The 256,779-nt window shown below is 39.3% G+C and overlaps 2 protein-coding genes across 2 annotated transcripts; one reads left to right on the top strand and one right to left on the bottom strand.

Moving 5' to 3' along the window:
* Positions 1-29,416: 29,416 nt before the first annotated feature.
* LOC124607343 (tektin-3-like) lies at positions 29,417-132,442 on the bottom strand. The gene is made up of 9 exons (XM_047139649.1): positions 132,355-132,442; positions 131,673-131,818; positions 99,064-99,315; positions 87,992-88,224; positions 78,819-78,928; positions 64,394-64,542; positions 41,263-41,485; positions 29,787-29,941; positions 29,417-29,627 (listed from the first exon to the last, which is right to left on the bottom strand). Exons 2-9 carry the CDS (start codon positions 131,786-131,788, stop codon positions 29,417-29,419), a joined length of 1,449 nt encoding a protein of 482 aa, XP_046995605.1. The 5' UTR covers positions 131,789-131,818; positions 132,355-132,442.
* A 41,123-nt stretch (positions 132,443-173,565) lies between these two features.
* LOC124607021 (cytosolic Fe-S cluster assembly factor nubp1) lies at positions 173,566-214,745 on the top strand. Its single transcript, XM_047139181.1, has 9 exons — positions 173,566-173,718; positions 186,235-186,339; positions 186,440-186,576; positions 193,958-194,026; positions 196,112-196,144; positions 196,383-196,473; positions 198,832-199,097; positions 204,246-204,432; positions 214,481-214,745. Exons 1-9 carry the CDS (start codon positions 173,688-173,690, stop codon positions 214,528-214,530), a joined length of 969 nt encoding a protein of 322 aa, XP_046995137.1. The 5' UTR covers positions 173,566-173,687; the 3' UTR covers positions 214,531-214,745.
* Positions 214,746-256,779: the final 42,034 nt, after the last annotated feature.

The following is a 256,779-nucleotide window of genomic DNA, read 5'->3' as shown; positions in this document are numbered from 1 at the left end:
AAGATATAAATAACATAATTATTCCATTAATGATATGGTTATAATAGAGGGAAACATTCCACGTAGGAAATATATATCTAAAAACAAAGATGATGTGACTTACCAAATGAAAGTGCTGGTAGGTCGACAGACACACAAACAAACACAAACATACACACAAAATTCAAGCTTTCGCAACAAACTGTTGCCTCATCAGGAAAGAGGGAAGGAGAGGGAAAGACAAAAGGATGTGGGTTTTAAGGGAGAGGGTAAGGAGTCATTCCAGTCCCGGGAGCGGAAAGACTTACCTTAGGGGGAAAAAAGGACGGGTATACACTCGCACACACACACACATATCCATCCAGACATATACAGACACAAGCAGACATATTTAAAGACAAAGAGTTTGGGCAGAGATGTCAGTCGAGGCAGAAGTGCAGAGGCAAAGATGTTGTTGAATGACAGGTGAGGTATGAGTGGCGGCAACTTGAAATGAGCGGAGATTGAGGCCTGGTGGATAACGGGAAGAGAGGATATATTGAAGAGCATGTTCCCATCTCCGGAGTTCGGATAGGTTGGTGTTAGTGGGAAGTATCCAGATAACTGTGCCAAGATGTGCTGGCCGTGCATCAAGGCATGTTTAGCCACAGGGTGATCCTCATTACCAACAAACACTGTCTGCCTGTGTCCATTCATGCGAATGGACAGTTTGTTGCTGGTCATTCCCACATAGAATGCGTCACAGTGTAGGCAGGTCAGTTGGTAGATCACGTGGGTGCATTCACACGTGGCTCTGCCTTTGATCGTGTACACCTTCCGGGTTACAGGACTGGAGAAGGTGGTGGTGGGAGGGTGCATGGGACAGGTTTCACACCGGGGGCGGTTACAAGGGTAGGAGCCAGAGGGTAGGGAAGGTGGTTTGGGGATTTCATAGGGATGAACTAAGAGGTTACGAAGGTTAGGTGGACGGAGGAAAGACACTCTTGGTGGAGTGGGGAGGATTTCATGAAGGATGGATCTCATTTCAGGGCAGGATTTGAGGAAGTCGTATCCCTGCTGGAGAGCCACATTCAGAATCTGATCCAGTCCCGGAAAGTATCCTGTCACAAGTGGGGCACTTTTGTGGTTCTTCTGTGGGAGGTTCTGGGTTTGAGAGGACGAGGAAGTGGCTCTGGTTATTTGTTTCTGTACCAGGTCGGGAGGGTAGTTGCGGGATGCGAAAGCTGTTGTCAGGTTGTTGGTGTAATGCTTCAGGGATTCCGGACTGGAGCAGATTCGTTTGGCACGAAGACCTAGGCTGTAGGGAAGGGACCGTTTGATGTGGAATGGGTGGCAGCTGTCGTAATGGAGGTACTGTTGCTTGTTGGTGGGTTTGATGTGGACGGACGTGTGAAGCTGGCCATTGGACAGGTGGAGGTCAACATCAAGGAAAGTGGCATGGGATTTGGAGTAGGACGAGGTGAATCTGATGGAACCAAAGGAGTTGAGGTTGGAGAGGAAATTCTGGAGTTCTTCTTCACTGTGAGTCCAGATCATGAAGACGTCATCAATAAATCTGTACCAAACTTTGGGTTGGCAGGCCTGGGTAACCAAGAAGGCTTCCTTTAAGCGACCCATGAATAGGTTGGCGTACGAAGGGGCCATCCTGGTACCCATGGCTGTTCCCGTTAATTGTTGGTATGTCTGGCCTTCAAAAGTGAAGAAGTTGTGGGTCAGGATGAAGCTGGCTAAGGTAATGAGGAAAGAGGTTTTAGATAGGGTGGCAGGTGATCGGCGTGAAAGGAAGTGCTCCATCGCAGCGAGGCCCTGGACGTGCGGGATATTTGTGTATAAGGAAGTGGCATCAATGGTTACAAGGATGGTTTCTGGGGGTAACGGATTGGGTAAGGATTCCAGGCATTCGAGAAAGTGGTTGGTGTCTTTGATGAAGGATGGGAGACTGCACGTAATGGGTTGAAGGTGTTGATCTACGTAGGCAGAGATACGTTCTGTGGGGGCTTGGTAACCAGCTACAATGAGGCGGCCGGGATGATTGGGTTTGTGAATTTTAGGAAGAAGGTAGAAGGTAGGGGTGCGGGGTGTCGGTGGGGTCAGGAGGTTGATGGAGTCGGGTGAAAGGTTTTGTAGGGGGCCTAAGGTTCTGAGGATTCCTTGAAGCTCCGCCTGGACATCAGGAATGGGATTACCTTGGCAAACTTTGTATGTGGTGTTGTCTGAAAGCTGACGCAGTCCCTCAGCCACATACTCCCGACGATCAAGTACCACGGTCGTGGAACCCTTGTCCACCGGAAGATTCACCTCAAAAAACTATCCAATCTCCTGGTTTCCCACCTCCGGAAAGGCAACTCACTCGCCCTTCACAACCTTTCCAGAAAACCACAACCACCTCTCATTGCACACAAACCCAGTCTCTCCCATCTACTCAGTCTCCCACTTGCAGCTCCACTCCCTCCAAAACCTCAAAATTCCAAGCAACACAATCTGGCACCACAACACCCTAATTCAGTAGTTAACCTTTCCTCCAAACCTCTGTCCTATCCAAAGGCCTCACCTTCAGCCCCACTCCCAGATTCAACCAAACAGCCCTCGTCAAAGATTTACTGTCCTACACTCGTACTCTCTGCTGGAAGTATCACTTTGCCACGAAGAAAAATGATCCTAATCCTACCCCAAATGATCCAACTCCCCAAGACACTATCCAAATTGAACCCTGCCTGGAACAGTTCCGTCCTCCGTCACAGCGGGACCCACCTCCTCTTCCTCAAAATCACCCTCTCCAAACCTTCCAGGAATTTCTGACTTCCAGCCTTGCCTCTCAATCCTTCTTAAAAAACCTTAATCCTACTCCCAACATCACCACTGCTGAAGCCCAGGCTATCCGTGATCTGAAGGCTGACCCGTGCATCATCATTCTTCCGGCGGACAAGGGTTCCACGACCGTGGTACTTGATCGTCGGGAGTATGTGGCTGAGGGACTGCGTCAGCTTTCAGACAACACCACATACAAAGTTTGCCAAGGTAATCCCATTCCTGATGTTCAGGCGGAGCTTCAAGGAATCCTCGGAGCCTTAGGCCCCCTACAAAACCTTTCACCTGACTCCATCAACCTCCTGACCCCACCGACACCCCGCACCCCTACCTTCTACCTTCTTCCTAAAATTCACAAACCCAATCATCCCGGCCGCCCCATTGTAGCTGGTTACCAAGCCCCACAGAACGTACCTCTGCCTACGTAGATCAACACCTTTAACCCATTACGTGCAGTCTCCCATCCTTCATCAAAGACACCAACCACTTTCTCGAACGCCTGGAATCCTTACCCAATCCGTTACCCCCAGAAACCATCCTTGTAACCATTGATGCCACTTCCTTATACACAAATATCCCGCACGTCCAGGGCCTCGCTGCGATGGAGCACTTCCTTTCACGCCGATCACCTCCCACCCTATCTAAAACCTCTTTCCTCATTACCTTAGCCAGCTTCATCCTGACCCACAACTTCTTCACTTTTGAAGGCCAGACATACCAACAATTAAAGGGAACAGCCATGGGTACCAGGATGGCCCCTTCGTACGTCAACCTATTCATGGGTCGCTTAGAGGAAGCCTTCTTGGTTACCCAGGCCTGCCAACCCAAAGTTTGGTGCAGATTTATTGATGACATCTTCATGATCTGGACTCACAGTGAAGAACAACTCCAGAATTTCCTCTCCAACCTCAACTCCTTTGGTTCCATCAGATTCACCTCGTCCTACTCCAAATCCCATGCCACTTTCCTTGATGTTGACCTCCACCTGTCCAATGGCCAGCTTCACACGTCCGTCCACACCAAACCCACCAACAAGCAACAGTACCTCCATTACGACAGCTGCCACCCATTCCACATCAAACGGTCCCTTCCCTACAGCCTAGGTCTTCGTGGCAAACGAATCTGCTCCAGTCCGGAATCCCTGAAGCATTACACCAACAACCTGACAACAGCTTTCGCATCCCGCAACTACCCTCCCGACCTGGTACAGAAACAAATAACCAGAGCCACTTCCTCGTCCTCTCAAACCCAGAACCTCCCACAGAAGAACCACAAAAGTGCCCCACTTGTGACATGATACTTTCCGGGACTGGATCAGATTCTGAATGTGGCTCTCCAGCAGGGATACGACTTCCTCAAATCCTGCCCTGAAATGAGATCCATCCTTCATGAAATCCTCTCCACTCCACCAAGAGTGTCTTTCCTCCGTCCACCTAACCTTCGTAATCTCTTAGTTCATCCCTATGAAATCCCCAAACCACCTTCCCTACCCTCTGGCTCCTACCCTTGTAACCGTCCCCGGTGTAAAACCTGTCCCATGCACCCTCCCACCACCACTTTCTCCAGTCCTGTAACCCGGAAGGTGTACACGATCAAAGGCAGAGCCACGTGTGAAAGCACCCACGTGATCTACCAACTGACCTGCCTACACTGTGACGCATTCTATGTGGGAATGACCAGCAACAAACTGTCCATTCGCATGAATGGACACCGGCAGACAGTGTTTGTTGGTAATGAGGATCACCCTGTGGCTAAACATGCCTTGGTGCACGGCCAGCACATCTTGGCACAGTGTTGCACCATCCGGGGTATCTGGATACTTCCCACTAACACCAACCTATCCGAACTCCGGAGATGGGAACTTGCTCTTCAATATATCCTCTCTTCCCGTTATCCACCAGGCCTCAATCTCCGCTCATTTCAAGTTGCCGCCACTCATACCTCACCTGTCATTCAACAACATCTTTGCCTCTGCACTTCTGCCTCGACTGACATCTCTGCCCAAACTCTTTGTCTTTAAATATGTCTGCTTGTGTCTGTATATGTGTGAATGGATATGTGTGTGTGTGCGAGTGTATACCCATCCTTTTTTCCCCCTAAGGTAAGTCTTTCCGCTCCCGGGATTGGAATGACTCCTTACCCTCTCCCTTAAAACCCACATCCTTTCGTCTTTCCCTCTCCTTCCCTCTTTCCTGATGAGGGGCAACAGTTTGTTGCGAAAGCTTGAATTTTGTGTGTATGTTTGTGTTTGTTTGTGTGTCTGTCGACCTGCCAGCACTTTCATTTGGTAAGTCACATCATCTTTGTTTTTAGATATATAATTATTCCATTGTTAGACCTATCTATAAGAAAGGTGATTCCACTGATGTCAGCAACTGCTGCATTTTGTACATCATTTCCTAAAATTTTTGAGAGGGTTATGTATTATAGAGTTGTTATCCATTGGTGCTGCAGTGAAATACCTTGTTAATCCCAGTTTCAAAGGAACAGCTCTGTTGGCACGACTATTTATATTTTCACTGAATACAAAAAAAAACTTTTAAATGATAAAGTGGTACTAGTTTGTATCTACTATGACTTATCAAAGGAATCAAATTGGATGAATCACAGTATTCTACAAGAAATTTTAAGTTTTTCTGGGATTCATGGATCTGAGCATGCCTAGTTTAATTCCTATTTAGCCCTTTACACCAGTGATCACCGTGCAGCATGGCATCATGTGTTATGGAATAGTCTTGATGAGCTTTGCTTGAGAAAGAAGTATTGTGTAGGCAATCACACACGACAGGAGACTGGACACAACTGTTGTAGGAATGCTGAGTCTCGCAGTGGTAACATTCAATAAAATGTTCTCGGCTTTCCAACCATGTCAAATGGTTGAAATTTTAACCATTCGATGCGGCTGGAAAACAGAAATTTTTATTTACATGTCTGTTGGTTGTTTTGTAACTATCAGTTATTGTGTATTATTATGTTTCACATTAAAAACAGAATTAATTTTATGTAACATAAGTGACAAAGTGTTAGTACATCTCTGTTCTGAAAAGGAAGAAATAAAGGAATGAAGGAATTGAAACTTTAATTGGGTGGGTTACATTATATCTGTATTGATAATACTGTATAGCTATTTGTGTGTGTGTGTGTGTGTGTGTGTGTGTGTGTGTGTGTGTGTGCGCGTGCGTGCGCGTGCGTGCGCCCATTGTAAAGCAGTGAGCAGTGCCCAAAGTATCCCACATCATTTATTTTGCATGCGAAAATAGTACCTTTCCAATTTTTTTTTGTTTCATACATATGAGTAAGTGTCGACAATATAAGGAAAAAGATAGATTCCTACTCACTGTAAAAATGACACATTGAGTTGCAGACAGGCACAACTAAAAGACACTTACACACTAGCTTTTGGCCAAAGCCTTCTTCCGAAAAGGAAACATACGTGCATTGATTCACATAAGCAAGCACACCTCAGGCACGCATGACTGCCATGTCCAGCAGCTTGGACTGGACAGAGCTGCTGGAGATGGTGGTCATGTGTGCATGAGGTGTACTTGCTTGTGTGAATGAATGTATGTGTGTGTTTTAACAATGTAGGAAAAGACAGAGTGCTACTTACTGTAAGGACACATTAACCGCAGCCTTCATCAGTAAAAGAGACACACACACTCATACACACAAGCAAGTAAGGGAGAGAGAGAGAGAGGGAGAGAGAGAGAGAGAGAGAGAGAGAGAGAGAGAGAGAGATGAACACCGTCTGGTGGAATGTGCATGGCCTAAGAATGCCTGCAGGCACAGCGTCAGGAGGTTGTGGGGCAGGATGGTGGGGAAAAAGGAGGGAAGATGGGCAAACGTGTTGGCAGAGTGCGGCAAATAAACAGGGTGGTATACAAGAAGGAGGAGGAGATGATAGGGCAGAGGGGGTGGAAACTGTTGGCTGGAGGGTTTGGGGACAGTAGTTGCTGTAGGTTGAAGCCGGGAACAGAGAACGTGTTGTAAGGATAACTCCCGTCGGTGCAGTTCAGAAAAGCTGGTGGTGGAGGGGAGGATCCAGATGGCTCAGGTATGAAGCAGCCATTAAAATCAAAGATGGCTCAGGTAGTGATGGAGTCATTGAAATCAAATGTATGATGTTCAGCTGCATGTTGTGCCACAGTTTGGTCTACTTTGATCTTGGCAGCAATTTAGCTGTGGCCATTCATCCTGGTGGACAGCTGCTTGGTAGTGATACCAATATATAAAGCTGTGCAATGATTGCAGCAGAGCTGTTAAATGACAGGACTGCTTTCACAATTGGCCCAGTCCCTGATGGAGTAGGATAAACCTGTGACAGGACTGGAATAGGAAGTGCTGGGTGGGTGGATTGGGCTGGTTTTGCACCTGCATCTTCCACAGGGATGTGATCCTTGTGGCAAGGGGTTGGGATTGGGATTGGGAGTGGCATAAGGATGGATTAGGATGATGTGGAGGTTGGGTGGGCGATGGGGACCACTTTAGGAGGGGTGGGAAGTATCTCAGGTAGGACGGCCATCATTTCAGAGCATGATGATAGGTAATCAAAGCTCTGGTGAAGGATATGGAACAGTTGTTCCAGTCTGGGGTGATAAACGGGACACTCCTTTGTGGCTGTCCTTGGGGGTCGTGGAAGGATTGGTGGTGTGAGGGGAAATGTCGTGGGAGATATGTTTGCTGACTAGGTCTGGAGGATAGTGCCTGTCTATGAAGGCCTTCATGAGATCCTCAGCATACAGAGCAAGAGAGTTTTTTGTCACTGCAGATATGCCATCCTAGGTGCCCTGGCTGCATGGGAGGGATTTTTTGGTGTGAAAGAGATGACAACTGTCAAAATGCAGGTACTGTCAGTGGCTGGTGGGTTTAATATGGACAGAGGTGTGGATGAAGCCATCAGAGAGGAGCAGGTCAACATCTAGGAAGAAAGCACACAGAGTTGAGGAGGACATCGTGAAGCAAATGGGAGATAAAGTATTGAGGTTGTGAAGGAACGAAGATGGGGTGTCTTGGCCCTGAGTCCAGATCATGAAGATATCCTGAATGAACCTGAGCCAGACTAGGGGTTTGGTGTTTTGGGAGGCTAGGAAGGTCTCCTCTGGATAGACAATGAAAAGGTTAGCAGAGGAAGGTGATTTTCAATGGCTACTTCTCCTTTGAAGGAAAACAAATCTGTAGCACAGCATAGTTGTACTTGCCCGCAACTCAGTGTGCCATCTTTAAATTAATTAGCAGTCTATCCTTTCCCTTATACTGTTGATATTCCAATCTGGAGTTTCCATTGTCTGACATGATTTAGTATTATAGACTGAACTTGGAAAGTGGTGTTGCGTTAACCAAAGGGGTGATGCATCTAATGACAGGTTTCTATGACACTTTTCCTTTTTTCTGTGTTAATACACCACCAAAATTTGGCTTACAAAACAGGTAGAACTATGTGCACTGAACCATTTGTTCTGGTCTTAAGTTTGTGTATTATGTGCATGTTTAAGACTGATATGTCTAAAAGACAAAAAAATGTTTTGAGCAGATTTGATCAAACTTACGATCATATTCAGTCTCTTTCCTCTAGCCCCATTGGCTCATGGTAGGCAAGAGCACATTTCGATTTCTGGGCCTTCCTATGGTTTTGTGGTCAGAGTTTTTGTTACTCAGAAAGTCGTGTCCTGCAAGTTGTGAGGATCCAAACTTCTGTCTTATCACACCATGTGATGGCAAGTAAAATATCAGACAATCTGAACTGATCTTCCTTCAGCTGTTCTTTCATTCTCGGCACATCACACCTGTTTTTGCGAACAGTGTTACACACATAATACCGTCATGCAACTAAATAATAATGCTGGAATGGAATATGAATCATTCACACAAACAGTATGTCCTTTATGAAGATCATATTCTTGGATGTCACTGGCAGCTTCTGTATAAACAATGAAATCCAGTACACAACCAATTCCAGAATCACATAACATGACCAGCATTATTCTAAATCTGCTTTTCTTATGAGGAGTGTTGTGCCTGAAGACTAATCTTCTATTGAACAAAAGCAAATTTTCTTAGAATGTGACTATTTTTGGTTGTCACTGATACTGAATGAAACAACTTTACTGTTACCAGTTTATTTCCACAACACATTTTAAAAAACTTCCATCATCAGGTGGATCTTTGCAGTTTGACATAATTTGGAATGACATTATTTTTAGGCAATTTCTGTTGAAGTGAGTGTGTTGTGTTGTCATTCCAAGTTTTTCTGGTATATTTTTGTATCTGAATCATGATGATGGAATTTAAAGAAAATATTCATCAATACATAATTTATTAAATGGGTATAACACGTTTTAGGTCTGAAATATTTCATCAATAAATTACTTTGAAAAGTCGGTCTCCACCAGTAGACAAGGTACTGTCAGCAAAATGCAGTAAATCAAGAATCAAATGAAATCAGTCTTTCAACACCACATCTCCATAAATTGACATCATTAGAGGAGAAACTCCTGGCCAACACTCATGTAGTGACAGCTTCTTTATGCAAGGCAAAAGGAGGGTATGGTGTGAGGAAAAGATGGAATTCTTCACAAGTTATGTCTTTCCAAATAGTCATGTGAGAAAGAAGTGGTCACTTTTCTTTAGAGTCATATAAAAGCTTCTTTCTTTTGCAACAGACTTCATAAACCACAGCGATACAAATAACTGGAAACATTGCAAGATTGAACATCCGGCAGCTAGATCACAAGGAACTTCTGCATTCTCTCATTTAAAGGTGTGTGCTACTGTATGAAATTCATTTTATGTGGACACTTCTGTGTTTTCTTAGAAAAACCAATACAGTGTCACTTTCATCTCAGTCTGAAGAAGATTCTGAAATAAAATATCTTCATGTGTGATAGTTGGGAAGGCTGAGATGATGTGATTCATAAAAAGCAGTATTTTTCAGATCAGTCAGGGTTAGTCTGTTTTCCAATTTTTGTCTGTAAGGTCAAGTTTTATACTATGGCTTTTTTAAACAAAGATTTATGATATGAAAAAAGGTTTGTGACCAATAAAATATTTTTTTATGAGGGAGATGGATTGAAAAATTAGATTGTGAGTAATCTTGTGCACCAGAGAGTGATTCTTGATCTCTGTATTGGGACTGTTATCCAAGTAATATAAACTCATTGAAAATGTGAACGCATTTGACAAATCCCAACAGAAGCAAAAAAATGTAAAAGATCACATATTTATACCACGGAGGTCAAAATTTGAAAATAACAAATTTATACGAAAAATTAAATAATTTGTCACAAGAAGTGTGTTATGAAATTTTCCGAAGATGATTAAATACACTGTAATTACGTTCCAACAAAGTAAAAGATGTACCAATTGTTGGAAGATATCTACTATTGCCTTCAGTATTGTTGACAACATGATGGGAGATGCTTGCAACCTGTGTCGTTAGAGATCATTTTATTCCTTTCCTTTTTTTATCATTATGTGGATAGCTACCTGGCAGATTTTATAGAGGACACAATTATTTTTTGTATCCTCTTTTATGACAGCTTGAAGATGAGAACTGGCTGACTTTGATGAAATTGCTTCAGACATGATCACGTTTCTCTATAACTTTTTTCTTTTGCCAAGCATCTTAAAGGTAAAATTTTGAAGAAAATACAGTCAGATATGAAACTTCCAGGACATTGGTTTAGGAAACTTGTTTCCTATAGATGTCAGATGTTAGAACCAGTTGGGCTGAGACTTTTAAGAACAATGGTCAGCTCTTGAAAAGTACTTTCTTCAGTTTATACACCAAGAAAAAGAAAGCTGAGAGGTTCTTTGAAATCCAAGAACATCATTAAACTCTTAAAAGACAAAACTACTAAAAAGAAATTGTTTGCTTGTACAAGTTTTCATACATCTTCAAGATTCATTGGCTTCTATCAGCAGGGAGACTCTTTAACGCAAGGGTGGCCAAGAATTTGCCTTACAAACCAAAGTGTGCAGCCAGGCTGCACACTTTGGTTTGTAAGGCAAATTCTTGGCCACCCTTGCGTTAAAGAGTCTCACACCATGTGTAGCTGGCAGTACAGTCGTATAGCGTACAACATGATTTCATTTTTCTCACCAACATGGATCACAAACGAAACAAGTATTCAGTATTATTTAATTTTTTTTATTTTTATCAGCTACAAACATTAGCATGTCTGGGACAAAAACAAAATAGTGTTTGCTAAAGGCAGACCCCACTCAAAAACATACATTATTAGCATTCAGACTGATGCAGAAAATTTCACAGATTTTTGCACTTAGATTGCCACGTAACCATGACTTATTTAGTTTCACAATCAAAAAAGTTCTTTCACACTTATTGATGTAGCACTTTTGCAACCTCATTATAGACATGGCAACTCTATCTGAGGCAAATGATGTTGACAACATCCTCGACAGTTTTAACATAAAAGGATTTGTGTTTAAAACAGGAATTATAGTGCATCAATTAGTTACATTCACACATGCATTGGGGCACTTTCAACTGAAATGGCAAATGATCATGAAAACAGATGTAAGATTGGCAGAGTCCTCAAAATGTTTAAAAACTATCCTTGTAATGCTTCCAAGGCCATAATAAATTCTTCAGATCTCATGTTTCCTTTAACACCAGCGGGCTTAGAGAACTGGTCTTTATTCATAAGAGTTTACCCCTTCTACAATGTGATTTTCTTTTTTCAATTGCATCTCCATCGAATCAGAAATAACTTGTTTCTCACCTTGAAATTCCTTACTGTGTTCAATGTGCATAAAGTCCACATAAAATTTGAGGTCTGCAATCCATTCCAGGTGTTCTAATTTGCATTTCTGCATTCCTTTTTCCTTCATAAATTCATCAAGTGTTTTAAATTGGACAGTAGTTCCAGGCATGCCCCTTGACTTAACCAGTGTACTCTGCAGTAGTATACAAAGTCTCCATACTCTTCATTCAATTCCATCACAAACTGTTGCAGCTGACAGTGGAATACTGTGTGCAACTTCAGAAATTTCACTATTCATGTGCTCCATGCCTGCAAATTTAGCACAAAGTGTTTCTTGATGTACAGAACTACAAGTACCGTTGTTGAGCATTGTAATTTTTTACCCGCTCACTGTCAATTAAATCTTCAAACTCTTTCTTCATGTTACTGTAATGTCATTTCATGGCACATTTGCAGTACCCGTTGATTATGTGACTGTATAATTGATATTGAGAATTCTCACACTTCTCTTCTTTCATTCCCATTGATTTTTAAAGGCATCTGATGATTCATTGATGGATTGCCCCTTTCTGTGTAAACGGCCACTGGACATGTGAACGTCTTTCATACCAAGAACAAATAGCAAATGGTAAACAACACTTATACCATGGTTCTGTTGAACTGAAAAGAGTTGTGCCAACTGAAAAATGCCACACCACAATATTCAATTAAATGTTGCACTGTACCACATACTTCCAAGAAAGACCAGGCAAATCTAAGACAGGCCGGCTGCAGCGCACACATCCAGCTTGTGTGTGGTTTGGCACGCCATAGCTGGCATTGCTTTCATGTATCTAATCTATAAAGAGCTCACAAGCCCTGTCCAAATGCTCACGAACTAGTTTCTGTTAGTGATGTTCAACTGGGTCTGGAAGCATTTTGTGATAAGTATTACTTGGAAAACATTGTTTGATACTAGAGAAAGTGAATACTGTACCTCAAGAAGCTACGCACACATGAAAGATCCAAAATTTCTATGCAAGCTAGAAATCACTGTGTTTGCTTGTATATATATTTTAGAAAAGACTTTTTTGTGGGTATTACTGTGTTTGGTGTCTCTGATGTTTGCATCCTGCAAAGATAGTGAAAGAAATATCACACAAAAACATAACGGAACTAGCTGCAGTTCTTCCGGTTGAGTACAGTAAACAAGCACTGATTGATGACCAGAAGCTATTGACTGTAGAAGAAGAAAAACCATGCAGTGACAAGAAACCAGTCAACTTTTACTGGAGTCAATTTTTTGAGAAGACATACCTCTGGAGGAAAGAAATACCCTACTGTTATGAAAATTGTGATGGCTGAACTTGCACTTTTGTATGGCAACATGGATGCAGAAAGGGGAGTCTCACTGCTGAGAACATCTTGAATGAAGATACTGCAGATATGTGTGAAAGAACATTGGATCCTCATTTGACTGTAAGAGATGGTGTGGTGACTGAGGGGAAGGCTCATTTTGTAATTACCACTTGGGAACCAGTTTGATCAGCACATACAGTTCATGTCAGATACAAGCAATACTATGAAGATGAGAAGAGAGTGGCTGAGAAAAAAAAAAGTTGCAAGCAAGTATGAAAGGTAAGTGTGCAAAAGAAAAGGTATATATTGAACACAATGTACATGTACTGAAGAAAATGAAAAAGTAGGAAAATATTGTCTATTCCAGATTACTGGATGGCCCAAACAAGTACTTAAAAGAAGCAATAAATAAAAAGAACTTGGTGGGAATTAGTGTGACCTAAGCAATGTTTGAGAGTTCTATGAAAGTATGGGAACAGGAAGTGAAGAAAATTAAAGACAAAGAAAAGGTACAGATACCAGCTGACAATCAGAATAGCAGTGTTATACCATTTTTTCAAATAAGCTAAAATGAAGTGAGAGTTAATGACATGATTTTGTAAAGAAAACTAGATGATTTTGTATATTATATTTATAAAGTAAAAGTTGTACACATTTTGTTCGTATTATTCCGAAAATCGAACTGTACAGCTCCACTTTAAAGCTTTTTCTAGTTTTAGATATATTTGTCGTGAATAGGGGCATTTTAATATTATTATAATAAAGTGCAATGATTTACCTTATTGTTTACTATTATTATTATATGTAGTTTTGTAATAGTTTTGTTTGTTGATTACAATTAAAACAAATAGTTGCAAGTTAGCACCCAATGGGGACAGATTTAAAAAAATGTTTTACACCCTTCCACCCTAATGAGAAATCTGAATCAGTATTTAGATTTTTTATGTCAAAACCATGAACCATGGACCTTGCCGTTGGTGGGGAGGCTTGCGTGCCTCAGCGATACAGATAGCCGTACCGTAGGTGCAACCACAACGGAGGGGTATCTGTTGAAAGGCCAGACAAACGTGTGGTTCCTGAAGAGAGGCAGCAGCCTTTCCAGTAGTTGCAAGGGCAACAGTCTGGATGATTGACTGATCTGGCCTTGTAACAATAACCAAAATGGCCTTGCTGTGCTGGTACTGCGAACGGCTGAAAGCAAGGGGAAACTACAGCCGTAATTTTTCCCGAGGGCATGCAGCTTTACTGTATGATTACATGATGATGGTGTCCTCTTGGGTAAAATATTCCAGAGGTAAAATAGTCCCCCATTCGGATCTCCGGGCGGGGACTACTCAAGAGGATGTCGTTATCAGGAGAAAGAAAACTGGCGTTCTACGGATCGGAGCGTGGAATGTCAGATCCCTTAATCGGGCAGGTAGGTTAGAAAATTTAAAAAGGGAAATGGATAGGTTGAAGTTAGATATAGTGGGAATTAGTGAAGTTCGGTGGCAGGAGGAACAAGACTTCTGGTCAGGTGACTACAGGGTTATAAACACAAAATCAAATAGGGGTAATGCAGGAGTAGGTTTAATAATGAATAGGAAAATAGGAATGCGGGTAAGCTACTACAAACAGCATAGTGAACGCATTATTGTGGCCAAGATAGATACGAAGCCCACACCTACTACAGTAGTACAAGTTTATATGCCAACTAGCTCTGCAGATGATGAAGAAATTGAAGAAATGTATGATGAAATAAAAGAAATTATTCAGATTGTGAAGGGAGATGAAAATTTAATAGTCATGGGTGACTGGAATTCGAGTGTAGGAAAAGGAAGAGAAGGAAACATAGTAGGTGAATATGGATTGGGGGACAGAAATGAAAGAGGAAGCCGCCTGGTAGAATTTTGCACAGAGCACAACATAATCATAACTAACACTTGGTTTAAGAATCATGAAAGAAGGTTGTATACATGGAAGAACCCTGGAGATACTAAAAGGTATCAGATAGATTATATAATGGTAAGACAGAGATTTAGGAACCAGGTTTTAAATTGTAAGACATTTCCAGGGGCAGATGTGGACTCTGACCACAATCTATTGGTTATGACCTGTAGATTAAAACTGAAGAAACTGCAAAAAGGTGGGAATTTAAGGAGATGGGACCTGGATAAACTAAAAGAACCAGAGGTTGTACACAGATTCAGGGAGAGCATAAGGGAGCAATTGACTGGAATGGGGGAAATAAATACAGTAGAAGAAGAATGGGTAGCTTTGAGGGATGAAGTAGTGAAGGCAGCAGAGGATCAAGTAGGTAAAAAGACGAGGGCTAGTAGAAATCCTTGGGTAACAGAAGAAATATTGAATTTAATTGATGAAAGGAGAAAATATAAAAATGCAGTAAGTGAAACAGGCAAAAAGGAATAGAAACGTCTCAAAAATGAGATCGACAGGAAGTGCAAAATGGCTAAGCAGGGATGGCTAGAGGACAAATGTAAGGATGTAGAGGCCTATCTCACTAGGGGTAAGATAGATACCGCCTACAGGAAAATTAAAGAGACTTTTGGAGATAAGAGAACGACTTGTATGAATATCAAGAGCTCAGATGGAAACCCAGTTCTAAGCAAAGAAAGGAAAGCAGAAAGGTGGAAGGAGTATATAGAGGGTCTATACAAGGGCGATGTACTTGAGGACAATATTATGGAAATGGAAGAGGATGTAGATGAAGATGAAATGGGAGATACGATACTGCGTGAAGAGTTTGACAGAGCACTGAAAGACCTGAGTCGAAACAAGGCCCCCGGAGTAGACAATATTCCATTGGAACTACTGACGGCCGTGGGAGAGCCAGTCCTGACAAAACTCTACCATCTGGTGAGCAAGATGTATGAAACAGGCAAAATACCCTGAGACTTCAAGAAGAATATAATAATTCCAATCCCAAAGAAAGCAGGTGTTGACAGATGTGAAAATTACCGAATTCTTTACAGACAAATGGAAAAACTAGTAGAAGCCAACCTCGGGGAAGATCAGTTTGGATTCCGTAGAAACACTGGAACACGTGAGGCAATACTGACCTTACGACTTATCTTAGAAGAAAGATTAAGAAAAGGCAAACCTACGTTTCTAGCATTTGTAGACTTAGAGAAAGCTTTTGACAACGTTGACTGGAATACTCTCTTTCAAATTCTAAAGGTGGCAGGGGTAAAATACAGGGAGCGAAAGGCTATTTACAATCTGTACAGAAACCAGATAGCAGTTATAAGAGTCGAGGGACATGAAAGGGAAGCAGTGGTTGGGAAGGGAGTAAGACAGGGTTGTAGCCTCTCCCCGATGTTGTTCAATCTGTATATTGAGCAAGCAGTAAAGGAAACAAAAGAAAAATTCGGAGTAGGTATTAAAATTCATGGAGAAGAAATAAAAACTTTGAGGTTCGCCGATGACATTGTAATTCTGTCAGAGACAGCAAAGGACTTGGAAGAGCAGTTGAATGGAATGGACAGTGTCTTGAAAGGAGGATATAAGATGAACATCAACAAAAGCAAAACAAGGATAATGGAATGTAGTCTAATTAAGTCGGGTGATGCTGAGGGAATTAGATTAGGAAATGAGGCACTTAAAGTAGTAAAGGAGTTTTGCTATTTGGGGAGCAAAATAACTGATGATGGTCGAAGTAGAGAGGATATAAAATGTAGGTTGGCAATGGCAAGGAAAGCGTTTCTGAAGAAGAGAAATTTGTTAACATCCAGTATTGATTTAAGTGTCCGGAAGTCATTTCTGAAAGTATTCGTATGGAGTGTAGCCATGTATGGAAGTGAAACATGGACAATAAATAGTTTGGACAAGAAGAGAATAGAAGCTTTCGGAATGTGGTGCTACAGAAGAATGCAGAAGATTAGATGGGTAGATCACATAACTAATGAGGAAGTATTGAATAGGATTGGGGAGAAGAGAAGTTTGTGGCACAACTTGACCAGAAGAAGGGATCGGTTGGTAGGACATGTTCTGAGGCATCAAGGGAACACCAATTTAGTATTGGAGGGCAGCGTGGAGGGTAAAAATCGTAGAGGGAGACCAAGAGATGAATACACTAAGCAGATTCAGAAGGATGTAGGTTGCAGTAGGTACTGGGAGATGAAAAAGCTTGCACAGGATAGAGTAGCATGGAGAGCTGCATCAAACCAGTCTCAGGACTGAAGACCACAACAACAACAACAATGTCAAAACTAGTAATTCAGTTTTTGTACTCAAAATATTTTGATAAGTGAGCAATTTTGTGAATGTAATCCAAAAAACAATGAACTAAGTGCTTCTGCAAGACTGACTATTCCAAACATCAGATTAATTACTGAATCTATGCAAGCTAGTTGTTTGGGTGAAAAATAAAGCAGTTGTCCTAGTGGACTGCATAAAAATCAGCTCATCACAAGTTATGCTTAACCAAACAGGCAGACATATGAGAGCAAGCTGACATTATTGCACATACAATACCTTACTTACCCACCATCATGCATCATAACAAAACCACTGATATATCAGCACAACTGTGGGTAACAGCTAGTATTTCATAATTTCTTTATTTTTCTTAATATGGATACAGAAGTGTGCATCTTGTTGACAACATAAAATGTTTTTAACTAGCAGCAGTCTGATGTCCACAAACATAACAATATATACATATAGCAAAATATTTATTGCAAATGCATTAACAGCTTCTTAAACAAGAACAGTGGAACAGAAATCTCCATAACCCTTAACAATTTTTATATCTCCTCAGTCATCAGTTGTTTAGGGTTCAATTATTACTGATATATCACTATTTTAATAATTTTGACGAAAATATCTCAAACACGCAGGTATCTGGACCTTTACATGTGGTCTTCAAAGACTGTGTCTATGTCATGAAAGGAAAATTAATATTTTCAAAGAGGCAGAGACAAAAATATATATGAATAGAATTCATTATACTGTGAATAAAAACTGTAAGCTTGATAAAACTATACCATTCAGGAAAAATAAACTGGCATATCCTGGAATAGAAATCGGATTATATTTTGAATAAATCGACAGAAGCTCCTCCACAATGCTTTTGAACAAAAAAGATCTGCTTTTTAAAGCTTATGTAAAACAGTAATATGGCCAGTTTTATTTCTGCCCTCCTTTTCCTTGTCATTACCTTACACCAAAAGGAAGCTCCTGAGAAATATCTGTCTTTCTAACATCATGAGAAAACTGACCAATGAAATTAATTTCATTATTCTCATTTTACATAACAGTAGCACTTTGATGAAGGAGATAGTCTTAACAGTTTGCTGAACAATAATTGAGATTTTTTTCTTTTATGCCACAGAAAGCTTTGCTGTTAATTTATGGCACATTTATTTCCATTTCAACACTCTCATGCTATGAACTTAAAACAAGTATTAATTACATGATGTTCAAATATAAACCATTAAAATTTCCAACAGTGTATTTTTTAGTGAGCTAATTGTTATATGCTTTTAGAAACAAACTCTTGTGCAGCAAACTGCTCACCCTTTAGTTATAAATTTATTTAATTCCCTAAAAAATATATGCAATGATATAGTGAACCATTGTAATATACCTAATGTTGCAATAAGTTATTTTATCTTATGATCCCTGTTCTCTATGAATCAAATTGACATTTTAACAATTTCTTTTTCCAACAGAGCTTCCTTGTTGGTATGACACTCACCCAGAATAAACCAAAGTTTGGTTTCTGCATTTATATGAGGGTTCTTTGTTCCATAGTTCATGTCTTGAACATGCTGAGTTTAATGAGTAGCAAGAAGATATGTGCCACTGAACAACAGATAAACCTAGCTCATTGGCTGAACTTTTTGTTTGAGAAGTCTTTGTGATTAATACTTTCCACTGATCAATGGAAGTTTTTCCTGAAAACAAACTAAAGGGTCTAAAATTAATAACTGAGATATTACTGTTCATATAGCCTTCAATAGAATGTAGACACGTAATGTCTGATGGTCTCCATTGCCCATTGGTATCTGCAAGGACACTGGAGTACAGGGTTTTTATTTATATATTGCATGGGATATAATTTGTTTTTTGTGTCACCTATAAAATTTATTTATTGTGGCATGACAAGTCTCGAAACTAAAAAGAACTCATTTACGTAAAAAATGTCAATTTTAGAGTTTTACTCTCTCCTGCTCACCTGTCTACCAGAAAAATTTCTGTAGATGCCCATGCCATTGCCTTTTCTGTTTTCTCTTTGAAACTGAAAAAGTCATATAATACTTGACACTAGTAAAAAATATGATAACATAAAACTATTGAATTTTAAATGCACTTTGGTCTGTAATGTTTTGCCTCTCTCAACAATGAGTTTCTTTAGTCAAAGGAATTTACAGCAATGACACTAAGAACATTCTATTACAAAAATTCTTATAATTATAAGTATGTTGCATCCCTTCCAACCATTTCAATAATGTTTCAAAATATACTGTTCACCTCCATTGCACACTCTGTATTGACAATCTGAGACTATTGTCATCATTTCTGTCCCTTGCTGGGCTGTGATGCAGCACATCATCAAAATCACAATGTTTGTTGCTCACTCTGTCTACACTATTATAGGAGAATGTGCAGTCCAGGCTGTTTTCAAAATTCCAAGCAGTGTAGCAGAGAGCACTGGGCTGTTCAGTCATGGCACCTTGAGGGTCATCACACTGTTTATGCACTGCAATTCCATATGAATTTGTTTGCATTAGTGATTGAAGAAAACTGTAACAGATCACAAAAATAGGCCCACCACACATGCCTTTATCAATTTCTGGACAACTGCATAAGTTTAATAAATCATATACAGCCTGCTACAGACATATGCCTTGATCAATCTAATGCATTAGATATGACCAAATTTGAGGTTTTACCTGAAACTGGATCTCTAGTTACCTGAATGGAAGAAGAAATTTTACTGAAGTCAGAAACTGCAGAAATTATACGAATTCTTAACATGGAAGGTCAGTCACACAAAGTACAATAAACGGTGTCCCATAGGACCCTGTTTTTTGGCTCTGTACACTGATGACCTTCCACAGCATATAACAAAGGATAGTTCCCTTTTATATGCACATGTCACAAATTACTCATAATCTGCAGAGGGAAAACAGATAATAAGAGGTTGTCAATGAAGATACCTCTTTTGTAAAATCATGGTTTCAGGCAAACAGGTAAGTAATAAACATTCTGAAAACTCGAAACACGAACTTTGACACAATGCAAAATGTTATCCTTATGCAGATATACTTGTTGGCAGGAATATATTTGTCAATTTACAGAACATCAAATTTCTTTGATTGTCTATCAGAAACACACTAAACTGAAGCTACATCCAAACAAAATCTATTTCTTGTTGAGGTCAAAAAGAGGTACTGCCAACACAGATGCCTTTGAAGTTTGGATACCATTCACTACTTGAGTCTGTCATAGGCTATGGTCAGACCTTCTGGCAAAATAGTCCTGAGCTCACAGCATGTTTATATTACAGACACAAGGGATCAAATAAAGGCATGTAAAATGAAAGCTGATCTCGTTAAACTGCTGTCCCAACAGTTCAAAATCCTGCCACTGCTATGCATTTTTATACTGGAGTAAACATGTTTTACAGTACAGCACTTATAATTATTTCACAAAACTCTAGATTGCCACCCCACAACACTCCAATGAAAGGCAATCACGAATTATAGTGCGTGAACCCAAACTGTATACAGATGGTACTAAATCTGTGGGAAGAAGAATAGACAATCACCTTGCAGCAGACAGCAAGTCGATCAGTCTCCAAGAAAAATAAGATACAAACTGTGAAAATTTTTACTAAGCTACTGGTTCTAATCTGTTGCTGAATGTCTGGAAACAGAAGTGTAATTTTCCTAAAATCTGAGACTTTTCTTGAGACATAGAGTAAGTCCACCCCTAATCACACAGCTGTGATCTTTTTATATATATGGTAAGCTTCTCAGAAAAGCTGACTTGTATGTAATATTTTTGTGTATAGTTCCATCTCAGTCAGAAATACTGTTTGTTACACATGTTGTATTATACTGATACAAGATAGTGATATGTGAGCATTGTACTGACTCATCTAATATCAGTTGCACAAGAGATTGTACTGATTCCACCCATGGAGAAAATGAAAATGGAATAATGTCTACCTTACAATGATCATCTGCAGATATTACTTCATGGTAAAAGGTACCCTCTGCCATGCACTGTATTGAGGCTTGCAGAGTATGTATGTAGAGATAGAAGTTTGTGAGCACTAACTTCACAGTCTGGCTGGTAGAATCTCTCGGGATAATGAAACAGAGCTATACATTGACTTCCTGAGAATAAGTGGATGGGATGTGTTGTGGAAATAAACTGAAACTGGCTCCATGCAGGCAACATGAAATGCATGTGTGTCTAGCAGACATCACAGTCGTGACACTGTGTCACCAGTTACCGATTGATGAGGGAGCAACTGCAATCTCCTTGAAGCAATCATGTTGGCTTCTCTTCAGGAATAAATGCTTTATGTAAGAGTACATACATGTTTTCAAAAAGGAAGGTAGTGTGGAACATCATTTTCATGTGCGTACTTAAATTCCTGCAAACAAATTTTGTTTTGCTGCAAAACTCCTCCATCTGTTGATTGCAAGTAGGAAAACAGATTTTATTCCCTATGAAGTCAGATGCCTGAAGCTATTCTTAATCCACAATTGGCAAAGCATACAAAATAGAGACACTCGAAATGCCCTTCATCCCAAGAGACCAAACTGCAAGGAAATTTGCAACTGACTTGTTTACATATTGTACATTTCAAAAACTGGAGGTTTCTTCCTCATTGTATTCGGTATGAAATGAAAAGGAGAAAAGAAATAGTGTCACCTAAATTACCTTCTGTTCCTCAGAATCCAAAAGATAGATGTGTCACATTTTGTTTAGCACATTTAGCCCTATTCTGATTTAACAATATTTGTGTCACATACCTTTCTTTATTTTAAAGTTTTCACTTTTTAAAACGTTGATTTCAGTAATTTTTATGTATATTTAGGTATATTTTGCAGAAAAATGTAAAGGTTCAATTGAAAAAGCATTGGTCAAGGAACAATAGCGCAAATGTATAAATTTTGTACAAGAGCTTGTGAAAACATTTGCCAGTTCAGCTGTCTTTCCTGAAATGATTGCATACATGTGAGAAATGCTTTTAAGATGCATAAATAGATAAACTGTTACTGGTTATGGATACTTCTTCCAAATATAAACTTAACTGTCATCATAAAACTCTGTTCATATAAAGACAACATATTTTTGTTTATGAAACCAATATTCCACATATTCAATATGTACACATGAGTAACAGGACTGATAAACTCCTCTAAGAAAGCAACACAAGTTTAACACGCATATTTAAAATACAATAAAACAATTTCTGAATAGTCTTGCTACTTTCATATGTTGCATACATTATCTTTCAACTTCGAAAACTCATTTAGTGAATACTTGCTTCAAAATTGCACTTTATAGAAATGGTATGTACTCATAAAAATTAATACGACAGCTCATAAACAATTAACTTTAGCAGCAGAAGCTTCACACATATTGGAAGTGCGTTCTTGAATAATGCTGATGAAAACAAAAAAGCATTTAATACTAAGCTTTATTTGTATGGTTGTATGTGCTGTTCAGGCCACAATAGATTCATTTTTGAGAAGCTTTATGCACCGGACTGAAGAAAGAGCTATGCAAATGGCATTCTCACATTAAACATATAATAACTAGAGGCAGCATGAAGTAACAGCTAATGTGTGAAGATCTGAACTGCTGCTGACATTCATTAGGCTATTTAGCTATGGAACTTCCATACACTAACAGAGATTATGTCAGTGTCCACTACTAAAGAACACTGGTTGCAATGCTGCTTTCAGAAGATGATGGAAAGGGCAATCAAGTATGTACATTGATAACTTAGTTTTTGCAGCAAAAATTCTTGTATAAATGCTTCATGGCATTCTTGCCACATCAGATTTTTATTCAGTCTTGAACTTTCGATGACTTGCTCCGTTGTCATCATCAGGAGATTCCAGTAAGCCGTTAGGTACTTTATTTAGTTGGCTAAATTATGTCAAGGGACATTACAAAATCATGGAACTTCCATATTCTAGCGAAATTATGTTAATATCTATGACTAAAGAACACTGGTAGCAATGCGGCTTTCAGTAGATGATGGATTCCTCAGTTGATTTCTCTGTTGCCTTTCAGCATCAAGCACCAATTTCCATGCACCACTAAGGTGTAGCCTCTTTCATGGTTAAACTTGTTACACATTCTGATCTCAACAGTGTCTTTGATGACAGAATCCCATTAGGTAAATGCATGGGATTATATTTATGTTTCTTCAAACATAATCATTTTTGTTAATTCATGAGGCTGCATTCAGCAACTACAGATTCGTCGAATATGTGGTATTTAATGTGCTGTTGGTGCTTTGGCTGTGTTCTAAAATAGTTCTTATCAACTGACCAATTTAATTGCTACCATGTGCACACAGTAGCAGTGACATTGGTCATGAAATACAATTTCATAATGCTGCATAGAGCGTCGATGCAACATTAAAATATCACAAATTCAACAAATCTGCAGTTGCTAAACACAGCCTCATGAAGTAAAATATGACTACGTTCGACAAAATGGAAACGCTATCCCATGCATCTACCTACTGAGATTCAACCATCAAAGAAGCTCTTGAGATCAGAATGTGTAACAACAAAATTTAAACGGGATAGTGGCTACACCCATAATAGTGCCTGGAAAGCGGTGCTTAAAGCTGAAAGGCAACAGAGAAATCTGCCGAGTCAGCCACCATCCATTGTAATCACAATTAATATCTAACTACTTCCATCACAGACATAATCTCTGGTAGCATATGGAAGTTCCCTGACTTTGCGACATCTCCGTAATACAATTTGGCCAATTTTATAAACTACCTAAATACCAACTGAAATCTCCAGAAGAGGAAGTTGTGAAAATCTCAAGACTGAATATGAATCAAACATGGCAAGAACTTCATGAAGTATTGATTCAAGTAATGTACATTAAAAGTTTATCACCATGTTAGTTCCTCAAGACCGGCATAACTGCTTTAAACAGAAATTTACATTTACATTAATATTTCAATTGAGGAGCAGGTCTATAAGCCTGATCCTGAATACATAATTTGCATTACCACTACATCTGTAACATGTTTGGTGTTACACAGAACTACAATAGTAGTTACAGTGTGGCCACTGAAAGAACAACCATTAATGATTAGTTTTGGCACTGTAGGAATAACAGAGCAATTACATGACATAATGAACCTGTCAGCCACACATTCTGTTACTGTTTCCATGATACAACTGTTGTACAGTATAGTGTGATATATCAACAGGCACAGCAAATACAAGTTGCTATAAATGTCAGACCAGCCACACAAAGGAAGAGAATAATTTTTTACAAAAATTTCTCCACATAAATGTCAAGGTAAGTTAAAAAGTAATTCCCTTGAATCTTGATGAAGGAGAATTTCATTTCAGATTTACAAAACATACAGGTTTTTTGCTCATTCCAGGGGTATCATTTAATACAGTGTCACCTGAGGCCATAGCCCACTGTTCTGTAAAATTATATTAAAATATAACTTCCTAATATATGGCATCCCTTATGTTATGGTTGTCTGTTCATTTTCAGACGCAGTGTTCCATATACTTTGTTTACTTTCGGGTTGCATTGCTCCTCCTTTTAATTCTGTGTGGTACATTACAAGTAGTTTTCTTGAACTGGACTTTTGTATTCATAGCATCCCTTTTAAGGCTGTCTTTAAATGAGTGTCCTTTTCTTTTCACTGCATACTACACATGCTTCTGACTTTAGGAACAGGATAGCATAATACATGCTGTATATTTACTTCGTCACCATAAAGAAAGTAAAAAAATGTTTCTGCTGTTTATATATATATCTGTGCTACACACATAATTTTTGCTACAAAATACTGCTGTTGCCCATTTCAGATTTTTCATGGTGACTGTTAACTGATGCACGTTCTGTATCCCTAGTATGAGAGACAAGATTTTATTCTCTTCTTCTAGATGAAAATTATACTCTTGGATCTACAAATAAAACTTATGTGCAGAAACCACAATATCCAGAAACAGAGTTGTGTGTTTTTATAGCTATATGGCAATGCCATGCACATTCAGAATGAGGAGCAGTCCATAAATACTCCAATACAGACAATGATACAAATGCTAAATATAATCGTTACAAAGCTTTGGAAAGAAAACCTTATACTCATTTTTTCCATTTTATACTTCACATTATACAACATGTATGCCAAATGTAGAGTGAGTTTATTTTGAATAATCTGTGTACTCGGCATTGTTGCACAGGCGCTACCACACAAAGATATGCATGCTGTTCCTAAATGTGTTTAAACTTTTGGCTAATGTGACTGTACACAGTACACGATACGGAATGTACTTGGCAGGCCCAAATTAATACACTGAGTTGAACGACATCAACTTTTAGTACAATTTTACAGAAAAGCAAAATTTTTGGCAGTGACACAACTTTTTCATATTTAACCATTTTGAGATGCAACTTGTACTTGTACTTGAAACTCTTAACAACAGCTATTCTGTTTAATTTAATGTTGCTACAGGTATCAACTAACAATTTACTGCATAAACCCACACCATGCTATAATAGCAACTAACATATCTCTAATAGTAAGTGTCATTCTTGACATTTCTTCAAGTATTTTGTGAAATTCACCTATGTTGTCAGTAGTTAAGATCCAATGTATGTTGAGACTACTTTTTGTGTGTTTCTAGTCTTTTTTAATTCTTAAAGAATCTTTTAATGCACTACATTTTACCCCTCCTCAATGATCCCACACAATCTAAAGGTTACTGTTTGTGTTATTTGTAGTTAAGTCTCACTTTCCTTACAGAATGGCATTTATGAGTCCCTGAGAAATTATTAACAATACTATATTCCCGTCCATATTGACATCCAATAGCATCACCTGTTCCCAGGCCATGATTATGAACTTAGTTTATTGGACAGAATAGTTTGTAGTATATCAGTTGATTTTACGGTACGTGGACCTTTGTACTATTTTCAGGAAATATTGTACATCATTACGAAATAAATAAATATCATGTGGCACTCTGCTGGGGAAAATCTTTGTAAGAAAAAGCATGTTTTTAAGTATAATTCTTTATGGCTGCTGCAGTGCTGCGATCAGCAATTGCTCAATGAATACCTATAGCTATTGGATATCCATAAACACCAAAACAGAAGCATTCATCCATGTTTATTTTCCTCTTCAATTATTTAAAATGCCCAGCTGATCAAAACTCCTGTCAAGCGTAAAATACACATAATTATTTGTTTTCTGTGTGTAAAAAATGATAAAATGGTAACAATTATTGGTAGGATAGTGATGTTTATGAGGAAAATTTGATGAGTAGTGGAATGTTAAGGACATTGGTTGAAACATATAAAGAAACGCTCACTAATGTTAATGATGAAGTGTGAAGTGGGCAGCTGTCTGTCGCCATTTAAAAACTTCGTGCAGTAAGTAGATGTAAAAGAAGAACATGTGCCTTATGAGTCTGCCCGTTCCAAAACATGTTATTTATGTCATTGTTCTGCAGAATGCTGAAACTACATTGTGCTTATTCCAAGTACCTAAAATACTGACTGAAGTGCAAAAAGCCAACCGAATAGCCAGTGTTTTGAATTTCTTTCTATGGTAGAAAAGGTGAAGCCAAATTGTCACTGGAGATGAAACATGAGTGGCTCACGTTACATCGGCAATGAAATATCAATCCTTGAAATGGAAGCATTCAACATTACTACAGAAAATGGTGTTCAAGTAATCAATTTCAGCCTGAAAAACCATGTGAACTGTGTTTTGGTATAGGTAGGGGAAATTGCTTCAGGATTTTTTGCCTCACAGTAACTCAGTCAATTCCGAGGTCATAATTAAAGTGAGTCAAACAATTGAAAACAAAACATGACAAGCTAAGTAAAGGAATTTCTTTGTCTCATGAAAATGTCCATCCTTGTATGACTCAACAAATGCAAGATCTCACCACATTATACAGCTGCAAACAATTTGATCGTATGTGCAGCCCAACGTACAAAACATTTAGACAGTCAGTGTCACAACAGTGACAATGCTGTCAAAACTGCCATTCAGCAATGATTGCCAAATTAGGAGGCAGATTTTTATGGGAATGAAATTCAAAAGTTGGTTGTTCATCATGATAAGGGCAATACCATGAGAAATCAAATGGTTTGTCAAATTCAGGAGTGACTGGTCAGAACTACGGATCAAGGTGGAAGGACAGGAAAATTGCAGAAGCGAGTACACACTAACGTACATGCTAGAGATCAATGACAGTGAAAGATACAGGAAAGAGGATGCTGGAAAAATGATACTGGAAAAAGAGCAGAGGAGAAAGAATGAAGATATTCTGGGAGGTGAAGAAGAAATGTAATTGACAAAGGGGCAACCCATGGTACTAAAGATGCTGCACCGAAGAGGAAGAAGGTGGTGAGGACCTTAATATTTGTGGATATTATGTTGAAAATTAGATTAAGGTTAGACTTTCATGTGATAATGAAATTGTTTAAAAATGCACTTGTGTTTGTTTAATACAAAAATGGCACTCTCTGAGATTAAGTTCGGATAACACACAAATTGTACAATCTTTTGAAGTCTGGTCTTTTATGATGAGATTATTTTAAAGTTTAAAGTGATAAGATAATGGAAAAGATAATGGAAATAAGCTTAGGTGGAAAGGGTGTTCAGACATGACAGTGAAGGCAGATGCAGAGGCTCTGTTGTCATTTTTCGGGGTGCACTCAACCTCGTGATGCCAACTGAGGAGCTACTCGACTGAATAATAGCGGCTACAGTCAAAGAAAACCATCATAACAACCAGGAGAGCGGTGTGCTGACCACATGCCCCTCCTATCTGCATTCCACATCCTCATCTGAGGATGACACGATGGTCGGATGGTCCCCATGGGCCACTTGTGGCCTGACGACAGAGTGCTTTAAGGTAGTTAATTATTACCGAGTGGTACATTCAAATAGCAAACTACTGTTCTATGAGAAAATGAGAAAATCAAGTACTGCAGGCTGGGCTGACAAATGTGGAAAATTTTGGAGGAACAGAAGCTAGCAAAAATGAAATCATCGTTGATATGTGGGGAGGATAACGCAAACTGACTCCCTGCAAATGGTGCAAATCTGTGGATGACTGCTTCTGTTTTAACAGGATTTTGGGAAGGGTTCAGATGATTTTATCTGACTGCCACACACAGGTAGCATGGTCTATGATTGGGTAGAGAATCTGTTAATTACTGTTTATGTGTATGAAGGAACTGTGGCAATACTGTCACATTGTGTAGATACTTTCAAAATGGCCTAATATTTTACAACATACTCAGAACTATTTATTTAGTAGTAGAATGAAGTAGGCAATGGAAAAGGAGGCTGTTTTCTGTTTTTGAATGTTTATTGATACCAGAAACATTAAAACTAATGTAAATCCTCAAATCAGTAGCTTAATGCACATAATAGATTTTTCAAAACCAAGACTACATCTCCGCTAAAACTCAGGCATTGGGTATCCACTACTCAAATAGAAGCCAAAGAAGCATATTTTTTATGCACTCTGTTATTTCACTACCTAAAGAAGGAACCATAGAAGGAAGCAATCATATACTTTCCTCATCTGGAATACACACTCAGCTGTTAAAAATGAGGGGTAAGCCACAGTTTCCAACTAACGTGTTTTTTCGGAAAGCTGAGAGAGATGGTCACAGAACAATGTACATATCATTTCAGTTGCTAGGAACATACATTATTTAGAGTGCCAGCTTCTCTACTATCACAAACAGCAGTTATCTTTTTAAAAATGTGCCATGCTGCACAATTTTACAGTTACACAACCACAAGGATATATTCATTCCTTTTTTTACATGTCTCTCTCTCTTGTCTACAGTATGTTTGTATTCATTAAGCCCTCATCCATTCTTTGTTCCTCCATCATTATTGTGTCAGAATTTATCACTGCATATAAGCATTATTTAAAAAATTACAGTTTATGACAATGTAAAGCTTTATTTTTCTGCCTTACATGCCTGTAATTTTCCCTCCTTTTCTCTGTTCTCATCCTGTATTTTATGCCATTTAACTGTCCCAGTCTTTGCCATTCCTTTTAATCTTTTTAGAGTCAAAGTCATAAAAGTCAATTGCTGTCCTTTCTCCAGAATATTTTTAAGGGAGCTGATGTACTGTAAATTTAACAACTTGTCCCATCTATTGAATGTAGTATCTGTTTCTTACTGTAGTAAACAACTGTAGCAGCAGTACCATTAAAAAAGATTTTTGTTGGAACAGCGAAATACTATGTACCACACACTTACATTTAGTGATACTTATTCTGAAAGAATATTAAGGAAAATGAAAGTGTTATGTATAATAAACATGCAAAAGACAACCTTCAATATTTAATTGTAGCTGTGATGGGAAAACTTCGTCGCATTCCTAAACACTTATCTTGGTCGATGAACAATGAATTTACTTTGATCTGCAGGTCTGACTCAAGACCAGCTCGGGTTCGGAGCAACTGCTGATGCTGAGCTTCAGCTTCTTGTAATTTGCGGTGGAGTTGGTCTAAGCTTTCACCTAGTTCACCCACTTCTTGCACAAGCCTGAAATGGCCACATACTTAAATAAGAATTTCATTACAGTTAGTACATAAATTGTAGCAGAAATGGATATCAGTGTAATAATGACTTCAGCTTCCTTATGATTTTGAGTGCCAGGTACTCAGCAACTGAATTCAAAAAAGTTGTTTAAGAAAGAATTACCTCTGTTGGGCAGGGTCACGACAAAGTTCTCCATCTCTTCTGTGAGTGCGAGCTTCTAAGCGAGTATGAGCAACTTTCATGGGATTGCTCTTGTCCATTATAGCCTTACGCAACATATCCATGTGCTTTTCAACATCAAATATTTCTTGCTGTACCTGTAAATGTTATTAATAACAAACTGACAGTTATATTTATCATGATTTGTGTAGGTTTTAGGGCTACTGTGGAGATAATTAGCCTGAAAGGATGTGTCTCCTCTCTGGCTACCACAGAGAACAGACCTCAAAACAAAAGCATAATATAACAGGTGGTCTGGATATTGATCTGCTGGTCTTTTTACTACCCTTAAGCCTGAATGATTAACAACTTAGAAAAAAGTTAGTCTATCATACTGAAGAAGATGTGGCCCCAAGAAAATATTTGCTAAAGCCAAGATGAACGTAATACAAATGTTCTTGACAAATATTGACATTTAACCAGCATTTTGTTATCATCACTGTGTACAGACTTCCACGTATTTTAATTTTTCTCACACAGATGTCACATTTTTTACTGTATTTGTGGCTCATTCATAACTTGAGTTTCTTACAGGTTTTACTGTTTGAAACATCTCAGTCTCCACATGGGACTGACAGCCTTTTACCTAATTCACAGATGCTACACAACAGCTGAGGGTATGCTATGACACACACTTACGAGTAATCTTTTTCAGCACTTTGTATACTGCTATAATAACCCTGCATAGAGCTTACAAATGTGACACTTAAACTGAGTCACTCTCACCACCAAAGAGAAAATATCTCTCATATGATGCAGGAGAATAATGTAGACGTAGTAATAGCTATGCAGGGACCTACACTACAGACGATGCATATCTTTACAGCAGGGGAAAAATACGTGACTATGCTATTGTTGGGAGAGATAATAACAAGCAGTATGGAAGTGCTATATTTATCAAGCCACAACATACAGATTCCAAATTAATTCATGAACACAGATCAGCAGATATATTTGTCCTAGTGGTTGAGCTTGCTCATGTTGCTATGATCAATATCTACAATCCCATGTATCAATCTGTAGGTTTTCAGTCAGCCTGTAGTGTATGTTAACAGAACTGGATCTGCACTCAGGAGCTGAATGGAAGTGAACAGTTTCCACTTCATCTAAAATGCTAAGCATCTAGGCACATTAAGTTTTTCTAACCTGTGTGCAGTTTCCTCATCAACATCCAGCAATGAAAGTACGACACAAAAGGAAGTTCTCAAGTCATTCTCAGACATCAACACAGACCAGTGACTATTCAGTATGGTATAAAAATTCCATTTGTTACCTCAGTCCTGCAGCCTTGATGATAACTTTCCACAAGCAGACTGAGACCAGTTTAAGAAGGGAGATTATGATACTGGTCCAATGAATCTCTCCAATCCCAGTCAATGATCATAGGTTTGTGGATGCTCTAAAATCTAATGCCACATGGATTTTGATATCTGCATGTAGCTGGACAGACATAATGATGAGATATTTTATACACACAGTATCAGAAACCACACAGTGACAATAGGTGAAGCTACACTATGTGATCAAAAGTATCCGGACATCTAGCTGAAAATGACTTACAAGTTCATGGCACCCTCCACCGGTATTGCTGATAGTCAATATGCTGTTGGCCCACCCCTAGCCTTGATGACAGCTTCCACTCAGGCATATGTTCAAAGAGGTGCTGAAAGGTTTCTTGGGTATGGCAGCCCATTCTTGAAGGAGTGCTGCATTGAGGAGAGGCATTGATGTCGGTCAGTGAGGCCTGGCATGAAGTTGTCAATCCAAAACATCCCAAAGGTGTTCCATAGGATTCAGGTCAGGACTCTGTGCAGCCCACTCCATTACAGGGACGTTATTGTCATGTAACCACTTTGCCACAGGTCGTGCATTATTAACAGGTGCTCGATCGTGTTGAAAGATGCAATTGCCATCCCAGAATTGCTCTTCAACAGTGGAAATCAAGGGAGTGCTTAAAACATCAATGTATCCATGTGCTGTGATAATGTCATGCAAAACAACAAGGGGTGTAAGCCCCTCTATGAAAGACATGACCACACCATAACAACACCACGAATTTTAGGTGTTGGCACTACACATAGTGGCAGATGATGTTCACTGGGCATTCGCCATACCCACACCCTGCCATCAGATCACCACATTGTGTACCGTGATTTGTCACTCCACGCAACATTTTTCCACTGTTCAATCGTCCAATGTTTACGCTCCTTATACCAAGCGAGGTGTCGTTTGGTATTTAACAGTGTGATGTGTGGCTTATGAGCAGCCGCTCAACCATGAAATCCAAGTTTTCTCACCTCCCGCCTGTTGTAGTACCTTCAGTTGATCCTGATGCAGTTTGGAATTCCTTTGTGATGGTTTGGATGGATGTCTCCCTATTACACATTATGACCCTCTTCAACTGTCGGCAGTCACTTTCAGTCAACGGATGAGGTTGGCCTGTACGCTTCTGTGCTGTATGTGTCCCTTCACATTTCCACTTCACTATCACATTGGAAACAGCAGATCTAGGGATGTTTAGGAGTGTAGAAGTCTTGTGTACAGATGTATGACACAAGTGACACCCAATCACCTGACCAAGTTCGAAGTCCGTGAGTTCCACGGAGTGCCCCATTCTGCTCTCTCATGATGTCTAATACGTACTGAGATCACTGATATGGAATACCTGGCAGCAGGTGGCAGCACAATGCACCTAATATGAAAAATGTATGTTTTTGGAGGTGTCCAGATACTTTTGATCACATAGTGTATATTAAGGCCCTGAATCGAAACAGAAGACATAATGAATACAAGTCCACAGTCAGGCTGAATTAAATGCATTACAACTATACAACCTGGAATTTTAAAAGGGAACTTAATACATTTCCACGTACACCAAGAAGCAGCACACACATAAATGTAATGCGGTTACTGCCAGATAAATAAAAGTTTCAAAAGTGAAACTGGACAAGGCACATTAATGAACTGTAAAGAAATAAAATACATTCAAAGAGATTTTGTTTGAAATCTGTTGGATATTGACTACAATCAATCCTTTTAAAACATTATTAAGTACACATAGAATGAATGGAATTTGCATACATCATGTTGCCAGGTACATATATTATCAAAACTATTTATTTCATGATAATTATAAGACAGATCAAAAATAAAAAACAGCACACTACTACTGTAAAAGGTACCTACAAAGAAAAAAACATAATTGTTCCCAACATACCAGCATCTTCTTGAAATGTTAATTTGTAAACTCCAAAAGTTGCACTGCTCAGCAGCACCAGCGATGCTTAACCTTTGGCAGTGCCTTCGTAACAAAATACCTTGCTGCTTGGCATTACTGTTTGACTTGACACTGAACTTTTTTTGCATTCATGAACTCAAGGATACAGTGCTGCCTCACATCGATGTGTTATTTTTGTGCATGATGCACCATTGTGACTCAATACAATGGAACCTCCAATAGAACAGAGTGCAATTACTGATTTTTGACTGTGTTTAAAACACACTTCACACAGCAATCCTTGAAGGTATATTGCTTCTTACACTGCTGTTGATAGGGCTATGTATTCTGCTTGTGCAGCTGACAAACTATTTCTTGCCATTTTGAATGCCATGAAATTTCTGTCCTGACTAACATAAAAATATACTAGCCATTGATTGAGATGTGATGCATAATTGGCACCGCAGAAGCCTTCAGTTTTGGTTGTTCCACTTTTTCAAAATGTTAGTCCTGTATTCGCTGTGCCTTTGATGCATCTTATAATTAGTTTGACTGTTTCTCAGTGGATTTTTTCATGATTTGAGTTGAGTCTACTTTCATCCCCAAAACACAAAGTCCCGTCTTATGCCATGAGCATGACGGGTGACGCAAAGGTTGGCTGATAAGGAATGCACAAGTTATTTTTTATCTGTCAATTTTTCTTCACATTTTTGTTATCTTCAAAACAGGTTTGAGTGGATGTGCAATGGGATTCCAGTCTTCCACACCAAATTTCCTGAACATGTTTGCCAATGCTATTCATCTCTTGTTTCTATCTCATTTTAGTCTCATGTCAAGACACCAACTGAATTTGTTGAGATCTCTCCTATTAAATTGATTCATCAATTCTTTCTTCAATTTTTTCATCCACTTACTACTTCTATTCAGAAGATGATCAAGTCATCTACATAAATGGCCAGAATGCACATATTTTGCTTCTTATTTCTGTAGTAAAGTCATTGATCATATTCTGACTTCTTTAGGTGCAGTTTACATAACATTACACCCAATTTGTGATATCAAACATGTAAAACCTATTTTAAACAATAAATTTAGTCTCCTTTCTCTTCTTCATGTAGCGTTCAGGTTGATGAATGAAAACCTTTTCATCAAGATCACCATATAGGAATGTTGTTCAAACGTTCATGTGTACCATGTCAAGATCAAATTCTGCTGCTAAATCTAACAGTGTGCAAAGTCAACACTGACAAATTACAGGTGAGAATATTTCATCAGAGTCCACTCCTTGTCTCTGGAAATAACCTTTTGTGACAAAACATTTAATTCCACCATCTGATATTTGCTTGACTTTGAATACTCATTTTGATTTTATTGCCCTTCTACTTGTTGGTAAATTGGTCAATGTCCATGTCTCATTTTCAAGCAATGACTTACATCTGTAGTTTAAGGTTTCCTTCCATTTTTCATAATCACCATGATTCATTGGTTCTCTATGTGAATTTGGCTCAGGAATATTAGTACAGCAAGCAAAATTGTCATAAAAATATTTGGGATTCAGTATTTTTTGACATGATGATTTTCTACTTTCTGACTGCACAGGTTTTGTATCTGATTGTTCAGTGTCCCTGTCAACATTGCCATTCACGGTCTGCTCCATGTCACTTTGTACTAATTCAAGATAAACCGCATTTCTATCAACATCAGCAGGTTGTGTTGGTTCCACTGCCTTTCCAACAATGTTATGTACTGCCGACAGTTGCGTGTTGCTCCATACCATAATTGCCAATCAGAATACAGTTCTTGATGCTGTTCCCACAGTTTAATTTTCAATTTTCTATGAGCTACACTTCATAGCACTTCACAACTGTCTTTAGTGAATCTGGATCAACTCCACAATATTCTTTAGAATCTTCACAATGTCCAACACTGGTAAGTTATTTGTATTTGTCTTCTAACTTTGTTCATTTGTCTTTCTGTACATGCACAAATGCTTGACACCCAAAGATTAGTAAGTGGCTCAGATTTATTCAAGGACTGCTCCATAGTTCTTCACGAGTAACATTTTAACAATTGCTGTTGGAGATCGATTCTAGAGATAAATTGCTGTGTTAATGGCTTCAGCACAAAACTGTTTTCATAGTCCTGGAACTGTCAACGTTGATCCTGCCTTTTCAGTGATGGTCCGATACAAGATTCACAACTCCATTTTGTTCTGGTGTGTAAAGAATTGTCATTTCATGTCAAATTTCATTTACCATTAGGAATGACTTCATATGCTGCCTGACAAATTCTTTTCCACTATCTTAATTTTAGACCATTTTCATTTTCTACTCATGCTTTCAACTGAAGAAAGTATCACAGATTTTTTGTTGATTCTAGCATGTGACTGAATGACTTTCTTGACATATCATCAGCAACAGTGAGAAGAAACTGTGCTCCTTCCCACAAAGACATGCTCATTAGTCCACAAACACTGGAATGTACTGTGTCGAGAGATATTCTTCTCTTATATTTGATGTTTTAGGAAAAGATTGACAAGATTGTCTTTCTTTTATACAAGAAATACATGGATCTAAACTGATGTTCAGAGATGATAATATCACTTTTGTCATATATACCACAGTGTACATCATTGAACAATATGCACAATCCATATCTTGTCATTTAATTAATTGACAGCAAGTTGTTCCCAGACCTAGAACATATGCAACATCATTAATAGTTGTCTGGTTATTCCTGTTATCGGCAGTAACTTCTAGATGAACGTATAGAATTTGAACATTTATTCAGTTCCTTCTTAGATCTACACTCATTCACCTTACAACCAATTTTCTGACATTTACAACATTTAAACAAATATGAATAGCAACTGAAGTTTGACTTCTGGTGTTTATGTTTTGCTTACTTGCTGCTAACACTGAATCTGTAGCTTCATTTGCCGAAGCAATATGACATTTCTTTGATTTTTAGAATAACTACTGACTTATTAAATCACTAGTAATATTAACACCTGACTCCTCACTCACCATAATCACAGGAAGTGCACTTCATATGATTTCGGCTACCAAATCATCATTCATTTTCTCAACAATGCTCCAAATTTGTTGAGCAAGTGGCATCATTTATGACAAACATGCTTCCATATTTTTCTCAGAAGCCAATCATACATTTATAAAGCACTGTAGCAGCCCAATAAGACTAGATGAACTCTTATTTTTGAATGTATATTGTAAATTTTGCTGTGCTCCTTAATGTTTTGAATATCCAGATGAATTTAAACTTAAATTTATTTTTGATAATACTTTCTGTACCTACTTTGGGTCTTCACCAGTGCCAGCAATTTTTTCTCACAGTCCCTCACGTTTTAGGTACAATTTCTATCATAAATTTCCATTTGTATAGTTAGACATTACAGCCATTTACAAATGTAAACAGTGGTTCTCCACCCAAAGCCATCTTAGTTACATTCAGTTAGCTCAGCAAATAAATCTTCAATTTTCTTAACAGAAGTATGATAGCACTTTGTTGAATGCACATGATATACAGTAACCTTGATTTATGCCATATGGATACTAACAATATTGATTTATTGGTTTCTGAACATATGATACTTTATGGATGTGGAAACTTCATTAATCTCTTCCTGCACCCATAAACTATTTGATATTGACTCCAATTAGTCCTTCAAAAGATTATAAAGTTGATTTAGTAATGAATCAAACTGACATACACCATATTGCCTGTAACACATATTATCAAAAATATTTCTTCCATGATAATTACTCGACAGATAAAAAATGAGAAATAATAATCTACTACTATACAAGGTGTCTACAAAGAAAAAAGTTCATACCACTTGGATTTCAATGTCTATATGTACCTGGACACACAATAATGTCACAAATTGCACACACAATATCAGCAGTAATATATAATAAATGATGATCTATTGAAGGCTCTCAATTAAAACAGAAGACATGATTAACATAAATCCATAGCTGGACTGAATTAGATGCATTCCAGCTGTAAAGCCAGGAACTTTAAAAGGAAACTTGGTACAGTTCCACATATACTAAGAAGCAAGACAAATGTAAATGCTAATGCAGTTAATGCCAGATAAATAAAAGTTTCACAAGTACATGTTCACAGCATGTTAATAAAATCTGAAGAAATCACTACATGCAAAGAGATTTTGTTTGAATTGCACCCTCACTATGCATTTGATTTCAACATACACAAACTCAAATTCCCTCTGAGCACTATGAAGTTTAATAAAGGAGAGTATTTGAGTTTCCTTAAAGCACAGGCACCTGGATGAAATAACACAGACTTCTTCAATGAAATACTGAGAATTGGAAAACTACCTAAGATGTATGATAAAGCTTCAGTAATTGGAGTTTTGAAATCAGGCAAAGGAGGAAATGAGGTGGATAAGTACTTATCTATCTCTCTACTCAACATGACATCTTAATTACTGGAAAGGCCAATTTTCAATTGTATATAAGAGGCCACTGATAAAATAATACCAGACTACTTGTACATCTACAACTATACTATTCAAGCCACCATAAGGTGCATGGCAGAGGACACTGTGCACCACTATCAGTCATTTTTTGTTTCACTCGTAAATGGAGTGAGAGAAAAACAACTGTCTATATACCTCCGTTCAAGCCCTAATTTCTCTTCTCTTGTCTTGTCTTCATAATCCTTATGCAAAATGTACGTTGGTGCAGTAGAACCAGCCTGCAGTCAGTTGCAAATACCAGTTCTCTAAATTTTCTCAATAGCATATCATGAAATGAATACTGTCTTCCCTTCGTGTATTCACATTTGAGTTCACAAAACATTTGAGTTCTGTAATACTCACGTATAGATCAAAACTACCATTAACAAATTTAGCAGCACTGCTCCAAATGGTTTCAATGTCTTCCTTTAATCTAAGCTGGTGGGGATTCCAAACACTCAAGCAGTACTCAAAAATGGTTTGTGCTGGTGCTTTGTTTACAAATGAGGTACATTTCCCTAAAATTCTCTCCAGCTGACTTTCACCTTCCCTAATACTGACCTTACATGCTTGTTCCATTTCACATAGCTTGACGACTAGATTTTTAATCAATGTGACTGAGTCAAGCAGCACACCACTAATACTGTACTTAAACAATACATGATTGTTTTTCCTAAGCATCTGCATTAACTTACTTATTCTACATTTAAAGCAGGCTACAATTCATCACAATAAAGAGAAATTCTGTCTAAGTCATCCTGTATTCCCTACAATCACTCAATGAAGATACCTTCCTGTACACAACTGTGCCATAAGCAAATAGCTGCACATTGCTGTTCACTTTCTCTGTCAGATCATTTATGTATGTAGACAACAAGATGGTCCTATAACACTTTCCTGTGACAATCCTGATGATACCTTTGTCTCTAATGAACACTTACTATCCAGGACAACATATTGAGTTCTATCACTTATTATGTCTTTGAGTCATTCACATCTCAGGGAACATATTCCATATGTTCGTAACTTCATTAACAGTCTGTGGTGGGGTACCGTGTCAAATGCTTTCTGGTAATCTAATAATGTGGAAACCGCTTGTTGTCCTTTACCAGTGGTTTGCGGGATATCATATGATAAAAGGGCAAGATGAGTTTGGCTGGTTTGTTGATTTGGGGGATGGGACCAAACAGCAAGGTCATTGGTCCTATCAGATGAGGGAAGGATGGGGAAGGAAATCTGTCATGCCCTTTGAAAGAAACCATCCCAGCATTGCCTGATCACAGAAAACCTAAATCAGGATGACTGGATATGGATTTGAACCATCGTCCTCCCAAATGCAGGTCCAGTGTGGTAACCATTGTGCCACCTTGCTCAGTTGGAGGTGACTTTCACACAATGGATGCTTTTTAAATCTGTGATGATTTGTGGACAGAAGCTTTTCAGTCTCAATGAAATTTATTATATCTGAACTTAGAATGTGCTCGCAAATTCAGCAACAAACCATTGTTGAGGATGTTGGTCTGTAATTTTGCGGGTCCATTCTTTCACCCTTCTTATATGCAGGAGTCACCTGCACTTTTGTCCAATCATTTGGAAGTTAGCATTGGTTGAGAGATTCGTGATAAATGCAAGCTAAGTAAGGGGCCAATGCCGAGAGTACACTCTGTTAACAATGAACCGAGATTCCATCTTGATTTATTTGTGTTCATCTCTTTTGGTTGCTTTTCAATACCAGGGATGCCTATTTCTATGTCCTCCATAAGGGGACCTGTGTAGCGGTCAAGCAATAGTATGTCTGCATGATACTCCTGAGTGAATGACTTTTTACAAGTGAAATTTAAAACTTTAGCTTTCCTTTTGCTTTCTTCTGTTGGTACACCAGGATGTTTGATGAGTGAGTGGATAGAAGCCTTCAACCTGTTCAGTTACTTTACATAGGATCAGAAGTTTCTTGGATTATCAGCGAGATTTTTTGCTGAGGTATAACATGGGAAGTTATATGCTTCTCACATCATTCTACCTACTCACGCCTATTGATATTTTTGGTTCTTTTTTGAACAGACTCAACACTCTCTACTTCCACAGCATTTTCCAAATTTTGTTATAAAACCTTGGTGGGTCTTTTCAGTTCTTCATCCACTTATTTGGCTCCCTGGAGGACCATTTACATTCATTTTGAACTCTGCACGCAATTTCTGTACCTCCATTCATTGTACAAATAGGACGCTAACAACTGTTTATCTGATCTTTCCAGGATAACAATTCTCCTAACCTTCTGGATGGATTTATTATCTCAAGTATCCATTGTCACCATGATGATCTCATGATCATTAATCCCTGTCTCTATACTGACACTGTCAGTATAAAGACCTATCAGGGCTGGTTGTTGTTACCAGGTCTAAAATGTTTCCATTGTGTATGGACTGTCTAAGTAGCTGGTCAAGACAGTTTTCGGACACATGTTCAGAACTGCTTTACAAGACTGTCTGTTCATTACCATCTTCAAAGAATCATAGACACCTAGACTATATTCGGTAGGTTAAAGTCACCTCTAACTGATATGGAATGACCAGAGTCCTTCCAGGCTACTTAGTGTAGACTTTTTTGAATGATATCACAAACTGCTATAGTGGAAATGGCTGGCTGGTAAAATTATGTAATGATTAACCAACATCACCTAAGCCAGTTACTCACGTGCAGATAACTCTGCAGTCACTTTCAATTTTGATCTCAATAGACACAATATTTTTGTCATCTGCATTGGAGAGTCCCCTTCCAATTGAGTCCTACCTGTCTTTTTCAAATATATTTCATGCATTGTTAAATATTTTGGGGTTTTGAGTTCGGTTTCATCCAGCTCTTGGTTCCCAGTACAATCTGAGCATGACAACTTTCCTGCAGGGTGATAAATTGAGGAACTTTGTTCCCAATGCTTAAGAAATTTACTGTTACAATTTTGACATTTGTAGTGCCTTTACTTTATACATGATAAACAGCTAATAAGATGGTACCTAACAACATGGATATTTTTCTGTAAAGAGGGCACAGGCTCACAAGTTACTTTCATTTGCTAGACAACAGCAGAAAATCACATCCACAATATTACCTATGGAGTAGTAGTGGAAATGAAAAAAGACAGAGTGCTGAACAATTTGTACATGCAAGCAGCATAATAATACAGTAGTAAGGGCAAAACTGAAGCCATTTCTATAGGTAGATAAGACACCACGATACGCTCAAGATTGCAAGTAATTTACTGTAAAACAACACTCACTAACATGACTGAAACAACAATGCTAGACAACTGAAACAACACAACTGACTATTGTCTACCTAATGTTCAGACTAATGTGTACCTAGAGTAACTGAACTCCTTTGGTCCGGTTGACAGAGTACCAATACAATGAATGTGCTCGTGTAAGAAATGAAATGTTTTTCAACTTCCCATATGGATAAGATTTCGAATCTCAGAAAGTTATGTGTTTCTGGACCTACGATTATAGGAAATTTTTTAGTACTACCTCTTCTCAAAATACACAATGTTTTCTTTACAAAACATGTGCACAAGTCAAACTACTAACATACTTTGACATAAATGCATACTTGTACTATGATTTGGTCATTGATTTATTTTGACTATTTTTGAGACAAATTAGTAAATCATGATGATGATTTAAGGTTGTTCAACAGGAAATTACCTTGTGTAAATGCATTTGTAATTTATTCTTTGCTTCCAGTATTTCTGATGACCTGTTTGCCAATGAATTATTTGTAGCATTCCATGAATTCCAGATTTCATTTGCACAGGCATTTATAAGATTATCACTGTCAGAACGAGACTGTGAAGACTTAAAACGCTCATTTTGTGATCGTTGGATTATGCGATTACTATTCTCAGCCCATGTTTCTGGAACAGTCACCCTGAAATATAAATAACTCATGCATCACAGAAAAATAAATACAAATATGTTTAACACACATAAATAAGTTGGCTTACCCAGAATTACATATAAGGGCAGTGGCCTCTAACACAGTTGACAGGAACACACAAATTAGGACCTATACAATAGATGGAAACAAGAGAGATGAAGACAAAGGGAAAGGTGTCAGCAGTGTTGTGGGATAATGAATTATAGACTATTAAACAAAAGACCTTTTTTTTTTTTTTTAAAAAAGGATGATAGAACATGGGATTAAATGACACAACAAAATAGACAAAAGTAAATCTGGATGGTCAGACAGTGTTTGAATCCCACTCTTCTTACATATGAGCCCAGTGCAGTAAATAATGCACTACCTTACTACTTTCTTAAGTTAGAGATGGCAAAAAAGGCAAACACAAAAAGGGAAAAAAGTTGGAAAACTGAGTCACAAAAATGGGTGGAATAAGAAAGGCATGAAGGTACGCTGGAGGATAAGGACTGACAAACTGGACAGAAAATGACAGAGTATGAAAGGAAAGCTAAAGCAGGGTGAGATACAGCATGGTATCAGCATGAATGGTTGTGATCAAAGGCAGGTTCCCATCCCCACAACAAAAAGGAAAGTGGTCCTAAGTAGAAGGATATAAAATGATGTGTATTTGGCTACAAGCATTCAAGTCTTCCGAACTGCCAGAACCCTCATGAATGGGTAGCGGTCACAGCAGATGTGGCTTGTAGTTAAAGGCTCTGAGACAAAGACACCTCAAAATATATTTCTCTGTAATGTATTACAGAATTTAAATTATGAGGACATATTCCAAATATTTCCCACATGAATAACAGCAATCAAAATTTCTGGAATTGATATTGAGCAATGTTTTTCAAACAGGAGCAGCTAGTCTTAAGGCTGCACCTTGATATGATGGTTAGATATATGTAGTAGGGTCTTGGGGGCATTTCTTCCACAGAGTACACCTCTTATGAAGCTCCTGAAGGCTCAACTAGCAGAGCCTAAGAGTGTCCCACTAATTTTCACATTATTTTCAAGTTCTTTTGTTTACATAAAAAGGGAATGAACAGAGCAGCTGAAACTTCACCACCAGAGCCATGTCTCTGTATATCTTTATGTTTTCATGTGTTATTAACTGTTGTTAAGTATCAATGTTTCTATAGCGTTTTAGATAGATTTTTTTCTGGAACTGGCAATTCTATTCACTGTGGGAATAATTTTGTAGCTATCTCACCAGAGTACACCAGAATATTGTAACATAAGTATCACCACCTAGTGAGAGTTTCACAAATGAAGAGAGGAAATACCTGCATGAAAAATGTCCCGTTACCATTATTAGCAAGTTCCTTTTTGTGAGGGCATTGTGCCCGAGTTCTAGTGAGATTTACTTTCTTGCAAATAACTGCAGCTTACTGTGAATCTGAAAACAGCACAATATGAGTTCAGTGTGCAATTTATTAAGCAAAAAATTGGAACATGAGCTTGAAAACAAACTATTTAACTGTCCAAAATTTAATGAAATGCAGTGCAGAATGGCAGACAAGATTATTTCATCTATAAACAAAGGAATGAAGGTAAGTAAAACAATCATTGTTAGGTGATAAGAAGCAGTTCATTTGTTGTAGCTAACTATTTAGGCTACTAAATGAAGGACTTAAAATGAGTGGAAATGTGTTTTTTTCCAAATGAAGCCACATTTACCAACGTTTTAGCACAACGAAACAACTAAAAATGACTCAGTCTGGAGAGACATTTAATGTGGTGTATCACTTAAAACTTCAGGGTGTTCATAATTAAGGTTCCTGTTTCAAAATGCTCAAGAAAGAGAACCACTTCCCAGAATAACCAAATCAATGTCATTGCAGCAGCCACTTCACTTGCTGTGCAATGTGCAGAGGAGCATCATCTTGATAACAATGATCCTATCCACACATCCACACTGTTGTAGGGTTGGAATGGCATTGGATGTTGGTGCACAAAGACTCTCATAGTCAAATCTGAACAGCATACTACTGATGTAGGGGGCAACGTCATGGAATAAAAAAAATTAACAAAAAATTTGCCACTAAATTACACTGTACGCTTTTTAAAATAAAGGGGTTCAGTACAAACAGCAAATGAACTGGAATACAATGGCTATGGTTTTGCTGTAAATTACACCATCTGAGCATCACTGCACAAATTCAACAATCAACAGTTGTGACACTGTTAGTTACGTAAGCCCATCCACCCTGGCTAGGTACTACCAGACTGGATGTCAAAAACTGGTTTTTAATTGTCTGGAGACCAAAAACCACATACAAAACAAAATGACATCAGTTTTCAATTTTCCACAGCCAAAAACTACATCAAAAGCACAATGACATCACTTTCTAATTCTCATGAGACTGGTGAAAGACATGCTCAATATGCTGTCCACCATTTTCAGCTGCAACTTGAGATCGACAAACAGCACATTCCACAACACATCAGACTGTCTTGTGGACCACAATCAGAATGAAGTGCACAATGCGTGCCTTCAATTCAGTTATGTATGTATTCAGAGCACATCAACTTTTAGATAACCACACAGCCAGTTTTCACACGGATAAAGATCAGATGATCTGGATGGCCAAGCTGTAGGGAAATGATGGCTGATAATTCTAGCATTTCTGAAAAGCCTCTGCAGTAGCCACTTCACTTGCTTGCAATGTGCAGAGGAGTGCCATCTGGAATAAAAATGATCCTACCCACACATCCACTGTTGTAGACTTGGGATGACACTGGATGTTGGTGCATAAAGACTCTCATAGTGTTTGCCAGTGATGGTACAGGTAACAGGACCCGCAGGACTCATCTCCTCAAAAAAAAAAAAAAAAAAAAAAAAAAAAAAAAAAAAAAAAAAAAAAAAAAAAACCACAGCCTACAATAAATGATGCCGTTAACCCACACAACACAGTCATTTTTGCAAAATGGAATGGTACTGGTTGACGTGTGTGCAAATTTTCTGTTGTCCATTTTCTGCAATTCTGTGTATTGACATATTCTTGGAGATGGAAATGGGCTTCGTCTTCCCAGAAAATGTCTTATGTCCACATGCATGCCAGCTAGAAATTCCAGACCGAATGTTTGTCTTGCTGGTAGTTCAGCAGGAAGCAATCCTGAACACGGGTGATTTTGTATGGACAGCAATACAGGATGTTTCATTGGATTTTACGGACCATGCTCACAGGCATGTCCAGTGTTCAGGTAATTCCCCATGCACTGCATGTTTGCGCACCACCACTAGACTCCTCCTGCAATGCTGTGGCCTAATCTTTGACAGACTGTTGTGACTCGCCGATCATTCAAAGCGCCGCCGTGCAATTACGCACGTCCTCTACGTGCGGCACTGTCTGCCAGCCATGCAGCAGCTGCGCCACCTAAGCGGCCAGCTGAGCAGCGGCCGCTAGACTGGGACTCAGTGCTCATTCGAATGCTAACGTGTACACATGTTTTGCTCGTCAACTTACTCTGTGACTTATATGTGTTGTGTTTTTCTGAAATATATGTGTTAAACTTGATGTTATAACAATTGGCGACGAGGATAGGATTTTTCCTTTTCACCGTTGACCCACAGGTTTCCATGGCTACTGTCGAGCAATTATTGCAAAATCTCCTTGAATAGCAAATGCTTATAACAGCGGCGATTCGCGATTTCATCGCGGTGTCAAATGCGGGGCGTTTCTCGTCGTTGGCTATACCTCCTTTTCCTCCTTACGACGAGATGGCAGAAGACTGGTCTGATTATGAAAAATGTCTTCGACAGCACTTCTTGGCATTTCATGTCACGGACGAACAACCATGTAAGTCTCTCTTCCTTTCCTGGATTTCACCTCAAATGTATCGGTTGTTGTCGCAATTGGCTCCTTTGAAGGATCCTGCGTCTTTGTCCTTTGCTGAAATGTGCTCACTTCTGTCTGTCTATTTTCGAAAGCAAACGCATGTGGTAGCCTCTCGTGTTGCCTTTTATTGTTGTCACAAACAACTGAATCAATCCTATCGCGCTTGGGCTGCTGAACTTCACGGCCTCAGTTGAAAGTGTCAATTTGTTACTGACGTTCACAAAGAATCCTATGCCGATTCCATGGTACGGGATGCTATTATCCGGTCGGCGCCCGACAGAGAAATTCGGCAACGTGCCCTTCAGTTGGCAAATCCGACTCTAGATTAAGTTATCTCCATTGCGCAGTCTTTTGAAATTTCTCGCACCGCTGGGGCGCAAATAGAGGCGTGGGGTGATGTTGGGGAAATACAACCTCTGTGCGCTGCTGACGACGCGTGCGGTGCATCCCTGCCGGCTGACGTGGCCGCAGTGCAGCCTTGGCCTAACTGTAAACAACCCACTAAGAAACTGCAGCAAAACCCCCGGCAACTTCCTTCATGTCCGCGGTGTTTTACAAAACATTCACGCGAGGACTGTCCCCAACGTTGGGCTGTGTGTCACAAGTGCAAAAAGAAAGGTCATGTGTCTTCCGTTTGCAAATCCGACCGCATACATGATGTTCATGAATGTGACGCTGATTCTGATTCTGTCAATTGCACTTCTTCCCTTTCAGGGAAGATATTCCTCACTGTCCAAATCCTTGGTCGAGATGTTCGCATGCAGGTGGATACCGGTTCTGCTGCCACTATAATTAATTCTCAGATGTATCTTCAGTTGGGTTCTCCACTCCTGTCACCTGTCACTTGGCAATTACGGACATACAATAAACAGAAGATTTCTCTCTTGGGACAGTTTCATGCTAAGGTATCTTACAAATCCATCGTTTGCACTGTTCCCATATTTGTGGTCGACCAGAGCAATGCAGTAAATCTTTTTGGTTTCGATGCCTTTCGCGTTTTTGGGTTCTCCATAGATGACTGTCAATATTGTATCTGATGCTATTCCTTATGCTCAACTGGATTCCTTGTCGATGACATTTTTGTCCCTTTTTTCTCCTGGGTTAGGCCGTGCAAACGACTTTGAAGCTCATATCACGCTCAAACCCACTGCTCGGCCTAAGTTTTTTCGGGCTCGGCCCATTCCTGTGGCCCTTCGCGATCGGGTAAAACGGGAGTTGGACCGTCTCACTACTTCAGGGGTCTTGCTTCCTGCCGTTGTCGTTGCTAAGCCAAATGGTGATATTCGTCTCTGTGGCGATTTCTAGCCACTGTAAATGCTCAATGCCTCATCGACACTTACCCTGTGCCCCGTCCTGAAGAACTGTTCACTAAACTTGCTGGAGGCCAGTATTTTTCTAAAATTGACCTGTCAGAAGCTTATCATCAACTTCCTCTCGACGCTGCTTCCTGGCAGTTTCTGGTCCTTAACACGCCTTTTGGCCCCTATCAATACCAACGCTTGCCACTCGGGGTTGCTAGCGCCCCTGCTCTCTTTCAGCGATTCTTGGAACAATTATTGCTCCCTGTCCCTGGGTGTATCAATTACATGGACGACATTGTTGTCACTGGCTCCACCACCGAAGAACATCTTCAAAATCTCTGCACACTTTTTCATGTCTTACAGACTGCGGTCTTAAGTGTAATCTTCAGAAATCACAATTTTTTTAGGCATCTACCACGTACTTGGGGTTTCAACTCTCTCGGGATGGTATCCGTCCGCTTCAGCAAACTGTCACTGCAATCGATGCCCTTCCTCACCCTACATCTGCTAAGGAACTGCAGGCCTTCTTGGGGAAAATAGCATACTATCACAAGTTTTTACCATCTGCGGCTTCGGTGGCTCAGCCGTTGCATTGCCTGTTGCATAAACACGTGCCTTTTCACTGGTCCGCGTCATGCGATGCAGCTTTCCAGAAATTGAAGACTATGCTGAAACAGGCCCCGTGCCTGGCTACTTATCAACCTGGCCGTCATCTTGTTCTTGCCACAGACGCCTCTCAATACGGGGTCGGTGCAGTCCTTGCGCACTGTTTTTCTGACGGTTCGGAGCAACCCATTGCTTATGCCTCCAAAACGCTCTCGAATGCTCAACAAAAGTATTCTCAAATTGAAAAAGAAGCTTTGCCCATTATTTATGCTTTTCATAAGTTTGGTGTTTTTTCTCTATGGCTCCAAATTTCATCTTGTTACGGATCACAAACCACTTGTTTCCTTGTTTCATCCATCAACGTCACTTCCCGACAAGGCTGCACACCGCCTCCAGCGTTGGGCTCTTTATTTGTCTCGTTTCAATTATGAGATTCATTTCCGGCCAACGGCTCAACATGCAAATGCTGATGCTCTGTCTCGCCTTCCCATGGGTCCTGATCAGGCATTTGATAGGGACGAACTTTTGTTTCCACCTGGATGTTGCCGATCAGCGGGTTGTGGACGGGTTCCCCATCACTGGGGACAGGCTGGCGGCTGCTACGGGTTCTGACCCTACCCTCTCCCGGGTTTTACGCTGTATTCAGAAGGGTTGGCCAGATCGCCCGTCCGCTAAGACTTCTGATTCGTTGCGGAACTACTACGCTTTGCGCTACCACCTCACGGCTAGGGATGGTGTTATCCTCCTTTCCACTGACAATGCTTCGCCACGTGTTGTGGTACCTGCGTGCTTCGGTCTTGCGCCTCCTTCACCAAGGGCACTGGGGTGTGTCTCGCACAAAATCTCTGGTGCGCCGTCATGTGTACTGGCCTGGCATCGACTCTGAACTAGCACATGTGGTCGCTGCCTGCGGCCCTTGTGCGTCGCAGGCCACTGCCCCGAAGTCATCTTTGCCACTGTGGCCTTCGCCTGAGAAGCCCTGGGAGCACATTCATGCTGACTTTGCGGGACCCTTTTTAGGTACTTATTGGCTCCTCGTAATTGACGCCTACTCTAACTTTCCTTTCATTGTCCGTTGCACGTCGCCTACCACCGCGGCAACCACCAGTGCTCTCACCCGCATTTTTTCTTTGGAAGACCTCCCCTCTGCTCTTGTTACTGATAATGGTCCACAATTTGCCTCATCCGAATTTGCGGATTTTTGTGCTCGTCATGGCGTTATGCATGTCACGGCCCCGCCGTTCCATCCACAATCCAGGTGAGACTGAACGACTGGTCCGCACATTTAAGGCTCAGATGCGAAAACTTCTGACTTTTTCTGCTGCTGATGATGTGCTTCTCCAGTTTCTGGCATTTTACTGTTTCACCCCCATGGACGACCACAGCCCGGCTGAGCTCTTACATGGCCAACAGCCCCGCACGCTACTTCATCTTCTGCGGCATTCCACCTCATGGCCGCGGGTGCCTTCACTTGGCCGGTTCACCGCCGACGACCTCATCTGGGTACGGGGATATGGCAGGCAGCCAAAATGGAGCCCAGGCCGCATCTTACGACACCGTGGCAGATGCCTGTATGAAATCCAGACGGACACGGATGTTGCAGTGCGTCATTTGGACCAGCTTCGGCCTCGTGTGCCAGCAACGCCTGCTCTGAATGCCGCTACACCACCTTCGGCTCTACCTGACGCTCGGGATCTTGGCATCTCTCAATACTCACAACGCAGCCCTCTCACCGTCATCGCGATGCCAGCACAAGAACGGACGCCATCAGGAGACGTGCCCATGCAGGAACTGGATGACCATCCTCTGTCAGAGCAAATCTACTCACCTCCTCTTCCAACAGACGCCAACACATTGCCCATGTCTCTTGTCATATCAACTGGACTAGCCGCAATGGGCAGATTGGTGCATGGCGCCCCAGCAGATTCGACCCCTATGTCTCCTGTCATCTCGACCCGTTATCATTGGGGACACTTCCGTCCATACGGGAAGCCTCCTCTTCGAGACTTTACGGTGAGTCAAACAACGCCTATGGACATTAGCCATCTCCAGGACACCTCCATCAAGACTAGTGCACCAGTTTCAAAGGGGGAAAAAGTGTTGTGACTCGACGATCATTCAAAGCGCCACCGCGCAATTACGCACGTCCTCTACATGCGGCGCTGTCTGCCAGCCATGCAGCAGCTGCGCCACCTAAGTGGCCAGCCGAGCAGCGGCTGCTAGACTGGGACTCAGTGCTCATTCGAATGCTAACATGTACACATGTCTTGCTCGTCAACTTACTCTGTGACTTATATGTGTTGTGTCGTTCTGAAATATATGTGTTAAACTTGACGTTATAACACAGACGTTGACTTTCTTCACTCTGCCACATTTCACTTCAAAAGCCCGTCTTTTTGAATTTTGTAATCATTTTCTCTAGACCCTTAGCAGACATTGGACAATGCCTTTTTTCATCCCTTTGAGTTTCTGGAACTTCTGATGGGCTTCTGGTGCACAGTCACCATTCCCATTAAAGAACTTTACCAGAAGTGTTCAATCCTTCATGGAGATAGTCATGTTGGGTGTCTCAGACGCAAACTGAGGAACAGCCATCTACCACACATCTGTTGGTGTGCATATTCTGATGCTTACATAGCCATCAATCGGTCAAACTTTCGTTAATTTTTTTGGTTTTGTGACATTTCCCCTGCGCCAATAATACGCAATTCAAATTTGGTGTCATTCTGAGTAGTAGTTCCCTTTCTACAGTGTTTTGAAACTGGGGCTTTAGCTATGGACATCCTCTACATATTTTCATAATACACAAGTACAGAGTTTTCCATTTATCTGATAACCGCATGTGAGGGGTTGTGTTTGCCCACCACCAGAGCCATACAGGCTGATCGAATGGGTCCCATGTCTCCCTGTTAATGCTGCACTGTAATCCTTTTTGGCCAGTGTCATTAAAACAGTAAAACAAACATCACAAGTGTAACAGTGAATTCTGAAATTGTAACAATGGCAAAGCCAAATTATTCCATTCCACAATCAGTGTTTATTGAAGATTTGTATGTGTGTGCAGAGTCCGCTCGTATTGTCCAGAAGTTGTTTGAAAAAAATTTCGAATTGTTTGAATTCTGTGTCATCATGCAATTCATAAATTACTGAATAAATTTCTTGAAATGAGAAGTGTTCATGACAAGAAGTGTAAACAACAATGTACGCAGCTTACAGGAACTCATGTTGATGACACAGCATATCTCCTAGAAAATTCCCTAAAAAGTCTCTTAGGCATCTTTCATAGCAAACACTAATTTTTTTGCACCTCTGCACAAAGAGCTGGTATGTTGCTTGGGCAAGGCCTTATAAAGTAACAGTAGTGCAAGAACTTAAACCTGGTGATCCTGCACACAGTGATAAGTTTTGCGAATGAGTTTTGAAACAAGTGCATGATGGTGAGATAGATCCCTACCTCATTCTGTTTTCAGAAGAGGCTTGGTTCCATTTACATGGGTTTGCTAATTCCCAAAACTGTCAAAAACTGAGCACCGATAGACCTATTCTGCTTCATGAGGAACCCCTTCACAATCACAAAATAGGGTGTGGTGTACAGTTAGTGGTGACAGAATAATAGCACCAATTTTTTTAAAGCTACAGGTAACAGTGAAAGATACGTGCAAAGAATTTCACAACTAATTTTTAATGAACTGAGAGCATCAGAATGAAGCTTTGTGTTTTTTCAATGATTCGGTAAGGCCTCATACAGCCAATGTTTCTTTGCACACAATCCGTTATGAGTTCCCTGACAGAGTCATTAGCAACAATATCTGACCCATTAGAAGTAGCAATTTAACCCTGGGTGATTTCTGTTTGTGGGGAGCACTAAAGGATAAAGAGTACATAACAAATCTGCACACTTTACAGAACTCCACAAGTCAATTAAGTCACTTTCTCAAAGAGACTGTCAAGAATAATATGCCTAGTTGGGCAATTAAACACACAAATAACCTTTCCAAAATAAAGTGTGGTATCACAGATGACTCTACAGCAATAGTCTGTTGCAAGAAAAGTGAAATTTTAATTAGTCATCTTCAGCAGTCTCTGGCTGAAATTGAGGCCTGGATGAGAAGTAATGGTCTGAAATTAAATCTAACAAAGACACAAATCATTTACTTTACCACAAAACAAGCTGTACAGAATATACTAGAAATACCATATGAGGACAATCACCTTGCCACCATGAACTGTACCAAATTTCAAGGTGTAATGCTGAACAAGAATTTATCATGGACAGACCATGTAGATGCCATGTGTCATCATCTAAATAGTCTAATATTTGCAAAGAATGTTATAAGCAGTATAACAGAAACACCAGTCAAAAAAGTTGTTTATCATGCATGCTTTGTATCTATGATTAGATAGGGTATAATTTTTTTGGGATCAGAGAAAACAAACTTACACAGAGTCTTTAGGCTACAGAAAAAAAATCATTAGAGCCATAGCAGAAAAAAAGACAATCGTGCAGACCTCTGTTCAAGGCCTCTATATCTATGAAACAATTAAGTTTTCTAAACAAAACCTACAACTTTTTGAGGATAACCTGTTTACGCATGATTATGAAACAAGAAACAAATATCAGTATAAGTTACCATGTCATATGCTAAAAGTGCTGGAAAAGACACCTTACTATATGGGTATGAGGCTAGGAAATAAAGTCTGTGAAAAATTTAAAAATTATGAACCAAAATAATTTGGACATCATTTAAAAAATACCTAGCAAGTAAATATTATTACAGTGTAGAAGAATTTATGGCTGACTGTCACAAATAACTGCCTGATGTTACATTTTATTCTGTCATGCTAAAAAAGTACTTTAAGTAAATACTTATTCTTAATTTTACTTTATTTTCAACAAGATTACTTTAAATCATTTTGTGGTACTTAAAATTACAAAATACCTGTAATTATTCTGTATACTTACAATTAGAATTAGCTTTAAACTGACAAGTCACCTATGTCCCAATCATCTGATTGTATATGACATGTTATGTGACAGTAAAGTTTCTATTCTATTCTATCACGAAGAACTGTATGACAATGTATTCCAACAAGACATGCTTATGTTGAGGTGTGGCCCCAAAGTACGCAAGATTAAAAGTGTTGAACAACACCCAGCAGTGATGAGGATCATGCAACACTACAAACTGTCCTGGCCTTTGAATATTATGTAATATGAAAATGCCTAAGGCAATTTTCATCTGATGAAAAGTGCGGCAGAGACAAGTGAAGCTCCAAGTTCCCAAAGTGAATTACATCGTGTGATCACTAAATTCTTGAATTGATGTCAGAAATATGAGGAAAACAATGTCATGCAGTTCCAGCATTTCCTTGCATGAAATGGAAGAGTACAAAATTTATTTGCAGATTTTTTACTTTCATTACTGTGGTAGTTGATGGGCGACACAGCATGTGATTCACCAGGCAGTGGAGTGCTTGTTGCTCGCTATCTACTGTGCTCTATGTGGTCATCAGATAAATAAAACACCCTGTATAAATACAAAAACCAACAAATACAGTATGCTAGTTCCACAAACACTTTAATCAACATTTCAGCTTGTAGGATTGCTTCTGCCAGGCAATCACAGCATGTGATGTCACAGAAACAATCACTATTTCATCTTGCCAACACATAAACACAACAGGCTGAACACAAACAAAACAGAAAATGTCTCAAGTTCAGACTTGGGGAAAAAAACTATTAAGCACGCAGCAAAAGTAATATGAAATGCATTAAAGTTCTCTCAAAATGTGATTTTTAGTATGATTTGTTGTGATAATGTGTTGGGAATAAATATGTTAAATACAGATCTCATCTTGGAGTTAGCTTTTGGTGTTATATAGTAGTTGATTATGGAACAGAAAGGAGATACAAAATGTAAACTTTTGGGTACAGTGCGATATTACCCTCCACCCCCACAGCCCCTGAAATCTTGGTTGTGGTGATATACTGTCTGTAGTGTAGCACAAGGTCTAGATTAGTTCTGAGCAATAAATTTTGCAGCCTTCCCCAGTGTAAAAATGCAAGCCACATCTGGGTCATTGCACATATTAACAAAGAGAAGCAACTCTCAGAAACAGCATTAAAAATTATCATTCAAATTCTCCACAATTCTACTCTGTTTTGCATTTCTACCATTTGTGCACATATAGGCTACAATTAATATGGTAAAAATTATAGGAAAGCTGCTAGATGTGAATAAAATTTGATACTACTGAGTTACGCAAAATAGCTACTGTTAGTCTACTATTGCTAGGTTAATACCTAAATAATGACTTGACATTTATCACTGAATAACATGTAAGACTTATGGAGATGCTGTGAACCAGAAGATGAAAAGTTACACTGAAGCATAACAAATTCTTCAATTTCTCTTACTCAAACATAAGAAAATACAGAACCCACAACACTGTCTCATATGGCGATGAGTGTGGACAGTGTGAGTGAAGAGATAATGCGGAAGTACAAAGGCCAGATTGCCTACTGGATGGTCAAAATATTTGTTGGAGAAAGTAAACAATGCAAACAATAAAAGCATGCTTTGTAAACTGTAAATATGTGATGAAGAAAATAAATATCTAAATTAGACACCTGAACAACTGAATGTAGTTAGTTAAAATTGTGACCAACCTCAAACTTAAAAATAAATTCAGAAGTAGTTGCAGAAATGAGAGGTAGTAAGCCAAACAATGAGAAAACTTTCCCCTGTCAGTGGACAAAGCCAGCAATGGATACACTACACAGAACAGACCGTGTTGGAACTTGGACAGGTGCGGCTATACGGGACATGTTCGCTGAGACAAAGAGTGCATTCACTGTGTCACATATTATTCACCCAGGGTAACACTGTGAAGATGAGACTGTGGCACATCATGTACCATAAACAGGTAAAAGGTGAGTGGAAAATTAAAATGCAGTGTGCAGTTAACTTTTTGAGAAAAATTTCAGCCTAAATTTTGGAAGTGTTTGGTAGTGAGGCTATATGGGTTAGTCACGGAAAGTTTCATAGTTCTAGGCTGTCAAGTTTTAAGCCTATGTATAACGAAGGATAAATTAGAGAAATTAAATCTCATTGTGAAATTGTTTAATGGAACCATTTCAGTTCCCTACTTCTTCGAACTTGCAAATGACAATCTCACATCATGTCACAACTGATTGTCCCTGTTCAGTTCAAGTAATAGACAGTAAAAAAAAACTGTCTGTAAAGTTTTTGTTCACTGATAAATAATCAGTTTGGTTATAATGTATGCTATTGTGGTTAAAAGAAAGACTAAAAAGTATAATTGTATATCTTTCCAAATATGCCAATATTACTAACTGAATTCCTGTGCTCTAGTACTAATTAACTATCATAACAGAAATTCCCTTTGCGTGGCTCTACGTTGAACTGGTACTGGACATTGGACAATGATAACAACAGGTGAATAAAACCAGTAGCATAAGGGGTCCTCACTAAATAATTGTAACTTCTATAACAGTAACCCTTAAATGAAGGCGCCCAGTTAACATAAAAGATTTGTTTCACAGGTCACAGCCGTTCAATGGAAATACCTTCAAGAATGTTTGTTAAATAAAGCTCTTTGCATAAAGTCATTTTACCGTAAATGAAAAGTAAATTTGTACAGTAAACTCAATCTTCTGAGCAACCATTATAACACATTCTGCAGATGAGTCTAATGTCTTCTATGATGCTAGGTCGGGCTTCACCATTGTTTTCACATTTCCAAAAGTGAAAGCGCTCATGCAGGAGAAATGGGTTGAAATTTAAACTCTCAGAGCTAAAGGTTTAAACTTTATTGCAACATAAATAGAGGGGGAGGGCCCAACTGGCTATGTGCAAAACTATAGTTCTGAAAAGGAAAGTCACTCTCCTTGGGGATAGAACCAGAATGCTGTATTCTAGTCTGTACAAAACCAGTAAATCAGAACTGTATAAAGACCTGTATGCTAAAGCTAAATGCAAGTATAGGAAGGCAATAAATGAAGCAAAGAAACTGCATAACACAGTAAACATTGAAAAATCTAACAATAAATGCAAGAAGGCCTGGAGTGTAATAAACTCCATTGCACACACTAAACACAAAGAGGAAATTGCCATTACCCCAGAAGAATTTAATAAATATTGTATTCAGTCCATTGAAGAAATTAGTAGTTCAATAATCAAACCACCTGAAAATGCACTTGGTATTATGGACAGCTGCTTTGAAAAGCTTCCCCCAAGCACCTTCACTTTCACAGAAGTGAGCCCAAATAATATCCTAAAAATAGTGAAAAATTTCAAACCTTCAGTTAATGTTGATTACTATGATATGTCATGTAATTTGTTGAAAGATGTTATTGATTGTGTGATTTGTCTTTTAACCTTTTGTGTTAACAAATGCCTAGTTGAACGTAAGTTCCCCGACATACTAAAAATTTCTAGAGTTGTGCCCATATACAAAAAAGGGGAAAAGAATTGTCCCGCTAGTTACAGACCTATATCCATAACCCCAGTTTTTTCAAAAATTTTAGAAACGATTATGTATGAGCAGGTTAGTGCCTACTTGGGTAAACTAAATATAATTAGTAATAAACAGTTTGGATTTAGGAAAGGTAAATCTGCAACGGATGCAATGGACTCCCTCGTAAAATTAGTCCTAGATGTGTTTGAGGCTAGGGACTATGCCCAGGCTACATTTTGTGACCTGAGCAGAGCCTTTGACTGTGTAGAGCATAACACTGTGCTGAATAAGTTAGTTTACTATGGTTTTGATGACAACAGTATAAATATGTTCAGGTCTTTTCTAGAGAACCGTCAACAAGCTGTGTGCATTGGTAGGGAGAAATCAAATTTGGTTATGTTAGGTACGGAGTGCCTCAAGGGTCAGTGCTGGGACCTTTACTGTTTATACTAATGATTAATGACCTGCCCTTATTCATAAATTCTCATACAATATTGTATGCTGATGACACAACTTTTCTACATAAAAGCTCTGATCTAGGTACACTGAAAACACTGACTGAAAATACCCTTGTTCAGTCCTCATTATGGTTCAAAGCTAATGGCTTCTTGCTAAATGAAAACAAAACCCAGACACTTTACTTTAGCCTCAAAGAGATTCCTAACTACCAGGAATTAGAAACTGTTAAATTTTTAGGTGTTATTATTGACAATAAATTGACGTGGGAACCACACATTAAAAATATATTGGCTAGGCTTTCAAGAGTTATTTATCGAATTAGAAATTTAAAAAGACATGTTCCCAATGACTATGTGAGATCAGCATATTTTGCCTTCTTCCAAAGCATCATCTCTTATGGAATTCTACTGTGGGGTAGTAGCTGTCATGTAAATGACATTTTACTTTTACAGAAGAAAGTAATAAGAATAATAACGGATTCTGATAAAACAGAACATTGTAAACCTCTGTTTATTAAATTGCAGTGTCTTACAGTAGTAAACTTATTCATCTACAATGTTTTAATGTACATTAGAAACAATGTGTCTAATTTTGTGTTGAGAAGTGATAGTCATAGCCATAATACTAGAAACAGAACATCTGTAGATGTACCATATCATAGATTATCAAAATCACATAACTCTTACCTAGTTCTTGGACTAAGGATGTTTAATAGACTAAGTGCTGACTTTAAAGAACTGCCTGTAAATATCTTTAAAGTTAAATTATACAAGCTACTAGTGAACAATCCGTTTTACACCATTTATGAATTCTTTGAAGATGAAAATACTGTATTCTAACGTGTACCTATTTTATGTAAACCAATTTACATCGATATAGTAGTTTATGTAGAAATATATGCGCTTGACTTTGTCTATTGCTGTAATCAGCTGAACGACAATAAAATTATTATTATTATTATTATTATTATAGCATGGCCCGGCACCTCGACGGTGGGTGGTAGATGACGATAAACATACAGTGAGAACTGGACTGGTGAGCGCTCACCAACTGTTTACTCATAAGCTTTCCTGAGAGTACTAATCTGACATGGTCACAGCTAATAAGCAATACACTACAGTTTTTGCAGTAGCAGCATGAGAGACTAGCTGGCCAAGCCTGCCATTAATTAATACAGCAGTATAGTATAATCACAACATGAGATAGGTCTGAAACAGTCTCATCTTCATATAAGAAAGTCATAAAAGATTGAGGCCCATTTAAAGAACACTGTTATTTGTCATGCAACTAACAGATATCTTCAACCCTTAACTGTAGATAATCAGATAATTTATAGAAGAAATGATTAATAAAGTACAGTTTTAATATTCTTTTAATTTTTTGCAGATTCCTATTGTTAATTGCTTACTTTGTTGGGAGGGGGGGACCTTATTGAATACCATTTCACTCATCATCATCATCAGGTTCAGGTTGCAGTTCAGTTTTATGGCTGCTGGTGACAACTTGATCTACATTTTTACAGCTCTTTCTCAGGGATTCTATCCCAAAGGAGACAACTTTTGGCAACATCCTTCTTAACTATGTTGATCCATCTTCTTCTTGGCCATCCAATGTATCTTTGCCCATTTATAGTCATTTCAAAGAATTTCTTGGCTATTCTGGTTTCTTCCCTCCATTTCACATGACCATACATCTTTAGCTGGACTGGTGGAGTTTTTCCAGTGCATTGAGTTTTACACCTGCATCCACTCTATTCCTTTCATTTCTAATCTTGTCCTTTTTTGTTCGCATCAGCACAGATATAAGAAACTTCATTTCAGCAACTTGGACTTAGTTAGCCTCTCTCTCTCTCCGTCAGAGCACAGGCCTACAATGAGTACATCAAAATGGGAGTATAATAGGTGTTGAAGATGGTTGGTTTTGTCTTGTGTGGTATCTGGTTGTTCCAAAGGAAGTACCTTACTTGATTGTAAAACTGGCCAGCTTCACGCATACACTTTAGAACTTCACTTCGAGTTAAGTTTTTGCAATTCATCACAGTGTCCAAATTTGGAAAACGATGCACATTAATCAGGGTTATTCCAGCAGACCACTGCACTAAAATACAAAATTTCACATTTCATCTTAGACCAGAAGGTAATCTAAATGAAAATTATGTTTGTTTCTTGTATTGCTGTTGTTGTTTCAATTACAGTTTACCTGAAAGTGATTTTTATTGTTAGCTACACGTATCATTCAAGACTGAAGTTATTATAAAATTTGTTTAAGCATTCCAAGATCTTTGTAGAGACCTCTGCAAACATGAGGTTATCTACTTAAAGTTGCTCTAGATTTCTCTAGATAACTCCTGATTTCACCTTTATTTCTGATAAATATTTACCATAAAGGGTAATGTGCTGTGCTCCATCTCTAACAAGTCTTCAAGTTACTCATACATCTGAGGGTCTACCCCATATGCTTGGATTTTTGCTCAAAGTATGAAGTGTGATATGGTGCTGACACTTTCTGGAAAGTTAGATGTATAGAATCTCTCTGCTGACCTGGATCTCTGGATACACGGATATTGTGTGTGAATATCACAAGCTGTGTTTCACTCAAGCAATGTTTTCTATATCTATGCCAATCTAGAACAGAAGCTTTTCAGCCTCTACGAAACTCATTCTTTATGATCTTAGAATATGATCAAGTATCCTGACGCATACTGATATTTTGGGTAATGATATATAATCTTGAGTATCCATTCTTTCATGCTCTTTCTATATACGAGAGGAACCTGCATTTTTTCCAGTTGCTTAGGACTGTTTGCTGTGCTAGAGATTCACGATAAATGCAAGCTAAGAAAGGGGACAATGACAGAGAGAACTCTGTAAACTTTAACTAGAAATCTTTGAGCCTGAGGCCTTACAGGTTTCCAATTGTTTTATTATTTCCAATTGTTTTATTATAAAAATAAAAACTTGGCAACTTGGGTGTGCTAGTAACATTTTTCGAGATATCATCTGGCTGCTTGCTGCTACTGCTTATACAGCTACAAGCCACACTTCTGTAGCCAGAAGTGGGAGATTGTACTACTCATATGCAACTCAACTGTGCATGTGCACAAGCCCGCTCACAACTTCTCAAGCAAATCTAATGTAAACAGTTGTGGCATCACGCTCATTGGAGGCAATTTGTTGTTACGAAGCATTAAATAGTTTTTCTAAAGTCTTTGACACATTTTCCTGTTGGCAGACCCTTGTATGAGCACTGTGTTTTGTTGTTGTATATTGCGCATTTCCTTTGCAACTATATATATATATATATATATTAATTTTAGCTCTCTTACGAGTATACAGGACAAAAGGTGAAGGGGACATATATGATGATTTGCCGAAGTCTTTATTAGCATTTTCGGTAACATGATATGTTTTGTAGGCTATGATGTCTCTGTCGATGAAGCTTTCCAATCCAGGCACGTTTGGGACACCACTACCACCACGTACAACTGCTACTGTTAACCAACCATTACCAAGCGAAAATGTGTCATTTAAAGACCAAATATGTCTGGTTGTGTCTGTATATGTGTGGATGGATATGTGTGTGTGTGCGAGTGTATACCCGTCCTTTTTTCCCCCTAAGGTAAGTCTTTCCGCTCCCGGGATTGGAATGTCTCCTTACCCTCTCCCTTAAAACCCACTTCCTTTCGTCTTTCCCTCTCCTTCCCTCTTTCCTGATGAGGCAACAGTTTGTTGCGAAAGCTTGAATTTTGTGTGTATGTATGTGTCTGTTTGTGTTTCTATCGACCTGCCAGCGCTTTCGTATGGTAAGTCACATCATCTTTGTTTTTAAATATATTTTTCCCGCGTGGAATGTTTATATATATATATATATATATATATATATATATATATATATATATATATATATATATATATATTTTCTCTCTCATTCATGTTTTATTGCTGCAGTATTATTCTGCAGTAACGGGATACAGTAATACTCTATTTTAGAGTATTGGTTCTTACCAGTCAAAATTACAAAAATTTAACTGATAACTAAAACAAGGAAAAATTTCTGGAATTCAAAAAAGTTCCCAGTTTTTTCCTACATTTCCCGGATGTCCCGGGTTGTATAAACCCTCTGTAAGCACTCACATAGGATATGCGAAGCTACCAGGAAATGGTTGTGATGTGGACACACTGATCTGCTTTCACCATTGCATCCATGCAGGAAATGTCATCATTCAGTGACGAATGTGGCCTCCACAGCCGCTCATTTTCATGGAAGACTTCATGGCCTTTGTTGAACTACAACACCGCCACCTCACAGTTCTCAAAGTGACACAGTTTTTCCCATATGTGGGCTGCATTTCCATGTAGACCTCGACAGGTGTTCGTCCCTTGGTCCATAGGTAACAAATCACATTTCGTTGCTCTGTCACCATGAACATGTGAAGCACAACTGCCATCTTTAAAAACTGACAGCACTGCCATGCGATGAAGCTACCAGCAGATAAGGCAGATATGTTGATTTCGCATTTACAGCTGCAATTTGGCCAACAATTAGGGGCAGAGACTTCGTGATTTGCCCTTGTACTATCACCTCTGGTCTGAATAGCTGATATTTGGACAGCAGCGATTATATTTCTGATGTGTGAAGCCAGTAGCAATATGCTATCTTTGACTCTTCAACTTGGCCTTCAACAAGATAACAAAAGACTACAGATTGCTCATGCTATCCTGACCTGCTTCTATAGAGAGTGTATTTGACAGCATTTTCTCCAGATTTCTCACCATCGGTTGCCAACAGACTGGCATGGCACCACTCACCTGCTAACCATTATGATTGATGAACCTTGGCATACAGCAGAAGCAGCATGGAGTGATGTACCTGTATTTGCCATCCAAACTCAGTTCAATTTGATGCCTAGCTGGTTAGAACAACTGTTTCTCTGTGTACTAAATTTCACACCCTGTACACTCCCAGATTACCTACAAAATTTAATAAAGCATTCTTCTTACTATATGACATACACATTATAGGTCAGATTTCATTATTTGCTATCCTGGTGTAGTAGTTTTAATGGCCAGCAGTGGGAATGTGCTATCCAAAATGTCATTGTCATTGCCCTACTGGTCTGGATAGTTAAAAACTCCTGATTTATAATGAGCTATGCCATTATGTAAAATATACCATATTAATTTTTTATTTTTTATATTGTGTATGAAAATATTCTGTAGTTTTATTTGCAATATACCAGATGTTGTTGTTCCAGTTATTAATCATCAAAGGTCTGCCGTCAAAATAAGCTAGCCCTAGTCAGTAGAACACGTATAAACTCAGTAGTACATTAAGCAGTGAATATGACACCAAATGTAATTTGTAATTTCATTTTTTTCATACACGGACTTCCACAATGTTCTAATGTCTTCATTGTTAAGTCTCATAATGCACCTAATTTCGAAAACGTGAATAAAAGTTGTAATTTGATTTCAGCTATAATTTCTAGTGTTAAAAACTCCTATGTCAGCAACTTAGAGAATTACGTGCTCCAATTGTATACAAAGTTAACATTATGTACAGAAATATATGTAAGGTGATGTGTAAAGTGATGTGTGTCTGTGTATGTGCAGTTGGATATGGGTGTGTGTGTGAGTGTATACCTGTCCTTTTTCCCCCCTAAGGTAAGTCTTTCCACTCCCGGGATTGGAATGACTCCTTACCCTCTCCCTTAAAACCCACATCCTTTCATCTTTCCCTCTCCTTCCCTCTTTCCTGACAAAGCAACCGTGGGTTGCGAAAGCTTGAATTTTGTGTGTATGTTTGTGTTTGTTTGTGTGTCTATCGACCTGCCAGCACTTTCGTTTGGTAAGTCACATCATCTTTGTTTTTAGAATATATGTAAGAGTGCATATAGTAGGTTTATAATAGCAGAACAAGGAGCTACTGAATGTCGAATGAAAGTAGGCTTTGGTGATGCATAACTTGTTATAAGATGTAATTTGAAAGCATAGTGACTAAAGAAATTGTTATTTGGCACACAACAGCTGTAATATTTGAAACACCATCAACATACTGACAGTGAGTACTAGATGGTATTAAGCTACTTGAAGATGGAAAAAAAGCACAAAATGCCTTTACTCAACAAGAAAGTTACAAAAATAATTTGCTGTTGTATCTTGCAAATAATGTAGCTTTATTATTAGAAATTTCACAAACATCAGTTAACAGAGCAAAAAACATTTTAGAAAAACATGAAATCGGTCTTCTAAAACTGATTGCAAAGACAGAAAAAATAAGATTCGGAACTTCAAAGTAATCACGCACTTAAAATATTTGTACTAAGAAATAATGAACAGACAAGCTTTAGTGGGGAAATAAATACTGCTCTTGTGTGCTCAAGAATAGCCTAAATGATTTTTGTAAGATGGGCTTGAAAGCTAGGCATCTCTGACAAAAAGCCACAATTACGATTTTAATAGCAAAAAACTGTTCAACTGATGACTGTGAACTGATACTTGATTATTCAAAGTTAAATACTTCATAAGATACAAAATGTATTATTTCATGCTATCATTTCTGTGTGCATAAAAAGTGGAAAAATTTATTAATATTTTTCAATGTAACTCACACGTAACTCAATAAATTATAAAAATGAACTTTTCCAATAATTTAGATGTGTTCATATGTGTGTCGCAAATACCATCTTACACATCCCCTCATCAGTCAACCTGTTAGTTTCCCACATTTAAACTAACGGAAAAATTTATAATGATATGTAGCGTACATTAACAAACATCATCATATTCTTAGGAACATGTACCTTTTCAAGCACGATTGCTCAGCTCCATGATTTCATGGAGCCCTTGGCCAACTGCATTTTTCAGATTATCAAAATCAAATTGCTAAGAATGTATTGTTAAGGGTGTTTAGTAGCTTGTCTGTGGTGATCTTTTCCTAAACACAGTGTTATTTAAAACTGCAATAAAGTTTCCTCGCTAACTATATCTACATCTGCATCTACACCCCACAAACCACCGTGAAGTGCATGGCAGAGGGACGTCACATTTTACCAGTTATTAGAGTTTCTTCATGTACGGAGCACAGGAAGAATGATTGTTTGAATGCCTCTGTGTGTGCTGTAATTAAGCTAATCTTGTCCTCATAATCCCTATTTGAACTATATGTTCTAGTATATTTGTAGAGTCATCACTCAATGCCGGTTCTTGAAACTTTGTTAGTAGACCTTCTTAGGTTAATTTATGCCTATCTTGAAGAGTCTGCCAGTTCAGTTTCTTCAGCATCTTGGTAACTCTCTCCCACAGGTCAAATAAACCTGTGACCATTTGTGCTGCCTTCCCTGTAAACATTCAATATCCCCTGTTAGTCATATATGGTATGGATCCCAAACACTTGAAAAATATTCCAGAATGGGTCACACAACTGATTTGTAGACCAATTGCTCTTCCTCAGTATACCACCAATAAACTGAAGTCTACCACCTTCTTTACCCACGACAGAGCCTATGTGATCATTCAATCTCATATTCCTACAGAGTGTTACACCCAGGTATTTGTATGAGTTTGTTGATTCCAACTGTGAGTCATTGATACTATAATCATAGGATACTACATTTTCTCATTTTGTGATGTGCACAATTTTACATTTCCGAACATTTAACACAAGTTGTCAGTCTTTGCACCACTGTGAAATCTTATCGCGATCTCACAGAGTATTTATGCAGCTTCTCTCGGATAGTACTTCATTACAATTAACTGCATCATCTGCAAAAAGTCTGATGTAACTATATACATTGTCCACTGGGCCATTAATATACAACATGGACAGCAAGGGTCCTAACACACTTTCCTGGGACACACCCAAAGTTACTTCTACACCTGATGCTTTCTCTCCATCCAAGATAAAATGCTGCATCCTCCCTACCAAAAAGCCCTCAATCCAGTCACAAATTTCATTCTGACTAGCCATGTTGTGGTCACACATTAGTTCGCGCTATGTACCACTGGAAAGATTCATATTATACTGTCACCTACATAGTGTACATTCACCCACAACAAATGCAAGTATCAGTTTAGTATCTTAATCATAAATCATAGTGCTCTAAAAATACACACAGATCTTAACTTACACTAGAAGGTAATTATGTATTTAAAAACAACAATGAGAATTTAATAAAACATACTTACGTTGGATCAAACTTTTCTATGCCCCCAAAATAATTGATGCCTCTTGAGAAGTTGTTCAACTGATGGCACATTGTATCAATATCAAGTGTGGATTCTTTTAGGTTTAAATCAGTTTCCAACTCGTGCTGGGCAGCTCGATTGTTACGGAGCTTTATGAAATAAAAGAGAACAAATACTGTTTACTAAACAAAATCTGCTGACAGTGATGACCAATCATGCAAGATTACTGTTGTAGGTGTGACAACAATAAAAGAATAGTGATTTTATAAAATGTGTTCTTATTTATCATGAAACTTGATTATAACAACACACCATGACCTCTGTAACTTAAATACAGGGAATTGGAGTAGGGTTATTTTAAAAATAATTTTATTATATGAGATGTTTAGCCATAGCATGCTTAAAGAACTCTAGGTTGACTTACAGCTGGAGGATGAGTCACAAAAAATTGTGTCAACTCATACGTTATACCTGGGAGAGGGAATTACATATGCTTTGTGAGTGTAACACTACAAAAGGCCCCTATTCTGTACCCTAACATTGCATCAGTATGGGAGATGGCCAGTGTGGATATGCTGAATGTTCTTGGTTTTCATGGTGGGGCATCAGGGCAGTGTGATGTGCCTTAAGAGCACTCATTGGGTTCTTCGTAACAATTTGGAGCCAAATGATGCATTAAATATCTTCTACATCTACACATATGCTCGATGAGCCACTGTACAGTCATCACGGGATGTACTTCATATTATTATTAGTGAGTTTCTATCCTATTCCATTTTTATATTGAGCAGGGAGGAATAAATGTCTACACTAACATCTTGCATGCAATTTTCTGTAAAGATCCACTGCATTTTCTCAGAATCCTTCCAACAAATGCAAGCCTTCCACAACACTGATTTTACATGATTTTTCTACACTGAAGAGCCAAAAAAACTGGTGCACCTGCCTAATATTGTATAGGACCCCTGCGAGATTGCAGAAGTGGTGCAACATGACATGGCATGAAGTTGATTAATGTCTGAAGTAGGGCTGTCCATAAATCCGTAAGAGTATTGAGGGGGGGGGGGGGGGGGGCAGATTTCTTCTGAACAGCACAATGCAAGGCATCCCAAATGTGCTCAATAATGTTCATATCTGGGGAGTTTGGTGGTCAGCAGAAGTGTTTAATATCAGAAGACTGTTCCTGGAGCCACTCTGCAGCAATTCTGGCATAGGGTGTCGCATTGTCCTGCTGGAATTGCCCAAGTCTGTCGGAACTCACAACAGACATGAATGGATGTAGGTGATCAGACAGGATGCTAATGTATGTGTCAACTGTCAAAATCATATCTATATTAACAATATTGGAATGTAACAATATCTAGATATGTCGATCCAGATGTATCATGTATCCCATATCACTCCAACTGCACATGCCCCACACCATTACAGAGCCTACATCAGCTTGAACAGTCCCCTGCTGAAATGCAGGATCCATGGATACATCACATTGTCTCCATAACTGTACACGTCCATCCACTTGTACAATTTGAAATGAGACTTGTCCAACCAGGCAACATGTTTCCAGTCATCAACAGTCCAGTGTTGGTGTTTACAGGCCCAGGTGAGGCATAATGCTTTGTGTCTTGCAATCATCAAGGGTACATGTGTGGGCTTTCAGTACTGAAAGCCCATATGAATGATGTTTCGTTGAATGGTTTGCACGCTGGCACTTGTTGATGACCCAGCACTGAAATCTGCAGCAATTTGCGGAAGGGTTTCACTTCTGTCATGCTAAACGATTCTCTTCAGTCATCATTGGTCCCATTCTTGCAGGATCTTTTTCTAGCCACTGCGATGTTGGAGATTTGATGTTTTACTGGATTCCTGATATTCACAATACACTTGTGAAATGTTCGTATGGGAAGATCTTCACTTCATCTCTACTTCGGAGATGCTGTGTCCCTTCGCTTACGCGCCAACTACAACACCACATTCAGACTCACTTAAATCTTGATAATGTACCACTGTAGCAGCAGTAACCAATCTAACAACTGCGCCAGACACTTGTCATCTTATATTGGTGTTGCCGACTGCAGTGCTGTATTCTGCCTGTTTACATAACTCTGTATCTGAATACGCATGTCTATACCAGTTTCTTTGACGCTTCAGTTTTTTTCCACTTATTAATATTATTCTTAAATACTTATCTAATGTGATGTGTTCATGATGCTGAAAACTAATACTGTGATTGGATACTATTCAATTCTTTCTCTTTTTTATAGGCATTATTTTGCATTTATCTATATTTAAAGTGAGCTGCTGTCCATTACACCCACTGGAAGTGTTGTCCAACTCTTGCAGCAATATCAATGACAATATTTTCCTGTGGACAACAGCACTAGCAACAACAAATTTATGGTGCTGCTGATCCTATCAGATAAATTGTTTATGTGTATGGAGAATATTAGAGCTCCTACTGCAGTTCATTGGGGTGCAGCCAATATTGCTCTCATTTCTGCTGAACATTAGCACCCCAGTAAAATGTACAGTTAGTCAAAAATTCATAAAACTTATCACTTATCTTCAAAGACACTTTTCATGTAACTGTATCTCATTTGGCAGTTGATGACACGGTACATTGTCAATTGCCTCTTGAAAATCTAGGAAGGTAGAATCTGCGTGTCCACTTGCATCTACTGTTCACAAGATATCATGTATGAATGAAGCAATAAATGAAGCAACAGCCAGTTATACTGTTCTCTACTGCACTGGCCCCTGGAGCTGTGAGCTGAAATGACAGATTGGATCTGCACCTGTACAACTATTTATCCACTGAAATTCACTGATGAACCAAAACATTATGATCCACTGATTTGTGTACTGGTCAATATTTGGAACACAATCAGAAGAAATTCTGTTTGGGATGGACTTGACAAGTCCTTGGCAGGCTTTTGAAGCTATGTGGCACCTGATGTCTACATACAGGTCACACAATTTCTGGGCTGTTGATTTGTGGATGCTGAGCTGGCACCCAAGAGCATTCCAGGCTTGTTCCACATGATTCAAATGAGGCAAATCTGATGGCCAGGACATCAATGCGGTTAGCATGTTCCTCAAGCCACTATACAATGATTTTGGCTTCATGAAATGGTTTACATACAGTAAGGTTTTAAGCAGCACAACAGATGCCTCAACTTCCAGCATTCTGCTTTGCTTGAATTAGATTCTTTGTGGGGCAGGGGGAAAAGTCTGTCACAAATGGTCCGCGACAAAGAATTGTGGCAGTGACTCTGTTCAAAGGAGTGCTGTCATGGACTACACGTCTAGCTCAGGTGTGTTATTTTTCTTTTTCTTTTATTTTCTTTGTGACCTTTGGACATGACCCACTCAGTCTCTGATACATAATAAGCTACATTTTTTTTTAAAAAAGAAAAAAAAAACATATCCAATCTCACATACATATTTACACCCATGATTTGTATAGAATACTGATACTGGTTGTAAATGGATTAATTAAATCGTGATATGTTCTCATCACTGAGATGCTGAGATGAGAAGTCACACCCTACACTCCTAAATATGGAACAGGTAACATTCATGCCTCTTAAGAACTTTTATGGCCCATGCTGCTTACATTGCTTAAGTTGTATGAACATGATGATATTCAGTTACCTAATGTTGTTCTCTGAATTTTATTTAAAACTCTATGCAGTGGCCCATGAACAAAATTATCACTAGGCCAGATAAGTCGTATGACCATAGATATTTGGTGCTGCCCATGTGATGCCAGGGCAGATCGCTAGTAAAAAACAAATAAGAAACTCAAAACTGTCTTTGGGTACCAGGAAATCCAATTGTACAATAAAGTGCTGAACAAGAATACAAATATAATTACTGCTAACTTATCTAAAATAGACAGCACGAGCATGTCTCTGATATTATCATAGTATATGGTAATGGCTTATTCAGAGAACACAAAATATGGATTGATAAATATATCACATACATGAACTATAAAATACCTCTGTGATTCTGCATTATGCTTCCACATCAATGCATGCCACTGGGAGGATCAGTCATAAAACACTAACCTCCTTCCACCTTTTGAAGCTCAACATATCCTTCATTAAGGAGGGATGCAGTATCAAGTTATTCTGCCAAACTTGAAAGCATAAGGCTGCAGTTATAGTGCAACAGTGCAGAGTGACCAGTGTGTGTGTGATCAGAGCAGTACACCATTGATGAAATAAATCAGCATTGAAGGGATCAAACATGTCTGCCTGACGAGCTGTGACCATTGTGTCTGAGTAACTCTGGAAGAGCTTGGGAACCACAGCAGCATCAGACTACTGCTACAGGTAGCAGCATCAGATAGGTTTTGCATTGTTGTTGTGCTTGTTTTTCACTTGCAGTTTTGTTAAAAATTGCATCAGTGGACATGCTGGTATCAAATATGTTTACTTGGTGCCCTTGTCCACTGTAAAAATCATCATAAAAGACTCATTTTGAACAAGTTATGGGATGAGGTAGTCAGATAGTTACACATTATGTTACAGTGATAAACTTTTACATTTACTTTACATTTTTATTTCTTTTATTGGCTCAAAATGACAGCCAATAATAAAGTGCAAAGTAACACAACTAACAACCAAATGAAAACCATACTTCATTGTGTTACAGAAAGTTTGCATGGATCTCTTTTTTGGATAGCCTTATTCAAAGCTCTGTTTAAGTATCACCCCGTCGGATGCTAAATTGCATGCAATTCTTGATTTCCACTGCACATTGAGGGATTCTTCTAGGCCGATAACAGTGTTTTGCAGAGTGCACACACATTTCACAAAATGTTCAGCACATTGTGGCAAAGTTTCTATTGCATATTGAAGTGTTCTCCACTTACAATTTATTTATTTATTTACGTATTGGTCCTGCGAATCTAGGACTGTTCAGTGTACAAAATGTAATGGACTGTTCATTAATTACAATACACATTCCTTGACTTGTTTTCTTTTTTCATACATCATTTTAGCAAAAGATAAAATCATACAATACTGTCTTACTCCACACATTTTACAAAAACATTCATAATCGGTGAGGAAGTTTTGTTTTTCCAGGTATTCCCTTACTGTATAGAAGCAGTTCTCAACCAAGTAATCCTCCACAGTTGATTTGGACTTGTTTAAGTCCATGTTATTTTTATGGATTTGGGTAGTGCATTGCACAATTTGATCCCAGGGTGGAGTATGCCTTTCTGTAATAGCACTGTGTTTGTCTGCTGTACGTGTATATCATTTATTTGTCTTGTGTGGTAGCTATGTACAAATTCATTACGGGTGATGCTTGGACTGCCACTGTTTAGTTTTTTTTGTAATAATTACATTTGCAAGCATATAAATACACGTAATAGCATTCATTATTCCAAAAGCATATTCAATTTTTTGTCATTCAGTAAAAGAACATTTATTTGAACAACTGCCTTAACTGCAGATATGCCTCATCTCTAGTGAATATGTAAAGCAGTAAAACTGGCATTTGTGGTAACAGAGAGACTAGCACTATATCAGCTTTCCTTCTTGCATCAAGTGAAATACACTTCAAAATTACAAACAACCACTATCACACTGTTCTAGATGTCTTCTTACACTGCTTACAGTGAACTTGCCACAAGCATTTGCAATTGCTTGGAGTATTACCAAATAACAATGCATTTTAAATGAATTGGGTATTTGCTAAATGTTCTTCAGGGCTAATTAAATTAAGTATGTATGTATTAAACCTGGGAGATAGAAATGATGGAGAGACTTCATCCCACCATAGGCCTCAGTGGCTCACAACCCTACAACAGGCCACAGCAGTCCACCCCCACCCCCTCCCCCTCCCGGGGAACATCTCATACAAGACGAGGTAAGTGCCTCATACTGTGAGATGCAGTCAAACATGGTCAATGACATCTTGAAGCATTGTCAAAACTCAACTGGGCAAATGATGAAAGGCTCAATTTTTCTACTAGTTAATTCTGTTTTGCTGGACATATCATTCTCTCAATCTTCTCTTTGATATGCATTGATGAAAATGATAAACTCTAACAGCACTGTTCTATGGATAATGATTTATTATCTTTTGCTAGTATTATTTTTCAGCACTCAAAGTAGCTGCAGAGAATAACTCTTCCTACTCGTAATTCCTCTCACAATTTCAGTGGTTTACCACATGTGTGACATGTTGTTCCCTTGCCCACTATATCTACTTGCAAAGCAGCACTATGGTGGCTGTCCAATACTCTGCACTGCTCTGTTCTGCAACACCACCCCACTACAACATGGGCTGATGGGATGTAATGGAAAGGCAGGGACACTGTCATAGTCTTCATATTGTCTGCAAGTAGGAATACTTAAAAGAGCATTGCACATGCTGTACGAATCTTCGTGTAACTAGATGTGTGAGGAATTATTTGCCTGGACATACAAATCTGTTGAACTTTAACTGTGTTTTATTCTTTTCTTTTAATTATATTTCATTGTTGAATTAAGATGCAACATTTAATATCACTGTAAAATTATCTGTGGATCAGAAACTAATTAACTTGAAATATATTTATATTCCTTCTTGTACATTTCAGCTGGTTCATTACTCAGGTCCTCTGGTTCCAGAACATTCTGATGGATGACCCTGGCTCCAAAACATTTTGGTGTGTGGCAGTGCCTGGTAGCTGAATGTAACAACAATATGCTTATTCATGGAGATGTATTCCATCTTTGAAACTAAATGAAAGATAATTTGTTTCGTGCCTTACATGTTTTGCTTCTTTTATTTGCAAAGCATCCTCAGTGGCCTGTAATATATGTTAGTACATTACATTTTTTTTCTTGCTATTATCTTGTTTTCTGAGGTGAGAAACAACTTTTTCAGCACAACTTTCATGATGCTAAATCAGCATTTGGTGTTATTTACCATTTCTGATGTTATTAATCCATGTGTGTTGTCCTGGACTCATATTTAGTTGGTATACATACTCTAGACGACAGATTTTTGAAGTTTTTTTCTAGCACATTTACCTGAACTCTCCACTTCCACTTTTTGTTGTTGGTTGTTGACTGTGAGTTTACAGTGTGTAGTGTTACAACTGTCACCGAGTATTTATCATTTGTCTTTTGTTTGTGTGGTGGTGTCTATACATAATTTGATGTTTGTTTGCTTTGTGTGTGTGTGTGTGTGTGTGTGTGTGTGTGTGTGAGAGAGAGAGAGAGAGAGAGAGAGAGAGAGAGAGAGAGAGATGGATTAATTTATTATTTAGTCCAATAATATTTTATATCTGTGTTTGTTGTAGCTTACATTCATTTTAATTATGTATTACTCTTTAGTTCATTGAAAGAGTTCCTTGTATGTGAAAGTTTTCTGGAATGTTAGGAGTTTTCTGTTGTAACTGTTCACTCTAATAATTTTCACATCCTATTTCATGTTATATGGTTCTTGTCCAGATTTTGTAAGATGTTCAATAAAGGTTCAATGGCTACTTTCATACTTCTAGCTTCATATGTGTTCTTTATACCTAGTTTTGAAATTTCTGCCTGTTATTCCCAGATATGCTGATTTGAATTCTTGACATTGTAACCTGCTCCTTGGTATCTGTGTTGTTTACCTATTGGTGTTTGCAAAGAAGAACTACATCTACATGATTACAGAAGCAACTAAGAAACCATAGAAAATGTATAAAATGATTATAATATGATTATCTTCACAACTAATACAAATACTTAATAATTCAGTACCATTACCATCATCATGATCATCAACCATTTGACCTTAATTACTAGACAAAAGGTTGCCTCCTCTCCTCTAAACACTTCCATGCATTTTGATCTTCAACTATACACATCAATGTTGCTCATGTTTTGTTTTCTGATGTCAGCTACCTGTCCTCCATTACATAATATAAGTCCATTCTTATCTCTTGCAATCCAGTAAACAACTTGCTTGTCTGGCTAAATAATCCATCCGTCTTTATTTCATTTTCATGACAGGCATAATTATGTCTTTTAATCTAGCCTATTCCCTGAGCCATTTGTTTGCATTTCTCTCTCTCCTACCAATTCTCAATATGCATCTCCCCACTGCATACTCAAAAGCCCTTAGTTTATGAATGTTATATTACCATATCATCTGTAAAAATCATCTTTTTGTCTTTTTCTTTTACTATATCTTTAACTGCCCTATTCATTCCCTCCATCACAACATTAAAAAGTGCAGGTGATAGAATACTTCCTTGCTTAAGTCCTTGTCTTATCTTGAAGTATTCAGAGTTCCCCAATGGTGTTCTAGTTCTATAATTGAGTCCTCTGTACATTGTCTTTATTACATTAATGTGTCCATCTTCTATATCTATCTTCTTCATTTCTTCCCAGTCTTTCCCTGTTAACTGAGTCATATGCCTTTTCTATGTCTATAAAAACCATTATCACCCTTTTGTTATACTCCCAACTTTTTTCCATTAGTTGATGGATAGAAAATATCAGGTCAATCATGCTTCTTCCTTTAACCCATGCTGTTCTTCACTCAGCTCCTTTTCTATCTTTTCACTTATTCAGTTTAGTAAAATTCTTTCAAAAATCTTGGCTGAATTTTTCAATCTTCTTTTAGTCTAGTGGTAGCTGTAGCATGTAAGAATACATGGCCCAGTTACATCAATGTGACCACCACCTATGTTCAATGCTAATGTGCAAGATCCACTCACAGATTGCAGGTGGGTGCGGTTAAAGGCGCTGCAGTCTGGAACCGCAAGACCGCTACGGTCGCAGGTTCGAATCCTGCCTCGGGCATGGATGTTTGTGATGTCCTTAGGTTAGTTAGGTTTAACTAGTTCTAAGTTCTAGGGGACTAATGACCTCAGCAGTTGAGTCCCATAGTGCTCAGAGCCATTTGAACCCATTTGATTGCAGGTGGCAGCACTAGCAATGGAGGATACATAAACTGTGCTGGAGAGACACAGTCACTGTTGTAAGGCAGAAACAGAATGATTTATCTGATATCCAAGAGGGCATGATCATTGGCTTTCAGGCCAAGAGCGGAAGCATTTCAGAAATGGCTAAGTTTGTAAACTGTTCACATGCCACCTTGGGTAAAGTAAGCCATGCATAGCAAAATGGTGCTATCCAACACCAGTGTTAATGCTACTGCGGTGTATCACGGGCCATAGATGACATGGGTGAACAATGGCTGTGGAGACGTGTATGGCCAAATAGACATGCAGTTGCTGTGTATCTGATTGCCCAGATGAACCAAGGAGCTACCAACAGTGTCTCCTCAAGATCTTTCAGTAAATGCAGCTGCATATGGGCTTCCACAACAAGTGCCTGGTTCATGTACTAACACTGACTGCTGTCCATTGGCAACAAAGGCTACAATCTGACACTGACTGTTGTTCATCGACAACAAAGGCTACAATTGGCACACCAATACTACAATTGGACATCTGACGAATGGCAATAGAAGGCCTTTTCAAATGAATCACATTTTATGCTATGAAGGACAGATAGCCGTTGGCGTGTATGGAATGAAACATCTGAAGCAAAAACCCTGGAAGCATTGTGGTCTGTGGAACATTTTCATGGCAGTCCCTGGGTGATCTCGTCATTCTAGAATGCACAATGGATCAACACAAGTATGCATCTATCCTTAGGGACCATGACCATCCCTACATGCAGTCTGGCATCCTTGGCACGATGGCTTCCACCAGCAGGACAATGCAATGTGTCACACAGCTCACAGTATTCACACGTTTTGAAGAGCACCTGTATGAGCTTACTGCACTCTCCTTGCCACCAAACTCCCCAGGTTTTAACTTAATCAAGAATCTGTGGGAACACTTACATTGAACTGTTCACACTGTGGATCCTCAGCCAAGAAACCTAGCACAGCTGGCCACTGCACTTGAGTCAGCATGGCTCCACATCCCTGTTGGTACCTTCCAGAACCTTAGTGACACTCTTCCTACACATCTCACAGAAGTCTGCAACAATAGGTGGTTATTTGGGCTTCTCACAGGTGATCACATTAATGGCTGGACAGTGTATATCCTTTAGAATTTCAGTATACTAATATATGTTGAAGCAACAGTTTTTTATGTCTAGTACATCTCCTTTTTCACGAGATAGAATAATGCTCCAGTTGTAAGTAATTGTCTTCCATCACAGACATACTTTAAATAATTTCACAAGTTCCTTCTCTATTACTTTCCTCAGGCTTTAACCATTCCTAATGAGACACCACAACCTCCATGCACCTTTCCTTTCATCACATCTCAAATGGCTTTACACATTTCCTCTGGAATTGTTTCCAGAACACCAGTAATTTTGTTATTGACTGCCTATGTTTCTGATTCATTTCTTCAACTACAAAAAAGAATTTATGAAATCTTTAAATGCTCAGAGAACTTCCATTCTGTTTTGGTTACTGTGCCACAATCTTTTTTAATTTGTATCCTTTATACTTTTTTTTGTTCTCAACTGTTGCTTACAAAATTTTTTATTGTATTTTATCACATCCACTGACATTTCCCAACAGTTTTGTTTACTTCAAAATATTCTGCTACAGTACATTTCTATTACTGTTTTGTTGCAACTCTAGCTTTCTTTCTAATAACCACCTTATACCATTTAATAGTTTCTTTCTTCACACCTGCAGCATCTTTTGCTGTTTGTCTTTTTGTTAATTGATTGCCTCTTTCATCTATGATTTACTAATAGTTCAGAATTTGCTTAGGACTAATATATTCAGTACAACTTCAAATATCATAAATTTATTTATGTCTCACACTACACCTCTTGCATGAATTATTGTGTGTGTGCGCCACTAATTAAAAGACATTAAAAACTAGAGTTTTTATTATATGATGAAAGTTAAATTTGACATGCAAGCCACTGAAACAATATAAACTAGAAGCGATTGTACAAACAGCTGAATCACATAAAAAAATAAGGGGCAAAATACAGCTAAACTGTGAGTTCTGAATTTGCTGACTTTGACCAAGATGATTGTTGTTGTTGTTGTTGTTGTGGTTTTCAGTCCTGAGACTGGTTTGATGCAGCTCTCCATGCTACTCTATCCTGTGCAAGCTTTTTCATCTCCCAGTACCTACTGCAACCTACATCCTTCTGAATCTGCTTAGTGTATTCATCTCTTGGTCTCCCTCTACGATTTTTACCCTCCACGCTGCCCTCCAATACTAAATTGGTGATCCCTTGATGCCTCAGAACATGTCCTACCAACCGATCCCTTCTTCTGGTCAAGTTGTGTCACAAACTTCTTTTCTCCCCAATCCTATTCAATACTTCCTCATTAGTTATGTGATCTACCCATCTAATCTTCAGCATTCTTCTGTAGTACCACATTTCGAAAGCTTCTATTCTCTTCTTGTCCAAACTATTTATCGTCCATGTTTCACTTCCATACATGGCTACACTCCATACAAATACTTTCAGAAATGACTTCCTGACACTTAAATCAATACTGGATGTTAACAAATTTCTCTTCTTCAGAAACGCTTTCCTTGCCATTGCCAGCCTACACTTTATATCCTCTCTACTTCGACCACCATCAGTTATTTTGCTCCCCAAATAGCAAAACTCCTTTACTACTTTAAGTGCCTCATTTCCTAATCTAATTCCCTCAGCATCACCCGACTTAATTAGACTACATTCCATTATCCTTGTTTTGCTTTTGTTGATGTTCATCTTATATCCTCCTTTCAAGACACTGTCCATTCCATTCAATTGCTCTTCCAAGTCCTTTGCTGTCTCTGACAGAATTACAATGTCATCGGCGAACCTCAAAGTTTTTATTTCTTCTCCATGAATTTTAATACCTACTTCAAATTTTTCTTTTGTTTCCTTTACTGCTTGGTCAATATACAGATTGAACAACATCGGGGAGAGGCTACAACCCTGTCTTACTCCCTTCCCAACCACTGCTTCCCTTTCATGTCCCTCGACTCTTATAACTGCCATCTGGTTTCTGTACAAATTGTAAATAGCCTTTCGCTCCCTGTATTTTACCCCTGCCACCTTTAGAATTTGAAAGAGAGTATTCCAGTCAACATTGTCAAAAGCTTTCTCTAAGTCTACAAATGCTAGAAACGTAGGTTTGCCTTTCCTTAATCTTTCTTCTAAGATAAGTCGTAAGGTCAGTATTGCCTCACGTGTTCCAGTGTTTCTACGGAATCCAAACTGATCTTCCCCGAGGTTGGCTTCTACTAGTTTTTCCATTCGTCTGTAAAGAATTCGTGTTAGTATTTTGCAGCTGTGACTTATTAAGCTGATAGTTCGGTAATTTTCACATCTGTCAACACCTGCTTTCTTTGGGATTGGAATTATTATATTCTTCTTGAAGTCTGAGGGTATTTCGCCTGTTTCATACATCTTGCTCACCAGATGGTAGAGTTTTGTCAGGACTGGCTCTCCCACGGCCGTCAGTAGTTCCAATGGAATATTGTCTACTCCGGGGGCCTTGTTTTGACTCAGGTCTTTCAGTGCTCTGTCAAACTCTTCACGCAGTATCGTATCTCCCATTTCATCTTCATCTACATCCTCTTCCATTTCCATAATATTGTCCTCAAGCACATCGCCCTTGTATAGACCCTCTATATACTCCTTCCGCCTTTCTGCTTTCCCTTGTTTGCTTAGAAGTGGGTTTCCATCTGAGCTCTTGATATTCATACAAGTCGTTCTCTTATCTCCAAAGGTCTCTTTAATTTTCCTGTAGGCAGTATCTATCTTACCCCTAGTGAGATAGGTCTCTACATCCTTACATTTGTCCTCTAGCCATCCCTGCTTAGCCATTTTGCACTTCCTGTCGATCTCATTTTTGAGATGTTTGTATTCCTTTTTGCCTGTTTCACTTACTGCATTTTTATATTTTCTCCTTTCATCAATTAAATTCAATATTTCTTCTGTTACCCAAGGATTTCTACTAGCCCTCGTCTTTTTACCTACTTGATCCTCTGCTGCCTTCACTACTTCATCCCTCAAAGCTACCCATTCTTCTTCTACTGTATTTATTTCCCCCATTCCTGTCAATTGCTCCCTTATGCTCTCCCTGAATCTGTGTACAACCTCCGGTTCTTTTAGTTTATCCAGGTCTCATCTCCTTAAATTCCCACCTTTTTGCAGTTTCTTCAGTTTTAATCTACAGGTCATAACCAATAGAGTGTGCTCAGAGTCCACATCTGCCCCTGGAAATGTCTTACAATTTAAAACCTGGTTCCTAAATCTCTGTCTTACCATTATATAATCTATCTGATACCTTTTAGTATCTCCAGGGTTCTTCCATGTATACAACCTTCTTTCATGATTCTTAAACCAAGTGTTCGTTATGATTATGTTGTGCTCTGTGCAAAATTCTACCAGGCGGCTTCCTCTTTCAGTTCTGTCCCCCAATCCATATTCACCTACTATGTTTCCTTCTCTCCCTTTTCCTACTGACGAATTCCAGTCACCCATGACTATTAAATTTTCGTCTCCCTTCACAATCTGAATAATTTCTTTTATTTCATCATACATTTCTTCAATTTCTTCGTCATCTGCAGAGCTAGTTGGCATATAAACTTGTACTACTGTAGTAGGTGTGGGCTTCGTATCTATCTTGGCCACAATAATGCGTTCACTATGCTGTTTGTAGTAGCTTACCCGCATTCCTATTTTCCTGTTCATTATTAAACCTACTCCTGCATTACCCCTATTTGATTTTGTGTTTATAACCCTGTAGTCACCTGACCAGAAGTCTTGTTCCTCCTGCCACCGAACTTCACTAATTCCCACTATATCTAACTTCAACCTATCCATTTCCCATTTTAAATTTTCTAACCTACCTGCCCGATTAAGGGATCTGACATTCCACGCTCCGATCCGTAGAACGCCAGTTTTTTTTCTCCTGATAACTACATCCTCTTGAGTAGTCCCCGCCCGGAGAACCGAATGGGGGACTATTTTACCTCCGGAATATTTTACCCAAGAGGACGCCATCATCATGTAATCATACAGTAAAGCTGCATGCCCTCGGGAAAAATTACGGCTGTAGTTTCCCCTTGCTTTCAGCCGTTCGCAGTACCAGCACAGCAAGGCCGTTTTGGTTATTGTTACAAGGCCAGATCAGTCAATCATCCAGACTGTTGCCCTTGCAACTACTGAAAAGGCTACTGCCCCTCTTCAGGAACCACGCGTTTGTCTGGCCTCTCAACAGATACCCCTCCGTTGTGGTTGTACCTACGGTACAGCCATGTGTATCGCTGAGGCACGCAAGCCTCCCCACCAACGGCAAGGTCCATGGTTCATGGGGGGGGGGGGGGGGGGGGGGGGGGTGTGACCAAGATTACTCTCTTAATTATGATAAAACACACATTTTTTAAAATTGTTATTAACATTCATGTTTGAAACTGCTTACTAGCACTTACCTGTTGGCATACTTTATCATGAATACTCTTAAGGTGATCTCGGCAATTTCTTTGAATTTCAACTTCTTTTAAGAGTGATTTTTCAACCTGATCATGAACAAGATCAATCCCTGTGTGAGACACAAAAATAAAATAACTATATATGAGAAGCCATCGATGAGGAGAAAAATTAGGTATGAAAGAACATTTGTCAAGCAATATTTATTATTTACCAGTTGGTGAACTATTGCTAGGAGACATTAAATTTAAAAATGCATCTGAATCTTGAGCTTTCAGAATTTTCCAAATACTCTTCACTATGACAAAGACAAAAGAAAATGGTATATTATGGTGAAAGGAAGGAAATGTCAATTCACAGATAGGAAAAATGAGAGATGCAGGGTACAGGTATTGAATATAAAATAAAAATCGATCAGCAGCAGAAACTGAAGTCTACCAAGAGAGTTAAATTTGAATAAAATAAATGGAAAGTAAATGATCAAAGATGAAAGATGCCACAATATTTTCAGTATTACTACTATACTTACTGAAAGAGCCTACATAACAGCGGAAGTTTAACTCTGAAAAAATGACCCATGTCAAAAAATAGAGATATTGCTGCTTGGTCGGTTTCGTCTTCACAGGAATGTGAAGCTATCAAATAGGTGAAGATCAACACCAGAAAAGGAGCACTGAGGTTTGGAAAAGCAAGAATTGAGTTTAGCAATATTTTTTACAAAATTTTGTAATTCATGCTCACCACGACTTTGTTCTCACCACAATTTCATAGAATGAAATGTCATCTTCAGCCTTCGCCAGATCTGTGGCTGCCAATTTTACTGCTCCAAGGAAGGCTACTGTAGGCAGTCAATAGTTCACAGATGAAGAAACTATTTTGTTTCCAATGCTGACTCACTGAATATGTTTGTAAATTTTCTCTCAAAGAAACAATTGTTTGCCACCAAAAATGAAGCTGATGAGGATTTACATTGAGGGCATGTGATGTGAATCTGTCATACTGATATGGTAATAATGTGGCACCAGTAAAAACACAGTGCTAAATTGGAGAAGGGAAAGTGTAAGTGATTAAACTATTTTTCCAGGCTGGGACAGATAAATTACAATCTGTCATAGATTGCATAGATTGGAACAGATTTTCAAATGTCAGTTTGTATTCATTACATTTTGGGTGCAGCATATCTGAAGAGTTTGCATAGTTGCATGTCACTGTACCTTTTCTGATTTCTCCTTCACTGAGTTTGTCTGCACTGCTCCACTAATTTCAGTGGAGTTAATAACATTACAAGTGCTCACAAAAATGATAAGTGTCCAGGATAAAGAATGCCAGTTTGCAAAAAAGTATGTGTTTGTGAAACGTGTGTATTAGGAAATTGGAAAGGGCTGAGAGCACACAGTTTAAATATAGTGAGAAGTTTTATCAAGGCAGTAATTAACACTTGCGACACATCCACCTGGCTAAAAAAATTGTCAAGTTCACCGAGAATATCTGTTACAGGGTCACTATGGCAGATTTTTGGTAGTGTTGACAGATAGTTGATCAAGGCTGTTGGCCACATACTTGCCTCAGTATCTTGATTGTATCATCACTTTTGAATAAGAAGGTAATGTAAGATATGGCTGAATATAAAATGCTAGGATTTTGAATGGATCTGAAAAGCAATGGAGGAGCAAAACCAGAACTCCTGATACACTGTTAACAGGATGATTCTGATGAAATGTAGGGGTTGCACAGATTAATCAGCTGGGCTAGTATGCAGGAAGTGTAACTTGTTGAGGGTCAGGTATAGTGCTGACAAGAAATTAGAGAAAAATGTCATGATACAGATAATAAATAACACAATTAGACACCTTCTTTAAAAGAATGTATGTAGATGGAAGAGCCAGTAAAATACCATTTGTTTATTAATCATGGTGGAGCAGAGAGTAGCAGGAATTTGTGAAGAGAGATGTGTCAACTTAAAAAAATGACACATGGTATGTGTCTAATAAAAATTAATTAGGTGAGATTGAGTGACTCTGTGAATCTGAATTGCAAATCAAGTTAATGCTGGGCATGGATGCAAATAAAGAAGACTGTTCTGGTACAAAGACCTTTACCAATGCTTAACAAAGGAAATGCACAGGCAGAGAAATAATACGGGGGAGTTTATTGATGGATGTCAGAAACACTAATGGACTAGGGAAAATGAAACAGAAATGAGAGATGTTGCAAGGTGGGAAATGATGATCAGTAAGTAATAAGACAAGAAGAAGAGACACCAATAAGGATTCATTCATTCATCCATCCATGCATCCAACCATTGTGCACTGTACATCCCACCAAGAAGGAGAACCTTCAGGGATGTGGAGTTAGACATATATTAACAAAAGGTACACCAATTAACTGAGTATACTGTATAAACAACATATAATCACCATACCACTTAAAGTTATTCATATTTACTATCCCTGCTGGCTAAATTTAATCAAGTCACAAATAAAGCTGCTATTTTGAAAAACACTGCTGTTTTCTCTGTTATACTAAATAGCTGCTGTTTATCTCCTGTTGATAGCTTCACATTAACTTGATTACTTTTGTAGTTTTCAAAGATACTGTTACTTACATCTTTTAATACAGAGCTCTCATTACAATATGTTACTACTTTTCATGCAGCTTTATAACAAATACTGCCATTTAGCTAACAGAACTTTCCTGACTACAATAATTTGCAGAGAAAGCCAAACTAAGAAGAAGTTAACAAGTTCTCATCAGATAAGTGAGTTAATATTTCACTACAGGTCACTTTTTCAAACACTTTTGAAAAGAGTGGATGGAGTAAAATAAATATGTAATTAGGCTAGCTTTGCTTATGATGAAAGTTGCAACGTAATTAAGTCTGTCATGAAACATGCCCTGAGTTATTGACTGATTACAAAGATATGGGTGAACTTATCACATGAGCAAAAGATTTTTAATTCTTCAAAATATACTACCATAGTCACAACAACTGCTACTTTTTAGGGACCTGGTAAACTTTTTAATCTGCTTAAGGGTTGTATTTTTTAAATAAATCTCTGTTGGTGGAGCAGGCAGTGTCTGCACAAGTAAATCTAATGTATCTCTGGTTGTTTACTTGAGGGGGCAATATTTGCAGCCTCTATGACGAATTAATCATTGAATTTGGTTGGCCATCGTGCCATATATTCTTTGTGAGGGACAAATTTCATTTGGATGTGTTTTTGTTTATTATTTAATAATGCTAAAACACTGAAGAATGTTGGGTTTACATACATATTGACAATGGGTTTTTCACTCTGTCTTTCAACAATTATAGAGAATTTTAATGTTGAAAATTATCCACAGTTGGATGTCAACAACTCTAGGTGCCATCAATAAATACAGTAAGACAACAAATCAGTGTTAAGGCCTTGAAAGAAAAAAAAAAGATTTTCTAGTTAAGTCTGCATCTTATTTTTCCTGTCCTTATCCCATACTTTCCGAGAGTCGACATGTTAATCTGGATTTGGCTGTGTTAGTGCTAAAGGATGACCAGATGCCCTTCCTGCCACCCCACCCTACCCAGATGAAATTTATGTACCCCATCTGTCTGTGTCTAGTGTCATCCAAAGTGAAAGTGTGAAAATGTTTTTGACTGTTTTCAAATTGTGTAACTGACTCAGGACATGGGTACCAACCCAGTATTCACCTAATTGGATGTGGGAAACCACCTAAAAACCACATCCAGGCTGGCCAGCACACTGGCCCTTGGTGTTAATCCACTGGGCCGATTTGATCCAGGGCAGGCAAGTCTCCCCGAGTCCCATAAGTGATGTGCGCTAATGTGTTTGCCTACCCAGATGGTTGTCAGTACAACTATTGTGGCACAACATTCAAAGAGTTGCTCAACACAATATTCAACAACCTGAATGGCCTGAGAGTTAATTCCACTTTTTTTTGCATATATAGTTAACCCTAGTTACCTCCTCTTTTTTTATTAGAGCTATAATAGCAAGTAGTAGTATGATATTAGCTTCTATCGGTATCTACCAAGGTGAATCTGTTTAATTTCAGTGATTTACATGTCATAATACGCACAAAATGTCTGCTGATGTGGTATTTATCCTTTTATTTTGCTGCATGAATTGAGAAGTTCATCAATCTAATTAATGAGGCTGTTGATGTTCTTACAGAAGACACTAAAAGTATTTCCTTTAATATCCATGGATTTCTGCGAGTTGCAGTACTTCATTTTGTAATGGCTGTTTCATCTGTAATTGTATTTATTCTGCATCTCTGTCTTTAGAATGGTGCTCGTACAGGCCTAGGGAACACACTGGAAATCCTTGAGCCAGGATAGATGCTGTTTGATCAGAATAGATACTCCTAGCAGTTAGCTGTGCAAGTAATGAGAGAGGTTAGGAGGACCTCCTACACTCCCTGACACCTCCCCCTTCACCTTTGTCTACACTCTTCCTCATTACAGGTGGGTCACTATAATCTTGGGGTCTGAGTGACCTGCCCTTCCTTTTTAACTTTCCTCAAACTATCCCTTCTACCTCCTAAGGAAAGAATTAACAGTTCTGAAAGCTGGGATAGGGATATCACTTTTACTTTTATATGTGTCAATGAGCAGTACTAAAAATTTCAACTTCTGAAGAATAGTGATGGGCAGCAGTTGTACCTTATAATTTATTAATATAATCACTCTAATTCAAACCTCTGCACATTGTACTTCTCAAGTACTTTTAAGACACAACTGATTCTAGTGTCCTCACATTAATCATTTACTATATTTTGTGAAAAGCACAATGTACATTTCTCTACATTAAGGTGCCAGCTGCTATAATTTGTACCACACTGATATTGTACATCAAGATTTAACTGGATGTTACACCAACTTTTTTCAGATAAAACAGTCTCATATACAGGGTTATTACAAATGACTGAAGCGATTTCACAGCTCTACAATAACTTTATTATTTGAGATATTTTCACAATGCTTTGCACACACATACAAAAACTCGAAAAGTTTTTTAGGCATTCACAAATGTTCGATATGTACCCCTTTAGTGGTTCGGCAGACATCAAGCCGATAATCAAATTCCTCCCACACTCGGCGCAGCATGTCCCCATCAATGAGTTCGAAAGCATTGTTGATGCGAGCTCGCAGTTCTGGCACGTTTCTTGGTAGAGGAGGTTTAAACACTGAATCTTTCACATAACCCCACAGAAAGAAATCGCATGGGGTTAAGTCGGGAGAGCGTGGAGGCCATGACATGAATTGCTGATCATGATCTCCACCACGACCGATCCATCGGTTTTCCAATCTCCTGTTTAAGAAATGCCGAACATCATGATGGAAGTGCGGTGGAGCACCATCCTGTTGAAAGATGAAGTCGGCGCTGTCGGTCTCCAGTTGTGACATGAGCCAATTTTTCAGCATGTCAAGATACACGTGTCCTGTAACGTTTTTTTCGCAGAAGAAAAAGGGGCCGTAAACTTTAAACCATGAGATTGCACAAAACACGTTAACTTTTGGTGAATTGCGAATTTGCTGCACGAATGCGTGGTTTAGTGACTGTGATGATTGTTAAGGACAATGAAGAAATGAGATTAGACTTTTAAGTAACTCATGTGTTGGACTTGCTAGAAGCAAGACATGTTCATAAATTATGTGGTTGTTGAACCAATGCTATTGTAAATGTATTTAATCAAGTCTAATGCGAGATAAATCAGTTGACTTGCAAACTTTCGAATATTTATGTGAGAAATGGTGAATTTGTGCTTTGTGGAAGTTGAAATATACCAAGACTAAACTAAAAGTATTCTGCGAGTATCCACTTATTTCACGAGTAGAGAGAGAGAGAGAGAGTCTGATAAATTCCATTAACCAGCAGTATTCTTCTAAGAAGACGTTTTTGGAGATCGACGTAGCTGGCAATTCAGAAAAGAAGAACGGCTGTGCTTACCTAGTAAGTCAACTGAGGTGAGAGAGGTGTGAATTTTGCAATCCAACTTCACATCGATTCTTGTCGTCTAAAGTGTTAGAAGTAGTGATGGAAAATTTAACTTTTTCTTAAACATATTCATGCAGCATCCTGAGTATTATTTTTCCCTAAAGCAAATAAGGGCAAAATTCAGCAGAAGCAAGGATAAGGGGTAAGTAACTCCCAAAATTAAATTACCTTGTGCTAGAAACAGAGAGCTGTATGCAATTCAGAAAAAGAGCAGTAGTCAAGATCTGAAACTTAATTATCACAGTATTGTCAAATCCTACACTGTTATTACACAAAGTAAAACTCATGCACTATGCTCAAAAATTAAAACACTCAGAGAGTACAGAAAAAATTGTTTGGAACATTACTGAACAAGAAGGAAACCAAATTAAAAATCCAAATGAAACTGAGCCCCCAGGTCCTGCCAAACATTAAGGCACTTCCAAATTGCTTGCTACAAAATTCATTGATTGGTTCCTCAAAGTGGCTGCAAACACAGCACCCAGTAATAAACAATCAAATATACATGTATTAGATTTATTTGCGCTACATTGCATGTACTACCAACAATCATTAGTTTCAAAAATACAACCCCTAGGGCGACTATAGAATTAATTAGATCACTAAAGTGTAGTAACTCTGGTGGCTATGGTGCTGTTTCTAGCAGAATATTAATATCTTGTGCTGACTGACCCTTAAGCTATCCTTGTAATCAGTTGATATTTACTGACAGACTTAAATATGAAGCAGAAATACCTTCCTACAAAACAGGAGATAAGCAAACTACCTCTAATTATAGACCTACTGGCATACCACTTTTTCCATTCTTTTCAAAAGTGTTTCAGAGAGTGGCCTATGAGAGAATACCGATTCATTTAACAGATCAGAACTTACTAACTGCCTCTCAGTTTGGCTTTTGTTAAGGATTCTCTACACAGAAAGCAATACTAGGCCTGACAAATAAAGTGCTAGCAGAGTTAAGCTGTTGATATTTTCTCCTCACCAAACCCTTTGATTGTGTGGATCATAAAATTCTACTTAGCTAACTGAAGTGTTAAGGCATTAAAATCAGCCCTCCTGTAGGGTCGGAATAATGTCTCCATAACTGATAGCAGGGATTCTCATGAACAGATTGTATCTCAGTCATGAAAATAACCTCAGAATGAGAGTACAGGGCTCGATCTTGTTTCTAACCTACAAACTTAACAACGCAGTTCAAAAATTGTAATATTTGCTGATAACACATGAATTTTAATCACGTGTCCAAACTAAGTTCTAGCAGACACACCTCAGGTGACAGCGGAACAGGCCTACATGCAGTTTGCAGCTAACAGTTTTCAGCCTTAGACTCACAAAGACTCTATTATGCCACTTCAAATTAGCAATGATCACCATCTAGTACCAGAAGCAGACATTAATGTTCATACGTTGATTGAAGCACAGTGTGTGAAATTCCTTAAGGAGTCAGCTGGTTAACAACTTAAAATGGGGCAACACATGGATAAACTAATAAAAAAGCTCAGTTCAGACTGTTATGCACTTGGAAGCATCTCTTACTGTGTTGACGTAAAGACAAGAGCATTGTCTTATTTTCCATATTTTCATTCCTTGTTGTCTCATGAAATTATCTTCTGGGACAGTACACACAATGTAAATAAATTGTTTGTTTAGAAGAAGCAAACAATAAGAACAGTGTGTAAAGCAGATAACCATACATCTTGCAGAAGTCCCTTTAAGGATCTTTAAAGTCTCTCACATCACCCAGATGTTTTTTGTTGCTGATAATAAAAATCTGTTTCAAATGAACTGTGATACATACAATCACAGTACAAGACAACAAAATAATTTTCATGCAGATTTTGGCTCCATCCCCAGTGTTCAGAATGGAGCAGAAAGATATTCAGTGAGTGCCCACTGAGCATAAAGCAAGAAATTGGAAATCTGCACCAGTTCAAAAGGAAATTAAAATTATATCCTGCAGATAAAACAAGATCTTAAACTGACATCATATTCAGAACTGAAGACATTTTCAGAGGACATGGGGAAATGAAGTATCAGAATCGCTGCCAACCAATTTACAGATTGAGAGAAAAAAAAAAGATCTGATTAGCTACTCTTTCTACACATTATCTGAATATCTACATCAGCAGAATGAAAAGTTCTGTTAGCTATATTGCAAGTAGCAGTGTATGTCATAAAGCAGAATGGTAAGTAATAATGTACAATAAACAGAACTAAGTACAAATATAACTAGGAAAGTTGCTACTCACCATATAGCAGAGATGCTGAGTCACAGATAAGCACAACAAAAAGACTCTCAAAATTATAGCTTTCAAACATTAAGGTCTTCATCAACAATAGACACACATACGCACACGCACACACTCAGGCAAATGCAACTCACAGACACGACTCACACATGTATGTGAGTTGCGTTTGCGTGAGTGTGTGTGCGCATGTGTGTCCATTGTTAATGAAGGCCTTAATGGTTGAAAGTTATAATTTTGATAGTCTTTTTGTTGTGCTTATCTGCAACTATGCATCTCTGCTATATCTCATAATATTGTTACATTCCATCTTGGATTTTCCATTGTTTGATTTAAATACAAACAAGTATTTATAGATGTAAAAAAGGTTTCCTTGTAAAATCCCATAGTAATCTCATAAATATTAGTCTATTAATAGCAGATGAACACAGCTAAAGTAAAACTGAGGTGACAGCAGTTCCTTTCACGGGAGGCTGGTTTTACTAGTTTACTTGGTTAAACTTAAGATTGCATAAGCATGACTTGCATTAACTAGTATAGTGACAGTTTATTGATAGTTCAGTATATGGATTAAGTTTCCATGATGTTTTTGTGTTGTATTAATGTACACCTAGACTTGTTCCACACCCCTAAAGGTTCTCCTTCTCAATGAGATATACAAAACATGAATGAATGTATGATGTATACATCATTCTTGTACTTACTCACATTTATTGTTGTGTTTAAGATTATATTTAATTCCAGTATCATATTACTTGTCATTTACATCTGTATACTGTACAGTAATATGCTTCTATATCCATCAGTTCAATCAGTTAAAATTCAGTTTAATGAATTGGTTCAGTTTTATAAACTGTATCATATTAATCTGCACCCCTAGAAAACTCATATTAAGCATTACATAAATTACATTTCATTTTTGTCACCAACCAATTCTGTTTTCCCTCTGGTACAGGCATTCCTGTGCAATGTGGTGAGGGCCCTCAATGTCCTGTATAGACTTTTCCAGATCTTTCCGTTTGTCTTGAAGAAGGTTGCTTTCAGCAAGAAGGCGTTCCAGCTCAGTTGAAAGTGCATTTCTCCAAAATGTGGTATCTGTGATCCGTTCTCCAAGCCGTCTACCGGAATCGCGTTGTGCAGCTGCTGTTCGTTCTTCAGTATCTCTACAAAACAATATTAATTTTTTATGGCTAGACAATATTGCATCTGTGATATATTTGTCTCTGAGTAATTTCCAGTTCAAATATCTCATATTGGGTACTATAGGTTACAATATGCTGCCTAAAAAATGAGCAAAATTACAATTTGTGAACATGAGGAAAGTGGTGTCACAATGCTCCTTTCCTTCCTGAATCAGTTTGAAATGCTTATAATATGGGTTCACAGCCAGAAAATTACATACTTGTTAATATCCTGCACTTTAAGCTAGGAGGTTATAAAGCACCTTGTATGTAATGTATATAATGTAAGCACATAAAGTCTCTATTAGTTGTTGAAGATATCAATGGTGCATATAGCAGTGATTGCACATTTTCTTACATTTAAACATGTATGTTATAACCTATTTTATGGGTTGGCCAGAGGGTACATCACATACCAGTATTGTCCTCTCCCCTCCCCTCCTGTTCAACCCATAAATGTTGCACGGGGGAGGGGGAAAAAACTGCTGGAAAATCTCTGTATTGTAAGTTCAAATTTCCTAGATTTTTTTATCATCAGGATCTTTCTCTGACATACATATCCGACAAGAAGTAATACAGGTCTGTTAAGTTGTAGTTCCGGTTGTATGAAGGTGGGACACACCGTGAAAGAAGGTAGTACACACAGCAAAAGTAAGTGAAAATGGTCCCAAAGTGTCAGATTACTTTTTGAGAGTTTTGAGAATAAGATTCTCTGTTGTGAACACTGGTATACTTGAGTTCTATTAATGAGAATTCTTCAGTCTAGTCACAAATCTAGTTCATTATTCAGTAAGCTCATAAGTTATTTGCTGTGTGATAGTGTCTTCCAGAAATCAGGAAACATGGCATCAATGTGGTCATCAGTGAGTACCGCTTCTGAATGTAATGGACAAACAGAGCAAGTTAAATTTTACATGAATGCTGCTTGCAGAATCCATGTAGAGTACTGTACATGAAAGTTTCAGTTTAACAAATTTTTGGAGTTGTTGTGGTCTCCACTGCAAAAAGTTTTTGATGCAGCTATCCACGCTACTCTCTCTGGCAAAAATCTCTTCATCTCTGTACAACTGTTGCAATCTAGATTCTGCCTGAAACTGTTTACTGTAAACACACTTCTTCCCATTACAAAATAGATACTTCCTTGACATCTCAAATGTGTCACATCATTATGTCACTTCTTATAGTTCATGTTGTGTAAATGTTGGATCTATCAACACAAAAGTCTGCTGCATGACCATCACTAGTCATTCTAGTCAGTTACTATATCAGGGCCAATCAGCTGTTCCTTTAAGTGACACAGCTAAAGGATCAGGCAAGATACATCAACAGATCCAGATTGCATACTGCCTGACTTGCCGGGTTTATTAATTTCCTGTTTTCTCTTTGCTCTTTTTTCAATTGATCTATTCAGCTCTGGTCATTTCTCACTCGTATCTGCCACCAGTGCATTGCTCTATGTGACGTGTTTACCAGCTAGGACCAAGGGACCATCACAGTAACTGGCTCACATACTGTTTGTCCTTATTACCATATGAATAATTTGTTTTGTGCACAATTACTTGTATCAGACACAACACTCAGAGACATATTCTACAGTAACAAAAAATGTGCACATGGTTAGACATAAATGTAGCATGCAATCTGTAGATTGAGTATTTGAAGAAATTAATGAGAGTTTGAAGATTACTTTGGTTGCTCAGAAACACACTATTTAGGGTGCACCTGAACCTGATCTTAGCTCGGCAAATCTAACTGTACTACCATGTGTAGCTTCAAGTAGAAGGCAAATATAATTCACTTAATTTACATGAAGAAAAATCTAAGTTACAAACTCATTAGAGTTTTGTGTTATTAATATACTACAAAGGAATAATGATTAAACTATACAGGGTGGTCCATTGATAGTGACTAGGCCAAATATCTCACGAAAAAACTACAAAGAACGAAACTCATCTAGCTTGAAAGGGGAAACCAGATGGCGCTATGGTTGGCCCGCTAGATGGCACTGCCATAGGTCAAATGGATATCAACTGCGTTTTTTAAAATACGAACCCCCATTTTTTATTACATATGCTGTAGTACGTAAAGAAATATGAATGTTTTAGTTGGATCACTTTTTTCACATTGTGATAGATGGCGCTGTAATAGTCAAAAATGTATAAGTACGTGGTATCACATAACATTATGCCAGTGCGGACGGTATTTGCTTCGTGATACATTACCCCTGATAAAATGGACCGTTTACCAATTGCACAAAAGGTCGATATCGTGTTGATGTATGGCTATTGTGATCAAAATTCCCAACGGGCGTGTGCTATGTATGCTGCTCGGTATCCCGGACGACATCAGCCAAGTGTCCAGACTGTTTGCCAGATAGTTATGTTATTTAAGGAAACATCAAGTGTTCAGCCACAGTGAAATGTCAACCACGACCTGTAACAAATGATGATGCCCAAGTAGATGTTTTAGCTGCTGTTGCGGCTAATCCGCACATCAGTAGCAGACAAATTGCACGAGAATCAGGAATCTCAAAAATGTCAGTGTTGAGAATGCTACATTAACATCAACTGCACCCGTACCATATTTCTATGCACCAGGAATTGCATGGTGACGACTTTGAATGTCATGTACAGTTCTGCCACTGGGCACAAGAGAAATTATGGGATGATGACAGATTTTTTTCACGCATTCTATTTCGTGACAAAGTGTCATTCACCAACAGCGGTAATGTAAACCGGCATAATATGCACTATTGGGCAACGGAATATCCACGATGGCTGCGACAAGTGGAACATCAGTGACCTTGGCGGGTTAATGTATGGTGCGGCATTATGGGAGGAAGGATAATTGGCCTCCATTTTATCGATGGCAATCTAAATGGTGCAATGTATGCTGATTTCCTGTGTAATGTTCTACCAATGTTACTACAAGATGTTTCACTGCATAACAGAATGGCGATGTACTTCCAGCATGATGTATGTCTGGCACGTAGCTCGCGTACGGTTGAAGCAGTATTGAATAGCATATTTCACGACGGGTGGATAGGTCATTGAAGCACCATACCATAGCCTGCACATTCACCGGATCTGACGTCCCCGGATTTCTTTCTGTGGGGAAAGTTGAAGGATATTTGCTATCGTGATGCTCCGACAACGCCTGACAACATGTTACAGCACATTGTCAATGCATGTGTGAAGATTACGGACGGTGGACTACTCGCTGTTGAGAGGAATGCTGTGACACGTATTGCCAAATGCATTGAGGTTGATGGACATCATTTTGAGCATTTATTGCATTAATGTGGTATTTACAGGTAATCACGCTGTAACAGCATGCGTTCTCAGAAATGATAAGTTCCAGTTCACAAAGGTGCATGCATCACACTGGAACAACCAAAATAAAATGTTCTAACGTACCTACATTCTGTATTTTTAATTAAAAAACCTACCTGTTACCAACTGTTTGTCTAAAATTGTGAGCCATATGTTTGTGACTATTATAGTGCCATCTGTCACAAAGCGAAAAAAGTGGTCCAACTAAAACATTCATATTTCCGTACATACTCCACGAATATGTAATAAAAAATGGGGGTTCCTATTTTTAAAAAAACGCAGTTGATATCCGTTTGACCTATGGCAGCACCATCTAGTGGGCCAAGCATAGCGCCATCTAGTTTCCCCCTTCAAGCTAGACAAGTTCCGTTCTTTGTAGTTTCTTTGTTTGACACTTATTTCGTGAGATATTTGGCCCGATCACGATCAATGGAGTACCCTGTATATAGAGGGAAACATTCCACATGGGAAAAATATACCTAAAAATAAAGATGATGTGACTTACCAAACGAAAGTGCTGGCAGGTCGATAGACACACAAACAAACACAAACATACACACAAAATTCAAGCTTTCGCAACCCATGGTTGCTTCGTCAGGAAAGAGTGAAGGAGAGGGAAAGATGAGAGGATGTGGGTTTTAAGGGAGAGAGTAAGGAGTCATGCCAATTCCGGGAGCGGAAAGACTTACCTTAGGGGGAAAAAAGGACAGGTATACACTCACACACACACCCATATCCAACCACACATACACCATACACAGTTTGGTGTACGTGCGGTTGGATATGGGAGTGTGTGCGAGTGTATACCTCTCCTTTCTTCCCCCTAGGGTAAGTCTTTCCATTCCCGGGATTGGAATGACTCATTACCCCCTCCCTTAAAACCCACATCCTTTCATCTTTCCCTCTCCTTCCCTCTTTCCTGATGAAGCAACCGTGGGTTGCAAAAGCTTGAATTTTGTGTGTATGTTTGTGTGTCTATCGACCTGCCAGTGCTTTCGTTTGGTAAGTCACATCATCTTTGTGTGTGTGTGTGTGTGTGTGTGTGTGTGTGTGTGTGTGTTCTACATCTCCTCCAAAACCACTGGACTGATTCCAACGAAGGTGGATACTCATATCCCTTACTTTCAGGCAACAATCACTTGGAGGTAAGAACCAACTGCCTATCATAGATCAGGAGATGATATCACAACACTGAGATGCATGAAAAAATGCTACATCATGCATGAAGTTTTAATACATTTATACTTTACTAAGACACTCCTACAGTCAAGTCAGCTTAAAGAAATCCCTTACACCTAGCAGCAGTTTTCACAGCTTTTAACTGCAAAGGACAAAAGGCTGTAGGTGAAACAATAAATCTTTATAGAGCTATGAAGAGACATTCCCACAGAGACATTTAGAAAATCACATTGTAGACATGCGAAATAGCTGCGCCCAATGTGCAGAAATCATCCGGTATCTTTATACAAGTGTTTCATAATTTCACAGATATTTTCATGAATACAAGGAAATGAAATTTTTTTCAATATACACTACAAACACAGTTCAGTTTTTGTTTCATTTCTAATATAAAACTGGCAAAATGAATACCCGGGCAATGCTGGGTTTGTCAGTTAGTATTTATAATACACTACCCTCCATAAGTTTGGAAACACCATGACGCATATTATGGCAGAGCAAGATTGGAGTGATCTATGTGCTTTACTGGTTAGAATACAGAATGTATACTCAAATAATCATTAATAATGACACTTAAAGTATTGTACATTTAATTACTGAGCATATACATATATACTGGTACATATTGGTATTGCTCAGTTTTATATAAACTGATTTTACCTGTACATGCATTCCACTAAACACACCAGGTGGCACCAGTAGATGGCACATTGTTTACAGTTCTGTTCAGTTATAGTTCTATTTATATGAAAGTAGGAGACACCATAAAAGAAGGTAGTACACACAGCAAAAGTAGTTGAAAAGGACCGCAAAGTGACAGATCCCTTGTGATTTACAGGTTAAGATAGTCGCTTTGCACCAAGAAAGCAATAATATCAATAAATATCATCGAAATTGGAGAGTTCCATCAGTGGGGTTGTCTCGATCATTCACTGACATCGAGAGACAGGTTCCTATGGTGGTCATCCTCACTCAGGAGCATGCAGAAAAATATCAGAATGCCAGGAAAAGTCTTTGTAGTAACTATAATACATTCAAAACTGTCAGTGAACTGACTGCTAAACTAAACACAATTGGGTGTATGCCAGTGAGCGAGTTAACAGTGCCTACAACACACCAGCATTAAACAGAAAGGGTTTGGGAAAGAGTATTATTCACTGATGAATCCAAGTTTGAAATACTTGGAAGTAAATGCTGTCAATCTGTATGTGTTTACTCCATGAATGCTTTCATCCTCAGTATGTAATTCCAACTGTGAAGCATGGAGTGGATTCTGTTAAGATATGAGGATCTTTTGGAGGAAATGAAGTTGGAGATTTGATGAAAGTAGATGGCAAAATGAACCGAAAATATTATCACGCCATTCTCCAACAACATGCCAAGATATCTTGTGTGTGTCTGTTTGGAAAAGGGTTTGTCTTGCAGCAAGGCAACGACCTAAAACATATGTCTTGCTTAGGTCACAACTACATGAATTCTGTCAAGGTTCAAAAATTTTGGAAAACATGAAAAGGCTTCTCCAGTCCCTGATTGACTATTGAGCTACTATGGGATGAGTTGGACAGGAGTATTCGAAAATGGGGAATCATGAGTGGGACACACTTGTTGGAGGTTCTGCAGCAAGAATCAAGACATTCCAAAGGAAACCCTGGCAAAATAGACCCACTCTTTTCCAGGACTCCCCCCCATGAACCATGGACCTTGCCGTTGGTGGGGAGGCTTGCGTGCCTCAGCGATACACATGGCTGTACCGTAGGTACAACCACAACGGAGGGGTATCTGTTGAGAGGCCAGACAAACGCGTGGTTCCTGAAGAGGGGCAGTAGCCTTTTCAGTAGTTGCAAGGGCAACAGTCTGGATGATTGACTGATCTGGCCTTGTAACAATAACCAAAACGGCCTTGCTGTGCTGGTACTGCGAACGGCTGAAAGCAAGGGGAAACTACAGCCGTAATTTTTCCCGAGGGCATGCAGCTTTACTGTATGGTTAAATGATGATGGCGTCCTCTTGGGTAAAATATTCCGGAGGTAAAATAGTCCCCCATTCGGATCTCCGGGCGGGGACTACTCAAGAGGACGTTGTTATCAGAAGAAATAAAACTGCCGTTCTACAGAACGGAGTGTGGAATGTCAGATACCTTAATCGAGCAGGTAGGTTAGAAAATTTAAAAAGGGAAATGGCTAGGTTAAAGTTAGATATAGTGGGAATTAGTGAAGTTTGGTGGCAGGAGGAACAAGACTTTTGGTCAGGTGAATACAGGGTTATAAATACAAAATCAAATAGAGGTAATGCAGGAGTAGGTTTAATAATGAATAAAAAAATTGGCGTGCGGGTAAGCTACTACAAACAGCTTAGTGAACGCATTATTGTGGCCAAGATAGACATGAAGCCCACGCTTACTACAGTAGTACAAGTTTATATACCAACTAGCTCTGCACATGATGAAGAAATTGATGAAATGTATGATGAGATAAAAGAAATTATTCAGATAGTGAAGGGAGACGAAAATTTAATACTCATGGGTGACTGGAATTCGAGTGCAGGAAAAGGGAGAGAAGCAAACATAGTAGGTGAATATGGATTGGGGGGAAGAAATGAAAGAGGAAGCCGTCTGGTAGAATTTTGCACAGAGCATAACTTAATAATAGCTAACACTCGGTTCAAGAATCATAAAAGAAGGTTGTATACATGGAAGAATCACGGAGATACTAAAAGGTATCAGATAGATTATATAATGGTAAGACAGAGATTTAGGAACCAGGTTTTAAATTGTAAGACATTTCCAGGGGCAGACGTGGACTCTGACCACAATCTATTGGTTATGAACCGCAGATTAAAATTGAAGAAACTGCAAAAAGGTGGGAATTTAAGGAGATGGGACCTAGATAAACTGACTAAACCAGAGGTTGTACAGAGTTTCAGGGAGAGCATAAGGGAACAATTGACAGCAGTAGGGGAAAGAAGTACAATAGAAGAAGAATGGGTAGCTCTGAGGGATGAAATAGTGAAGGCAGCAGAGGATCAAGTAGGTAAAAAGACGAGGGCTAGTAGAAATCCTTGGATAACAGAAGAAATATTGAATTTAATTGATGAAAGGAGAAAATATAAAAATGCAGTAAATGAAGCAGGCAAAAAGGAATACAAACGTCTCAAAAATGAGATTGACCGGAAGTGCAAAATGGCTAAGCAGGGATGGCTAGAGGACAAATGTAAGGATGTAGAGGCTTATCTCACTAGGGGTAAGATAGATACTGCCTACAGGAATATTAAAGAGACCTTTGGAGAAAAGAGAACCACTTGTATGAATATCAAGAGCCCAGATGGAAAGCCAGTTCTAACCAAAGAAGGGAAAGCATAAAGATGGAAGGAGTATATAGAGGGTCTATACAAGGGTGATGTACTTGAGGACAATATTATAGAAATGGAAGAGAATGTAGATGAAGATGAAATGGGAGATACGATACTGCGTGAAGAGTTTGACAGAGCACTGAAAGACCTGAGCCAAAACAACATCCTGAGAGTAAACAACATTCCATTAGAACTACTGACGGCCTTGGGAGAGCCAGTCCTGACAAAACTCTACCATCTGGTGAGGAAGATGTATGAGACAGGCAAAGTACTCTAAGACTTCAAGAAGAATATAATAATTCCAATCCCAAAGAAAGCAGGTGTTGACAGATGTGAAAATTACCGAACTATCAGTTTAATAAGTCACAGCTGCAAAATACTAACCCGAATTCTTTACAGACGAATGGAAAAACTGGTAGAAGCCGACATCGGGGAAGATCAGTTTGGATTCCGTAGAAATCTTGGAACACGTGAGGCAATACTGACCCTACGACTTATCTTAGAAGAAAGATTAAGGAAAGGCAAACCTACGTTTCTAGCATTTGTAGACTTAGAGAAAGCTTTTGACAATGTTGACTGGAATACTCTCTTCCAAATTCTAAAGGTGGCAGGGGTAAAATACAGGGAGCGAAAGGCTATTTACAATTTGTACAGAAACCAGATGGCACTTATAAGAGTCGAGAGGTATGAAAGGGAAGCAGTGGTTGGGAAGGGAGTGAGACAGGGTTGTAGCCTCTTCCCAATGTTATTCAATCTGTATATTGAGCAAGCAGTAAAGGAAACAAAAGAAAAATTCGGAGTAAGTATTAAAATCCATGGAGAAGAAATAAAAACTTGGAGGTTCGCCGATGACATTGTAATTCTGTCAGAGACAGCAAAGGACTTGGAAGGGCAGTTGAATGGAATGGACAGTGTCTTGAAAGGAGGATATAAGATGAACATCAACAAAAGCAAAACGAGGATAATGGAATGTAGTCGAATTAAATCAGGTGATGCTGAGGGAATTAGATTAGGAAATGAGACACTTAAAGTAGTAAAGGAGTTTTGCTATTTGGGGAGCAAAATAACTGATGATGGTCGAAGTAGAGAAGATATAAAATGTAGACTGGCAATGGCAAGGAAAGCGTTTCTGAAGAAGAGAAATTTGTTAACATCGAGTATAGATTTAAGTGTCAGGAAGTCGTTTCTGAAAGTATTTGTATGGAGTGTAGCCATGTATGAAAGTGAAACATGGACGATAAATAGTCTGGACAAGAAGAGAATAGAAGCTTTCGAAATGTGGTGCTACAGAAGAATGCTGAAGATTAGATGGGTAGATCACATAACTAAAATGAGGAGGTATTGAATAGAATTGGGGAGAGGAGGAATTTGTGCCACAACTTGACGAGAAGAAGGGACCGGTTGGTAGGACATGTTCTGAGGCATCAAGGGATCACAAATTTAGCATTGGAGGGCAGCATGGAGGGTAAAAATCATAGAGGGAGACCAAGAGATGAATACGCTAAGCAGATTCAGAAGGATGTAGGTTGCAGTAGGTACTGGGAGATGAAGAAACTTGCACAGGATAGGGTAGCATGGAGAGCTGCATCAAACCAGTCTCAGGACTGAAGACCACAACAACAACAATATATGCCAAGAGCACACAAGGCAGTGATGAATGCAAAGGATGGTTAGTCTGAGGAATCTAAAATTCAAACATTGCATTTGCCTATGTTTTGACTTAGTTTAATGAACAATTTGAAAATAATAAGATGCAATTTTATAAAGTATTTTCTTTCCATTCTCCGTGACCACTCTGTGTTTCCAAACTTATGGAGGGCACAGTAAATTAAAATCAAGCAAAAACTTTTTCAATTACAACTGTTTATTTTTAATAAATTAATATATTTTAATGGAACTAGAAAAAAAAGCCAGTCTGTTCCATGTCTAACACTGCATCATAATTCATGACTGAACATGAAACATAATAAACATTTCACTATGAAAACAAACAAATAAAATAAACGAAAGGGGCAAACAGAAACATAAATGCAATTTTAATCATGTTACAATATTTATATCTGGTGGAGGTATAGTTATAATGGAAAGGACAAAAGTCATAGCTCAATAAGTTTCTTTGGTACAAATAGTGAGCCTGTGAGCAATCAAACAATAATAATGCTGTTAATAATAACCAACATATCAGCAGTCATAGCATTGTAAAGAATCTTTATCTCAAATACTTGCTTATTCATAACTACATTTTGCTCAAATTTGAATGCTTGTTGTCTTTTTAGATAGAAGAGCACAAGTTACAGAAATAGGAGCTGGATCAGGGCTGACAGACAAGAATTAAAAGCAACCACATCTCTTAATATGAATATTTCACTCTGCAGCAACTGTGGACTGCTTTGAAACTTCCTCATATGTAAAAACTGTGATCCAGGTCAGTACTTAAATTCAGAACCTGTCCTTTCATGGACACTGATCTTACTGATACAGCTATCCAAGAATACAAAAGAGCTTTGACAAGGCAGAAAAGAAGTAGTGGCAGAACTGAGGTGGTGAGAGCACATAATAAGTAGTGCCTGGATTACTCTGTCAGTTTGGGTATTTCTTATGAAAGCTCAGATTCTGGGTTCAAGTACTGGTTCAGCATGCAGTTTCAGCTTGCCAGTGGGTTTCATGATGCTTTATTATCCATATTTAAGAAAGAAAGGAAAAAAATAAAAAATCTATAAAACAGATGGAAAGTGCGTACATGTGCTGTTGGCAAAGAAAATACAAACAAACAATGACTCAGGAGAAATTAGTATACAGGAAACTGATTTTTTAATTTTGTTTCTCATAGTTTCTGATGGATTCTCAAATAAGGAGGAGACAGAGTCACTGATATGTGTTCAGAGTTGGTTATTGTTTTGTAAGCTAATTATATAAATCAGACAGATTTTACCTTTAAAAAACTTTGTGTGAAAGTACTTACCTAATTACACGAACTGCTTCATTTCTGAGGCGTTCTGCATAATTTCTATTGGTTTCTGATTCATTATAATAGTTGATATTACTCTGTGTCCATTCAAAAGGTGTGTAACGAGAATAAAGTGCAGTCCGTGCAGCATGTGGTGGGTTTCGTTCAACACTGGTAACTAAGTTTGGGAACCTTATTGGTTCAGTAGACATTTTTGCAGATGTGTAGCTTTTATCCAGATATGCATTCGTTAGAGGGTGACTAGCCCTGCAAGAAAAAACAAAACTGGAAGTGAGTTAATGGCTCACATGTACTTAACATGTATTGCATCAGATAAATGTTTTTATCTGTACAGCCCTTATGAATTTGTGATAGAACTACATTGCATTTTACATGAATAATAACATATTACTCTGTATGCCAAATTAAACCTATTAATACAGCCTCTTTTTCTGTTACTTCATGCAGATCACCAGCCTTATACCTAGGTGAGCTACTTGTAAAATACTTTTGCGTCAGATGGAAAGACTCTGCTTCGAACCTTAGAGAAGGATGCAGATTTACACGTAGAAATTCTGTTTTTATATCTTCTGTGGTTGTGAATATTGTAATTTATATGAAATAGACTATTGTTATTATATAGGTAACAAATCAATAACAGATTCCCTTAATTCTGTTATGTAATTCAGCACACACAAATAGTACAATACAGGTTTTTATGCTTTCACTTTTCTTCTCAGTTCTCTCCTCATATTGTCAATTATCGTTAATTCTGATGTATATTCAAACAATGGAAAATCCAGGATGGAATGTAACAATATAACCAGCACAAATTATGGCTGTAGTTCATGAGTCAGTTATCAATAAGGGTTTACAATACACTCCAATGGAACAGTTGCAAAAACTGCAGACAACGCATCTAATTTTTCTCCCCTTAAGTAAAAACTAGTATACTTAAATCGAGTAAATCAACGTGGTTTGAAAATTACAGCCTGTATATCTTCGTCTTTCCCTCTCCTTCCCTCTTTCCTGATGAAGCAACCGTTGGTTGCGAAAGCTTGAATTTTGTGTGTATGTTTGTGTTTGTTTGTGTGTCTATCGACCTGCCAGCGTTTTCGTTTGGTAAGGCGCATCATCTTTGTTTTTAGATATCTTTTTCCCACGTGGAATGTTTCCCTCTATTATATTCAGTTCTCAATATTTTTATAAATATGAAAATATGTCATTGGATAATAGGAATTTTATAAAACAGGATTTTTATTAAAATTTTATAGATGGCACAACATAATATTGTCTTACAGGAGAACTATAGTTCCTTAACAATACACTGCAAAATTTCTTGGTAACTTGAATGGCACACACCTATGCCAACTTGTAGAAGCCAATGTCAATATACACTATGCAAGAACAAATAAAGATGTTCCCTTTCATTTTTTATCACAGGGAACAAAACTGTCTGAAATCTAAAACAGAATAAAAGTTCAGTGTGGAAACAGTTAAGACAGAAAATTACAATGGATGGATGGATTAAAAAATTGAATATATTATGTCATCTAGTAGACTGGTCATCCAGTGGACATCAACATGCACTTTATTATTCATGACATTGCTATAGAATTCTGCATTAGACAAGGATCTGTCTAATACATCTGTCTACTACATGATCTTGGCTATACAAAGTTTATAAATTATAACAACTGTCTGATGATCACAAGTTGCATAGCATGCAGAACCTCAGCAGCACTAGATCATTATGTAAATTTAGGAGATATTATTCTCAGCACGGTTGCCTCATCTGGTCTTCAGACCTCTACTGCCAGACTCAGACTCATACTCAAAAACCTGCATTCTGCAGATAGTTCGTTATCAATCGCCCATTTAAACATGTCTCACTGTCTGAGTCAACATTTCAACTTGTCACAATTGAGTATGACTGGAAATGAGGTTTGGGTGCACCATTATAAACCAAAAAGTAAGAGACAAATGGCTACTAGAAAGCACTCACGGTCTCACATCAAGAAAAAGTAGTCTTGACATCTACTGAGGAACTCACGGTGATTTCAGTTCCAGGAGAATGGCCAAACAGATTATTACTGCTGGATATTTCCTTGTCCGCCAGCATTGAGAAAACTAACATCAATGAGAGTCTCAGCATAGTACTTTGCATTTGTGATTGTGAGAAGGTTGGTAGTACAAACACATGTCTAAAAATGACCATTTTAATTTTATTATTAGGATGGATAGTAAGTGTGTTTACTATGTGGAGATGACTGCAGTAGATAATTGAAATTGTCTCAAGAACTACCATTTTAGTGTTGTGTTTTTAATTTCCCCTCAGCTTTGTGCTGGGATAGGAGGCACTGATACAGAGGGAGGGACCGGGGAACAGGGGGGCTTCAGGGTCTGGTACCATTCACTGAAGTCCAAGGCATCCTTCTCATCAGTCAGGTATGACAGTAATACCAGTATTACTGCTTATGGCACTTGGAGCACCTTCTGACCTGAATATTCTGCTCTTTTCCCCAGCCTGGGTGGCTCCCAGAGCAGTTGATGCACTTCCCTGGACAGGGCAGTCAGTGCCTGGATCATGCACTGCCTTTACATATTTATCATTAGTTGCTTCACCTCTCCAGCTCAGTGTTGTATGGCCAAAATGCTGACTTTTGTAATACCTCAAACAATTAATTTTGTATAAATGTTTTGGTAGAAAGTAAATACTTTAGGAGTAAAGGAGATCACTCACCAAAAAGTGAAGTTCTGAGACATCCACAGGTACACACACACACACACAAAAAAATTGATAGCTTTTGCAGCAATCCTTTTTCGAGCTAAGAATACAAATACATATAGAAAACACAGATGCATTTGTAGGCATACACACACCTATGGCCCTACATGGTGCGGGCTAGAGTGCAATGCCAGTGCTGCAATTTGGCATGTGGATTAGGTTGGGGCGGCAGTTGTGTCAGGTGGTATGGGTATGGGGGAGAAAGGCAGGAGAGAGGGAGAGGGGTTGGGGATTGAGTGGCTAAGTGCTCAGAGGGAGGCAGTCAATTTGCCAACTATGGATGAAGGAGGGAGGGAAGGGTGGAAGGTGCATGTGTTAGGTATGTGACACACAGTGGTCAGAGCCAGTGGAGAGTGGCACATGTTGAAGGTGATGTGGGGATATGAGCTGGGAGGGCGTGACAGGTTGGAGGAATGAAAAACTATTGGGTGGAGGATGTGGGCCAGCAGATTACTGGAGATTGAGGCCAGGACATTTACGGAAACAAAGGATGAGTTGCAAGGATAATTCTCAGCTGCATAGTTCAGAGAAGCTGGTAAGGGAAGGATGAATCCACATGGCCCACTTTGTGAAGCAAGTTGTGCACCAGGCAGTCAACTTTGTTCTTGGCAACAATTTGTCAGTGGCCACTGACCCTGGTGGATAGCTGGTTGGTAGTCATACCAAAACAAAAAGCTGTGCAGTGTTTGTAGCAGAGCTGGTATATGACATGGCTGCTTTCATAGGTGACACAGCCTCTGATAGGGTAGGAAAAGCCTGTGACATGACTGGGGTAGGAAGTGCTGAGTGGATGGATTGGGCAGTCTTGCATCTTGGTCTTCCACAGTTATGATCCCTGTGACAAGGGCTTGGGAGTGAGGGTGGCATAGGGATGAAGTAGGATGTTGTGTTGTTGGGTGGATGAAGGTACACCACTTTAGGAGTGGGAAGGATCTTGAGTATGACGTTCCTCATTTCCGGGCATGATGATTGATAGTCAAAGCCCTGATGAAGGATATGGTTCAGTGGTTCCAGTCCAGGATGATACTGAGTGAGAAGGGAGGCACATCTTTGTCACTGATTCTTGGAGTAGGTGGGAAGACTGTGTGTGTGTGTGTGTGGATATTGGAAGGAAAATCTGTTTGCGGACTAGGTTTATTGGGTACTGTCTGTTTGTGAAGGCTTTCATGAGACCTTCAGTATACCGGGCAAGGGAGTTCAAGACACTGCACATACGTTGTTCATAGGTGGCCAGGAGGGTAGGGAGAGATTGTTAGTGTCAAAATACAGGTGCTGTTTTGTGGTTAGTGGGTTTAATGTCGACAAAGGTGTGGATGGAGATATCAGACAGATGGAGAAAACATCCATTAAGGTGGCATGTTGGATTGAGGAGAACCAGACGAAGTGGATGGGAGAGAAGGTGTTGTGGGGATAGGTGTGGAGGCTGTGATGGAATGATGACTGGGTTTCTTGGCCCTTAGTCCAGATCATGAAGATACCATCAACCTGAACCAGACTAGGGGTTGGCATGGCACCCTCCTATGCCAAACTGTTTACAGGCCATCTCGAGAAAACTTCCAGAGCCTCCCAAATCTACCAACTCCTAGTCTAGTTCAGGTTCACTGATGATACCTTTATGATGTGGACTCAGGGCCAAGAAACCCTACCCTCAGTCCTTCACAACTTCAATACCTTCTCTACCATCTGCTTCATCTGGTCCTCCTCAACCCAATGTGCCACCTTGTGACCATGGATCTCCACCTCTTGATGCCTCCATCTGTTGACATTAAAACCACTAACCACAAAACAACACTTGCATTTCGACAGCTGCCATCCCTTTCACAGCAAAAAATTCCTCCCATATAGCCTATGAACAACATATCTGCAGTGATCATAACTGCCTTGCACAGTATGCTGAAGGTCTCACCAAGGCCTTCACAAACAGACACTACTCCGTAGCCGGCCGCGGTGGCCGAGCGGTTCTATACCCTTCAGTCCGGAACCACGCGACTGCTACGGTTGCAGGTTCGAATCCTGCCTCGGGCATGGATGTGTGTGATGTCCTTAGGTTAGTTAGGTTTAAGTAGTTCTAAGTTCTAGGGGACTGATGACCTAACATGTTAAGTCCCATAGTGCTCGGAGCCATTTTGAACTACCCCGTAAACGTAGTCTGCAAATGGATTTCCCTTTCCACATCTTCACAAACCCCCAATCCTCCCACTAGCCCTAAGAATCAGCTACAAAGGAGTGCCCTCTTGTCACCCAACATTACCCTGGACTGGAACAGCTGAACCACATCCTTTGTTAGCTTTGATTATCTTTGTCATGCCCGGATATAACAGACATACTATCCATGGAGTTGCCAATCACTATCCAAGATGCTTCCCAACCCTCCTAGAGTGGTATTCCATAACCCACCCAACTACACAACACCATCCCTAAGCTGCTCCGACTCCCAACTCCTTGTCACACGGACCGTATTCCTGTCGAATGCCAAGGTACAAGACCTGCCCAGTACACCCACCCAGCATTTCCCACTCTAGTCCTGTCACAGGCTTATCCTACCACATTAGAGGCTGTGCCACTTGTGAAAGCAACCCTGTCATATACCAATCTGCTGCAAACACTGCACAGTTTTTTATGTCTACATGACTACCAATCAGTTGTCCACCATGACGAAAAGCTAATACAAAACTATTACCAAGAACAAAGTTGACCACCCTCGGCATTACAACAAGCAACTGAACATAACATGCTCAATTTCAATAGCTGCTTCACAATCCAAGCCACGTGGATCCTTGCCTTCTCTGCCAGCTTCTCCGAACTACGCAGATGGGAGTTCTCCTTGCAAGTTATACTTCATTGCTGCAATCAGCCTAGCCTCAATCTTCAGTAACCCACAAACCCCGCACCCTCTACCCAACAGTTTCACCTACCCATGTTCTGACATCACTTCTCAATTCATGTTCTCATATCATCTTCAGCATGTGGCACTCCACACTGGATGTGACAACTGTGCATCACATACCTAGCCTGTGCACTTGTCCCCCTCCCTCCTGCATACCTTGCTGGCAAACTGGCTGCCTTCCTCTGAGCCACTAGCTTCGTCTTTGTCTCTCTCTAGATTCTCACTACAGTGGAGTCCCTGTTATCCTTGGGACTGAGTGACCTGCCACACATTTCTAACCTTCCCCACCATGTCCCTCTTCCCTCTATGTGAAAGGAGTTGCAAAAGCTAGGATTTTTTGTATGTGTCCATTGGCAGTACTTACGATTATACTACCAGCCAATCTGTTGCCTTAAAGAGACTTGTTTATACTTCTGATAATGTCCCTCCTCTGCCCCCCCCCCCCCCCCCCCCCCCGCCTCGCCTTTCTGTTCCCACACAGAGATCTGAATGGGGGCACAATTTTAGCTCCAGGATATTTTACCCATTAGAATGTCATCTTCATTTAACCAACCAATAAAGTTGCACGTTCTTGGGGAATATAAGAAGATAATTTGCTTGCTTTTGGCTGTGTCACAGTGTCAATCTAGCTACGCCATGCTGGCTAATGTTACAAGGCCAGATCAACTGATCATCAAGAGCAACTTCACTGTAACTACTGAAATAGCTTCTGTCCTCCTTCAGGAACCATGTGTTAGTTTGGCCACACCACAGCCATACCTCCAAAATTGTTGCAACTACAGTGTGTCTATTGCTGAGGCATGGAAGCCTATTCACCATGTGAAGGCCTGTCATTCATGAGGAAATAGTTCTGTATGTATAAACTAATTAACAAAAAGTTTTTTACTTTCTTTGATAATAAAATCATATGTCTTCTCCTTGTTTTATAAATTTTTGACATGTCTCCTGTATGCAAACCAAATGGATTACAAATGTACGTCATGAGATTAAATTTTTGACATGTCTCCTGTACGCAAACCAAATGGATTGCAAATGTACGTCATGAGATGAATAAAACACAATTCAACACAACAATACTGTCTATCTGGTCATAGCTGATGAATCTGATCCAACAGCAAACAATGACTCCATCCAACATTTGCACAACCAGAGTCATAGCTGTGTTACAATCAGATTAAAATATGAAAAATTACCTTCCTTTAAACACCACAAAACAGCCTTCATGTGAATCAATATTATTCGGCCCTACAATGCTGTTCCAATATATTCATGTTTATATCACATCTTCAAATGAATGTCCTTCCTCCTAGGACTTTTCTTCATGCAGAAATGAGGAAAGAACGTTATTCATCAAGCATAAGAGGCACTGAGCAGTACAAAGTGTCCAGTAAAATTTGTTAAACTGCCTAGCTTTCATGCAAAATCCTTCTTCAGTACAATCAACTGTGAACATACACATCATACATGCAGTCATTGTTATCTCCCAGTGCTTCTCAATACTGATTTACATGATCGAGTTGAATACACTGCCCACTGAACCATTTGTACAAACTTTTTGCCTAATTTCTCTTTTAGGCTGTATGAACAGCTGGCCATTGTTTACTCTATTTGCAAAAACCACAATAAAATTAGTACAATAGTTGCTACATTCGGAAAAACTGACGCTCTTCTAATTACAATCAGCAGATATTCTTTCGTTACTCCATCTACTTAATATTTACATAAAAAACCTTTGTTATTTGTAATGCTGAGTCTTTGTTATTTCTAATGCTAACACAGGTTTTAGATCCCCAAATTTATATAGTCAGGTAATGTGTAAAACTCTGATTATCTTTAAATTAACAGGGATGAATCATTTCTTGTATTGGCAACCTGTTAGTATCCTTGCATCAAAATATAGAAGCCTCCTCTGAGCCACAGATAAGAAATTTAACACTTTGGGTTTGTTTAGTATGTAAGAATATCAAACTTAAACATGATGGAAAGCTCTTCAATGAAGTGAGGAAGATCTTGTCTAACAATGCAGCAGCAGTGCATAGTAGATGATGCTTGTGTATGGAAATGTAAGCAACGGCTTGTGTAATAAAGTAAGTACCACATAATGTGTCAAGTATTAATGATGGTGACTAAAAGCCTGTAATCCAATCCCTCCTACACTAGAGACCCCACATCCACCGAGGAGCATGCATTTGGCATTCATAAAAATCTGGCGCAGGCTATCAGACTGTGAGAATGTGGCCGTATCACATCAATTCGTCCTCTGCGACTACTTCTGCAGACAACAGCTCAAGAATTGCGGTACCGGATGTGCAGTTTGCAAATGGTGTGATTAAAACTGAGTGCAACATTCAAGACTGTGACATTTCTGTGGCTAACACTCGCCATGTAATGCATCAACAATGGCCACATGCTCCGAACCTATCATTAGACTTCAAGAACAATAATGCATCTGGCCCTGCCTTGGTTAAACAAGGCCCATAAACTACGTACAACTCTGTATTCATGTTTTCCACATCCTCCAGACCATGAATTGGATTCAATGGATTCAAGCAACTGCTAATCGTTCTGCCACAACCAATTGCATGCTATATAGATCTGGCACCCATATTGCATAACGTCAGAAATGATGTAACTGTTCATCCACCTTTCTGATTGAAATTGTCTAGCACACATTTAAAACTACTGCCATTCAAAGCCACTCAGCCAGCATTATGGTTTGTAGCATTATGGTTTGCAACCTGGATGGGATTTTTTGGACTTTTGGAATTTCCAGCAATGCCAACAAGTGTGTACATCTACTCTGCCATCTAGCTGTGCAGGCCAAACTCTTTAGTGACATTATCCTGAGCATGCCGCAAAGGGCAAATATGGTGCAGCGAAAGCAGCATTTTTACAGAAACTTTCACATTTTACAGAACAGTAGCTTAAGGTCATGTACAAGCAACAACCTCAGAAGGGCATACCACTGCAACTTTGGGCCAACTCTGTGCAACTGTCGATGCCTCCCTTATGCAAGACACAGCACTGTGGATCCTTTGGCTAGTGAACTTTCTGACTGACCTAGAAGTCAGCCCCATTAGAAGATTGCCTCCGAGTGTCAGATTGAGTGTATTCGGTAATTCGCCACCACTACAGGATTAATAAGTGCAAGGCTACCACCCCTAGTGATGTGGGAGTGCATCCGAACTACCATGACTGCTCACAAAGGAGATGCCACACTCTCACAGTGGCTGGCAACCCACCATGGCCCAGCCACCCAGCCTGCAAAGCGTGACAACTATGTACCAGATTCCACTCTCATCTCTGACAGATGTTTTGCTCCCTGCCATGACTCAGCACGTGGACATTCGTGCCAGCAACAGTTTTATACCCCCGTCCAACAAACCACCCCAAAATCTTGGTCCATGGCACCAATGACTGCACTGTGCAACTTTCACCAACCCTGCAATCGACTTGGATAGTCACTTGACTGGACTTGACTCTCTGCCATTCACACTGATCTCACTCATCAGTTAACTAGCACTAGTATTCAGGACCTCTTCACCCTGACCATGCCTACACCACTCATATCTATCCCACATCAACCAAAACAGTGCTGTGTCAATGACTTGTACCTCAACACGCTTCATGAGTATGTCACACTGGTGGATGACACACTGAGTACACATCAAGTACTACACTGACTGTTGCAATCAATGGGCACGTAGCAAACAGGAAGACCTTAGGCACCATGTCAATGACATAACTACAGAATAGCAAATGGCTCAAGAATGCCTTCATGTATCAGAGTGTTAACAACCATGGACGGCAGGCACTGCATCAACCTGCCCCACCATCTCCTCCAGCCACATTCAACTCACATGCAGAATGCTCCCCTCCATGCCAGCTCTCGCCGATGCATGTCAACCACCTTCCCAGCATCAGTACAGCATCACCTGCAGTGTTTCTAAACTGGACAGGACAGGACCGGAAAGGACAGTGTATCATATCATGACTACCAATAGTCCACCAGGTTGCCACAAACCTCAATGCCTGTGCCCCATAGACTTACAGAGAGTCAGGTCAGCTATGAACGAGCTGTTGCAAGAAGGGACTGTACGTCTTTCTGACAGTCCTTGGGCTTTGTACGAGGGTGGTTTGAAAAGTTCTCAAAACGGAATAGAAAAAAAGTACTTACATCACTGACACCTTTTTTTATTTTTCAGTGTAGTCTCCTTGTAGATTAATGCACCTGGTCCAAAGATGTTCAAGTGCCTTGATCCCATTTTGAAAATGAGTTTCCTCCAGCCTGCAAAATAGTTGTCAACTCCAGCTATCAGTTCTTTGTTTGAAGTGAATCTTCGTCCATCAAGAAAAATTTTCAGTTTTGGAAATAGATGGAAGTCTGACAGAGCCATATCAGGTGAATAAGGCAGGGGTGGCAACATTTCATACCTTAGTTCATGTAATTTTGCCATGGTGATGGCACATGTGCGCAAGCGCACACTGATCCAGTGTCAAGAGTCACAGCACCCATCTTGCAGATAATGTTTTCATTTCTAATTCTTCAGTTAAAATGTGATATACCCTTTCAGATAACATCTGGCAAAAGTGAGCAATTTCACGCACTTTCAATCGGCGATCCTCCATGATCAATGTGTGCACTTTTGCAATGATTTATGGAGTAGTGAAACATCTCGGCCAACCACTGTGCACATCATCTTCTAAGCTCTCTGGACTAAATTTAAATTTATTTGTCCACTTGGTAACAGGTGAATATGAAGGAGGAGAGTCCCTCAGTGTATTCTGGAAATCAGCATGAATGTCCTTTGCTTTCGCAAATTTCTTTACAAAGTATTTAATCGCTGTTGAATCTCGATTTTTTCCACCTTCGCAAATCACTACACAGGAACAACAACAGAGCCACGTCACTGCCACAGCTCTCTTCCAAGAATACTGGTGTAGCATGTGTTTACAGTTAATAGTTCAATGAATATCATATGAACAACTCGTTGCGATAGCGCTGGCCTCTCGTGGTGATTCCGAGAACTTTTCAAACCACTCTCATATAAAACTAGTGCCCAAACACCATGGTTCAGTGAGACTAGGTCAGGGTTATCGGATACTGAATTCCAGGACTGTACATCAGTTATCCCACACCTTATATCTAGAACTTCATGCAAACCTTTGCTGGTGATATAGTGTTTAGTGGCACTGACTGCAAATGAGCATACTTACGACCTCAATGCATCCAGACAATATACAGAAAACAGCGATCACCATGCCATTCGGACTGTTCAAATATCTCTACATGCCTTAAGGTCCTACGGAAGCTGCTCAGTCATGGCAGCTGTTTATCGATGACCTTCTTTCCTGTATTCCCTTTAGTTACACGTACTTGGATGACATTCTCATTTTCTCCAAAAACAATGACCACATTCGAGGCAACTAGAAGCTGCTCTAGCTGCACTCTATGATGGCGGTGTGCTTATTAATTAATCCAAAACACAGTTATGTCATCTGGAGGTCATGTTCTCAAGTCACAAGCTCAACTCTTCCAGCATCAAGTTGACAGAGGAGTGTATCTCTACCATGAGCAGTGTTCCCCATCCTGAGCCATGTCACGGCCTATAGCACTTCGTAGGGATTCTAAATTTCTATATTTGTCACCTGCCTCACGCAGCTGAGCTACAGGTGCCTCTCATGAACACTCTGGCAGACACCGACAAACAGGGCAAGAAGAAAATTCAGTGGACTTTGAAGATGGCAGATGCATTTCAATGCATCAAACAGTGTGTAGCGTATGCTCTCACTTTGGCATGCCCCAACCATGATGCCCAATTGACTCTCATGATTAATGTGAGAAATTCCGTTATTGGGGCAATTCTGCAACAGATACTCGATGGTGAAACTCACCCGCTCTAGTTTTCTCGAAGACACTGCAACCTTCCCAAATCAATTGGTCTGTGCTCGACCAGGAGCTTTTAGCCATCTATTCTGCCATCCGGTACTTCAGAGAATACATCGACGGCTGACAAGTATACAGGGTGGTCCACCTGAGAGAATACATCGACGGCTGACAAGTATACAGGGTGGTCCACCTGAAGTTTCAGATGAGATTATCTTGATAGCTATACATTGGGTAAAAATAGTGGGTAAGACAAGTTCCTAAGCTCAGAGGGGGACATCAAATGATATTACATGTGACCCCCAGCCCCTGTCCCCTTGGGTGGGGCAGTTTTTAAATCTTAAATGGAAACCCCCATTTTCTATTGCAGATTCGGATTCTCCATAAAAAAGTAATTAAGTTTTGTCTGAAACATTTTTTTAAACCATTGACAGATGGTGCTGAAATTGAGAAACATTAAAATTGGGGAAGAACTCCAATTTATTTAGAATGATCCGAGAAGGACGCATCAAATCGATACAAAATGTGCACCAATTCTTTCATTACACCAAATTAAGTCATTTTATTACAAAATGTATCCTACCCACCACAGTTTTTGATGGAGGGAGGTAGAATGGTAATAAAATCTCGTTAGGGAACTCTAATTGCATTACTCACCCGACTGTGGTGCTACCGTGGCCAAACTGCGAACTATGACTCAGTATAAAGGCTGGTGCAACGCAGTCATACGTCACTTCACTTTCATATTGTGAACCGTAAACATCAACTGATGTAAGTAAACTATTCTTTAGCGAAACATGGCTCACTATCCTCCTACAGAGATTGTTGATATGATGTTAATTTTAGGTGAATGCCATAACAATTACACTGCAGCTGCACAATTGTATGTGGATCGTTTCCCAAACAGACGACATCCAAGCGAAAACATTATTCGAAATTGCACTCAACGAGCTGGAAATGAATACACCCACCATCCACCTCATCATCGTGAATACAACAAAAATGATGCTCGTACCCTTACCGTTCTCGCTTGTGTTCAACTGGATCCCAAAATTAGTAGTCATGCGATTCAGAGACAAACTGGAATACTGAAATCAACTGTTTTGAGGATTTTGAAGTCACATAAATATCATGCATATCATATCACACTGACACAGGCATTAACGCCAAAAGATATGCAAATACGCATGCATTTCTGCCAATGGGCCTTGGAAATGATGAGAGACAATGATTTTTTAGATACGTAATGTTCACCAATGAAGCCACAATAAAAGACAATGGCGAATTAAATCGTCATGATTGTCATTATTGGTCCCCTGTCAATCCATACTGGCACAGACCCATTGACAATCAACACAAATGGTCGTTAATGGTCTGGTGTGGAATTTTAAACTTGATAGGACTGTATTTTTTTGACCAAAATGTTACTGGGGAATCTTATTTACAACTTCTCCGCAGTGATTTGTTGGAGCTAATGGAAGATGTTGATTTAGAAACTAGGCAATAAATGTGGTTCCAACAGGACGGAGCAGCTCCCTATTATGCTAAAAATGTGCGGAACATTTTAAATTTATGGTACCCTGGTCGGTGGATAGGACGTGGTGGACCAATTCAGTGTCATGTTCACCAGACCTAACATCTTCTGATTTTTTTCTTGTGGGATTATTTAAAAAATATTGTTTATGAAAGACAGCCCACAACCCGAAACGATATTGAGCAACACATTCGAAGAGCATGTGCAGCCATACCACGGGATGTGCTGCTCAAAACTGTGGACAACTTTCGCAGACAATTGACTTTATGCATTGAAGCAAATGGAGATAATTTTGAACAATTTCTTCATGGCTAATTTCATTAATTAAGCACCCAAAATTGTGAGAGGCAAGGGGACTCACAGTAATGAAGCACACCAACATGTGAGAGGCAAGGGGACTCACACTAATGAAGCACCCCATGGGAAAATCATTCTACTACATCCATGTCGTTGTTCCTGGGTAGTGCTGAAAGTAGGATGCAGTACATTTTGTACAAAAATAGCTTAATTTGGTGTAACGAAAGAATTGGTGCACATTTTCATCTATTTGATGCCTCTTTCTCGGATAATTCTAAATAAATCAGAGTTCTTCCCCAATTCTACTTTTTTCTCAATTTCAGCAACATCTGCCAATGGTTTAAAAATGTTTCGGATAAAAATTGATTACTTTTTTTATGGAGAATCCAAATCTGCAATAAAAAATGGGGGGTTTCCATTTAAGACTTACAAGTTGCCCCCCACCCCACCCAAGGGGGTGGGGGCTGGAGGTCACGTGTACTATCATTTGATGTCACCCTTTGAGCTTACAAACTTGTCTTACCCACTACTTTTACCCAATGTATAGTTTTCGAGATAATCTCATCCGAAACTTCAGATGGACCATCCTGCATACAGCTCACAAGCTGTTACTAGATGTCATAAAAAAACCATCGTCAGATGCCAGTCCACAGTGATTTCGGTATCTGGACCTTATCTCGCAGTATACCACACACATCAGAAATGTACATGGCACAGACAACATTATTAAAGATTATCTTATCAGTTATATATCCATACAATAGACTTTGCACACATGGTGAGCAAACAGATGAAATGACACGAGCAATCCAGACAGTGGCCTCTGCATCAAACACCATCCACTTCCCTCATATACAGAATCATTGTTATGTGACATGTCGAAACACAGGATGCATCTGTTGATGCCTCTAGTGATGCAAAAGAGATATTCAACCTGCTATATAACTTGAGTCAAGCCGGTTTTAAGGCCACTGACAAATGCATATGTCCGAACATGAAACATGATTGCCGTCACTCAGTTCAGGCTTACATTCCCTGCCAATGGAGTAAGATTCGTTGCCATGCTTAACCCCACTTGGATACTTTCCAATCCCAAAATCATGCTTTAAGCATGTACACTTTAATATCGTCAGCCCCCTACCAGAATCAGATGGTTGTTGCTACATTATTTTGATGGTTGACACAACGACACGGTGAGTCAAAGCAGCACCTCTGTGCGACATATCAACTGAGGCCACTGCTTGTAAATTCATCCACCTGTGCACTGCGGGGTTCGGAAGCCCATAGCTCATTACCACTGATCACGGCTGTCAGTCTGGCCTCTTTAACGCCTTGTGCCACCTCTGCAAAATATCACACATGTGGACCACCGCTCATCACCCACACAGTAATGGCCTCATGGATAGGTGGCACAGAACTATGAAAGTGGCCCTGATGTGCAACAATGAATCCTGGATCAGGACCCTTCCATTGGTTCTATTTATGTACAGTGTACAAGGATCTGGCGCAGTCCAATTACATCATGTTGTGGGACGACTCCATATGGGCCACCTTGCACCCTCTGTACTCAGGCTAAAACAAAGTCATCAGCCGAAGGCCACAGACCTTCGACTTCCTACAAAGTGGTATACCAATGACTGTTTTCATCACCTGCCTAAAACCAGCATAGATAATACATGACAACTACACCTCGCCCCAGCCACTGACCAGGCTTTACTGGAGGTCAAGGATGACTGGCACGGGCCCTCTCCACCCCATTCTGCTATGGAATCCTTCAATAATACCATGGACAATGAAGCAACTTCCTTCACAAATGTTGTGCCCGCTGAGCTCATAGAAATGTCGTAGTGCTGCCTTTGCCACCCTCTTCACTTTGCACAATACCAACTATACACAGGGTGTATACGTGGACAAGGAAGAAAAATTCCCGGATTTCCCGGTTAAAAATACATTTTCTCCCGGGTGAGAACACGCTTTTTCTGTGTTAAGTGACAGTATATTTTCCCTTATCAATCCATTGAATGGTTAAGGTTTTATACACGGGCGCAGAATTTCCCGGCACTTCAGAAAACGAAAGTCAGAGAAAAAGACGCGTTTTGGAAATATCTATTATGTGCAGCAACATGAATGTTGCGTATTTTCATATTACGAAAGTATACATTGGAATTCCACCAAACACCGCATGTTACTTTCCGAATCATTGAAATCGAGATTGCGATGCGTTTCTGTAAGCCAGTCATAGCTCATGTCATGTGACCTTGGCAGCCGATGACAGCGGATATTCAGAGCATAGACACGTGATGTAGTCAGCCAACAGCAACATCACTGTTACGTAGCACAATCACACAAACATGTAAAGTTAATAGTTTAAATTAATATACATAGTGTTGCTACAAGAAAAGCAAAGCTTTCACATATAATATTGGCCTCTAAGGTTAATAAGCTACAAGAGAAGCTACGATTTCGCATTTAATGTTTATCTTTTTCCCGCGTGTTACACTTAAGATATATCACACAAATGTGCCAGTAAAATTTTTAATAATGACAAATGTCTGATCTTCAGGGTTCGAAATTCTTCTAAACGGCTCGTCATCACAGAGCCGATTTTTAAATGAGAGTCAAAAGCTCCGTGATTTAAGAAATTCATGGTACATTCTCGCACATAGTTCAACTTACGTAAAAGGATATTAACTTTGAAAGTAACGCTTTTCAAACCACCATTCACAATATTTTCCCGCGACCTATTAGAAATAGGTTCGTTTCAGCAGTTGCCAGAGAGCGCAGGTAACAGGCGTCACCGCGCTTGCACAGCTACCATGACGCAGGAAGACCGTCAGTACGTACGTGTAAAAAATTGAAAGATTATACACTACGTCATAAAAGAAACAAGACATCAGAGGATACTCCAAGAGCATCGGAATTTCGTGAACCATAACTAAAATGTGCACATTTAAAGTGCACATTCATATGTCCAGATTCCCAATCAAGTAGATCTCGACCTGATATTAAGCTTTTCAGTGTGGTTTTCTGGATGTAAATTTTCTTGGAGCACCAGTATAGTATTCTATCATGTTTGGTTCTTTATTATGGCATAACGCCATACGTGCTAGAAGATGAAAACGTGACTTGAAATGCAGCGAACAGTTGAAACTAGCCAGTACTGTAGAATTAAACATTTCGTTTCAAATACATTGACTGCCTCTGCGGAAAAGGTTAATAAAAGTCAAACTTCTTTAGCAAACAGACAAAAATAGCTTCATTGTTCTGCAAGGTGATTAATGCTTGACAATCAGAAAGGAGCAAATAAAATAAAATCTGAAACTAATGACATATTTTAGTCTTCCGTAATTATGTGAATATACTTTAATGCAATTGATAGTTCCCGGCCACAGACATCTGTTTTGTTTTCATTTGACGTGAGAGTAAAAGAAGGGGAAACAGCAAAATCGCTAAATGTACACACGGATCACATGAAAACTATCCACTATAACTCAGATTGCTCTGCGCATCAGCCTCGGATCTACGATATTTGTGAACCGGGTCAATACTAAAAAATCGAATTTTCATAAATATGTTCATCTTGTAGTGCACATCTTTCTGAAAAGTCTGTAACATAAAATATATATGTTATTTGGTGTTAAGTGTGCCAAAGTGCAGTGCCACGCCTCTTCATAAAGCATTCTCCTATCGCACGTCACTATATTTCGCTCTGTGGAAATGAAACGGGTATATTTTTTACTGAATGCCATCAAACTATATTCAGGGCAGTGGAAGTTGAAATATCCTGTGGTGTCTCTCCTGCTCCCACTCGGTCGGTTTGACAGCCTGCACCTCTTTAAAAAAATTCTTGCAATTAATAGCGGTTGGGATTATTTGTAATCGGAAGAACCAGAACTCTTCAGAAAATTTGGGCTCTTTATTGCCTATTAGCTAATAACTTGCTGTTATATGTGACATAAAATTAAATATAGGATACATAAAACCAATAAAGAAAAGAGACACATTTCTTCAATCCTTAGCTCCTAGCATTTTTTTCTCTCTATTCTTGCTACAGCTTTACATGGCATGCTTTCCTTTCTGCGAAAGAATCTATTACTTCATCAAAGCTCGTCAAACGATACACTACATGAAAAATCGAAATGTAGTTACCAAATAATGAAAAAGCTGTTAACACAATTACGGTACCCAAGACTGGTGTGGTTTCTCGATCTGATTACGTCTATTTTGTCACTGTCTGCTAGATAAAACAAAAGAGGCCTTTCTGACATTGGAGCAATTTTGTAAGACACACCAAACAAACATGACTGTTTTGGCACAAATGGCCATTTTTATAACACGACAGAATATAATACACGAAGTGCCAATATCAAATACCTATTAGGGCTACTACAAGCAAAATGCTTTATGTTAGGAAATAGTTTCACATTTCATTCATACGCTCCAGCTTCTTAAGCATTAGATCGAAAAGTGATATTACGAAATTTTTATATAAATTTGGAATCGTCTTATTCTTCCATAATTTGTGTGATGTCGCAGTTTCTTCCCCTTCCTCGTTCTAACAAACAATCTTGTCATCACCAATTCTGTAGCTGTTCCTGCCTTGTCAAAATTTGTTCGTCGATTAATTTCAGTAACCCTGCCAGAATCACAGATTTAGTTATCCCGCGATTGTTTTCCGGTTAGGCGTTCTTACGTGTTCGTACAACACGTTTTCTACGTTACTTCTAGAATTGAACTTAAGCGGCTGCTAGCCGGGACTTTACACCTGGTCCTTACTAGTGTAGCGACCTGGCCAAAAATTTTCTGTCAAAATTTCATTTTCTTGGGTACACCGAGAAGATAATACGTAATCTTTCTCACCTGTTATTCCTGTCAGTTGTTTATTTCCACTCTGGTAGTCTGAATCTATGGATTTCGCTAGTAATTATAACAACGCTGATCATTCACAAACCCAATCAACCACATAATCAGACAGCGATTGGCATTCATCCGTTCGGCTTTACTTCGCTCAGCTCGTATAGCCCCGACCCCTTTCGTCTGCGGAAAGTTTATTTCTAGATGTGACGAGGATTCTCCTGACAGAGACATCACATACAGTCGCACACTATGCATGCATTCAAAAATCAACTTCTGATTCATTCAGAAACCAACTTAAAATGTGTTCAAAAACCAACAGGGAAGCGTTTCAAAATAATCGATAGACAAACGTGCGCTGGATGCTAGGCGATTTGTGAAAAGTTTTTTTCCCCCTCCAGAATATGAATTTGGCACTCCCTTTTCCCGGTAGCATCTAGCTTCTTGCTGCGTCTTCTTGCACGCCCAATAGCCACATTCCGGTAGCCAGAAGCGGGAGAAACTACTGCTCAAACGCGACTCAACTGCGCATGCGCATGAGCCCGCTCGTAACTGCTAAAACGAATCTAATGTAAACAGCTGTGACTTCACGCTTAGCGGAGATAATTTGTTGTTATGAAGCATTGCCTAGTCTTCCTAAAGCCTTTGACTTTTTGCTGTTGGCAGACCATTGCATGAGCACTGTGTGTCGTTGTATATGGCGCATTTCCTTTGCAATTTAAGTTATTTTCGTTTTTTTTTTCTCTCGTTTATGTTTTATTGTTGAAGTATTATGCTGCAGTAGCGGGATACAGTAATATCCTTTGTTAGAGTATCGCTTCTTACCAGTCAAAATTACAAAAATTTAACCGAAAACTAAAACAATGAAAAATTCCCGGGTTTTTCCCTGTTTTCTCCCGGATGAAAAAAATTCCCGGGTTTTTCCCGGATCTCCCGGTTGTCCCGGGTCGTATACACCCTGTATACAGTATTCAGGCCAAACTCACATTTCGCTGAGAAAAGATGTGGCTGGTCATGTGCATCTGAACACATCAGCACTCATTGTCATCGTCCAGCAGATTCCCAGTGGGAGCTCTGTGGGGATATCGACCTGAACCAGTAAAGATAGTGTTTCACAGAATTTTGAAGTCTCAGAGATGTAACCCTTACATTCTGGCACTTCTCCACTCTCTGACTGAGAATGATCCTGATAGTGCCATAACTGTATCCACCTGGTTAACAAAAATCCATACATAACTGAAGAAAGGCCTGTTAATCTACAGGAGTATCAGTCTGGTGTGGTCCAAATTCTAGAAAGTTAATCTTTGAAGCTACTGTCACAGGTGACGCTTATCTAGAAATGTTGAACATGGTAATTCTGGCCTTACCGACATTTTTTGCCAATGAAGATTAGTGAATTCAACAGGATGGGGCTCCACCTCATTTTCAATTTAATTTGAAAGAATTCCTCAATTGCACATTCCCTTCGAGATAGATAGGACGAAGAGGAAATGTTGTGGAATATCCAGCTCAGATCACCAGATGTAACACTTTCAGACTTCTAACTTTAGAGTACTTCAAGAACACAGCATAAACTGCAAAACTACACCACCTTAAGTTACACCTTATGTATAAGAAACCAAAAACCTCTAACTTCTATCTGCTTTAATTAAAGAGATATTCAGTTTCAAAGAGTGTAAAGAGTATCTATGGACACGCTATATGAGAAATGTTATCACTGCCATAAACTTTAAATTTTTGAAGTATAATTCCATTATCTACAGAATCATAGTCCATGGAAAGGACCCACAAAATGTTAACAGGATGAATTTATCTATTACCTCCATCAAGCAACAAGCATTTTTTATGAGGCCATATATGGCTTCCTCTGTAAAGAGTCACTTTCTGAAACCAAAATTGAGAGTTAAAAAGTTCGGCTTAGAAACTAAACTCAGCATTCTATTAAAGAATGCTCCCTCAGAAAAGAAAACTAGGGGAGACGGAGAAGGAAAAGAGTGGAACGGAAATGATATGTAATTAGATATTTACTTGCCTGCAGTTTAGATGGTTACAATCAGTACACAGTTAAGTCTGTCATGAAATGTGCTTGAGCTGTTGCTTAATTACAAATGACATTGGAGATGTGGTTATATCAAGTCAGAAAGAACACTATTTTGTAGTAGACACTGCAGGACACCTCTGTAAAACATATTAACAACAAATTATGTGTAGTGAAAATCTACTCATGAACAAACACATTTTATCATAGACATTGCACGCCACTTGTACAAAATATACTACCAACACCTTATGTGTAGTGCTAATCTACTTGCATTGATAATGACAGGAATTGCTTCTAGGACACCACACATATTAAGAGAAAAGCAGTCATCTGAAAAAGACACTGCTCTTACTCTTACACTACTCAGTTGCTGTCTTTATCTACTACTTAATAATAAGCATTTGTGTAAATTTACTGATTCCACACAAAAATGTTAGCTGTCTATATGCTGAAATAGTTAAAAACCTTTTTTAATATGAACATTCATGCTAACCAGAATTTACATCCCTGAGTCTTAACATTCTGACACATTATAGACGAGGTACTCTTTTACTTAGGTTTTACATATCAGAGGACGAATTGTACACAGAGATGCACAGAGTTACTTTTATTTCTAATATTGTGATTATGAATTTCATAGATCCCACTAAATTAACTCATATTATTAAACACAAATATTATGTAAATTACTAAGTGACCATCCCAGAACACAAAGCCTCAAAACCTGATATCAGTTGTAGGTTACTTATCTAATGGCTCCCAGGTGTATCAAGAATTTGAATTCCTATATTTTGTGTAATTACACTGGTCTTCTTTCTCAGCAATTTTCTGGTTTAATTTGGCATCTGGAGTCACCAGAAAGCAAGACCAAACATCAGCAGTGGAATCTCCTGGTAAAAATATGATAGTGTCTGCATACAGACATTGAGAAAGAGACTTAAAGTCATTGTTTGAAATGGAAAACAAACTTGTTCCATACAATGATGTAAATGGTCTGATAGCCTCTCTCAGAATGGAGCCTAATCCTGAAAACAGAAGACTTTTCACTGACTCCTGTACATTAAGCTTGAAAGCTGTTTTGTTTCACAACAGAATAGCATTGCCATCTATTGCCTTATGTGACACTGTGAGTATGAAGGAGAGCTATAAAAATGTAAAATAGCTTCTTGAAAAATTAAATTATAAATTCCATCAGTTGAAAGAGTCAGTGGAAGAGTGGGATAACTCCATTTTTTTCCACAAACAAATTTTGATGCAATCTCTGTTGGTCCATCATGGACAGGGGACATCGGCTGGCTGGTTAAGTAATTGTCAGTGTCATTGAAGTTCACCAACAGCTGTGTAACTTAAGATGTTATTTTATTTTATTTTGAAGACTACCAGCTTCAGCATTTCACTATGCCATCTTCAGGCCCCATATGCATCTCTCCAAATAAACGAAAATGTCATATACAGCCATAAATCTCCGGATGTCATGAATTCAGTTGTTACACTAGTGCCTCATTCAAAGACTTGATAGATAAAGTTGCTATCGAGTCTTCGAATGAAGCACTAGGGCAACAACTGAATTCGTGACATCCAGAGATTTATTGCTCTATATGACATTTTCATTTATTTGGAGAGATGCATGTGGGGCCTGAAGATGGCATTGTGAAATGCTGAAACTGATAGCCTTCCAACTAAAACAACATCTTAAGTTACATGGCTGTTGGTGAATTTCATTGACATTGATAATTTTTAAAGCTGTGTAAAGGGGAAAAACTTGTACTTCCTGCTTTTGTGCCTACGAAGTAACATTTAAACCCTTACTCAACCTGTATAAACAATAGCATTAAATTAGTTTTTTGTTCCTTCTGAAAAATGTGAGTTACCACTTCTTGCGATGAGGTCTTCAGTTGAAGATATGTGGTGAACTTAAGGTTACTGCTATCATACTTGGTTTGCAGTTAGGATATCCATGATGTTGCTTTCACAGCACAAATGAAAAATCTGGACCGATAAGAAAATGCTGGAGCCTGGGTAAAAGAATATACAGTATACTGCCTTAGTTCCCCAAGCTAAAATGTTATTGGCACCTTTACAAGTAAAGCTAAGACTGCAGAAGAATTTAGTGAAGCTTTCATGTATTTAAAGACAAAATTCCCACATCTTAGTGATCCTAAGATTGAAGAGGGACTCTTCATTGGACTGTAAATTCAAGAACAGTTCAAGGATGAAACACATAATAGGGTAACTGAAGGGAAAGAGAAAGCAACTAGGGAAGTATTCTACATTGCTGTTCACAATTTCTTGGGAAATGAAACAGCTGACACTTACAGTCTAGCTGTTAAAGAACTTCTGAGAACATACCAAGAGTTAGGTGGTAATAGGTCACTCATCCACTTTTTGGACTCACATCTTGACTTCTTTCCAAGCAATTGTGGCACTGCAAGTGATGAGTTCAGAGGGCACTTTCATCAAGACTTTCCAGCAATGGAAAGAAGGTATCAGAGCAAGTGAAACTCATCTGTGCTTACCAACTACTGATGGAATGTCATGAGAAATGCTAAAGAAGTAGGCTACAAATGAAAATGGAAAAAAACAGAAATGCTCAAGTGAATAATTAAATTGGTAAGAGATCAAAGGGAGAAGTTCCGGAAGTTCCATATATATTTCAACAAAGGGCTATCAAAAATTTCTGGTGTCATATTCTTGTTCTTCAACCTCAATCTGGTTGGATTTCACTATATTTGTAAAGGATAGAGATGGCTTTAATTTTTTTGTACACCAGTGTTATTGTTTGAATTTAAAATGCTCCCATAATGTCTCATTAATATGTATACTCTTATGTTAAAAAGTTCAACACACTAAGAAAAGTATCACAGTTAGCAACTGCCTGTTTGTGTTGAGGCAGTGTAACTGATGGCATGCAAATACCCGGACTTTATTCATCCAGTATTTGGGAATGACAGCACTTCGTAACTTCCAAACAAACTTCACTCACAACTTCAAAACTTCAATGGTTTATTGCTGACCCCATCCCCATACACACACATACACACAAAATGATCAAAAGAGAAAAGTTGATTGTTTACTACATTTTTCTGTTCATGCAGTAATACTTCCATCCATGACATTTTATTTTATTACTTCTTGACTTCCAACTCTATTTGCAGACAGTATCCACATGTACCGCAGCATATATCTGTAAAACTATATCAGTGTATGAAAAATGGGTCAGGTGATATGTCATACATATTTGGATGCATGAAAAACTAACTTCTGCTTAAAATGGCACGCAGTAAAATATCAACACCAGGCATGATGTTCTAATTTATTACTTCTTTACCACAAGCTCTATTTGGAACAAACTTTTCAGCCAGTATCTACATATATATCACTGAATGCACCTACAAAATAACATCACTCTATGACGCATAGTTCAGAAAATATGATATCATAAACATTTAAATGCAAAAGTAAATTAGTTTTTGATTGAAACAGACCACAGATCACCCAAACTTTATTCTTCAAGTGTTTCATAATGAGAACACTTACCATCTTCCAAAAAACTTTAAGTATAATTTCAAACCTTTTCCATACTTTCTCACTTGAATGCTTAATATCAAATATCTGACACATTAATTCATTTGTAAAATTAAACACTTTAAATTTTTTTATACAAGGGACTTCGTTTTTTTAAAGAATCACAGTTTACTGATCAGAGATTAAATGACATGCGAGTACAAGACTTTCAGAGTCCCAGGAGAAGATTCTGCAAAGTGCTCTCTTTTCCTTGTGCCTCCCCCTTTTTTCTGATTGCTTTGATGCAATTTACCGCAAGTTACTCTCCTGTGGCAACATTCTCATATCACAATGGCATTTACAACCAACATTCTGAATTATTTGTTGGATACATTACAAAATCATTTTCTCCTATAATTTTTGGCCTCTGACCAATGGAAATTATTCCCTGATGTCTTAACATGTGCCCTATCAGCACATATCTGTTTGCTCATCAACTGTGTGGAAGACCTCGTTTCTTATCTTATCAGTCCACTTAATTTTCAACAACATTCTATAGTACCACATCTCAAATACTTCAAATTTTCTTTTCCAGTTTCCCATACTCTATGATTCACATCCATACAATGCTGTGCTCCAAATGCTGATTCTCAGAAATTTATTCCTCAAAATTAAAGCCTATTGCTGTAGCAAGAACAAACACCATTTATGGACCATAGTAGAGTAGAGTGGGGTAAGATTGCACGGTGGGTAAGACTGTGCAAGGCTTGCATCTCGGTTTTAGTAATGCAGCAGCTGGCTACTCTGTAGGGCACGAAATAGCCTCTGTGGCTGACCCTTTATTGCCGTAGTTTGATCGTTGTCCTGGTGTTAATAGCTGCGCAGTGCGGTAAGAACTGTTTTACGTTATTTTCATATAACATTTCATGTTCCAGAAATAAGCTATAACTCAGGCAATAATGGGATCATCAATTTTAACTTTATTCCATTGTGTACTATGATGAATTGTCAGCCTTGTGGTATATTAACACATCTATATTCCTACAAAGCGTTTCCATGTGCAGTAAAAGCTGCAGTGTCGTAGTGCGGGGCAAGTTTACGTGTTGCAGGTGTGGCAAAACTGCACAGTGCGTAATCTTACCCCATGCATTATAATTATCAGCTTTTTCATAGACCTATAAATATCTATGAACGTTGAGGTGGATATTATACATTCACAAGGATTCCTCTAAGAATCCTTTTTTTACATTTTAGCGTCTACAAAAGCAAAACCAAACAGAAACCATGTGCTCCAGAAACGCTGGAAGCTGCAAAAGAGGGCTTGAAAAATGGCAAGTCTAAACGACAAATAGCGAGGGAGCTTGGAATAAGTGAAGCTGCCCTCAGAAATCACCTTAAAGAGGTACGAGGCCCTTGCAAGTATACTTTTACCACCATATTTTTTATTTTGGAAAGTTTTGCCTAAGTAGGGATAAGCTTAAAATTAATACTCCCACCCCCACTTTTTTCAGGGTTCTGGGGCAAACAAACTGGAAAGATTCGGAAGAACTTTTAATGATGAACAGGAACTGGATCTCGTTGAACACTGAGGATCTTTGGACAAATGTTATTATGGTATGACTCTGAAAGATTTCAGAAGATTAGTTCATGACTACTCTGAGAGGAATAACATAAAAACAAAATTTGACAAAAACACTAAGATGGCTGGAAAGGACTGGGCTTATGATTTCCTGGAGAGACAAAACCTTAGCCTTCGGATCCCACAGAAAACTAGTTTCGGACGTGTGATGGAATTCAACTAACAGCAAACGAGCATCTTCTTTGATAATCTTTCATCGCTGATGGAGAGATATAAATCTGAACCTCATCGCATATATAACATGGATGAGTCAGGAATTACAACTGTTCCTAACAAAGTTCCGAAAGTGATTGCAACATGCGGCAAGAAGCACATAGGCAAAATAGCATCTGCAGAAAGAGGTCAACTGATAACGGTTGTATGTTGTATGGGAGCTGGGGGGAGTTACATCCCTCCAGGAATAATATTTACTTGGAAGAGGATGAAGAGAGTTTGAAGAACGGTGCCACTCCTGGGTCACTAATAATGTGTTCGGGCACTGGATACATCAACTCAGATTTGTATCTCACATGGCTACAACATTTTGAAAAACATACACAGCCAACAGAAGATAATCCAGTCTTGTTAATTTTGGACAATCACTCGTCACCTTTGAGTCTGAACGCCATTCTTTACTGCAGGGACCATAACATTCACGTGCTTACCATTCCTCCACACAGCAGCCACAAAATGCAGCCACTGGATCGCTGCTTTTTCAAGCCACTGAAGGACTTTAATTCACAGGAATGAGACCAGTGGCTCATTAACCACCCTGGATATGTAATTACGCAAGAATGTATTGCTGAATTGTTTGGAAATGCTTAACAAAGGACGGCCACAATGACGAAGGCAACAATGGCGTTCAATATATGTGGCATTTATCCAATCGATCGTCACATATTCACCGAGGAAGATTTCCTGCCTTCGACTGTTACAGACCAAAGTGACAAATTTAATGATGCATCCACAGTTGAAATTGGATCCCTCCAGAGCCAAAGTTCAGAGACATCTACAAATGAACCACAACCAGGACCAAGTACCTATGTTTCCCCAAAAGAAATAATTCCTTTGCCAAGAAGAAAAGATTGCCAAAAAAGACAGAAGACAGGAAAGAAGTCAGAAATAGGATCTGGAACCCCATTCAAGAAGCAACTGGAATCCCAATCAACAGAACAAGAAATAAAGAAACGAAAGAGCAAACTGTTTGACTCTGATCAAGCAAACAAAAAGAAAGCAAAGCAAAATTTAAATACGTCTAGGGAAAATTCACAAACTTTTCACTGTCCAGGCTGTACTGAAAAATACAATAATCCACCAACAGAAGACGGGATCAATGTCTCAAGTGGAAAGAGTGGTGGCATGAATCCTGCTCTTGTGCTGAAGGTTCTGGACACTTCATTTATGATCTCTGTTAAAAAGATTTTTGTCCGACAGGAATATTTTTGCATGTTTTTGATGACAGGCCCAGATTTGTTCATTAGGTCAAATATTGTACCAACAGTAACTTATATGATGAGAAACAAGGTATATTACATTTATGTACACTATAAATTAAATAAAAGACAAAGAACTAAATGACACATATGTTTTTCTCATTTGATAATTATGTGCAAATTTACCCCACTAGAAACGCACTCTTACCCCACGGTTGGGTAAGACTGCACATTTGCATTACTTTTTTTACTAAGTGTGAATTACAGTTTAAATTGTTTCTATGACTTTCGGACTCTGTCATATAACAGGCAAAATTCAGATGAAATGCCAGTTAAAATATAATTGTAATTTGTGACGTTTCCTTCAGTATATCGCTATTTAAACCTTAAGTGCACACTCTTGCCCCACTTTACTCTACTTTACAGAGCAACATAAGATACAATGTAGGACAAGTTGTGTGTAGCACTGAACACATTGACTGGACAACAGTAATACACTTTACAGAATAGGCCAACCACTCATTTGTGATCACTTAAATAATACTGTTTCTTCGGTGGCTCACCAGAGCACACTAGGGAGCCTACCCAGGTGGCCTCTATAAGCAGGACTGTGAACTGATGGATGCCTGATCTCTGAAATTGTGCATGTCATGAGTGAAGGTACTTCATCTATGTTTGATACTAGTAGACTTCCTTTAGTGAGGAATGCCCTCTTTCCGCCAGTGCTAGTCTGCTTCTTATATCCTCCTTGTTTCATCTGTAATTTATTATGTAAAGGGCACCTAGACAGTTTGGGTTATATGGAACAATTCATCAATTATTTATGCAGAATTTAAAATTTTCTTTCATATGTGTAACTGCAACCAAGCTATAGGGGTGGAACCAAGCATGAGTTCTTGCAGTGCGTATGTGACTAACCGGCCTGTCCCTTCAGTATGAATGTGGTTCTTTCTGGTAAAAGCAACTAACAGGGTATGCTTTCAGTTTTCTGCTGAATGCACTAAGACTGCCCATGCTGTGGACTAGCCAATAGGGAGGCATGAGAAAGGGATCGTGTGGTTGCTACTGGTCATGGATTGCCAGTGGTGGTACAGAGCAGACGCTCTTGGTTTCTAGCTTTCAGGCATAGCAGATAGCCTTGTGCTGCCTGCCTTCATCTCTCTCTGACTAGCCCCCATTACTTCATGAGCCATCTTTCTCTCTTCTTCTTTATTTCCATATTTCACTAACATTCACACTGGCAAATGCCCCTATAGTTCAGCCTGGATGAACCCTTCTTTATTCCATAATTTCAGAATATGCCATGAGTTTCCTTTATTAACTCTTTCATTTCAAACTGCCTCCCATCCAGTGCCCCCACTCTCCCATCCTCGACACAGGCCATTAATAAGTCCTGTAATTCTCCCTCATCCAGTGTCTTGGGACCCAGCTGGATAATAAGTCAAATTATGTCAACACGTAAATAAGCTACTCAGGAAACCAACTGGTTTGTTTTAGTCTTAAAAGTACCTCGCTGTGTTGATTTAAATACAACTCAGTTTGTCTATTCTGCATATTTTCACTCCCTGTTGTCTTATGAAATAATCTTCTGGGGAAATGCACCTAAAGTATGTAAAATATTTATTTGGCAGAAATATGAATGTTATGTAAAACAGATGACTACAGAGGCATGTTTAATGATCTTGAAATTCTTATGCTTGCTTCCCAGTACACTTACTCAGTAATAGTTTTTTTGTTGATAATCAGTATTCAGTTTCCGCTGAATTGTGATTTTCACTATCACAATACTAGACTTTACCTCCTCTTCTAGGGTTCAGACTGGAGTTACGTATTTTGATACTACGCTATTCAACAAGCTCCCATGTCACATAAAGCAGGAAATGCTTTGCTATAAAATGTTAAGCTACAAATACTAGAAAAACATCTTTAAAAAATAAATAAGTAAAATAACATCTTTTCCTCTACTTTACTTGCTTACATGAGCCTACATTAATGAGTATAGTAACAGTTTATTGTTAATACAACTTACAGGTTTAATTTCTAAGAGCATGCTTCTGTTGCCTTAGTGTACACCTTGACCCATTCCACACTCTTTCAATGAAATACAATGAATGAATGAATGAACTTGACTGACTTGGCATTTATTATTCTTTGGAACTTGACTTCCTCTTTCTTATACCTAGGAAAGTTCTAGCAGAATGACACACTCCAATGCAACCTCTTTATATTCACTTCACCCAAGGCTTGTTGTATCAGTTAAATAGTAATACTGTCTTCACATCAGGGAATGGTGAAAGGTGGGATAACTCTGCTGGAAGTGCAGATGGATGACACAGACATTTCAACATGTGTAACATCACACACGTCTGGTGAGGATGCCTACAGCTGGAACAAGGCCGATATTATGGACCGGTCACATGAGCTTCCATGGTGAGCCTCTGCCTCAGTTGCTGCTATTCAACCCACCTCTGCAAGTGGACCCTGCAGCACTGGCAGTTTACTGTGTGTTTCATGCAATAGATCCTGAAGCTCTGGTTTCCACCAAATCTTGCCTATATGGAACTTTGATTATGAAATATATGTTATCTGGCTAAGTTGCGTTTGGACTTTACTCTTCTGCTCTGTTGTAGAATTATGGAATATGTTTTATGCTCAAAAATTATGGAAGTTTTTAAAAATGAAAATTTCTTCCATAAAAATCAACATAGAATCAACAAACAGAGATCTTGTGAAACTCAGCACACTCTGTTCCTCCAAGAGATCCAAAGTGCAGTAGACAACGGCGCTCAGGTTGATGCCATGTTCCTAGACTTCATGAAGGCATTTGACACCATCCCACATCCCCATTTCAGACCAGATTTGCAACTGGATTCAAGACTTTCTTGCAGACAGAACTCAACAAGTCACTTTTAACACACCAAAATTGACAAATGTAAATGTAATATGCACAGTACCTCAAAGAAATGTGATAGGGCCATTAGTGTTTACGATGTGCATAAATGATCTAGCAGAAAGTGGCAAATGCTCTTTAAGACTGTTCACAGATGATGCAACTGCCTATAAGAAAGTAGCAATACCAGAAGACAGTATCGATGTGCAGGGTGGCCTGTAGAGGATTGAGGAATGATGCAGGCTCTGGCAGTTGGCCATAAACATAAATAAATGCAATATATTGTGAATACATAGGAAAAGAAATTCACTACAGCAGAGCTACACTACTGATGACAAATTGCTGGAAACTCTATCTACCATTAAATATCTAGAAGCAACTAACCACAGTGACCTTAAGTGGAATGACCGCATAAAGCAAACAGTAGGAAAAACAAATGCCAGACTGTGATTCATAAGAAGAATCTTGCGTAAATATAATCATCCATGAAGGAAATGGCACACAAGGTGCTTGTTTGACAGACTCTTGAGCACTGTTTATGTATCTGTGATCCTTACCAGGTATGACTGATGAAAAAGAGAAAGAGAAGATCCAACGAAGAGCCATGCATTTTGTCACAGGATCATTTAGATGGAATGACAACTTTACAGAGGAGTTCAACATACTCCAGTAGCAGACGTTACAAGAGAGATGTTGAGCATCAAGGACAATTATACCATTAAAATTTTGAGAGCTCCTTCTGGGAAGAGTTGCACAACATATTACTTCCTTACAACACGTGCAATGACCATGTTGAGAAAATTCGAGAAATTAGGCTAATACAGAAGCTTACTGACAACCATTCCTTCCAAGTGCTATTTGTGAGTAGAACAGGAAAGGGGGTGTCAGTCAGTAGTACCAGAAGTATTCTCCGCCACACATCTTTAGGTGGCTTGAAGACTGTGATGTAAATGTAGATGTAGATGTATAATGATCTCTGGATAATTTCCATTGTAGTTTAGATGAATACATCAGCAACAACTCTTTCTGCTTTGTTTACAGACTAATTGACTAATTATGCTGTTGTTACAGAAATCACTTAATGTGAAATTACTTAATGTTCAATAAACATTGTGGGCCAAAGCAAAGGTTACAACACATCCCATACTAAAACAGGTCTCCTGTCCAATCTGGTGATCTGCAGACACAAGAAATCTCTTTCCCAATATGCTGAAGGTCTTAGTTCTTCACAAACTGACATTATCCTCCAAATGTAGTCACAAACAGATATCTTGTGCCATATCCACACACACCTGTGATTATCCTACAAACCAAGCAAACCACCTGCAAGGAATCATTCTTTCATTACTCAGTATCATTGCAGATGAACACCAAAGCTTGGACTACCTATCATCATGCCCAGAAATGAGGAACCTCCTACATACAATTCCTTTTTTCTTATTTGAATGTGAATGAATCATAAAACTGTATTTAAAGGTCTTGCTATATTTGCTGTTGATTTCAGAGCTACAATATTCAGGCTCCTCTATGATAACCTAGGATTCATCCATATAACTGCCGTAATACACCTCAACAGACTGCACAATCAAATTGATGTTCACAACAATGGATTCCTTCCTTCCTGTCTATACTGAATACGTTTTTTAATGTTTTCTTTTTTTTACATAATGTATCACTGTTAGTAATGTGCTTTCAGCCCTTGACCACAGTTTCTGAGCCAGATAAGATTTCTCTTTACCTGTGGCAATATACTTTAATCCAAAAAGTTATTCACATTTCTCCTTCTGTTATTATAGGTTATCTGTCTTGAGCTGACTGCAATGTATTGCAGTCAGCTCAAGACAGACAACCCATAACAGCAGATGTCAACAGCTGCTGCAGAAGTTGGCCACACAAACAAACATAACATTTCTCCTTGTTTCTTTTCACTTGTAATTAAAGTGAAGTAATTTTTTTTATTTACTACACAAATCTTCTCCTTTGATCTTCCTATAAATGCTCTCTAACTACAATGAACTCACTGGTTATGAATGACATACATTGTTTTTTTTTTTTTTTTTTCTCTGGACATATCAATGTAGGTTCATATGGTTACACCTCTACAAAAATGAAGGTAACACTTATTTGTCAGCATGTAAATGAACACTTTTTGAGGTAGAAGTGTCCATTTACCTCTTGCTGAAACAGTGGAAGCTGGAATGAGGCAGACAGACAAACAAATGAGGTGGCATATGGACTGTTTAAATGATCCAAAACCACTAAATTTAATATCTGTTTCTTCATCTCTAAGTCATGCTTCAGTTATTCCTGTCACAACAGGTAGAAAGTCAGGAATTATTCTGGATTTCAAGTAGTACTAATGATCATTTGTTATTTTCACATTCATTAAAAATATATTATTTTCTATGTACTAAGAAGCAATGACACATCATTACATGCAAGTTCTCTCACAAGCCAATAATCAATTTTTTTAAATGTCTGTTCTGAATACAGAAAATTTTATTCCAAGCACTGCTATTCTTGCACAAGGTTATGAATTGAAGCTTCAGTTCCTGTACTGCCACTAGTAAGTGTGCCTGCCTGTCAAAGCAACACATAGAAGTGTAAGCTCATTCCACACTTTTGCTCACAAAAGGAACATAAGCTCAAAATGCCCATTTATGCACAAATTGCAATAATTCATCCAGCAGGGAACAGAAACAATGGCAGAAGCTGCTGCATAAGGTATAATAATAAATACCAGCACTACAATTTCACTAATTTCGTTTTTTATTCATCAAAAAAGGGAGCAGAAATGGTGTCTAAAGTTCTATAAATGAACTAGTGCATTATGTTTACAAAAAGCATCAAATGATGAAGATCACAGCAGTAGGTTTTCGTCAAGCCCTTACAATGGGATAAGCTCCACATTTTCATACCCAAGGGTTGGTCGCCAGGGCTGTGAACGAGTTGTCTGGTAAAATTGTCCAACTCGTGTTGGACCAAGCACTCCTTTAACATCTTCCATGATGAATAGAAGCAGATGTTTTCCTTACACCTTATTGGACAACAGTAAAGATTAAGCACCAAGCCATATCAGTTATGCAAAGTCATCACAGAAAGTAAGAGAAAATATAACCAATCTCTCAAATGATATCCATTGAGATAGACTGTGGTCAAATAAATACAACACTCCTCTACTACTTATAATTAACAAATTTTAAGAAATGTTTGTTGTGGATGAAATTATTCTATATCACATGAAAAGATAACAGAAGTGAGCATAGAGAATTCGTAAGTCCTAGAAGTATATAGAAACATGTATTATGCAGATTAAAAATAACGCACATATCAATTATGAATTCAGTTCTGGAAACTTGAATTCGCTGATATTTCTTTTGCAGATTGACATAGCTACGTCTAACACAAATCTTTCACACTTACCAATTGCTGAGAAGTATATAGAAACATGTATTATGCAGATTAAAAATAACGCACATATCAATTATGAATTCAGTTCTGGAAACTTGAATTCGCTGATATTTCTATTGCAGATTGACATAGCTACGTCTAACACAAATCTTTCACACTTACCAATTGCTGCAATGTTTGCATTGCCATTCATTGTATTAATCAACATCTCCTTCTGTCACACTTACTTGTGACAGTGCCTTGCTAGCCTTCTCATACTGTCTCTCCCTAGAAATCGAATGGAAATCATTAAATGGAAGTTTTGTGTATCTTCTGTAAGGCAATGGTATTAGTATGAAAAATTTTAATTATTTATCAATTCATAATCCCAATACTAGAAGTTACAATGATTTCTATGTGGACTGCGTGTCACTAGCCAGGGTTCAGAATGGAGTTTTACAATCTGGGGGCAAAGTCTATTGAAATTGCCAGTACACACCAGGCAGGAAATGGAAAATTGTCAGATGTTCAAACCAGATAAGACCCAAGTCAAGAGGTGTAAGCATAAATCTACTCAAGTTCCACCTTAACTTCACATGGAGCTCAAACTAAGGCCCACAACTTCTTAGCCCTGATCATGTTGTGCAGAATTTCTGCTGAATACTCCCCAATACCCTCAGATAATTCCCCTATTGATGGATAAGTAACAGTGTATATAATTTGATGTCAAGAGGTGAAAATCCGAAGTCCACAGCACAGTAATAATGAATTCCATTTACCTGCACAAGTTCCATGAGTTGCTACATTTACAAATGTTGTTCAACCATTCTAAAATCCCCAGCACATTTGAACAGCATCAAAGGGAGTGAAAATTCTTGGCAGGACATCCTCTTTAATCATAACAGGTATAATCATTGATTATATCTGCCCACACGTTGACCGACACTCTGTGTTGATGGCTCTTCACAACTGTAGCATAGGAATTCTCATTGCCCTAAACACGACTATTGCAACTATTTAGCGTTCCATCTCTGATGAAACAGGCTTCATCTGCTGAAAGTATTAGGGGCGTTCATTCAATAAGTAATGCAACATTTTTTTTTCTCAGCCAATTTTGGTTGAAAAATGTAGAACGTTTTGTTGGATGTCATGTAATATTCCTGCTTCAGCCCCTATAGGTCCATGAAGTTCTGATAGATGGTAGCACTATACATAGCCTTCAAAATGACATCTGTAACTGAGGTGTGTTCCAAGCTGAGAGCTATCATCAAGTTTCTTTTGGAGGAAAACCAGAGCATCACAGATGTTTGTAGACACATGTCAAATGTTTATGAAGAAAAGCATGATAAGTCAGAAACCGGTCCGGTCTCTCACATGCCAGCCGGCTGCACACAACTGTGACTTGTGCAATGTTGGAACATGTGGACACTCTCATTTAACATGATCAACCAATCACAATCAAACAACTCACTGCACAACTGGACATCTCTGTTAGTAGAGCTGAAACACTCATCCACCAGTTGGGGTACTCGAAGGAGTGTGCTACTTGAGTTCTTCGTCGCCTAACAGAAAACCATAAAAAGCAACAAAGGACGATCTGCTTGAGCATTACGAGACTGATGGTGACAATTTTATTGATGCAGCATGACAATGGCTCTGACACTGACCAGGAGAGCAGTACCATGCGGGCCTGCAGGCCCTCCCGTAAGGTGGCATACAGTCGTTGCACTGAATGTAGATTATGTTGAAAAATAGGTGTTTTAGCCAAACGAGTGGGGGATAATATGGTGTACTGGAATCCCCTAATAAAAGCAAGTTGCTTTTAGAAAAAAAAAATGTTCCATTACTTATTGAATATAGCCCACCATAGGCCTGCACAGGAAAGTGAAGATCAACTGTACGGTGCTGTAAGAACCATTGACTGAATATGACATGAGATCCAAAGTTCGTAGGGGTCAAAGCATGTACTTTCTGTGGATGGTAGGGGTGTAGTTACATTTTCCACAGAACTGGCCACAAAGCACTCTGCAAAATATTCATTTCACATGCAACTGATGTACTAATTGCAGGCACCTCATCCACTTGGGCAAGCATTGCATCTTCTGAGTTGGAACCTGTGAGTTGTCCATCCTCCTTGGTTGTTGTGCTGTGGTACCAACTGCCCTGTTTCACTTAATTGTGGCCTTGGAGACATGGTGTGAGCTGGATGTCTTTCACAAGGATGTTTGCTATAACCTTCTATACAATCTTACCATTTCTCTGCTGCTTCCATTTGCTTGCCCATACACAGAAATCATGTCTGCAAGTTCCATTAATAGGTACAACTCCATTTGGTTAGGGCTGATCGACTTAAGTATTTCAACTTGTAAAAACTCAAGCAGTCTACTACAGTACATACACTGTACACCATGTGGGTACACAATATGCTGTCTGCACTGGATTAATTGAGTTATCATCCAAGCCTCCAAAACTAAGCTCTCATCAGGGTTGCCTACCCTACGATCTTAGCATGAACAATACTGATGCATGTACACCACTATTAGAGGTATCAGAATGATTTTTGCTTATAACTTTCGACTAGGCCGCCTCCAGACCAGGATTCTTTACCTCAAACTGATAAAATTACCCTTCTCCAGCATCCCTGAAAAGTTCTAACATTACCATAGAATCACTCTCAAAGCTGTCTCCAAACTGAAGGCTAATTTGAACACCAAAGTGCTTTACTTAGTATTGTACTATTGGAGGTTGGACAAACAAGAAATACATACAGCGAAGAAAAAAAACATTAAAATAGCTTCTGAGTAAAGATAAAGAAAGGTGTTACAAAAAACCAATGATATATGAATATAATGCTAGCCACACATAAAACTAAAGATGGATCTTAGCTCCCAACCAATCACAAATAAATTATACTTTTCAAGAAAGTAGAGAGGAAACAGGAATTAAGACTGCAATAAAATGACTTATGGTAATGACTTAGTACATTTAGACAGATAAGTGTATCTCAGCACAACAGTGACTAAAGTAACAAAGGTTTGATATGATGGATCTGTAAAAGAGAAGAACTTGATCAAGTTTTCATGTCAATTTCATGAATTTCATTTTTCAGAGTTCCACATTACTGAAACCAAACATAATACACTGAAGTGCCAAAGAAACCGGTATAGGCATACATATGAAAATACACAGATGTGTAAACAGGCAGAATACGACACTGTGGTCAGCGACAACTACACCACACAACAAGTGTCTGGCACAGTTGTTAAGCAGTTACAGCTGCTACACTGGCAGGTTAGCAAGATTTAAATGAGTATGAATGCGATGTTAGAATCGGCACATGAGAAATTGGACACAGCATCTCCAAGGTAGTAATGAAGTGGGGATTTTACCGTACGACTATTTCACGAGTGTACCATGAGTATCAGGCATCCAGTAACACATCGCTGTGGCCGGAAAAATATCTTGCAAGAACGGGACCAACGATAACCGAAGAGAACCGTTCAATGTGACAGAACTACAACCCTTCTGCAAATTGCTGCAGATTTCAATGCTGGGCCATCAACAAGTGTCAAAGTGTGAACCATTCAACGAAACATCATCAATATGGGCTTTCGGAGACAAAGGCCCACTTGTGTATTCTTGATAACAGCACAACACAAAGTTTTACATCTTGCCTGGACCTGTCAACACCAACATTTGACTGTCGATGACTGGAAACATGTTGCCTCATCAGACAAGTCTCGTTTCAAATTGTATTGAGCAGATGGGTGTGTACGGGTATGTAGACAACCTCATGAATCCATGGATCTGCATGTCAGCAAGGGACTGTTCAAGCTGGTGGAGGTTCCATAATGGTGTGGGGTATGTGCAGTTGGAGCGATATGTAACCCTCGATATGCCTAGATATGACTCTGACGGGTGACATGTACGTAAGCAGTCTGTCTGGTCACCTGCATCCATTCATGTCCACTGTGCATTCCGACGGACTTGGGAAATTCCAGCATTCCACACGTCCAGAACTGATACAGAGTGGACCGGCCGGGATGGCCGAGCGGTTCTAGGTGCTACAGTCTGGAACCGCATGACCGCTACGGTTGCAGGTTCGAATCCTGCCTCGGGCATGGATGTGTGTGATGTCCTTAGGTTAGTTAGGTTTAAGTAGTTCTAAGTTCTAGGGGACTGATGACCTCAGAAGTTAAGTCCCATAGTGCTCAGAGCCATTTGAACCATTTTTGATACAGAGTGGCTCCAGGAACAATCTTCTGACTTTAAACCCTTCTGCTAGACACCAAACTCCCCAGACATGAACATTATTGAGTTATTGAGTATCTGGGAAGCCTTGCATCATGCTGTTCGGAAGAGGTTTCCCCCACTCCCCCTTGTACTCTTACAGATTTATGGAGAGGTCTGTAGGAATCATGGTGTCAATTCCATCCACAACAACTTCAGACATTAGTCGACGCCATGCCACATTGCGTTGTAGTACTTCCGCGTGCTCGCGGGGGCCCTACACAATATTAGGCAGGTGTACCAGTTTCTTTGACTCTTTATTGTATATGCACTAAGCTCTTCCAAGGGTACTTCTTCCTGCCACTCTTAATGAATCTGAGTGTTACCATGGAGCATGGTGATTAGTGGCAATGCAATGGACTTGTATTCAGAGAACAGCAAATCAAATCCTCATTAGCTACCCAGATTCAGGTTTTCTAAAATTTCTCTACACTGTTTAAAGCAAATGCTGGGTGGCTCATTCATAACATTATGGTCAAATTCCTTCCTGCTTCTTTGACAATCTGAGCTTGTGCCTTGTCTCTAAGGATCTTACTGTCAACAAGATACTAAATCACAATTTTCTTTCCTTTTGTGCATTACCAATGTTTTAAACGCTAATGGGAAGTTAAATCCCACAGGAAGAAAAACGACCCTCAGAGTATGAAAGAGAACATAATTGCAGAAGTGTGCACAACAGTATTCAGCAAATAAAAACAAAATCCTAAGGCAACATAAATGTCATGTGTAATTACTTCTGAACAGACAAGCAACATCGGTTAAGGAATAAGATAAGCAAGAGTAGCCACTATGTTCCCATATAACTATACACTCTCATACACTCACACTTGGCTACAGTGACACTGACTGCAACAGATTATGTTCCGGGGTAAGAGGGGGTGGGTTTTACTGTCTGTTCACGATTTAGGGAGATTTACAAAATATATTTTCTATTTTCTTTGTCTACATTCAATGTCCATGTCAACAGTCTCCCCACAACCGCGACCATCAGAAATATAAGTCACTGTCAACCCCAGTTTTAACATGCCAGTTCCTAAAATTTTAAAAATAATAACAGTGAAATGTAGGAAATGTTGTAGTATAATAACAATTTGTTCATATAAGTGATTAAACTTCATTAAAGAAACCTTGTGATTGATGTTCCAGGGAGTCTGTTGGTGGGAAACACACACCAGCCAATCATGGTTCTGTCTCAAGCATCACATGCCCACTGTGTGGGCTGTTTTTCAGGTGCATGTAGAGTCTTGACAAGCAAGTCTGGCTGCACACCAGAAACACTACCCCTGCCAATGCAATCTGTCAGTCAATAAAATTTTTAATGTATAGAAAAAAGCATTTGTCCAAAAATGTGGGAAGCAAATGGGTCATGTAGCTGATTCTAGAACTCTAATAGCAACACATTCCCTCAATTTTGAGAACATCATGGCTTACTTACACAAAATAAAATCAAATTACACACTTGCCATTACAGGGAGGATACTCAAACTTGGAAAAAAATTCCCTGAGAATTCCAAGTGGGAGGAGGAAGAGGGGTGCAGCATACCACAGTAATGACTTTTCTTTCCTCTCAGTTGAGCTGCATACCAACTATAAGCAACAGATTAACTGCAGTATTTAAACACTGATGATTTATGTGGGACAATATTCATATAATTAACACACTTTGAGGCATTAAGTATTTTAAGACCTGTCAAACGATTGAAAATCTTGGAGGGAAAAATGACAATATTATGAAAATTATATATTGTTACTCACCATCCATCAGAGATGTTGCGTTGCAGACAGACACTGTTAAAGACTATTAAACAAGTAAGCTTTTGACCAGAAGGCTTTCTTCTGAATTAGACAACATACACACACACACATTCATGGAAATGCAGCTCACCTACACATGACCACTGTATCCAGCTGCCGAAGCCAGATAGTGAATTGCATTTTAAAATCTGTGATTTATAAAACCCAATGAAATTAAATTTCAATGCTAGGTTAAAAATGTACAATTCCCTGAGATTTTACGAAATTGTTGAAATTCCCTGATTTCTCCAAGTAAAATGTAATTGCCGAGAATTCCAGGTTGTCCAAAAGAGTTGCCACCCTGCATTATCATATTTCACTTAGCACTGCAATTGTGAATGCTGATCTGCTGAGAATGACTATGCAAGCTTTCAAATGAGTGGGAGGGGGGGTGGGGGTGGGGAGCAGGTACAGTTTATTCCAGGCATTTCTGCCTGTGTTCAGTTGCCACCCTGCATTATCATATTTCACTTAGCACTGCAATTGTGAATGCTGATCTGCTGAGAATGACTATGCAAGCTTTCAAATGAGTGGGAGGGGGGGTGGGGGTGGGGAGCAGGTACAGTTTATTCCAGGCATTTCTGCCTGTGTTCGGTTTAGTCAGTTTTCCTATTATTTTTTCTTAGTGGAAAGTCTTGCTTTTCTGTCTTACTGAACTTTCAGTAGTTTGAAGGTTCTACTCGTGGACTCACAAACTGTGTCGCATTTGTTGCTGGCACTAAATTTGGTCAGCTTGTGACTGACTGCCTTTACCTGCATGGAATGTTTTTTGCAGCCAGTCAGGCAACTAGTCCATCTGCTCATGTGGGCTATCCATCAGGCAAGCAACTCAAAGGTTTCCTGTGTTCAACACAGCTTGTAATTTTCTAGAATTCCATGCTATTTTTGAGACCCTTGTTTTCTACAAAAGGTAGCGGAGAAACTTTGAAACTGATATTCTTTTATGTCTCAGCTAGTCTATTTAAGTGTGTGGTGAAGTGTACCTGTTCCATTGACAAATGGCGCATGGCAAGAATACACCTCCATATGAGCTTTAATTCCTCTGATTTTCTTGTTGTCGTAATTCAAGAGACATTTGTAGGAGAAAGTGATATGTTAGGCAACGCTTCTTAGAATGTACACCATCTGTCCAAAATGTTCCCAGATGATTGTATTCCTGGCATATAAGTGACTTCAGTGCAGTGACTCCAGCACCAGCTTGAACTAACAACTGTAAACAACAGATATTCAGTCACATAGACAGTTGTGACCAGGCAGTGTTCAGCAGTGAATGTGCAATCACAGTGTGTCAACATTGTTGTGTCAGTAATCGCAATGGAGCAACATCTCTAACTCAAGTGTTCAAGACATTCAGCAGAGTATTTTAAAGAAGAGAACAGCATGTGCAAAGTCTGTCACACACCTTGACTGGCGAACAAAAATTGTGTGTGGACATCATGACCCATGACTTGACTGAAATGCAAAATATGGACAATTCTTTCCTGCAAAAAGTCGCATGTGACAAGACTTGGTGTTATCAATATGAATGTACCACAAAATGACAAAGGACAGAAATTCACATTAAGAGTCAATGTTTTTATAACAAACTAAAGTTCAAGCCAATGCAACATGCAAGATGAACATCTCAAAGGACTTCTCTGACAGTTTCACATGGTTGTATGAACTTCTGTGTATTGTAATCAAAACTGTCATCTTAACTTTCCTCTATTTTCTTATTAATCCAGGCTCTAAACTGTTTTTAGGCTGATAGGGAACATCCTTGGATTTGCAACAGTAAACCTCTGCATAACAGTGCTTCTCTTGCAGTATCTCTTTTTGGAGTTTACTGATTAGTTCCATAATGCTCTCATACTCATTAAATGTTCCTCTGAGGGAATGAGCTGCTCTTCAGTGGATCTCCTCTCTCAGTCCAAGCTGGTAAAAGTCCCAGATGGATGAGCAGTACTCAAGAATCAGTCTTACAAGTATTTTGTAACCCACATTACAGTTCCTTAAGCTCAGTACAAATTCTTTTATTCTTTATTCACATTTTCTTTGGGGTCAAGGAGGAGTAAGGGGGTTTACACTAGAGGGCAAAGGTTACAACCCCTACCCCTGATCCACACTGTATGCTTCAGCCTCAGTTCCATGCCTGTATGCTTCAGCTGCTATTAGGAATGCTGATGAATGTACATTTCAGATAGGAGGGATTTTGTCTTAAATTTTTGGTTTGTAACGATAGTAGAAACACCCACATACAGCTCACCTGGCTGTGATGTGCACCAACTTAGCATATGTCTGTTGAGGCAACACCGCTGCCATTGGGTAGCTTCTGGGGCTCCTGATGCATATTGGTTGTATTACAATTGCTCAGGCACATGAAACTTATGGGGGACATTATTTTAAGTGTTTTTATTGTGATTCCTTCACTATGATGCCAAATCCCTTTCATAAGTCAAGGTGTTTTGCAAATTGTAATTATATACTTCACTGTCTAACTGAAAATTACTTGTGACAAAAACACACTAACGTCACTTCTATAACTAAGGAACACCTGTGGTTTTTTGTGTGTTTTTCAAATGAAAAATTGGGATGGCAATTGTACTGCCATTGTGGAAAGCCAGGAGTGGAACTTTTTATATTTACATAGTCTAACTGACAGTCTGCCATAGAGGTTCTGTATATCATGATTTGTGAGTAAAGTAAGGAAAACTGGATTACAAAAACTGGAATTTAATTCCATGGTCATTAAAGGACAATAATAAAACATGTGACAAACTGCAGCCCATTGACATGAATCTATAATACAACAGCTTATCTATATAAAACACTAGAAACTACTGACTGGTGCACTACCACTTCCTGGAAAATTGCTAGTATGCCAAGAATAAATAATAAACAGGGTAGAAAATTGTAAGTTCTTTGGTGTGCACTTTGATGAAAACTTAAACTGGAAAAACCATACAGTACACCTGAAAAAACATTTCGATTTGGCTGCTTTTGCTAGGATTTGATTGGTGCATGTGATATCTTATAGCTTTTGGGATATGTCCATAAGTTAACATATTTTTAAAAATTTCATTCATTGTAGTCTTATGGGATAATATTCTGGCAAAAAGTATCCAAGCACAAAAGAAAGAAATCAGAATTATGTGTGAAGTTAATAGACACACCACTTGCAGGCATCTTTATAAGCAGCTGGGAATATTAACCAGAGCCCCAAAGCATACTTATTCACTTATGAAATTTGTTATAATTCTTGAGTAGAGATAATTAATCATAAAAAAACAGTAAATGGTCAAGACGCATCTTTCTAAATCCATTTTTTGTTATTTAGTTATAAGTGCACCTGACATTGTGATTGATAATGGAAGAACGACTGAAGAAAAATCAAGATGCATTCATGGGGTTTGTTGACTTGGACAAAATATTCAACAATGTAATGGTGCAAGATGTTTGAACTTCTAGGAAAAATAGGAGTAAGTTATAGGGAAAGGCAGGTAATATACAATATGTACAAAAACCAAGAGGGTACCATTAGACACTTATGTAACCTTTTTCATAAACATTTCATATCGGCAACAGGAAATCCAACACACACACTTTAGAAATGTACTGAGACATAGCGAAGCACAACCCTCAAGCACTGAGCCTTGAATTTAATGAGGTTAAAGAAACTGAATAAGAAAGATAATCCTCATATTAAAGAACAAGTATTCAGCTGGATGGGACGATATGTTGAGTGTAGTAGTTAAAAAAATGCATAAAAGAAATAGTCAAACCACTAATCCACCTCATAAACTGTAGTATTAGAGAAAGCACTTATCCTTGTAGTTTAAAAACAAGCATTGTTAAATCAGTGTAAGAATGGGAGTACAAATTTCAAACTAACGCCCAATATAATTGTAAGATTTTTGAAATGGTTATCCTTTCTCAGCTGTCTGCTTATTTTAAAAAGAACAAATTGCTAACAGAAGCACAGCATGGCTTTAGCAAAGATTGGTGCACAACTACTGCAGTTGCTGAATTTCTCCATAAAGTGTTCATTCGCCTATACCAAAGTATGAACACACCAGGCACATTCTTAGATCTTTCCAAAGCTTTCACACAGTCAACCATGGGTTGCTCATTAAGAAACTGAAGGCTTACAACATCAATGACTCATCTATGCAATTACTGACCACATACATAACATACAGCAAACAATGTACGGTATTACACTTTCTTGTAAAACAGATAACAAAGTAATAGATTTCCAATCTTCTACAGATACAGTAATCCAGGGCGTATGGCAGGGATTGATCCTTGGTCCCTTTCTCTTCTCGTTTTATGTCAATGACATGGCACAACCCAACTCACATCTAGTAACCTGTGCTGGTGATACCTGCCTCTTATTTTATGAAAAAGACTTGGAGACTTTACACTCAGTTGCAACTAACGATGTGACAGAAGTAACCATATATTTTCTACATCAGGGTCTAAACACCAACATCAGTAAATCCCAGTTACTAACATTTAAAATAACTGGTTCTCATAAGGCTGAGATAAAAAATATTTGTGGTATGACATCAGCACAAACAGAACATCAAATTTCTTGGTATCCACCTGGCCAAAAATCTCTGTTGGTTAAACACATTATTTCTGCGTGAGAGAAAATCAGCAGTAGCTTGTATCTTATCAGTCAGATGGCAAAAATTGTGACAATTCAAACATTAAGAATTATTTACTATGGAAGAGTTTATCAACTTCTTGATTATGGTATTGAACTGTGGGGTTGCACGGCAGACCTGCACCTGAACAGAATATTAGTGTTAGAGAAAAGAGCCATTAGGCTAATGTATGGACTAAAGTCCCGAGACTCCTGTTGTGAAACATTTGTCCAACACAAATATCTAACAGTATATTCCTTGTATTTGTATAAACTTAATATATTTTTTTCTGAATAGTAAAAGCAAACTAAATAAGTGTAGTGATACACATAATTATGATACTAGAAGTAAGGGGAACTACTTCAGGCTCATGACAAAATTAAAAATGACCTATATTAATGGGCAGATATGTTTCAACAAGTTGCCACAAGATTTAAAAACTTGTGAACCAAAGCTGATCCAAAAGAAGTTAAAAGCCTTCTTAGCAAATAAATGTTTATATTCACTCAAGAGCATTCTAATCTATTTGCCCTCTCTTGTAACACATAATATAATTAGAATACTAAGACATATGTATGTACCATTATGGTACATAAGTGTTATCTATAGTAATCTACTCAACCTATGTATGACGTTTGCAAAAGACATCAGCTTGATGGCCTACATTCAAAAAAATGCAAATAAATAAATAATTAAATAAATACAAAGACCAAGAATGACGTGCTCAGATCGAAAAGAGTGTAAGATGGGATGGTTTTTTGCCCCCACTGTTCAATTTATACATCAAAGAAGCAGTGACAGGAATCAAAGAAACGCTCAAGAATTGGATTAAAATTCGTGGTGAAAGGATATCAGTGATAAGATTCACTGAAACTACTGTCCTCAGTGAAGGTGAAAAGAATTACAGCATTTGTTGAATGAAACAGACTAATGAGTACAGAATATGGAATGAAAGTAAACCAAAGAAAGACCAAGCTAATGAAAAGTATCAGAAATGAGAACAGCGAGAAGCTTAACATCAAAATTGGTGATTACAAAATAGATGAAAGTAAGCAACTGTGCAACCTTGGAAGCAAAATATCCATGACAGACAAAGCAGGGACATGAAAAGCAGACTAACACAAGCAAAATGGGTTATCTTGGCCAAAGAAGTCAAATAGTATCAAACAAGGATCTTAATTTGAGGAAGGAATTTCTGAGAACGTATGTTTGGAGCACAGCATTGTGTGGTAGTGGATCAGGGACTGTAGCAAAAATGTAATATCAGCATAGTGAACCATTTAAGATCTGGTGCTACAGAAGAATGTTGAAAATTAGGTGGACTGATACTGTGCCAGTGAGGTATGAGGAGATTCTCACAGCAACAGTGAAGAAAGGAACATATGACAAATATTTTCAAGGGACAGGATGATAGCATATATGTTAAGACACCAGGGAATAACTTCCATGGTTCTGGAGGGAATTGTAGGGGGTAAAAACTGTAGAGGAAGACAAGACACATACAACAAATAACTCAGGACACAGGTTGCAAATACCACTCAGAGATGAATTTGTGGAGGGCAGCATCAAACCAATCACAAGATTAATGACTAAAAATTTGGTTTCGGTTGAAAACCTGTACTAAACTATAACCTATGGATAAACTAGAATGGTGGGTGTTCGCAGAACTGGGGAAAATTAAGTTTCAAAATTATTTTTTAGAGAAAAACTTTTCTACAACACTTACATTGGAATAATGATGGCAAAATAATGATAGAGCTTTAACTGTAGCTGCACTGGTGGAATGGGTGGCATGGGGTTACCGTGGAGAATTAGATTTCACAAGCAGCTCTACATAACATTTGCTGCTATGTTGTACAGCAATCTTCAAACTGACACCGAATTAATGTGTCTGCATTGGACTCTCAGGATGCGACTGCCGCTGGCGAAGATTTTATTGTTTTTGGGAGGAAGGGGGAGAGGGGTAGCAGCTGTCATCCCCTGCCCATCGCTGAGAAAAGTTTTGAAGACATGTCAATGTTTCTATTTGTGAAATAGACAGAAAAAACAATGTCACAATGAAGCATTCATTACAATATGGATTTCTCCGTGAATCAGACAAAAGCTGCAAGCGCTTAAAAAGTATATTATTTTCTCGACGGGCAATTAACTACCGAGTGTGGTGTGACACTGCTAGGGGTAAACAAGCGACAACAGCAAGATATGAAGCAAGTGATATGTTTGTCTCACATACCACACAGTTCTTGTTGAGGAATACATCACTTTAGATTCTAACAATGAACACTTCAAACGAATATTTGCTCTGCGCACATTCTGTGTAAGACAGATACCGGTAAGTGTTTTCAAAAGAGTGGGGCAAGAGAAGCAAAATTGTGTTATTTATTTCCTCACAGGTTGATAAAACTGAAACGACGCGAGCTGCAACAATTGATCTGCTTTTAACTGACAAAAATCCCCTCACCCTTGCCAACATTGAGTCAGCTAACTGCTTTCAGTCTGTGACGTCTGCCAACGTTGGAACAAAAGTTCTGGCATTAACCTGCGTGTCCGACACGTGGCACGACGCAGAAAATGCAGAATCGCGTGCTGAGTACCGAAAGAGAACGACACGCAAGTCTCGCCCATTTATTGATCGCATTTTCTAAAGGGGAATGCCTTTCGATTTTGTGAGAGATTTCCGCTGCTTTCCATCTTATTTATTTTTTCATCACTGTGACAAAAGTAAAAAAAAAAAGTTCTGTTGACGACAGATCTCATTGCGACGTTTTATTTACTTATTTCCTTATTCTTTGATTACAATTTGTTCCTAATTATTTGAATTCTACATCCTTAAAATATTTCAGCAATGTAAGCTTAATAGCAGGTTACCCAACCAGTTAGTACCAATTTTTTCTTGTACACTTATTCCTGTACAACATTATTTTAACCCGCGATCACTCGCGTTGTTAGAAAAATCTAACATTTACGATTTTAGTTAAATATTCCAGCACATTTCAAAGCTAATGAACTGACGATCTAGAAATGCTTTCTTTCATATCCCGTGTTTCAATAAATCTGTGACTCGACAGTCATATTTCAACAATAGCTTGCTAGTTGTGCCATTATTTGAAGTGGTGCGCAGTGTTAGATTTTTTCTAACATGGGAGTATTTACGTAACAATTACTTCTCCTTTCATGGATGTCAAACGATATAGCGACAGTGCCTTACTTGTTCGCCTCATCTTTGGACAAACCTCGCATCGCAGCCGATGCCATGCAGCGCACTGTGCCACTATAAGTGTCGAATTACCCGAGTGACTTCACAATAAACAATCCAGATTTGACACCAAGTGAATCTGGTACTTCAGACGAAAGTGCAGCACAGAATCACAACTAACAGCGGCCAGCCGCCTCCATAACAAACGTTAATCTATACTATGTGATAAAAGTATCCGTACACCTGGCTGAAAATGACTTACAAGTTCGTGGCGCCCTCCATCAGTACTGCTGGAATTCAATATTGTGTTGGCCCACCGTTAGCTTTGATGACAGCTTCCACTCTCGCAGGCATAGGTTCAATCAGGTGCTAGAAGTTTTCTTGGGGAATGGCAGCCCATTCTTCATGGAGTGCTGCAGTGAGGAGAGGTATTGATGTTGGCCGGTGAGTCCTGTCATGAAGTTGGCATTCCAAAACTTCCGAAAGGTGTTCTATAGGATTCAGGTCAGGACTCTGTGCAGGCCAGTCCATTACAGGGACGTTATTGTCGTGTATCCACTCCACCACAGGCCCTGCATTATGAACATGTTGAAAGATGCAATCGCCATCCCCAAATTGCCCTTCAACAGTGGGAAGCAAGAAGGTGCTTAAAACATCAATGTAGCCGTGTGCTGTGATAGTGCCACGCAAAACAACAAGGGCTGCAAGCCCCTTGTGTGAAAAACACGACCACACCATAGCACCACAGCCTCCGAATTTTACTGTTGGCACTACACATGCTGGCAGATGACATTTACTGGGCATCCGCCATACCACACCTCGCCGTGGGATCACCACATTGTGTACCGTGATTCGTCACTTCACACAACGGTTTTCCACTGTTCAATCATCCAATGTTTACACATCTTACACCAAGCGAGGTGTCGTTTGCATTTACTGGCGTGATGTGTGGCTTATGAGCAGCCGCTAGACAATGAAATCCAAGTTTTCTCACATCCTGCCCAACTGTCATAGTACTTGCTGTGGATCCCGATGCAGTTTGGAATTCCTGTGTGATGGTCTGGATAGATATCTGCCTATTACACATTAAGACCCTCTTCAACTGTCAGCGGTCTCTGTCAGTAAACAGACGAGGCTGGCCTGTAAACTTTCGTGTTCTACGTGTCCCTTCACGTTTCCACTTCGCTGTCACATTGAAAACAGTGGGCCTAGGGATGTTTAGAAGTGTGGAAATCTCGCGTACAGACATATGACACAAGTGACACCCAGTCACCCGACCACGTTCGAAGTCTGTGAGTTCCGTTCGACCTCCCCATTCTGCACTCTCACGATGTCTAATGATTACTGAGGTCGCTAATATGGCGTACCATGTAGTAGGTGGCAGCACAATGCACCTAATATAAAAAAGGTATATTTTGGGGGGTCTGGATACCTTTGATCACGTAGTGTAAGTGCTGGATGTAAGGTTCGCGCAGGCCGGAGTGGCCGAGCGGTTCTAGGCGCTACAATCTGGAACCGCGCGACCGCTACGGTCGCAGGTTCGAATCCTTCCTCGGGCATGGATGTGTGTGATGTCCTTAGGTTAGTTCGGTTTAAGTAGTTCTAAGTTCTAGGGGACTGATGACCACAGAAGTTAAGTCCCATAGTGCTCAGAGCCATTTCAACCATTTTCTTTTTTTTTTTTGTAAGGTTCGCCAGTTACACAAAACACCATTTTTTCTCAGTACCCAAAAATGTTTTGCCACCACTGTGCCATCATCAGTGGGTTTCCGTTTTTATTTATTCTGCAATGTGAACATTTTCGTTAAATGATTATAAAATTATGTGCATCTTTAGTTCAAACAACAGATCGTTTCTTTTTGTAAATACCTTTACATTTGGTGTGCATGAATTTTCTGAATCACTTGTGTGTTAATTACTACAGGTAGCTTGTCATCTGCAACCAAACGATGATGATGAGAAAGTTTTTTGCTGGGTGTTAACCTATCTTCTAGAATGTAATTTAGTTTGTCGCGATATTTTCGCGCCTATATTCGTTTCCACTTACGTTTTCATGTGGCAAGCACTTCCATTCTCCGCATCATGCTGAGGTGTTGTGATGCACATGTAACTATAACAAGTATTTTCTATAAATAAGGTAGTAAAACGCTTTTCACTTCACCAAAACATTGTGATTGTGGTTTGTTCAGTGTCCCAGCCCAGTCAGTGTTCATTTGTTCACCAGAGAGTTCGGCACCTAATTTGAATTTTGTTTGCATTTTATCTGTGTGTGTGTGTGTGTGTGTGTGTGTGTGTGTGTGTGCATTCCAATTTTCCAAATCCGGTTCCAACCATTGCGACTAAACGTTAGTTCCATGAGACATACTGTGACATCACTCTTATCCCAGCTACACTGGGCACCCCAATTGTCTCACTTCTGGTCCAGCACCGTATTTTGCATTTGCATCACTCGAACCCAGTATCAAAAGCAGCTACGGACTTCGAGAACGCGTTTTTCACGCCCTCGTCTCAGCAACGTCAGATACCGCTGTCTCCCGATTCGAGTGATGGCACACCTACGTCAACTCTGCCACGAACGATTGCACTTCCACACGAAATTCATGAGACATGGACAGTGCTGCTTGATAATAAATGGACAATGTCTTCCTTCTTTATAGTGCCAGAACCTCAGATGAACTCTCACATGCATTTTCTTCTGTCTCAGACATCTAACATTGTGGCAGTCATACCTATCAAGTCAGATTCCGAATGCCAATCACACGCACGGTCATCCTTTGAAGAGCCACTCGAGTTCTACGAACTTCAATGCATGATGCTGAAGCCACCCATGTCGCAATATGATTTGCCTCATCACGTGCCTCCCTATGTCGAGCAGCATTTCCTGCCTGTCTCGCACATCGACGCTCCCACGACTTCATGTCTCCCACACCACACCATGCCCACCTCACAATCGTGCCTTACAATGAACCCACTGACAGCCATCATACCATCCACTACCGTCTGACACTACCATTGTTCTGTGGGGGGTGTCCTGCAATGTGATTTGTCCTCAGTGAAAGTTTGATGTCAGTCAGTAACATCATTGGAGATGATGAGAAGTTCGCCACTCTTCTTAACCACCTCAGAGATAGAGCAGACCTTAGCAACTTGCTTTTGGACGTTCTAACTTCTCACAAATACTAAACAGCCAAGATACTGCTGCTACAATGACTAACATGCACCCCTGAGCAGCAGCTACATCTTGTCATCAACGAGACTACTTTGAGCAACAGCACACCGTCTTCACTCTGGAGCCCCCTGCTCATTCTAATTGAGACAATGCTCCTGCCTGATCGTTCGCTATGGACACATTGGCTCCTAAAACTGTCAGAGAACATCCAGACAGCGATGCTAGTACATGAGGAGTCGCCACTGGAGTTTAGACTTCGACTCGCTGACAGAATGCAGGCACTAACACAACACTGCATTCTAATCAACAGCCATAGGCTGCAATCGACACCCAGTACGCCTGAACCAAAATCGATTTGGCACAACCCCAGCCGAGCTGCCCTGACATTCCACAGCAGCCATGGACCACCTGATGACAACCAGAGTGACATGAACCAGGCCTAGCTCCCCGCCTCTCACCACCCCGAATGCCTTTCACAGCACCAGCAGACAGCAGTCACCTACCGCAGCAGCCAAGGTTGTCACCCCACAGGTGACCACTAATGCTACTCGATGTACACACAAAAACCACGCTGACCAAGTACATTGCCTGCTTCCACACCCAGGACACAGCAACATTACTGCTGGTTTCACACCAGATTTGGGCAGGATGCACAGCACTGCAGACAACCCTGCGCCTATCCAAAGCTAGAAAAGCAACCTGACGTAGGTGCACCAGACTACTCTTTATTAACAAGGCACCTCTGCACACCACAGCAAAACAGCACCAACACAGCATTTCAACAGACAGATGGTTTCCGTTGTCACCTCAGTACATATTTCCTCACTGATACCAGGGCTCATGTGAACACTCTGCCCCCTGTTACATTGTCACCATCACCACTACAACTGTGCGTGGCCAGTGGCACTGTAATCACAGAACTCCACACATTACGCTCGACCTTGGTACAGATACTCAAATGACTTGGACATTCCTAGTGGCAGAGACAGGTGAACCAGTCCTGGGAGCCGATTTCCTCCGGCAGTACCAACTGCTGCTGGGTTTAAATCTCACCCTCCTATTATGACAGGATGGCCTTCAGCTGATCCATGGTGTGGTCAGCGATACACTACCTACCAACACTGTAATGCCCTCAGTCACACGGCCTACGCTCAACACACCACTCGATCTGAAGCAACAAAGCAAAGCACTTTTCAGCCAGCTACACTTAAAGGCAGCCAAGTACTCATCGCCGACCGGGGTGGCCGAGCGGTTCTAGGCGCTACAGTCTGGAACCGCGCAACCGCTACAGTCACAGGTTCGAATCCTGCCTTGGGCATGGATGTGTGTGATGTTTTTAGGTTAGTTAGGTTTGAGTAGTTCTAGGGGACTCATGACCTTAGAAGTTAAGTCCCATAGCGCTCAGAGCCATTTGAACCATTTTGAGTACTCATCAGTACATCATGACAATGATGTCAAGCGCCTCAACAATGAACAACTATGGAGGCAAATCGTGAACGCCACCATATCACTATATGCAGCTCAACAGCATTTCCACGACCATCACCTCGGCACTGATCACTTCTGTGGCGCTGCTACTACAGATACTTCTCGGGTTAGTGAAGTGTCACAACCAAATGTCACAACCCACACATGAGTGGGCTCCTGAGACAATGCTGTGTGACGTTAACAGCAACGACAGATTACGCCCCGCCCCACCTACTGGACTCGCTCCACGCTCTCCCATTAGACCACATACAGTCTGTGCCATAAGGGGTGGTACATTCCACCACATTACAACCACACAAGGTTCCCCTGCCCTTCGCCGCCCTCATCTTCTAACTCCCCACAATCTTAAAGCAGCTAAAGCTGTAGTGGACGAACTTTCGCGAGCTGCATAGTCAGGGCATCAGACAGTACTTGGGCCTCCCAGTTAAACTAGTTACTAAGAAAAATAGTACCCGTGGCCTATGCAGCGACTACCACTACCTTAACACCCATACAGTTATTGACAACTATCCCATTCAAAACTTGCACCATTTTGCCACATCTTGCCCAGCGCAAAATTTTTCAACATCATCGATTTCAAACCAGTATACCCATAAATTCTGATGGCAAGCTGAATACGTACCAAAAACTGTGATAATCAAACCATTTCGTCTCTTTGAGTTTCTCTACATGCCGTAAAGACTAAAAAAGCAGCATAGACATGGAATAGATTTGTTGATAGCATACTGTTCAAGATGCCTTTTTGTTACGCCTATCTAGATGATGTCATAATCTTTTCGCAAAATGAATGATACCACGAAAATCACCGGTATATAGTCCTTGATAAGCTGGCCTCTCATGGGTCATGATAAACGATAACAAGTGTCAGCTTCAACTACCCCATCTGACCTTTGTTGGACATCATTTCGATTCATCTAAGATGCATCCCACTCCTGAAAAAACTGGCCAGATACGTCTCTTCTCACCTTCCAACAACTATTGTGCGGCAAGAATACAACTGGTAAACGACAAACCCAATTGTTCACCGCAACTGCAGATGGCTTTCAACAAAATAAAAGAACACCTGTTACTTGCCATGATCCTCAACCACCCATCGCCCGACACACGTCTAATCATCGCGTCTTATGCTAGTGTTCACGTGATTGGGGCTGCTTTCAAGCAAGAAGTTGGTGGAATAACTCAGCCACTCAGGTTTTTCTCGTCAAACTTACCGACACCCAGAAAAAATTATCCACATTTGACCACGAACTACTAGCCATTTTTGAAGCAATTGCTCACTTTCAAGATGATGTTGAGGGGATACCCATTACCACACATACAGGCCATCGCCCATTGGCAGATGCATTCCGCAACCTCTCGATGGATGCTGCACCCAGGAGATTCCGCCACCTAGATTTCGTTGCACAGTTCACCACCAACGAGGGATACATTAAAGATGCTGATAATATTGTGGTGGACCATCTTTCCTGTATTGGAGCTACCTCCACCCAGTTAGAATTCGACAGGATCACAGGTGCACAAGTGACAGACGCCGATCCCCACAGCTTGTTTAACAAACCAGAAAATGGACTCCAATTGCAACAATTCACGCTACTCAGCGTGGCCATACATGTTTGGCGTTACATCTTGAACAGATGGTTCCGACTAGTCATCCCAGAGCCATGTCGCAAGACAGTCTTTGACTTTCTCCACAACATTGCACATCCAGGAATGCACCCTACGGTACACTTCATCACTGAATGGTTTGTCTGGCCTAACATTGAAAAGGATTGTGTCACGTGGGCCACAACTTACATTCTGTGCCATAGCTGCCCACATGCAACTTGACTTATTTTGTTCCTTTTTTTCTTCCGATGTCTTCTTCATCTTCTCTCCAAGTACTCAATTCTGATGATTTGTCCACACTCCCTTTGGTCAAGGTTTTGGCCTATCTTCTTCATAGTTTGCGTTTTCTATTAGAAGCCTGAAGCGATTGCTGTCACGTATTATTTCTTCTGTAAGACTTATTTTGTTTGCATCTTTCTTCACTGCTTCTATCATACCTACAGTTTTCTTCAGTTTATTAAGATAATTAAAAATTTTCTTTGTAGTACATGTTTTTTCCAATATTTTTAAATGACCATACAATTTTAGCTGTCACTGTATCTGTGATTTTTTTCTATATTTTTATACAAATCTTCATTCCTCCCTTAAATCTTCATATTTTCATTGTTTTTCTCAGTATTTAAAACATTTTTTTAGTATTTTCCTCTCTCTTTTTTCTAGTTTGCATTCCTTATTCAATTTTATGTGCTCTGATCCATATGTTGTTGGTGTCCTAGTAACTGAATTATAATGTGTAATCTTCATGGATATTGATTTCTTATTGTAGTAGTTTTGTGTTAATTTGTATGTGTATTCTAACTTCTTTACTCTTTCTTTACTTGTTGTTTTATCCAGTCCATTGGCTTGGAACCATTCCCTCAGGTATTTAAATTTATCAACTCTTTTAATTTTCCCATACTTCATTTTCATAATTTTTCTTTATTGCATTTGTATTCTATACACTCCATTTTTTCTTACAATATTTTTAGCCCAGTCTTTTCAGCAGTCTTGTGTAATACATCAGGCAAAAATGCTATATCACCCGCAAAGGATAAACATTTTACTTCAAATTTCTTCTCTCCTTGTCCTATGTTTATACCTTTTATGCCTGCATGTTCAACCGTATTTTAGCATGTTTTTTACTATTTTATCTAAAACCAGGTTAAAGAGAATTGGGGACAGCCTATCTCCTTGTCAAACCCCTGTTTTGATTTTGAACAGATCAGAAATTTTGCCTTGAAACTCAATCCTTGATGTCGTAGCCATGAGAATTTTTTCAAGTCTTCTGATATTTTCATCTATCCCTCATTCATAAAGTACCTTAAACAGTGTTTGTCTGTCAACTCAGTCATAAGCCTTCTTTAAGTCTATGAAAGTAACTGCTGTGTTGTTATTTTGTATAGTACTCACTCTAAAAATGGTTTTTAAATTAAGAATGTGTTCTGCACATGATCTACTTTCCATAAATCCTGTTTGGTACTCTCCTATACTAGATCCTACTTGTTCCACTATTCTACTTAGAAGTGATTTAGACACTATTTTGTATGTTACTAGTAACAAAAAGATAACCCCTGTAGCTGTTGGGGTCTGTTTTATCTCCTTTTTTGTGGATAGGATGGATTAGTGCTTGTTTCTAGTCGCTGGGTATAATTCATTTTGTCCAAATCTCTTTAATTACATTGTGAATTTTCTGATATGAGGATAATCACCCTAGTTTACACATTTCTGCTACTATCCCAGCCTGTCCAGGCGCTTTGTTATTCTCAGCAACTTGATAATCTTTTCTATTGCTTCTACTGAAGGTGGCTCTGATGGTAGATTTTCATATTGTGGTTTCTGAAATTGTAATTTGTCAATAGGATCTTCACAATGTAATAGATTTTCAAGGTACTCAGTTAAAATTTGGCAGTTCTCTTTATTGATTAAACCTATGTTTCCATTTTTATCTTTAAATTGTAAATTTGGTGACTGGAATTCTGTTAAAACTTCTTTGAAAAACTTATAGAAGTCCCTGGTGTTATTTCTTTTAAAGTCTGAATCCATTTCTTTTTTTCCTTTGTACTTTAAATTCTTCCCAATATTCACATTTCTTATTACTGTTCCACTTTTTTCCATACCCTTACTTGAATTTCACTTGTTTCATCACAGACTCTTTCTGCCATCCGTGACTTGGTATTCTTCGTGGTTGTCCCATTTCTTTAACTGATTGAATCACTGTTTCTCAAATTTCTTCCCAATCTCCATGGTCTACTTGATATTCACCTTGATTTGTATTAGATGAAACACGTTTTTCCTTTTCTTACAAGTTTCCTGAAAATATAATTTATTTTAGATTACGTTATTTACAAAAGTCTATGAGCCTTTCCCTATTTCTGTTTGTTCATCCAGGTGCTGCATGGTCTCCACCTACCGATTTAAATTTTCTTTCTTTACCAACTTCTGCATTAAAGTCTGCCACTAAAATTTTGGTATGTCCTTTGGTAGTTTGGATGTCTTGTGCATATATATACATATATATGACTTGTTTGTAAAAAAATTCAATTATAGTAATACTAAACCAATCCAGAATTGAGTTTAGTTTTGTCTGCTGTAGCAAATTACTAAATATGTTTCCAGATCTTCCAGAAAGGCCTTCCTTATATCTGTCAAAATAGTTTTCTCATTTAGAAAAGTCCCTTTTGTGTCACATCATGTTATGAAGAACAATTTCATTCAATAAATTTTTTCTAGGTTTATGATCGCGTTGTCAGTATATATAAAACTGCAGATGTTCTGGTCCCTGTTGCAAGCGACCTATTCAGGGTGTTTCCAAAAACACAATTTCTGCTGTGTACTACAAAGTAGACTTTCTCTGTAGAAATAGTTATCATTTACTTAAATATATGAGGTTTGTTGATGACAATTTTTGCGTTCTATGGAAAAGTAACTTGTGCTATACACATCATATTTTCACCAATTGAATACATCACCTATAAATACTATAAAATATTGAGTATGTGGAAAGAAATTTTCTTCATTACCCCAAGAAAATAATATCTGAAGATTAATAGAAATGATAATCGCTCTTGCAGATGAACATCACACAAATTATGAAACTTGCAGTAAACAAATGCAAAGCATGAGACTAGTTCTGGCAGTTACCAATTGTCCATGACTGGTTTGAACCCATTGTTTGAATAGCGTAATGGTTGTCACAAAGAGAGTAAAGTAGTCATGGATGCTACACAGAAGGCTTTTTGAGTAATTTCTACTGTACCTGGATATACAAGTCTGCTTTCTGATCATAGATTTTCAGTCTGTCCATTGATTCCTGTTGTTTACATCATCCCCCCCAACCCCACCCCAAACGTTTCCACTGGTCTGTTCATCATTAAGGATTGGTACTTATTTCAGGTTGTGAAGGTCATTTACCATAATTATGTCTGAGCTAGAGAACTATTGTAATACTTTATTAGAAGATGTCACATAAGCAGAATAATTCATTTCTGCATATAAGCTACGAATTTTACCATCTCTCTAGTGGTTTAGTGCCCCAGAAATATTTTATGTGGGTTTTATCTTTAGTGTGTGTTTCCAGGAAACTGACAAATAATCAAAATATTATTCCCTAAATCTGTTGTAGCTTACCTTTTGTACATTTTTATATTCTCTATGACATTTAGTGGCAACATAAATCCTGGTTTGCATTGCATCACTTCAGGTATTATGTATGTAAATATGTATTTCACTTTAAGTGTCCTTCAACATTCTGATGTTGGTTTATACTTAATTAGTATATGCTTAGTTCATTTATAATTTCCAATTTTGATAGTGGCACATCTGTGCTAAATTTGTTCTAAAAGTGTCATTGTTTACAATGGTTGATTTTAAATATTACACAATGCAGTTATAGATTTCATAATATGGTACCTAATTTATCGATTTATGATGCAGTTCATGGCGCTGTTTTGAATAACAGCAGAATGTATGACTAAAGACTAAGTGAAACAAGTTAGCATCGACTTTCTGATCAGCCTGTCAATGTCCAAATCCGAGTAGGATTTTCAAATAATACAGCAAAACTGTCACCATGTTCTGTACTAGTTTTAAACAGTACATTTGATTGTGCTCCAGAAATATAAAGTATCTAATATACACTGAGGACCATTAAAATTGCAACTCCATGAATGTGGCATTCATCAAACATCAAATTTGTGTGAAGTGAACGACATGCTTGAAAATGTGCAAGGGAGATTTGTAATATACTAAGTTACTTTTTAATGAACCTTTTCATGGTGAACTTAAATACGCTATTTTGAATCTACATCAAAAAATCGACATGAAACAGTCCTATTCATTATTGCCAATGTTTTTGAACAATGAAATCTATGAATACTAAGTACAGGAAAGATTCTTATTAGTAGACAAACTTTATGTCACAGCAAGGACTTTCAACTGATAATACTAAATTTATCTTAACAAATAGTATACTGGAATTAATAAATCAAGAATTATTTTTATTATTATTGCAAATATTTTGTGATACAATTGTGCAAACCATGATAGCCATTTAAAAGATAAAATATTATTGAACAGTGGACACACAAGATTCAGAGTCTTTATCTGAACTGCATTAATCTGAAAGCAATGTAACATATTCATTTCAAACATGGAGTTATAGGTGCTTGGAATTTGAAGAAATCAGACATGATATATTGCAGGATCAAGTTTAGTCTTCTTATGTTTCTGTTGTACACAAATGTTATTTCATTTTCTTCTTTTTGAAGATTTTATAAAAAAAGGGTGTCAGCTCCCTTTCTAAAAAAGTAACCAATACAATACATGAACAGATGTTTCAAAGCATATAAATTTTAATTGAAAAGACTCAGTATGTACAATTCCCAGTACTTTGCAGAATCCACAATCAATGGTTATACTCTACAGAAGAAAGGGGATTATAGTGGTAGATTAATTTTAGATTTTGGGATCACAGACAGACTGCACTGTTTAAACAGAAAATCCATACCATAAAAATAATGTAGCATTGTACTTCAGGAAAATTTGAAGTACTTATTATTACACCTACAGATGATTTAAAAATAAAGGAATTACTTTTTTCTGTGTACTGTCATTCAGTAATGATTTCCAAATGAATTTCGAGCAAATACATTTCATAGGGATAATATATTCAAGATGCAGAGAAGTATTGTAATAACTGTTTTTTATTGTTAGTTCTACAGCCTCTTGCCAAGACATTTAAAAAAAACTTGATATTCTGATATGAATTCTACAAAACAAGTAGAGCAAATCATATATTATGTAACGATACTATCATTATCAAACTTTACTACCATTTTAGGAACTAAGTATTAGCACAGAAATTAGTGACACAGAAGAGTGAACATCTATCCAACAATTTGTCGGGGTATGTTAAATACTTTGTGAGCAATACTGTGGCATTCAAGAATCGGTTAAGGAACTTTCAATGTGTTAATTCCTTCTAATCCATCAGATATCATCTTCACAGAACTTAAACTTTATGTATTCAGCTGCAACATAATTAATATCTTCATTGTAACACTATAATTGTACAGAAAGACGTGTCATTTCATTGCACTGCACTCAAACGAAAGATACTTTATTGACTTCTTTCCTTATCCCAGATAATGCTCTCAAAGGGCTCCATGGAATAAGAGTCTAGTAACAAGAAATCGAACTAACAAGAGCACAGGAAGTGCCATCATCCCATATCCCAGGAACATTGCTCAGTGCAAGAGGAGGCAAAATAAAGGAACACTTGTCCCAGCTTAGCTCTAGGTGCTTAAGCATTTCTGGAAAAATGACAGTCAAAGTTTTTGAGATACTTGTGTGTCTTTACCAGGTGATATCATCGATGAAATGATGGCTCAGCTGTTATTGGCACAGCTTCTTAATTGTACACCTCATGTCAGAAAATTGTTTATTGGTTTTATTTATTTCACTTCTATTGTATTCATTTATCTACCCAGCTACATAGAAGGTTACTGCATGGAAGTTTCTTATCAAATCAGGGGATACAAGGGTATTATATTTATTATAAAATTACAACTAGATTGACAATAAGTTTCACACTTTTGTTATATGCTCTGTCTTTGTGTGTGTGTGTGTGTGTGTGTGTGTGTGTGTGTGTGTGTGTGTGTGTGTGTGTGTGTGTGATATGTTGAGGGACACAAACATTATAAATTCGCATACTCTGATATTTCATTCTCATACCAGTTCTTATATTTTATTCATATGTATATCTTGAGGAAGATTTGGTGAATCCCTTTGAATGATACCAATCACAGATACATTCAAAATACAGATATTCCAAACACCATGAGCATCACATGAAGGTGGTATTCCAATATGACATATCATCATTTGAATTTCAATCAGGATAGAAACTCGTTATCACTGGTGAGGATCTTGCACACTGATAATAATTTCGTGGCAAAAATATGTGTAATGCAACACTTTGCAGGATACTGGCTTTTGTAGTGATTATGAACCAAGACATTCTACAGGAATTTCACCAAAAACAATTTCAAATAATTTTCTCATGATTTAAATTTAATTCAGCTGACATAAAATCAGTTGACTCTACATCAATACATTGGAAAACATTGTTTAAGTAATCTTATACAAATAGGGTATGTAAATTAAAAACAAAAATAAAATTAATAATTGTGTTTCGAACTTGGGGGGCAAAATTCACATATCTCTAACCAATGTACCACTATTTCCTCTGAAGCTATTATGTGGTAAAAGACATATAATACATGGAAATCACCTATAAAACTTTGATTGCCATTTCTTCAAAAATGGCCAAACATCTATGGATAAATTGCGACACATGCTCACTTATATGACCCCTATTTCACCAAGCATAGGTTTTGGAAAATCAAATTATGCTATCCCACCAAGTGTAAAATAACTATGTCCTCCATGTTTGAATCTCAAGATTTTATTTGATAATAACGCCAAAAAGAGGCAATACACAATGATGTAAAAATGTAGGATCTCATGACAGTAATGTTGAATTACATGTTCTCTGGCTTCCAACTGTGTCAAGTGGTTAAATTGTCATGAAATTTCGACCACGTTCTTCTAAGCCATTGTCAAGTGGTATATTTTCAATCTTTCATTCTATCTCTGAGGAATATGGAGGGATGTTCTTGTTATCATCATGGTACTGGATATTTAGAGCACGTAAAATTTTCGTCTCATTCTGTACACATTGTCTGAAATACGATAGCATAATCAATTGTTTTTCTGTATCACACTGCTAAATTATCCCAATTCTTGTGGGTACCTTTGGTCTATGGACTATGTCGTTGAATTCTTCATCATATTGGTGGAGTGAGTCTGATATGGCTTTTAGAATGATATAGGAATGGAAAAAGTAATTGAATTTTGGAAAGTTGTAGGATAGTGTTGTAGGGATTCTGTGTGTGTCTGTCATGGAGTAGCCTCTTAAATACAAATCTGGAGCATTGTTCGTTGATTCTTTCCAGTCTGTTTCTGGTGTTGGGAGTTTTGTTTAAAGAATTTTTTGGGACGTCATGACATAGATTTCCAGCAATATGCAGCATCCTCCTGTAAGCAGACAAAATTAATTTTGCTTGACTTGTTGGAACGATCCATTCTTCAGATTCATGTTCGAGAAAGGGACAGACAAAGATTTTATATGCAAGAAGAGACCCTGATTTATCAACTCCATGTGTTCTGTTTTTCATGAATCACACTAGGTCGAGTCTGCTTTCGGCTTTTTTCATGAATCACGCTAAGTTGGGTCTGCTTTTGGCTTGTTTATTTATCTATGATGCGCCAATTTAGAAGTTCGTCTAGATTTCAAGATATTTTACATTAAATTTAAGTATATTTTCTCGTCCTGAAAGTAAACTGTTCAGTTTGACTACCAATGGGTAGCTGTAAGTGTCTGTATACACTAGCTGCCAGCTATGGTGTCATTGGTGCTCACAGCATCGCCATGAATGGGCAAATGTTGGCTTGGTATTCGATGGGCTTAGTTCAACATCAAAATCACTGGATCCCAAGCCGGGTTTAGCCACAGGCTGCTGTCTTTATTAAGGGTGTTGTCAGCAATTTTTATTTCAATGGCTTATTTAATTTCACAGTCCAAGAAGTCATTAGTGCAATCCACAACAGAAGTTTCTTCAAATTAGATTCAGTAACTGTTTTCTAGAAGAAGCTCAACTAAAGTGGATTTTTCACAATAAAGTATGCAATAAAATCTCTCTTCCAGCATTGTTCTACAGTGTGTAATGTTTCCTCCAACGTAAGACAGGGCAATGTGACCTAACACTGAGAATAAATGACACTGTATTCACCAATCTTCTCATACTGGCAGCTAAACCACCAATTGCTTACTCAAAAATTGTCAAAAGGTTTTAGCTGGTTTACTATATATTTCTGCAGTTTAGTGTTTCAACAACCTGCAAACATAAAAACTTAGAATTTTCTATCATGATTATTATTTGTTGTTGGAATACTAAGGTAATTCAACATGGAATTTTTTGATACTACAAATGTGAATGAGCTGTATTTATTCAATATTTGAGCCATCCCACTTGTACAAAACCAATCAGTTATTTGACAAAAACATAGTTTATTATTTATAATTTCTCTCAATGTAGATTCATTAATGTGTCAACAACAATAAAATTCGAAGATGATAATAAGAAATATGCTAAAGAGCTGTGGTGAAAATCATTGAAGGAGAGAGGATGGCTTATATATATGCCACTAATAAAACATTTGTAGGCGAAATTTTCTATATGAAGTTCCAAAAATGATTGAGACAGCTGCTCACTATACAAAGATGGTCCAGGAACGAATCCTGGTATGGCAAACATCTTCATTTGTAATGGCACATTCAGTACCTAGAACCTAAAGCATTTCTTAATGAATTTCAGTTATGTAATTTAATTTAATTACATTTATAGCATCCCAAGTAATTCATATCACTTCAGTGAATGCAATTCATTTTTGCAGCTGAGTGCTGCTTGAAGGTAATGACTTCACTTCTCTTCACTGTATGTAAGACTCCACTTCTCTTACAACATTTTTCTGTCTTGTTAACGTTTGTGCTATGCTATAACTTTTATGAGCAGCTAGTTAAAGTGAAAAAGAACCTGCATGTTATTGTCTCTCATTACACCATTTGTGTTATTCTATGCCACCTACTTGGCTCGCTATTTTAAGTTGCAATGTCTCTTCTTTTTTGTGTCACAGACATCAGTGCAAATATTGCTACAGATGCATGGAATGTAATATACGATTTTATATGAGGGCTGTTCAATAAAGAATGATCACATTTGTTTTGACAACATACCTATACTCATCCTCATAATTTTGATAGTCCTTCTCAAAGTAGTCTCCCAGGAATGCGATGCACTTGTCCGAGCATTTCTTCCAGTCTTCAAATACATGCTGGAAACCATTTTTTGAGAGGTCCTTTAAAAACACCTCCGTAGCCTTCACCACTTTCTCTGGTGATTGATAATGCCTACAATGAATAGTTTCTTCATGTCAGGGAATAGAAAAAGTCACATGGGGCTAAATCCGGGCTATAGGGAGGGTGAGGGGTGCACTCCATGTTGATTTTTACAAGATATTTAGCAACAACATTGGTAATATGCGGCCGCGCATTATCGAGGTGCAGCATCCAGCCTGCTTCACGGAAATGTTAATTTTATATTAATAACATATTACATTAATTTACATAATTATATTAAATATATTTATTATATTATTTAATCTTTCTTTATTATTAGTAACCTGGAGCACCAGGTCCCCCTTTCTTCGAACTTGATTATCTCCCCTTTTTAATCATTTTAAACCACCTTCGAGCTGTACTGTAGGGAAGAACAGACTCTCCATAGGCCTCCTGTAACATCGTATAGGCCTCAGCTGAAGATTTGCGCCTGATAGGGACTAGCAATGTTTTCAAGACATTCCTGTACTATTGTCCAGTTACTGATGTGTGTGCAGGTACATCATGCTGATAAAACATTCCATGAATATCAACAAATGAGATGACCATAACTTTCCCAGCAGAAGCAACCACTTTTGCTTTTTTGGGGGTTAGTGATGAAGGAGATTTCCACACTGAGCTTTGCTGTTTGCTCTCAGCACAAAATGATGTAGCCACGTTTCATCAGCAGTGATTACATAATATCAACTTTAACTGCAAGCAGACTTGCACATGAATGCCCTTTTGTTTGGGAATCAACAGTCTTGGAACCCATTGTGCAAAAACACGAGTCATGTGTAATTTTTGTGTCACCAACATGTGGGTGGCACCCAATGAAATGTTCAATATTTCAGAAAGTGATCTTAAGGTAACCTGGAGCACCAGGTCCCCCTTTCTTCGAACTTGATTATCTCCCCTTTTTAATCATTTTAAACCACCTTCGAGCTGTACTGTAGGGAAGAACAGACTCTCCACAGGCCTCCTGTAACATCGTATAGGCCTCAGCTGAAGATTTGTTGAGTGGAAGCAGGATTTCAAAGCCACATATTGATCCTCGCGAGTTACCTCCATTGCAGCAGTAGGCGATACTGCCTCTCACAGGTGGGAGCCAGGAGTTCCAACAACGAAACTACATCGGCGTGTTTGTTGCACATTAAGCTACCAGAATATCATAAGATTAAACATTAGCGTGATAAATTATGACTATAAAAATTATAGATATACGACGGGGGACCCAAAAGAAACCGGACTCCGAGGGCGCCGCCATTCGTAGACGTAGTGCAGGGTTCTCACGCGAAGTCGTTATGGCAACTTTAAAAGAACAAAGAGTGTGCGTGAAATTTTGTTTCCTGCTTAAAAAAACTGCAACAAAGACACGCCAAATGCTTTATGAAGCTTTCCATGAGGACGCTATGAGCCGCACACAGGTTTTCGAGTGGTTTGGGCGCTTTAAGCGTGGTGAGACGTGTGCTAAAGACCAAGCTCGTTCTGGACGCCCTTCAACATCGCGAAATGAGGAGAACATTGAAAAGGTCCGCCAAACGATCAACGAAGATCGTCGCCAAACGATCGACCAAATTTCAGCAGAGACAGGAATCAGTTGGAGCCCATGCCAGCGGATTTTGAGTGAGGATTTGCACATGAGACGTGTTGATGCTAAATTTGTTCCGCGCCTTCTCACACAGGAACAAAAAACCATCCACATGAATGTGTTTCAGGACTTGAAAACAGAGATTGCACGTGATCCAAACTTCTTGAACAAAGTCATTACAGTGGATGAGAGTTGGTGTTACGGGTATGACCCAGAAACCAAGCAAGCGTCAAGCCAGTGGAGGATTCCCAACTCTCCCAGACCAAAAAAAGCAAGGCAAGTGAGGTCAAATGTGAAGACGATGATCATTGTCTTTTTTTATGTTCGTGGAATTGTGCATCAGGAATTCGTACCCCCTGGCCAGACTGTTAACCAGCACATTTACTTGGATATTTTAAGGCGTCTGCGAGAGGATGCGAGGAGGAAACGCCCAGAACTTTGCCGATCAGGTGACTGGTTTCTGCATCACGACAACGCTCCAGCACACAGGGCCTTACGAGTGACCCACTATTTGGCATGCTAGAGGTGGTCTGTCGTTCCCCACGCACCGTATTCGCCGGACCTAGCCCCGTGCGACTTTTTCATGTTTCCACGAACGAAAAAAACGGTAAAAGGGGAGCGTTATGACGATGTGGAGGTGGTAAAAACAGCTTCGCAAAGGGCACTGGACAATATCAAACTTGAAGAGTTCCAAACATGCTTCCAACAGTGGGAAAAGAGACTTGACAAGTTCATGGCATGTAATGGAGAGTATTTTGAAGGTGACTAAGTAATTTTGTAAAAAGGTTCATCAATAAATTTTTTATGACAACAATCCGGTTTCTTTTGGGTCCCCCCTCGTACATTATAGGCTGTGAGTTCATTTTGTCCTTCAGCTTCATATTTCTTTTTAATTCCCGTGTTGTCTTAATGTAAGACTTATCTCTATAAGAAAGATACTGGTTTTCTACACAATAACATTATCAAGAAAGTCTGTATCCAACTATTTATTTTTTGTCTCATTTATCCAGCCATTGAGATATTAAAAACTAACAACTGTACTGTGATAATATAGAATCTCTGACAATTTAGATTTATCTAAATTGGATAACGAGCTGTAAATATCGTTCTGCATAACTCTAATCAATGAGTACACTCTGAGAATCACTATCATATTTATAATGGGGTGTGTATTCTGTTGCATCAAACACAATTTTCCATTTACAGAATGAACAGAGGACAAACAATTATTTGAAGACCTATAGGAGAGTCGTTAAAGGAGTAATTATGCATACTGAACTGAAAAATATTCAGTTTCCTTCATGAAATCTAGTCTATAGATTTTAAACAGGTTCACACAAGATACATGACACGTTTCTGCTGAGATCTTACAACATTTCTGTTATGGTCTTCTAAACACCAAACATTTCCTGAGGCTATTCATATAACTTCGAATGACTAGGTGACCGAAATGAGAGAACAACTGCATAACATCCTTTGTATAAACAGAATGTCCCTTGTTAATGTATATGAATATGGATATTTCTAAAATGGATAAACAAACACTTTACAAGTAGTCGCTTCTCTAGGTAATCAGCAATTTTCCAGTATTGGACCAATCAATTGAAGCCTAACACTTTTGCTGTACCTGCAACATAACTCATTTGATAGTTCCATTTCATATGAAAATAACAAGAAAATGCAACCCTCTTAGACAGATCAGGCAGTTTTCTCACTGAATCATCTTCTGTCTGTGGAAAATTCATTGCTGGTGTTACATGGGATTCGATATTCTGCCCACTAATGTTTCTACTGTATGCAAATGACTTACCATCCCATATTGAAATGGTAGAAATAGTTCTGTTTACTGATAATTTAAACATAAATATTTCTCTTCAGTGGTGATTCAAGCATCATATATATATATATATATATATATATATATATATATATATATATATATATATATATATATATATATGTCACATGGAATGATTTCTTGTGCACAAATGATATCAAACTATATATATATAATTTGATATCATATATACATATATATATATATATATATAAATAGTTTGATATCATTTGTGCACAAGAAATCATTCCATGTGTCATATTCATATTCCTTACTCAAAATGCTATCACTCACATATTGATCATACATACTTTAATGATAATATTCCTCAAGGGAAACATTATCTTGGCAACTTAGCATTTGGAGGTATCTGAATCCTCTCATTTCTGTATTGAGCTACCTGATAGTTTAATGTGTTGAGAGGTTTCTAACATATGTGTCAAATTTGAGACATCACTTTTCATTACAATACGCTAAAAAACAACCTTTACTGAGAAACAAATGTCATGTTAGGCGAGATTTGTTGTTTAGTAATGCTGTTTTTCATTTCTGCTTACTAAATTCATACCCAAAAGTTGTACATTGCTTTAACAACAGCATACCTAAATATCTACAGTTCAGTGATAGCTTCCCTAATTGTTGTTTTTTTATGGTGACATTATTTCAGTATAAAATTATAAAGTGATATAATTTTGTTTTCAATACACAGTCTGTAGCTTTTGTTACTTGACTGTAACTTGTAATCTAAAGAAAATACTGAAATCACCTTAATCATTATATTCACATGTATTTTTCTTTAGAATATGGCCTACACATATGTATAGTGTTGCAGAACTTTTTAACAAACGTTTCATAACTGTTACTGAAAAGATAGGGTTGTCAGGTTCTGTAGATGCTTTTATGGAATACCTCAGATCAGATGTTTCAATTAACCTCCATAATATGAATTTGACCCTCACTACCCTAGCAGAAATACAGTCCATCATAAAATCTTTAAAATCAAAAACATCTAGTGGGTTTGATGAAATATCAGCAAAGTTAATTAAAGAATGTGATTCTGAGTTAAGTAACATATTAATCTATCTGTGTAACCAGTCGTTTATCAGTGGAATATTTCCTGAATGGTTGAAATATGCTGAAGTTAAGCCACTGTTTAAGAAGGGAGATACAGAAATAGCATCAAATTTCTGTCCAATTCATTTTTGCCAGCATTCTCAAAAATTTTAGAAAAAGTAATGTACAATCGGCTTTGTAACCATCTAACCTCAAATAACACACTGTCAGAGTCACAGTTCGGGTTTCTGAAGGCTATCTACACTTACAGTGAAAATGTGCTTAATTCATTAGACAAAAAATTGCAGGCAACTAGTATATTTTGTGATCTGTCAAAGGCATTTCACTGAGTAAATCACAATATCCTTTTAAGTAAATTAGAATATAATAGTGTAACAGGAAATGCTGCAAAATGGTTCAAATCTTATATCTCTGGCAGGAAACAAAGGGTGTTATTAGGAAAGAGACATGTATCAAGCGATCAGGCATCGTCTAACTGGGGACTAATTACATGTTTGGTCCCACAAGGTTCTATTTTAGGGCCCTTACTGTTTCTTGTGTATGTCAATGACCTTTCATCAGTAACATTACTAGATGCCAAGTTCGTTTTGTTTGCCAATGATACAAACATTGCAATAAATAGCAAATCAATTGTAGTTGTGACGGCATGTCACATAAATGGACATTTGGATAGAGGGAAAGGAAGTTCTTGTTGTGCGACTTGTGAATTATAAATTATTTCAAGACTGTATATGTGTGCACAATGTATAAGAAAGATTAAAAAAGTTAAATAATACCATCAAAAATCACAAACAGCGATGTGATATAAAAGTAAAATAACATTCTTTTTATTGTGTAATGAAAATGAACATGACCAGAGACTATTGCTTTATTGAAATCTCTCCTGATTTGTTTCGCCTAGCGGTAGGCCGCCATTGTAGTGCTGCCTGATAAATAACGTAAGCTGTATCTGTATTTTGGAAAAATATAATAGAAATTGTTATTAGAAAGTCTGTGTATTATTGACTTAGTTGTCACCTATCATGATCGCAACCATTACTTATAATTAACAAAGTTTTTACAGAACGTTGTAGTGTAGGGAGCTCATCTCCCCTAGAAGGATTTAGTCGGCCATTACGCTGACGATTCATGTTATTAAACGTAAATGCGAGAGACTTCTCACCTTTGATCTTTCATTAATTTCAAAGTTAAAGATAGTAGTGATAAAATTCATTTACTAAAATCCACAGCACTGAATGAGTTCAGTATGTTTCACTTTGGGCGCCTAATGGCAGATGAGATTCTCTCCAGTTCTGCCTTGCAAATAATGAACAAGAAATATTGAAAATCATTACATTCCGTAATATCTCAGTTATTCTTTATGTAGTTTGGCACATAAATAACCAGTAGCCCCTGAACCCATATTAATAATTGCAGTTTGCGTAATAATACGCATATTATCATTTCCAAATAGCAGCGCTCACGCAAACTATTTATTAGAAGGCAGTGAGTTGCGCGCTGTGTTTAAAAAATATTATATCGCACGTACCTCAGGGCAGCCGATGTCTGTACGAGTGTTATCATGGTATAAGTTAATAAAACGTCTCATGTTAGCCCACAATATTTAAAGCCATCCCAACCAAAATCATGAAATATAATTATAAAAACAAAAATATATAATTATCTCGTGATAAAGTGGCGACACACACATACACATATACACTTATACCGTGATATAGTCTTAGAAAGATCGGATAATAAAATATTTGTGGACATTAATCACTGGTTCCTAGCCAATTCTTTGCCACTAAACTTTGAAAATACACACTACATGCAGTTCAGAACTTGTAAGGGGTGTCCCACAAGTATATGCCTAACATACGATGACAAGCAGATAGAAGAAGTGGACAGTGCTAAATTCTTGGGATTACAGCTTGATAATAAATCCAACTGGAAAGAGCACACCACAGAACTGCTGAAGCATCTTAACAAATCTCCATTTGCAATGCGAATTGTGTCAGACATAGGGGATATAAAAATGAAAAAGCTGGCATACTATGCTTACTTTCATTCCATAATGTCATATGGGATTATTTTTTGGGGTAATTCATCAAGTTTTCTGGCCACGAAACGTGCAGTAAGAGTTACATGTGGTGTGAACTCAAGAACATCCTGCAGAAGCATGTTTAAGGGTACTAACTACTGCTTCCCAATATATTTATTCCTTAATGAAATTTGTCATTAAAACATATCGCTTTTTCAAATCAACAGCTCAATTCATCGACTCAATACTAGAAATAAAAATAATCTTTACAAGGATTTAAAGTCACTTAGTCTTGTACAAAAAGGTGTGCATTATTCAGGAACACACATTTCAATAACTTGCTAGCAGCCATAAAGCCATAAATGCTTAACAACCAATGAAATTCGGTTTAAGAGAAGCCTAAAGGATTCATTGGTGGCAAACTCCTTCTACTCCATTGATGAATTTCTCAGTAGAACCAACTGGTTTGTGTGAATATATATATATATATATATATATATATATATATATATATATATATATATATATAAGTACAATGTAATTTCTGCACAATTTCAGTGCAGTAATGTGTTCATTGTAAATACGTGTGTGTGTGTAAGTACAGTCTAACTTCTGCACCATTTCAATGCAGTTATGTGTTCATTGTAAATAAGTATTATAGTTGTTCTATTACATGTTTGTTACCTTTTAAATACATAAAAAACTTTTTTATTTTAAATTCTGTGCATTAGTATTTATAAAATGATTCTTTCATATAGTGTTCATTAAAAAAATGACGACCATTCCACTTCGGACGTGTGGAATGGTACATTATCTTATTTGTTTGAGTTGTAAATATTTGTCATGTATTATCATTTTTCTGACATGTTCTACATCCTGGAGGACCTAGTCACTACCGATCAAATGGAATGAAAGTAAATCTAATCTAATCTAACCATAATACTTGCCTGAAGAGATACAATAACTGTATTTCTTTATTGGCATCTGTGTATCACATGATACCAGTGCATGAAATGAAGAGAATTCGGTTTATCTTTGTTTAGTTTAATCATATTTATATCTTACTGCGAATGTGAATTTTCCATTTGGTTTAAAAATATAACAAATTTTCTAATTAATTTTGCCTTTATGTGGACCACTTATATGAGTAGCTTTTACATTAACCATATGCTGGATTTGGGTTTATTTACAGGGTGTATACACAAATTATTCTTATGTATAATAAAAGTTGTGAAACAAAAATTATTTCATTTACTGTTTTCTGATTCTGTCGGTGTCTATGTTTCATAAAAGTAGTGGTAAGATATTTTGAGTACTACATACGTTGATCTGTTCTGTGTTAGAGTTGGTTAATTCATAAATACTGAAAGTCTATTTGTTCATGGTTTTATGTGTGCATGTGCGTGTGTGTGTGTGTGTGTGTGTGTGTGTGTGTGTGTGTTATTACTGTGAAACTGTGTCAAGATCTAACGAATTTTGTTAGGGAGTGACTGTTTTAGATCACTGGTATTAGGATGCCTAGATCTTCAAATGGGTACATACATGAGGTTTCTTGAAATAATCTAAAAATTATTCTTAATACAATTTTATATTAAATGACTATTTATAGTCTATGTAGGCAATTTCAGTACAATATTCTTTCATCTGAACTCAATGAACGCAGCTATGTGAAACAATGTTTTCACCACAAAAGTCAGTAACCATACACTGCGAAAATGTTGCTGTATTTGAGAATTTGGCAATATCTATAATATGAGAGTCGCACTTTAAGTTCATGCCAACATATAAATTCATAATTTTAAGTATTTGGTTTTATGTATTGCCTTTGTACCTTACTCTGTTGTTAGAGATGATGTCACATCATGATATTTTTATTACTGAATTAGCTGCTTTTACTATGTTAACTCACAGACCATTTGTAGAAACCCTATCAATAATTTTCATGAATACACTGTTTATGTGCCCCATTTTTAGGATATATATATAAATATCCTAACAACATATATATATATATATATATATATATATATATATACGAACACACACACACACACACACACACACACACACACACACACATATATATATATATATATATATATATATATATATATATATGTGTGTGTGTGTGTGTGTGTGTGTGTGTGATATAAAAGTAAAATAACATTCTTTTTATTGTGTAATGAAAATGAACATGACCAGAGACTATTGCTTTATTGAAATCTCTCCTGATTTGTTTCGCCTAGCGGTAGGCCGCCATTGTAGTGCTGCCTGATAAATAACGTAAGCTGTATCTGTATTTTGGAAAAATATAATAGAAATTGTTATTAGAAAGTCTGTGTATTATTGACTTAGTTGTCACCTCTCATGATCGCAACCATTACTTATAATTAACAAAGTTTTTACAGAACGTTGTAGTATCAAATGAGTTCTGTTGCAGGTACAGCAAAAGTGTTGGGCTTCGATTGGTTGGTCCAATACTGGAAAATTGGTGATTACCTAGAGAAGCGACTACTTGTAAAGTGTTTGTTTATCCATTTTAGAAATATCCATATTAATATGAATTAACAAGGGACGTTCAGTTTATACAAAGGATATTATGTAGTAGTTTTTCATTTTGATCACCTAGTCCTTGGAAGTTTTATGAATAGCCTCAGAAATTGTTTTGTGTTTAGAAGACCATAGCAGACTAGACTTCATGAAGGAAACTGTGAATATTTTACAGTTCAGTATGCGTAATTAGCTCTCCCACAGGTGTGTTTCTTCTGTAAATGGAAAATTATAATGTGTGATGCAACAGAAAGCACATCCCATTATAAATATGATAGTGCCTTTCAGAGTGTAGTCATTGATTACAGTTATGCAGAAGGACATTTACAGCTCGTTTTCCAATTTAGATTTACCATTTGTCAGAGATTATATAGTATCACAGTAAAGTTGTTAGTTTTAGCCATCTCAATGGCTCAGCAAAAATGGTATAAAACTTCACTCTTAATCATATTTATAATATTAAAGTATGACGTATGTGTGTAACCCAAGGAAAACAAAAAATTTTTATTGACTGGTTGCAAGAATAAAAGGGTGAAACCTTATGACTTGTACATATATTAACGATCTTTTAGCAGCAATTTAGCATGATAATAAGTTATTGTTACATAATTCTTATTTTTACAGTTATAAACAGATGGCCAATGTTTAGCACACAAGGTCCATTTGATCCGTCAAATTCCAGACTTTTACCAAGTTATGAAGGCCAGGTAACATTTATCCATCATGATACAGTCAATCAACAGTACATTAAACCTACCACCTGGCAAATAGTGATGTTCTATTTAGAGCAAAAGGCAAGTTCAATAACATAAAGCAGAGGTGAACTAGTCTATGAGTTTCAAATATTCGAAAGGCAGTATGCATGTAAAAATGTATACTTTTTTCAAATCTGTTGTCTGAGAATCACTACATTAAGTACAAATAATTAGAACTCATTACTATTGTAAGTATGTGATCTTGTGGTGAATCAATCACAAACTGATTCAACTATGATACCATACCAAGGCCTAAACTTGTGAAGACTGTAATAGTTGCTGCAGTAGTAGAATTACTAGTAGTAGTAGTAGTATGACCAGTAGTTTGGAGAAGACTCAATACCAGCAACACACAACCCAATGTTAGACAGCGGAGAATTACAAGTTCTACCAATGGCTAGGAGACCAAAACGAGAGAACAAATAAATAATAACACAAAATTTTATACCAACATGACGTGTGAAAATACATGATTCTGGTTAAATATTGTACCATATACTAACAGGAATATTGTTCAAACGTTTTAGTAAGTAAACATGCTGCAGAAACTCAGTAATATCAATATAAAAAGAATAAAAGGTAAATAAAACAAAATCAAGTGTAGTTAAATCAGATCTATTATCAAAGTGCATCTCTGTAAATTAACATAAGTTGACATCAGTCCGGAAATGCTTTACTATTTTTAAAGACGACAAGTAACAATATTAACTACGGCTATTTAGAATTTGAACAAAAGTGCAACAGGAAGTAATAATGGAGGAAAATGTTTGCTACTAATTTCCTGAATGAAAACCATGGAATACTGTGAGAAACACTATTAAATTTTAGTTGTGATATTAGACAACTGTAAAGTGTTTCTCAAGCTGTATGAAAATATCGAAGCTACAAAATATTTTCATTTCGTGTGAGGAGCAGCTCATGATGTTACAATACAAAGATTAATCTGCAGAAAATGTAGAAATATACTGCAAGAAACTACATGCACTACAGTATTTCAAAATGTCATTGAATATGACACCAACAAACTTGACGAAATATTTCTGGAAGCACTATTCTCACCTTATGACATGAAGCAAAATTATATATCTCAGTAATGGTCCTAATGGATCACTCTCTTCCTCCTAAAATTTATTTCTTTAGTGGTGTCCCCAACACTAAATTAATGTGACTACCACTGTTTACTGTATGTAGACCTACTAAGTGGTTGACATTTAATTTTTTTTGTAATGAAAAACTTGATTTGTTATCCAGTTCACTTACTGCTCACGAGTTTTTTGTTTGCAATGTGCAGTGCTTTCTGAAAGTTTGACTTTACACCAAGTAGATTTGGGTACTGTAACTTTCCAGTGGAAATGCGCCTGCCAGAATACACTTAGGCGGTTTCATTTTACATTATAGTGTATAATTTAAATACCCAAATATTATATTAATGTGTGGCCTTTATGTGTGTCTTTGCAGTAGGATTCACAGATATTGCACACCTTCTCAACTAAAAATCCTGATTCAAAAAGCTCAATTTTTGCTCCATTATTGGTCATCTTATGCGCTGGTTATAATTTGCCACATTATAAAGAGAAAGAAACAAATTCCTTGTCTTCACACTGAATCCCATCCCGACGTCCACTACCACCACCGCTTCGTTTATGGTCAATGTGTGTTTCAGTTGGAAAAAGAACGGTTAAGTTTTCTTTGGAGATTTCTATTTATAGATTGAATTTAATTGGACTCTTATACGAAACAGGCATTTATATTATGAATATGTGTTATTAACGGCAACGTAACAGCAATTAAGTTCGGTATGATAATTTTTTACATGCGGATATAGATATAAAACCTTAGTACTTACACTGACATTACGCGAACGTGCCCGGAACAGAAAATGAGTTGTTACTTGTCAGCGTTTTCTGCTATAAATAGTGCCATTATTTGGTTGCCATGGCAGCAGCTACTGTGGGAGCGATCTTGTGCCACAACATTGATATCGAATGAAAACTAATCATCTTTGTGTGTTAGTGGTACCGGGTGCGGTAGTACGGTAGAAATGGCAGATGTTCCTGCGGAAGCTCCCGAACGTAAGTTTGTAGGGAAGAATTTGGGAAAATCGTACATATTTGTGTCGTTAAATAAAACAGTATTTCGAGTCACGGTTGTCACTTTGATGGCGCTGCGGCAGCGTGACGAAGAGGTTACTGTCATAAACAGTGTATCCGCAATAAGAACTCGCAAGAGTATTGAGAAGGAAGGGACATGAATCGACACAAAATGTAACCTTGATTCACGCACTTGAATGCACAATTTTCATGCTCATTGCTGTAACATTTAAAAGTAAAGAAGGAAAGTGACACCGTAGTACCATGCAGAGCATTTGTTGCAGTTCTTAAGTTGTGGTCCTTTATCGGGTATTTGAAATCCGTTGTCACGAATTGAAACGTCAGTAGTTTGGAATTAGAAAAATACCGATGAAGCATTGCCCTTACTAATTTGTCTTAATTCGTGACTAATAATTAGGTGATACCAGTCTCTTAATTCGAGATAATAATGGTTGTGTCATTGGGACTCTATCCTCCTTACCGATATTGGAAAGAAATGCGAAGGAAAATTGTTGACCGTAGGAAAGCGTAACGAAAATCGCACAACACTGGTAGAAACATAGCAAGAGTGGATTCGGAAATCGTTTTTTATTAGTGATTCGGTAGGATTCTTCTGTGTCAATCAATGTTATTTTAATTAAACGTCACCTCTTACGTACATGCGTTTAATATCACCATCAATTACCTTAGCAATGTTGCTTACTCGAATCGGGCACTGTGGAGAAATTCAAGGCACATCAGTGTTCCCTGATATCTGCAAAAGAATCTTTCATGGTTTTTATAAGTTGATGTCGTATGGAATGGTACAGTATGTTGTTGACTGATATGTCTCTAATTCACACCTATAAACTTGAACCAGCGAACAAAATATTTATTTTACACACCATGTAATTAAGTACTGTATGATGTATGGAAACTAAATAAACTAATTGGTGGAATAATCTCTGCAAAATTGTGCTAGAGTGCCTCTCAACTCTTCGGCGTAATTGAAGCCTTTAATACTGTTTTGTCACTTAACAAAACAGTTGTCATTCACCTAATCTAGATGTCATGCTACACTACTGATCATTTTCATCACAACAAACATTTTGTAGGGTTATGTACACTGATTTGCATCACCAATTCAAATCCGTACCATCAGCTTTAAACCTATGCTACACCTTGTACTAAAGAACAGAAAATAAATGTTTTCAATGTTCCATCATCTTTCTGTTTGCACACACGTTGTTACACATAATTACTTCATGAGTAAAAGCCAACATCTGATATTGATAGGTTCAATTAACCAAACTCTTTGGCATACTATGAACAGGTTACCAAGCTGGTTGTTGTTGTTGTTGTTGTTGTTGTTGTGGTCTTCAGTCCTGAGACTGGTTTGATGCAGCTCTCCATGCTACTCCATCCTGTGCAAGCTTCTTCATCTCCCAGTACCTACTGCAACCTACATCCTTCTGAATCTCTTTAGTGAATTCATCTCTTGGTCTCCCTCTATTATTTTTACCCTCCACACTGCCCTCCAATACTAAATTGGTGATCCCTTGATGCCTCAGAACATGTCCTACCAACCGATCCCTTCTTCTAGTCAAGTTGTGCCACAAACTTCTCTTCTCCCCAATCCTATTCAATACCTCCTCATTAGTTACGTAATCTACCCATCTAATCTTCAGCATTCTTCTGTAGCACCACATTTCGAAAGCTTCTATTCTCTTCTTGTCCAGACTATTTATCGTCCATGTTTCACTTCCATACATGGCTACATTCCATACAAATACTTTCAGAAATGACTTCCTGATACTTCAATTTATACTAGATGTTAACAAATTTCTCTTCTTCAGAAACACTTTCCTTGCCATTGCCAGTCTACATTTTATATCCTCTCTACTTCGACCATCATCAGTTATTTTGCTCCCCAAACAGCAAAACTCCTTTACTACTTTAAGTGTCTCATTTCCTAATCTAATTCCCTCAACACCACCCGACTTAATTCGACTACATTCCATTATCCTCGTTTTGCTTTTGTTGATGTTCACCTTATATCCTCCTTTCAAGACACTATCCATTCCGTTCAACTGCTCTTCCAAGTCTTTGCTGTCTCTGACAGAATTACCATGTCATCGGCGACCCTCAAAGTTTTTATTTGTTCTCCATGGATTTTAATACTTAGTCTGAATTTTCTTTTGTTTCCTTCACTGTTTGCTCAAGCTGGTATCAATTTTTATATCTTCCCTGTTAACAGTTTATTGAATCTTGAAGTCAACAGATATTAATCTTTGTTATTAGTCAAGTAAACATCAGTGAGTGACTTTAATAGTAGACACTCTGTTGTGGAGTGTGCTCACCAGGAATGAATAACAGTGTAATTTTTCAGCTATCTGAGATTCTTGCAGGAAATTCATTACACTTTATTTAAGGGTTGTGCAATACACGTAGGCCTATTTGGTATCACCAGCTGCTTGTTAAGCATTTCTTAACTATTCAGAATAATGCAAACCATTCACATCCAAAGTGGAATGAACAAAGTTGCAAATTTAACATCTGTATGTAAAAGTTGTGCTTAAAATTTTGTATAACATCAGTCCAAGGCAACTAAGTATGAGAGCACAACTCTGAGCATGCCCAAAATAGATTTTCAGCAGAATAGAAACTGGCCATATTTTTTAAGGTGAATGCAGTTTCCTTGTTGGCGGAAGAACATTTCACGTCACTCCGAGCCACCAAACACAAGGCTACCCAACTCCTTTAGTCATGTTACGACAGCCAATTTGACACTGACAGCTCAAAGAATTACACATATGTGTCAGCCAAGAATTCCTGGCCAGTTGTCCATACACAGCCACATCAAGACGAGAAGTGTACTGTAATTGTCTTGGTCTCTGCAGACTTGTTGTAGTAGTCAGACTTATTGTCTTCTGAAATGAACTTCTCATACTTCTGGAGTGGAGAAGAGCTGAAAAGCAACCTGAGGTACACTAACAGGAAACAGAAGTGTTACACGGTGAAGCACCAGTCGGATATTTATCAAACTTTATGGAGATGTTGATCATGTAAGTGGTATTTAATGATTAAACATTTATTCCATTTGAAACTGATGTCTATCATCGACATCAGTTTGTGATGATTCACCACAGGCACAAATACACACTTGCGTTCATTGTGGCGTGGATTAATGTCATCTTGGGGCATTTCTTACCATGCTGTGTTGATTCATCAATCAAGTTACTTGTGCAACTGTTTCTAGAATATTGCTCAAGTGTGTGGGACCCCTACCCGGTAGTTGTAACAGGGGATATTAAACGTATACAGAGAAGGGCAGCATGAATGGTCACAAATTTGTTTAATCTGTGGGAGAATGTCACAGAGACACTGGAAGAACTAAATGGTAAGACTGCTGAAGATAGATGTAAACTATCCCGAAAAAGTCTATTAACAAAGTTTCAAGAACCAGCTTTAAATGATTACACTAGGAATATAGTACAACCCCCCTACATATAGCTCACATAGGGGTTGTGAGGATAAGATTAGAATAATTACTGCATGCACAGAGGCATTCGAGCAATCGTTCTTCCTGCACTCTGTATGTGGCTGGAACAGGGAGAAATACTAGTAAATGTTACAATGGGATGTCCTCTCTGCAATGCACCTCACAGTGGTTTTCTGAGTATAGATGTAGATGTAGAAGATTGTCTCTGCATACATTTTGATCAACTGCAGTTTCATGTGGCAACCGTGGTAAATAATACAGTTCAAGCTAATATGGATGTACCAGGCATTGGTGAAAGTGACAGCAAGGGTTCAGGCATTCAAATTCCAGAATGAAATTCTCATTCTGCAATGGCATGTGCACTGGTATGGAACTTGCTGGCAGATGAAAACTGTGTTCTGGGCTGAGACCTACCAAACTTCACAGAAGTTCTCCCACAAAACTTTCAGAGCCCTTGCGTGAGAAAGGCGAAGCTCTTGAATTCTAATCTCAGTCTGGCGCACAGTTTTAATCTGCCAGTAAATTTCATGCCAGCACACATTCCGCTGCAGAGTGAAAATTTCATTTCATTCTGGAAACATCCCCCAGGCTGTACTAAGCCATGTCTTCACAGTGCCCTTTCTTCCAGAAGTGCTAGTCCTGCAAGTTTCATGGAAGAACTTTGTGAAGTTTGGAAGGTAGGAGATGATGTAAAGCTGTGAGGATGGGTTGTGAGTTGTGCTTGGGTAGCTCAGATGGTAGAGCAATTGCCCATGAAAGGAAAATTCTGTCTGACACACAGTTTTAACCTGCCAGTAAGTTTCATTCAGATTTATTTGCCTGTTACCAAAAAGGAGGAGACTGATGACAAAAGTTTGGTTGAAGCATCAAAACAATAAGAGATTATGATTAAAGCACCCAAGAATCTAATCAAGATAGATTGGTTTTGATTTTGCTGCTGTAAGATTAAAAAAAGAATTCAGGAACATGGTAGTGTTTCTACATAAAAGGAAAAAAAAATCTAATAAAAAGAAGTGCAGATGTTTCCACTGGAAACTCACCTCTGTAAATTTGGTCTGTATCATATAGCTGTAGATGTAAAGCACTACCAAATTATGGACCAGCAACCTCTATTGGTGGGCAATATCTCCATGGATATTCAACTGATCCAAATCATTGACCAGAAGCCTAGGGCTGTAGAAAAGTTGCCATGAATATTTTGTACTTGTTCCAGACAGACATGACTCTTAAGAAGGGTAGTCATAAAGTTTTAAACACCACATCTAAAAAAGAAAGTTACAAAGTTATTATTTGTTTGTAGGTAAATGTCGGCAGTCCTGATGCCCATTGAAATCACTGCAACACTGACGTGGACCACTGTTAGAGGAGCCAAAACGAAATGGCACATCCTATTAGTGAAATATAGATGGGAGTGGCATGCTAAGGAACTGTGGGGCAGGGATTTCAGTGTGTACCAGGACTGCAGATTTACCTGCAAAGAAATGAAAAGTTAATTACATAATTTTATTTTTGCAAGGTAAAACTTTGACTACCTATGTATGAGGGGTTATGTTTTATCACAGACAGAATTAATTACTTCAATGATGACTCAGAATTCAGAAATATTAGGTCTGTTTCATGAATCAGTGCAGCAACAAAGCATTGCAGGAAATGTAAAAAATCCATTAATAACATTGTTAAAAGTAAGTATAAAATTGTTTTCTACACTCATCTCAAAGTTGTTACCAGTTTTTCTTTCTGGAGTTATACAAGCGCACACAGAAGTATTTGTACTCATAATTGAATGTTATATGTTTTCTAGTAGATTACTGAATTACTGCTCTCACATTCTTGTAAAGTTAAAAATAATAATAGTAATAAAAAAACATCTGAGTAGTTTCAAAGATTCTTGAGGTAAGTTTGGCATGTGCCCTTTGAGTGCTGCTCCAGAAATAGATGGTGACTCTGTTTTTTTTTTTTTTTTTTTTTTTTTTTCGCAGCAGGTCAACAATTGTAACACTTCCACATCCACATCAAACTGCTTATTTTTGCTCACATTTCGACTGTCCATCAGCTGGCTGCTTGGAACTGGTTGTTCAAAATTTTGATTATTGCAGCTAGCATGCCAAGTGTATAGACATAGTGACTATTAATGCTTTATGCCAAGATTGGAGTAAATCATCACATTGAGAGCTGTCTTTAATTTGACAAATTTTAGGAAAGAGAGCATTTCAGACCTGATTTTTAGATCTTACTGTTATAGTGTTTTAGATGAACTCCATAGTTTTAACAAAGCTCAAAACAGGATGACACTGTCGGCTGCTCAATGGTTTTCTCTGACTGTGCCATCAGGATTTGCTTACCATATATGTCATCACGATTTCTGTATCAGATATTTTCAGGCTAAACTGGGAATTATCCTGAAGGCACTGGAGCAGAATATATGGGAAGAAATTCTCATCTGCTCCAACTTTCTTAATGCTCCTCAGGCCTTTCAACCAAGTGTTCCCAACAGAGAAAACTAACCAGAACATACAACAATCATTTCTGATGCAATAGAAAAATAAGGAGTTTACATTCCACTGGGTACTGGGACACAGGGAATTAGAGTAAATGTGCAAGCTTGTAGTGCAGCCATGAAGTTTAATCAGGTTACAAGAGTTAGTAGCATATCAAGAAGTTCAGCGTAAGCTAGACCACACACTTAAAGATGTTGACAGGGAAAATTGTAACGGCTAATGTCTTGTGGTGACATATTGTTCCTATGTACACTCATTTCTTAGGTATGGGATTCTTTTCTGGGGCTCAAGGCACAAAACTGAGACAGTTTTTAAACCACAGAAAAGTCCATATTAATAATAATTGTAGTAGTAATAGTAGTAGTAATAATAAGTGAAAAGGCTCATTGTGAGGAACTATTTAGAAACTTGATATCCTTACTGCTCCAAGTGAGTGTATTTACCAATGTGCATATTAAGGAAAACATTGCCGCGCCGGATTAGCCGAGCGGTCTTGGGCGCTGCAGTCATGGACTGTGCGGCTGGTCCCGGCGGAGGTTCGAGTCCTCCCTCAGGCATGGGTGTGTGTGTTTGTCCTTAGGATAATTTAGGTTAAGTAGTGTGTAAGCTTAGGGACTGATGACCTTCGCAGTTAAGCCCCATAAGATTTCACACACATTTGAACATTTTTTTGAAGGAAAACATTAGTAAGTATTTCACTAATAGTTGTGTACATAATCACGGAACTAGTCAATTTGGGAAAAACAAATAAAAAACTCAATACTTCATTTTCTATCAGAGTGGGGAGGGGGTGAGTCTTATATGACAAAAAATGACACAGTCGAATAGTATATCCAAGCTTAACTAATTACACATACTAAAAGCTCTTGTGCAATAAGAATTAATGGTTTTCTAGAGTCACTAATGTGCCAGTAAATCAAATGTTTTCACTAAAAAGACAATATTCCAAGTATTTATGAATTGTGTTGGTATGGCTACAAGTGATAAAGGAGTGGAGTATGTAGGCACAAATGTGCTTGGTTTTGCTGTGGGAGGCATGACCAGGAGGCAGATGACTAATAATCAAATGCCATATGACAATCACTTACAGTCAGGTGTGGGTATAATAATAAAGTTATAGTCAGTCTGAGTGTGAAGAGGAATTGCTATGAAGATTGTTCAAGACAATTCATCAATACTTTCTTTGAGAAAGGCAAAGGAATGATTGTAAGTAAATGTTTGTTACAAAAGTATGCCAATTTCCTCAATTTTACTATTGCAGTGTATGAGGTGCAACAATTTTTTTTTTTCTGAAAGTATTTTGGCTTTATTCAGGATTCCAAAACACCATATTATTTCCCACTTTTTTTGGCTACAATACCCTATTTTTTAAGACAATCTCTATTCAGTGTGATGGCCCTATACCATCTTACTGGGAGGGCATGTATGCCCATATGGTACCACTCTGCTGTTTGATTGAGAGTTACATCTTGCTGCAGCAATACCTCGCCATCATCCACCTACTGCTTCCCATGGAGTGCGTGCTTTATTGGATCAAACAGATGGAAGTCTGAAGAAGCAAGATCTGGGCTGTAGGGTGGATGAGGAAGCACAGTCCAATGAAGCTTCATGAGCTCCTCTTGGATGCACAGAGTTGGGTGAGGCCCCGCATTGTCATGGAGAAGGAGAAGTTTGTTTACATTTTTGTGGCAATGAGCAAGCTGAAGTCATTTCTTTGATTCTCTGAATGTAGCACAATACACTTCTTACTTGATCATTACACCAAGAGGGAGGACATCAAACAGAATAATCCCTCCAGTGTCCCATAAGACCATCACCATGACTTTACTGACTGAGGGTGCAGCTTTGAACTACTACTTCAGAGGAGAGGTGGTGTGGTGCCATTCCATGGATTGCCTTTTTTTTTTTTTTTTTTTTTTTTTTTTTCCAGATTTGAAGTGCTGAAACCCATGTTTTTCGCCTGTGATGACGTTCACGATCAGCCTCATAACAACCAAGTAACTCTGCACGGGTGGTTGTTCGTTGCTCTTTATGGTCTTATGTTAGGCAGCGAGAAACCCAGTGGGCACACGACTTTGAGTTCCCCAACTGGTGGACGAGTGTGTCAGCACTACCAACAGAGATGTCCAGTTGTACAGCGAGGTTTTTGTTAGTGATCCATCGATCATCTTGAATATGAGTGTCTGCACATTCCGACATTGTTGGAGTCACAGCTGTGTGTGGCGGCTGCCATGTGGGAGTTTGGACAGGTTTGTGCGACCTTGTTGCATTGATGACAGGCACCCCGCCCACTTACTCAATGTGCTTTTGTTCATTGCCAGGTCTCTGTAGATATACAGCAAATGCCAATGAATATTTGGGATTCTGTGGTTTTTGCACTAAAAGAAACTCGGTGCAAACAGTCTGCTTGGAATACACATCCATTACATGCGACACTTTGAAGGCTACGTATAGCATTGCCATCTATCAGAATGTCATGAAACTGTATGGCATGAAGGGGAATATCCATGATGTTCCATAACAAATTCTGCATTTTTTCAGCCAAAATTGCCCAAGAAAAAAAAAAATGTGTTGTATTACCTATTGAAGGCCCCTCATAGTAGAACACCCACGTTGTAGGAATTTATCGACCGTTTTCTAAACTGATCTAAGTATAGCCTATTCTCTATATATTATTTTCCCTTAATTCTTCCCTGCAAAAAGGTGTGGAACATATTACGTAAGTCACAACACACTGTTGATAAATTTAGTTGTTCATATTGTATAACTTTTATACTCAGTAGTCACAAAATACATTTTAATCCATGCTTAAACTGGCACACTTTAGGATTTTTAAGTGGCATTGAAATGTGTGGTTTGAGGCATCTGTAACGTTGCAAAAAGTAGTTTTAGGTTCTAATTTTTTCAACGTCTGTCAAGATCCGCTTACGATCTATACCTTATCTATTGAGTCCCCTCCCTCCTTCCCCCAATAATTTAGTGGTGGTGACACCTGCACCTGAAGGGAAGATTTTGAATTGACAACATTTTTACTTTAATATGACTAATTGCAAAGAGACTGGAAAGGAATATGAGTTCCCATTTAGTATTCATAGCTCTCGAGAAGGAGTATGACAAAGTGCCTCTGAAGATACCGCTTATAATCATTAGGGGGAGTGAACACGAAATACATATGTTAGAAGTATATGCAACCTATAAAAGTGTGCAGAATGTGTAATCAAAGTGGAGAATAAAATTTCGTCACAACCTTTTAGAATTGCAAAAGAATTAAAACAGTGATGTTCCTTATCTCCTACGTTGTTCCAAGATATACATCCAGAAAGCCTTAGACCTGCTGAGTAGAAAATGTTCAGGAATGGGCATGCATATAACAAGGATCAATGTTTGTACAGCACGTTCTTTGCAGATGATCAGGTAGTGGCGCCCAGTGAAGAAGATAATACATGCTATGCTAATAAAAATATTATTTACAAGAACATGATAAGTGGGGAATAAAAGTAAATTTTAAAAAGATTGAATACTCATGCAGTAGAGAAAATGTACAAATAGTAATAGTAACACATAAAGGCTTGTAAAAAATGTAAATATTTGTGTAGCATCTCATTGGCAGATGGAACAAGTAATTGGGAAATACAGCAATGAGTAGCCTATCAGAAAGCAGCAATCCAGAAGCTAAACCCTCTGTAATGATCTTCTCAGATAAGTTGGAGAGTAAAGAAGATGTTTGTACTGGCCTGTGGATGTCAGTGTTGGGAGCTTACTGGAGAAAATAAAAAAAAAGTTGGGGACTAGCTTAGAAGTTTGTGTAGAATATCTCGGCGAGACATTATAAGAAATACAATGATTAGAGAAATGACGCAGACCCAAGAAAACATCACAGATAGAATAGAAGTACGGTAGCTTGCCTGGTATGGACATAAAGTGTGAATGCCAGATGCGAATATGATCTTGACTTACTGTCCTCCGGGAGAAAGGCACAGAGGAAGACCAAAGGTTGCCTTATTATATGGGATAAAATATGCCATGAGAAAAAGGGAAATAAAAGAAAGTGAGGAAACATCCAGAGACATAAGCTGATGACGACAGATATGTAGGGCAAGGAAGTTAAAGTTGGAAAAAGGAATCCTGGCTTATTAGAACCTTAGGAAAAGCTTCTAGAAGACATAAGGCAAACTAATATGAAATTTTTAGAAAATCAAGAATGTTATCAAATTTGTACAGGCAAAAAAGGCTGATTCCTTCGATTAGACTGCGGTAAAGTACAGAATCAAAAGTATTTGCTGGATACCTATCTGAAAGAAATGTATATTGCTTATCAAAATAGAAATTGACCTATAGTCAAATTCTCAAAATTTTAAGTTCAAGGGGAGGTGTGACTGTAGGTGCAGTAAGTTTACTCCTTATGTAAAACACATTAGAATATGACATGATTGGCTGTGGTACCACCACCACAGTCCAACACGAATAATGTCATTATTTTTTTCCCCCTTTTTCTTTTCAAATGGCAAAAAGCCAAATTTTTGCTTGTTAACTCACATGAATCCCAAATGAAAATAGTGTTTCTGGTAAATGTAAACACACAGTTCTGAACCTTCAGAAATGGATTTATAAGATTTAAATTTATAAGTTTAGCCTTTTATAAATATGAAAAATGGATGGTAAATGGTTCAAACAAAAAGAGAATAGAAACTTTCGAAATGTGATGCTACAGGAGAATGGTGGATATTAGATGGGTATATCAGATTACTAGTGAGGTAGTACTGAATTGAACTGGGGAGAAAAAAAAATTATGACACAACTTGATTAAAAGAAAGGATCAGTTGGTAGGACACATACCAAGGCATCAAGGAATGGTCAATTTGGTTATGAAGGGAAGTGAAGGGGATAAATATTGTGAAGGGATACCAAGGCTTTTGTTTAGGTTCAAGTGGATGTAGGTTGCAGCAGAGATGAAGAGGCAGACCATGCGCAGGGTAGACTGGTGTGAAGAACTGCATCAAACCAGTCTATGGATGAAAGACCACAACAGTTATAAAATTAGAGATTTAGTTTTTATGTTAAAGATTTGCAAAATTTAGTACATAAGTTATTTTTGGTAACTTAAAAGGCTGCTACCATAGTGAGTGTATTTGTAGGGAAGTTCATAATTCACTGAGTGGTAAAAAATAAAAACTTTCAAGTTTCCAGTACTTTTCACTCACCTTTATCCCGTATTAACACATGGGGAAAAATCATCATGACAAATTTTTTCAGCCATTTTAAAGAGAGATTTACCAAGGCTATTGTTTTGTGATTTTTGTTTATGTTGCTTCTTTATTCTGTGCAGAAAATAATGTCAGGATGGTAAATTGTAGGATCTTATCTCTATTAATTCGAAACAATGCCTTGCTGAACATGAATGATTATTTTGTATGTTTTTATTTCTGTAGAAAGTGAACCTTGTGAAAATGGCTCTAGTTCCCACATGCAGTTACAAATGTAATTGAAACTCATCAGAAGTTCATGCCTGCCCCCTTATGTACACTTGGTACATATTTCATTGAAACTGAAGATGGTGAGCTAGGGCTTCTTTCAGATTGGGTCACTTGACACAGAATGACCCAGCAGTAAGTTTAACTAAGAACCGGACCCCTATTTAAACTAACAAGAAGACAGATGTTATACTTAACTGACAAAGTTATGCTTTGTCTGATAAGTGTAAGCTTTTAGATTGTAGGTTTGCAGAGGGGCTGGTTAACAAATTTTTCTAATAAATGATCAGACGGCAACTTATTACTATTGTAATTTTTAGCATATCTTTGTTCACCATTGTTCAATATGCGCATATATGTGTCTTTTACAAATTTAAGTGGAAAATTTAGTTTCTTATCTTTTTATCACACTCACCTGTGTAGGCTTTTTGGAAGGAAGATCAATATCCTTATGGTGATCTGTTCGTATAGGTCACACAGTGCATTAGAATGCAAGAGAGGAAAGTATTTCAGATTCGGATCAGATCCGCACTGTGGATTAACAATCATTGGTCTGGTACTCTGGACAGTCTAAGTATGGTTTTTATGAGTGTCCATTTGCATTTAGTAAATGCTGTGCTGGTCCCCAATCTCCGCCTCAGAAAATATGATAATACACAGAACGAAGTTTACATGGTCCACATACAGGTGACGAACACAACTTCCCTGCCTTAGATTAATTCATGACTATGGCAGCAGCAAGGGCATCCAGCCCCAAATAATGAATAAAATAAATTTGCCAAAACATGAAAACAACAAATCCTGTGCCAGGGGATAACATGCAAGGAAAGAGGGAGATAAAGATTCCTTTGTCGGATGCCCAAAATCATAACATCTGATAATGGCTGACATGCTATTTGTATTTGAAATGGCAAAGTAGTGTTCTGATTTACAGTTATTGATCAGAATAGGAAAGAGGAATGTCTTCCAGTGTTAATAAACTTTAGTTGTAGTTCTTTATAATGTTCAGTCTTGAAATTATTTAATGATCTCTTTTGTTTTGTGACAGACTGTCCTGGGACACAAAGTGAATCTGCAGGCAAAGAATCGGCCTGCCAGGGTTGTCCCAATCAACAGATATGTGCGTCTGGTGCGGCAAGGCAGCCTGATCCAGGTTATTAATGATCTTTTGCTACATATCAATAAGTTCCACAGATGAGTTACAAGTTTTAAAATGTTTTTAGAATATAACACATTTCTTTATATTACATCAGGTATTGAACTGGTTAAATCGAGATTGTCATCAGTGAAACACAAGATTTTGGTGCTGTCTGGAAAAGGAGGAGTTGGAAAGACAACATTCACATCATTGTTGTCTCGGGGTCTAGCAGTAACTAACCCTGATAGGAATGTAAGTTTTGTTGAAGCTCCAAAATTGCTTTGATGACTAATATGTTGCCACTTCCATTGTAATGCTAATTTATTCCGATTCCTTTTTTTTTAAATAGTACAGATGTTGTTTATCATGTTACATTTTCGTACTTTGTATGAAATATTTTCCTGAAGCTGTTGAATACATGTTGCTAAGAGATGGATATATTTTTTTATGTACAACCTTAAATTCCTGTTGCTTGACTTATGGCTGCCAGTAATTTCACCGTGGCTTATGAAAGTCATAAGTGAATGATCAGCCACAGTTATACCTTATCTCCCATAGGATCAATGCGAATTTTGCTGGTAGTAATTTTTAAATAAGTAAGTGTTAACAAACTGTGGCTCTAAATGGTATTCAACTACATTGGTCTTGGAAAGGTTAATATCTTATAATAGTAAATGATGATATGTGAAGTCAGCATTTCAACTTATATAAAAATGAATTTTTAAGTCTTCATTTTGTGCAGGATAAGTGTTAGCAATCTGCATTTTCATTTGCTTCTTTTTTATAAAACATTTCAAACCATTTTAATTTTAATTTCTGCAGAAATTTTTTGAATAATTAACAGACAAGGAAACTTCATATGTCTTGTTGTGGTCGTATGTAACTGTACGATTTAGCTTCTTATGTGTACTAGAGTGGAAAGAGTGTCTATGGGATATGGAAGAATGTAGGACACAGCATGACAATTAGCAAACTTAAAAGAAGTTTGTAGAAAAATAGAATAAGAAAAGAAGAGTTCTACTGTTGAATAGTAGCTATGGGAAGGGTGAAGACCAGTAGCTACGAGAAACATTTGGTTTGGGCCAGCAGTTCACAAATTATGTGAAACCAGTTGGTAGTCTTTGCAAGTTAGCAGCAAACTTATTTAGAGCTTATGCACTATGGCTTTATCCACTGTGATTGATAAATTTCTCTGAAAGAAGGGCAGATTTAGTTGAACTGGTCCAGAGGAGACAAATCTGATTTGTGTGACACAGTTTCAAATGCATATGATGTAAGTTGTTAGTTGGCAGCAGTATGAGGTGATTAGTTGACATGTGTAAAAGAAAAGGAAACGACAGCTTTATATGGCCAGTAACAGTTTTGTTTGCAAGTTTCAACAGTTGAGCATATCAAAACCTGCTTGGTAAATAACTTTCACATCATCACATAATACTTCTTTATTTTTGATAACCCATTTTTACAGACTTTGCTGTCATCTTCTGGGTTATAATGTGGTGCACATACATGAAAAAATCTCCTATTATGGCTTTATGCTGTAATTCTTAAGAAAAAATGCTTTGTTTGACATTACAAGAAAAGGAAAAGGAAACTGTTCATTGTATTGTCAAACAAATATTTTTTTCTCAAAAATTATGTCATAAAATCATGAAAGGAGATGTATTCCATGTATGTGCACTATGTTACAGACCAGAAGATGAGAGCAAAGTCTATTGAAATCGGTTGTCAAAAATAAGAAGTATTTATGCAATCTTGGCTATAGAAAGTCTTTTACCAAGTAACTCAGATCACTCCTTGTTTCTCAACATAGAAAATTCAGTCAAAACCTAATTGGCTTAAGTTTAGACATAGTACACATTGATGTTAATATCTGGGTTAATGAGTTTAAATATGGTCACGGAAGTTGACATTTGTATCTACTTGACAGTTGAAATCATCACATAGAAAACATTTGAAAAGTTCAGGATGTGGCTGTGGAAGATAACAGAATGAATGGTCACCAGATAACATAGGCATCTGAGCAAAAAATCCAGTAAAAGTTATGTATTGGACCTCCCTTGCTTTTTCAATCTGGCACAGATGTAAGCATTAAACTTCATTACCAGTCAATTTATTACCAGAAACAGATTTTCTACTTTCACATTTGTTGGTTCACCAACTCACAATCAAATTGTCACCTTCTTATCTAACGTAGACCTTGGGCTGTGCAAGAGATCAGTCTGTCTCCACAACTTAGATTTCAGGAGGGGTCCAATATGTAAGTTTGACCCAAATTTTTCATAAAATGCTGACTTGAAAAAGCTTCAGGTATACTGGGTACCATGACTACTGATCAATGATTAAAAAGGCTGTGGATGCCATTTCTTACTCACAAAGACAAGGGAGGGAAGTGTCACATTCTCTGGTACATGGACAGATGGGACTTTAGGGAAATCAGTTGCGTACTCCAGTGAAAGAGGCATGCAGGTTACTAGAGATTTCTGGGACTTATATTCGATCGGAAGAGTAACTGGTGGCCGTAGCTGGAAGAGTTTAAATTAAGAGATGTATTTTGAAGTGCCACAGTAACTCAGCTGAGGGGGCAGACAAGTCTTTCATACCCAGATTTTTTTATAAGATGTTAGTTAAATCCTGTGTGGACTATGGCTATAAAACTCATGGAATTTTTCAAACACTGCTAAATCCATGATGGATTAATGACAGTATTATGAAACAGATACTAGATTGTCATTCACAGTATAGTGGAGATGTTGAGTTGCAGACAGATACAACAAAAAGACTGTTAAACATGTGAGCTGCAGTTGCTCGTGGTCCAGACTCTGTGGCCAGAGACAGTGATCATGTGTATGTGAGTTGTGCTTGTGTGTATGTTGTCTCCTTTAGAAGAAGGCTTTTTGTTCTGCCTGTCTGTGACTCAGCATCTTTAACATATAGTGTGTAGCAATCTATCCTACTTATAATACTGTCATGGAGTTGTTCAATCTTCTTACCAAAGAATTTTAGGTAGTACCTTCGGTGATGGAATTAACCTGGTGATAGGTGCCCTTAGAACTACTGATATACTCATTGTACACATAGAAGCTGGTAAAACACCACTTTCCACGTGGCAGAAATTGCTTTTGATGTGACATAATTATAAGGTTGAGTTATTTCTACTTTCCACCATCTTGAATCTCATTACTTGAACACCATCAGAGCATGTATTTATAAGCTGCAGAACAGGAATATTGTGGGTTAGTACTGGACTACAATCCAAAAGTCCAGAGTTCAGATCTTACCCAGGTTTAAGCTTCTTTCTGACACTTATTACTTTTTTCACCTCTGATGATGGTTTGTTTACATGGAAAGTGCCTAGTTGCACCATGGCTCAGGGTTTACATTACTGTCCTATAGCTGTGTGGGTGCATCAAAGGAAAGGTAGGAGGGAGCTGGGGTGATATCTCCACCAAAATGACTGTGTCTAAAAGAGCACTGTGATGAAACTTCCTGGCAAATTAAAACAATGTGCCGGACCGAGGCTCGAACTCAGGACCTTTGCCTTTCGCGGGCAAGTGCTGTACTGATTGAGCTACACAAGCACGACTCATGACCCATCCTCACAGCTTTAATTCAGCCAGTACCTCATCTTCTGCTTTCCAAACTTCACAGAAGCTATCCTGTGAACCTTGCAGAACTGGCACTCCTGGAAGAAGGGATATTGTGGAAACATGGCTCAGCCATAGCCTGGGGGATGTTTCCAGAATGAGATTTTCATTCTGCAGCGGAGTGTGTGCTGATATGAAATTTCCTGGCTGATTACCTGTGAAAAGCAAAGGTCCCGAGTTCGAGTCTCAGTCCGGCACACAGTTTTAATCTGCCAGGAAGTTTCCTATCAGCACACACTCCGCTGCAGAATGAAAATCTCATTCTGGAGAGCTCTGTGATGGTCAATCAGCCTTGGTGCTCGAGGACAGGTTTACATTATAACAGTAGTGAGCCCTTTTGGGATGAGAGCAAAGAAGCATCTCACAAATCTAGATGCAGGGAACTTGAATGTTTTACCTTAGGCCTGTAATAAAAACTTAAATTTCGGGGACCCAGGATGCTTTTAAATTTGTCAGAATGCAAGAAGTCTTTCACTCCAAATTATGCTTTAGACTTGTGCCTTGAATTACAAAACAACACTAAAAGTTTAGGTTCATTTGTATTGATGAGCCTGGTGATGAGAGATAGTTGGCTGCTCAACTGGTTTTCCACGATAGTATCTTCCAAATACACCCTCCAAGGGAATGCACACTATTTTGTACACAGTTTTACTCAATCCTGAAAGAACTGTAATAGTTGGGATGTGACCAAGATCTTCACAGTATTCAACAGATGCATCCATTGAACAAATTGATTCCGAACAGTGTGGCCAGCTTTGTCTTATTGCAGTGAAATGTTCCTGGGTACCCACTCATATGGGAAGAATGCATGGGAATGAAAATAGTGACACAGATGCCAGATGTACTTGTGGGGGGACTTACTGTAATGCAGTAGGCCATTCCATTGCATGTTATTACCTCACAGCTTAGAAGAATGCCCAACCCCCTTCATTGATCAAATGTTTTGAAGAGAAGTTCGCACTAGCTATCTCTGTGCAGCCACAATTAAGCGCATGCCAGACACGTACATTAAAAGTGCGAGTTGTGCAGAAAAAATAAGTTTGCATTAGTATACCAGTATTCTTCCACTTCACATAGTGTTAGAACTGCTTCCTCAATTGTCATTCAGTGTATATCAGATGGGCTGACTCGCCTTGTTGTTTGCAACTGCGGTGTGTGTGTGTGTGTGTGTGTGTGTGTGTGTGTGTGCGCGCGTGAATATTGTTAAGTATTAAGAATGGTTAGTTACTGTTCTCCCCTCTCCCCCCTCAACCTTTTCCTTTTTTCCCCCAAATATAATATGAAGAGAAATGTTCACAGTTATGCAGGTATCTGCATAAGGAATTATTCTCCAGTAGAACATTTATAATTATGAAAATAAGGTGTTCTGTATTGACATTGTAGTTATGTATTACCCTTCTGTTTGGTGTATATCTGTGTGAGATAGCAATCTTTCTGTCAGGAGGCAAATTGTGTGTGCAGTACCACCCAGTACCATTCACAAGCAGAGGTGCTTGTGTCACCATGTCCCATCTCCTGGCTCTTATCTTATTGATCTGCTGCTGTTTGTGGCTCTGACAGCCTTGGCCTCTGCCTATGAAATCATACTTCTTTGTTGTTATTGATCTGGTGCTCTTTGGTGTTTAGCACACATTTGAAAGTTTCTTTTTCTTTTAATTAAACTTTATACAATCATTCTGCCATTTCCTCATTTTATTTCTTTTTTAAAAAGTGCTTCATTTTGTCATAACACACAAGCATTTGATCATTCAGCTAGGCACACTACAGTATTAACTCAAAGAATTTTTTTTAGAAGTAATAAAGAAAGACAGAAATATACATAAAGTGCTGTAATTTTCACTTGGTCTGTATTGAAATGCTATTTAAAGTTTTTAGGACAAGTAAGTTATGAAGATACGAAGGAACAAGGGATCAGAAAACAAATCAACAAAAAAACCTTTAAGGATTAATGGAGAATCTAAAGAGACTTATCTGCATTTTTCATTTGTATGGCATACTTTTCTGAAAAAGAAAAATTTGATACCTTCAGATATAACTTTGTTAGGAAGTTTTATCTGAAAGTATTTGTCTGGAGAGTGTAGCCTAGTATGGAAGTGAAACTGTGCAGACAAGAAGAAAATAGAAGTTTTTGAAATGTTGAAGATTAGATGGGTAAATTGAATAACTAATGGAGGGATACTGAGTCAGAAAGAAGAGCTTCATAGTCATGACTTGATTACAAGAAGAAATAGATTGATACGACACATTCAGAGGCATCAAGGAATATTTAATTTTGTAATGGAGGAAGATGTTTCATGGGGGTGGGGGGAGGGAGGGTTGGGGGGGGGGGGGCAGAGGGGAGGAGATTGTGCCGAGATTAAGAAGCTTAAACAGAATTTACTAGTGTCAAGAGCTGCACAAAACCAGCCTTTAGACTGACAACCACTTCTGACAGCTGATGTTTTTGCAGTGACACTCATTGTTACGGTGTTTGATTTGAAATATAATATTTGATGTCAAGAGTAGTTCCTCTCACCAATGACCAAGATGTTCTATAGCAACTGCAGTAATTAGTTAATGCACTCTGACATGTTTTTGAATTTTTTTGTTCTAATTTTGTTAATCTTTTTGATTGGTGCATTCAAGTATACAATAGTTGTAACAAAGTTTTGCTTATTTTCTTTTCTTCTTCTTGCAGTGACATGTGGATGTCATTTGTCACTGAGAGTTACTGACATGCGTGTTGCAGTATTTAATTGCCTCTGTAATGTTAGCCAGTCACCTAAGTATGTGTTAGCATTCTGGCGGGTCTTTTTATTTTTATTTTTGGATTAGTTGATCTTAAGTCATAAGAGCAGAAGGGATGGCAGCAGACAATTCAACAGTTCAATTGCTAATCATAATATCGTGGGTTGTTTATTCATCCAAAAACCATTTTACAGTTTGAAGTTTCATTATAAGGGATACCAGTTTGTCTTCCTTTGCCTGTAGTGGCTATTTCCTCTCCAACACAGAAAAAAAAGTCTGTTGTCTCTGAGAATCTCTTTTTAGTTGAGGTCTCTGGTGACAGAAGAATATTACTCTATCTGTCAAAATCAATTGCTCTTTGGTAAAAGCCACCGTATTAAGTCCTTCATGAAATCTCTCTATGCATTAATTAGTTGTAGTTTTCATGAAAGCAACACACTGATCAACTATCTGCCTTCTTACATAATGTTAACTATGAATAATTTTTTTGCACTTCATTTTTTTCCGTTTAATTAAAAGTGAATATTTACACATCATTTTTACTTCAAGTCTCTCAGCTATAATGATAAAAAAACTGTTTTTTTTTTTTCCTTTTTACAATACTGTAGTTGAACTAGAATGATAAGGAATGCAGTTTCATTTTGTACCTTGTCTGCGAATCTCTCACCATGTTTCCACATTTTCTTAAATGAAAAATCCAGTTGCTGGAGTATTTTAGTAACTTAGAAATGTAGGAAAAGAAGACATGTCAGTCACAGCCTTCGCCAGTAAAGAGAGATAGAGAGAGAGGCGAGCACACGCCTCCCCCCCCCCCCCCCCTCCCACATGCGCACACACACACACACACACACCCACACACCCACACACACACCGCATGTGCACGCGACTGCCAACTCTGACATTGTTGATATTCCTATCTGGAGTTTCCATTGTTTGGTTTACTTTAGTAACTCTTATTTCAAGGAATGTACTTTGGGAAGGTTGCTGTTAATAACTTTCATGTTCTCTTGTACATGTTAGTATCTTTTTCTGTATCATTTTGCAGGAAATGTAATTGTGATTCTGATACCTAGAAAGAAAATGGAACAGGGCATAATGTTGAAATAATTCATTCCTTAACTATTGAAAATGCAGGTTCAGAAGTTGAGACTCAAATACCTTTACTCACAGTAGACAGTTTTCTTTGTGATATACTATTCATCTATTATATCATCATAAATCATCTACAAATATAATCAAAACAAAATTTCACGGATTTACAGGTTGCTGTGTTGGATATAGATATCTGCGGACCTTCCATTCCTCGAATAATGGGGGTGCTTGGGGAACAGGTAAGTTTCGACTTTGTTTCGTCAATTGTTCTCTACTTATATATCACAGGAAGTGGTTCACGTACTCTAGTGAACTAATTGGGTGAGGCAAAGTATAGACATTATGGAGGAGGAAGATAGATATGAAATAACAAATGTTATGAATAGATATGAAATAACAGATATTAATTAGTAAAATTTAGAAGTTTGTCTCTACAGCTTGGTTGGCGTAAAATTTAGTTTTTACAAGTAGCATAACTAACACCAAATAGTTACTACAGCTATGAAATTTAATACTGGGTGTCTAGTTTATTACACAGTGTCCCATAATCAGAATATAATTAATAGTATAACGTGAATTACAATATAACAATGAAATTTAACAGGAGCATGTTTGGTGTTGATAAAAAGTGTAATGTATTGCAATATTTATTAGGGATTGCCACCCAGTCAGCACTGTTTCACTTATCTTAGCCACAGTTTTCGTTTGTGTACTAAATATTTGTATTGTGATTTGTGATAAAGAATATGTGAAATTTGGTTTGTCAAGATTACACTTAGTGATACTCCATTATCCTCCATATACATAGACCATATTCACTGTCTGCCATAGCAAGCTTGTTTTTAATATCTGTCTTTTGAATTCTGAAGACTCATTGGTTAAACAACAGAAGCACTGCAGTACAACTTGACTTGTTGATTTTATTAGTACCTTTTGTCGCACATTTCAATATCATATATCACTAAACAAATGCTTATGAGCAACATAACTTCTCTATGAATATTGTCAGAGAACACATTAGAAAGAGAAATTCTAACATTAAAAACAAGAATGTACTGGGCCAAGACAACAGTCCATGAAAGTTCACCTGCAAGAATTCAGATGGTAGTGCTGCAGGTGCACAATGACAGTTGCCACTCATATACTTCTGCATTATTTACACAGCAACTGTCACATCCCACATTGTTGATAGAAATGAATATGGTATCGTGTACTATTACAACTATGGCGATTAAGCTACATATCTTGCAACTAGATTAAAATGTAATGGATGTCAGGGGATGTTGATGGTAAAAAATTACGTATTTGAAAATCTGAATAAACTTTAGGATGCAAGGAACTTCATTCTAATAAGATTTATCTTAAGGTGTGTCTTTGCTCTGTGTGTTTGTAAATCACTTTGATACATGGAAGTTTCCAGTGCTTGTTTCCAATGGGACAGACAGAAAGACAGCCCACACGAGATGGCATTGTTAAAGTTCTCTGTTGACCATGTCATTTTGAAGATACTTCTGTTGCTGTAAAAGCATAGTGGCATCCTGCCTGCTTATGAAGACTATGAAACGAGAGTATTTATGCTGTCAAATCAGTAATGATTTGGTATTTCAAAAGCAAAGATTCATGAAGTTGCTAAAGCTGTGACATCAAAAGCTTAGGTAGGATGTTCAAAATATGACGTGGTGAGTTTAGTACTGTACCTTTCTGACTGTAAGAAACCTCTATATGTAACTGGTTGGACTATGGAAACAATGTCGGCATAGAACATGATTTTGTGAGAGGTCCCTCCATCTACCTCTTTCCCCTCCCACCTCTCCGCACCCCCTGCCTCCCCCTCTAACTTCCTTCCATCACATATCGTTCCTCAGAAGGGACATGATGTCCTTCCCATTCCTTCCCTAACCTGACCTAGTGCTGCATCTCCTATGGCTGAGATGTTAAATCTAGTCACCTTCCCTTCCTCTACATTCTCTCCCCTACTCACACTCATAAACTATTTTTATCACTAAAGTGCATCATGGTACTTTTTTAAGGCATCTTCTACAATCTTTACACTTTGGAGACTATAACTACATTAAAATAACTTCGTGACTGACATTTCAATGTGCCGAGTGGTGTGCTAACTGTATTGCCTGTTTTGTTGCCACGTGCAGAACCATGTCAGGTGTTGCTGGCTGCATGTCAACAATGCAGCCCTCAATCACTGGATTCTCTCAGTCACAATGTTTTTTTATTCAAGGTGCAGGAAATATTTTACTATATTCAGATGTATTCTTTTTTTAATTTTTATTTGCCAGTGATGCAGCACTTGTTCCTTTTGTTTATAGGTTCATCAGAGCCTCTCTGGGTGGTCACCTGTGGTGAGTATTATTCTGTGTACAACGTAAATGAATTGTTAGATATGCACTAAGTTATTAATGTCTTAAATGTTTATACTGTTGACTGACATACAGAAGAATGGAACTAATATATTTTACTCATTTCTTTCTTTCATGTTTTTAAAGAAAAAAAGGAAAAAGTTTTAATTTTTGTGTCTGAAATTGATGTGCACATGTGCAGTATTTCTTGTATGACTCTGATGCATTTACATTTTTTCAGTTTGTAGATGACAATTTGTCTGTCATGTCTATTGGATTCCTTTTGGAGAGTCCAGAATCAGCCATCATATGGAGAGGCCCAAAGAAGAATGGTGAGTTTAACATGTTTGGGCATAAAAGTAGAACTGGGATGAAAGTAGGAAACTGGTTATTGACTAATATGTGAAGCTGATTTGATATAGCCTGTGGGTATGTAATTGAAAATAGAAAGCTAATATAATTAATTTTTGATTTACCGGAATCAGTTATTCTCATGCGATGGGTAACATTTCAGTATGAAATAGGTATGCGGGAAATAAGTGGCAAAGCATTCAACCAGTAAGCAAGAACCTATCATGTGAATGTGGATTCCCACTTGTAATTTTGTTGATTAAATGATTTTTTTTTTAGAAATCAATCAAAATGTGTCAGAAAAGAATAGCAAATAATGCACGTTTCAGTTTTAGCTGTAAGCTGTTTGAGAGCAGATATGCCAAGATTCTTTACACCTCGTATCTTGGCAAAATTGCACACTCCTGGCACATAACTGTATTGCTCATGGTTTCTCTGTCTCGTTACATGAGATACATTATTCTTTTCCATAGACATATAGCAAGAAGATCCTTGTGAATGTCAAACATGTCAAAAAGCTATAACATGGATTAGGTATTTCACTTGAGAATATGCATAGATTTAGTCTTTATTTCAAAGATCCATAGTGAAGTGGTCCTCGAGGGTGTGTAACAAGTAAAAAATATTGAAATCTCAATTTCATGAATAACAACACCTTGACCCCCTCCCCCTTCCCCTCCCAGACAACAGTTTCTTCCAGTGTTCACTTACTGCACTTAAGATGTGCAAAAGCTGAAAATTATAGTTACAAACTTCTAGGACTTATAGAAGGGAGCGAGTAGATAATATTTTGAACTGGAACCCATGTCTGGAAACATATCGTTACCATGCTACTACCATTTGAAAAAATGTTGGTAATGGAACCACTTTTACAAGTAATTGATTAGGCATGACCTACTACATCACTTGTTTTGCATTGTATACTTGTTGTAGTATGCCCTTTTTATATTCGGGTGTGTCGTGTCTCGTTGGAGCACCAGAGCCATGCATGATGACAGTGAGGGTACCCTTTCTTGAAGCCATTGCGTAATTGTGGTGAAAAGGGTATGCACTGGATGTGTACATTGTTGAGAATGATCTTGATAAAGCAACAAGCAACTTTTCCTTTACCATGAGCTTTGCCATTCAGAAGGATCACATCAGTGTGTTTTGCAAACTTGTTCTCGATGATGTTGCCCTAACACTCACAGACATGTGAATCAGGCTCGAACCAGGTCAGAGAGGTAGGAAAGATGTCAAATGACATCAGCCAGTCTGACGTAACCACATCCCACCATGACTACGCTGTTGCTTAGCTACCTTGCAAAAACATTTTTAAACGACTGTAACGTGGGAACGGTACACTTCCGGATGTGGGTTCCTATTCAAAATGTTATGTACTCGCTCCAGTCTAAGTTCTAGGAGTTTGCAGTGGTAATTTCTGAACACTCTGTGTACACCTCAAAGTTAAATGTCAATGAATTGGTTATGAACCATTTATTAATCTCTTTTTTTCCTTTAATAAGACTCCACACAATTGTAAGAGCTTCCTTTCCTGCTACTATGTATGCCACTGAACAACTAGCAAATGCATTGTTTCTGTCGTCAGTTACTAATTCACTTTGCATGCCTGATGAGATTTTGCTACCTAAACCATTTTTACTACTGTCTGTAGCTAAATAAATATGTTCTTTAAAGTCTTTTTTTTTCGTAATTACAAAGGCCATGGCTTGTTTGTTGGCAGTGTTAGTACCACTAGATCAATTAAAAACTGAACATGTTAAATGCATCATGTTTTTGTAACAAGATTTTGGCATTTAATGGTGCCTGAATGGAATGTACTGAGCAAGGGGTCTCAGTAGTTAAGAGACTGGAGAGGATTGGAGTTCAAATCCTGTCTGGCTAGCCAGATTTAAATTTTGTGTGGTTTCCTTAAATAGATGGAATGTGGATATTGGCATGGTACCTTCGAACAGGACGTCTCAAATTTGTTTCCTCATTCTTGCCCATCTGGAGTGTGTGATCTAATGCCCTCATTGTCAACGAGCTGTTAAACTCTTAATCTTTCTTCTTTTTTTCTTAATGTAATGTGTGGTGTTGTAGTCATTTTCGTGATATTCATGTATCTGAAAACACTGAAAACATAGTTCAGAGCTAAGCAACACTTTTAAAAAAGTAAAATAGTTTAGCGTGCAAACTTTGGCTTTGGATATTGAAATAATTTTGTTGTTGTGTTTAGTCAGTGCAATTGTCTGTTGTAAAAAGGTATCCACAATTGTGTTTGCTCAGTTACATTTCCATAACAGTTTTAGTTCAGTTTGGTGCAAAAGGTTATGCAACATCACTTTTTCTGGTTCTAGGCATGATACGGCAGTTTCTCAGTGATGTTGACTGGGGTGAGTTGGATTATCTTGTGATTGATACTCCACCTGGTACATCAGATGAACATTTATCAGCTGCTCAGTATTTAAGTAATGCTGGGCTAACGGGAGCTGTAATTGTTACAACACCTCAAGAAGTTGCTTTACTGGATGTCCGAAAGGAGATTGATTTCTGCAGGAAAGTTCAAATTCCTGTTTTAGGTGTTGTAGAGAATATGGCTGCATTTGTCTGTCCAAAATGCAAGGTACACAAGTGCATAAGTAAATTTTCAACTATTTGTTATTGCCTTAGACGTACTGTTATAAGGTAGCAGGTGTGTGTGTGTGTGTGTGTGTGTGTGTGTGTGTGTGTGTGTGTGTGTGTGTGTGTGTCTATATATTTGTGATTAAAAATAGCATGTTGATATGATATGATACAGGTCAGAGAAAAATTAAATAACACAGAAAATGAGGATAAGAAACTATAAAGACATGAAATAAAATGTTTAACGATTTATAGATAAGCCTTGAGCTATTATTGAAAAGCAAATCTTAAGCTTTTGTGTACTGCAGATTTCTTTATCAGGATTTGACTGAAAACTAGATAGAGGAAAAAGTGTAGAAACATTGAGATATATTTTGGTGGATCATGTTCCCCCGTGAGCACAATTATGAGGAATTTTATCTTTTCATTTGTTGATACTGCCATGGTATTTTATCATCATCCGTTCTTGCACCTTATAATATACACTAACCTTCATGAAAGTTGCATGACCTGAAAAGAGTAGCCGGAATGAAACCCATCTTGCAAGATGTGTAGAGCGTTGTGCCAATAGTAAGTTATTAACATACAGAGAGGCGGCATAGATGTAGTCCCAGCAGCGCCCTCCCTCGCGTGACCACTAAGCACCAGTGTTACACTACACTGTGTCAACTTAAGTGAAAAATTAAAGGAAGAGGCTGGTATGCTTCATCGAGGTTGTGAGGTACAGTATCAGAACGTAACTTGAGTTTAAGTGGCAGTTGATTGTTGTCTGCAAAACGGGTGAAGTACTGATTGACAAAATATACCTTTGGGCAAGTCGAGCTTGAGTTTGGCCTACAGCAATGGCGACATATGTATTATCTGCTTATGTGGTGACCAAAATCTGGTAAGCTCCCTGGTTGAGCATCATAACATAGAAAACCCAAGTATTACAGTTGGGGGTGATATCAAATACAACATGCAGTCTTGACTTCTACATAATGAAGGCAGTCTGAATAGCAGCTGCTACATCAAGGGTGCAACATGTACATATCAGATATGATATATAGGGTATTTGGAAATTCCTGTCACAAACTTCTAGGATGTGTAGAGGGGAGTGAGTATATAATATTTTGCATAGGAACCCATGTCCAGAAACATACCGTTTCAACACAGATGTTTAACTGATCCACTTCTGCTTGAGGAATAGTACAGCTATTAGGTAACTGTCCAAAGGAAACTAAAGAAACATCCACTTATCATTAAAGCATGTTTGTTTGCATTAAAATTTAAACATTGCATGTTTACTTTATTCCAAAGCAAAAAAGAACCCAGCATACTGTACATACAATCAGTACTAATGCAGTACAACAGTGACTCGATGTGGCGACTACTGCCATTGTTACAGACACTGTATCTACGAAGTATGTTCTGGTACACACTCTCCATTCCAGCTGGTGTCTCTTCATTTTCCAGTGCAGCTGTCAGAACTCATGCCAGCAGATCTTCCTCTGTCTCTGCAGGAGTCTTGTAAATTAAACTTTGCATAAAACTATGATAAATGGATATTTCATTATGTTTTCTTTTGGTTTGTTACTTAAAACTTGTACTGCATCATGCCTAATTCAGTTCCTCAAGCAGAAGTGGATGAGTTAAACATCTGAATTGAAACCATCATAGAATGAAAATTGTATGTTTCCAGACATGGATTCCTGCACAAAGTATTATGTACTCAACCCGTCTACAAGTCCTTGAAGTTCATAATGGGAATTTCTGAACACCCTGTATAATTCTCTAATGTTAATCTTTTGTGTTATCACATTCTTAATTTGTAGTATAAAGTTCATTTCATGTTAGTGTAAGACCTTCTAAAAACTAAAACCCAGAATATGTCGTTATCTGTTCATCAGTGCAGTTTCTTGCATCCCAACTATACCAATTGAAGGGTCAGTGGAAGAATGTGTTAACCCTCAGTTTAGTAAGGCTTATAGTAGCCCCTTTATCAGTTGTATTTTCAAAGGTGTCACATGCCGGCACTGATTAGTACCACATACACCACTAAGAAATACTATTATATAAATTATTTTGTTACATAATATTTAGGTTCTAGTCTCTGAATTTAATTGATCATATAATATGCAGTGACTCAAAATATTCTCTTGTTAGTTAGCACTTTCTTTCACCAGTCCCTTCAATTATTGTGGTTGGTAAATTTAAAAGTTACAGCTCATTATTTATGTATTGGAGTTCTACTCTCTGATTTTGTAATTTGATGTAAATATAACTGAATAAATGAAAAGATAGGAAGAGGAGGAGGGAAAAGCCTATAAGAAATGAGGCAGCAAAGGAGGAGAGGTGAACAAATGCTAAGAAACGGAAGAAGTATGAAAAATGTGTGAAGTTGAAACAAATAGAGGAAAAAGGTAGAAATGAAACATAAGCAAACATCTTAATGTAACAGAGTGATGTAGTGTACTAGAAAATGGAGAAGAGACTTGTTGAGAGTTTGGTCCCATATTGCAAGTGACACTTGTGTATTTATCTACAAAATCTTAAGACATAATACTAGATGGAAAAACTCTGTCTTGTTCATAACAAAATACAACCAGTTCCAAAGTGACCCTAGTAGTGAAATGATAAGTATGTCTCTGGTCATGTTGCTGCTAAATACATATTCTCTTTGTTAGTGTCTTAATTGCTAATGTCAGTGATGGTTTCAGTTGAGATTACCTTTTCTTGCAATTTAATGTTATTCTTCTCTGAATTTGTATTCTTACTCCAGGTTCACACTGGTGATGTGTGAGATTTTGTTTCATTTGTGAAATAACTTTGAACATTTTATGTGGGAGTTACTCAGTAAGGTCAGGAGGGGAAATACTCCATTTTATCCATATGATTGTCGGTATGGCAGTTCGACAAAAATACGGAAACACCATGAAAAATGCATGCTTCAACATAAACGCCGATACTAGCTGAGCCTGTAGGTTGGGCTCTTGTATTTGACCATGAGTGACACCTGTACAGTGTCCTCAATACATTTCATGTTTCAATCGTGGTCAGAAAAGTGTTCTGTGTAGTTGTGAGTGCATTATGTCAAAGTTAAGTGAATTCGAAAATGGTCAAATTGTTGGTGCTTGTTTGGTGGGTGCTCCTGCAACCAGGGGAGCCAAAGTGTTGATATCGAAGATTTATACCACATATGGGGAAGTGCAAAAACATCATCAGCTAAGTCACAATGTGGATGAACGTAAGTGATGAGTTATCATGACAGATGGTCCTTGAAGACAGATAACAAGATGATAGCTTCAGAAGTCACTGCAGATATGAAGGTTGCACTTGCAGGGTTTGACAGCACCAAACCTGGATTATGTAGCAATGGAAGAATGTCATTTGGGTGGATGAATGTTGGTTCATACTGTTTCCTACTTCCGATGGAGTTTATGTCTCAAGAGTGAAATGTGTTAAGGGTTCAGTGGTGATTTGGGCAGCCATATCACATTACTCTATGGGCCTAATGGTTACTGTGCAAGGTCACATTATTGCCAAGGATTATGTGGCCAATTTGGCTGATCATATCCATCCCATGGTACAGCATTTGTTTCCAAAACTGATGCTGTGTTCCAAGACAACAGCTCCCTTGATCACACAACTTGTTGTCCAGGACTGGTTTTGTGAGCATGAAGCTGAACTGTCACATCTCCCCAGGCCACCACAGTTACCAGATCCCTATGTTATTGAGCCTTTTTGATCTACATTGGAGAGAAGAGTGTGTGGTTGCTAACGAGCTCCATCACCGTTCCTGAACTTGCCATTATTTTGCAGGAAGAATGATATAAGTTTCCCTTGAAACCATGCAGGACGTGTGTATCCATTTCGAGATGACTTGAATCTGTTTTGAATGACAACAGTTTTCTTATGCCATATTAGGCATGGTAATGTGTTGTGTTTCTGATATTTTCATACTAGTGTTCACATTGTGTGTATTTCTCAAACTAATGATGATAATTAGATATTTGTTGATAATTTCACATTTTACGTAAAATAAAGGGAAAGGAACAACTCACCTACAGCAAGGGACAGGAAAAAATTGCTTTATGGCCAAATTCGGTGCTATTGTTTGCCGATTTTGGTGTTATTTTTTGTTAATGCCGGTGTTTTTTGCCAAGTTCAGTGTCCTTTTTCGCCAGTTTCAGTGTTTCTTTTGCCAAATTAGGTGACCTCTTTTTGCAGTGTCACTGTTATTTTTTTTGCTGCTTTTCATGTTTTTCCTTTTGCCAATTTCGGTGATAATTTTTACGTCACATCGTAGTTCATTACACGGGAAATGAAATGTCATATTAAGATTATAAATGAACCTCAATTTTGAGGCAAACATCTTTATATGGGAAATGACAAATTTCACAAAACTTCATAAAAATTGTCTATTTTGCATTATTTCACAAAATACTGCCAATTTCACATTATTTTTTGCATTAGGGTTTTCACAAAATTTTCCTGCCCTTACCTAAAGCTGACTGATGTGTGGCGCATAGAAACAACCAACGGAAAACTATTTACAATAGCTTTAGAGCTCTTGCTCTCTCCTTAGTGGAGGCATAGGCATTCATGCACACAATAACACAGACAACCAAAGGCACACGCCTATGACTGTGGAGAGTCAGCATCGCTGTGACCATGGATGTGTATGTTTGGGTATCTGTGTGGTTGTGTGTGTGTGAATATGTGTGCTTCTACTAGAGAAAGAGCAAGAACTCAAAAGCTTGTACACACAATTTTCTGCTGAGTGTTAGGTGCCACACATCAGTCAGCTGTAGGTGAGTGCTAGCCTCCTCGTAATTGATGTGATGAGTTATAGACTTTTTTTTGTGTGGAATGAGTAGTTGTGAATGAGACTTTTCTGACTGATACCACAAGTTCATGTATTACTTATTTGAATAGTTTGTGCTGTGTATACATAACCAAAATTAAAAAAAAAAAAAAAAAAAAAAAGGGCTGTCTGTGAGAACATTAAACTTTTGCAGTAAAGTTTTTTTGAAAATGTATTAATTATCATTATAGATAGTTTTGAATTTTCTGTATGTTAATATGATTTTCCTAGTCTTATATATTTTTAATTTTTGAGAACACAAATGTGATTTTATCTTCTAAGACTTATTAATCGTGTTTACAGGTGCAGTCAGAGATATTTCCAGCAGCAACTGGAGGTGCAAGGAAAATGGCAGCTGACTTGAATGTTCCATTCTTAGGTAGTCTTCCATTAGATCCTCTTCTTGCTCGTGCCTGTGATGAAGGCAAGAACTTTCTCACTGAGGTCCCCCAATCCCCTGCTGCAGTTGCATTTGCTTCTGTACTGCATGGTGAGTAAATATTGATCACAGTGCTGCAGGCTATCACTTTTATATGAGATCTGTTCAAAAAATTCTAGAACTTTGTCCACAAAATTTTTCTACATTCAAAATACTCTCTTCCACAATTTATACTCCGCTCCAAAAGCTGTCTTGGTACGCCTCTTGTTGGATCATGTGAAGTGCCATCTATGAATTTTCTTTTATCTCATCTATTGTTGCAAATCTTCATCCTTTCAATGGGGTTTTCAACTTTGGAAATAGATAAAAGTCCACAGCGGCCAGGTCTGGAGAGTGCGAAGGATGATGCAGCACAAAGATCTTGCTTTTTGTTCAGTAGTCATGCACCAACAGGGATGAATGTGCTGGTGCATTATCATGATGCAAGAGTCATGAAGTGTCTTGCCACATTTCAGGCCATTTCCTTCTCAATTTTCACACAGGCATCACAACATTTCCTGATAGCACCATTGATTAACATTTTGTCCATGTGACATGAATTCATAATTAATCAATCCTTCAAAGGCAAAGAAAACTATCAGCATGGCTTTGACATTTGAGCTCACCTGAGAACCTTTTTTTGGTCTTGGAGAATATTTCCCAACCCATTGTGAAGACTGAACCTTGGTCGTAACATCATAACCGTAGACCAACATCCCATCACCAGTTATGATTCTCTTAAGAAACCTCTTGTTCTCATTTGCGTGATCCAAATGCTCTTCACAGATTGTGAGGTGAAGGTCTTCCTGGTCTTTCATGAGCTGTGGTATGAATGTCGCAGTAACACAATGCATTCCAAGGTAATGTGTCAGGATTTCATAACATGAACAACTGCAAGCTCTTGGACAGTCAGTCTTTGATTAGCATGAATAGTTTCCTTGATGTTTGGACATGAGCATCATTCGTAGACGTCGAAGGGCATCCTGAAGGTGGGTCATCTTTAACTTCCATCTGGCCATGAAGACTGGTTTGATGCACCATATTTTATTAAGTGTATGAAGCAAGACATTTCTTTTCAATTACAAGAGATGGAATATTTAGATTGAGACTTAGTGTTGGGTCATGTAGCTGAGACCTTTTTTTCAGTTTTTATCCTCTTCATTATGGAAAAGTTGTTCACGAGAGTATGTTGAGAGATACATAGATATAATGTTAGCTGCAGTCCTATGTAATTTTGACAACTCTTCTGAATGAACATCATCATAACATCTTAACAAAGGAGACACTAGAACCAACTTTGAATACTGGAAAACTGTGAGAAAGGGCATTAAAGAATGATGTGCTATAGAAGTCAAAAACTGTTTTTAGGCCCTAGAAACATTAGAATCAAAAGAGAACATGGAGGGAAAGTGGAAAGAAATTAAGTCCATGATACTAAGTATGGCGGAGGATACATTTGGAAGAAAGAAGAGAATCAAGAAGAGAAAAAGGTTCAACAGGATATTTCAGAAGGCTACAGAAAAGACAAGAAAATGGGTGAGAATTGAGTTGCTGACAGGGCGAATGAGCAGAAAAGGGAACATTTTTTCGACATCAGAAAGGAGATGAAGTGAATCTTGATATCAGAGAAGAGAATATGAGGTGGTACCCAAAAGGAACTGATTTTTATTTTTAAACCTATTTATTCAGATTTTAACCATGAACCTTCAACCCATTCAAAGTACTCTCTGCTTGCTTTATTCCATTTTTCAAAACATTGTTTAAATTCATCTCCCACATGTGCATAAGATGAGATACAATAAACATCAGTATCATACTCCCAGTGTTTTTCAAATAGTTGTCTTAAGAATAAAAATGCAATCTATTGTCGATTGGTTTGGTCAAAAGCCAGATTGGTATTACTTTATCTTGTTCTCTGTGAATGGTTGTAATTTTCTTGGTATTGATAGGCAGTAGGTTACTTCCAGAAAGTTGATGATACCGTTGTAGTTACCACATCCCATTTTGCTTCCCTTCTTTTCTATCAGGCATATTATGACCAATTTCCATTCTTCTGGTAATGTCTCATTGTTCCATACCAACTAGATCAGTTGGTATCCAAGTGCAATATCTCACCTCTCCCTTTGATTAATTTGCCTGTAATTCTGTTTTCCATTGGGGCTATTTTGTTTCTGAGTCTTTCGATTGCAATCTTCACATCTTCTTTAGTTGCCTCTCACTCTTCTTCATCTTTTTTTTTTTTCCTGCATTGTGTCTGCAGGTAATATCTCATTGAAGTCTGTGCAATTCAAGAGTTACGTTCTTCCCATTATGACAGGAGCATAGAGCACTATAAACACAGACAATTATCTTTTACTCTAAGTACAGATGACATTAAAAAAGAATGAATACATATCTTTCTGGTAGCAGTTGACTGTAGAAGTTCTTTGTTAAGACAAACTCAGAAGTTCTGAATTTTCCAGTCAGGCTTCACATTATGAATGATAATTACAAAGTTCAAAACCCTGGCCGACAAATACTTGAGGACATTGAATAGGAAGTACAAGAACAGTAACAAGGAGTAGGACAGAAGCTGCTTTCATAACTTAAATACATCTGCTGCAGGACTTCGAAGTGCGTGGTTACATGCAGATGATTGATGGTGGCATAACAGCATCGAAGCAGCACCCCTTGGTCATGGCAGCGGTTGTGGGAAGTGCGGTGGTGACTAGTGCCATGTGTATTTCGATGTGCAGTTGACAGGCGGTGGTCGATACCACAATATCTACAGTCTGTTCTTCATTTTTTAATATGTTTATGAGAGCATCCACAGGAAAGCCTATACAATGCCGTGTGTGACTTTAGAATCCTGGAGAATGGTGCAAACTTGTGTGGATGGATGAAGGTAAGCAGTGAATTTCCAAGAGGTCACATAAGAAATGTTCAGATTGAGATGGGCCTCAGACTAGAAGACGCTCTGTCATATGTTCTGTTCAGCCTCATCTTAGAGAAAGTAGTGAAGGAATGTAGGCAACAGGAGTGGGCTGGAGTACAGATTGATGATGATTTCAATTGTATTGCATACACAAATGATATGGTACTGCTAAGTGAATCAAACCACGAGTTGAAAGAAATGTACCAGAAAATGGACAACTATGTACCAGAAGCTGGGCTGCAGGTGAATCATCACAAAACAGAGTTCATGCAATTAGGAAGAAGGCAAGAGCAGGGAGAATTTTTTGCGTAGATGGCATGAGGTTTAAGATAGTTTACCAGTGCAAATACTTGGAATCTTGGTTTACCAGTTACAAAAGCATAGAAACAGACATAAAGGAAAGAACAGCAGGGAGCACAAAATGCATGTATTTCCTAAGAGAGATTCTCTACTCAGATTCAGTATCAGCGAACTCGAAGATGAGACATCTGGAGGAAATGAACACAAGAAAGAAAGGAATGGAGGTATTTTGTGGTGACAGAGTGTCGTCTGCAGGGGCTGTGATTGCTGTATATGTATGTATGTATGTATGTATGAGCAGATTTCAGTCCTGCGAATCTATTAGTTATAATTGCATTTCCAAAGACCCAGTATCTGGTGCAGCAGAAAATGGTGTGCTAAATAAATTTAATTCATTTTGTAGGCTACACAGTTCTGTAAACCTTGTCTTGTTAGATTGATGGAGTTGCACAGTATTTTGTTTGTAAGTCTTGAAATGTGAGTCTTGAAGGTAACTGTAGCAACGAAATGCTTTTGATAAATGTTAGGTTTACTGTAGTGAGCTGCCTTTCACATAGACAGTGTTTCTCCATGAATGCATACATTTTGCCATATACGTTAGGTAGGAGTAAGCAGAGCCTCTCCTTGAACTGACAGATTTAAGGAAGGAAGGCCAAGTCTGCAACCCATTTCTTGTCACTGTGTTTCTACTAATTGCCAGCCATTGTACCATACAAGGTAAATCAGCACCATATGCTGCTTCCAGATCTTCCAAAAATCCCTTGAACTGGCAGTGATTGACACCATGGTGCCTTACAAAATTAATACATTGTACCGTGACCTTTGTGATGTCACCACACTGCACATTTTCTGCACAAAGGGCATCCTGGTGGGTAAAACAGTTGTCTTTCTCAAATTTGGTCTTGATTTGTTTCTTACGAGAGACAAAACCTTGTTGACTCAGAACTGTGTGTGGTGCAGCATCTGTCACCACAGAATAGAGCTTGGCCCATGGCAAACACATTTTCAATGGATTCACACACCACCTAAAATATATTTTGACCTGCAGTTGTGGAATCCATAGGTACATCATCTAAAAGTTCCTAGAAAACTTGTAGCTCTGAGTCAACACGCTGCACAAATATTGCAAGCTACACATAGTCTGATGTAATTCTTGAAGTTTTCCTGGCACACTGAATATTCTGCGAGGTTTTGAGGTTGCAGCTGGATCGTGTTGACTTCTTGCCACAATATTTCGGCTAGCAACTGTTCAGTCATCTTAATGCGAGTGTCTTCCTCTGGAGACTGCTGGTTCACGCTGTTGGCTTTCACTCCTGGCACTAAAAACAAATGTCAGACTTTGCCAGCTTGCCTTTCACAGCCCAGTAAGTCGGCCGTAGCTGAGCATTGTATTATCACAGGACACTCTATGGACTATTCTGCCACAAAAATGTTGGCCCTAGCAAGATCGTATTGGGATTCAGTGATTAAAGAATTTTTGGAAATACGTCTAGCACAAGATATTGTAAATCATGAAGGTGACTTTCAACTGGACAATACTTGTGGTCCAGTGGTCTCTTTAATTTCTTCTGAGAGAAAACATTTTATTCATAAAGACGTGTCTGGCGACATGTGACATTTGTTTTTAGCACCACGAGTGCATTCTAACATAGGGTGGACATTTACTTTCATTTTTACGTATGTGCCTGCATGTCACAGAAGGAACAGTATTTGCAGATTATGTGGATTTTGGTAGAGGACACTCCTGAGATGGCCTCTAATGTGCATATGTCTCCACATCAGTTTTTGCTATGAAGCTGACACTTATGAACTAGCAGTCTCCAGTGGCTGATGTTCACCTGAAAATGGTGACTGAATGGTTTGCCAGCCGAAATATTGTGGCGAGAAGTCAATATGATCCGGCTGCAGTCCCGAACATCATAGAATAGAATTACACCAGAGGTTTCATCAAGTGCTAATGAGTAAGTAACAAAATTCTGACCTTTCTCCTCCAGTTGGTCTTCCATATAGGCACACATGCCTCAAATCAGACAAGAAAGTATTTGTTTGGACAGGCAAAATCCTTCAAACTTCATTACCTCTCCTCATGGAGTAATTGAGACTGATGCACATGAAGAACATGCACCAAGTCTACGATTTTTTCTGTCTCAAATTACCTGTTGCTGTACTTGGCCCTTCAGTGTGGCAATAAGTTGCTTCCTTGCACTGCCGACCAGCTCTTCAAAATGTGTGATGTGATGGCATATGTTGTAACAGAGAATATTGTACTTCTTGATTGTATTAAGTATCTTACGGCACACTAGGCACTGAGGCAACCCACCTTAACCAACAAGTAAGAATAGTGCTTCCCAATGGATGGAAAATGGCAGTGGGACTTTTTGAGAAGACATCATTATAGATATGTTTGCAATGAAGTGCGAAGTTTTAACATATGATGCCAAGAATTGGGTGTCCATCCAAGCGTGCCCACAGAGCAATGCACAAATGCAGCATAGTAGGACTGCCTGGCGGGTTGCCTATCCACGTGGGCCTGCCCATGGGCGAGATGAGGAGTGCATGCAAGCATCCCATGCATGATGGGGCAGCATTGGAATAGCCTAGTTTAAGTGCCTCCGCGCACATTGTAATTAGTCTAATCTTTTGCTTAGGTTCCTACGGGCTGAAGAATATCCCTTGCTATTATTCCAAAAGAAGTGCCCAAATGTGTGAGAATTGTAATTAAATTGTTTAAGCATTACTATTAGTTACAGCCTAACCATCACTTCAGAAATCGCTACATATTCCGACATAACCATAGTTGTACACCACTTGATAACGTCTTCCTTCAAAACAAAGTTAATGCATTTTTGTAACAAAATAATATGCCAATAATTCACGTGTTTTTTTGCAAAAGGTGCCACACCTTCAGCGGTCGAAGGTAGTTGGTATACTGTCTGGAAGAGGAACTACCATAGCTCTTGTTTATTGTTGCTATCTTACCTTCCATTTGGAATAATACTGAAGTTTTAGCCCAACCCACATCTGATAACACAACTATGACAAACACTACACACAGTATAGTTATTGTTAGGATGGCATTGTTAGAAGACAAAGTAGTAGTAGCACATTGCTCAAACTTTTAACATCCCCTACCAATTCAGAATTAGGCAAATCAAAGCTCAAGAAAGTTTATTGCCTAATGGTTATAAATATTGTGGTTGTAAATATTACTTGAAAGTCAACACCTACCCAATGACATTGTATTTCCACTAAACATTTTTTCACCAGTCATGTTGTATTATTAAATGTAAATGGTGGAAATTAATCATTACAGTACTGCAGAAGCAAGATTCTGAACATTGATAATTTGAAGGGACCAATAAAAATTATCATAAACTGCGGGAAAACATTGTCTGTTTAGCCAAACTGTATAGCAAATGTGGGTACAGAGGTCCTTGTGCACACACAGTGGCCTACAGTATTGGTAAGTCCAAGGTGACATACAAATAAAGAGAATTAATGTTGCCACTCAGTGCACAGTTGAGGTGTGGAACAATCAACAGGCACATAATCAAGATCAGACTCATTGCTAAGCTTTTGGGCAATTCCCTTCCTCTTTCTTTCTGTCTTTCTCTCTGCCTTTGACAACTACGTTGTACTGATCCTGGTGCTGTTGCCCAACTGGAGTGAGAGGTTGTGTCAGGTGGGGAGAGTGAGAGGACTTGGAGGAGAAGGGGAGCAGGAGAGGTGGAGGGAAGGCAAGCTGACAGTTGGGATGGAGAGGCAGGAAGGGAATGGGTTAGGATTGTGGCACTGGTTACCTGAAAATCGTTCAGAAAGAGTACGTTGCCTGTAGATCATGATGAAGTGAGTTATGAGGAGGGATAGGCTGAAGATGAAACAGAGGAAGAGAGAACTGTGGAGAGGACATTGCAGGTGTAGATTTAAGGAGTGAAGTGGGAGGCACGAGGGCAGGTTGGAGGAGAGTGTGGGACAAGGCATAGTGGAGATCATGAGGCCAAGAGGACTGCAGGATCTAAACATGGGTTGTAAGAACTGTTCCCATCTACCATAACTCAGAGAAGCTAGCATTGCAGAGGAGGATCCGGGTGATACAGGTTGCTGAAGTGGGTATTGAAGCTGAACATCTGCCAAGTTGCCACTGGCTTGTCCATTGCTGTTGGACACAGTTTTGGTGTGTCCTTTCATTCAAGGGGATAGTTGGTTGGGGGTTGCATCCACATAAAAGGCTGTTCAGCCTAGTTAGTATGTGACACTGTAACAATGATTGAAATATTATTTATGAGCCTTGCTCAGCATGTTAATACAGTGAATAGTTGCCTTTACTCCTTCCATTGTTTGTATTCCACTAAAGACTTCCTAGCATCATGTTGACACTTTTTTTTTTTAATGACATAGGACATTAATGGATGTGGATTATGAAACAGTTGTTGGAATGTTTTGGAGGAAGTTTTTGCAAGATGTTTAGAACTAACATCAAATCCTACAGCAAACTTCTATATTCTAGAAATATTATCCCCACAAGTTGACAGTTTGAGTTTCACCAAAAATGATTCTGTAACTCTTTAGTGAATATATATATGCTGAATAAATTAGTTTATTCATTTTTAAATCACATATAACAATAATCATGCATACTTCACTTGTAACTTAACTAAAGCATTATATTAATTCTAAGGTTTGGGTGTCCAATTAAGGTTTTGATCTATGTCTAATGTCAGAAACTTTACATTATCTGCTTCTCATATTTCACTAAACAATGGAAAGTCCAAGATAGAGTAGCAACAGTGTGGAAAGTATAGATTGCTACTCACCACGTAGAGAAGGTGCTGAGTTTGTCATGCACAATTAAAAGGCTGCTAAACATTTGCCAAAAATGTCCTTCTTCCAAAATAGAGCATGCACACACACCAGCACAAGTAACACACACACACACACACACACACACACACACACACACACATATATATATGGTTACTGTCTCTGGCTGCTGGGTCCTGACTACAGACTGCATCTGCTTCTGACGTGTGCAGCAATCTAGGGTGGGCAGTGGGGATAGGAGGTGGTATGGGACATGAAGAGGGAGTGATGGTAGGGTTGGGTAGGGGTGAGGGAGGATGTTGTGCTGTTTTTGAGAGCATGCAGGGATGTGGTGGAGGAAAGGCTGTTAGGTACAGAGTTGGGAGATTGTGCTATTGAGAGGGGGGGGGGGGGGAGGGGGGACGATAGATATAATGGAGGGAAAAGACTTTAGTGTGTTGGTGGAATAGAAGGTGTGTGTAATGCTGAAGTGGGATCAGGGAAGGTTAAAGATAGAGAGAGGACAGAGGTTAGTGAAGGTTGAGGCCAGGAGGTTACGGGAATGAGGGATATGTTGTAGGGAGATTTCCTGCCTGCGCAATTCAGGAAAGCTGGTGTTGGTAGGAAGGTTCCAGATGGTGTCGGCTGTGAAACAGACATTGAAGTGATGCACATTGTGTTGGGCAGCATGTCCAGCAACTGGATGATCCAGCTGTCTCTTGGCCATAGTTTGGCAGTGGCCACTCAAGTGAACAGACAGCTAGTTAGTTGTCATGCCCACATAGAAAGCAGGACAGTGATTGCAGATTAGCTTCTGTATTGCATGACAGCTTTCACAGGTAGCTTTGGCCTTTATGGAATAGGAGATGCATATGACAGGATTGGAGGAGGTGGTAGTGGGAGGATGTATGGGACAGGTCTTGCATCTAGGTCTATTGGAGAGATATGAGCCATGAAGCAAGGGTTTGGGAGCAAGTGTGGTACGGGGATGGACAAGGATATGCGTAGGTTCAGTTGGTGATGAAATACCCCTATGGGAGGGGTGGGGAGCATGCTGGTTAGGCTGCTCCCCACTTTCGGGCAGAACCCTACTACCCTTACCACTCTCTGCCCCATACTGCCTCCTCACCCTCACCACCCAGTTCAGACAGCTTCACGGATCAGACACAGGTGCAGTCCATGTGTGTGTGTGTGTGTGTGTGTGTGTGTGTGTGTGTGTGTGTGTGTGTGTGTGTGCGCGCGCGCATGTGTGTGGTCACACGCTATTTTGAAAGAAGGACCTTTTTCTTCAAAAGCTTAAATGTTCAGCAAGTTTTTCATTGAGCCAGACTGCAACTCAGCTCCTCCATGTGGTAAGTAGCGATCTATCCTTTCCATATATTTCTCACGTTTCATTGTTTCAGGTGATGATTTTTATATCTCATGAGATCTACAAAAAGTACTGCATTGTATGTGCTGAGTCGTGTCAAAATCATGGTAATCCATTAGCCTTTAACCATCTGTTGTTTTCAAGTACTTCAGTATAAGCAATTTCAGTGGATGGACTTGGTATCAAGTCCAGAAGTAATAAACTGATAGATCTGAAATGAATGTGCTAGGTGTCTAAAGCATGTAATTGACTTTTGAGTCACTTCGTTGCATGGACATAAAGGAAACTCTCTTCACTCCAGATCATCATGTGTACTTGACTGCTTTGCTTTCCCCCTCTTCTCTTGCATCATTTCCTTTTACTGTCACAAGATCCACCAACTGGAATCTTGCTGAAAGCCTTTATCTAATTAATTGGAGTACATTGGATCATTCATTATCTCCTCCTAGCAGAAATCTTCAGCACGAGTGTAACTCCAAGACATGATAATATACTTTTGTGATTTGCTTGCGTAGTAGGCACTATGCTTGATGGTTTATTTCATGTAGTTCTCTCATCATTCGAGCCAAACTTAAATAAAATTCTCATTTGCAGATTTGAATAGTAGCTACAACCTCTGTGAAAATGCACGTACTTTAAATATGCAATTTCAACTGTAGTTATGTGTTTAATATATAGCATAAAATGATATTTTCCACTAAATGAATTCGATTTTATTCATTGTTTTATTGTTGCAGGCATCACAACAGCATGTGAAAGTAAGCCAAATGCCATGGATATTGGCTAACAATTTTCACGAACAAAATCTTGAAGAAGTTATACGTATCTGTGATAAACATTACATATGTATATAATATTTTTTATTCATAGCATCGTGCATAGGTACAATTTCACTGGCTGTCACTTGCTCATACATGTTTGAAATTAATTTAATGTTATTTTGAATCCTGATTTTTTATGTATTTGTTTTGCATTTGTTTGAGAATAGAAATATTTTGAGTACATCTGAGTTTTCTTTTGTAAAAATCCTAGATTTTATATTTATAGAAAGAGAAGCTACCTTATTGAAGGGGAAAAAATGAAGATTTATAGTGAGTACATCAAAGGCTCTTCATATTTCAGTCCCATGGGTTCATACCAATTGCTTTCCAACTTACATAAACTTAAGTCCATAACAGATTTGTAAAACCCACAGCTAGTGTTCGTTGTGATAGAATTGGTGAGCACCAGATACATAAGAATCAAAGACATTACTTATTCTCTGTTGTACTATACGAGGGTTGGAACTTTAATAGTGGCAACTATTTATTTCTAGCTCATACAAAATAGATATGTGTTTCAAAGTTTTACTGACCTTCAAAGTAGTCACCAGCATTGTGTATAACCCATTGCCAGCGATGTGGAAGTCATGGGATACTCTTAGCAGTGCCAGTTGAGTTGACAGTTCGAGCGGCGCGGTCTATTGCCTGACGAATTTGTAGCAGTTCTGAAGCAAATGCCCTGAAGTGCTTCCTTTAAAGTTTAGAAGTCGAGTTCAACTTATGAGGACTTAAATCAAGGGAGTGCATTAAGTGGTATAGCACTTACCAGCCCCATCAGTCAAACAAATCAGTAATCACTGTACGTGCTTGAGTATTATCCTGCAAAATGATGGTCCTGCAGAAAGTGTCATCACTTCTGTCTCCATGCGGTTCAGTTTTGGAACACAACCTACGACCAGCTTAGAGACAAAAGTGATGACACTTTCTGCAGGACCTGACCATCATTTTGCAGGACAATGCTCAAACACGTACAGTGCAAGCTGTTACTGATTTGTTTGATCGATGGGGCTGCTAAGCACTATACCACCTACTGCACTCCCCTGACTTAAGCCCTTGTGAGTTCAACTCGATTTCTAAACTGAAGGAAACACTTCATGGCATTTGCTTCAGAACAGCTACAAATTCGTCGGGCAATAGACTGCGCCACTCGAGCTGTCAACGCAACTGGCACTGCTAAGAGTATCCTACGACTTCCACATCGCTGGCAATGGGTTAAACACAATGCTGGTGACTACTTTGAAGGCCAGTAAAACTTTGAAACATGTCTCTATTTTGTACGAACTGTAAATAAATAGTTGCCCCTATTAATGTTCCAAACCTTGTATAAAGCAAGTTGTCATTTAATGTTGTTATCAAAAATCTGGAAAATGTCTTCACCGATTTACTGAAAATTTCATCGTGATTCTCAAATAAATGTTTGGATGGACATGGGTTACATATTTTGCCAGAACTTAAGCAAGATTGCTCAGCATGCCATACATGGCCACAGCGTTGTATATTTATTGATTAGTGTGTGTGTGTGTGTGTGTGTGTGTGTGTGTGTGTGTGTGTCTGCATGCAAGTGTGTGCATTCGTGCTTGTGTGTTTTGTAATTCAATAAACTAATCACGTTCTTGTGATTTCTCAAAAGGACCAACAAAGAAAGACATTCCTCTCAGTATTTGTAATTTTTCTGAAGTTTATTGAATTATGACTGGTGGTCCATTTTTATTAAATTAACAGTTAAATGGCAAAGTTGGGGAGGGGGATCAGCTAATATATAAGGCACAGAACTTAAACACTCCGGATATTACATTTTTGGTTATTCAGTAGAAGCATGCAGTTTCAAGTAATTGTCTGAGCAAATGGAACAGTGGTGTACCAATTGCAAGTTTTGAGTAGCGATAGAACCCACAATCTAGGGGTAGCGTCTTTGTCCAGTAACAGAATGTCCTGGGTCCCAGATGCAGTCCCAGCCACTGTTTGAATTCTAAATACAAATCGTCGGCAGTGGCAGTGGAAATCTTCCAGAATGCGGAGTTACCCTCATTTGGTTAACAATTTTTCAAATGGAGCAGGTGAGCAGACAGTTTCAGGACAGCTTCTCGACTTTGGGGTGGGAAACTATTCCTAAAAGGCAGAAGAAATGGCAATGGTCAATGGCATGAAGGATGCTGAAAGCAATGGAAACCACTGCACTAAAGACACATTACGTGAAGTCACAGGAAAAGTCTTGGAATTGCAGAAGTATGATGATGATCTCTTCGTTGGCAAAAAGACAATGGATTATTCCCCCATTTGGATCTATGGGAGGGGCTGTCCAGGGGGGAAATCCTATGAGAGAAAGATTGAATAACCAATGAAGTGGTAACATCCTAAGAGTCGGAATGTGGAATGTCAGAAGTTCAAAATAGTAGTAGGAAAGTTAGAAAGGGAAATGCAAAGGCTCCGTCTACATGTAGTGGGGATCAGTGAGGTGAAATAACATGACGGGTGAACGGCGCCAGTTTGAGGCTACAGAGACAAGCCACTGCTAGGGTGCCCAGCACTGTATTTCTATACGGGATGTATTATATTCAGTATCGGCCGCTTGGGGCAATAAACTGAGAGGGGTTTATGGGTATCCAAGAGTAGGATTTACTTGCAGTACATATCGTGGGTGAAACTGAAAAGTGCGTGCCTAATGATAATTCACTTATGTTGAAAAATGTTCTCAAACAAGATACTCTATCAAAGTTCCTTAGAAATATATTTGTGTAATCAGGAAGGACTTTGTGTTTATCCTGTATTTCATTTTCCCTGTAATGCTACAATGCACTTCAAATCCACACCGCCATGTTCCAAGGAACTTACATGAGTGCTTGCACGGGGTCAGTTAACAAGGAAAGAGGGTCCAATCAATTAAAATCAGATTTATGCTACTATTGAATACTGATACACTTGTTACAACTAACACTCTGATGCATTTCATTTTTAAATACTAATTTTATTTTGATGTTTGCGTAACTTTACATGTAGATTTTCCTTTTTGAATAAAAGTAGGTGAGTAGAGAGACCATCAAAGCCAGATTCTTTACATATTGCAGAGCAGTATCCCGGAATCTTACCTGGGCTACAATTACCAAGAGAGAACTTTGCAGTTTCACAGAAATGGTAGCAACTATCAGAGACCACTGGAAATTTGAACGGCTTGCTCTTTCTTCTTTAAATAGGTGCCTTTGCTGTGGTTGGCACCTATAAAGGTCGGAATCCAAGACGTTATCTATTTTCTATGTCCTAACAGCTAGAACTTTGCTGCTGTTATTCTGAGCAATTGGCAGACCTAGTTTCTGACATCGGGGATGTATTGATGACCGGGCACTCTGATGTCATAAAACTCTGGGGAATACCAATTTTCCTTGTTGGGCATGAGCTGCTGCAGTCATATGGTACATTCTGAAGACACTGATGGTTATTGGATTAGGTTCTAGACACGTGCCGCCTAGAGTCTTGTTACCAGTTTTTGCTCTTTGTTACCTTACCCCCCACCCCCCTCCGCTGTATGGGGAGTGCCAAACTCAGTGGAACGTACATTGCAGCATCATGTCGAAGGGAGATTGACCAAAATTGCAAGGAATGCGAAAGGAAAGCAACTGTGATACAAGGAACACTGCATTCATTGAGGCATTAGCAGTGCAGCATTAGTCTCCTGTCGATATTTTAGATGGCATTTTTGCAAATAGTAAACACCAGTGGCAGTGCACAAGAAAACCCCACTTGGACCATTTGTTGAAGAAATATTCTTTTAGCTGAAGTACGCAAGTTATATATGGTGCTCAAAGCGATTTTATTGCAATATTCTGTTTTATAGCATTATCATTTATACACATTATAATTATGTAATAAAAAATAAATAAATAAAAAATTGTAGACACGTGGAATCTTATCACATAGGGAGTACTTTTGGAAGTAGTTACGGGTATGACTGAAGAGGGATAGTTGTTTTCTTTCTTTTTTTAACATAGGGTTATAGTAGCAGTGTCAAGTAGGGATGGATTTGATTTTTGTTTCTTTTCACTTTGGAGATTAGATAGAGAGATAGGTCCACGACACAAAAAAAGTAGCATCTTTGATTAGTAATCAAATGTCCTTGGTCCTGGGTTTGAACCCCGCCCCCACTTAAATTTTGAATAGATCAGCTTTGGCAGCAGAAGACTTCTGGCTAAAGAAGTCATCCCCATTCTGGCAACGGCCTTATCAAAGAGGGCGGAGGAGCGGACAGAGTTTCCCGCCCCTAAAGGCGGAAGAATTAACAATGACCAACGGCGTGAGGCTGGTAAGGCAATGGAGACCAGTGCATTAAGGATACACAATGTGTTTCCACTGGACATGTGGCCTGAAATTGAAATAGTGTCATGATGATCTCCTCATTGGCAAAAGATTTTGGAATAGTCTCCTGTTTGGAACTCTGGAAGGAGCTGTCAAGGGGGAGGTGATATGAGAACAAGATTCCATAACCAACAAAAGGACAACATTCTACAAGTCAGGGCGTGGAACGTCAGAAGTTTGAATGTGACAGGGAAGCTGGAAAATCTGATAAGGGAAATGCAGAGACTCAGTCTAGATGTAATGGAGATTAGCGAAGTGAAATGGAAAGAAGACAGCACTTTCTGGTCAGATCACAATTTAGTAGCAATGAAGAGTAAGCTGAAGTTTAGAGACTAGTCAGGAAGATTCAATGTGCAAAGAAGTGGGATACCCAAGTATTAAGGAAGGGAGAGATACGGTTGAAGTTCACTAAGGCTATAGATACAGTGGTAATCAATAGCTCACTAGGCAGTTCAGTTGAAGAGGAATGGATATTTCTAAAAAAGGGAAATCGCAGAAGTTGGAAAGAAAAGCACAGGTACAAAGAAGGTAAGTGTGAAGAAACCATGGGTAACAGAAAAAATGAAATAAATAGAAAGTGGAGGGAAGTTAAAGCAAAATGCCTGCATGGAAAATATGAAGAAATCGAAAAAGAAATGATCGTTGGGAGGACTGAGTCAACACGTAGACACCTTCGGTGTCATTAAAAGCAAGTGTGGTAACATTAAGAGTGCAGAGGGTACCCCACTGTTAAATGCGCAGGAGAGAGCGGATAGGTGGAAAGAGTAGGCCTATAGTGAAAGCTTGTATGAGGGCCATGTGACTGAAGAAGAAGCAGGAGTTGATAGGGAACAGATAGGGGATCCAGTATTAGAATCAGGATTTAAAAGAGCATTAGAAGACTTAAGATCAAATAAGACAGAAGGGATAGACAACATTCCATCAGAATTTCTAAAATCACTGGGCGAAGGGGCCAAAAAACGACTTGTCAAGTTGGTGTGTAGAATGTAGGTGATATACAATCCGATTTATTTAGGAAAAATATCGTCCACAAGATCTGACAACTCCGAGAATTTTCGCGCTCATGCATCCAAGTTGCTGTCAAGAATAATATACAGACGAATGGAAAAGAAAATTGAGTGCCTGTTAGATGACGATCAGTTTCGCTTTAGGAAAGGTAAATGCACCTGAGAGGCAGTGCTGACGTTGCAGTTGATAATGAAAACTTGAGTAAAGAAAAGTCGAGACACGTTCATAGCATTTACCGAATAGGAAAAAGCGTTCGACAGTGTCAAATTATACAAGATGTTCGAAATTCTGAGGAAAACAGGGAAAGCTGCAAGGAGAGATGGGTAATATGCAACTTGTACAAGAGCCAAGATGGGTGCTAGGATTAAAAAAGGGTGTAGGAGAGGGATGTAGTCTTTCGAACCTACTGTCCAATCTATATAGCGCAGAAGCAATGATGGAAATAAAAGAAAGGTTCCGGAATGGAATTAAAATTCAAGGTGAAAGGATACCAGTGATAAGATTCTCAGATGACATTGCTTTCCTCATTGAAAGTGATTACATGATTTGCTAAATGTACTGAACAGTCTACTGTGTAAAGAATATGGATTGAGAGTAAATCGAAGAAAGACGAAAGTAAAGAGAAATAACAGAAATGAGAACAGCGAGAAGCTTAACATCAGTGTAAAGGATTACGAAACAGACGAAGTTAAAGTGTTTTGCTACGTAGGCAGCAAAATAACCCATGATGGACAGAGCAAGGCGGACGTAAAAAGCATACTAGACTGACAAAGAGGACATTCCTGGCCAAGGAAAATCTACTGGTATCTGTCTTAATTTGAAGAAGAAATTTCTGAGAATGTACGTTTTGTGTACAGCATTGTGTGCTAGTGAAACATTGACTGTAGAAAAACCAGAGCAGAAGATGATCGAGGTTATTTGAGATGTGGCGCTACAGATGAATGTTCAAAATTAGATGGACTGATAAGGTAAGGAATTAGGAGGTTGTGCGCAAAATCGGAGAGGAAAGAAACATATAAAAAGAAGACTAGAAGAAAGGACAGAATGCTGTGACATCTGTTAAGACATGAAGGAATAACTTTCATGTTACTAGAGGGAGCTGTGGAGGGTAAAAACTGTAAAGACAGAGACTGGAATATATCCAGCAAATAATTGAGGACGTTGGTTGCAGGTGTTACTCTGAGATGAAGAGACTGGCACAGGAGAGGAATTCACGGCAGGCTGCATCAAACCAGTCAGAAGACTGATGATTCAAAAGAAAAGTACAGACACTGCCCTCCTGTGGGGCTGCTGAAGATGTGCAGATTTTCGTTGTTGATTAATGTGTAGGATCTAGTGATATAATTTCTTAGTAGGGCCCATCATGGACAGAAAAATCATTTCGAATTTGTCTTATACCTATGTCACCATTGTGTTATTGTCTATGACAATATTGTCAATCAAGTTTGAGTAGTTCTTTGTCAGTTTGGGGCAGTCAATAATGAGTATCTATTTAAGGTATGTACATTTAAGGATGTCTGTGCACTGCACACCATTCGTAGCCAGTCCAGCGGCAGAGGTGACATGTACATTGATTTGATAAGCGCTCAGGCACTTCATTCTCCGACGTACTGTCACTGGATTAGCGACGTAGGCGAAGGGCAGAGAAGCGGCAAGCTCGCTTAAATTATGCAATATCTCGCGGTTACATAATGGCATACACACAGACAGCAGCTTAAAGTTGCACTTTAATCGTGGACTGACTGAACCCGCCATTTAGTAACCGAAAGACGCAAATATTGCATAAGTATTTTTATTGCGTTGGTTGACTGTTGGGCACCATTTCCACTTTGCGCATGATACTTATAAAGTAATAGTAAAAGAATTATAAGAAAAAGAAACAAACTACAGAAAAGTTTTCTGAAATACTACATACTATCTGATCAAAAGCATCCGGACACCTGTGAGTCGACATTAATATGGCGTGTGTCCACGTTTAGCGTCTGTGACGGCTGGACTCTGCTGGGTGCAATTTCAGTGAGGTGTCTGGATGTCTGTGGAGGAATGGCTGACTTTTTGCCTCAAGAGCCGAAACCAGAGAAGCTAGTGATGTTGGATGCTGGCGTCTGGAGCAAAATCGACGATGTAGCTCATGCTGACGGAGTTCCTTTGGGTCACGTCGGGACTCTGGGGAGGCCAGGCCCTGTCCACAAAGAAATTTGCCTTAAATAATATATCTCTTTTTCCAACAAACAGCTCAGCACATACATACAATACCAGGAACAAAAATGATCTGCACAAGGACTTAAAAGCACTTACTTTAGTTCAAAAAGGGGTCCACTACTCAGGATCACTCATCTTCAATAATTTGCCAGCAAACTTAAAAAATTTAGTTACAAATAAAGATCAGTTTAAAAGGAGCCTGAAATACTTACTTAAAAAATTTGAGATGTTCCACATCCACGAGGATCTCCTCAGCACGGATCTAAGGAACGAAAAACTAATCTAATCTAATCTAGTCTCACAGGTGCCGCTTTACGAGGGGGTGCACTGTCATGCTGACGCAATCATTGTCTCCAGACTGTTCCTCTGTTATACTCAGTACGCTGTTCTGTAAAATGTATTCATATACTTCCGAATTTTTTGAGGGCAATAAGGGGAGCTCACCCTAACCACGAAAAACACCCACCTACAGTAACGCTACCTCTTGTGTACTGCACTGTTGGCTATGCGTGACCGACTGAGGTACCTCAGTGGTTAGCACACTGGACTCGCATTTGGGAGGACTATGGTTCAAACACGCTTTGACCATCCTGATTTAGGTTTTCTGTGATTTCCCTAAATCGCTTCAGGCAAATTCTGGGATGGTTCCTTTGAAAGGGCACAGCCGACTTCCTTCCCCATCCTTCCCTAATCCAATGGGACCTCCCTGTTTGAACCCTTCCCCAAATCAAACAACCAACCAACCAACCACTATGCGTGATTGCAGACAATGTTCTCCAGTCATTCGCCAAATCGAAACCCTTCCAGTGGATTAGCACATGGTATACCCTAATCCACCGCTCCAAATTACTCGTTTTCACTTATCCACTGTCCAGAAGCCTCGCTCTTTAAATCACCTCAAAGTCACTTAACAATGACTACAGAAATATGTAGAGTTGAAGAACTGCTCGACCATTGTATCCTACTTTTTTAACTCCCTCCTCACAGTCGTTGTGCTAGCTGGACTGCTGACAGCACTTTGGAACTGACGAGTGATTTCTTCCGCCGTTTTGATGTAATTTTTGACAACCACCTTCCACAGTGCTCGATGGTGTCTGTTCGTCAGTACATGGGCTCTGCCTGGTGTTGGTCTAGCTATGGTTATTCCTTCACGTTTTCACTTCACAGTCTCTTGGGCAGTTGCAGAAAGGTTGAAATGTCGCTGAAGGATTTCTTACTCAGGTGGCATCCAATGACTAGCCCACGTTTGAAGTCACTGAGCTCTCCCGACCGATCTATTCTGCCTTTACTGCTTCTCTACTGAAAACACTATATATAGTCCATGCCTCCTTCTATACTGGCGGGTGCGCCTCTCGTGGCTCCTCGTGGTCAATTCCGCTTTTCGCGACATATAGTGGATATTTGTGCTATACATAGGGACTATTGTTGTCAGATAGTGTATTTTCGTATTGTTACCTTCTAATAGCAGAAGATGCCTTGCAACTTTATGAATGAGGCAGACCAAATTTCGTCTCGTTCCCCGTAAATTGTTTACATTAGAAGTTTATACTGCAAACTTTTAGAGTCCTCCATGAACTGCGGCGCGGCCCAGTATTATGCGTGACAAACGCCAGAGTGTGATGAAGAGCAAGCGGCGAAGCACATCTATAGGTAGTTGTAATACTCCCTTCGTTGGTCAGCAGCATGGTCACCATCTGAGATCAATTAATTTCTCATGCCACAGACTGCACCAGTATGGCTAGCTGAAATAATTGCATAAATATCGTCTCCACATTAATGTAACACAATGATTCCTGTGAAGCTCGCACATTAATCAAAATGCACTGGAATCCTAAAGATAGCTCGATGAAACTTGGAGAATACATAGAAAGAACTGTTACACTATAGGACAATAGATAACTGGAAGAAATCCGCAATGAGGTGGAGCATTTTTATTCGAAGACAATAATTATATTGAAGTCACTGAGGTTCACGAAGGACCCTTGGACATTACCAAAGATGGGGCACGGTTCTTAATAGATTGTGTGATCACCACGGACGTCGGTAGAGCATGCTCTGCAACACGCTCTCATGCTGGCCACAAAGTTGGTAAGGATTTTTTATGGTAGGGTTCCTCCTCCAGCGCGGTTGGAAACTGCCGGGTGACCACTGATGCAAATGGACTTGGTGCAGTACGCCTCCCGAACGAATCCCACACATGCTCCATGGGATTTAAGTCGGTTGAACGGTCAGGCCAATCCATTCGCTGAAAATCCTGTTCCGAGAGCTCCTTCACTTGCGCAGTGCCTTGCACAACAATGGAGTCAGGGCCGAATGCATACCTGAAAGAGGCGCAGGGAGAAGGAGTACAATGTCATAGTAATGTTTTCCGGCGAGTATACCGTGTTCAAAAATTTGGAGGTCACTACACCAATGGAACATTATGCCTCTCCACATTGTAACATCTAAGTTATCAATACGGTCATGTTCGACAATGCTGGACTTTACTCTCATACGGGGAGAGGTTGGAACACATAATGCACCCAGGAACATTGTTGAACATGATCCAGATGTTATGGTGCGTCTTTTCAGGGGTGCATTCGACCCTGGCTTATTCTTTATGGATGACAATGCGCCACCGCATCGATCTGGGCAACTGGAAAGAGCACTTGAGGGATGCGCTGGGGAGAAATAGCGCAGCACGTCCAAATGCACCAACGACCATCTAGCAGCTGTCAGCCGATGGATTTGCAGTACTCCACATACGAGAATTTTGCGAGTTCATGTGCCCGGATAGATGAAACAATGCCTCATCAGTGAAAAACGTTTCATTAAGAATGTCCCTTCCATTTTGTTGAACGAAAGAACTCCTTACCAACCTTGCGACCAGCATGGGAGCGTTTTCAGAGCATGCACTGCTGTCCATGGTGATCACACACACCATTAAGAAGCACGTCCTGACTTTTGTAACGTCTGTTCCGTCCCCAGTGGTAAATATCGAAAAAATTAAACGCAATGATTAAAAAGATTTAATATGGACGAGAGCTTTCATCTCCATCCGAAATACGGGGTGTTCAAAAAGTCTCTCCGCAGTGCCGTATGATTGTTAGTCGCGCAGTGAATATACCGAAATGAAACTCAGTGAAATACAAGTTATTAATTTATTGAATATTCATTTTTAGTTTCAAATTTTCACATTAAATGTTGAAAGTGTCCCCCCTGTTGTTGAATACACAATTCAATTCGTCTAATCATCTTTCCAAACACAAGCTGTAACATTTCTTCTGTAACAGAAGCAGTGGAAGTGGATATTGCAGTTTTCATTTCATCGATGGATTTTGGGCGGTTTTTATAGACAGTTGCTTTCGCTGCACTCCAGAAGAAAAAGTCAGGTGGTGTTAAGTCAGCCGATCGTGGAGGCCAAAGTCTCTGTGAAATTATGCGATCATCAAAAACATCAGCGAGCAGTGACATTGAAACGCGAGCTGTATGCGCAGTTGCACCATTTCGTTGAAAATAACCGTTCAGAATTTCACTTAACACAAGTTCTCCTATGAATGGGTACAGAATATCACTGCAGTGTCGTTGTGCGCTTATTGTTTCGTTGAAAAATATGGGACCACAATCCGACGTCTAGCAATTGCAATCCAAACTTCTTTTTTTCACAGAATGAAGTAGTTCCTCATGAATACATTGCGAGTTCATGTGCCCGGATAGATGAAACAATGCCCCATCAGTGAAAAACGTTTCATTAAGAATGTCCCTTCCATTTTGTTGAACGAAATTTTTGAACCATTGACAATAATGCAGTCTCCTGCCATGATCAGTATTTTTCAGTTTTTGCACGACTGTCACTTTGTATGGGAAAAGCTCTAATTTTTTCTTTACAGCTGTGTGGGCCGTTCCGACACTAACATCGATGACCTGGGCGAGTTTTCTTAATGGCTTGTTCGGACTCATGGACATTTTATCGGAAATATCGAGTAGTTTATCCTCAGACAAAACGCTAGGACGACCACTTCTCGGTCCATCTGTCACTGAATCCGTACTTCGAAATATGTTAATTAAATCTCGCACAGTATCGCGATGTGGGAGTGTTGTCTCCGGAAAAACTGAATTAAATGTTTGACGAACTGAAAATGTGTATTTACCGCCAGCTTTGAACACAAGTTCTTCAATGGTTAGCATTTTAACAGTGACAAAAACGAAACAAACGAACAAAGGAACTAAACTTAAACGTTCACGTCAACACGTAACGGCACGCACCAACGATACTACTGACGCTGGCTGAGATAAACGAAACAGTGGAATGTTGGGAGAGTCTACTTGAAGGGACGTAACCCAGGCAGGCGAACAATCATACGTCACGCGCGGCTAACAATCATACGGCACTGCGGAGAGACTTTTTGAACACCCCGTATTATACTGAGTGCGATACTGGCCGCATAGGCGGCGTAAATTTTTCTCATTTGTATTATTAATTATGTAAAATGTTACTTTCAATATCTGAGTGCAAAGATTACTAATTATGCACAATATAATCTAATAATGTGAAGAAGAACAGCGCTCTTCTATTTTTTTTCTCTTGTCTGATGTAGACGTCGGACATGTTTGTTAATTGCTGACGAATGTAAGCTCATTTGTGATATTAGTTCAATAATATAATATTTTAAAGTTATTTTTCACCTTTATTTGTAGAAGGTGAGCCCTGTGTTATGTCTGTTTCCCTATAAAACCAGTATTCTGAGTAATCTTCAGCTCAACAGTTAAAGTTACCGCTGCAGCCATAGACGCCATTACATGGCTTTTTTTTTAATTCGCGAATTTAGCGGAAGCGAAGAGATCGCTCGCTCCAAATATAACAAATATTTTTTCCACAGCCGCCTGACGCAGCGGAAGAAAGCATAGTTTTTAAGATTTTTATTTCCATTTAGTCGCCGAGATCCAGAGCCACGACTCGGACTTCAATTATTTGGTAACGGCGGTAAGAACAATTCCCTCGCGTGTGTCGGCAGCTGAAAATTGTAACAAAGAACTCATGCTTGTTAAAAATATTAGCCGAGGCAAAAACAAAAATATTATTTCAGTTTATAATTTAAATGCAATGTGTTTCTAGACTGGCTCATATTAAAGCAACTTTAATGTGAACATAAAGTTTGTTCATCTTAATCTTTATTAATCAGCCAGTTATCAAAAGCAATAAACTCAAAAGTATAAATAAAATCTCAAAAATAATTTCAATTCAATTCAAAATCAAATCCAAATCACAATCATTAAAAAGCCTCGCGCGCCCATACATTTTATTTTATCGCGAGATGTCCAGGCACCATCACGGTGGCTTGAATGTAATTATTGTCTTCGGATAAAAATGTCATTTCTGTACGTCTCATTGCGTATTTCTTTCAGTTATTTTCTGCATTATACTGTAGCAGTTAGTTCGATGTATAGTCCAAGTTTCAGCGGGCTATCTTACTTGGCAGCGACACGTCATGTGAAAGTTACTTTCTCTGTTTTGAACAGCTGCGTGGAAATCCTCTGGATCAACAGGCGTCGGTTCGATATCACTCGCGGGTTTGGACAGCAATATTGTGACCGTGGATAGTTTCCAATATACAATTTTGGCTGGGTAAACTAAAGAACCTATAAGCACACTAATCCTGGTATAAACTGCATGTATTCTTAATGCATATCAACGCACAAGCTATAGAGCACAGAAATCTGATGAATATGGGAGAAAACAGAGGAATAATTGCCAGACGCGGTGCTTACTTACATACTGCAAAGTGCCTTGCTGCGGCGACAGTGTTGTCAGTGGCGCAAGGACCCGGCGTCGGAGAGAGGCCTACAACGTCTCGGCTGCGCGTCTCGTCTCCTCTCTAAAGGGGGTTTCACAGGAACGACTTTCTGGTCAAAATCAACTGCTCGAAGTGCGTGCGCCTTTCGTGCCTGCTTGTAAATCAACAGCCAACCATGTCACGAGTGAGACTACGCCGTCAATGATCTATAGATTGTGTCGAGTACAGTGTCTTAAGTTTCCCAGTATGTTGCACATTGCGCGTGTGGAGAAACAAGGATTTTGGAGGCTTCTGCTAACATTGAAAATTACCCAATTTTGGCCACGCTCACTCTACTATAGAGCTGTATCTTGTGTTTTCTTTCGTGTCTTCTTAATCGTTACTGTGTTGCTTTTTTTTCTTTTCGCAGCACACTGAAAAGGTTTCACGAGGTCCTGGTATTTTTCCTAGTATTGTTTTGCTGGCCAATGGCTTTGATTAGGTGGTAACACCGCTTCCCATAAGATCGCCGAAGTTAAGCGCTGTCGGGCTTGGGTAGCACCTGGATGGGTGACCGTCCGGTTCTGCCGACCGCTGTTGGCAAGCAGTCTGCGCTCAGCCCTTATGAGGCCAATTGAGGAGCTACTTGATTGAGAAGTAGCGGCTCCGGTTACGAAAACTGACAACGGTCGGGAGAGCGGTGTGCTGACCGCATACCCCTCCATATCCGCATGCGGTGACGCCTAACGACTGAGGATGACACGTTGGTCGTTCGGTACCACTGGGTCTTCCGAGCTCTGCTCGCTCGAAATTACGGAGTTATGGAGTGTTCTTCTGCAAGAGAGGCGAAACATCTGAAAACAATAAGCCAGAATTATTTGATGACGCAATTCGATGTTATTTCGCAGTTAGCAAGAAAACAAGATTCAGAAGATATTGCTTGTGTTTGCAAGTATATACACTACTGGCCATTAAAATTGCTACACCAAGAAGAAATGCAGTTGATAAACAGGTACTCATTGGGCAAATATATTATACTAGAACTGACATGTGATCACATTTTCACTCAATTTGGGTGCATATATCCTGAGAAATCGGTACCCAGAACAACCACCTCTGGCCGTAATGACGGCCTTGATACGCCTGGCCGTTGAGTCAAACAGAGCTTGGATGGCGTGTTCAGGTACAGCTGCCCATGCAGCTTCAACACGATACCACAGTTCATCAAGAGTAGTGACTGGCGTATTGTGACGAGCCAGTTGCTCGGCCACCATTGACCAGGCATTTTCAATTGGTGAGAGGTCTGGAGAATGTGCTGGCCAGGGCAGCAGTCGAACATTTTCTGTATCCAGAAAGGCCCGTACAGGACATGCAACATGCGGTCGCGCATTATCCTGCTGAAATGTACGGTTTCGCAGGGATGGAATGAAGGGTAGAGCCACGGGTCGTAACACATCTGAAATTTAACGTCCACTGTTCAAAGTGCCGTCAATGGGAACAAGAGGTGACCGAGACGTGTAACCAATGGCATCCCATACCATCACGCCGAGTGATACGCCAGTATGGCGATGACGAATACAAGCTTTCAATGTGCGTTCACCGCGATGTCGCCAAACACGGATGCGACCATCATGATGCTGTAAACAGAACCTGGATTCATCCGAAAAAATGACGTTTTGCCATTCATGTACCCAGGTTCGTCGTTGAGTACACCATCGCAGGCGCTCCTGTCTGTGATGCAGCGTCAAGGGTAACCGCAGCCATGGTCGCTGAGCTGATAGTCCATGCTGCTGCCAACGTCGTCGAACTGTTCATGCAGATGGTTGTTGTCTTGCAAACGTCCCCATCTATTGAGTCAGGGATCGAGACGTGGCTGCACGATACGCTACAGCCATGCGGATAAGATGCCTGTCATCTCGACTGCTAGTGATACGAGGCCGTTTGGGATCCAGCACGGCGTTCCGCATTACCCTCCTGAACCCAGCGATTCCATATTCTGCTAACAGCCATTGTATCTCGACCAACGCGATCAGCAATGTCGCGATACGATAAACCGCAATCGCGATAGGCTACAATCCGACCTTTATCAGAGTCGGAAACGTGATGGTACGCATTTCTCCTTACACGAGGCATCATAACAACGTTTCACCAGGCAACGCAGGTCAACTGCTGTTTGTGTATGAGAAATCGATTGGAAACTTTCCTCACGTCAGCACGTTGTAGGTTTTGCTACCGGCGCCAACCTTGTGTGAATGCTCTGAAAAGCTAATCATTTGCATATCACAGCATCTTCTTCCTGTTGGTTAAATTTCGCGTCTGTAGCACGTCATTTTCGTGGTGTAGCAATTTTAATGGCCAGTAGTGTATTTTCTCAAACAAAAATGGTATATGTTTTTAAATGTTTGGACAGCATATTTCCTATTCTTTCAGTTCCCAGGAGCATATAGAATTTACCACACGACCTTTAATAAGGACAAGTACTACGAATTTTGCTTTGTCCGTTAATAAACTCTGTTATCGTTGCTTGTTACTACGTTTTCTTATTGTATTTCGATTTAATAGTAAAAAATATAGTCCTTCATAGCCTCACCTTCACCACTGAGATGTAAAGTGCACAGGCGCAATTTGGGCGCTGGCGTGTAAATGAAAATGACTAATCGAGACAGAGGAGACTCAGCATAGAAATAAAACGTTACGGGAGCTGCAGTAGACTCACTTGCCTCGCCTCGAGTGATCAATTGAGACAAGAATGTCGATTACGTAAAAGGTGCTTCACAGTGTCCGTCTACGAGTCCCCATCTCAAAAACCGTTTGGCTTTCTTCGGCATTTGGTTTCACAGTACCAACTCCACTGGGTCCGCCCGGGTTGCCAACACAATTGGTGCCGTAGGTAATGTAAGAACGTGTTTCTGGTAAGGTCGATGTTTGCACGAGACCTGAGACTAAAATTATCTGTGTCTTATTCGCTGAGTTTGAACTTAACGTCTTCACTCGCACTTCTCGTCCCAAGATTGGCGATGTTTTACTGAAGCTCGAAACTTAGTTCAGACTTCAATGTGAGATGCTTTTAATAGTCTTTACAACGAAACCCTCTCTCGAAATCTAGTAGAAAAGCCAAAGTGGTTCTGGTCGATGTAAAGTATGCCAGTGGTAAGAAATACTTTAACTGCAGAACAGTAGTGGTAATGTTACCGATGACAATGCCATCAAAGCGGTTTCAGATTACGCTGATACGACAGCTCCAGACTTAGCAATCATATACAACCCTCGCTCGTCGAAAGATCCGTACCTAAACACTGGAACGTTGTGCAGATCACACCAATACTCGAGAAAGAAAATCCGAAGAATTACAGACCCATATCGCAGACGTCGATTTGCGGTAGTATTTTGAAACAGACACTGTGTTTGAATATTATGAACTACCTTGAAGGAAACGATCTATTAACACACAATCAACACGGATTCAGAAAATATCGTTCTTATGAAACACAACTAGCTCTTGGTTCGCATGGAGTAATGAATACAATCGACAGGGCATCTCAATTTGATTTCATGATTCTAAATTTCCAGACGGCTTTTGACACCGTTCCTCAAAAAGATTTCTAATCAAATTGCGTGACTGTGGAGTATTGTCTCACTTGTGCAATTCGATTCACGATTTCCTTTCAAAAAAGTCACAGCACGCGGTAATCGACAGGAGATCATCGATTAAAACAGAAATGATATCTGGTGTTCCCCGAGGAAGTGTTTTAGGCTCTCTACTATACCTAATCTGTATAAACGATTTAGGAGACACTCTGAGCAGTCCACTTACATTGTTTGCGAATGTTGTTGTGATTTACTGTTCAACAGAATCATCAGAAGATCAAAAACAACTGAAAAATGATTTAGATATCTGTGTGGTGTGAAAAGTGGCAAACGTCTCAAATAATGGAAAGCATGAAGTCGTCGACTCAACCACTTGAGTACTGAAAGCAATCCGTTGCATTTCTGTTACATCAAACAAATCTAAAGGGCGTCAATTCGACTAAATAGCTAGGTTTTACAATTACGAACATTTTAAATTGGAACGGCCAGTAGAAAATTATCTAGAGAAAACGAACCAAATAGTGCATTTTATTGACACAACACTTACAAGATGCAACAGACCTGCTAAAAACACTGCCTACACTACGCATGTCCATCCTCTTTCAGAATATCACTGCGTAGTATGGTATCCATATTATAGGGCATCGAAAAAGTTCAAAGAAGGGCAGCTCCTTTTGTACTTTTGCGAAATAGGGGAGAGAGTGCAATCATTAAAACAAGGACGTTTTCCGCTTCGACGAAATAACTTCAGTCACCAACTTTCTACTCTGAATGCGAAAGGATTTTGTTGACGCCAAGTTCACACAGGGGGAACTGATTATCGTAATAAAACAAGAGAAATTAGAGATAGCACAAAAAGATTTAAGTGTTCGTTTTCCCACGCGCTGTTACAGAGTGTACCGGAAGAGAAATAGTCTAAAGCCGTTCGATAAACGCTCTTTCATGCACTTAAGTGTGAATTGCAGACATGTAGATGTTGATGTAGATGTAGATGAAGAAGCTGTCATTGTACAAAATTCCTCCCAGTACGCGATCAAGAGACACGTGTTACCAAGTGTGGCAAATGGCGTTCCTTAGCCATCTCGCCCTCTGACATCACTTACAGTTTTAAAAATATATCTGTTAGTACCTAACATTGCCTCAACATCACAGTTTCAACTTTGCACTGAAGAATCAAAATATTCGTATCACTACAAAGCAGTTGGCTGTGAACCAAGAGGCATCTTCTGAAAACTGCCATGGAGTGTGCACTATCTCCAATATCCTTGACGATGTTCTTGAAATAAGCAATAGTTGATGACATCACTTAAAGGAACTTGAGATATTACACAGTTATATGTTCTTGGGTTCCACCTGTGATCTAGGGGCGGTGTATTTCACTTGTAAGCAAAACATCCTCGATCCCGGGCTCGAATTCCGTCACTGCTTAAGTTTTGAATAAAATTCATCAGCAACGGCAGCCTAAGACTTCCGGCGTGTGAATCACCCTCATTCTGCCAACGGCCTTGTCAAAGGGGGCGGAGAAGCTGACAGAGGTTCAGGGGACCATTTTGCCTTGGGGTGGGAAACTGCACTTGGGGTGGGTAACTGCCACTAAAAGATGGAAGAATCAGCAAGGATCAACGGCCCGAGCATGGAGAAGGCAAGGGAAATCACTGCATTAAACACACATAAAGTGGGTCCACGGGACATCTGGTCTGTAATAGTGTCATGATGATCTCCATTGCAAAAGATTCCAATTTAGTCCCCCATTCGAACCTCTGGGAGGAGACTGCCAAAGGGCAGGTGAGCATGAGAAAAAGATAGAATAACCAGCTAAAGGATAACGTTCTATGAGTCAGGGCATGAATGACATTTTGAACGCGGTAGGAAGCTAGAAAATCTGAAAAGGGTAATGCTAAGGCTCAATCTAGATATAGTTGGGGCGTCAGTGAAGTGAAACGAAAAGATGACAAGTAGTATCAACAGCAGCAGGAAAAGGTATAATGGCAGTAGAAATCGTTATGAACAGGAAGGTATGACAGAGAGTGGGTTACTGTTAACATTTAATTGATAGGGTTGTTTTCATTAGAATCGACAGCAAACCAATATCGACAGCAATAGTTCCGGTCTACATGCCAACGTCGCAAGCAGAAGATGAACAGATAAAGAAAGTATATGAGGATATTGGACAGGTAATTCAGTTCGCAAAGAGAGATTAAAACTTAACAGTCACGGAGTACTCGAGTGCGGTTGTAGGGGAATGAGTAGAAGAAAGGGTTGCAGGAGAATATGGACTTGGTAATAGGAATGAGAGAGAAGAAAGACTAATTGAGTTCTGCAATAAATTTCAGCTAGTAATAGGGAATACTATGTTCAAGAATCACATCAGGAGGAGATATAATGGGAAAAGGTCGGGAAATACCGGAAGATTTCAATTAGATTATGTCATGGTCTAATTGAAATCTTCCGGTATTAGATTATGTCATGGTCCTCCTCAGGGAGTCACACCTAGTGATTACGTGGCTGGCGACCACAGGGCCCCAAGTTGAGTCCTGGCATTGCTTCCACTTACTTATGCCAGGCTCCTCACTTTTATCTTTCCTATCTGGCCACCCTCGACCAGCTCTTGTTCTTTTCCGACCCTGATGCTATTAGGTTTCGAGGGCTAGGGGTCTTTCATTTTCCAACCTATACTTCTCATGCAGCGTCTGACCCGGAGCGGGCGGCTGCAAAAGGCGTCTGTATCCTATGTTAGGGGCGGCCTCCAGAACTGCGGAAGGCAACGGAATACCACCGGAGATTATCTTCCCTGCATAGTGCGGTCTCCATTTTATGCACAAAAATGGCTTCCTCTCATGTTAAATCAGTGTCTGGAGGTAAAATAGTCCCCCATTCGGATCTCTGGGGGGGGGGGGGGGGCGGGGACAACTTGGAAGGAGGCAAATAATCAAAACGAGAATTGCTACCTAGAATGTTAGAACTCTGCTACAAGCAGGAAAACTAGAAAACCTTAAAAGAGAGATGGAAAAGAATCATATGGACCTCGTAGGAATTGCTTAGGTAAGATGGAATGGACATGGAGAGTTGCAGTCAGATGAATATGTGTTGTACTACTCAGGAGGAGAAGTAAAAGGAATGAATGGAGTAGGAATGATTTTGACAAAGAAATTGGCTAAAGGTGTGGAATGTGTAAACTATGCAAATGACCGGGTTATTGATGTAAGGCTGAAAGGAGCATAAAAAGATTTACTGATTGTCCAGGTATATATGCCAACTTCAGAACATGATGACCAAATTGTAGAGGAAACGTACAATGTAATAGAGAGAATAATGGTCGAAAATAAAAAAAATGCTGCAAAATAGCAATGGGAGACTGGAACGCCATTGTGGGAAAAGGGAAAGAGGGAAACAGTAGGCAGTCATGGTCTTGGAAGGAGAAATGATAGAGGTGAATGGCTAATTGACTTCTGCAGGGAAAGGCAGCTGATAGCGGCAAACATATGGTTCGAGAACCACAAGACGAGGCTCTACACTTGGAAATCACCAGGGGATAAATACAGAAACCAAATCGATTTTATACTGGTAGAAGAAAGATACAGGAATGGAATCACGAAGGTGCACACATTACCAGGTGCAGATATTAATAGTGACCACAACTTACTTATGGCAGAAATAGAAATAAGAATGAAAAAACTGAAGAAGGTGACCATGGTGATGAAGTGGGATCTAGAGAAGATAAGATCCAACAAAGAACAAATTACAGAAATGCTGTCTCGGGAGTTTCTAAACACATTACGAGACAAAGAACCACCTGATAATGCCAACGAGTACTGGAATATGCTGAAAGAAGAAATCATTAAAGCAGGACAGCAAAATATAGGATATGTAAAAGGGAAAAGGTCAAAAAAACCATGGGTCACACAAGAAATGATTTCCAAGATGGAGGAGAGAAGAAAATTGAAAAACAAGAGCACTGAAGATGCAAGAAAGATATACTGAAGGTTAAATAATGAACTGCGAAGAGAAACAGAGCAGGTTAGGAAAAAATGGGTAAAAGACGAATGTGATGAAATTGAAAAACTGGACAGGAAACGAGGAAACGAGTTACTACACAACAGAGTAAAGACTATGACATGGGAACAAAACAGAGCAGGAAGTGCTACTATGGAAATTTTGAGTAAAGACGAAGAGGTAGTGTACAAAGATCGTGACGATGTCCTCCAGAGATGGGAAGAATATCTAAAAGAGCTATATGACACAAATAGCAAACCAGAAACTCTGGAACTTGAATCACACAACAGTGTAAGTGATGACGAGAAATGATCAAACATCATAATGGAAGAAGTAAAGTCTGCCATAGCTGCAATGAAAAATGGCATAGCGATAGGTACGGATACGATACCGGGAGAAATATTAGAATGATTGAACCAAGATGGAATAAGAGATATATTGAGATTATGTAATAAAATATATGACAGTGGTGAATGGCCTGAGGACTTTCTGACAACAGTAATGATTCCATTACCGAAAAAACAAGGAACCAAGAAATGCAGCGAGCACAGGACAATCAGCCTCATTTCACAAGCACCCAAAGTGATGTTAAGAATAATTAATAAAAGACTTGAAAAAGTAATGGAGGAGAATCTTCGCGAGGAGCAGTTTGGCTTTAGACGGAATACGGGCACCAGAGATGCAATAGGGCTCCTACGAATCTTGGGAGAAAGGTTTATTGAAAAAGGAAGAGACCTATATATATGCTTCATCGATCTAGAAAAGGCATTTGACAATGTGGTTTGGGACAAGCTGGCGACTATAATGAGGGAAAAGAGAGTGGACTGGAAAACCAGAAGACTTGTAAACTTATTATATCTTAATCAAAAAGTTTCAATTAAAGTGAGAGGAGAAAATACAAACTGGATCGGACTAGGAAAAGGAGTAAGACGAGGATGCTGTCTATCACCTACTCTTTTCAACCTCTACTTGGAAAATATGATTGACCAATGCTCATTAGTTGACAAAGGCGTAGAAATTGGAGGAAGAAGAGTAGGGTGAAGTTTGCTGATGACATGGTCCTTCTAGCCACAGGGGAAAAACAATTACAGGATTTGGTGGACACCATTGAAACTAACGAAAAAAATTTGGAATGAAAATTAACACAAATAAAACAAAAGTCTTGCACTAGGAGAAAATAAGGAAATAAAAATTATGCTGAATGGAGAAATACTACAACGGGTGCAAAATTTTAAGTATCTTGGAAGCAGGATAGACACCGACTGGAAGTGCACCACAGAAATTAAAACAAGGATAGCAATGGCAAAAGAGGCGTTTTATAAGAAAAGGAGAATTTTCTGCAGTGGTCTGGACAGAGAGCTCACGAAGCGACTCATAAAATGTCTTGTATGGATTTTTCTTCTATATGGTGCTGAAACATGGACTATGAGGAAGAAAGACAGAGAAAGGCTGGAGGCTTTTGAGATCTGGACATGGCGGAGGATGGAAAGAATAAGTTGGATGGACAGAGTAAAAAATGAAGAGGTACTGAGAAGAGTGGGAGAGAAAAGACAGTTACTAGATGTAATAAAGAGAAGAAAAAGAAATTGGATTGGGCATATATTAAGAAAGAATGACGGACTGATAAAAAACAGTTTTAGAAGGTTATGTAGAAGGGAAAAGGAGGCGAGGAAGGAAGAGATTCCAGATACTGAATGACATGATGGACGGTACAACATACAGCAGCCTTAAGAAGGAAGCAATGGATCGCAGAAAATGGAGAGGCAAAGGACCTGCTAGTATAGCAGATAACTGATGGTGATGATGATATCATGGTCAAGCAAAAATTTAGAAATCAGGTATTGGATTGTAAGGCGTACCCAGGAGCAGATATAGACTCGGATTACAATTTAGAAATGATGAGGAGTAGGCATAAGTTTGAGAGACTAGTGAGGAAGAGTCGATGAGGAATGGACATCTCAGAAAAGGGTAGCCATAGAAGATGGAAGGAAGAAATTACGTACAAGAAAGATAACTGCGAAGAAACCATGGGTAACAGGAACAACACTTCGGCTGATTGACTAAAGAAGGAAGGGAAACTCAGGTTTACAGCAATATAAATCTCTTAGGGATGAAACAGATCCAAGACGAAATGACTACAGGAAATATGTCAAGAAATCGAAAAAGAAATGATCGTCTGGAAGATTGACTCTGCATATAAAATAGTCGAAACAACTTTCGGTGAAATTAAAAGGAAAGCTGGCAACATCAAGACTGTGATGGGAATTCCACCGTTAAAAGTAGAATAGAGAGCAGATGGGTGGAAAGAGAACACTGAAGACCTCTATGAGGGGGAGAACTTTTCTGATGTCGTGACAAAAGCAGATATTGGAGTTGGTATGGATGACATAAGGGATTCAGTACGAGTCCGAATTTGAAAGAGCTCTGGAAGACTTAAGGTCAAATAATACAGAGGGGATAGATAGCATTCCCAAGGGATAGATAGCATTCCATTGGAATCTCTAAAGTCACTGGTGGGTGGGGGGTGGAGGGGGGGGGGGAGTAGTAGCAGAACGACAATTGGAGTTGGTGTGTAGAATCTATAAGAGCTTTGTGAGAGTAACAAGAACCGGGAAGAAATGGTGGTGATACTACTGTTATCAGGACTGTGTAGCCATTTTTTCCAGAAGTAATTGTCTGTGTGTGCTGTTTGCAATTTGAATCACGTTGGTGGTAGTTGATTTTAATAATTGGTCTTTGCAGAGACTGCTTATCGACAGATAGTGCTCGATCTATGCAGATTTCTAAGGTTGCATGTTTTATGGTATAGCGGTAGAGGTATCATGACCTCTAGGAGCCGTTGAATTTGTGTGTAGGAAGAGTTTATTGTTGCTGCACTGTGGCCATTGATCAGTCTCGTTTTTGTGTGACGAGGACTTATGTTCTTTGGATTATTTCCGCGTATGTTTAAGAGTCTCATTTTGACACCGCACTCTATTATTGCGAGAGTTACATGTGTTTCCATTCTGCCTGGGAGTCCTGGCGGATCTCGTCCACGGTCATTGTCTTTGCAGGATTTATTTACGAGTCTTACAGCATCACCACATACTATGGAGTGCTAGCTGTTCAGTGTGTGTCTTTGGACTGGGACAGTTGAAATTACGTTAACAGCGCTGGCCGTATTGGATTTTCCTCAAGTTAATATGCAAGACTTAGAGTAATTACAGTAAAAATGTAAATTTCGTGTGACTAGGGCCTCCCTTCGGGTAGACCGTTCGCCGGGTGCAAGTCTTTCGATTTGACGCGTCGATGGGGATGAAATGATGATGATTAGGACAACACCCAGTCCCTGAGCGGAGAAAAATCTCCGACCCAGCCGGGAATCGAACCCGGGTCCTTAGGATTTACATTGTGTCGCGCTGACCACTTTTTTTGTGTGTTTGTGACTAGGGCCTCCCTTCGGGTAGACCGTTCGCTCGGTGCCACTTCGGTGACTTGCGCGTCGATGGAGATGAAATGATGGTAATTAGAACAACACAACACCCAGTCCCTGAACGGAGAAAAATCTCCGACGCAGCCGGGAATCGAACTCGGGTCCTTAGGATTTACATTGTGTCGCGCTGACCACTCAGCTACCGGGGGCCGACAGTAATTACAATGAAGTGTCTTAATCAAAATGGAGTAACCTACACATAAGCGCGTGTTCTAAAAGCATGTTGGTTGGGGGAGGAGGGGGAGGCTGTTTTTGATTGGTCCAGAGAGGAGGAGTAGAGGGGATGGGTGTGCTTGGCGCTTAAACGTTAGCGAAGGCGTCCATAGATGTTGTCTGGTGAGTGTGTAGGTGTCGGCAAGTTACAACAGTTCTACTTAGGTCGTATTTCCTCTCCCTGTATGAGTGCCTTTTATGCCAGCCATCGGGGTGGTGATGATTAAGCAAATTTCTCTAGCATGCCTGGTAAGACTGTCTGGCTTAGTATTGGGCAGACATGTCTAGTTCTCCCGTTCGTGGCCGTGCAGTCGGTGGCGGCCGTGGTCACTCTGAGAGATCGATACCCTATCAGTATCTCACTTCACTCGTTCGACTTGCAATACCCGGCGTATGCACGATGGAGAGTTCCTCATAATATAAGTGTGTATTTGCGGCAGTCTTTGATATTTCCACCGGCATATTGGGATCTGTTTGCCATTATTACAGAGGGTGGGAGATCTATCCGTTAGAACTGATGTGGCAGCAGTGTCTTTTGTGTCAGCCTCTAGGCCGGAGAGGATTACACCTATTATATTGCACATTTCTTGGCCATTGATGGGTTGGGCGGGGGGGGGGGGGGGGGGGGAGTCAGTGATCGTGGGTGTACCCCGTGCGTCGGAGTTCGAGGGGTGGGTTATTCTGCAGACGACAATTCTTTCGCTGTAGTTGTTGCAGTCACTTGTCAGCTCTATCTCTAGTTGCGCATTTTTTATTGCACTGTAGTACACAAACTATCTTTTGTTAGAATCATCAGAATTTTACTGTGACGTCACGCAATCCAGTAATGTTGTGTTGGGATAGCAGGATTTTTCCGTCGCGGTGTGGTATTTCTTATAATACAGTGTCTCTGGTTAGAGACTCTCTTATACGAGAGTTGTCCAGAAAGTAAGCTCCGATCGGTCGCGAAATGCAAACCACAATGAAAATAACGGATGTTTTATTTGGAACAGTTAGCTACACCTATCAGCTACTTCTCTATATAATCGTCGCTCCGACTTAGACAGCCGTCGTAGCGTTGTACCAACTTTCCAATACCCTCGTCATAAAAGGCAGCCGCCTGTATTTTCCGCCAGTTCTCTACGCTGATCCGCAACTCGTTGTCTGTGACAAAATGATGTCTTCACAGCCAGCGGTTCATGTAAGCAGAGATGAAAATCTTAGGGGCCACATACCATGGTGATCGAACACTTCCCATCGAAACGCTTCAGGAGCGTCTTCTCTGCCCCTGCAGTGCGCGGCGGAGAATTGTTGTGAAGAAGTAAAGGCATGTCAGTTACATTGTATGGGGTTGCGGAGACAATATTTTCCAGGCTTCTTTACATGCCCACTACGTGATCAGAACTGCAAAGTGCGACGTGACGCGATCGACGGCTATACAAGACACTGCCTAATGCATCTGTGCAAAGCTTTGTCTGTTTTTCACTGTGGTTTCCATTTCTAGAATTTGCTATGAAGCCATTTGTTTGATGTAACATTATTATTTCTGCCAATATATTCATTTCTAACACATACATTATGATGTCACACACAGACAAGTAATGGAGTGGTGGCTCAGAAATAGAACATAAACTGGGACGCCGCCGCACTGTGATACGCCAACGGCATCAGGACATGGATATGATGAGACGTAATGCTTCAATACGATGTCGAGAGTTGTGGTTCGGAACTCGCATAATTGGGTAAATTGTGAAACAAAGGTGAAAAATATGTAAAATTTTGGGAATAATGAGAGGGAGCACCTACATAACTGCCAGGATGCGATCTCTGCTGGTGCCTCGAATGATGTACAGGAATATTAAATTGTCACTAGCATTTAGAATTCAAGTGACACGAGTTGACATGATTTGTTGTTAAAGGATTGACACAGCAACTGAGTTAACTTCACCCATTCAAGAGTCTCACTTGTAAAAGAGGAAGATGGCATAGGGTGAGGGGGATGGAGTGGAGGGATTCTTGACCGTCATTGGTCCAGTGGTGGGGATTGGTTTCCCGCCATTTTATTGCGCCCCCATGCACCAAGAGATATATGGATGAATTTCCCCTCATTTATACAGGGTGTTACAAAAAGGTACGGCCAAAGTTTCAGGAAACATTCCTCACACACAAAGAAAGAAACTATGTTATGTGGACATGTGTCCGGAAACGCTTACTTTCCATGCTAGAGCTCATTTTATTACTTCTCTTCAGATCACATTAATCATGGAATGGAAACACACAACAACAGAACGTACCAGCGTGACTTCAAACACTTTGTTACAGGAAATGTCAAAATGTCCTCCGTTAGCGAGGATACATGCATCCACCCTCCATCGCATGGAATCCCTGATGCGCTGATGCAGCCCTGGAGAATGGCGTATTGTATCACAGCCGTCCACAATACGAGCACGAAGAGTCTCTACATTTGGTACCGGGGTTGCGTAGACAAGAGCTTTCAAATGCCCCCCATAAATGAAAGTCAAGAAGGTTGAGGTCAGGAGAGCGTGGGGGCCATGGAATTGGTCCGCCTCTACCAATCCATCGGTCACCGAATCTGTAGTTGAGAAGCGTACTAACACTTCGACTGAAATGTGCAGGAGCTTCATCGTGCATGAACCACATGTTGTGTCGTATTTGTAAAGACACATGTTCTAGCAGCACAGGTAGAGTATCCAGTATGAAATCATGGCGGTGAATCGAGGAAGTACTGTACATACTGACGAAACTAAAATGAGCTCTAACATGGAAATTAAGCATTTCCGGACAAATGTCCACATAACATATTTTCTTTATTTGTGTGAGGAATGTTTCCTGAAAGTTTGGCCGTACCTTTTTGTAACACCCTGTATATGACGTGGCCATTATGTTATGCGTCACGACTTTGAACTTTTTTGTCTGAGTCATTAGTCCCCTGGCGGGTTTGATGCCGTCTGCCACGATTTCCTCACCTGTGCCGTCCTCGTCATCTCAGAGAAACACTTGCAACAACCGTAATTTGCTGGACGCATTTCAAATCTGTCTTGCATTACAGCTTTCACCCTCTACAGCTCTCTAATGTCTTAACAGATGTACTACCATCCTGCCCTTCTTCTTGTCAGTATTGTCCATTTATTCTTTTCCTTGCCGATTCTGCGGTGAACCCCCTAATTTGTTATCTTATCAATCCACCTAATTTCTTCTGTAGCACCACGTCTCAAATGCTTCGATTCTCTTCTGGCTTTCCCGTGTTTCACTACCATATAGTGCTGTGCTGCAGACGTATATTCTCAGAAATTTCTTCCTCAGAGTAAGGCCTGTGCTTGATACTAATAGACTTCTCTTGGCCAGAATAGCCCTTATTGCCAGTGCGAATCTGCTTTTGATGTCCTTTTTGCTCTGACTGTCATGCGTTATTTTGCTGCCTACTCATCACATTCGTCTTTCTTCGATTTACTCTCAATCCAAATTCGTACTCACTAGACTAATCATTCCATTCAGCAGATCCTGTAATCCTTCTTCACTTTCACTGAGGGTAGCAATGTCATCAGCGAATCTTATCTTTGATATCCTTTCTCCTTGAATTTTAATTCCACTCTTGAACATCCCTTTTATTTCCGTAATTTCTTCTTCAATGTGTAGATTGAACAGTAGGAGCAAAAAACTATGTCCTTGTCGTACTTGTCGCGTCGATGGGGATGAAATGATGATGATTAGGACAACACAACACCCAGTCCCTGAGCGGAGAAAATCTCCGACCCAGCCGGGAATCGAATCCGGGCCCATAGGATTGACATTCTGTCGCGCTGACCACTCAGATACCGGGGGCGGACATCTCTGATAGATGATGGATAAGAATTGTGCTGTATTTATAGCATGGTCAACATATAATCTTACGGGGATACCGTCTGGGCCAGATGCTTTGCTGGCGTCTAAGGATCTTAACTGTTTTACAATCCCAGACACACTAAATTTTATGCCAGCCATCCATCATTAGACAAGTCTTCCCTCTTATAAAGGCTTTCAATGTACTCTTTCCACTTATCCGCTCTCTCCTCTGCACTTAACAGTGTTGGTTTCAACTTTTCTATATGCTGAGACAGTCCTTCTGAGAATCATTCCTTTTTGGATTTCTTCACATTTTTCATGCCGCCGTTTCGCCTTCACTTCACTGCACTTCCTGGTTATTTAATTTCTAAGCACATTGTATTTCTGTATTCCTGATTTTCCCTGAACATTTTTGTATTTCGCTGGCCGCTGTGGCAGAGCGGTTCTAGGCGGTTCAGTCCAGAACCGCGCGACTGATCCGGTCGCAGGTTCGAATCCTGCCTCGGGCATGGATGTGTATGATGTCCTTAGGTTAGTTAGGTTTAAATAGTTCTAAGTTCTAGGGGACTAATGACCTCAGATGTTAAGTCCCATAGTGCTCAGAGACATTTGAACCATTTTTGTATTTCCTTCTTTCATCTGTCAACTTTGGTATTCCATTTGTTACCCATGGTTTCTTCAGAATTGTCTCCTTTGTACCTATGTTTTTCTTTCCAACTTCTGTGACTGCTTTTTTTAGAGATGTCCATCCATCCTAACTGAACTATCTACTGAGATATTCCTTATCGCAGTGTCTATAGCCACAGAACACTTGAAGCATATCTCTTCATTCCTTAGTACTTCTGTATCCCCCTTCTTTGCCCATTGGTTCGTCCTCTCTAGTCTCCTAAATTTCAGCCTACTCTTCCTCACTACTAAATTTTGATCTGAGTCTGTACCTGCTCCTGTGTATGCATTACAATCCACCATGTGATTTCAGAATCTCTGTCTGACCATGATGTAATCTGAAATCTTCCCATATCTGCCGGACTTTTCCAAGTATAGCTCCGATTATTAGCTGAAATTTATTGCAAAACTCAAATAATGTTTCACCTCTCTCATTTCTAGTACCAAGCCCATATTCCCCCATATCCCTTCATTCTACTTCTCCTACAACTGCGTTCCAACTCCCCTTATGAATATTAGATTTTCATCTCCCTTTAGTCCATCCCCGGTAGCTGAATGGTCAGTGCAACAGAATGTCACTCCTAAACGGCCCGGGTTCGATTCCCGGCTGGGTCGGAGATTTTCTCCGCTCAGGGACTGGGTGTTGTGTTGTCCTAATCATCATCATTTCATCCGCATCGACGCGCAAGTCGCCGAAGTGGCGTCAAATCGAAAGACTTGCACCCGGCGAACGGTCTAACCGACAGGAGGCCCTAGTTACACGACATTATATCTCCCTTTATATACTGAATTATCCAGCCAATATCCTTATATACTTTCTCTACCTCTTCATCTTCGACTTGCGACTTCCTCATGCATATCTGAACTATTGTTATTGGGGTTGGTTTGCTGTAGATTCTAATGAGAGCAACCATATCACAGAAATGTTCACTCAGCTCACACTCTGTGCCACCTTCCACATCATGACGAATGCTACTTGAGATATAACACTTTCTACTGCTTTTGATGTTACCCTATACGCATCTGTCCTGAAATTCTTGTCTTCTTTCCATTTCACTTCACTGACCCCGGCCGGCCGGAGTGGCCGTGCGGTTCTAGGCGCTACAGTCTGGAGCCGAGCGACCGCTACGGTTGCAGGTTCGAATCCTGCCTCGGGCATGGATGTGTGTGATGTCCTTAGGTTAGTTAGGTTTAATTAGTTCTAAGTTCTAGGCGACTGATGACCTCAGAAGTTAAGTCGCATAGTGCTCAGAACCATTTGAACCATTTTTCACTGACCCCACTATATCTACAATGAACCTTTGCATTTCTTTTTTCAGGTTTTCTAGCTTCCCTATCACGTTCAAACTTCTTACGTTCCACTTCTCGAGATGTAGAACGTTATTATTTCGTTGTTCATTCAGTCTGCCACCTCCCCATTGGCAGGCCTCTCCCAGAGGTCTGAATGAGGCACTAGTCAGAAATCTTTACCAGTGAAGAGATCATCATGATACCTTTTCAATTAGAGGCCACATGTATTGTGTATACACGTTATTTGTCTTTAATGCAGTAGCTTCCATGACGTTCTGCACCCTCGTACCGTTTATCATTGCTGATTCTTCCATCTTTAGGGACAGTTTCACACCCCAAGGACAAGAGAGTGCCCTGAACCTCTGTCCATTCCTCTGCCCTCTTTGACAAGGCCGTCAGCTGAATGAGGGTGACTTATGATGCCATAATTCTCCAACCGCTAGTGCTCATGATTTTTATTCAAAATTTTAAGCAGTGGCAGTGTTCGAACCCGCGACTGAGGACTTTTGGATAACTAATCAAAGACACTACCCCTCGACCATGGCTATTGGGGGGATGCCCTAGGTGACCTTGATCAGTTCCCGCTGGTTCTCTGAGGGTGGAGGTTGAGGAGAAGAGGGTGCTCTAAGGAGCTCATGTGGGTAACCTGATACTGGGTGTGGTAAGATCCAGAACCCTCTTAACCATTCTACTCATGAACACCATTTCTTCAGCTATGAAAGTCACAGCGTCGTGGGGAATAAAAATCTGATTATTGCCCCCAATTTCTGGTATTTGCAAACTGTTCACGCACGGATCAAAGGAGTAAACTGCAAGGGTAAACTGACACACGCTGTTTTAGATTTAAGCAGTCAGGGAACCTTTATTCCAATGTCATTTATGGAAGATTTATAGCAGAATATTATAGAAGATAAAACTGTGTAGACGATTGTACTGTATTGTATTGTATGGGACTGGGGACCTAGAAACGACGGAGAGGCTTCGCCCCCGCCGTAGCCCTCAGTGGTTCACAACCCCACAACAGGCTACAGCAGTCCACTCTTCCTACCGCCGCCCCACACCGAACCCAGGGTTATTGCGCGGTTCAGCCCCTAGTCGATCGCTGTACTACTACCAGAGCATTTTATTCAAGGTGAAATCGATACAAATTCTGGTGAGACAGTATGAACAGTATGTAATTAAAGAACATATTCGAGGACTTCACTTTTATAGTGATGAATTGGTGCAAGCAGAGGTGTGGTTGTGTCTCAGTCTGCAAAGTCAAATATTCTACCGTGACGATATGAGTAAACTAATCTCTCATTGGGAGAAATGTTTTCGTCGGCAGGTTGACTATGTTGAGAAACAAATATATAGACATAAAGAATAAATATGTAGAATGTTAATAAAGTTTGTTTTATTCAAAAGTCTTTAAGAATTTTCACATAAAAAAATCAGAGGCATTGTGTTTTATTGTATGTTGTATGTTAACCGGGGACCTAGAAACGACGGAGAGACTCCGTTCCCACCGCAGCTGCAGTAGTCCACAACCCCCTGACGACTACCGCAGTCCACTTCACCCCTCCGCCGCTCCACACCGAACCTAGGGTTATTGTGCAGTTCGGCCCCCGGTGGACCCCTCAGGGAACGTCTCACACCAGACGAGTGTAACCCCTATGTTTGTGTGGTAGAGTAATGGTGGTGTACGCGTACGTGGAGAACTTGTTTGCGCAGCAATCGCCGACATAGTGTAACTGAGACGGAATAAGGGGAACCAGCCCGCATTCGCCGAGGCAGATGGAAAACTGCCTAAAAACCATCCACGGACAGGCCGGTTCACCGGACGTTGGCACAAATCCGCAGGACGGATTCGTGCTGGGGACCAGGCGCTCCTTCCTGCCCGGAAAGCTGTGATCAGAGGCATTACTTTTCAGCATGCCCTTGTATAATAATTGTACAGGGTTATTCAGAAAGTGGAACCGATTTAATTAATTTGCATTTCACAGCATACAAGGTGTGGGACAAAAGTAATGAGACTTATTTTTTATCCACCAAAGTTACCATTTTCTTTCAAACAACAGTAGTGTCTCCTTGAAAGTAATTTCCATACCAGCTATACACCGGCAGAGTCATAGTTCCCAGTCTTGGCAAGAGCACTGAAAGGTTTCAGCTGGTAGGGCTTTTAGCATGTCGATCACATTCTTGTGAATGTTCTCCAGAGTTCCAAAATGATGTCGTTGTAAGAGAGATTTCAGTTTCAAATCAGGTGAATAGGGGGATTGTGGAACACCAGCAATACGTTCTGAGGTCAAACATTCTGTGATGGCAGTGGCTGTGTGACATGGGGCGTCGTCATGATGCAGCACCCACTCGTCTCACTCGATTCACCCTTTTCCCGAGCCTTTCAAGGACATCCCTGTAAAACACTTGATTGAAAGTTTGTCCTTATTGTTAAACGTCAGTCTGATCTCACAAGAAGACGTTCATCGTTTTTTCGATTTTTGAAGTGAAAAGTCTTCCTGAGCGAGGTTCACCTTCAGCGTTCCAAAAATGATAAGTGTCAGCGAAAAACTTGTGCTCTTGAATAGGAATCTTCCTGATAGGTCTGTTTCAACTTTTCAGAGGTCACACTCGCAGATTCCCAGAGTATAACACAAAATTTGATGGCATAACGTTGCTCTAAATTCCGATGTGCCATTTTAGTAACACACAACAAAAACATATACTGATGGCACTCTCAAAAAATCACATGATGGCTGTACAGAACTGAAACTCAGACTAAGCATCTGCAAGGGATGACCAGACCAGTCTACGTAAGCAGAACAACACCACGTTGGCAGATCGCTGCCAACGTTGCCAGTCTCATTACTTCTCTCACGCACCTCGTACAAGTGGTACATGAACTGTCTACATACCGATAGAAAGAGGAAAGTCCGAAGTTTTGTTTTGTGAACGACTATTTGCATAAACGTCCTCTAGAGCCGTGGTAGTTGCTTAAACGAAGGATAGGTAGCATGGGAGACAGAGCATGAATATCTATGACGTGAGCATTCAGATGCGCAGAACGAGATTCCTGTCTGCAACATCTCCTGCAGTTCACGTCACGTGATTTTGGTATGGCGGATTTTAACCTGTTTAGGGCTTGAGTGTTATTACTTCGATTAGCTCGCCTTCAGAAGTACCGTGAAATTTGGTATACCTGCTTTAAAGATATGTTGACAATTACTTTAAAGCTATAATGAGCAAGAATATTGTGCTTTTTCGCCACAGTGTCATAGCTCAGATTTCACTTTATTTAAGTTTACACTTCTAGATATTTTGTAGGTACGAAATTCTTCCTTTTTGTTTTATGGAGCCATATTTTGACTCTTTATTCATCTTTTGGAAAACAAGAATACAAAAATCAAATAATGTAGGAAACTATCTCATGCAGAAGTACTTAGAGACACACGACGTTTGAGAACCTGCATAAATTTGAGGAAATTAATCAGGCTGTTACATATAAATTTTATCTGCATTATGAACAGAGCGCGAATGTGTATACACTGACTGACAGTTTAGCCAAATACACTTTCAAATTTATCTGGCACTTGTCCTGTATGCACATGGCAAAAAGATCGCAGAAATGAGCTCTACAGTGCAAGACTTTGCAATACTGACTCGATATTTTTCCAATACATAAAGTGCCTCATATCAATATATTTACTATTAAACATTTGTTGAACATACCTATGAAAAGTAGAAGGTCCTCGTTTCACATACTTCTTTTATATACGTAGCAACAAAAATATTGCACCATGGCTGTTACTAAGACTCAAACGTGCAGAAATGTATACAAAACAAGACGAATATGTGTAATATTCAAGTTTCGCTATCACTACAAAATGTAGACAAGCAACGTCGTCCCAGAATCACGCGAATAGCCCGATTTGGTGTTGAGAACATGCACAGTAGGCTGTGCTTACTCCATACATATACACCGAAGAGCCAAAGAAATTGGCAAATCTGGTTAATGTCGTGTAGGTTCTCCGCGAGCACGCAGAAGTGCCACAACACGACGTGGCATGGACTCTTGGAGCCACTCTGTAGCAAATCTGGAGTTGTGGTGTGTCGCATTGTCCTGCTGGAATTGCCCAAGTCCGTCGGAACTCACAGTGGACATGAATAGACGCAGGTGATCAGACAGGATGCTTACGTACGTGTCACCTGTCAGAGTCGTATCTAGACGTATCCAGGGTCCCATATCACTTCTACTGCACACACCCCATACCATTACACAGCCTTCACCAGATTGAACAATCTCCTGCTGACATGCAGTGTACATGGATTCATGAGGTTGTCTCCATACCCGTACACGACCATCCGCTCGATACAATTTGAAACGAGACTCGTTCTACCGGGCAACATTTTTCCAGTCATCAACAGTCCAATGTCGGTGTTGTCGAGCCCAGGCGAGGCGTAAAGCTTTGTGTCGTGCAGTCATCAAGGGTACACGAGTGAGCCTTCGGCTCCGAAAGCCCATATCGATGATGTTTCGTTGAATGGCCTGCACCCTGACACTTGTTGACAGCCCAGCACTGAAATCTGAAGCAATTTTCGGGGGTTTGACTTCTGTCACGTTGAACGATTCTCTTCAGTCGTCGTTGGTCTTGTTCTTACAGGATCCTTTTCGGCCCGCAGTGATGTCGGGATTTGATGTTTTACCGGATTCCTGATATTCACGGTACACTTGTAAAATGGTCGTACTGGAAAATCCCCACTTCATCGCTACCTCGGAGATGCTGTGTCCCTCCGCTCGTGCGCCGACCATAACACCACGTTCAAACACACTTAAATATTGACAACCTGCCATTGTAGCAGCAGTAACCGATATAAAAACTGCGCCTGACACTTACTGTTTTTTATAGGCGTTGCTGACCTCAGTGCCGAATTTTGCCTCTTTACATATCTTTGTATTTGAATAGGCATGCCTGTACCCGTTTCTTCGGTGCTTCAGTGTGTATACTCTATTATGGGAAATCAAGATGTATAATTCTGGCCACTGAGTTCTCCTGATGTCTCGCACTCTTTATTTTTCTTGTGCAGCTGTGTTAAGGAGCCTGTTTATATCCCAACTCTACAAACAACTTTAGCTGACCTGCCGCACCGTTTCACAGCTGAAGTGAACTCCGTAATATAAGATATACTTTTTCGTAGGTGGGACTAGTTTCGCTGCCGCTTAGGTGTTTGTCAAGCAGCAAAGTAGGGATGCATTGGACATTCATAACGTGTGTTAAAATCCTTTGAAACTTCCTCCTTTCATTGATATGTAGACTGTTCATGTGCATGGAATACAAATCAATGTAACTAATTCCATATTTTTGAATAACCCACCATTTCACAGGGTTGACTATGGTGGTTTAGCAGGGTAGAGAACTATACTCTGGGATCTTCCCCGAGGGTAAAAGGCGACCAGGGTGGAGGGTCTGTCACCTCCCCCTCCTACTACCGTACCAAGCGAGACGGCGCAGTGGTTAGCACACGGGACTCGCATTCAGGAGGACGTCGGTTCAAACACGCGTCCGGCCATCCAGATTTACATTATCCGTGATTTCCCCAAATCGCTTCAGGCAAATGGTGGGATGGTTCCTTTGAAAGGAAACGGCCAGTTTCCTTCCCATTCCTTCCCTAATCTGAGCTTGTACTCCACCACTAATGACCTCGTTGTTGACGGGACGTTAAACACTAACCTCCTCCCTTCTCTTCCTCCCTCTTCCTCCTGCTGCCGCGGCAAAAAAAGGCTGCACTCTATCTGCTGTTAGGCCAATAGCCCGGTCACGGACTTACGCCACAGACTTTATCTATGCTTTGACTTTTGTATTTGGGAGGAAATCATTTGCAGACAGAGGCAGGTATGGCCTGGCTCTAGACGGACAAAACTAACAACACCTTATAACACTCGTGCTGCAAGATTGTGCCAAGTATAACACTATGCTCACAAACTAGCATTACCCTCTGGGAGGAATTTGGTGTTTGACCGTGTATTTATCTAATGGACAGAGGGTATCGAACATTAATTTCGTATAAGTGGCAATTAATAGAAAACTGAAAGACTTTACTTTGGAGGTAATACTAGTATTGATATTCATACAAATGAAATAATAAACGGTCACAAGCCTAATTAGGCACCATAATTTGAAACATTTTGTTTCAAGAAAATTTGATATGAACTACTAAATTGACTTTCATTAATACTCCTTTTGAACAGTGCAATGAATACATATGACTACCAGACGAACTGAGTAGTGGGTAGCAGTAGTTACTATTTACACAAATCAGCAATCATAGGAATTTTAAATATTATTTCACTCATAGTAATAATAATTACTGTTGCTGTCGATAGTTAACTCTGCAATAAGATGTTATTAAAGACCTCACGAGATTAAAATTGGGCATGACCAGAGTCCTGGTTTAACTAACATGCAGACACCACAAATGAAGTTAAATAACATTACACAGACACTTTTTTATACTCACACATTTATGGAAATGCTTCAGATTTTCTTAGCAAAAGCAATATTTAATTTATCTTTCCTATAATAGAAAGCATATAATGGGGACCCAAACCTGAAACTGTCTTTACAGGCAAATTCTGTGACTATTTCAGAAACAAATTGCAATTTGCAAATATAGTTTTGTAACCCCACTTAAAATAATTTATATGCTCATACTTTAAAGCAAGTAATTCCAATATTAAGTCCAATTAACTTCAGAAAATAGTTCATGGTAATAATGAAAGCAAAATAACTTTTCTGATAGGTTCAATCTGTGTGCCTTACCCTTTACCTGTGAGGCAGGTATTTTTATGGTAACACTACACACTTTGGCACTGAACTTAAGCACATTTAGTACAGAAGCAAACCCTTAATTGGTTAGAAATGTTCAAATGTGTATGAAATCTTATGGGACTTAACCGCTAAGGTCATCAGTCCCTAAGCTTACACACTACTTAATCAAAATTATCCTAAGGACAAACACACACACCCATGCCCGAGGGAGGACTCGAACCTCCGCCGGGACCTTAATTGGATAGAAACAGAATACTCGGTTTCTGCATTGGTTTCATGATCTGAACAATTTTAAGGTTCAAACACATCTTTATATCACTGGAATTATTATTGAAAAACACTCACACAAACATACTGGTTCATACTATGACACATATCTGAGTTCCTGAAGTGGGCGGAGCAGTGGCGCAATAACGGTGACAAGCACGTGGCGGCTATCTGGTCTCACACCCTTGATGTAGAATGCCCTTTATAAATTCTTCTTGGCGACGTATCATTCTCGTTTTAGAGCCACTCCATTATAACAAGAGCACCATACGACAGCCGAAACCACATCCGATCCAGTTTCAATATAAATTGGCTTTCAAATGCCTCACTCGGCACCCTCGATGTTAACCGTACAACGGCCAGCCACTCACTGCGTAGTGTGCTCACCCAGTAGCCGCCCAGATCGACCGCCAAAACCATCTTTTAACGCGCGCCAAGCCACTTCCGTAGCGGAGGGGGCTCCCTGCACCTTTTATACTATACAACACAAGTTCCCTAAGCATGAACCACCATTTAAAGTACCATTTCTCTTACTGAACATACATATTTTACAAAGTTTCATTGTTTTTAAACATTATTTCATAATACATGTATTACAAACTTCAACTTTTTCTCTGACAATTCAATGACCTTCATTAGTAAAGAAAAAACACTTGATAGTCACATACACCTAATTAAACTACTTACAATCGATATTGGTGTTACAACCTCTGCAACTACCTTGCTGAGTCTTACAACAACGTTTCCGTGTATTTCAGGCACATTGTCACATGTTGTGACAGCATTAGTGGTCACACCGACCCGTGTAAACGCACGTTTAGCAGAACAATAATAGCGAATACGGAACACCCGGTTGCTTGTCTCTGAATTAACTGCTCGCTAATGGCTGTAGACGAATTAGGAAGGTATTTCGTCCGGTAGCAGTAGCTAATGAAAATGAGATCCTAGGAGCAGACACTCCCTCTCTCCCTCCATTCTCGCCCGAAATAGCTCCGACTGCGGCCGAGTGGGGTATAATTCTAAACTGTCCTGCCGCTTCTCGCAGGAACGCGTAATAGTTTTCGGAGCAACTAATTGGAGCGAATTAAGATATCTGCAGGTGCGCCCGTCCCGTTATCAGCACGGCGTGCGTCCAGTGAATTAGCCTAAGTGCTGGCTGCCGGCAGCCAGCCACGGCCACTTGTTGCTCCGGTCTGTCGTCGCAACTTTTTTTTTTTCCTTTTTTTTATTCGGTCGACTTTTGGTGTGGCGGCGCTCGATGTACGGCTGGCAAGGCTAGGGGAGGAAACGGGCAAAGGGGGGAGGGGGGGAGGTGAGTCTTCTTTACAGTACAGCGACGGTCAGGTCATGGGAGACAACTTAAGTTCCCTTTTCATTTTTATTTACTATTCCTGCTCCCTAGCCCCATTTCTCTGCGCTCGCCAATCGGCCGTAGATTACGTCAATAGAAATCTGCGCTACTGGCGCAGGGATTATCGAGAAGGTTCTCGTAAAACAGTGGTGGGTGATCCTTGTGTCTTGTCGCGATGGGCCCGGCAATGTGACAAGTTAATTTGAGGACCCGTTTTCTGTAACCAGGAATGCGCCCTGCGGAGACGTGAAATTTTAGTGTAGCGCCGTTTCATGAGGGCGCTGTACTCTTAATTGTTGGGAAGTAAACGTTTCGACTAATGCTCCGTCTGTTTTCGTTTAGCTTCGTAGCAGCGTCCCTATAATAACTGGCTACGCTAATACTAGAGGACCAAATCAGAACTTGGACTTTCTTCTGGTTCCTCTCCAACGCTTCTTACAAGGGAACCTCCACATCGCACCCCCCTCAGATTTAGTTATAAGTTGGCACAGTGGATAGGCCTTGAAAAACTGAACACAGATCAATCGAGAAAACAGGAAGAAGTTGTGTGGAACTATGAAAAAAATAAGTAAAATATACAAACTGAGTAGTCCATGCAAAGATAGTCAACATCAAGGCTGTTCTGAGCTCAGGAGCGCCGTGGTCACGTGGTTAGCGTGAGCAGCTGCAAAACAAGAAGTCCTTGGTTCAAGTCTACCTTAGACCGTAAAATTTTATTTTTTATTTTCAGACAAGTATCAAAGTTCAGGCCCTCACATATAATCAACTTCGCTCTCCAAAATTCCAGGACATGTTCAGATTTGCTTGGACATATGCAGGATTTGACGGTCTACGCACGGAAAAATTTGAAAACGTTAAAAACATATGTTTTGACAGAGCACAGAGAAAAGTGTGCAACTGTGAAACTGTTGGATTCATTAGTTGCAGTTTATGTGACAAACTCTTACGTTTTCATCACTTTTTTGGGAGTAATTCTCACATCCACAAGAAAACCTAAATCGGGCAATGTAGAAGAATCTTTTTACCCATTCGCCAAGTGTACAAGTTAGGTGGGTCGACAACATATTCCTGTCATGTGACGCACATGCCCTCACCGGTGTCGTATAGAATATATCACACGTGTTTTCCTGTGGAGGAATCGGTTGACCTATGACCTTGCGATCAAATGTTTTCGGTTCCCATTGGAGCGGCACGTCCTTTCGTGTACTAATCGCACGGTTTTGCGGTGCGGTCGCAAAACACAGACACTAAACTTATTACAGTGAACAGAGACGTCAATGAACGAATGGATTAGCCGGCACGGTAGCTCAGCGTGTTCGGTCAGAGGGTTAGCTGCCCTCTGTAATAAAAAACTGAGTTCACCGATCAACAACGAACTGAAACGGATGTCTTACGGCGTCCGCCCCGAGCCAATGCAACGAACGAAAGCGAACAAAATGAGATTAAAAAAAAAAATGGACAGATCATAGCTTTGCGAAAATGAAGAAAAACTTTTCACTTGAGGGAAGACTTGAACCAAGGACCTCTCATTCCGCAGCTGCTCACTCTAACCACGGGCCACGGCACTCCTGAGTTCAGATTGTCCTTGATGTTGCCTATCTTCGCATGGACTACTCAGTTTGTATATTTTGCTTATTTTTTCATAGTTCCACACAACTTCTTCCTGTTTTCTCGATTGATCTGTGTTCAGTTTTTCAAGGCCTATCCACTGTGCCAACTTATGACTAAATCTGAGGGGGGTGCGATGGGTAGGTTCCCTTCTTAGCTCCACAATCCCAGTCCAGCACACTATTTTAACTCGTAGTCTGTAATATCCACGACACTATGTTCTAGCCACAACATGTAAAAAGTGTACAAACTTCAACAAATATTATCTATACTACGTATAAAAAAGACTATATCGTGTAAAAATGACGATAGTTATTTCATTATTTCTGTAATAATTTAATTTCTCTCTGAATTAAAACTATTATCAGAGAACTACATTCATGGACAACGACAATTATAATATTTTTTGTTATCTGTGACAATTGTGGTTCAGTTGTTCTTCCTGTGCTAACCGATGAACTGTTCCGACGTGAGAAGTGTGAGGTCTGTAAAGAGAAAGCCTGTAACTACACTCCTGGAAATGGAAAAAAGAACACATTGACACCGGTGTGTCAGACCCACCATACTTGCTCCGGACACTGCGAGAGGGCTGTACAAGCAATGATCACACGCACGGCACAGCGGACACACCAGGAACCGCGGTGTTGGCCGTCGAATGGCGCTAGCTGCGCAGCATTTGTGCACCGCCGCCGTCAGTGTCAGCCAGTTTGACGTGGCATACGGAGCTCCATCGCAGTCTTTAACACTGGTAGCATGCCGCGACAGCGTGGACGTGAACCGTATGTGCAGTTGACGGACTTTGAGCGAGGGCGTATAGTGGGCATGCGGGAGGCCGGGTGGACGTACCTCCGAATTGCTCAACACGTGGGGCGTGAGATCTCCACAGTACATCGATGTTGTCGCCAGGGGTCGGCGGAAGGTGCACGTGCCCGTCGACCTGGGACCGGACCGCAGCGACGCACGGATGCACGCCAAGACCTTAGGATCCTACGCAGTGCCGTAGGGGACCGCACCGCCACTTCCCAGCAAATTAGGGACACTGTTGCTCCTGGGGTATCGGCGAGGACCATTCGCAACCGTCTCCATGAAGCTGGGCTACGGTCCCGCACACCGTTAGGCCGTCTTCCGCTCACGCCCCAACATCGTGCAGCCCGCCTCCAGTGGTGTCGCGACAGGCGTGAATGGAGGGACGAATGGAGACGTGTCGTCTTCAGCGATGAGAGTCGCTTCTGCCTTGGTGCCAATGATGGTCGTATGCGTGTTTGGCGCCGTGCAGGTGAGCGCCACAATCAGGACTGCATACGACCCAGGCACACAGGGCCAACACCCGGCATCATGGTGTGGGGAGCGATCTCCTACACTGGCCGTACACCACTGCTGATCGTCGAGGGGACACTGAATAGTGCACGGTACATCCAAACCGTCATCGAACCCATCGTTCTACCATTCCTAGACCGGCAAGGGAACTTGCTGTTCCAACAGGACAATGCACGTCCGCATGTATCCCGTGCCACCCAACGTGCTCTAGAAGGTGTAAGTCAACTACCCTGGCCAGCAAGATCTCCGGATCTGTCCCCCATTGAGCATGTTTGGGACTGGATGAAGCGTCGTCTCACGCGGTCTGCACGTCCAGCACGAACGCTGGTCCAACTGAGGCGCCAGGTGGAAATGGCATGGCAAGCCGTTCCACAGGACTACATCCGGCACCTCTACGATCGTCTCCATGGGAGAATAGCAGCCGGCATTGCTGCGAAAGGTGGATATACACTGTACTAGTGCCGACATTGTGCATGTTCTGTTGCCTGTGTCTATGTGCCTGTGGTTCTGTC

Source organism: Schistocerca americana, chromosome 3, assembly GCF_021461395.2.
Source record: "Schistocerca americana isolate TAMUIC-IGC-003095 chromosome 3, iqSchAmer2.1, whole genome shotgun sequence".
Taxonomy (NCBI): domain Eukaryota; kingdom Metazoa; phylum Arthropoda; class Insecta; order Orthoptera; family Acrididae; genus Schistocerca; species Schistocerca americana.
This window is presented reverse-complemented; position numbering and strand designations above follow the sequence as displayed.

What these genes read in the sequence shown, in the direction of transcription:
- LOC124607021 (XM_047139181.1), top strand. Translation starts at nt 173,688, where the DNA reads ATGGCAGATGTTCCTGCGGAAGCTCCCGAAC. An exon ending in TGGGGGTGCTTGGGGAACAG is followed by an intron (nt 194,027 to 196,111) that starts GTAAGTTTCGAC and finishes TTTTGTTTATAG; the next exon opens with GTTCATCAGAGCCTCTCTGG. An exon ending in ATTTGCTTCTGTACTGCATG is followed by an intron (nt 204,433 to 214,480) that starts GTGAGTAAATAT and finishes TTATTGTTGCAG; the next exon opens with GCATCACAACAGCATGTGAA.
- LOC124607343 (XM_047139649.1), bottom strand. Translation starts at nt 131,788, where the DNA reads ATGGAAGATGTTAAAGGAGTGCTTGGTCCAACACGAGTTGGACAATTT. An exon ending in GAAGCAGTTCGTGTAATTAG is followed by an intron (nt 88,225 to 99,063) that starts GTAAGTACTTTC and finishes ATTGTTTTGTAG; the next exon opens with AGATACTGAAGAACGAACAG. An exon ending in CCAGAGGGAAAACAGAATTG is followed by an intron (nt 78,929 to 87,991) that starts GTTGGTGACAAA and finishes TGTCTCACACAG; the next exon opens with GGATTGATCTTGTTCATGAT.